This window comes from Pipistrellus kuhlii, unplaced genomic scaffold (assembly GCF_014108245.1).
Source record: "Pipistrellus kuhlii isolate mPipKuh1 unplaced genomic scaffold, mPipKuh1.p scaffold_m20_p_14, whole genome shotgun sequence".
Taxonomy (NCBI): domain Eukaryota; kingdom Metazoa; phylum Chordata; class Mammalia; order Chiroptera; family Vespertilionidae; genus Pipistrellus; species Pipistrellus kuhlii.
In genome coordinates, this window is record NW_023425449.1 from 29,570,412 (window position 1) to 29,858,769 (window position 288,358).

At 39.4% G+C, this 288,358-nt stretch overlaps 2 protein-coding genes and 3 long non-coding RNA genes across 11 annotated transcripts; 1 reads left to right on the forward strand and 4 right to left on the reverse strand.

Moving 5' to 3' along the window:
• Nucleotides 1-32,121: 32,121 nt before the first annotated feature.
• Nucleotides 32,122-39,503, reverse strand: LOC118718526. Its single transcript, XR_004987848.2, has 3 exons — nt 38,751-39,503; nt 36,141-36,216; nt 32,122-34,896 (listed from the first exon to the last, which is right to left on the reverse strand). It is a non-coding gene; the product is annotated as an uncharacterized LOC118718526 (long non-coding RNA).
• Nucleotides 39,504-45,805: 6,302 nt separating this feature from the next.
• Nucleotides 45,806-49,472, forward strand: BHLHE22 (basic helix-loop-helix family member e22). Its single transcript, XM_036437029.2, has one exon. The coding sequence runs from the start codon at nt 46,658-46,660 to the stop codon at nt 47,762-47,764; it is 1,107 nt and encodes a 368-aa protein (XP_036292922.1). The 5' UTR covers nt 45,806-46,657; the 3' UTR covers nt 47,765-49,472.
• A 7,633-nt stretch (nt 49,473-57,105) lies between these two features.
• Nucleotides 57,106-205,546, reverse strand: LOC118718312 (cytochrome P450 7B1). Of its 7 annotated transcripts, XR_006741576.1 has the most exons (8): nt 205,276-205,546; nt 86,086-86,222; nt 78,050-78,637; nt 77,348-77,554; nt 67,813-67,988; nt 60,696-60,725; nt 60,387-60,459; nt 57,106-58,472 (listed from the first exon to the last, which is right to left on the reverse strand). XR_006741576.1 is itself a non-coding variant. In XM_036437027.2 (7 exons), the coding sequence occupies exons 1-7, from the start codon at nt 205,389-205,391 to the stop codon at nt 60,439-60,441; spliced, it is 1,275 nt and encodes a 424-aa protein (XP_036292920.1). In that variant the 5' UTR covers nt 205,392-205,546; the 3' UTR covers nt 57,106-60,438. The 7 variants fall into 7 exon arrangements, 6 of the variants coding, with proteins under 6 accessions (XP_036292920.1, XP_036292908.1, XP_036292909.1 ...); XM_036437027.2 differs by having other exon boundaries at nt 57,106-60,459; XM_036437015.2 differs by lacking the exons at nt 57,106-58,472; nt 60,387-60,459; nt 60,696-60,725 and adding exons at nt 60,736-61,666; nt 61,698-62,005.
• Nucleotides 119,930-128,981, reverse strand: LOC123652308. The gene is made up of 3 exons (XR_006741577.1): nt 128,839-128,981; nt 128,550-128,555; nt 119,930-119,941 (listed from the first exon to the last, which is right to left on the reverse strand). It is a non-coding gene; the product is annotated as an uncharacterized LOC123652308 (long non-coding RNA).
• Nucleotides 205,547-242,508: 36,962 nt separating the features above from the next.
• LOC123652342 lies at nt 242,509-264,801 on the reverse strand. The gene is made up of 3 exons (XR_006741612.1): nt 264,665-264,801; nt 245,978-245,983; nt 242,509-242,518 (listed from the first exon to the last, which is right to left on the reverse strand). It is a non-coding gene; the product is annotated as an uncharacterized LOC123652342 (long non-coding RNA).
• Between the last annotated feature and the right edge of the window lie 23,557 nt (nt 264,802-288,358).

Here is a 288,358-nt window from a genome sequence, read left to right on the forward strand (position 1 = left end):
AAACATTTCTAAAAAATAAAGATGTTTTCTTACATAAATACAATATTGAAACTAATAAAGTGAACAATAATTTTTAATATCACCTAATAGCAAATCATATTCAAATTCTCCTGATTGTCCTTCATCTAACTCTCTCCAGTTTGTCTGTCTAAAGCAGTGTCAGAAAACAGCCCACCTATAGCATTTGTTTGTTATGTGTTCTAAACCGTGTTAAATGTATAACTAATTGTCCCTATTCTTTTTCATGCCCTTGCCTTGTTAAGGAGACAAAATCAGTTGCCCTGTAAAACATGTGGAATACCTGTAATTCTGAATACGTTGTGTCAGTGTCTTTTACCTTTTAGTATTCATAGTGACACATGCAACTAACATGTTCATCATGTTGGTTACTGATATAGCCATAAGCAGTGCAGTCAGGTGTTTCTGAGGGGTCTTCATACGCTTGCCCACAATGCTTCTGTGGAGGTAAAAGCAGCATTGTGTTTGGAAAGGTTGTAAATCACCTCACCCAGATCCAGCTATTCTGGAAGCCCACACATTAGGAACTGTTGGTGCAGCTTTAGGCAAGTCCCAAACTGATGGACGGTGGAAGGCAGGCCAAGAAATAGAGAGATAGAGATCCAAGTCAGACCAACATCTGCTTTATCCACACTGTGGTTCCATTCCCTACTTCTATCTTTTAGTGGCAATTGTGCAAGGGCAAGTCACAGTGGAGCTTCGGGACCAATCCTGTTTCACTCCAATGCAGTAATGAAATTTTCATCTTTAGTCATAGTTTTCCAAATACTGAAAGTCAGTGATTTTAGAGATATCAAAGTGATTTAAGCCGAAACCAGTTTGGCTCAGTGGTAGAGCATCGGTCTGCGGACTGAAAGGTCCCAGGTTCGATTCCGGTCAAGGGCATGTACATTGGTTGCGGGCACATCCCCGGTAGGGGGTGTGCAAGAGGCAGCTGGTCGATGTTTCTCTCTCATCGACATTTCTAGCTCTCTATCTCTCTCCCTTCCTTCTCTCTGTAAAATATCAATAAAATATATTTTTTTTAAAAAGTGATTTAAGAAGTGTCAGCTAATGAACAACATCCTATATAATAAAAGGCTAATATGCAAATCAACCAAATAGCTGAACAAGTCACTATGACATGCACTGACCACCAAAGGGCAGCCACTCAATGCAGGAGCTGCCCCCTGGTAGTCAGTGTGCTCCCACAGGGAGAGTGCTGCTCAGCCAGAAGCCAGGCTCACGAGTGGCGGGTGCAGCAGGGGTGGTGGTGGGAGTAGAAGGAAACCTAGGAAAGGAAATGATTGAAGAGAGCATGGATGGAAGACTCTCACACTCCCATGGGGAGCGAGCCTAAGCAATTAGTCGGACATCCCTTGAGGGCTCCCAGACTGTAAGAGGGCACAGATCGGGCTGAGGGACACCTCCTCCAGTGCATGGACAAACAAAAATACCAGAGTCATAGAAGCATCAAACAGACTGTCAAACCTCAGAGGGAAGGCAAGGGAGGCGGGAGGGTGGGAAGGGCATGGGAACCTGCAAGTGAGATCATCCAATAAACTCACGTGCATATATATATAACCCATTAACATATACAATAGGGTGGTGAAGGCCTGGGGTGGGGGACAGGTGTAGTGTAGGGTGGGAGAAATCAATGAGAGGAAAAGGGGACATATGTAATACTTTCAACAATAAAAAAAAATTTTTTAAATGGTCAGTACCAATCTCAGGCTTTTTTAGATACTCCCAGAATTAGGTTCCTCTGCTTTTGGTGGGATGTCACTAACCACTCTTACAATTTTGGGGTCAAAATTAGTTCAGCTCAGCCTCTCAAAATACAAAAGAAATGATTTCCACACCATCCAGACTCCATCTGACTCCACTCCTGTAGTTGTTCAGGATCTAACCACTTCCCCTTGGCATATGGTGCCCTAATAGTGAGAGAGGACCTGTCCTCAGTGAGTCATATAGGTTAAGCCCTCAAATTAATGCACTGAACTCCTCATTGGACTGCAGAAAAAGGAGCTCTAGCAAGGTTCCTGGTGCAGACAAAGGGAACTCCACGAAAAGTCGTGCAAGCCTTTGCAATTTCTTGTCATTCAGAGACTCTCCTCAATACTGGCCTGATCAATCCAGTGAACCTCAAACTATCCAATCCTCTCTGAACTCCTGCCTCTGGAATGGTGCTCCAGGACTACCGACCCACGAACTTCTCTCCAACATCACCCTTCTCCCAAGTCCAAGGAAAGCTCTTTAGTCTGGGAGGCAAGGGTAAAACCTTCCGCTCCTCGCTGCCTTCCTAAGACATTGTGTCTCTGACACATAATTCCCCTTTCTGTCATCTACACCCCAACACATGCCACTCTATTCTTTCCCAATAGGCTTTGAAGGTTCTTAAAGCCTCCAAAACAACCTAAAACTAGCTGGGACCGGTTTGGCTCAATGGATAGAGCGTCGGCTTGGGGACTGAAGGGACCCGGGTTCGATTCCAGTCAAGGGCATGTACCTTGGTTGCGGGCATATCCCCAGTGGGGGGTGTGCAGGAGGCGGCTGGTCGATGACTCTCTCTCATCGATGTTTCTAACTCTCTTATCTCTCTCTCTTTCTCTCTGTACAAAATCAATATATATACATTAAAAAAAAACTAATTCTCTTTTCCTAAAAAATAGAGGCCATTTAATCTTTGATTCTCTATCATGTAGCAAAGAAAGGATGAAGACATTTTTATATTAAAATAAGTCTGAATATTCATACCAGGCTATATGCTTATAGATATTCCCTTCATTTTTCTTCCTGAAAATATGGTTCCTTTTTCTTTCCATGGCAAATTAGGGATATAATCCCTGCATTGTGGTTTTCACACAGGCTATTGCTACCTTGGAAAACATAAAATCTGATGGGCTTACAATTAGTATAAATAGCTTATAATTAGTAACAGTTTTACCATGGCTCCTGCTTCTTCTTCTTTTAAAAAATATCACCTTTCCCCTGTCAATAAATAAATAATTAGAAACCAGTATATACCTAAATATACTAGTAGAGCTATCCTTTTTATGCCACTTATCATAAGTCACAAATGTGGTATGACTTTGTAGTTTTTAAATTCTTTGTAGTTTTTTTTTTCTACCTGTAGAATGAAATGACTGGCTCCACTGATCTAGAACTTACCCTTCCTGTTCTAAAGTATTCTGCATTTCACACACACACAAAAAAAAAAACAAACAAAAACAAAAACAAAAAAAAACTGGTGCTACAGTTCCTGGAGTGTTCCACTCATACCCATCCAAAAGAAAGCCTCTTGACCACACACACACATACCCACACACCATACACACACACATGCATGCACACACACACATACACACACACACAGCTCCTGACAAAAAGAAAAATATAATGTATACTTAATCTTATAATTGCCCTATTCTTTTTAAATCCTCTCCAAGGATATTTTTCCATTGATTTTTAGGGAGATAGGGAGAGAGAGGGAAAGGCAGAGAGAAATGACAATATGAGAGAAACACATTAATTGGTTGCCTCCTCCATACCCCCTAATCAGGACCTGGACCAAGGAGGAACCTGCAACTAAACCGAGGTAAGTGCCCTTGACCAGACTCAAACTCTGGACTCTTTAGTCCACAGGCCAATGCTCTAGCCACTGAGCCAAACTGGCTATGGCCCTATTGTCCTTTTTTTTTTTTTTTTTTAACAGTTTGATTTGTTTTTGTTTTGTTTTTTGAAAAACTGTCAACTTGTCAAAACCCAACGAATGATATCATAACCCTGTAAACTATTGATATTACTGGAAATAAACTAGACAAAGGTTAGACAAAAATTACTTCTGACAGAAGAAGCTTTGTTAAGGGTATGGTTGAGGGTCAGTCCCTCAGTGGTAATGGGCAATTACAGATGCCCTTCATTTTGACTAATTTCACAGTCTTATCACTACTGACACACTTTACTACTTGATTCTTACTTTTTTTCATAATCCTACTAATGTTAAATAAATGCTACTTTAAAGGCTCACACCTCTATGAACCCCAAAATGCTTTCATAATGGCCCTTTTTAACTGAGTGAGAGAATGTTTTCTCTAGACTACCTACATTTAATCATCTCCACAGAGTACAAGCTGTTTACTTCATTGTTGACTTTCTTGAAGCACAAAAAGACTTCATTATTTGAATTATTGTCTAAACATCAATCTCAGAAATAAACTCCACTGGGCATTATTTATGAATGTTGAGGTCTCAAATGATTCAAATTTAGCTTCACGCACATCCACAATAATTATTATTACCAAAGAGGACATATTTTAGAGAACAAGATGTGAATGTTCTGAAAAATTTATCAAATAAAATCTGGGCTGTTTTCTCCCATAAGTTCTCAATGAGTCACTACACACTCTTATCGACCTTATTAGGAAATTTCTATTTGAGGTGGGATTGATTGGGGAACAATTTATGGTGATATGCGGCATAATATTTGAAAAATGTAGAAAGAAAAAAAAAAAAAAACCTCTATTGCTTCATTGAAAAGGCCTCCTGAACTTCAGGCATGTGTTTCAAATCATAGGAGACTGATTAACCACCTCTGAACAAGATGTATACTTGAGCTCCCTTTTGTTTTTTTGTTTTTTTAATTGATTATGGTCTCACATAATTGTCCTTATTCCCCCATTCCCATCCCAAACCCCTCCCTAGATAATGCCCCCCCCACCCCCCCTCCTGTTGTCCATGGCCACTGGCTAGGCCCATATGTATGCACACAAGTCCTTTGGTTGATCTCTTCCCCTTACCCCCATCCTCCCTTACTTTCCCTCTGAGGTTTGAGAGTCTGATCGCTGGTTCTCTTTCTCTGGGTCTGTTTATGTTGTTCATCATTTCCTCTAGATGTGTAAAATCATGTGATCCAAGAAATACCCTTGTAAGAACCTAAACTGCAACAAGCATTTGCCTCTCTTGAGCTCCCTTTTGAATCTATAGAGAAGCTTTGCTGTATCTATTCAATGTACCATGCTTGTAAATTTTGGTAAGATAAGCATGTTGATGCAATGTTAGCTACCACATTGAGAACGGAGCACATTCAAGCAAGAGTGGATGCAAGTGATGAGTAGGTTGTTGAAAAAGTAGCATATATTGAAAAGTTCTTATATGCCAGTTATTATTCCAAGTGTCTTATATATAGTATTTTATTTTTTTCTTTTAACACCTCGTTAAGCAAGTACCATTACCAATGATACCTCCATATAACAGATGAGGTAACTGAGGCAGAGGGAGGCCAAAAAACCTCCCCGAGGCCATATTTATAAGATGAAGAACCAGGGTCCAAACTTACGTGTTCTGACTCTAGCCCGCGCTGACCCATATGTGGTACTGCAGTCACACATGAGCGAGATGGCAGTCACTAGGACCAGCGCGTGGCAATGGAGAGGGACAGAAGCTGATAAACTGCTGATACATTTATGTTTATATTCATCTACCAGAGAGGTCAGTTGGAAACAATATTAACATCCAACTTTAGGTGTTTGACAATACATTTTAGCATATTTATATAAAGCAACACCATGTAGCTACTCAAATCACTTTTCCCGATCATGTATAATAATAAGCATGAAAGGCACTATTTATTCTTGATTTAAAATATAATGTTAAATAAAAAACATAAGTATACAAAATACACATTTATATTCCAATTTCTTATAAGTGTGTGTGTGTGTGTGTGTGTGTGTGTGTGTGTACATGTGTTTATAAGTGTGAACAACAGTGTGAAAAGCCATTCAAAATGGGCTGGGAGTTGGGACTTTGCATGATTTGTATTTTGTTTCTACCCTGCATTTCTGCAAGAGCATGAGTTGTTTCTATAATGATAGCAAAACTATTTGCAGGGGGGATAAAAGGATGACCAAACCATAGTTCAATCATGAGGACTAGAAAGACCAGTGGGGATTCAAGACATGGCTGACAGGAGTGATGGCAAGAATGTGGAATGAACACTGAGTCATCCCTACAGCCATGGGTTCCCAAGTAAGTCCCCCCAGCTTGGGGAACACCAGCCCAGGCACCTGGAGAACTGGGCTTGCAGAGAGATGATCCTCAGCATCTGCACTCAGAGAACACTGGGAAACCACCCATCAACAGGATCAGAGAGGATAACAATAACACACCCAGAGCCCCACCTAGAATCTAGCAGTTTGTGCATTAAAAATGGGGACTGGAGGAGATAAGGAGAAGAGGTAGGGAGTGAGGGAAGAAAGAGGGGTTAAAGTAGAGCTGGTGGGCTTTTTCCATAATTTATTCATCCTCTGGGTAGGGAGCCCCTATGTAATAAGATCCTATGAATATTAGCTGCAGTTAAGATTAGCAAGATGAGCTAAGGCTAAATATAGACCCCCTCTGGAGTTCAAGGTCATCAAAGGTAAAGACCTATATATAGTTGGGAGAAACTACTGAGAGAAGGGTATGGCTAAAATTCATTTTGAAGAAGTAGGTAGAACAGAAAGCATTCTTGTTGTTGGGTAAAGATCAATTTAAATATCAAAGTTCAAAGTGGGGTCAGTCATTGGATTAAACACACACACACACACACACACACACACACACACACACACAAAAAAAAAAAAAAAAAAAAAAAAAAAAAAACTACCAAGGTAACAGTCTTTCAGTCCCAGAACCTCTGAGCTTTAGCCTTCATAGACATACTAGCACAGGACAATTACATAAGAAACGATCACTATGACTGGACACCCTGTCCTTCAAAGTCCTCCTTCCTCTTGCTTCCTCCCAAACTCTCTGCTCCTAGGCTCTACACAAACTTTCTGGACCTGACATCCCAATTCAGATTCTCTTCTTTTGTGGTAGAATTAGAACTCCAACAAGACACATATGCCACAGAGGGACCACATTCCTCAACTCAAGCCACACTGAGACCAGCCCATTCTGTCCAGGGAGCTGGGCTGATCAGATAAAACTTTTGTTCGTCATTTCAAAGATGTTCTGCTGTGAATATGTTCATTCCACCTGGTGCAGGTTGGAGCAAAGTTAACCTTTCCTGGACAAGTGCAATTCCTAGTCCATTTGCATGCTGTTAGTCTTCCGCTTTTCTGCAGAGCATTGCCGAGCACATTTCAATGATTTATTAGCCAGTTCTCCACTAAAAGCAGGAAACTTGTTATTTCCTCTATGTTTACAGATGATAAAAAACAGAGCTACAGAGTCGTTAAATGACTTCCGTAAGGTCATCCCACAAGTTTGAAGGACAGAGCTGGGGTTAGAACTTGTACTGTCTGACTCGCCCCCACCCTGAGAGGTCCATTGGGCCACACTGCCTCTCTGCAGGACAACATAACATGCCGTCAGGGGCAGATGTTGCCTGTCACCCTGACCATCCATCATGCCCATAAGAAGGTGCAATTACGAAGAGAGATTTTAAAAAACAGCCCTTATCCAGGTGGCTAAAATCACTTCACTGAAACAAAGGCTTAAAAATCAATGTCTGAATAGTGGTAACATTTTAATCCTCACCTAAGCTTCTTTCTGCTGGCCCACCCAGCACGATCTGCATCATCTTCCCCTGACATTAGTGACAGGGACTCAAAGGATGAAAAATAAGACCTTTTCAGTATTTGTCTAAGCAATTAGGGAAGGAAAACTTTGGGAGGAGGCAAAGTCATCTGTTGAATTATGAAAGCAAGGAGTAGGATTTAGGGATTGTCCATTGCCCCCAATTTATCAGAACCACTTCTCAGCCCTGCCTCCTCCTACCTGTCCTTTTTCTTTTGTGAAAGAGCCATTTATCATAGGTGATTAGGGAATGACTTTAAATGTCATGAAGAAAAATAGGCCATAGAATTGATCTAGAAGAGAACAGCTACTCCAACTTCTTCATTATACCAGTGAGAAAACTGATAGAAAAGTTATATAAATTCCTGAGAATTATAAGGCTAGTACTGATAGCATCAGATCTATGGATCCATCATAAAGATCTGTAGATCTATCTATCTCCCAGTCTGGGGTTTAATCTACTACAACCCAGGACTCAATGGATTAAAAAATATTCGACACAATGGATTAACAATATTCAATCATTTGTTCAACAAACTCTAAGGGCCTGCTATGTACCAGAAGTTTGACAAAACATGGCTTTTGCCTTCAAAACATCTATAGTCTAAAAAGGAATGATAGCAATATAGTACCCAGTTAACAACTATCATATAATTTTAAAATAGATAATAGAATGAAGGGATAACATCACCTTTGACTGGCTTAGGAGATATCTTCTATTTCTAATTATTTAATACTTAATGGAAATGTATTTTAAGAGACACAAAGAAAAGGAACTTGTCTTAGTTCATACAGAGTCTAGATTTCACTATACTCTCTCAATTTGTGCTCCACTCTTGAATGCTAAGACACTTAATGATTCTGACACTAATTATGAATAGGGCAAAAAATAAAATTTAGACTAGAATAGAATAGAGTAGAATAGAGTAGAATAGAATAGAATCTATATATATTTAAAAGCCTAAGCGACTGTTACAACCAGTTGACCGATGGCTGGTCGCTATGATGTGCACTGACCACCAGGGGGCATATGCTCAATGCAGGAGCTGCTGCCTGGTGTTCAGTGCACTCCCACAACTAACCTCCCATGGCTGGCCAACTTCCCATGGTCCCTCCCTCCCACCCCCAAGGAGGTTGGTTGGCCAGCCCAATCAGACTGGGCAAGACGGCCCCAATTGGCCCTGATTGCCAGCCAGGCCAAGAGATCCCACCCATGCACAAATTTGTACACCGAGCCACTATTATATTAAGGTATGAACAGCTACGTACCCACAGGGCTCCCTCATTACATTGCACAATATAATGCAATATAATACAATACAAATCAATATCCTAAGAACACTGAGAAGATACACAGAATTAAATTCCATGTTACCCTGTTGCTTAACCAGGTGCATGATAATGTTCTTTGATTCTTGTACTTGTTTCCATTCTGAACAATAGTTTTGGAAACTCCATGGAGAGTTTTGGTTCTACTTTGTGAATTTTGAGTATCTTTTCTAACTCTGCCTCACAGTTCACTAATTGTTGGTCTCTTATTTTAGGTGACACTAACCAGATAGATTGCTGAATTTAACTTCTGCTTAGTTCACTTGGTTTCTGTTTTTGTTTTGTTTTGCCTGCAAAATATTTAAAGAATTTGTAACACATGCCGAGACCAGTTTGGCTCAATGGATAGAGTGTCGGCTTGGGGACTAAAGGGTCCCGGGTTCGATTCCGGTCAAGGGCATGTACCTTGGTTGCGGGCATATCCCCAGTAGGGGGTGTGCAGGAGGCAGCTGATCGATGACTCTCTCTCATTGATGTTTCTAACTCTCTATCTCTCTCTCTACCTCTCTGTACAAAATCAATAAAATATATTTAAAAAAAAAGAATTTGTAACAAGTAATAATAAATGGATAAGTAAGTCACTTAGAAAGATTGCATTGATAAAAACATTTACGCAGATATAAGAAAAAATGAAATATAAACTTATATTATTTAATAAAATAAAATAAGTGTAGGTCCTTTTTTACATCTTTAAAGATGGAGAAACAGATATATGACATTTATAAAATATCAATATTATCAATCAGCCAAAGCACCTTAATTTAAACAGAATTTTAAGGTCATATAGCCCAATCCCATGCCAAATGCAAAATTATATTCTCTATAATCTCTCTGAAAATAAAATTTCAATAAATAGCAACTAACTCATTACCCCAAAGTCAATGATTGTCATTTTCAGGATGTTATAATTATTTTAAAACATTCCTTTAAAACAAGAATCTACTATATTTTTTTCATGTATAAGACACCGCCATGTGTAAAACGTCCCCCTTTTCCAAACCAAAATTAAAAAATGAATATTTTAAGCATAAAACAGAACACATTTTTATTTAGTAATTACCACTGGCAATGTTTACATACCAGCCCTATGATATTATGCAGCATATCACTTTATTCAGCCTCTGTTGCATCATTGCTCTCTTCTTCATCACTATTAGTTCCAGACATATCAATTTCTTCAACTTCTATTGTATCATTGCTGTCTTCTGAGTCACTGTCTATATATGTGAGATCATCCTCATAAATTGGTGGCATTTTCTGAGCTAACTTTGTTCTTGTTCTCATGGCCAACCCTTCTCTCCTCATGAAATTGAACCAACATTTTGCTTTTCCTATAAAATCAATGATGTTCATTTTGATTGCAAACATTCTTGCCTGACACTGAATTCACCACTCTGGCATTGTTGCATAATCCAAGTCTTAAGCCTAAGGTCCAAGTTTGCCCATGCTGCTGGTTTTCCTCTTAAGGCCTTCTTCTTTTTTGGCATCTTAAGGAGTTGTTCTTCCTGTTTTCTCCACTATCTGATCATACACTCAGGGGGAGGAGGTCCAAATTGTCTCTCTGCAGCTTTATTTCCATGTTCTTTTGCATAGCTGATTACATTTGGTTTGAATTTTGCAGAGAAAGACAATCTCTTACTGGTATTTATCTTTTTGTTTTTTTGATATCTGTATGGGCTCAAAATGCTCCAGTCCCTGTTGCATCTGTGCACTCTCCACCTCCACCTCCAATTACAGCATCAGCTGACATCAGTAACAATAAAGCTCGTGATTGGAAGAAGCCTGTTTGACAAGGTATGGACAACTATGCACTCCCTCTTAGGCTGACTTCCATGTATAAGACATCCCTCTATTTTCAGTCTAACAATTTTAGAAAAAAAAAATAGCATCTTATTCATGGAAAAATATGATACGTCCAACTAACTTCTAGCTAAGTTCTTTCCCCTAGAATAAACAAGAATGGTAACTCCTCAGATATCTAAGATATTGTTGTCATTTAATCTCCTCTCCTAGACAGTTTAGGATTACAATTGCTCTCCTAACTTTCTTCGGTTTGTCAACGGCTCCCTGTGTTCATCTAATTGAACATGGGACCTGGTGAGAAGGTGGTGAAGTTCCTAGTCAAAATCAGCAAACACCATGTCTATGACATTCCCCAGGATTATCCATCCAGTAGCTTTATTAGCAGACATAAATGGTAAAGGTTTGGTATTTCTTATTCTTAATATCTACTTTAGTGATAACTTCTACTGATCACTGTTTCTTTTGCAAAAAATGCAAAACTCACCTGTTTAGGAATTCAGTTGTATTATTTTGCTGGTGATAGAATGCAACTTCATTATAATACAGTAGAAATAATATGTTTTTCCACTTTATTTAAAATTAAGAAAATTGCACATTTTCTAGCAATTTTCCATGATTTGCTTTTAAAATTATGCATAATTTTATCAGGATCGCCTTTTCAAACCTTCATAAATTCTGTGTGCCCTCAGCTTTCTCATCAATAAATGAAGCTAAATGAGAATCACCACCCAGAGTCGGAGGAAAGATGAAAGGAAACTGTGTATATAGCTCCTAGTTCCATGTCAAGGACATGAAAGTGACTCAGCAAACCGTCCCTTCTCTGTGACCTAGACACCATTTCTGCAACTTCAGACAAAGTAGGAGGTGTCCTCAAACTCCCCTGCTAATAGGTACTCAAATCTGCCTGGAGACTGTGTTGTCATCTGCAGGAGGCCTGTATTAACTCGCAGCACTGGAGAGACCACAGCACTCATTAATAAAAGTGTCAGGTGCACGTTAAAATTCCTGGTGCAGCGAAAACAGCTAGTGACAGCATTTGTAGAAGAGGATGAATGATTGAAGGAATCCACTGGCTGAGGCACAGCCATATTAGCATGCTACTTCTCTAGAAAAGTCCATCAAGAAATGGCCTGGTCACGGCGGGTGGGGCTTCTTTCTTTCCTTCCACCTCATCACTCCCCTTACCAAGTAAACACAACCAAAGTGACTCAGGTGTTGCTTTTGTATTCTTCATGCTCAGACTTATGTTGCTGCCTGACCTGAAAGACAATTTGATCTAACTAAGTTATAGATCATTAAGCTGGAGAGGAAAAAAAAGTTTGCCTGTTACTGCTGTGTTACCATCTTGCCCCATCTTGTCTCATTAGCAGGAACTGATTGAGCATGAAGGTGTTCCCTGGCTGTCAGTAGATAAAGTAGGTGCTCTTGGCTTTCATCTGTTCTGAATTCTCCTTGTCTCATTATCTTCCCAAGGTCAGATTCTCTGACACAGCGGCTGCTTGCTTAGCACTCCATCCTGGCAATTACTGGCCAGGCAACCTTCACCAGAATAAGATTTCTAGTCTGAGGCATCAAGGCAGGCATGGATGCCAGAATCTCTGTGCCTGGTCCAAGCCCACCCTTATTCCCTCAACACCCCTTCTCCAGCACTATGGTATCGAAGATCCATGTGGTTGGTTCAGGGTTGCATCTTATCACCTCTAAGGTGCTATCCCATTGTGATGTTCTAATTAAGCTGCAGTCTCATTCCAATCAAAGAGTGATGGCCAGTCTTGTTTTATATTGGGACACGTTGTGACATTCCCACATTGGGCCCCATCCTTCAACTTCCTTGCTCTGCTTCAGGGAAAGACATAGAATCACAGAGCTATGAAAACTTGGTTCTTAAATGCATCATCTTTTCTCCATCGATAATTCCTGCTGGATTACCTGCTCTTTTGAGAGGTTGATAAGAGCCTGTGAGCAAGGAATGTTCCAGGCTCAAGCCCCAGGAGTTCCAGCCAAAGCAGTTTGTGAAGGTGAATTTGGTCACAGTGGCTTTGCCTAAATTATGTGTCTTCTTGCCTAAAGCTGGCAAAGTCCTTTTGGGTATCATTTTACTTTGTAAAGAATCCATGTAGGTAAAACAAGGAAAGAGATATCTAATCTGATGAATTTAAGGGGAGGTATGGTTAATCATTTTCTTTTGAAAATTTGGAGAAGAATCTTGTCCATTTGGATTGCATGAAGAGGCACACACCTGCTGGGCAGCATTTTGCTCAAAGAATCAGGTTTTCCTCAGATTAGATGCAAATCCACTGGAAGTATCTGCATCCTTTACCAGACTGAAAAGACCGTGTACAAATGCACATCCATCTTTGTGGAATGGGAGTGACCAAGTCATCTGGGAGGCTTCCAGAGAGCCAGGCAGCAGGGCAACCAGGTGCGAGCCTTTGCCGGCCGAGCAATCTGCCACTGGGAAAAATCCAGCCATCTGCCCTCTTTCTAACACAGACCCTTATTTCCCAGACTTAACATGTGCAAACAGAATGATCCTTGGCCCAAGAATGGATATCATTATACTTACTGCACTCTCCAAACTCACAAATCTCAGGCCACTCAGCTCAAAACGTAACTGTATCCTACAATGGCATCTATTTTATACTCAACACAAAAATATCCAAAACAAGAAAATTTGAAATATTTTCCTGCTTCTTACCCAGAAGTTATATTTCTCCACAAACTTTGGGCCAGAAAAACAACTCCCAAGAACTTTCACATGGTAAGCACAATGAGTGATCCCAACAGCTTGGTTATCTACACAGGAGTGGTGTGGGTCATAGCCTCTTGGATTTCTAAAATTCTGCAAAGTTATGAAGACTTCAGTTTTATTTCCTGGCCAGTGTCTTTTGGGTCTTCAACATTTAAGCCTGTAAAAATGCTCAAGGCTATTTGAGTCACTATTCAACAAGCCCAGCAATGTAACTTTAGGACTGAACTCTATAATAGCTACTCTCTTTCCTCAAATCAAAATTTTGTTTATTGAAATTATGCATTCTTTTCTGCATGGCTCCTATGGTCTTTGGCTTCTTAGGGAAATATATGGGAAATGTGTAAAGTATAAGACAAGCTTCCATGCCTCTAAATCTGGAAGGGACAGACTTCAGATATAGGTGGCATCATTCTTTGCACTAAGAAAGGAACATGTTCCTCTGCCCAATATAGAATCTAAATGGGTTGGTTCTAGAATGGTGGAGAATCTGGGATCCCCTCTTTTCTGGCATTATCCCCAAAGATGACTAGATTCCCAGGAGTCCAGTTTTGACCATCAAGATACATGGCAATAATTATAGCTAATATTTAATGAATATTTAATTCTACCCTACGCATTGTGCTAAGTACTTAAAAATACTTAAACCTCCACATAATCCAATGGGTAGGTGCTCCTATTATTTCCATTTTTCAGATTAAATAACTGAGGATTTGTAACTTGTAGCACATCACACAAATACCCTGGTTCCCCGAAAATAAGACAGTGTCTTATATTAATTTTTTCTCCCAAAGTTGCGCTAGGTCTTATTTTCAGGGGATGTCTTATCTTTCCTTGCGCTAGGTCTTATTTTCGGTGGATGTCTTACTCTTGGGGAAACACGGTAGTAGGTGTGAAAGCCCAGTTTTAAGATGGTGCCTGGTATAAGGAGCAGGTTTAGAAAGATGGAAGCCTGGAAGGTACCTACAGAATTCTATCAGGCCTCCAGCACTAAAAGTTGCTAAGATAAGAGTAGAAATCTTTTCAAAGCTCAGTATTGTAACACACTATTTCTTCACATTGTTTGTGCCTTGATTTCCTTTTTTTTTTTTTTTTTTCTTTGAAAATTGTATCTGTCTTAAATCAGTTAAAAGAAACTAAGGAAGGAATTTATAACAAACACTTTAGGGCTAAGGGGTTATAGAAATAAAGAGGTTTGTATAAATGTGACCAATACTGACAATTCCATGGAAGGAAAAACTGGGTAGACTGGACATCATTACGATTCATTTTATAGGTTTCATCTTCTTACATAGAGATTATTTTTCTAAAAAAAAAAAAAAAAAAATACTTTGTGTTTCAACAAAAAAAATCAAAGGTTGGGATATTATTTGCTTGTTTTAACCAAACTGGAAAAGAAAACACCGTGGAGACATACACACCACAGATTTCCTTCTGCCGTGGCTCCCACAGCTCCTCTTTGCCCTCTAAGGGGTGAGGCACCATCTCATGATCTTGGAAACGGGAGCCCAGAGATAATCTATTACCATAAAACATCACTCTGCAGTCTTATCATATCACTTGACAGTATCACTTTAGTTAATGTTGAGTTAGTGTTTCTATTATAAACCCAATTTATTGAAGGGGGTTGGGGGAGAAGATGAGAAGGAGAGATGGGCTCATATGTCAACCATGTATTGTAAAATGACATGAGGCTGAAAGCAGGTTGCCAACGAGGATGGGACTTTTAAACCACGACAGCTAAGAGAGAAAGAATTCATTTATGCTCCTTACTTCTGTAGAGTAGCACACACTCCATCCAAACAATTAGTACAGGACAGAGTTTGCCTATCCTGCCAGTGGGAGGCATGTGCACAGCCCTACATAGACTCATTAACTTCCAGATTTCCAAAAATATGTCACAGCTTTCCCAAGCTCCTAATGAGCATTCCTCAGTTTTCCATTTTAAGCTTTTTGGTTAGCCTATTTGCCCCAATTGTTATTTGCCATCTCAGGCAGGCACACTGTTAAACAATTGCCCACTGATCGTTTTTTTTGACAAATGCCCTTGGGGAAAAGGCTATCTGCATTGAGTGAGCTGCAATTAGAAGCTGTTCTTTTTCAAAGCTAGCACAGACCTGGGGAGGGAGAATGGAAACAGGGCAGCTTGAAATATCATAAAATTCACTGTTCTTATCGATTTCAGCCATTTTTCGTTAATAAAACTCCCCAGATTGCGCCAAGCTCTTTGTTATTAATAAGCAGATTTCTGAAAAAGTTGATTTTGACTATTTTTGCCAGTGTTGTCATTGCTTTGGTAGAGAAGAAAATTTTTGGATTACTGCCTCCTTTTCATTGAAGTCCCTTCATCATCCCCCAAGACAATGCACATTCATTTTATTCCTCTGTCTGAGCAAAATTTTTGTTCAGTTTTGAAACCCTGAGTTTTCTCTGGCATATCATTAGGTACATATTACTAATAATATTTCCTTTTATGCCTATGCATAAATGCAGTTTTTCACAAATAGTCACAAAAGGAAGGATTCACAAAATCACCTAATCATTATGCACACACACAAATGCAAACCTCCCCCCCATACAATTCCTTCTGTGCCCCAAGTGTTTACTAATTTCTTTTCAGTGCTTATCGGCTGGTTTTCCTGAGATATTCCAGAGAGAAACAAATAGGGGATAGAATTTTGTAGAAGCAGCAATTTCTGCAAGGCTAATGACTCTACTATCTCATGCCTCCACTCTTCAACCTTCATCAGAAACGATGACCTTCAATAGCTGATGAGAAACTGGAAATGCAGTAAGGCTCTCTTTACATCAATGCCCCACCTCCCTTTAGGGAGAAATAGCACACAAAAATCTAGGACTTGAAGATACCAAGAGTAGCTTTGGACATAGTTTATGCATTTTCAGGTCATCCAATTCTTGACCTGCCCAATGTTGATTTTTTCAAATTCCAGACTTCACTGAAAACCTAGGAAAACTTCCCTTGCACAAAGTAGAGATTGCACTGCTAACAGGCCAATTTTAGTTGTGTGAATTACTTACATGGAAAAGGGTTAAACTTTGAAATATGCAAGTGAAGAAAAAATAATATCCATTTACATCAAACCTACCTTTCAAGTATTATTCCTCTGGATACAGCATGATGTTATTCTACAAGGATTGGGAAGCTCTGATACAGTGATCTCTGTTTGTAAAATGGGGCACATTTGAAGCTTTCTTTTTGAGCAACAACTCTAGAAGGGCCTTGCATCAGAGCTTAAAAAACACACCAAAGAAGATCACTGGCACTGGAAGCAGCCTGCCAGAAGCTAAGTCGTATTCATTTTAAACACAATAATAACTTCGTGGACTAGACAGTAATGGTGCAACTGAAAACAACATATGGTATTCAACAAAATGAAAGGTAGGAAAGTCCAGCTCTAAAGATTATTTTTAAGAAGCATAAAAATTAAATTCAACATTCTCTTTCCTAATATTAAAAACAAAAACAACAACAACAACACATGCTTATCTGCCTTTTTTATTCTAAGGAATTCATGAGGGGGCCCTAGCTGGTTTGACTCAATGGATCGAGTGTTGGCCTTCAAATTGAAAGGTCCCAGGTTTGATTCCAGGGCCCATAAGGGTTGCAGGCTCGATCACCCAGTAGGAGGCATGCAGTAGGCATCTGATCAATGATTCTTTCTCATCAGTGATGTTTCTTTCTCTTCCTCTCCCTTCCTCTCTGAAACAATAAAAATATTTTTTTTAAAGAGTTTTTAAAAAAGAAATTCATAAGGGGAAAGTTTATCTATTGCCCATTCTCCCCTCTTTACTCCCCGAAATAGTGCTGAGAGCATACCTTAAACCACAAACAAAAAAGAAAAGTAGAATATTTAAGGGCTGTTAGGAGTTATAAGAATCCAACTCATTACATACAAATTTCCTCTCACCAACCCATATGTCATTTGAAGTTTTGTATCTCCAATATCTCTAGCCTGTCAGAGGATTCATCTTAAAATTTTGAGAAATCAGATTTTAATGTATTCCTCATTTGTGTCCTACCCAATCCCATACAGAATTGTGGAAGTCAGCACACAGTTTTCCTATAAGAGTAAATATCTCTCTCTTCTTCCTTCTGAAATTCTACATAGAGTTTTGCAGTAGAAACCATTTACATTTACGATGTAAAATGGATCTGTGAAATGTAGTCATGGAAACCATGACAGTAGGAAGAGAAAAAAGAGATTTGGGAATTTAGTGAGTGTTTTTGATTTTTCAAATACAATAGCTCCCTTAGAAAAATCAGTTGTGCCATATGGTGAACTGTGTGAGATAATTTTCTGAGCCTGCAAATAGGATTCTGCAAAATGTGATCAACTGCTAAGTCACTGCACTCCAAGTGAGCCCAAATTCCACTCCTGCTCACTAGTCCCAGGGATACTGGATGCCAACACTTCGCATACTGCAGGCAAACAGACAACACTTAGCATTTCATTTTAGGAAACCTCAAGTAAAGATGCGTGGGGCAGTTCACTAAAATCATTCAAAGTTAAAAGTTCACTAAAATCATTCAAACTTAAAAGTAGAGAAAAATGTTGGTTTCAGAAGGCCATAGAAATCTTTGAAAACTCATTGCTGTTCATTTTTCTGAATTCAAGTATTATGAAAAACAAATTTCTTTTAAAATTAAAATTCTCAGACCAGTGTTTCACTTCCTATATTTCCAATCTACGCATTGATCACACACATCTATATGTAAGAAGTATAAAAAAACAAAACACACAAAACAAATCTCAGCTCTTGCATAATATTTGGTTTTTAAATTGTGTGTATTTATTATTATAATCTCAATATTTGCCTTATATTCTCACTGAAGAGGTATCATATTGAAAGCCAATGGCTGTAAGAGAGAAGGGACTGTTTTAGGCTCTGTGGATACCAGAATATATCCAACACCTGCTCACCTGATATGTTTGCTTAATGTTACGCTTATTCTTATCTGAGGTTCTCAGATACCAATAGCTTCAGTATCTGAGGCATCATCTCAAAATGAATAATAGAGAATAATGAAGAAAGACACAAACTATTTGATAAATTTCATTGAACAGAGAAATAAAGAGGTTTGGGAATGCAAACCCAGAGAGCCCCTAAAGGTATGCCCCTGACTTATTCCTTGGAATAGCAGAATCCTTCAATCTGATATGCCACTTAAACATTTCCAGACTACAACCATTCCTGCACATTTACGAAGTGAAAGAATTAATAAAATGTAATTACTAGCCAAGATGAGAGCCTTCTTGACAATAGTCCAGTACTGGCTACCCAATGTCCACTTCTCCCAGAATGGCAGTGGACAATGCCACCCTTTTGTCAACTCAGGTCTCATCTTAACCAATCCTTAGAAGGCCTATCTATACATGGCCACTCCAGAAAGATTTTCCTGTCTTCCCACTCCCAATAGGAGATCTGCCTTAGCTATGAAATGGACAGAGATTATTTCCTTGCAATAGTTACCCAATAATAAAAATCACCATAACAAAACTAATATTGCCTACCACATATTTAGCATTATGTAAGTGATACCTATATATCACTTCACATGCAATATCCCATGTAATCCTTACCATTTTTCTTTTAAACATCAGGTCTTATTATTGCCCCCAAAACCTCCTGTAAAGTTTCCCAACTCGCTGTCAAGTATGTTAAGTAATCTGTCCAATAACACAGAGTCAGAAATGACAGAAGTACATCTATCTGAAAGCTACCAGTCCTTTAGAAAAATTTTATGCAAATAAAAGGAAGTTTGGGTGCCATTAGCAACTGGCAAAATAGTGATAATTAAAATGATAGCATAATTTGTGAAAATGGCCAGCCTGGGCAGAAAGAGAAGTTATCCTTGGTGGAGAAGGCACCTCATTAAAGGCAAGTGCAGGGACTAGATTGATAGAATTGCTCATTTGTTTAGACTACAACAAAGAACAACTAAGGATTTACCTTCTCTTCCTTTGTCACACTGTGCAGTGGTTTCACGTTGCCTGAGGCAGGTCCTTGGTTGTGGTTTGTGTTAATAACAAAGAGTCATTTCCATGGTTTCCTTATGAGTTCTAAAGACAATTATACATGTTTTTAAAGCTTGGCTGATTTTATTCATGGAATCCACCCAATAGTTAATACATTACAGGTGGCCTTCTTTTTCTTGTATCAACATCTCACAGTTATGAAGTGTTGCATTCTGGAGTAGAAAGGTCTTTTTTAAGATGATATACATCTATGGCAAGCCTGTTCAGAGTACCCAGCTGCAGGCTGCTGTTGCTAATGGGAACCAGGTATCCTCATGGTTCCTTGCTGGCCACAACCTTACAGAGGCCCCCAGGCCAGCACAGATACAGAATGGCAAATGGTCTCACCTCAGGTGTCATGGTCAGTGGATGGTAGAGACAAATGCACTGACGGAGAGAGACTTGTAAGTAAATTTCCAGTAAATGTGGTTTGTTCTTTTGTATTTTTAGGACAGAATGATTAATTCTTGTTAGGCACTACCTTCCCAAGAAAGGTATCCACAGAAGGTATAATACGTGAGCTGGATTTTTTAAGGAAAAGTGAGAATAATTCACCAGCTGGGAAGTTGGTTAAGGCCTAGGAGATGCAAACACACAGTATGGGAATGTTTTCAGCCTACACCTGATGAGTCAGGAAGTATACATGTATTTTTATGTGAGACTGTACTATTGACCAGTTTGTGTAGGGCTTTCTACAATGTTATATCAGGGTCATATTTCAAATTCTTGAAAATACCATATTTTCTTATATAGAAGAGTCCCAATTAATGTAAGCATTCATTTTTGTTTGACAGTTATGTATTTTTGCCAATTTTTCTGTATTATAAACAAGGTTCCAAAGAATATCATTGTGTATATATTTCCATCTGATTTTCTAATAAGTTATATAGTATCTACTCCCAGAAGTATAAATACTCAGCAAAGGGGAATGGAAATACAGGAACTTCTGGATGTATTCTGACAAATTGCTTTTTAGAAAGGTTGAATCATCTGACTTTCCAGCCAGTTATGTAACAGCACTGGTTTCACTAAACCATTTCCACTTTGAGGTATCAATTTTTTTAAATATATTTTTTTTATTTTAGAGAGGAAGGAAGAGGGAGAGAAAAATAGAAGCATCAATGATGAGAGCGAATCATTGATTGGCTGCCTCCTGCATGCCCCCTACTAAGGATCAAGTCCACAACCCAGGCATGTGCCCTTGCCGGAATCAAACCTGGGACCTTTCAGTCTGCAGGCTGACGCTCTAAACCAACTAGGGCTGAGGTATCAATTTTATCAAAACTTGCTCATGTAATTGAGGGTTTTTTTTGTTTTGTTTTGTTCTAAAGGTCATTGTTTGAATTTGTATGTCTTTGAGAGTTTTCTTCCCAATGTAAAACAGTTCTTATTTGTTCATTGTGTGTAGTCACACCCCTTCTCAATTTCTATATTGCTTCCATCTACAGAATCTAGGGAGCAGGAAGTAGTACTGCCCAACATTTTGACCTAGTCAAAAGGTATGGGGAAAAGATGAAGAGGGGAGGGAATTTAATCCCCCAAATTCTGCCTGGTGTTAGAATAACTAAAATTTGGTTAGTCTGTTGCTTGGCACATCCCTGGTATGGAAGCAAAAGAATGAGAAAAGGAAAACTGATGTTGCTCTGCATTATAATCTAACTTTCTGCATTGCCTGTAGGAAGTCTCTTATTTTCTGAAAAGTACTGTCTCCCAAAACTGAAGAATACATGTTTTTCAACTGTACTTAGAACGTTACAAAGCCAGACAATTACAGGCCAATATCCTTGATGAACATAGATGCAAACATTCCCAGCAAAATATTAGGGAACTGCACTCACAGTACATGAAAAGGAATCATACCATACCAGGTTGTTTCATACAGGTGAGCACATTGGGAAGAGGGCCAGTAGCAACGTGGAGATGCAAGTTCTAGTGCCCACTGGTCTTGCTGGTTGTGAAAAGTCAATGTCCTTCATGTCTCCAGCCATGTTCAGAATGAGTGTCCATGCTGAATTCCCCTGCTAAGCCTGGCCCCACAGTGCTGGGATGACACCATTGGGCATTCATGATTGATAGATGCTTTCTCAGCAGACTTTGCTCTTGTGCTCTCTATGTGCTAAGATGAACCAGTATTTTTTCATCTCAGTCCTGTTGTCATCATGTCCCTCAATTATCACTGATGCTTCACTTCTCTTATGCATGTGATGGGAGGTCTGAAAGCTGGAGACCACCCTTGTTCTGGCTCCATTCATGCTGTGATTTCTCACCTCCTGAAAACTATTCTATTTGGGTGTCTTTCCAGCAGCTGGCTTCCTCCTGCTCTTTTTATTTCTGTTGTTTGCTTTACAAATTAAGAGAGAAAAAGTATCTCCCTGTTTTTTATTTCTGTCATGGGGCTGGGGGCTGGGAGGAAGCTAGTTTTCAAAAATGCCTTTGTAGATGCCCAGAAATTAGGAACTCTAAAGGGAACTGTTGAATTTGCTTTTAAGATTAAGTACACCAGAGATTGTACCTGCTGGGTTTCTGGGCTGTAAATAAATACTTAATGAGTGGTTATTTCACCAGGATTTTGCATACAGGCTCATTTGCTTCTGTGGAATTCTAAGTGAGACTCGGTTTTGAAATGATGGGTGAAGAAAGACGACAAACCCTGTATACTAAGCAAATGGTGTAGCCTCCCAAGGCCATCCACCATCTGCCAGCCAAGTGTCTAAATTGCTACAGCTCAAATCCCACTCCAGTAAACAACATTAACCAAAAGGTTCACTTTGCCGAATCATTTTCAAGTCCTGAAAAGTGGCCCACACTGACATTCCATGTGGCATGGTGGGGAGAGGGGGGACATCATTTTTAGCGAACGGATGACCTGAGTTTCAGTAATTTGCAGAAAAGTGTGAGGACTACAAATAATAAAATCACAGTAGATTCTGCTTATTGAGAATTTGCTCCTTCCTGGCCCTGGGCTAAGCACTTTACCAATATCATCTTGTTGACTTCTCAACATGATTTTTGAAGTAAATATAACATAGCCTCATTTGGCAGAAGTGAGTGTTTGAGGACTTCAATGACTTAGCTAAACTTACACAGATGGGAAATGCTAGAACCAGGATTCAAATCCTGTCTTGCCTAAAACCCCAAACAATGTTCTGAACCAGTGATCTCTCCCAAGGCGAGACTGGACATCTGTCCTTCCGTAGCTGCACACATATCCCCTGGGGAGCTTGTAAACACCAGAAACTCTTGGCTTCCCCCTGAGTGATTCTGAGGGTGTCAGATGTGAGCCACAAATTCTGACAGGGACCACAATATAGTCTCTCCTCTGTAATGACCCCTGGATTAGTATGAAAAGATTACAGAAATATTCCTTAGATTGTAGCTGCAGAAGACAGACAGACCACTGAGATTGGAGTGAAAGACATAGGTTTCCATCGTTTGAGTAAGCTGCTTGATAATATTCCTCAGTCATCATACCTGTCTTCTAGTATCTTCTAGGATTGTAATGAAGATCAGAAAAGATCATGTGGCAGGGAGAACACTGAAAATGGTGGTATGCTTTATACACACTGTTTATACACTTATCACTATTGTATTCTATTTCCTGTTCCCTGGGGAGAGCAAACTGTAGTGCTCTATCCAGAAAAAAAATTGGAATCCATGTTTACTATTTTTTGTCCAAACTTCACCTTTACACCTAAACCCGCTGCCTTTGTTCCTAACAGCCAGCACCCGGGGCCCTTCTGAGACAACCGAGGCTGTTTTATCCTCAGAGGTCTACTTGTGCAGAGCGAGGGCCTGACTGGCTTAGGCAGGGACAGCTCTTGGGCATAATCTCCTTTGCAGGATCAAAACTGTAGGATTCAATCTGAGATGGCACCCTTGCATAGTTTCCCCCACTTTTCTAACCCACCTTCTCGCTTCCCTACCAGTATCGCCTAGGAGCTCTTCCTCAATAAAGCTACTTGCACAGGAATCTTCACTTACCACTCACGATGGGCTCCTGGAGAAGCTAATCTCCAGGGTTTTGCCCCCAAATCTGAGGGCAGTGCTCTTCTAAGTAGGACCCATCAATATCGATACTTTCATTGTTTCCCCCTGTTTTTCCTTCTCCCCAAGAGTCCCTTTCTAGTTTGAGGTTGTGATAAAGTTATGGACTCTCAACCTGCTCAAAATTATTTTTCCTGCCTTTTAATTGATGAAAAGAACCTAGGGCTAGGCCAATAGGGAAGCTGATAATTGACCATCTCTTCTGCTTAAAGTGGGAGGAAGGGGAAAATAGGAAAAATTGATGGGAGTGATAGTGATCAATGTTTCCAAATTATTATTATGCCTCGCTACTCAGTATCACAGCTGCTGTTTCGTTTTTATTCATTGTCAGTTTGCTTGTTACTCATTGGCTCTCACTGGCTGACATTTTGGAAATGAAGAATCCCAAAAGCTACTTCTGACCCCTTTCTCTTTTGTCTGCTCCTATTCTCTTTTCAGCAGCAAGTTAAAAGGCCCTAGCAATATGGGCTTCTGCCATCTGACTCTCTTATCCTGCACTGGACAGAATTGGCAGGGTGTAGGGAAGTCAAGACTGAAATTCCTAAATAAAATCTCTGAACACTTGGGAAGATTAAACTTTTGAGGAACCAAACATTGATATTTTTCACAACATGGCTATTTCAGTGTGGCTCATTTATTCGAGCAACAATAGGACATTCTTGTTAAAATAAATAAATAAAATCCTGAACTCTTAGAGTCAGTGTATAGTGAACATCTGTAGACCCCCAAATAGCTGAAAGAAACTATTTTAGGGGAAGTATTGACACATTGATCCTAAACTGAATGTTACCAGCTGCTTCAGATCATATATTTAGAAGTCTGTTTGTGTTGTTCTACAGTTCTGAGGAATAAAACCTGAATGGTTTCATCACCTTTCAAATATCAAAGTATCTTTATCTAGACAAATGTCCAAGGTTTCAAACCCAAGTTCCTACGGAGACAACACAGTAATGCACCACAAAGGAAGTCACATTATTTTTGCACATCAGAACTCTCAGAAATAATTTGGGGTTTAAAAAAAAAATGATTGCAGAACTCAGGTGTGCAGAGTTTATTTCTGACAATAAAACACTTTGGGGCTTGTAACATTGAATTTTAAGATCTTTATATCTTTATAAAAATTCCCCTGCATGTTAATATTATCCCTTTAAGGTGACTTTCACTTATTGTTATTTTTTATCCCTCCAAAGGAGGGATTGGGGAATAAGGGAGGTGGGTACCAGACAAATGATGTGCCTGATACCAGAAAATGGGGAAAGAGGGGTTAACTGTGTTCATTCAAAATGGGCAGAGTATTCTGGTCCATTCTCACTGGGGTACACAGCACATATTCCTAAGGTCAAGCAAGTACAGAACCTCAAGCATGAATAATTAATAAGGATGTACAAGATGTCAGAATTCACATTCCCTGGATTTGCTAAGATACAGATAAATTGAAATGTGACAAAAACAAATTGTGTTTAATAACCCTTAAAGACGTGATCCCTGAAGCATTCTGCATGGCTCTGGGTGCCCCTACTCCAACTTCTTCTATCTTAATTTATAGTTGACAAAGACTAGCAAGAAAAAAATTCTTGAACTTGAGTAATAAAATCAGTTACAAAACCACTGACTTTATCACATATTTATGAGCTTTTCTAGCACTTTTTTTTTTTGTAATAACGTTCTAATCTCTCTATTTAGGGAAGACACATAAAGTATCATTTCGTTTCAGCTGAGAAAGCATCTTCCAGAGTGAGCTCTGGCCCCGCGTCATGGAATGAATCATCCTTGTGCACCTTCTCTGATTAAGTGAAAGAAATGGGTGGACAGCCGAACCTCGCCTCACTGAGAGCAGGAAAAGAAAATACTCTCTGTGACCGCTAAAGCAGAACCGCCCAAGACTAGACACCGAGAACCTCGGGCAATATCATGAAGCCAGGGAGAAATTCTATGGCTGCAAGATTCTGTCTTCCTCCAACTTTTTATTTAACATTTTCCCTTGGGGGATCTTCGAACTTCTCATTAGTCATTGGCAAAAATGATGCGTTTAACTTTTTCAGATTGTTCAAATACTTTCTTTTATTTTTTTCAAGCACAGGTGAGAGTTACAATAGTTGGAAAACAACTGTGTCTCCCAACTCAAGGAGAGAAAACATCTACCTTCCTCCCCCAGAGAGGCAAGCATCACCAAAGCTCCAAGAAGCATCCGAGCTTAAGTCAGCCCCAGTGATTTTAAACTCCTTAAAGTTACTGAGTTAAGCTGTGTATGCAGTGTGTGCCTTTCCTGGTGCATTGTGTGTGTGTGTGTGTGTGTGTGTGTGTGTGTGTGTGTGTATGTGTGTGTGAAAATAGCACTAATGACACAATTCTTCTTCAGAGCCTTGATGCAAGATCCAAAAAATAAAGCAGTAATCCTTTTTAAACTCTCAAATAGTAATTTAAGTTGATGTTAAGAAAATTATGGGACTAAAAATGGGGGTAGGAAGGCGATGTGGTTTAGGGAAAGGGGAAAATACATGTTGCAAATTACAAGCCACTGAATACAAACGTTAAAAACAAGATTTTCTCGCAGTGCCCTGGACGGTGCCAGCTCTGTCTTCTGCTTCAACAGTGTTTGGACGGAACGGACCCAGGGCGGCCCCTTCTTCCAGCCTCTGACCCTCCTGCATCTCATCCAGCCTGCATCTGCGGCACCCACACCTACCTCTCTCTGGGCGTCCATTTCCACCTCCACGATGGGCTCTGGAGGGCAGGGCCGCTTCTTCCGCTTCTTCCTCGCGTTGGAAGCTCCAGGCTCTGAGCGTCTCCTAAAGCTGGGAAGCCAGCGGAATGGCCGCATTCTCTCCAGGACTCGCTGCGGCCTCCCCAAGGTGAGGGGGCAGAACTCAGGGCGCCCCGAAAGCGCCCCGGGCCTTGGAGAGGAACCCAAGCCAGGCCCTTTGGGAGCTGCAGGCCCTGGGTTCTACCTGCGCAAACCCTCATCCCGTGACTTCCGGGAGAACCACTTCCGGGGTGAGGAGGTGAAACTCATCAAGAAGATGGGCCACACCTGGCTCCCCTCTGCAGGCCCTGGGGCTGGGCTGGGCGAATAGCTCTTCCAAAGGCTCACCCTCCAGCACAACTAGGAGCCTGTGGAGCCCAGAGGCCTTGGAGGGGCCCCTCTGCACCCCCTGGTGTCTGGCTTTTGCCCCGAGCCTCTCCACAAAACTACTAGCCCTTCTTTTAACCATCCTGAAGGCCCCTCCTATGCATTGGACCAAATGGAACAATCAAGCTTTTTTGCAGGGGAAAAAAAAAGAATGAATAACTTTTTCTGATAAAGCTGGAACTTCCGATCAGGGAGGAAACAATGTATTATTCACTAAATGGTATTGGAACACATTACCAAATCATTTGTACGACAAATTAAGGTAGCTCATATTATTATACAGCATCAAAAGAAGTTCCACTTAGATGACAGATTTAAATATAAAAATTGAATCATAAAATATTAACCGAAAGTAGCAGTGATGATTTACATAATTGTGGTGTGGAGGCCTTTTTGAGAATTGTACCCAAAGCAAAAACCACTCAAAGAAAATACTGTTAAATTTGATCACATAAAATCTAGAACTTGTGTACATCAAAGATCTACTATGGGAAAAAAATGAGACAATACAAAAAAAATGTCAGTAAAAAATATTTGCAACAAAAGTATCTCACAAATAAATTTTAAAAATGAAAACAATAGTAGGAAAAATTAAAAATGAAATGAAAAAGCACTTTACAAAGGATGAAATCAACCAGTCTATAAGCATATGGAAAATTGTGCAAAGCACTAGTAATCAAAGAAATGCACATTAAAACAATAATGAGATATGTTTCATCCATCAAGTCATCAAAAGTGTTTTAAGGCTAAAATTCTAGGGATTGTCAAGTGTTCAGGAAAATGGTCATTCTGAGAAGCACAAATTAATATACTCTTCTGGAAGTCAGTTGAAAATACCTAAAATTGTTCTTGCCCCTTTTCTCAAGGATCTCACTCTGGAAGTCTTCCTTGTATAGTAAGCATAAGTAGCAATTTAATAATATATATCTGAGAATCATGGAGCAGATTGGCTCAGTCAAATCCATTTCTACTCCCTTATAAAATATTTCTGCCAGTAAATATAGATCTGCATAATCAATTCTGATGACTTCACAATATTGCATTGTGAGGTTGTAAGAAAACTTATGCAGCCATTTCCATGCTGATGGATATTGAGGACATTTCTTATTTAAACAAGATTTCTTAGTTAAAAAGTGCTTCAGAGAATGTCCTACTCAATACATCTTTGTACACATCTCAAATTGCTTAATATCAGTTCCCAGATGTAAGAATGATTGAGTCATATGTGCCCATTTAAAATATAAATACGTAGATTTAAAAACTTGTAGCAATCTATTCCTATCAGTAACACACTGTTGCCATTTTCACACCCTCTTGTATCAGAACATGTTAATGATCTCTTTAAACATTCTCTTATAGATTTTTTTAAATGTATGTCATTGCTTTATTCGTAATCCTTATTTTACATGCGTAACATGAATTTGCCTAATTTTCTATTCCCAGTTTTTTCTAATTTTTATTCTTTCTGTTTTTTTAAAAAAAGGTTATAATAAAATATTAACTTTGCATATTATAATGTGCTGCAAATAGTTCTACAGATATAGTTATTTTTTATCTTCTTTACATTAACATTTGAGTACAAAGTTTTTAAACCTTTACATGCCACACCTTTAAACATTTCCTTTATGATTTCTATACTTGGTGTCTGTTTCAGGAAGTCCTTCCCGCTCAGCTCAACCAGGTAGGTCTCACTGGCCTCCTGCAGGGCTCCCATAGCTGCACCCTGGAAGTTTGGTGAATCACAAGTTCAGTCAACTTCTGATAACGCCTGATTTCGCCAAGTGCCAAAGTATCAGGCCTGTAACAGTGCGGTCTGTTTGCTCATCCAGATGAGGGTGCACTCTTTCCAGTGGCTTTGGTAGCCAGTTGCTTCTCAGACCGGTAGATTTGGCAGCAGTCTGCTCTGAAGGAGCCATGATATAGCAACCTCTTTACTTACCCCCTCAACCCCTTCCCCTACTCCAACACACACACTTCTTTTCATAGTGTGAATGAGGTGAGTGATGTCAGACATAATACCTCAAACTACATAACTGGGATACTGTGAAAATTAAAGATTTAACCTTTGTAAGGTGAAATCCTTTGTAAGGTGTTTACCGTGATTTCTGATGCATTGTAAGACTTCAAGAAAGTATTGCTAGTTTTTTGTCATTATAAACTTCCACTGGTCTTAGACCAGATGCACCTGTGAAGCTAAGTCTGTCCTTTTGTCTTTCACTGAAATGGGCTAGTTCTCAAAAGAAAAGCATATAATTAATTTACCTCCCAGAAATGTGGTGACAATTTACTAATTCATACTATAAAGTGCTTTGGGAACATCAAGTGAGATGAAAATGCTAAGTATTGTGTGACAGCTTTCCTTTGAATAGCATCTTCTATACACAGTCATGTTACCTGACTTAATTAAATAATTCAAAGGTGAATAATAAAGAGCAAAGGAAGAGGTAAGTGAAGAGGTATAATCCAGGGAGCAGGGAATGTTTTCAGATGAGATTTAAAAATAGGGTGAGTCAATGAGGCAGAGAGACTTTGAAAAGCTGTTTTACTTGAGAGAAGATAGAGACAGGTCTCTTCTTAGACAATCTGCTCCATTTCCTGGGACTTCATTAGGACATTAAATGCATCAGCATATCAAGTAACAGTGAATGTTAATAGGGATCATTGCTGAGACCCGGAAGGGCACTTAGTTACCATTTGGGAGAGTATATGAAGTCATTACCCAGAACTGTCGAAGTCAGATACAAGTTGGAAATGTAATAAATTGGGTCTGGCTAACAGTGAAGATCTGTGAGTCTCTTCCAGACGTTAGCGTTGCTCCCGGGAAGCCCTTGCTCAACCAGGAGCCCCATTTCCAGGCCACCTGGCATCTAAGGGAAGCTGTGTGGCCATTCTGGCTGCTGGAGGGTTATCAGAAGTGATGTGTGTCCCTTCCAGACTGAGGTGGAGAATTGGTGGTTGTGCTCTTGCCATAATCGTTTCCCTTCTCCTGGCACCTTTGATATCCCCAAGTGGAAGTTAATAGCATCCAAACACAGAAGGAGCCTGCATCCCCGAGTCCCTCCTTGAAGGGAAGCATCCAGGAGAGTTTCCCACATCAAACACCCACCTGGGGCCAAGCCTGGGTGAGAAATAAAACTGTGTTTGTTAAACCACTGTACTTCAAAGTTGTTTGTTACCATTCCTAGACACTTTTTATCGTTCCTAATAATATATTCTTACTTTTAAAGTTTAATTTTTGACCAAAACACATACTCATTAGAATAAGCCGTTGTCACAGGCTATGCAAAGGATAGAGTGAAAGGGGCAGGGAAGAAACAAAAGCCCTTGCTGGAAGAATGCAGATGCGATGTGGGAAGTGAGAGAGATCACAGCAAATAGGTCAGTATGTCCGAAACGAAGAGCTGGGCAATGGTCCACTCTTAAATCCAGCACAGAGGTCAACTAGACAAGGAACATTCCTTCAAAGTGGTTGGATTTCAGAAGCCAAATGTCATAAAAGCCTTTCATGAAAGCAGTTTTCCTGGAGTGTTGGTTGAGTTAGTCAGACTAGGGTGGGTGGGGACGAGTAAAACCGAGAAGAGAAAATAAATTTAAAATGATGCTTCTTCCAGAAACTTGCCATCAAAGGGAAGGAAAAAGTACAAAGGTAGCTAGATGAAGCTGCAGGAATGAGGGAAAGGCTTGTTTTGTTGTAGGATCGGAGTGACTGGTGGATATTCGGGGAAATGCTGCAGCCGAAAGGGATGATGGGAGAGGCCGGGCAGCTCCTGAGAAAACGGGAGAGTGTGGTATAGCATCCACGTGGAGAGACCTGCTCTGGGTGGCAGGAAAATCACCTCTTTCTCTAACAAACCAGGGGCAAGCACAGGTGCAGACTGGAGGAGGGATGGCTGCCTGGGCTCACTGTGGGGATTGTAAAGAATGTAAGGGATATGGACAATTATGTTTCAGTCAATCATAAAAAAGAAATGGGAATTAGGTTAAGACAATGTACAATGAAATAGGAATGAAAGTATATAGGAAAAAGGAAAGAGGAAGACTGGCCCTTGCTGTTTTGGCTCAATGGGTAGAACATCAGCCTGTGGATCCAGGTTCAATTATCATCAAGGGCACACACCTTGGCTTCAGGCTCCTCCCCCTCCTAGGCCCCGGTTGGGGCTTGTGCAAGAGGCAACCAATCAGTGTGCTTCTCTCACATCGATGTTTTTCTTCTCTTTCCCTCATCCTTCTACTCTTCCTAAAAATCCATGGAAAAACATTAAAAAAAATTTAAAAAAGCAGAAGACTGCAAGGATACAGAGATAGAAATAGATTCACATAAAAAAAATACAGATGTGAAATATAGTAAAAACAATGCATAGAAGGAAAAGACAGTCTTTTTATAGATACTGCACTATAGTTGATAGTTACCCTGCAAATATTCTGAGTTAAATGAGGAAGAAGTAAACTAATTATTATCAAGAGTATACCAAGTAATGGACAGACTAATTTGACAAATATTTTCTCATTCATTCCACATCACAACAGCAGTGGTATTATTTTCATTTTTTTCTAATGAGTTAGATGGAATTCAGGTCACAGCTATTGAGTAACAGAGCTACCATTCAAACTCATGTCCTGAGACTTAAAAATTCACCATCCCTTTACACTTCCAACTGCTATTGCTTTAGGCAATGGAAGGGCATTCACTTTAGAGACAAATAAACCGGAATTGAAATATATTTTTACCACATCTCAGTTGCTTTATTTTCAACTTTTTGATAACAAGGTTTATGACTTTTTCGCCTTTGTATTACTTACGCCTAACATGGTACTTAAGTATATGAAAAGTGGTCAATAAGTGCCCTGGCCAGGTGGCTCAGTTGGTTGGAGCATTGTCCCAAAGACCAGAAAAGATGCAGGTTTAATTCCCAGTCAGGGCACATACTTAGGTTGTACTGTAGGTTTGATCCCTCATTATGACACATATGAGAGGCAACTGGTTAATGTTTCTCTCTCCTTTCTTCTCTCTAAAGTCAATAAAAATATATTCCCACGTGAGGATTTTTTTAAAAAAATGTGTCCAATAAGTGATTGTAGTACTACATTTCATTTCCTTATGTCTATTTTCATATTCACAGCAGGATAAAATAAAAATATTACTAAGGAAGACAAATGAAAGTGAAAAAATGTTTTTTAAAAAACTCGTAATGAGATAACCAAGAAACAACTAAGATGTAAAAGTAATCTATGGTGTAGATTGCATAAAATAGTATATGTAATTGCCAGGGTTATTTGAATGATTTGCACATGTTGATGACAGCGGACCTATGTCAATAGACAAGAATAGCACATTCCTGCTCTATGCTAGATCCTAATATTTTTAAGTGGGTATATTCAAAAAGTCTAAACAGAGTATTGTTGTCAATTAAGTATTATCAAATATTCCAAAAGTGCTTTCTGTGTTCCAAACCTACATTGAATTTTAAAATTACACTTCTATGTTCACACAACAAATAATTTTTATTTTTGCTTAAGTGGCTTTTAACCCTTTTTCAAATTCCATTTGAAGAAGCCCAAAGAGCCCTCCTTTTAAAGACCAGATTTTAATTTACACAATTTTAACAACATGGAGTTAAGAGTTTGGAAGCAAAATAATGCATATTCTAACAAAAGTTCACAGTTTTAGGTATCAAAGGAAATCATAATATGCATAACGCACAATAAGCAACATTTGCAAACTATATGTATGGAGCGTGGGTACATCTGGCATAATATTTCATTTGAATATTATATTTGTGTTATGCACTCAGCATGTCAAATAGCACCACTTATTCCAGTCCCCTAAATTAACAACATATTTAAATGCTTCACTTCAAGTCTATAACCAACCAAGCCCCAAACCAAAAATCATACGAAAAGGGAATGGTCTGAGCTAACATTAAAACATCAGATTTTATTTTTATTTTAAAAAATTAATTTTATAAGTGATACATGATTTTTCAGTGAAATGCAAGCCAAAACACAAGGAAATAATGATTTTAGACCCAACAGGCCAGAAGTTTTTCTTACTAACCATAAGTGAACATAAGCCTAGACATCTCCAAGCATAAAATCATATAATTAATAAATATGTAGAGAGAGGTATAAGTGACTATAAAATAGTGATTGTTTTTATTCATGTTTTAAAATTACTTAATGATATTTTCACTTAACAAAACGAAATGTAAAACATTCTAATTTTGGATAAAATTTTAAACCAAATTGATAAAAGTGTTAATATTTCTTCTAGATTTTTTTACACTCCGGTATTTTGGCTAGATATGGAGGTTTGAGTGCAGGTGAAATACCCTGGGATGGGGTTGGGGGGTTCTTGACACACACAATCCAGTAGTCACTCACTCATTCAGAGGTTCTAACAGACCCTTGGGAGGAGTAAATATGATAAGTAATGCTTCTCAAGCCCCTCAAGTTGATAGCACTCATTTTATAGGTAGTAAAATACTATATTCTTCTTAAGGTTCATCATAGAAATGCAGGAAAATGCTAGGGTTAGCCAGCCATGCCTTTGTTTTCTTATTTCCCAGGAACGTTATGCTTGAATGGGTTTCTGAAGAGGACCGTCTTTCTATTTGACCTGCTGTTCTGGAAGGTGAAGGGGCAAGTAATGGAGTAGCATGCCTTCCTGTATGTAGCTCACAGACCATGGCTGCAGCACTTTCTTTCTCTTTGAGACATAAAATAAACTGTGTAATTACTCGCATCCACACATTAAGGTCACAATGAAAATAAGATGAAATCTGAATATGAGGAACATAAAATATCAAATATGTGTTTACAAATGTATTAAAAAAACAAAGAATCAGTGAAGGAGAGGAAGCTATGAAGATGTTCACTAGCCACCCTAAAAAATATTCAATAATTACAAGGATGTGAAGTGTTGAAATTGTGTTATGCACTTGAGTAAATGGTAAATCCATAAAATCCATTTTTATATTATAAAATATTTTAGGAAGTATCTGTTTGTCTATCTAATGGCCCATTGGGTAGTAAGTACCTTTGTAATCGCCAAATAAATTTACAAGCCCAGAAGAATATCATTACTTTCCATCTCTTTTCTAAAATAAACTCTCTACATGCCATTATAAGGGCAAAGGAGTGTGTATAGACTTAAGAAGAATGGAAGGTTGTGAAGGGAGGGAGTGTCCTTCCTTGAAATAAATAAGAAGGTAAAATTTGCTACTTTCAGTCACTAGTAAAAATTTTCTTTTATATTTTATGATATCTGGAAGGATGGTTGCTGCTGCTGAAATTATATTAAATTAATTAGATAACTGCTCTATGTATTGGATACCTGAACCATGTCTACAAATTCATTTACGTACCACTAGGTGGCAGTAGTGCTATCTAGGGCAGCATGACTAACACCTCTTTATAGCTTCTGGAGCTTCCCAACTATTGCACGTCTCATCTAGAAGATTTTTGTTGTTGTGAAAATACAACTGAGTTAACAAATAAGAATTCATTAGATATCTGTTTCCAAAAGAAATATTAGAATCCAGATTTAAAGAAAGGTGGCCTCGAGCATTGTTGAATATTACTGTATGGTTCTGCATCCCATTGAGTTGTACTGCACAAACTGAATCAAGTTAGATAGATGCTGGGATGTTTAAACAAGTTTTGTCACTACTTACCTTAATTTAGGATACACAATTACTCTGACATGCTTCATAGAGGCACCAGCTTTCCTCATTCTGCTCCTTCAAGTGAGTTTTAAACTGGCTGCTTACTCTTATCAAGATGAGAATTACATTTTATCCTGCTAATGAGCTTTGAAGCATAGTTTCTCCTTGCAGGACTATTATTCCTCAAAAATAGACTAAAGAAATTATTGCTGGATCCCTCTGCTTTTTCTTTTACCGCTCACAAGCCCAGGCATGGTTCAAAACTGCCAACCCTGTAAAGAGTCACACTCAGTGAGAATCAGTACTTTCTTACTTATATCGTCATCTGTAAACCTCTCTCATATATTCCTCTTTTGAAGCTTCTTTTGACAGGGGAGGACTTTCCCCCGACACGTTCTCTTAAGGTATCTTATTAAGTTGGCAGTGTTCAGGATCTCCTCAGATCTCTCCCCAAAAAAGCTTTGCTGTTTTGTCTTTCATTGTCCTTCAATATGTTTTAGAGTTGACAGATGAAATTTATATTAAAGCTTCTATAGACAACAATCATGTCTTCCTTCATACCTTAATCAATATCAGGATCTAAAACAAAAACAAAAACAAAACAAGGAAACAGATTCCCTCTTAACTGTAGTCTGAGATCGTTTTCAACATGCCATTTTAGTGACATAATATATTTTTTAAATTTTTTAAAAGTCCACGCATTTAAAAGAAAACCAGCTGTAACATTTTCATTAGTAATTAGAAAATATGGGAACTTGATGGTACAAAAACAAACAAACAAACAAAAACAAAAAACAGTGAAGTGCTGCTCTGACCAAACTCATAGCAAATTACTTTCTTTTTTTAAATGGTAGCATGTATCAACACAAATGGCATTTCTGGGTCGTGGCACATCAAACTACCCACAAAAGAAGGATGACTTAATTGCTTTGACCATAAGTCAAGAAGAGCTCAGTTGACAAATATAAAAATATATTGGTGCTATTTGCATTTGCATGTGAATAACCAGTGATTTCATTTTAATGCCCAAGTCTGGGTAACAAAGAAACCCACAGGTAGTGAAACACAGCTGGCAAAGCAATGGATACAATCCCTGACCAGGGTGTCTAAGGGTGCAAAGGACGCATTGATCTTGTCAGCTACATCCGAGGGCAGAGGAAATACCATTGTCGGCTCAGCTCCTTCAAATTCAGATCACAATATTTGAGAGTTTATGTCTTTACAGGTTAAGCAGTTAAGCATTTACAGAGATTTGCTGCCTGTACCATCGCCGTTAAATGACTTCCTAAAAATCTTTTAATAATTAATTATTATTCTAAATATCTAATGTTACTGTTAATAGCTTAACTTGCTTCTCATAATATCACCTAGCAATGTATTTCCAATAAATAGTCAAAGCAGAGTGCGGCTTGCTATATTTTAGAGTTTACTATGTAGCAGCCCAAATAAAGTACAAATATATAGAAGAGAAAAAAAATATGACACAAAGAATAGGACATGTCTGTAGCCCTTGTATTAAATGCGATTCCAAAGCAAGTATTAATCAAATGTAGACTATAGACTCTCCATTCCTTCTAACTCATTATCTTGAAGATGATGTTATTTTCATATTCTCTAAACTTTGTCATCTAAACAGCAAACTTAATTCAGGAAAAAATAAAAACCTGTCATTGCTGATTACCATAGCCTGGATCACAGACATTTAAATCAAAAGTCACTTGAGTTGGAAAAGGTTTAAGTTTTTTCAATAAATTATTTTTTATAATGACTATAAAAGTTATATAGTACACAGAGGCTAGCCGGAGCTAGATACTTTACTGTACCTGAATGGCGGGGAATACTTTCTGAGACATAAAGCTGACAAGCAGACATCCAAGTGTGACCGGGAAATAGCAGCCCCTGAAAGATTAAAGTGTGAATTTAGTAACCTCAGAGGCAAATGCCATTGTCCTTTCACTCCCTGGCCAGGAGACAGAATGGGCAAATGACAACACAAACACATGTAAGGAGATCAGAAAGATGAAAATCATACTCCAAAATCACTTGTCAAAGCTGAAAGTGAGAATTTTTGCCCCACAAAAAATCTTTATTTCTTCTGCTATTTAAAAAGTAGTTCTATGAGCATAGTAAAACATCAGCATGAAATGGCCTGATTTACAAAGTTAAACTGAAAATTATTCATTATTGAAACTCAATAAAGTCACTAACATTGCAATATAATCATCAAGTATTTTAAATGACCTGAGTTTTCTTAAAAAATAGAATTATTAGTGAAAAAGCTCAAATATCTGTGATTAAGCAAAAATATATATTATTCATGAATATCATCATATTTTTAAATGCATTCTTGATCCAAACAACATGAAAGAATTTGGTTTGAGGTCATAAAATTTGAGGAGCAAATAATGGAGTGCAAAAGAGCCTGGAGGAAATATTAACACTTTTATTCATGCAATCTTTTATTCTTGACTGTTTTAATTGTAAAAAAAAAAAATGCTATACACATAATAAACAGTAAATATCTTTCTGTCACCCATAAATCTCTTCACTTTTTATAAAAATATTTAAAGTAACTTATGAGTAACCCTATTCTTGAACCTCCTATCCCAATTAAGTGTTCAGTAAACTTCTTTTAGACTTTTTCCTGCGTGGACTTATCCACATAACTTTCTGTTTAATAACAAATATGACTGTGGCATATTCTAAGTTGCTTTTGAACTTAATTATGTTTTAGAAGTGTCTATCCATATATATATATATATATATATATATATATATATATATAATTTAATTTTATAGCACCATTCTACTTTATGGAATGAAAACACAATAATTTATTTAATTGTTTACTGAACAACATTTAGATTGTTTTGTAGTTCTGCCATTTCATAAAATCCTTATAAATATATCTATTAATTATGTCATTATTTCCATAGGTAGATTCTTAGGTGTCAGAATCCAAGCCACCTTCCCAATAAGATTGTACCAATAACTCTGCATATTGTTAACTTTTTGAAATGTGGACTATTTTAAAAATTTGTTTTAATTTCTATTTTCTTTATAATTTGTCCAACACCATTTATGCCTTCTTCCACCTCCACTCTCTGAATATCTTTGTATGTCATATTTTTTACCATTTATAATTCTTTTGTTAATTGCCAGATTAAATTATTTTTCTATTGGATATCTTCTTGTTGTTTTGCAGAAGCTCTTTGCATAGTTGATGTATTTATTTTCTTCTCCTAATCTATAACTAGTCTTTTCACATTGTTTATGGTCTCTTCCTTTGCAGAACAGGAATTTTAATTTTTATGTAGTTAAATATGACAACCTTATCTTGTGTGAGTCCTTTGATTTTTGCCCTGTTTAGGAAAACCTGTCCACCTCAGTCTCTAACATACCTTCACTATAAACATAGTAATGCTATCATCGTATGACTTTAAATGTATTTCTAAATCTACATAGAATTTATTTAACTCTGATTCTAATTAAACAATAAAATATAAGTAGAAATACTCTTCAAATACTTACAGAATAATGAAACTTGTGCGCAATAAATAGCTGAGGTTTAAAAAGAACAAAAAAGTTTTGACAAATCTGATTATCTTTTCTGGTAAAAAGAAAATGCCATAATTAAATGAACTGGTCAGTGAAGACAAGATGTGTAATAAAGTTAGAACTTTGACATATGTTGGCTCTATAGACTTTCATTAAAAAAATTAATTTAAATTGGCTTTAAGGTGAAACTATCCATCAACTGAATTGACATAAATTGGACCATAAACAACAGAAATAGTAATAATGTTGACGTAACCAGCTATAGGAAGGAAGAAAACAATATCGCACAGAGATCACTGACAGGTCCAGATTCACAAAGCTTTTACATAAACAATCTAGAAGAAAAATAATATAATCATCAATTTAACAAATGTCACTGAGCTGAAAAGTGTTACTCCACATACTCAGAAGCATTATAATATAAGAATTTTCTGAAGGATGGAAACACAATGGGATATTCAAATCAGAATTGACATTGATCCAAATCACAGCCATTCTTCTATCCATATACAGTTAATTTAGTCAAATTCCACTTTGTAACTGGCTAGAGACAAATCCATTTAGTTTGAGATAGCAGGAGACTTTGCACTCCACAATTTGGCAATCCTGGCATTCAGGAGAAGGGAGAGGCAAAGAAGGGTATGGGTACTGGTGGCCTGGGAACATAAAAAGTTCCACAGTGACGGCCCCCACTCCCCGTGACATTCGAACATGGTCCAAGCAGCAAATTGCTGGCCCAATCTACCTGCACTTGAAAGTTATGACAGGAAAAGCAAATAAAGTACAAACCAACAATGCTCATTAAAAGTGACTATTCTGGTTTAGATGAAACAGTCACAGATGCATAAAAAAGTGTTAACATTAAATCCCCATACCATTTTAGTGTTGTTTGCAAAGTGCTCTCACACAGTCTCCTTTGATTAATACCCTGAGGCAGTAAGAGAAGCCATGATTAATAGATCCATTTTCCTCCTAGAGCTAAGTAGGATCAAGAAAATTGCCAAAGATTACACAGCTCCTCTGCTGAGAACCTGTGATTCCTACAACACCGGCTCATACCTTTAAAAGCAATTCGCAAAGGAGAGCAATCAGGTTTAGACATCTGTAAAAATAGTAATTCAAAACTTCATTTTAAAAGAAAAAGCAAATAAATACACTAAATGTATTCTTTATCCTCAAATCTGTGTACCTACGTTTCCTCAGCCTTCCTTCCATCCTTGTATAATATTTCCCTAGGACCCTGTTCTCAAAACAGTGGGAATATGGGAAGCAACTCCAGGGAATAAGAGTACAGAGTGGGGCAAAAATCAGTTTACACTCAAGAGTACATGGAACAGAGTTTATTCTCGTGGTATTCTTTATTAAGTATTGTATTATTTTCCACAAGAACAACTGTAAACTTACTCTTGCCTCATCTGTATTTAAGCAGGTGGATTACAAAACAATCTTCTGGGAAAATCTCAACTTCTTATTCAGGAGACAATAGGAGGGGTTCTTTTGTTTGTTTTTGTTTATTTGTTTTCAGAAACACCTAAAGCCTAAGGGGTTCCCAAATCATGTTTGGGATTATCTTTTAAAGTCCTCATGCCACTGTGGTGATAAGCATTTCCCACATGGGTATTACATTACAATAGACAGACAGCCTTGGGCCATGACAACTGTATGCAAATGATGGCCCTTTCGAGTAGTCTGAATAAAACACTTCATTAGAGGAATATTATTATTATGTTAAGGAACTCTTCTCATGATGCCTGTAGCTGTTGATTTCCTTTTTATAATACTTCCTTAACAACAAGTAAATATAGCACCAATGTGAACAACTCAGTCAGTATAGTTTTCAGCCAAATACAGTAATGAAATACAAGTTGAATGTTTCTCAAACATAAATTAAATATGACTATGTCCAACAATACTGCCTTGCTAGAATAGATCAAATGACCTCATCAAAATTGTTTGAGAAGGTGTCAAGCTTAACCATGTTAAATTTCAAAATTTAACTGTGAAAAACTCTCTAGCTAACCATCTGTTGATCTAATTCCTCCTAAATATAATCAAATTTCTTTCAAACAGAGACTCTTGCATTGACAGAATAAATGAGTCCAAATATTTGGTTTAATAGATCTTCACTTTAATCAAATAAAATTAATCTTTCAACTGAAGTGAAGTTTACATTTGTCTGTTTGATCTACAATGGTTTTGAAGGATTTCACAATATTTTGTACACTACAAAAACCATAGATACTTTTATTTCCATTTCAAACAGCTGGCCTGAGTATATAATCCTGGATGAAAAATGTCCTTAATTGGGATGTCATCTCTAAATTTTACTGGATTTCAGTCCTATTTATAAAAGGGAGCAAAGTTTGCAAAAATGCCCATATTACAGAAACATTTTAATTCCAAAAAGTGTTAGGTAGTCATGATTCTAATTTGTGCATTAAGTTTTTGGGAAATGATTTAGCTTCCGGTGGAATTTGAGGAAGACATGAGACTCAAAGACTATGAGATGAGAGATTGTTAATTACATGGAGGGCTGTTGATATAAATGGGGCAGACTATTTACTAATGTTGACTCGTAAAATTCTATGAGGAACTAGCAGAATTTATGTTTCAACACACCATCACTTCACATTAGTCTCCTTTCTACCATATGTGGTAAGCATCAGCCACAAAAAGTAAATAAAGAGAACTGCTTTTACTGAAAATACCCTTGAAAGAGAAATCTGTTGGTGATTAAAGTATCTGAATAGTGTAATTCACAGCACTTGGTTTTCACTAGCTAAATGAATTTCTGAGCACACCGAGGTATTTATAAAATTACGGTATCATTTGCATAAAATGACTGGTTCAAATTCTGTTTTAGAAATTGAACCTGTAGTTTAATTTCCTCTATCAAGTTGGGAATTTATGATAAATTAAGGAATCATGTTTATCATTAATCCCTAGGGTAATAACTATATTTGAATCTATAGAAACTATGTGTGTAAACAACTCCTATTTATAAATATTAGCTTCCATGATTGCGTCTGACAGCTTGTAATGAATTTTCAGCTCATGTTTTGTAATGGTAACTGATTTATCTCAAATAATTTTTGAGGAGTGAGATAGAGTATTTGTTTCCTATTCAGCATCTCAGTATTGTTGTCATCCGCCTCCACCTTCTCCTCATTGCCAGGAGGTGGTGCTGTGGGTTTTAAATCGCAGAGCTGAAAATCCCAGAGCTGATCAAAAGCCCTTTTCAGTTTGTTTCTCCCTTCATTCGTGGAAACCAGGCAAGCCCTAAAAATGTTCAACAATTTTTCCTCGGGAAAAAAAAATAGAATGTTTTCCAACATCCGATAAAGATAAGATTTGAAGGAGGAATCAGAAATAAGTGCATCAGTCCCTCGTGAGTGCAACTGAATGCAGAACATTCCAGTGAATTCTTCCAAACTCTTTTCTATAGCTTTCCTCCATCCCCACCCGCACATCCTGCATTGTCCTCCGGGGCCTCGGCAATGCAGGGCTGAGACAAGTTTTCCCACTTGCTTACAAGTCTTCATTACCTGAGAGGCCCCGCGGGCACCAGGGAAGCCCTTCGCCCGGGGGACGTGCCAGTGAGCTGGCGTGGGGCGCACCTTCGCGCTAAAAAGGCTGCTCCTTGGGGCGCTGAGAGTCTCTCTCCAATCTGTCCAACCTGAAGCTAACTTGTGGCCAAATATTCGTGAGGATCAGCCTCTTCTATTTAAAGTAGATAAAGAGAAAAGAAAACAATTTGGGGGGCGGGGGGAGGTACTTTTTATCAACAGGTTTTCACTTTTCCACAATCTAAGTCCTGGGAATTGCCAAGCACCTCAAAGCCACGGTAAAGCCGGGGCCTTCGGAGCCAGGGCAGCTCCGTCCCAGCTTCTGGGGCCCTGCACCCTCGCGGGTCCCCAAACACACGTGCACCCAGAGTGTCTCTCCGCAGGGAGCTCTGTAGGGCCTGGCGAAGTGGGGCGAGGGGGGGGGGGGGAAATACTGATGACAAAACGATCCCAAAAAGGCTCGGGCTGGAATGTCTCCGCCACCGAGATGACCCAGCCTTCCCCAACCCGGAGGGGAGGGGGCGCAGGACCATAAGCCTCAGCTGTGCGGGCTGCAAGCGGACTGGGCGCGAAGAGGGGGGGGGGAGGCATGTGCAAGTTCAAGGCCAGCAGGCCTCCTGAGGCTGAAGGGCGGTCTAGAGTGCCCTGGCCTGGAGGGTGGCGGGGCGCCCTGGGTCTAGGCGGCTGGGGGATGGGCAGTTCCGGAGGGAGACCCCCCGGGGCCTGGGGCCTCTGCGGTCCCCGCCGGACTCGGTCTTCCAGGCTGGGCTTCTCCGCTGGACATTGCCTCTAGGAAAGCAGTCCCACCGTTCTCAGAATTTGCTTTTCCAGAGCAGCTCCCAAGCGAAAGTTCATGTCATTTTGCTAAACTTTGCTTTTACTTTTTAGAATGTTCTCAAATGGATAGATTGAATCTCTCTCTCTCTCTCTCTCTCTCTCTCTCTCTCTCTCTCTCTCTCACACACACACACACACACACACACACACACACACACACACACACAGGGACCATCCTGCCTTTCAGAAAACACACAGACACCCAAATCCAAGTGTTCCCGGGTTCCCCCAGCTTTTTAATCCAGGTGAGCAGTAAACGGTTTATGGGGCTATAGAAACAACGAGGCGCCCAGGTTTCGCTCTTCCAAAGTAGATTAGTCCGCGTTCCGTTCTGATTTGATTTAGGCCCCTATTTCAAATTTCAAGCAAAAATGAATAAAGACGATCACTTAAAGACATTTAAGTAGGATCTAAAAAAACTAGTTTGGCCTGAAGCTCCACGCTCTGTAACTCCAGGGCGGTGCTGCTTGCTGAGCATCTTAGAATCCTCCCCAAGCCTTGGGTGTGTTCCCTCCCTTCCCGCTGGAGCCAATCCGGGTTCATCTTCCTACAACATGCTCTGGCCACTGTGAGTTTTGGTCTCCAACCATCGGCCCAGGATGCTCCCTGCGCCAGCGGATCTCGCTGTGCCAAGCAACCCAGACCAGCACCCAGAGCGCGGTGCGGAGTGTTGCTGGACTGTCCCCTCCACGCCTCCCCCCCCCCCAATCTCGCCAGTGGAGTGGACTGAGCTCCCAGCATCGTGCTGCGGGCACAGGAGATAGCCCCTGCCTTTCCTGAGCCCCTTTCCTGAGCCCCCAGTGACCTCTGACAAAGCACCACCAACAGAGGACTTCAGTTCCCGTGCTTCCTTCTCTATTTCAAATTTCTGGGGTCATCAGTGAGTCCGGGGTGCTCCCTGTGGGCTCATTGCCCACCCTTTCTCGCCCACTCCTTCCTGCCGGGGAACCAGAATGTGTTCATTTGGGCTTTTCCTCTGCTACTTCTCCAACTTGCTGGTTACATCAGGATGGGCCTAGGCCCTTTCCCCGCTTCCTGGCGGATCCAAGTTCAAGTGCAAAGAGACCCTGCGCTCCTGTGGGCAGAGGGCACTAAATCAGCCGCAGAAACGCCGTCCCTCCGCTGCCTCAAACCAGGTGTGGGGATCCCACTCAAGTGAGGGGGCAGAGAGAGCCAGCCTAGGCCAGGACTTAGGGCTGGCGACGATTGAACCAGGTAACGGGACTCCAGGCAGATGTGCTTTCATTGTCCCATAAGATAAATGCGGTGCTAAGTGCCTGACAACTCCCCAGAAGCAATCAGCAAACGTTTACAAGTGCGTAAACCTCCAAGACCATTCTCCGAGGGTCGTCACAAGGCCCACCTTCAGAGCTCCTATAAATTCTCGGGCAGTTTCCCCAAAGCGAAATGCTCACTTGTCTACTAAGCAGCCACCTCCTCCGGGAAGACCTGGGGGATTTTTCTAAGCCTAAGAAAAGGGGTTTTTGGCTCCTACCCAATGAAATAAAGTTGCGCAAAAGTTTGTCCCAGATTTTTGGATGGCCATGAGTGGGGGAGGGGGGCGGGGTGGAAGGATGGCGTGGAGGTGGGGGGGGGGGGAAGGGCTAGGACGCACTTGGTTATCGGACAGCAGCGAAGAATCAGGATCCTGGGAGGGTCCCAGGTCTAAGCCAGGTCTAAGGAGGCATCCTGGCTGCTTTCTGTGGCCACCCTGGCTGGGCTTCCCGGCCCTGCAGGACCCAGCTACGCCCAGGCTCCCACCTGGCTTGGGAGTGAGAGGTTCTTGGCCCCTCCAATGCCCACTGACTGGCTTGCAGGGGTCCAGGCGTCCCGCGGAGAGTGCCAGCCCCCTGGGAAGGCTGTCTCCATGAGGAACCAAACCAGGCGTCTGTCCGTCCGGGACACCTCTCCACTCCTCCTGGAGCCACGGCGCACTGGACTTCCCTGCATGTTTATAGAGAACCCCTTGTTTACAATCCCAGGAAAAGAAAGCTGCTAATTGAAAAACAAACAAACAAAAAACAACCACAAAACTGTAACAGGAGCGCGTCTTGAACTTCTAAAGGGAGAGGTAAACAGCTGCGAACGCCAGGGAAGGGAAGAAGGGAGGGGAGCGGAGTGGGAGGGGGGGAGTTGGGTCCCCAGCGTGATCCGTTAGCTGGCTCAAGCCTTCCAGAAGGGCCGGCCTCGGTCCCAGGCTGGAAAGCCTCCCGCAACCCGCGTGCTCTTTGACAATCTTTGGGTTCCAGTAAATTCTGGGGCGCAACGGGAGCCGAGGACTGGGAAAGAAAGTATTGGGGTCCCGGAGAGATGGAACCTCAGGCCATTAGTTTGGAAAGACGCCGCTGGGCCCCCATCCAGCCTCTCCAGGTGCCCGTGTGGGCGCCGCTGCGCCGGCCTCGCCCTTCCTTTATGAAACCAGGCGCCCAACTGTTCCAAATATCGCCATTCAGAAACAGGTTCTGCGGGCGAGCCTCATTTGTGAATCTATTACAGAGATTAATAGATTATTTCTCCCTTTTTTCAACTAATTCTCAATTGGGAAATTTAACCATATGGTAAGGAGAGAATTAGAATTTCATCACATTAGAGCAAAATGTAATGAAAAGAGTCCAACACCTGGGGCCAACTCGGAAAGCCACAATTAAAAGGTTTTTAATGAAACCGGAGAAACCAAAAAAAATCTCCTAGGCTTCGGCCGTTCTGCCACATAAGGAAGATTTATGGGAGATGCTGGGGAATATTGTTTTTACTGGTGTCATAAGGATGAACACCAGCCGCTAAGTGCCATGTGCTCCCAGACACGCAACTGGGGCGGCGGGAGGCGGGGGGCGGGGGGGAAAGAATGGCGTGTACCCCCTCCCCACCCCCAGAGATGCCCTGTTCTCAGACCTCCCTTTATCAACCCAGGCAGGTCCAGATGTCCCGACGGGGCTTCCTAGCCCTGGCGGTGACTTCTCTGGGCAAAAAAAATATTTTTTTAATGCAAATATGCACATAATGCCCCACTTGGGGTGGGAGAGGATTCGACTCCCTGTAAAGTTGGTTATTCCCAGATTTTAAATCTGGAGGAAACTTTGAGAAATTAGTTCCTTCCTGTTTAGGAAACCGTGTGCCTCCGTCACCATCATCACTGTAGCTGGGAAATGGGGCAAAGACACCCCCTCCACTTTTAATCGAATGGGCTGCCTAACCCATGTGCTCTTCATCTTTTTCTTTTTCTTCCCTGGTTGGAAAGGGGGTGGGGGGAGTGGTGGGGATGGGGGTGGAAATAAGTCCGTGTTGAAGGGGGGACGCGACTGCTTTGCTCTCTCACTAGTTGAGAATCTAGGGTGAACTTGGGGGCCAGTCCACCCGCCCCCAGCCCCCAAAACCCCATCTCCAAATGCAGCCCAGTGCCATCCTGTGCACATGGGTGGAGTATAATTCTCGCCCAGAAGGGTGATTTAGCACAAGATGAGGCAGCAGTGGCAGTGGCGAGGGAAGGGCAGCGGGGTGGGGGTGGGGCTGGGGGTGGGGGGTGGTGGCTTTCCACGGGACTCCCAGGCTACGCTGCCGATCTACAGTTTGCTGAAGGAGCAAAGAAACATCCTCCTCGGCTCTAAGTGGGGCTTTTAGTGTGCTCATTGATGAGTGAAAGTCGCCACACATGTCAAGCTCAAGGCAGTTGTTGGGTTACTAACGGGACCCGGCGCCTTGCAAACATATGCGCGAAGTTGTGTATGCAGATGGCAGGCGGAATAACGGAGCGGGCGCCTCGTATAAAGCCCTCGCCGCTTGTGCCGCCTGTCTCCAGAACCTGGGAGAGGAAACTATTCAGCCTCGCGGCCAGGGAGCGCGCCTGCGATTGTTTGTGACCGTTTTAATCCTATTAATTAAAACGTTAACCTGATTGGGTAGCGAGCGCCGTCCCAACAGGCGAGTCTTCCTCCTCATCATAACCTACTCAGAGAGATAATGATGTAAAAGACTCTCCCCCGTCTGTGGCGGCGGCTGGCTGGCTGGCTGGCTGGCGGATGGGTCCGGAAATCTCTTGAAGGTGAATCCAAGCAAGATAAACGGTGCGGAGCGGAGCGCGGGGCTGCGCTCAGAGCGGCGGCGGCGGCGGCGGCTCCGCTCCCCGCGCGCCCACCCTCCCACCATGCGGGGCCGCGGCCCATGGTGAGCCCCAGCAGCCCGCACCCTCGGCTGGAGACGACGAAGAAGAAGAGGAGGAGGAGGAGGAAGCGAGCGCGGGGGAAGACGAAGAAGAAAAAGAAGGGGAGAGGGGCTGCCAGCGGCACCGGGACCCACGAGAGCATCAGCCCCAGAGGAGCCCGGCTCGGGCGCATCCTCCGCGCCGCCTGACTCCCGAGCGGAGGCGGCGGCGGCGCCGGACCATGGACCGCGGGCTGCACCTCGGCGCGGCCGCCGCGGGCGAGGACGACCTCTTCCTGCACAAGAGCCTGTCCGCCTCCGGGGCCAAGCGCTTGGAGGCGCCTTTCCGCTCCGCGCCCCCGGGCATGGACCTGTCCCTGGCGCCGCCGCCGCAGCCTCGGGAGCGCCCGGCGCCCTCCTCCTCCTCGTCGCCCCCCCTGGGCTGCTTCGAGCCGGCTGATCCCGAGGGCGCGGGGCTGCTGTTGCCGCCGCCGGGGGGAGGCGGTGGTGGCGGCGGGGGGGTGGGCGTCCCCGGGCTGCTGGTGGGCTCCGCCGGGGTTGGGGGCGACCCGAGACTGAGCAGCCTGCCGGCGGGGGCCGCCCTGAGCCTCAAATACGGCGAGAGCGCGAGCCGGGGCTCGGTGGCCGCCGAGAGCAGTGGCGGCGAGCAGAGCCCCGACGACGACAGCGACGGCCGCTGCGAGCTGATGCTGCGGGCCGGGGGCGTGGACCCGCGGGCCTCCCCGGGCGCCGGGGGCGGCGGCGGCGGCAGCACCAAGGCGGCGGAGGGCTGCTCCAACGCCCACCTCCACGGCGGCGCCAGCGGTCCCCCGGGGGGTCCCGGTGGAGCCATCGGCGGGGGTAGCAGCAGCGCCGGCGGTGGCGGTGGCAGCAGCAGCAGCAGCAAGAAATCCAAAGAGCAAAAGGCGCTGCGGCTCAACATCAACGCCCGGGAGCGCCGGCGGATGCACGACCTGAACGACGCGCTGGACGAGCTGCGCGCGGTCATCCCCTACGCGCACAGCCCCTCGGTGCGCAAGCTCTCCAAGATCGCCACGCTGCTGCTCGCCAAGAACTACATCCTCATGCAGGCGCAGGCCCTGGAGGAGATGCGGCGCCTGGTCGCCTACCTCAACCAGGGCCAGGCCATCTCGGCCGCCTCGCTGCCCAGCTCGGCGGCGGCGGCGGCGGCGGCGGCGGCCCTGCACCCGGCGCTGGGCGCCTACGAGCAGGCGGCCGGCTACCCGTTCAGCGCCGGGCTGCCCCCGGCTGCCTCCTGCCCCGAGAAGTGCGCCCTGTTCAACAGCGTCTCCTCCAGCCTCTGCAAACAGTGCACGGAGAAGCCTTAAACATCCCCCCGCCCCCCCCCCCCCCCTGAGAAACATCAGACCGACCCAAAAGCTAGAGGAAAGGGAAGAGCTGCCCCCCACCCCCTGCGTGTTGGCCCTCCGGTAGTTGGGACACATTTGCAGAGCAAACAAAGCAGAGGCGAGAACTGGGAGAGGAGATGTGTCAGAGACAAGCAGGACTTGAGCCTTGACATCCCCAGATTCTGGGTCTTCGGAGTGGGAGGGCGGGAGGAAGGAGGAGGAGTTGAGCTAAAGTATGGATGTCTTTTTTTTTCTTTTCTTTTTAATCTCAAAAAAAGTGGCGACTTTGGTGGCAGCCCAGGACGCCAGGAAGCAGTGTTCCTTTAAGGTTAAAAAATAAGTTTGAAAAGTAGTCGCTTGGTGATAAAGTGTGGAGAGTTATTCATACTAATCATACTAATCATTGTGCATTTGGCTAGTGCTGACTGGGAGAGGAGTCTGGGGTTGGGCGGCTTGTAAGACGGACTATTCATTCAGACAAGTCAGAAAGGGCACTTGGAAATACATTTTGACTCTGAGCCAGGAGAAAAACAATGAAAGGTAGATTTATTTAAGTGTAAAGAAGAAAGCGAGAGACACGTTGCTATGAAAGACTTGTATTTTTTATTGTCTCTGAACTATGGAAACGCTGGAAAGTTTTTGGCAAGAATGATATTAAAAAAAAGCTGTGGCTGAAAGAATTGCATTTAAAAATATTTATGTGCACCTTGTTCCTTTCTACTCTGCAATGATGTATTAACCACTCATGGTATTTATTTGTTATTCTTCAGTGACCCACATCAACAGTATTTATCATGTGTTAAGGTCCTGGGTCTTACTTATGTGCAGATTTTTTTAATGCCTCTAAAATTGTTTTATAGATTAACTTATACTGTGTGCCAAGTGTTTAAAAGGTTTATTTGCCAACAAGTATGAAGAGACCTATTGATGTATCTGAGCTGCTTAGGTTTATCAAAGGTCACCTGGATTTTTTCAGTTGCATCATCCCTGTATTTAAATTGAGCTTTAATAAATTGCTTCAGTCCAAAAATTACAGGAAAGGTGTATTCTTAATTGATGAATGAATTGATCTCTTTTTTTGAAAGGGGACTCCTTTGCATTCTTAAAGGGAAAAACATCACAGCAGTAGAACCTGAGTAAGACCATGCTAAGCAAATTTTTTTTTCCAGACTGTGCTGTGCATTTTTAAAAGCTCTTAATTTAATTGCTTTTAATATATATGTACATATATAAGTTATTTTACTTGTGGAGAATTATTTAAGTTAAAAGACTGGTTTGATTTGCCTATGGTGTGAAATCCTTTGTTATTTTTCTAAAAAAAACATAAAATAAAATTTAAAAACAAAGCTAAGGAAGAGCAAGAAGCTATTTACCCAAAGTGAGCTTTCAGTTTTAGTTTGCATGGCTGCTTGCCTGCCTTTCTATCCTACAAAAATCAAGAAATCCTTTTTTTTTTTTTTTTTTAAAGAAAAAGAAATGGAGTCCTGTTATTTTCCACTTCTTGCAGATAATACAGGTTTGTCAGGTTGGATGGCGAGCTGGGAGCTGTGATGGATCTACTGGTGGGTTTTGGATGTATAAAGAATGATATATATTCAATAGGTCAATCAGACTGTGACAGCTATGTACAACCATTTGTATGTGTATCTATGTCAGAAAGAATCTTTATTAAAATATTTTGATCAAACATTTTATTATGCTGTGCTTTGTGGGAGGAGCAGACACCTCTCCTCGGTGTTACTTTTGGCTTGAAAGGTAACAAAAAAGAAAGGAGTTTCAGAGAAGTAGAGTTTTATCAGGGATATACAAATAGGAGTGACTCCAGTTCTCTTGTGTATTTGGTCAAAGGATGATGGCTGGGCCTGGTGGTCATTGGGGAAGAGAGCAGTGGGGTCAGTGGTAAGACCCAGGGACGGTGCAGGGTGTGCCTGCTTGGCAAACTTTGAAGGCCATGCTTTCCTTGGAATTCTTTTCCTACTTGGTGGTCTTGCTATCCATGTTAGAATCCAATCAAAGATGGTGAAGTTTCTTAAAGAGTTTTGATCAAAATGTCCCTTTCCATCTTGCCCAAAAGCCAAGGGAAAAAAAAAGATGGATTTGGATTCATGGAGGATGACTTTCATGGTGGCTGTCCACATTTTTTTCTGACAGAAGAATCAACCAGGTTGAGTTGTAAGTGTAAACAGTGCCCATAGAGATTTTCAAAGCTTAACAGTGTTGCTTATTAGTGAGATATTTAGGGACTCTGTTTGGACAAATTGGGCATTGATTCTATTAAAGACTGTCTGTATAGACTTGGATTTGGGCCTGAGTAACATCCTCAAATAGAGAAGGTTTGATGTCTGTTGTGGTGGAGGCTGTAGGGACGGTGGTGGCAAAGTCACAGTGCTTCTGTTGTGGGCAGTTTGCTAAATGCACATTTGTCTGTATAGCTTGGGCTCAGAGTGATGTTCCTAAATGCCATCAAACTTAGTGGGGGGTGAGGGAGGGTGTTTTCTGCTCCACTTGCCATCAAAAAGGATTAATCAGAACCTGCAACTTTTCAGAAAACATAACGGCAAAGGGCCTTGAAGCCGAAGCCCTCCCAGTCTGGGAGTGGGGGTAGAGGGAGGGAAGAGACCAGGGCAGCCCCCAGGCTGGAGGAGACCCATCTCTTAGCATTTACCAGACAAAGCCTGGGTGCATCTAATTATGATTATTAAAACAATTTCCATGACGATGTCTAATATTATGTTAATTTGAAAACAACTGTGTATGAAAACTGTCGACTATAATACCTAAATTCATTTAATGAAACACATCGTTAAGGCAATTAAACCTCCTGGATGTGATTAAGAAACATAATTACGACACTGTTCTGCGCCATAATTGGGTGTCTTTAATCAAGGGGTAAAGTGATCAGCAACACAGCCATTAGTTTGTATTGTTCTGGCCCTGCTGTCCATCATTCTGATTAGGAATTAAACACAGCCACCATCAGTCGATTTTTTTTTCCTTTTTGCATATTAACATTGGAGGGGACACATTTGCTGCAAGATTTACTGCTTAGCGTTTCTCGTTATTAAATAGGCCTCTTTGAAATACTTCCTCTGCAACCTCTGTCCTGTTCAACTATTATTACAAATTGTACAAATAATAGTTCTTGAACTTCAGAAGTTCACCCTTTAATAACTCAGTCTCCACGTTGAGTCCTTAAATAGACCTGAAATGGATAGGGATGGAGAAAAAATGAGGATGTTGGAAATAAGTCAAAACGTCAGAGGAATGTGTGCAGTTATTAAAAGGAGCAGCTTAATAACATTTCTTTTTATTTTGATCATTTTAAACCAATCACTTCTCTCTTTCCAAATCCAGAAGTTGGACCAGCATGTTGTCCTAGGAGTAAACGTGAGGTATCTGAAAGGAACTGGGAAGGGGCTTTGGGTGATCGACTTACATAGGTGGCTTTGTCTGCCCTAATCCCAACCTTCCCAAAGTTGCTTTAGCAGCAGCTTTTAGAGATCACTGAGGGTTGGAGAGAGAATTCTTCCCACACCGGTTGGGCAAAACCCGGTGGCTTTTCTTCTGAGGGTTGAATCCTGAATTGGGCCCAGTCTGGAAAGTTAGACCACATAGTGCTGGGCCCCAGAGGTCCTTCCAGTTTGGAGTATCCAGGTGGGAACTTGGTGACTGAGCATGGAGAGGGGAGATAAGGGGGGAGAAAGCAGGGAGGAAGTGCCTTTGGAACAGGGCAGACAGGCTGGCCTGGCCCCTAAGCCTGGTTTACCCCAGGGCCAGGTACCCTGGCCGCCCTGAGCCCCTCCAACACCTGGGAGCCTTGGGGTGCTTCTCCAGGCCTGTAGTCAGGTGGATCCTGCTGCTGCTCTGGTGCCTTAGGAATTGAGAGTGGAGCAGATGAGGCCCAAACGAGGACCCAGAATCCCACTTGGCCTTTATTCCACCTTTTTCCTTTTCCAATTACTCTCTAATTTCAATTTCCTTCTCTAATTTCTCTTAGGTTTCACCTTTTAGGTTTCTCCTCCAGTTTGACACTGGGCACAGACAGAAGCTCGGGGGCTTTTGTCGGATTCCTACAGGACCAGCAAAGGATCATCTCTGAAGAACTCCCCCAGTGGCGTGTGTGTGTGTGTGTGTGTGTGTGTGTGTGTGTGTGTGTGTGTGTTTCCTGATGTGCACTGCACCGCGCAGCTGGGCATCCCCTCCAAGACCTTGTAGGGAGCTAAATTCTTCTCCCTTCTACCGGACTCATCACCCATCTTCACTGCTAACAGCTCCCTAGGGTCGAGGGAGGACTGGTCTCCCAGCCTCCCCTCTCCAGGCCCTCTTGGTCTCAGACAGACGCCTGAACCGAACCTTTCTGCGCTTCCCGGACCTTGAGATTGCTCCAGCATGAGTGGCACGGGCTTCTCCAATGTAATGACTTATGAAAGATATAATCATGTGTTAAATTGAATCCTCCGTTTAACTGTTAATGGTGTGCTCTGGGCACATTTGCGTATGAGATGCTATGGTAACTAATTACCACTAGGAAAGGAAAGGATAATACACTTTCCCCAGACTTTGAAAAATAATGATGAGAGTTCTCTTCCCCGGATCGCAGCGCACTATGGCGGCCACAGCACGAGAGCGGAGACCCCTGAAAGTGTGCGCTCACGAAAGGCGGGAGGTGATGAATCCTGGTCAGGCGAGGATCCTCAGTAAAACTTTTTAATGAAATGTGGGCTGGGGGGTGGAGGCTTGCCAGCTACCCCACGGCACCTCTAAACAACATGAAATGGCAAAAGATGAGCATCAGAAACATAATAAGTCTTCTTTAAATTAAAATGTGGGTCAGACTAAATTATCTACATGCCGAGCGACTTTACATCAATGAACGTTTTGGGTTGTGCGAGCAAAATAAATGAGCCGTTTCCTGCGCGCTCCGCGTTGGCATGGATAACCTGGAGGCCCCTGGATTGCCAAGCCGCTGAGCTGCAGGTTGATTTAAATGTGGCCTTTGTGTATCAGACTTTGGGCACCATAGGTGGTAGGGGAACAGAAGGGGAAACGAGGAGACAGTAACTTAGTTTAAGAGTAAAAGCAACTCTCTGGAGGGAAGAGTCTTTCTCTCCCGCTGGATCTCTGGCTCTTCTGAGCGGTGGGTGACTTGTTTCCCAGAACCAGGGTTCTGTGCGGAGGACCAGGTGTCTGCATCGCCCCGGGGGCCGGGGTTGGCGCCCGGGGACCTGGGAGGGCAGGGAGCGGGGTGCTATTCCTGCAGCTCTGCCCGCCCAAGTTTGCAGACAAACGGAGCGGCGTCCACCTTCAGCGCGCCCACAGCGCCGCTCAGTTCGCGCTGAGCCTCGGGATCCGCTCCCGCCGAGCGCCCCTTCTCCCCGAGCTTCCCCTGGCCTGGCCTTCCAAGCAAAGCCATCCGACCTCCAAGTTCCTAGGGACAAAAAGCGAATTGAAGGGACTTTGCGTCAAACTCTTTGGAGACGTGGCACTAGGATCGGGTTGTGTCCTGCACCCCCCCGCGGCCTCGTGGGCTCACGTGCAAATGCCAGGCTTGCCAAGATCACCCCGCAGCCTCGAGCCACAACCAGGAATTCTGCAAAAGCGCCCCCGTTTTATCCCCCAGGAACCTCTTTGCTGGCTTTCTGATTAGGGTTGAATTCCACCACTTCTTCTAGATGACTGGATTTAACACAATAGGGCAGCTTCTGGACTATTGCAAAGTTAGTACCCCTGCGTGTGACTTTTCCCCCCTTCCCTTCCTCCGTGTTCTCTAATTTGGGCAATGCACAAATTCAGATTAGAAAGCTCCGGGAGAGAAATGACTGTGCTGGGGAGGTTAGACTGCAAAGGAAAGGAGGATTTTGAAGGTAACTTCACCGAGCCTCTCTCTCTTCCCCCTCCCCCCCCCCCCCCCCCCCCCCTAAGATGGACAAACCTATCTTACAAGTCCCCCAAGTCTTAGGGATGCTTTGCTGAGGGAGTTGGCTTTAATTATGTGCACGGTGCTATCATTCACCTTCCCAGTTTGGGAAAGAGTTAATTCTCTCCCAAAGACCATAGTTGCCCTTGTCTTCTCAACCTGACTCAGAGATGCAATAAAATATGAAGCAAATTTATGATCTGTTTCAAGCATTTTATTGCTGTATTTTTAAATTCATATATGCACATATAAGAACTATGATCTGTGAATAATTTGAAATGCTATAGCCGAATGATACATTTCAGATAAAACATAACCATATCTTTATATAATTGTCTCAGATTAAAATAAAAAAGAAAAATAGATTCCTAATGTGGACCAAACTGAAAAACTAATGACTGCCATAAACTGCTAACCAACCATAAATTAACATCTTCATCAAATGCTAAAATGGTATCAGTGGTTATATAAAGCAATTATTATTTCTCCTTATAAGTTTTAGAATAAAGTTCAGGGATATTTAAAGGATCTATTATTTACAAGTGCTTGGCAATCTTAAAAGATTTCACATTTTATTAGGAGGATGGTTGCAACTCAAATCTGCTAGGTTAATAGAGATGTTTAGAGATGAGAATTTACATTTAAACATTAAAGTACTTCATGGCCTAACCTCATTTTATGTATTTATCTGCTCTGGCAATTGCTGGAGAACCTGGTATAAGGATTTCTTTGTTAATATATCCTTTATCTTCTCTTTGAAAAGAGAAGACAAATAATCACTTATTATGGGAGAGCCTCAGATTATGTACTGTCTCTTTAAGTAAGTACAGCTACATCGGCCAGGTACAGTCTCTGCAGAGGTACGGTCAAAATTCGGGTGCCAGGCTGAACCTGTGGCCTCCATCAGAGACTTCCATGAAAAGAAAATGAATTTCCTAACCAGGCCTTCACAGAAATATGAAGAGCCACGAAGAAGAAAAGGAAGCAGGGTCAGGAATTAACCCCCACCCTCCCCATTTTTATTTTATTTTTTATTTTTATTTTTGAGAAGCATCAGACATATGTTATCTTTGAAGTGCAGATTTCTTGGGAGAGTGAAATTAGGTAAAATCTGGAATTACTCAACAAAGTAAGCTTTTCTTTAACATTTAGGAAAAATTTTAATGAAAACAAAACACTTCATTGACCTATGGAGGATCTGAGTGGCATACAAACTCAAATTATCTCTGTCATTCCAATGATCTGCACAGTATGTTTTCCTAGAGGGTAGTGGTTGCAGATGACCAACCACCAAAGGTCAAAGGTGAACTGAGATCTTCACTGGCAAAGTCCTAGGACCACTTCTTTAGTTTACTTTTTGCAAGAATTGTTTAGTATGAGGACTTTCTTCTTTAAAAATAAGTATTATTTTTCAGCTTTTCTGTAACCTAGAATTGTTAGGACATTTAAAAAAAATGAATACCTAATTTCAAAGCATAAAGGAAACATTACTTTTTGTAAACTTTTAGATTCATAGAAAATTCAAAAGTAATTTCAAACACTTAAAAAATTTCATTTAAAATATAAAGCAAAACACTTACAAAACTTTAAGTATATTGGCCAGTTTTTAGAAGTTATGGAATAAAAGTGCATTTCATTTTAACATTAAACATACAAAGCATTTATGTGGGTTTTCATGTAAAAATTACATATATTTCATAATAACAATAGCTATTTCTTAGAAACAAAATATGAAATAAATGTTCTTTTGCAAACAAAAAAATATCCCCAATTAATACATACTTTATATTTTTAAGTATTTAAATTTGACTCAGTGATGAATAGATATTAGTACCTTTATTTGTTACTCACATCTCCCTCTAGTTTCTCCTATAAGCACAAAAGGTTGTAAGAGAAATAAAATGCTATCCAAACATTTTCTTTCTATGTAGTCTGCAATCTATCATGCTTTTTATAGAATGAATATAGTTAGAGACTGAGAACATAAACTATGCCTCAAATAATTAACAGTAAACTGTATCAAACTTAAAATTACCCAGCATAACCATGGTGTATTTTCTCTATCCAGCTGTACCTTAAGTAGAATATACACATTACTACTTACATGATCATGATTAAATCCATAGAGAATTCTGCAAAATTTTTGTTTCCCCAATAAATGCTTTTTAGAGTAAAACTGAAAACAAAGGTAATTATTTCATAGACTCTTAATTTAAGGACATAATTTACCATGATCATTAAATAATATTGCACTGACTAATTCAAATGCACACAAACACTTTCTGCATCTGAGGCAAATTTCCTTAAAACAATGACTCACATGAGTGTTTATTGAAAAGCCAAATATCTCAGTGAAATTCTGTATGGCCAGTAACTGAAGGAGCCACATTTCATTTCCATCAACAGCATTCAGTATGATATGCTTTTATACAGTTTGAATTCTAGCTTTATGAATAAATAGAATACTGCCTAAATATTACTGTTTTATTCATTGTATGTGGTAAAGTGATCTGCAAAAGACAAAGGCCATGTCTAATGGAAAGATCTCTCCCTTTTCTTGTTCTTACACATCTCTCCACAGAATAATAATTATTAAGAACTGTAGCCTAGCAAGGTCAGCCAGGTTAAAAGAAACTTATTAAAAAGTTTACTACGGCCTGGCTGGGTAGCTCAGTTGGTTAGAGCATCATTCCCATATACCAATGCTATGGGTTCATCTCTGGTCAGGGTGGTCAGGGCACATGCAAAGCAACCAATGAATGCAAAAATAAGTGGAAGAACAAATTGATGTCTGTCTCTCTCTCTCTCTCTCTCTCTCTCCTTCTTGTTCTTGTTCTTCTTCTTCTTTCTCTAAAATCAATCAACAAAATATTTTAAAATTTTAAAAAAGCTTAGTTACTGATATTTCTTGTATCTATGTTTATTTCCACATAAATTACTAAGCTAAAATATATTGACAAATACTCTGAATATAACAATTAATATTATTTTTTAAAGAAATATATATTTTGTTGATTTTTTTACAGAGAGGAAGAGAGAGAGATAGAGAGTTAGAAACATCAGTGAGAGAGAATCATCAATCAGCTGCCTCTTGCACCACCCCTACCTACTGGGGATGTTGCCCACAACCAAGGTACTGCCCTTGACCGGAATCGAACACGGAACCTTTCAGTCTGTAGGTCGATGATCTATCCACTGAGCCAAACCGGTCTCGGCAACAATTAATATTCTTTTAAGGAGAGTATCAGGAAATAAAAACATATGCATATACTATATGTGTATGTAGATGGGGATGAGGATATAGGGCTATTCAGACAGCAAAATCATTTCCCAAATAATTTGTCACTTGTAATCAGGTCTAACATGTTCCTATTAGGGAAATAAGAGGACATGGTCATTCATCTGTGCTTTAAAATTTGATTTATTGAATTTCTGTTGTAAAGCATTTTTTCTTACCTACAATCTTGAGATAATATACTTTCTCATAAATCCACATATGTACCATTTTAAAATCAAAAGATAGTATTAAACAACTGATTCAGGACAACAGTTTTTAAAAAAATATACAGCATTCCTCTGCCTAAAAATATACTTTAAAGCATGAGTATTGCCAAATTATCTCCTATTTAAAACTATGTAGTATAGCTTTTCATGAATTAAATTTATCTTACTCAAGAAGGCATTATAAATAAACATTAAAGCTAAAAAGTTTAAACATCAATGATCATTGATTTACATGAGCACTATGAAGTAGAATAAGTAATAATTGCTTTAGAGAAATACTAGAGAGTTTTATGTGATCACTCATTATAATTTAAAATAATGCTACAGGGAATGAAATCTTGGCTTGCTTACTTTTTCTTAATTGAGAATGAGAATATGAAAACCTAATAATGCAGTTCAAGTAAATAATAGTTTGCAACAATGGTGAATTTAGTAGGTTACAACAGTGTATGTTTTACTGGCATGTAATTTTTATTTTATCATTGTTGACATTATTTTACACTGAGATCAAAGCCTAGATAATTGTTAGCTTTAATCTTGGAAATGGGTTTTAATATTCCTGTTACATTAGGAGATGCTTATAGGAAAAGGTGCCCAAATTATTTTTTATGAGAAAATAAGCAGAAGTAATCATGTCAATTTTGAGTTAGGAAGATCTGTTGCCTTTGACTTGTGACCCAAAACTTAATGATGAAATGGAGAAGATATAATGAAGTCAGTCAGAAAAACTAAAAGAAGGCAGATAAAAGTTCCCATGTGGGTTGCTTATGGCATGCCTTATTTAGTGATAAATAGCTTTTGTCTAAATACTTTCAGAGCACTTAGTTTTTGATGATACATCATGATTGGTGGTCATTGATATAAATCAACATCATTATTTTTATTTGTTTCCTTTCATTTGAAACTTAGGGGAGATTTACAAATGAAAATATGGGTTTTTCTAACATGTAAAATATAGTTTGAAAAATTCTGAAGCCTCATTGACTATGTTTGGCTTTGGTTATTTTTGCCATACAATCATAAAAACTGATATGTATGTTTTAATGTGTGTGATTATCTACAGAGTAATTTCTCATTACAAAACATTATTGTGGAATTAATGATGGAAGATTGGTTAGAACTAGTGATAAATCAGAATTTTCGAATATTTTTAAAAAGATGAATTTATTACTTACTACATTTACAATAAATTAGTTGTGAGCACATTGCTTTCCCTACTATATTGTATATTCCTGAGGAAAGGTAACCTAGTGCATCACATCATATCTAGAATAGAGGAAATGCTCGATGAATGTTTGATCAAATAAATGAGTAATGCGTTAACTAATGACAAAAATTACTTCCTTTTACAATAAAAGTAGTTTTCAAAAGGCACAACATTGTTAAAGCATCTCCTTTTCAAGTTTACATTTGTATATTGCATTTCACTTTTCAAAATGTTTACACACCTTCCTACTGTGTTTCATCCTCACAACGAACCCTGATGTCGAAAGGCCTTATTATTTTTATTTTGAAAATAAGAAAATGAAACATTGAGAAGCAAACTGACTTGTTGATCATAACAAACCAGTTATGTCACAGCTTGAATCCTTGTCTTTTAACTTATTTCACCATGGCATTTTTTTTTCTATTCATAAATACTTTTTAATTACTAGATTTAAGCCTGTCATAGGACTCTCTTGTTTTGGTTCTCCTGTCCATTGATTTTGCATAATATTTTCTCAGCCATTTAATGTATTCTTTTTTTCATTTAATTTATTCTTATTTTCTATTCTAAATTTCTGCACATATTTCTCATTATAAATTTAGCAGAAATAAAAATGGAATAATTTTCTCCATTTTCTCTGCTGTAACATCACAGGAGTGTACTATTAAGATGATTTTAAGAATCTGAAGGTTTCCACTTCAGGTAAGATGGTGGACTAGATATCCTAGTACAACATGAATGGGCCATGTTTTGTGGCAGGCAGGAGATAAAGCCCCAGGCCTGAGTTGTGTGTATGTGTTTACACACTATGGAGGTTGAGGACAGGATGGAAGGTGGCTGGGCATAGAAATGGCAAGAAAAGTGAGGGTAGTTTAAGATTGGGCTTTGGCTTCTACTTCAAAGTAACAGCTTCCTGGGAAAATAGATAATTAAAAAATGATGGATACACATTTTGGACCATTGAATTAAGAAGGATCTGGTTTATAGAAAATACATTTGTGTAAATCAAAAACATTCAGCCAAGATAATAATAGATGTGCTATGAAAAGATAAACATAAAAACACATTAGAATATTTGCCTATGATGGGAAGGGTATGATGGTGAGGGTTAGGGATAAAACAGGATAAATAAATAAAGCCAGAGGGGGCTTGCTTGGGCCAATTATTATTGTGCACCATGAACTAATGGGTATAAGGACTATGATTATTCAATCCTATAAGCCTGAGGTTAAAGTAAAAAGAAGGAAGAAACAAACTCAATGGATATGTTAAAGAGCAGATTCAATACACTGTACAGAGGGAGGGGAGGAAGGGAAGAAACCTAGAAGATCTAAAGAAATTACCTAGGATGTAAATTAGAATTATAAAATAAGCGGAGAAAAGGTCAAACAACATTTAGTATAGAGTGAGAGAATCTAATAGAGAGCTAGAAAGAGGTAATATTCAAAGAGATAGTGGCTGAGCATATCTCATACTTGATGAAAGACACACATTCTCAGTCTCAAGAGTCACAAGCATGATAAATAGAAACTAAAAGCACTGAAGACAAAGAGAACATGTTAAAGCTGTCAGAGAGAAAGAGCAGACTTCTACTGAATAATTAGACTGACTAAAGGCTAACCGCTTGACAACGATGGAAGCCTTAGGAACATGTAATATCTTCCAAATATCGCGAGGAAATGATTCTCACCTGGATGTGTGCACCATAATAAAATCATGTTTCTAGAATGAGGGCAAAATGAAAACATCTTGAACCAAGCAAAAGTGTTGTTTAGACCACAGGACCTTCCCTAAGGAACATTTAGAGCATGTTTTTCAGGAAGGAAAAAAAATAAATGCTGGAAAATCTATTTGCTTATTAACTAAACACTTTAAAATGTTATTTAAAAATCAATTTCTGCTTTAAACAGTAGTGCATTTCTGAATATTAAAAGTTATCATTAATGTGGCATGAATTACCTGTGTTTTACTACCTGTTTTGCCTCTTTAGATAGAGCATCATCACTTATGTCAGATGCTAGACAATCAATTGCTTGGTAATCTGATCCTTGAAATCTTTTTAAAAAAAATGTATTTTATTGATTTTACACAGAGATGAATTGAGAGGGATAGAGAGTTAGAAACATCGATGAGAGAGATACATCGACCAGCTGCCTCTTGCACACCCCCCACTGGGGATGTGCCCGCAACCAAGGTACATGCCCTTGACCGGAATCAAACCCAGGACCTTTCAGTCCGCAGGCCGACGGTCTATCCACTGAGACAAACCGGTTTCGGCTGATACTTGAAATCTTTGAATCATGGACACAATGCTGCATTTGACATATCAAATTATATTTTATTACCTAGTGTTGTAATTCAAAATAAAACAAACAAACTCCAAGTCCAAAGGTGAGGTGTCAAGAACAAATATTCCTATCTAGTTTTTGTTTATATAAATAGAAGCATTTAGGAAAGACTAAATTGCAATACTGGCATAATCTTATGGTTTATACTAAAGCCAAATGCTACAATCAATCCTGTAATGATTTCAACATTTGTTTCTGCAATAAACCAATACTAATGTCTAGAGCAATTGCTGGATATATAATAGGTTTTGTGTGCTCTTATACATGAAATCTTATCAGATCCAACTTGAACATGAGTGGTCTTATATCAGAATAAATTTTGTCCTATTGAGCTATAGTATACAAGTAATAAAGAGCATTTATGGGTGATTAAATATTAAAGTAGAAGTATTTAATCTACTGCACAACTCATGTAATGAAAACATACCCTGATGATATAGATATTATTGATATTATACCTGAAGGGAATATTTTCATTCAGTCTATCTCCTGGAAATTTAATTTCCTTCTCTGTGAATTTGGGAGTTGTTAGACTGTGTTCATTTCCAGCACAAATTTCCAGTAGTACATAGTGTATTTACATATTAGAGAAGAATTTAGGTGACTTTTAAAAATCCCACACCTATTGCCATCTATTTACTATCACAGGTGAAAAATCACAGTATGTAGAAACTTAAAAACACTAAAGTTAAAAACACTAAACTTAAAAAAAAAGATGTTAATTTTGATGTCCATTTTCACAACATTCACTTGTTTTGTTTTATGAACAAGTACAAGCTGAACTGATCTCAGATAAAATAAAAGTTAGCACTTTTTAAAACAAAAGAAGCAAAGCAATTACATTTACCGAAATTAAAAACCAATTGATGAGCTGACGATGTTTAGGTTGGTTTTGATAGATCTCTCTCTCTCTTTCTTTTTTTTTTTTTTTTTTTTTTTTTTGCCTTTTAGCTTCTTTGAGATTTGACTTTGTACCTAAATAAAACATCAGAATCTGGGTACTGAATACCAATCAAGAAGCGGCCGTAGTCCAGTTGTACAGGTTTATCATCCATTATTTCTAAATCAAAGTAAGTTAAGAGTACAACTAACAATTGCTTTATTTCATTGATTGCCAAAAACCGGCCTGGGCATTTGCTGGCTCCCATTCCAAATGGTAGTACGTAATGCTTCAGCCTTTTGCCTCCTTTGAAAAAGTTGGTTTTCTTCTTGCCATTTTCTACAAAACGGTCAAATTGATACTCCTGTGAAGAAGAGATGGAGAGTGTTACAAGAAAAATTTTTTTACACAAAATAGTTTGAGTTCATGTCCACAGAGTGCTGACTCCTTCTTGTCTTAAAAGGCTCCTTTGAAGAAAATAAAACTTAGAGCAAATCATGTATGCACTTTCAGAAAAATTCAAATTCTACTAAGAAGTTATTTTTCCCACATAGAGTAAAATCCAAATACCTATATGACTTTCCTTCCCAGCACATATTTCTCTCCTATGCTGAATTTCCTAATTAAAGAGGCACTATGTCTATTTTTTGTTGCGTAAGGTGGGTCCTGACTCACGAGTACTTGATAAACCAATGTTGGTAGAAAGTCAGGCTCTGGCACGGGCACCATACTAATTAAGGATCTAGAATATGCTGTTTTCTTACTCCTTTCCAATCAGCTATTAGTGACTGGGATGAAAACTATGAACTTAGGATTCAATGCTTATGTTTTTTATGCAAAAGATATAAAATAATGAGATTCATATAAAGCACTAGAGAGGAGCTAAGCCACAAAATCAGTCTTGCCTGTTTTTTGATGTTGTACTGAATTTCTCCTATGACAGTTCTATTAGAATGAACTCTCTTTGGGGTAACTCTAGGATGGCAGGTGTTTCTGATATGTTTTTATAAATAAGCTCTATTACTTGTTACAGAAAATGATGGGAATGGTTCATCACCGGTGTTTGGCCCGCCATCTTCATTTACTCTCACTTGAGTTTGCAAGAGGAGACTGAGTGACCTTATTTCGGCCCATGGCGAATTAAACCATTGATTAAATTAACACGTGGCATGCATGAAAATGACCACATTTCTCCTGTGCTTGGTGCTCATTAGCATTAGGCCTGCTCAGCACACAACTTTTATATAAACTACATGAAATCAAAGGCAAAGAGCAGGTCAGATGAAAAGCATTTCAGGTTTAAACCTGGGTAGATGCTGAATTCATCACGAACCACCTAACTGTCTCACTTCATGCCAGCATTAATGTCAGTGAAATCATTTCCTTTAAAAGTATGGAGTTCACCCTCATTTATTTGGATACATATTTTGATAAATAGTCAAGCTAAGAAAACACATGTTGGGTAACTTCTATTTCCCTGTCACTTTCAAGTTGATGGAATCAAAATGGCAAAATTAATCTGCAGTAGAACACAAGTGTATTTTCCCACAGAGCAATTTCTGGGATGTATTCGAATAGAATCTAATCAGTTTGAAATAAAAAATCTCACTTCATCCCTAGAAATAAGGACACTCTTTGTTGACATCTATTTTGTTCCCAGAGATAGAATTACTATATGGCACTCTTTCCTGGTGAGCTTTTTCCATTACTGTGTTCTGGGCCTGCTTGCCCAAGTTCAGTACTGCTGCTTCCTGACCAATCTGAGGAGACCAGCACACTCACTGAGATCTCCTCGCTTTGGCCAAATAGTTTACATTAATTGTGCCATGAAATAATTTGTTAGAAATAGTCTCACGGGAGTCCCAATGTTTAATCCAGAAAGTACAAAAGGAAAACTTAGCTTAGGTTATGGCTTCACAATATCCTGGTTTCATAAATAAGCCAGAAACTGTCATGGCTTTCCTGTTCTCTGTGAAATGCAATATGCAGTCCTCTGAGAGGCCATGGCGATCGACATATAACAGTCCCCTACCCCTGTAACCTTAGCTAGTGTTTACATTCAGTTCCCTCAAATTTCTAGTCAATCAGTAATGTCATCCTCTAATTTTCCATCATATTCAATTTCCTCATACTAAACATCATAGACATTCCTATTTAGTTGGGATATATTTTGAAACAAGACGGGAAAAGACCAACTTCTTTTGCTGAGACTATCATCAAGATCAAAGGGCACATAGGCATAAATATATTTTTGAGTGGAAATTTATCTTCAGTTTGTTTTCCTTCCATTGCCAGGGCATGGAAAATCAGAGCAAAATGAAATATTAGGAAGAGCTTGTGGCCTGGCTGGCATGGCTCAGTAGTCGAGTGTCGACCTATGAACCGGGAAGGTGTGGTTTGATTCTTGGTCAAGGCACATGCCCGGGACTTGGGCTTGATCCCCACAGATCAATGATTCTCTCTCATCATTGATGTTTCTACCTTTCTCTCCCTCCCTCTTGGAAATCAATAAAAATATTTTAAAAGACTTTAAAAAAAAGGAAGGGCTTTTGTTTAATGTTGACTTAAACTCTTATAACCATAATAACTCAGTGCTTCCTAATTAAAGGGGGCCAATTAAATGCAATATTATTAAGTGGATAAGAATAAAAAAATTTTAAGAGAAAAGGTAAGACACTAAAATGTCCTATTGCTCCTCTAATGATTGCTTTGGATGACTCCTCAACATCTTCCTTCTGCATAAGATCTGTTGTGTGTGTGTGTGTGTGTGTGTGTGTGTGTGTGTGTGTGTGTTTTCATTTGTTTCTAGGTTCCAATGATGGTAATCACATCATTCTGACCTCTGACTGATTTAGAAGAGGGTATATGAACCAATCTCATCAGGGCTACAGGAGAAAAGTTTGTGGGGACTTCTCCAGATGTCTTCTTGTGAAAAAAGAAATACAAACAAAGAAAGAAACCAACAAAAATAGTTCATCACCTTTTCTCCTCTGGACCTAGTTATATATGAATATGATGATTGCAACTGCTGTGGCTTTCTTGCCACCAGGCAGAAGACAGAGTAACCCACAGAAAATGGCAGAACCAAGAAATCCCAGGAGATTGTAGTATTCACACTGTCTTATTTATCTCTGTATTTTTTTAAAAATTATTTTTATTCATTTTGTACATAGAGGAAGGGAGAGAGATAGAGAGTTAGAAACATCGATGAGAGAGAGTCATCGATCAGCTGCCTCTTGCACACCCCCGACTGGGGATGTGCCCGCAACCAAGGTACATGCCTTTGACAGGAATCGAACCCGGGACCTTTCAGTCCCCAAGCCGGCGCTCTATCCATTGAGCCAAACCGGTTTCGGCTATCTCTGTATTTTTTAAGCACCCAACTAGGTGCTATGCACATAGTAGAGGTTCCATATTTGTTTCTTGACATTCAAAAAACTGGAAGATATGTGATTCAGAAAAGCCATGGCCTGTTTATGTAATGTAATATTCTAGGGTCTCTTAAGCTTGAACATCCTGAACAACCTTGTTGGGTTGGGAGAACCTATGTTCTGCTAAGACTATTCCGTGTCTATGTGCTCCAAGAATAACTATACTTATATCTGAAGTTAGTCTTCCTCATGTTTTTTCACTCAATGGCGATTGTCTGTTTTCTATATCTAAAGCCTGGTCCTCTAATTCAGGATATGTAGTAGACAAAAGACAGGATATGGGGAATGTGGGCCTCTGGTGAGCTCCTGGGCCAGGGCTCTTAGGGACAAATGGTCAAGGACAGATTTGCCTTCTGGACAGTGAGTGCATCGTTGTTTTTGGATGGGCATGTGTTATAGAAACACCTGTCTTATTGCGACCTTAAGTTGTTAAGAACAAAATGAATCAACTTATATGCTCACTAGTGGTAAATTCTCAGTAAATGTTTATAGAATGATTACACAGGACCTTGCCAAGTCATAAAAATGGCTCTGAACTATAATTATTAGCATTCCACAACTAATTTCAAGAAAACAATACCATGTCAGAGAATTAGCTGGTTAATTTTAATATCATCCAGGTACAACTGACTGTTGTTAAGTGTAGTAAATAATAGAGTGCTCATCTACTTTAGTACGAGCTACCCCAGTGATGCTAAACCAGTAGTCACAATATTGCAATTTCACTCTTCCACAGGTTTAGTATGAGGCCAGTCCTTCCAGTTACTATTAAGATTGGCCAATATATTATGTAAAGTTTGGGAATGTGCTTGCAGCATATAAAAATACCAGAGAAGAAATATAAATCAGCACACTTTCAGTAGTTAACTTTGATTTAAAAATCCCTAGAATTCTAACTCATGGCCTTTTCTACCACTAGGGCAGGGTTAGGAGTGGAGGATCGGAAGAACTCAAAGAACAGTACCATAAAAAAACCAGTGGTGAGTTGGCAAATATTTCTTGAGTATTTACTGGTAACTTTTTTTTTAATTTTTAAAAAATTATTTTAGAGAGGAAGAGAGAGGGAGAGAGAGAGACAGAAACATCAATTATGAGAAAGAATCATTAATAGGTGCCTTCTGCAGAGCTCTCACTGGGGATCAAGCCAGCAACCCGTGCATGTATCCTGAACAGGAATGGAACCTGTGATCTCCTGGTTCATAAGTTGATGCTTAACTCCTGAGCCACACCAGCCTGGCTGGGCTTTCCTGGTAACTTTAATGTTGATTTTACTATTATGACATGGATGGTAAACTTAATAACTATTGGATTAATCATATAATAAAAATGATGTTAAATATATTAAAAATTACAGACTTAGCGGGTTTGGCTCAGTGGATAGAGCACTGGCCTGAGGACTAAAGAGTCCCGGGTTTGATTCTCGTCAAGGGCACATGCCTGGGTTGTAGGCTCAATCCCCAGTAGGAATCACTTTCATCATTGATATTTCTATTACTCTCTCCCTCTCCTTTCCTCTCTGAAATCAATAAAAATACATATTAAAAATTATAGCTGGAAATAAAGCTATTTAAAATTTTAAAATACTTTCCAAATATTAATTATTTATTTGCCCTGTTTATTGACTACCTATTCATGGGTGAAAATTTTGATATTAACAAATGTGGAAATAAAGCTTGTTGTCTGGGAAATGTTCATTCACTCACTAACACCTTACTTCTGACTTACATCATCATTCATTTAATGTCCCTTCTGAAACACACAGAAACCATATGTACATGCTCCCTCGCCTAAAATTTTTGCCTACAACCAATGTAAATTATCTCATTGTATTTGAAGTTGTCCTCTTCTTATTAGTTCCCCAAATTCAACAATATTTTAATCCGGCGTGGCTGTGTGACATCTCACTTAGAAACTGGGTTTAACAGTGGTTCACCTTTTGACCTGCTCCAAAGGAGAACAGAGGTTTCCCTTTAAAAAATGGCCTCTCATATACAAAAACCACTGCCACACCAGCATTGCTTCCTGATTCGAACAGGCAGACTATGAGTGCATTCAATTTGCATGCAGGTGGTGAACCTCTGAAGTGGTATTAAGGGATGAGCCAGTGTGGATTAATTTCCAGTCTTTGATATTCATTAACTCCAGCTTTGGGGGGAAAAAATATGAGATGACACAATTGCCCTTAGAGCTTCATCCGTGAGCAGCAGCTTTACAATCTCAAGTTCCTAAAGCCATCCTTATTGCTCAAGAAGGGGCACATATCTTTAGTAAGAGGTGAAAACGTATACGGACTTAACTACGACTATGATGGTATTTAACTTGGGGATATCAACCCCATTCTGGAAACACTTAGCAAAATCTAAGTGTCATCATTATTTATTCTCTCAGCCGCCTGTCAATAGCTTGCCCTTTCAACAATTCTCTGCCACGGAAACCTAATTATGCCCTAAAGGTAATGATGGCCAAGGTACAGTGTCCATTTCATTTGATGAAACTAGCTCTGAGTCTCATCACTGTATTCCGATTTATAGGCCATAAAAACTTTGAAAGAGAGATCCTTAGCAAACACTTCAGTAAATAGGAACATTTTCCTAGCGGAGGAAAAACAGAAATCATCAAACTCTCGCAAATGCCACCTGGAACATGGGAGTGAAAGGCAGGGACAGAAAGAGCTCAGGAGAAAGAGGAATGTGCTTGCAGCATATAAGAAGTAGCAATGGCCAGCTCGGTGGCTATTTACCTCAGGAGCTTCAAAGATTTCAGGGTCGTGATGCATGAGTGGAGGGAATATGGCGACCAGGTCTCCCTTTCGTATGAGGTAGTCCCCGGTCTCTGAAGGCAGAGTCAAATCCTCTTGAACAAAACGAATGATGGACGAAAAGGAGCAGAGACGCAAAGCCTCGAGGATGGCACTTTCTGAAGGAAAACAAGCAAGCAACAGCTTTTTAAGATAAATTTTTAAATAGTTATTTATTTGTTTGTTTATTTATTTATTTCCATCACCATTCATTTTCCCCTACATCCTCTTCCACTTCTATCCACACTTTCTCCCTCCCCAATCAGCATACTATTGTGCATATCCATAAGTAGTCCGTCCTTCCTCTCTCTCTCTCTCTCTCTCTCTCTCTCTCTCTCTCTCTCTCTCACACACACACACACACACACACACACACACATACACACACACATTTTTTTTTTTTTGCAAGCAACAGCTTCTTAAAACAAGACTGCTCCTGTGGATTGCCTACAATTTACCAGTGAAGTTCACCATCAATAGCTCTGACTGAAAAGGAAACCCTTTCCTAATCAGATCACAGAGCATGGTGGCCTGGCATGACCAGAGTGAGAAGGGGGTAAGTGAGACAGCTGTGGTCTGTCCTCAACATGGCCTGGGAACATTTCACAGACGGGAGCAACAGTGCTGCGCTTGGGCAGAATGTCAGTCGTTAGGATTTCTGTAGGAAGGAATAGTTTGCAAGAGAGCAATGCTGTGTTGTGGGCATACCCATTGTAAATGAAAAGCACTAACAACTGCTGGTGGGTTATTTCACCAACCTTCCAGAAAGCTCTGCCTTTCAAGCCAGACTGAGGCATTTAATAACCACTTAGGCAGTTAATAGTAAAGTGATTGTAGTGGTGTTTCCTGAGACAGCTTAACACTTAATTTCTTTTATGCTATCTGCAAATACAGTGTGAGTCAGCATTTGCTGGAAACATTTCAAAGGGGAGATACTTTTACAGGATTCAGAAGAAACCCCAATTTCCCTCCCTTCCAGGGCAAATAGCAACCATCATCATAACCTGGAAGATTCCAGAAGCTGAATGTCCTTGCTTTCCCAGTGGCCTTCACCTTTTGCTCCTAGCACGACAGATTTTATGGCTAATTTCCGGCAATTTATCCTGGCAGTTTGAGGAGGAATTCCTTTGGGAATAATATGCATAATTTGCATAAATCATTCTGATAGCATGCATATCAGCATGTAGCTCCCGTCTGGGTCTGCATCTCTGCCTTCATAATCAAAACTGACTATGTTTGCACCAGCGTGAATGGGTCCTAGAATATAAAGCTTGCTTCCTTCTAATCAGAAATGTGAAAAAGAGCTCCACATTGAGTATTTTCCCCCTTCACATGGTAACAAATGGTTGTGTTTATGGCTTGTGATGTAGAAACACACACACACACACACACACACACACACACACACACACACACATATATATACACACACAAAGCCCAGTCTCCTGGTGTTCAGCGAAGATCTGAAACATGGGTACCTATTATTAGATTATAGAAGCAGACTGGTCAGTGAGGGCTTGAAATTGGTCTGTTGGCGATGAGGCCAGAAAAGAACTTTGGTTTTGGAACGTGAGCTCTCCTGCAGATAGCCACAAGGCACCTGATAAAGGATGGATTTTAGCTGGCAGGTCACCAGCGACCAGCATTTCTATGGTGAAATCCGAGGGCCAGCTTCCCCTGGATGGCTGCTGGCTCTGTTGGGTCAACAATAGCGCAGCATCGTTTTAGCTTGTGGTGTGAAATGGTAGCTGACATATGTAGCAGCCTGTTCCCCCACGAAGTCCAATAGGGGTGTGGGAAGAAGAAATACAAAAGCAAAATAATGACGCCACGGCTGCTGTGACAGGACAGGCATTTAACAGTCCAAATAACACGGTCCTATCTGATTGGCCGAGGTGCTCAGAGGGGTGGAGGGGTGGGGGGAGGGCAAGCATGGCAGCTTGTGCCCACTGCAGTATCGCAAATGACAATTGGGCAAGCATATCTTATGCAGAAGTTAATCACAATAATGGAGCACAAAGTGTGGCTTAGCGGTCAGATCATAAATGACAAATCTGTTTTACCTTCCAGTACCAGTTATGTGTGCACGACGAGGCTGGCTCTCGCTCTGAGCGATCATGCCGATAATCATTAGAGGGCAGGAGTAATGAGATGCGTTATTTTTAACAATGGAGAGCCGGGCCTTCTGTGCCTCTGGGTTGCCACCGACAGGCGCAAAAGCCAGCAGCTTTCCCCCCCCCCGAGCCCCAGTAAGAACGCAGGCAGAGCTATAGGTTGAGAAGAATGACAACTGCACCATAAAAAAAAAAAATAAAAAAAAGAAAGAAAAAAAAGAAAGAAAGAATTGCAGCCTCTACTTGTAGTTGTCATAGTTGAGCAGACACCAGCCAGTGCCACTGACAGACCAGCTGGGCCCTGGGAGGGCATCCATGCTGCACCAGGAGGTACAGTAAATTATCCTGAGCGGTAGAGCAACATCTGTTTCTGTGCTAGCGCCGAACAAACAAGGCAATTTAAAACATACCAAGGGATAACCAGGCAACAATTGAACATGACCCTCATCCCTCCCCCCCCTCCTTCTCACGCACGAGGTGCTAAACTTTGTTGTGCAGCAAACGCGCCACCAAAGAGAGGCCAGGGTGGTATCGGAGAAGGTGTTGTCAGAGGCATCTTACAGAGCTCCAAAACGGAAAGGAAAAAGCGTATAGTATTGTTATTCTTAGCATCTTCCTTCCCCCTACTATCTTTATTTCCTTTATGACAAAGCTAGCACTCAGTTCCCTAATTCGTTCTAGAATTAAAAAAAAAACAACACATACAACTTTCCATATACTTATAAATATTCAGTCTTTAAACCTAATTTGCTATACTTAGTTCACATGCCTTCAAGCATTTGTCTTCCAATTTCCACTGAATAAATGCGTACTAATGAGAACGAGAGCAAGCTGCCGAGGCAAAGCTGGGTGACTTGGGTCTGGCCTGCCACCAGCTTGTGATCGGCGGGCAAATTGAGTTAAAATGAAAAGTCTTGTCAGCGGAAATTCAACATGGTAGCCAAACAGCAAGCTGTCAATCATTTCCGGGCAAAACACGGGGCTGCAGGTAATCAAAGGTCATGGTGATCATCAGTGCACTTGGCTTTCATGGGCCCGTTAATCTTAATTAAACATGATCCCTATCTGCAAGTGTTTTATAAAACTTACTGGGCGTAATGGATTGTTCATGTACACTAGCGTTTAGCAGGTAACAGGACCCTCCGCTTATGAAATGCATGGTAGAAAAAATGGCTGTCAGGAATGTAAACATTTGGGGGCTAATTTACACCAGGCACTGTAAGATGCCAACAATGGCAATGGTGATTCAGATAAAGGCTACCCTCGTTTTATGTGCTGAGCTTTACTGACCAGCACACACAAGGAAATGTGTTTACCAAAATCCCCATAAGCAGCTTGCAAGTCAGAGCCTGCACGGCCCTCTTCACCTGGCTGGGGAAGGTTTGTTTATCTTTAGGATATATAAAAATATTCAGATTCAGTATCTGCTGTAGGCACAAAGCTGGGGACTGTGCTGCGCTAAGATGCTTTGCGTACAGTGTCAGTGGGAGGAAAACCACGGGTAAACGAAAGAAATGGTGGTAGGAAAAAAGGCACACGCACTTTCTCTTTTGCCCTCAGATCTCAATGCTCACTGCAATCATTGACAGATGATTCTCATTTGCAGCTTTAAAGGGAGGAAGCAGCGTTGGACCATCAATAATGCATGGTACGACGCAAACACAAATAAGCACATCCAAGTTTCTGCCTCACACGTAAGCCACGTCTGTGTGTGGAATGAATGCAGGGTGAGATGGCCAGGCTGTTAATTTGGGTCACCTTCCTGATTGGTGCAGACTGTGATACCATCTGATTAGCTGCGGTGATCAGTGGATAGCAGCGAGTGAAATGAACAGCCAGGCCCTGCCACAGGCTACTTGGGTGATCTTAGGGAGAAGGTAGGTGAGAAGGGAGGGGGGTGTGGAGGAAGTGTGCTCTAGAAGGTGTGAGGAGATGGAGGGGAGGGTCCAAATATGTGAGTGATTGTATTCAGCTATCTTCCAGACAGAGGAGAAGATAGATCTGAAATGGTAATAATCAGGTCATTCAAAGTGAAAGAACTAATTTTGGGCCCAACAACTGCATATTTTAAGTACAGTTAAACATAAATCAGAATTGGTAGAAATGAATGCCTACTTTCACTATGCGTGGCAGACATATCCTTTGGTTTACTGCTAAAATATGGACATGTAAAGTCAACCTTCATATATTCAGTGAACATTTACTACCCAGGGCCTACTCAGCAAGGCACTGGGCTGTTGCTGCTGGTGTGCAGTGGTAGCTGACATATGTAGAAAAGAGAGAACACAGCATGTGGATTTGGCCTTCAAAGCTCCTGCAGTTTAGGTAGTTCACTACTGGAAAGTACTATAAACAGAAATGCTTCCAATGATCCTAGTGAAGATATTGCACAATTTCTGATTGGCTATCTCCAATGATGGCATTCAAAAAGTCCATTTTATTACAATAGTTTTTTTGTCTTTTGTTTTTTTTTTGTTTTTACTGGGCTAAAATAATCTTTCATTTCTTCCCTTTAGAAAACCCAAAGGCCAAAAAATATATATTAAAGGCTAATATGCTAAGTGTCTGACTGTAGGACGGGTAGCTGCCTGATCCCCAAAGGCCAGGCCAAGGGACTCCACCTGTGCACGAATCCATGTACTGGGCCTCTAGTACAAAATAAAAGTCCTAATTCCTCTTCCACATAATAGTCCTTTAAAATTATTTAAGGAGCACTATCATGTCATTTTTAAGTTGTAAGTCAGAGAAGATAATGGCTTTCAGATTTGTGACATTCTGGATGAATCCAATTAATAAATGTGCCACTAAAATGTGGTGGAAGTGGGTGTACTACTTCCGTTGGAAACGCAGAGAGGAACTGCTTTCTCTGCCCTAGATACCGTATTTGCATTCATGCTTTGTCGGAAGCAAATGAACGACATATTTTTGAGATATCACCACTGACTTGTTTTAAGCTTCCTGATATCCCAGAGGTTATCAGTGCTGGCTGTCCATTAGAATTCACCTGAGATGGTTAAATTATAATAATAATAATAATACTCATCCTAGAACAATGCAGTCAGAACCACTGCCTTCACAAACATTTTACATTTGTGCTTTTAAACCTTGGTTGCACATTAGAATCATGAGCTTGCACCCAGGCCCCTGACATCAGAACTCTGTGGGTGGGACTGGGTTTGAGTAGTTTTGAAGCTTCCCAGATGATCCCAATGAGGAATCCAGGCTGAGAACCAGGGCTTTAAACCCTTTTCTGCTCAGCCACACATTTCCTCATCCCATCCTTACGCAGTTGATTTTCAGACCTAAATACAATAATCTGCATTCTCATTAAATTTCCGTTTCAATCCTTTCAACTCCTGCTTCCAGCATTCATTAGATTATCTAACCCTCTTAGCTTTGTGCTGAGCTGGAAATGTGATAAACATCCAAATCAGTATATTTTACTTTTTAACCAATGTTGCCTTATTTTATGTATAAAATTTTCTGTGCTGCGCCAGCATGGCCAAGGGTGACCCTGAGTGGGGGCAGTGAAGGATTGAGAAAAGACAGACAAGAGAATGAAAGCGGGTCGTAGTGGGACACTGTCCTCTCTGATGGAGAGCTAGGGACAGTGCCATGGACTACAAGCCGTGTATTTATTTTATAGCCAGATGCCACGAGGCAAAGTAAGGGCGTGGTCAAGATGTTTACAACATTCTTGTGGGTTTTGATCCTACACAAATACATGCACCTGAACTCTATCAAGCCCACATCACTCAGGCACATGGGGCCACGTGTTCAGACCATAGGCTCATGCTTACAACTCCAGCTGTTGGCTATAATTGTGCTGGGAGGGCTTTGCCCTCCAAGCTGGGATTGCCATGGCAATGACTGGACTGTGCCTTCTCATTAGTCCGACGCTTGAACCTGTCCTAACACTGTGGCCCCTCTCCACAAATTTACTACCTTATGTACCCTTTTATGGAAGATGTCTCTCCCCCCAGTTCCAGTTAGAAGTTTCTGAGATGAAGCAGAATTGATACTGCTTGTGCATCCCCACTGGAAGAGAGGATTTTGTAAACTTCCTTACTATTGTCTAAATCATGTACAATTTTAATTTCTTAATTACAATTATTTTATAACATTAAATAACTTTTTTCCAATATAGTACCCCAAATTGTGCCAAATATACCACACTCACATGTTAATAAGGAGAGGAACTATGTGTCAGGGATATTTGGAAATTATTATTTTTGTAACTTTTCTGTAAATCTAAAACTATTCTAAAATGCAAAGTTTATTATTATTAAAAAAAAAAACCCTCCATAAAATTCTGATGTGAACCTCTAGCCCCAGCTTCACACTCAAACCTAATTATATTTGAGAAACAGTGATACATATCAGACAAACACTAGGTCTCTGGTACATCTCTAAAGCATTTTTCCAGAAAGTGATAGTTTATAGGTTAGGTTAGCACTGAAGTTAGGCCTGGCATCAATTTCTGGCTCCTCCACTATCTAGTTTAGAGAAGGGGCCAAAATCTAAAATCCAGCCTAAATCGCGGGCCGAATGGTTTACTGAACAGTCATAAACTGTCATTGTGATGGAAACGCAGCGGAGTGCAGTGATGACAGCGCGGTGCGGGCCACATTGCAAGGCCTGGCAGGACGGATTTGGCCCGAGGGCCTTGTGTTTGACACATGTGATCTAGTTGTATGATTTGGGGTGGTTAACTAATCTTTCTGAACTTTGTTACTCAAGCATTAAAGATAACTCTTGAAAATTAAATAAGGTAATTATATAAAACAGTTAATATAGTGCCTGCTACATAGTAAAATAATGATTAATACCATCATTCCTAATGTCTCATCCTGAAATGAAAATCAAGTTAACTCTATCATCACCTAGCCCACATTTTCAGATCTTGTCCATGTGAACAGCATGGCTAGCTTTCTTGAATCACGATACAAAGACTTCTCTTCCCTCTCAGTTCGGACAATGAAAAGGACTCCAGTGATTTCTGTGTCAGACAGGTCTGAGGGAAAAAAGACTGGGTGTGGACAGAGAACCCAAGTTATAGTCCTGCCTCTCTCCTTTACCACCATGACTTGAGAATTTTATCATCTGTATAAATAATGGCAAAATAATAGCTGCTCCAGTCCCCCAAGTATCTTGGTGAAGATCACAAGAGACAACATAAGCCCATTAAGTTGCTTTGAAATATTGAAATCATCAATAGATTTAATATGGACTATGTCTAATAATCACTAGTATTTGTTAGTAACCTTTATTTTTTCCAACTAATCGTTTCTTTCTGTCCCCTCCCAACTACTCACAAAAAAATGGGCTTAGAAATGTCTTAATAGAATTTTACTGAGGATCACAGCAAGCTTATAATGCTAGAGTTAATATAATACACAATTTTCTCTTTTAAAAGAGATTTAAAATTTTGCTGAGCCCTAGTTTTACAGCACTTCCTTTTATTCCAAATAATAACTCTGGAACCTGCCATTTCTTTTGGTCAAATAAATTTATACTTTCCTTTTTTGATATATACTTTTAAAATGATCCTTTCTTTCAATAATGAGAAGCTGAATAAAAAGAGTTGATGAATTTCAACTAATTTTTTATGAGTAATAACTGTCTATGAATACAAATACCTATTTCTTAAAATTTATTTGTTTTACTTTTCATATACATAATCTGATTCATAAAATGCAACTGGGATATGTGGGAAATGCAACCTTGATCTTCACAGAACCACCAATCTTCTATTCATAATATACTGTGTATCCAAGTGAAGGCAACTGTCCAGAACTATACACAAATTTTGTGCATTTCTTCCCCATTAATTCTCAAAAGAAAAATAAAATAATTTTTGAATTTTAATATTGTGGGATTATTTTCTTTCATGAAGAAAATTCAAAATAACTTTGATAATATATGCTCCAAACAGCAAACTGTAAGGTGACATATTTTTCCTAATTGACAGAACAAGTGAACCAACTGTCAAGGCCAGCTTCTGGCTATTGCCTCTGATGGGCTTTATCCTAACCAGTGGAAACCAACTGGCAGTCAAGACCTGTAGGGCTTTTACATGCACAAGATCCCACCACAAAACCTGGAACATATTTAAAAGATAAAATATTAAGACCAACATGGGTTAAAATACTTTGCCTATATTGTCAAATGAATGAAACAATAGCGAAATATAAAGACTTACTCCTCCATTTGTCCAGAGGGTCTATTATATAGTAAATGATACCATAGGATGAAATATCACTACAGAAGGGACAGAGGATAACTCATCAATATGGAATTTACCTTTGGGAATTAAATTTCATCACATATGCCCTAACTAGTTTGGCTCAGTGGATAGAGCGTTGGCCTGCCGACTCAAGGGTCCCAGGTTCAATTCTGGCCAAGGGCATGTACCTTGGTTGCAGGCACATCCCCAGTAGGGGGTGTGCAGGAGGTAATTGATCTTTCTCTCTCATCGATGTTTCTAACTCTCTATACCTCTCCCTTCCTCTCTGTAAAAAATCAATAAAATATATATTTTAAAAAATAAAGTTCATCACATAATCACAGTGGTTTTATCAAAACTAGCAAAGTAGAATCAATCCTGTCATCAAAATCACGTCACCGGTACATAGGTATATGTAGAAACAGAAAAACACCTTAGTCACTCCTGACCTCAAATGTATTTAACACAGAGACCATGCATATCTTATGAGTTAGTGAATGTTTTATAAAATATTGACATTTAACATGAAGTCATTTGTAGTTTTTTCTTTTCCTTTGCTCTCTCCCTACCTTTTTTTATTTTCTTTTTCACCCCCAAGTGTGTTTAAATCATGAACTTTCTGTGGAAATCACCTGAACTACATTTTTGAGAATCATGTACTCCAGGCTATATAAAATATCCTAATTGCTGTATGAAAATATAGACATCATTTTGGGGTAGAATAAATATGTTTTGTACATAAGTTGCATTCCTGAAATACCTTCTTTTTTTTTTTTCAAGCTCCAAATACCTTTCTTGACAAGATAGAGCAGCAGTGTTTGGAAAGCATTAGCATGTCAACAGATGCTCAGAATCAAATGACTTAATAGGCAGAAACTATTTTTCCCCCCCAAATAATTGCAAAGCTTTGGTCTAGCTTTTTGCATACCTTGCATAGTTAATTACCTAGGCCTTAATGTTTACATGCAATGAGAGTATCTACAACTATAAGCTACATAATTTATAATTGATGTAAATGGGTGTTATTATGTCAATTAGACAGCTGTGTCCTCCACCTCTTGGTAAACAGCTCTGAGTGATAAACTGAGTTAGCAGAGAAGTAATATTTTTTTCTTCATAGCAGATAAAAATAAATTACCTAGGTAGACCAGGCTGTCCAATTGTTCTCTGGTGATGTGGATGGAAAATCCAGACCCTTGCTTTTGACCTGTTGACTGCAGCAAATGGTCAATTTCGTCGCGCAGCACCGCCATGGCTTCTGGGTGCCGTAGAAGGTAATAGATGGTCCAGAACATAGTTGGAATAGTGTTTGCCACAGAGGCCCAGAGAAAGCCTAAATGATGTGCTGGGAGAAAATAAGTGAAAAGGAAGATTAATAGCGTTTATTACACTGATTAGATTTGCAGTGTGCTAATTAAAAGATGTTAGGACACAGACCCAGCCAAGGATCAGTGCATGCTAATGAGGACCAATAGGCTTCTGAAGTCTAATTTTCTGCTTAATGAGAATAGTTTAAAATGTAATGTGTGTGGAGGGTGGGGTTGGGGGGATGGGGGAATGAGATAAGAGGAGTAAATGCAGCTTAGCTATACCTTTCTCATTATCACCATTAAATATCTTGTTTTACCACCTCAGCAAAAAAAAAAAAAAAAAAAAAAAAAAAAAAAAAAAAAAAAAAAAAATCAATTATCACAGAGGGTTGTTTCAGAGTAAAACATTTTATCATTAGCCAGTTAGAGAGAGCATAAAATTTTTCAAGGTCGCCATTTTGTCTTTTTATTTCAAAGGTCTATTGTAAATTATTCTATTTTAGACAAGTAATCATTCAGAAGTTTCTTACCTCCTATTTCAAAGTCTTTGAATGTATAGTATTTCTCCAGGATATCTTGCCTCATTTGAACAACTTCTGACCATCCTTGTATATTAGCCAAGTTTTCTGATGTCAAGTGTCTTATAAGTTTCTTTTGAATAGACTTGACATTTCCTAGAAGCTCAATGGGTATATCTGATAGTAAATATATGAACTTAGCATCAAATTTAAAAAAATCATTTTTAAGTTCAGTAATAAATTCCTTCCTATCACCAGCAGCAGATTTTCCATATATGGTTGCAAATGTGGTCTCAAATATTACTGAGCTGCAGAATGTCAACAGGTATGCCATTTCCCAATTTGTGGTTTTAAATAGTTTCGGTTCAAAAACTTGGTGTAGGTTCTGTGTCACGTTTTCCATAAGTAGGTCCAAAGATTTCCCTTGTAAAAGTTTATAGCAGTCATGAAGCTCGTCGTTCAGGTCATCATCGGTCATCAACTTTTGGATGGAAAATACTTTCTTTAATATATTTTTACTAAACATTCGAAAGCTTAATTTCTGATTCTTCATCACTAACTGGTACTGGTAAGGGTCCAGAATAAATGTTATGTACTTTCCTAAAAGAAATGAGAATATGAGCTCATTTATTAGCAAAGTAAACAGTCCCCCACTCCAAAATTTGACAATATTTTAATGAAAATTAGATGTTAGTAACTAATATCTAGGAACGTGCAAAGTTTAATAAAAATCCATTTCATTCAAAGGTCCATACCTGTTTCCTTTTAAAATGGAAAATAATGGGAAAAACTCTAGAAGCTTGAAGTTAAATATTCTGAAATCTTAACGAATTAATAAAACATAGTATAAGCCCTGGCCAGGTAGCTCAATTGGTTAGATCATTGCCCCCATACTATCAAGGTTACAGGTTTTATCCTTTGTTAGGGCACATAAAAGATTCAACCAAGAAATGCACAGATGGGTGGAACAACAAATCAATATTTCTCTTTCTCCCCCCTCCCCCTTTCCTCTCTGTAAAAATCAATTAAACATATTTAAGGTAGTGTACTCATCACATTTTTATTTTAACTAAGTACCCAAATATTTAAATTATCCTTTAAATATACTCAAAATCCCTTGACTTAAACATTTCTCATATTTTGTCTCCAATAACATAAACAAATAACAAAAGTATCCAATTGGTAAGATGACATTCCACTATTGATTTTTTTAAATTTATACAGAAGAGCTTTTTCATAGTTGGTATCATCTTAGCTTTGGCTGGATACAATAATTATTTTTTAAATATATTTTATTGATTTTTTTACAGAGAGCAAGGGAGAGGGATAGAGAGTTAAAAACAATGATGAGAGAGAAACATCCAATCAGCTGCCTCCTGCACACCCTCTACTAGGGATGTGCCCAAAACCAAGGTACATGCCCTTGACCGGAATCAAACCCAGGACCCTTGAGTCTGCAGGCCGACATTCTATCCACTGAGCCAAACCAGTGAGGGCTGGATACAATAATTTTCACTCAAATAAATGAAGATGTGGTATGAAGTAGGTACTCATAGATGAATTCCTAATTCAACACTAACAACAAAATCACAACAGGCCAGTATGTTCATTTGTATAGATGAGAAAATAGTGGCTCACAAAGATTTAGTAACAATGTCAAGGTCACATACTGAAACAGAATGTCAAATTAGAATTAATTAATTCATTAACTCATTTATTCATATTTATTCAATAAATCCAGACATTTGGTTAGATCTTGTTCCTCTTGAGGTATAAAGTTGAAAAGAAATCATTGTATTAGTGTATGGATAGTGATATAGCAGATGTGTGAGGCAAAAAGTGGAATCTGCTTCAGTCTGCTTTCAGAAGTTATTAGAAATGGTTGAGGTGGTGACATGTGGTCTTTTCATACATTAGTGTTGTCCAACCTTACTAATTAAAATATTTAAGGTTCTGGTCAAATATACAATTCCTTCCTGATTCTGATTCATGAAGCTTGGAGTACCTAATACTGGTTTAACACATGAAGTTTAGATGCTCCTATTTATTGTCTGCTAGAAAAACAATAAATACTTAGACCTTGCAGAATGGATGATCATCTACACTTTCCTCTTAAACTTAACATTCCTGTGTGTGTGCAGGTATGGTTGTGTAGCTTTCTGAGATAAGTGACTTCTCATTTACTACTTATGGTAACTCCAACAGCATCACAGAACTTAAATTTAATTTGGTAAAGTTTAAGATAAAGTTTTGAATAATTTTCATCCTAATCCTGGTAAAGGCTTGGGAGCAGAGAGGGGAGAAGAGGGCAATGGGGGGAAAAAAAAAGGGACATATGTAATACTTTCAGCAATAATGACATATTAAAAAATAATCATTTATCTCAATGTTAAGTATATTATCTGGAATGCATTTTTAAAAAGATAAATGTTGTATAATTTTATAGCATCATTCAAGTTTTTTATATACATGGAGATACATGTGCTATTATTTTTTTCTAAAAATGAATCATATCACTTAAATTTATTCACTTTATTTCCTCCTGATTTACATCATAAGGAGGGGCCAATATAAGAATGAGAGTAAGCTAGAAATGACTACTCATTCTTGTCAGATCCCAAAGCTACATCTACAAAATCCACTCAATTGTTTTTCTTGCTGAGGACAGGAAAAAGGACTCAACTGGATTTGGGCATATTTTATTATACCTGCCTTCTACCATAGCAGCTTAATTAAGTAAACTTGCCAGCATCTGCCTGATGAATAATTGAAGAAAAAAATCAATTCTCTTATTTTACAGAAGACATAATTTCAGGCAAAGCTGTGTATTTTCACAGGTGGAGATTCATACTTTTCTCCTTTTACTAAATGAAATAATTTTACTAAATATCTTTAGGGTTATTTTAAATTTGTCACTAAAGTTCAGAGAATGTATGAAAGATTCAGTTTGTGATACACATAATTATCAGAGTATATTTTGAAATTTTTTTCTATAAATTTTCCACAATCATCAAAATCTAAGTGGAAAGACAAAACTCTATTCATCTATGAGAGCATGAGCTACTGGCTGCTGGCCTCCTGAAGTACAGGCCGAATGCCCAGTAGAGTTTTTGTCTATAATTTATCACAAACACATATTTACCCCCTCTCTTTTTCTTTCTCTATCTCTCTTTGGGGGTGAGGAGATGGGGATAAACTGTAACATTAATTTTAAATAAAATGAATAATGGCTAAACATGTAAAAAGCATTCTGGTTAACATTCAATTATTATTTTTTAAATTAAGGAGTTGTTAAATATAGCCTCTCTGATGTAAAAATCATTACTGATCAGTTTAAAGCAATTTATAGATAAAATTCTCACTGTTTTCAAGACTCTTTACATTCTAGAATCTGTATTTTCTCTCATTCTTATTTTAATTTTCTTCCATATCAAGGCATTGTGTTTTATCTATCTCTCTGAGTAAGATGTGGATTTCTTTAAAAGTGGATGTTTTGATTTTCTGGATTTTACTCTTCAACTGGGTTTAGAATTACTAGTAACCCTTGAGATGTTAGCTGGCTTTCCAACTTTTAATCTTCAGTATAAACAATTTAAGCTAAGTTTTCCAAAATTAATATTAATTTAAACCATCTGTCCACCATCTGCTAATGTGAGATGCAAAACCAGAGTTTCTTTGTAATCTTTAATCAGGCAGTTAGGAAAACACATATACATTCATAAAATAAATTTAAATTTCTTAACAAAGGGAACTTGAAAAGTTATTTTGAAGGCCATGGATTCTTGGAGCAAAATTAACTTTCCCTCCAGTGTAATTTTATGTAAATGAATACCAAGTGTCAACAAGCAAGTTGCCTAGTTCACAAAGATCACAAGGCAGAAACAATATCTTTTGCCATGTTTTCCAAAAAGAGAAGAACGGTGTGTAAATATCAATGTCAAAATGAGGCTCACTTTTACAATATATATCATATACATATAATACGCATATACTAATACACATGAGATATATTTGAAATAAGGTAAAAAATTTTTTTGAATGTTTTCTTTATGACAATTTCATCATCTTCCCTTTTTAGGAGCTGACTGCGCCTCACTTCCTTCAAATTTAGTTATTTCAGGAAGATGAAACTACATGATGCAAAGCATGTCAGCAAATGCCGAAAAACAAATAAGGTCACTCACACTGATATCTTATACACACAGGAAGTTTGACATCTGGATCATCATAAACTGAATTTTGATGTTTTATTTCAGATATTTGGTGCTTTACAGAGACACATCCATGGGAATTCAGGACAATTACTGAAGTATTTGAAATAGAAATGCTCAGTCAACAAAGCTGACCTTAAAATCTGAATTTTTAAAAGTTTTCCATAATTACAAGCTTTTAATTTCTGTGTTTAGCTTGTCCTTCAATAGATTTTCTAAAAAATCTTAAGTTGAAAATACTAGTTGGAGGAGTGGGATAGAAACCAAATTTTTATTGTATGAGGCTGACCGCATTACATACTCCCCCCCCCCCACCCCCCCTTATTAGAGAGATTCCCCTGGCTGTTGACAATGACGTACAGGGCTGTTTCAGTGGGGTGACATCTAGGGAAAATGATTCTGCTGCACCACCACACAAAACCAATTAGAGAACTATTTTCTGCGACAGGCCACAAATTTACGTGGTTTCTCATGAAAAGATGTACCTTTTAATTTCTTTATTAAGATGACATTCATGTCCCTTGAGACTTTTTGGGATGACAATCATTTGCTCATCATACAAGAACATTACTCACTGAACTCACATTATGGGACAACTGTGGAAGACTGATCCTCCTTTCACATTTTCCAAATGAGCTATTCGGCAAAATGATTATTAAAATCATATACATGAATAGGATATGTTGGCAGGAATTTATTCAAACCCTAGTAGGAAGGCAAAGAGAAATAGCAGTACATATTCAACTATGGCTGTCTACTGTTGAGTTAAAAAACATAACCATGGTCAAATGACTTAGATGGTAGAAATTCAGCAAGTTTCTCAGGATCTAAAACTAAGATACCAAGTGTCAGCAGAAATCGGTTCCTTTGTGAAAAGTGAATACAATTATTCAAACCTGCCACAAATTTCTGCTTAATTATCTGAGGTTATTTCTGTATAACTCACTTAAAAAAGAAAAGTAAAAATTTCAATGATGTGTTGTATCTACTCATTAGAACACAAAATTGAATTTTTTTTTAAAGTGAAGAATATAGTTTTGTATTATGAAGCCAAAAGCTCACTTAGAGTAAAAGAACCAGCTATGGCCTTTAATTGTATTCTGGTAAGTATTTCATCAGCTCTGAGGTATTGGGAAATTCCTCATCAATTGTTTATTGTGAATCAATCCATGGTGAGCTCTGGATTAAAAGTTGGCAATGAAGAAGCTAGAGAATAATGAAAGCAAACAGACAACTGAATTGGCGATACATTCACATTTATTAAAAGTTATGAGAGAAGTGATAGGGGAGTAACTGGAGACTGGGGAAGAAGCATCAACAAAACATGGAAAGGGGCAATGGCCAGTAAAGGCTTTGGGGAGGAAATGATATAAGGGCATGGTGTCGGAAGAGGAAATCTCAAAACCACTTGGGGCTTTGGTGGTACATTAAGCACAAGGCAAGGAGTAGCAAGAGATGAGGCTGGAGAGGGAGGTGGATCCCAGACTTTGGGAACCTTTGTAAGGATTATGTTTATATTGTATAACTCCTCTTTTTCTAAGATGCATGATTTTTTTTTTCATTTCAATTTTTCTGAAATCAGAGTGCATACAATTACTTTTGGAAGAGACTCGCCAGCTGCCAGGTAAAGGAGGCAGTTGTGTTGAAATGGATACTGCCTGCTGGCTCCTGTGAGAACTCAACCATGCTGACAATTTCATCCAGTTGGGCCATTTTTCCTCCCAGTTGCATTGAAATGGTAGCAATGAAGTAAAGTTGCTCTATGTACAAAAGATTGCTTCTGATACTCAGCTAAGTAATTACAGTAAGAAAAAATGACCTAAATAGAGCATACAGTATAGGTAAAATCTGGATGCTAAAAAGAAAAAAAAAGAAAAGTAAATAGAGAACATAGGAGAAACTTAATGAAGTATGGTTATAAGCTAAGGATGAGGACCCAAGAGAGAAAAAAATGAAGTCATGTGTATGAGAGTAATAAATAATGACATGCCAGCCCAGAGAGAGCAGGAAGTGAGAGTCATGAAGACAAGGGCCTGAATTGTCTTGAACATTCTTTGAAACTGGAGAGAAGGTGTTAAGAACAACTGAGAGACATGGTACATTTTGTAGGCATGTGGAGATCCCGAGTGAGGTCAGACCTGATGTGTTTAGGAAGGAGAGCGAACTGTGTACCAGAGCCAAATGAGAGATGGAGCACACCTGCCTTCTCACTAGCACACCCAACCAGCAGTCAGAGGGCAAAGGGGTGTGGAGAATTTAGGCTGTAGAGCTCAGCCTTCCGAAGCATAGATAGGACAGACAGAAGTCCGCAAACGGAATAGCTAGCCCAGGTGATAAGCTGATGTGGAAGACTGTGCAAAGATGGCCACAATAAATTCCTGCTAACTCTCTACATGTCCTCTTTTGCAACGTGACAGCAGAGGGAGCGGTGGAGTTTCATTCCCTACCTATGAGTCTGGGTTGATCTGTGACTTGAGCTGACTGATGGAATGTGGTGGAAGTGAGGTTAGACAACATCACGAGGCCTTGCAACATTTCCTCGTACCCTCTGGAAACACTAGCTGACTTGTAGTAAGGATGTCCACTTGAGGATGTAACAGCATGTGGACAAAGAGGTCCAGGCAGGCACATAAATAAAGCCAGCATGGACCATCTAGCCCCGATCAAGCAGCCACAACTCAAGTCACACTAGTGACTCCAGCAAGGCTGCTATATGGCATTAAATCTGTGAGGGGGGTTGTTATGCAGCAATAGATATCCATGCATCTGAACTGCAGGAGGATTCACTAATATTCTAGCTTCTCTTCTTAGCCCTATGAGATTGGGGTAAATAGTATTCTTGCTGTGCTTTTTGGTCTATTGTTTTGTAAGTACTTTATTAAAGTAGAAGGATAATGAACCTTTTCAAGTTAAAAATACATTCTAGATCAGTGGTTGCTAGGGGGACAGGGAGGGGAAGAGGAATGAATAAATGGAATATGCGGGAATTTTAGGGCAGTGAAAATTATTCTGTGTGATACCGTAATGGTGGATACATGACATTATGCATTTGTCAAAGTTCAAAGGACTTGTACATCACAAAGAGTGAACCCTAATGTAAACCAGGGATGTTAATAATGTATCAACACTGACTCATCTGTAAGAAATGCTGATATAAAATGTTAATAATATTGGGATGGGGGGATGGGGGCGGCCTAGAAAGGGTCAATGGGGGAAAGGGGGACATATATAATACTTGCAACAATAAAGATTTTTTTAAATTAAAAAGTTTAATATCTTAAAAAATAAAGTGGAATTATATTGTAAAAAGTATTTTAATAATAGGGGAAACTATGATGAAGGTAAAAAGGAATATGAGAATTGTACTATCTGATCAATTTTCTGTAAACCTAAAACTGGTAACAAAATAAAGTCTATTAATATATTGTAGCTTTTTAAAAACATGTATTTTTATTGTTGATAGTATTACAGATATTTCCAAACCTCCCCTATTATCCTCCACTTCCAGCCCTTACCCACCCACTCAGTTCTTCACTATCCTATTGCTTGTGTCAATAGGCTATGCATATACATTGTAGCTTTTTAAAAACCATTTTTAAGACCAAGCCAAACCAAACTATAATGACAGGTGATGGCAGGCGAGTGGGGTTCCCTAGGTACCCTCAAGAGCGTTCTATAATTTTTTTTTTTTAATGTGAGAATCACTATACTCAAGAACATAGTTTCCTTTTGTATTAGCTCTACAAATTAAACAATACTGTACATAATTTGCTTAGAGAAAAATATAAGGACATTAAAGAATAGGGGAGAATTTATGATATATGAAGTGCTGTTTACCTCCAAGGAGAAGAGTGAACGTGTCACCATGTTGATTTTGAAGAGTTCTCATGAAACCGATGGGATCTTTTTGTAATTTCAGAGCCAGTCCAAAGTAAGGAAGCCAGCCTTTTAGCAATGGAGGCTCACCAGGTCTCCTGTAAGAAAAAAAGGAAGTTATATTAAATCATTCTTATTTTAATACATGTGTGTTATCAATGCAGTCTAGAAGTGGATTGAATGAACTGCACAGATTGTTTTCATTTTTTTTTAAATTTAGTGATACCCATATAATCATAGACATATACTTATTGAGCCTCTAGTATATGTGGCTCTGGGGCAGACTGTTCAATTCAGTTTTAATAAGCAACTTTTTCAAGAAATTGTGTGTGTAAGGCCCAAATGGCTGGCTGAAACAGGTACATATAGTACACACATCTTGTTCCGAGAGCTCTTGCTGAGTCTGGGTGATAGATGCCAGGTATTTTAGTAATCAAAGTAAAGCTCTTTGTTATCAGATCTCGATTACACTGGAATTAGGTAATTACAAAAGGTGCAATTAATAATCTTGAAAAATGTTTTATGCTGTGAAGAACAATAAAAACCTGAATATCATTCCCACAAAGTATATTCTGTTACATTCTTGTATGAACATTTTTATTTAAACTACAGTGAATGGAAATATTTACATTTTTAAGAGGACTTTTTAAAACATAAAGTATGTTCAATGAAACATTGAAATACTTGACTTACAATTCTACCAAAACTGGAATTCAAAATTTCTTCCTAGTCATTTAGTTGGGGAACTCAATCTGATTTAAAGTAAAAATAAAAATATTCAAAGCCATTTTATCCTGAAAGAGATTAAAACAGATATTCAAGAAAACACGGGTGATTCTTTGCTCCATCTGTGAAGTGACATACTACATGAAGTGCAAACCATTTTGATTAATCACAAGATATTACTAGCTCAGATCTAATCAAAGATCAAGATTATGATCACATGCAACATAGACTTTTATGTTGCTAGATTAACCCTATCAGAACCTCTTATCTTCTCACAATCCAAGATGGTAGAATTAAAAAAAAACAAAAAAACAAAACACAAACATCAGGGGAAACTATACTAAAAAATAATAAAATACAATAAAAAAAAATACAGAGTGTGATAGAAATCAAGGAACTAGGTTTTCTGTTTTTTAGAAGACAATTTTTCTCTACAAAAATGTACAAAATGTATGCTGCTATTTAAGTACATATACCTAGAAATAGAAAGACAGGAAACATTGCATAGAAATGAATCTTCTTCTTCACCCCTTTCCTCATTGTTTTCTGGAATGCAACCCCTAGCAATGGAGACTTGGTTTTTTTTTTGAGACATATAAAAGTGTACCAAGAAAATATAATAGCAGCTACTTTTATATCCTAAGATTTAACAAGAAGAACTTGCACATAGATTGTAGAGCAGGATCCCCAAGCTGGCAACTGCCGCGGTGTACAGGCTGTCAACAATGACCCTTTCAAAATTAGCAGGTGAACTGGTTCACAAAATTTCCTTTCACGATATTAACTCTCTCCCTTGGCCTACTTTTACTCTGTCTTGTTTACTATTGTGGGAATGTTGCATCGGAACAAAGATTTTTGAAGGCGTTTTGTCATATTCTAATGCAATGCAACTAATTTCATCCTCTATGTTCTTTTGTTCAGTCAAACATTCTGCATGGGGTTTCCACTGGGGGAAAGGATGGAGCTCAGTGATCCAGGGGGTTAGTAACTTAATGTCCAAGGTCAGGGAAACACATGAGGAGGCCATTTTATTGTGATCAAGATGAGAGGCTCATCATTCTTTACAGCTGTGTTTATTTTGGCAGCAATAGCTTAAAACTATTAAACACTATGTCACAACTTTGCATATTTCCCAGAAAAAAATATAGTGCCTGCTCAACTTATGACCCAGTGAAGACAGATAACAGAAATCTGTCTTCATCAGTATATTCATAAAAAGAATTATTTAGGGGAGAAGCTATCACCGTAATGATCCAGAAAGTCCTACTTGCACCTGGCACGCTACAAATACTGCGATTTATCTCTCCCATGCTCTGAGACTTTGACAATGAAATACCCACTGCCCACTGCTGAGCTGAGGGGAGAGGATTCCTAATGCTTTTTGGGAAATATCAAGCTCTGAAGCTTGAAATGGGTAGACCCGGAAGCAATGATGGGTAACAAAAACAACAAACAAACAAACAAACAACATGGCCCATATCCCCTCTTAATCCCACCCAAACAATATATACTCTCTCATATATCCTCTTTACTCTTTAAGAAACTATGAGGACACAACTCAGAAAGTGTACAAATGAGAGCTTACAAAGCTTCTCAATGATAAAACCCAAGTTCTGTGCCGAAACCATTGCATCACTGCTCACAATTTCTTCCATACAAGTTGTGGGACCAATCTTGAAGTTTAATTGAAGTGTCAATATGGCCCAGATTTATATAGAAGCAAATAGTGCAGAATAATCCAAGAATATAAAATGTGTACATAAATTATAATAGAACAAACATCTATGACTCTTTTTTTTATTATTAAAAAGAAGCATCTAAAACTGAAAAGAGTGAATCAAAAAATAGTTGGTTTCTAATAACATTTGAAGTTGGTTATCTGTCTTTAAGCTACCTGTATGGTTAAATACATATCTAAAAATTTTGGCTAATGACCTATCATACATTGTTCCCATTGACATTTAGAGCCCAGCACTTTCCACAGCAATCTATATTCTGTATTTGTAAACATAATTCCTTCTTTTCCATTTTTTTTCTGTGAGCATTCTAGACTAGAAGTCCAGGTTATTGTAACAACCTCCTAAGTAAGTGGTGAGCAACCTTTACCCATGTACAGCAGTTCAGAAAAAAAAAAAAAAATAGAAGTATGTGCTGATGAAAAGTTTCTCAAAGATGTAATCTATTTGTATCAGGACACCTTATGTCTGTGATAGTGGTTAGTAAGTTTTAAAATAATATTCCTGATTAGTGAAGACTTTTGTGTGCATGCAGTCAAGATTTCAGAAACTACACAGCTGGTGTGAATGGTAGTATTTGGTTATAATAGTGACCTTTTGAATAAACTGTTGTTGAGCAAGGGACTTTTGATGTTGGTCTTCTTCCCTTTTCCTTGAATTACTTTGGAAGCCACTTATTTGGAAAATGGAATTCGCCTCACAGTGCCTCTTAGAACTGTGTTCTTGAAATGTTCTCTATTTCTCCACTCTTCCTTGGCTCCAATGTGAGCATGAGGATAGCTAAAAGGTTCCCACAACTCTTGACAACTGCGAACTAACACGCTCTTTAGGACACTGGGAAGAGGGGACATCTTTGCCAGGCTATGAGTGAAAGATCCTGGAAGAGGAAGAGTGGGTGGAGGGTCTGGTACATTACGCTGCCAGCACCCTCAGTGAGATCCTATTTGGGACCAAGGAAGCAGAGAACCACATGCATTACTTTGCTGGGAAACCAGAAGGGAGGTACAGCCAACTGGGGGCACTGCAGTCATGGCTGCAAAGGTGGAGGATCACGTGGAAAGCCAGGGGGTACTCTGGGACAACAAAGACACCTAACCCGAACATCTGCACAACAGGATTCGCCAGATCAACAGAAAGGAAGGGGAAGGGAGAATCCTAAATCTCATTTAATATTTATGAAAAAAGAGACTAGGTTTTAAACTAGAAGTGATTGAGCGAACTTTTCACTGAAAATATTCAGTGGCTGAAACCGGTTTGGCGCAGTGGATAGAGCTTCAACCTGCAGACTGAAGGGTCCTGGGTTCGATTCCGGTCAAGGGCATGTACCTTGGTTGCGGGCACATCCCCAGTAGGCAGCTGATCGCGGTTTCTCTCTCATTGATGTTTCTAACTTTCTATCCCTCTTCCTTCTTCTCTGTAAAAATAAAATCAATTAAAAAAATATATATAAAGAAAATATTCAGTGTATTCTGCCATGAGCAGATATAGGGGCTCATGAGAAATTTGAAGTTAGTTATAGAGAAAGAAAGTCCCATTTCTGCACACCGGACTCTTACTGGGAAATTTTAAGTCCAATTCCCTAGATATGTAGACCTTCAGTTTCATCTGAAAATGGGAATCATTCTCTATACTGCAAGAGGCTTACCGTTTGGCATAGATTATTTGAAAGTAGCTGGTACACGGAACAGGATTAGTTTCCCCGGTTATTCATACATTGTAGGCAATTGCACCTCAGTGGTTTTGCCCGCCCATTCTCTGCCTGAATCGGTTTCATTGGCCAACCCTCCCTGCACTTTTCTACCTTTGATAGAGTTGCTCAGATGAGAGAGAAGCACCTCTCCATCCTTTGAATTATTGGCTGCGTGAAGGTAAGTGCCCAGATACATATGAATGCAATAACTTTACTGAAGATACTGGTAAAAATAAAGGCTTACAGGGAGCCACTTCGAATCCAAGGACCCTGGTGGACTGAGCTGATGGTTTCCATGGGCTCCATCAGTGAGGAGGGGTGGGGAGAAGCGATGACATGAGTCAAGATTATCTTCCCAGGGTCCTTACCTCAGACCGAGACAGCAGGGGGTGCTGTGTGACACAGAGTCCGTCAATATTTACTTTCCAGAGCAACTTGGTCACAGTATTCTTTTAAATGAATAAGTGGTTAAATAACCACAGACTCATACCATATTTCCATGTTCCTTAAAAATAATGTGAATATAAATGCAAAGAGAAATGCCTCGTATGTTTTACTATAGAATGGATGTTACTTCTGGGTGGCGAGATGCTGGTATCTTCTAATTTGCCCAGCATGAACATAGCGCCTTTGCAGAATGCTTTGCGTTTATTTTGTAGAAGGCACTTCAATGTGGGCTGTTTGGTGGTTTCTCGTGATTAGATTGCGGTTGTAACGTTTTGGGAAACAATCCCACAGAAGTGACACGCCCTTCTTCTCAGCGCATCGTTGTTTTTGAAATTTCAAGAAAACGCTATTTTCGTGCTAAAATGAAAGCCACGTACAGAAGGCGCTGCCTTCTAAAAAGTAGAGGATGGCAAAAAATACACTCTACACGTGAATCAAAGGCTGGTTCTAAAAATGAGCGCAACAGTCTCCACGGCGGAGCGTGGAGAAACCACCTGGGATGTACCATACGGCCGAGCAGACCCACCCACCCACACCGTGAGAACCAAGAGCAGACGCCGGGGATCTGACTGTATAGCTGCACAAGGATGGACACAGGGTGTCACCAGGATGCCCCATCACTCCCATCGGGGTCTAGGGGACATGCTACTGAGGCAGGCAGAGTTGGTTTCTGTGACATCCATGGGAGGGAGGGGAGGGGCGCTCTTTACACGGGTGCAGCTGCCAGGCTGTGACATGGACGTCGACTTGAAGGAAGAAGCCTTGGAGCACAGGGTTCACGGTCTCCACTCCCTCACAAAACCCCGGGGCATCTCATGTGTACAGTTAGGGAACAGGTTAATTGTCTCTCCCCCCACCTTGTATATGATAAATCTATATTCTTTAGGGCTCTCAATTCACATGTTGAACATAAATGACCTGCTTAATATTTGTTTACTGCAAGAATCAGACTTACTGTAATCTCTTTTCAGGATGAATGGTAATCCAACCCTGTCTAGAAAAATTATGTAATTCATTATCATCAGTAATCGCTCTTGTACCCTGCACTTAACTTTCATTATTCCCCCCAGCCCTGTAACCTTGCAAATCCACCGGTGCTGTGTGATTGGTATGTGGTGTTCATAGCCTCTGCCTGACAAGAAAACAAACAAACAAATAAATAAAAATCCCTGGATGAAAATGCCACTTTTCAGTCTCTCCATGTTTTCACTCTGTTCTTTGGCAACTTTTGTACCACTCTAGAAAGATCTGTTAACCCTGCGGGTCATAAAAAAGGTCTTTAGTCTTGAAATGTTTTGGTTTTATCAGGATGGCAACTGGCTTAAAACTTGATTTAATTTCCCATGAGCCAAGATATGCACTGCTCAAGCACTTTTGATCAAAGCATTAAACGTAATGGCAATGTAAAAGCAAATAATACTGAATGGTCACAAATTTTCTATTATTGGCATGGAATTAGAGCAAACCCCATATAAACATGACTAAATATATCCTCACACCCTATTGCAGTTCACTCTTCAGCCGTCAGTTCATCTCTGCAATTGTGTGATCCGAACAAAGCTTTGTCTATAGGATGTGCCTTGCAAACCCAATTCCATTAGCCGATTTATACTAATGCCTTGATCAAGTGAGTGATTTGTAAATGCTTCTGTGGATGAGAAGCCAAACCACATCCACGTTACTCAGAGAAGTCTATGATTGAGCGTTCTTTCTTTTATTTTTTATGCTTGTTTGCTGTTGTTTTTTTACTGAGAGACACCTACATTGGCACCATGGAAATAATGTCAAAGCATATTTTTAAAAAGCTATCATTTAACATTCAATTGAGTCTCCAACAGACTTCACAAACAATGACTACACTGCTGGAGCACATTTCTTTATGAACTTGGCCTTGGGTTAATAGTGCATAGTTCAAATCCTTATCCATTCTCACAAGCTTTATGGCAAAGCCTTCTGATTAGTTTTGCCACAAGGTGTGACTGAAATTCCAGGCTGTGCCAACTCCCACTGGCTTGGCAATTTTGGCCAATGATTTTAACCTATGTGTGCACTGGGTTCCTCATCTGTAAAACAGCTATACTAGTGCCCTTTCCTCTTGTGAGAATTAATCAGATGCCTGCAAAGAACTGAAGGCAATGACTTGCACACAGTAAGCACTCAGAATGTTAGCTCCTATTCTGCTTAGTAGTACTATTATCCTCTCCATATCGTTATATATGGTCACGTAAAATACACATTCCATAACGGTTCTCTTCTGACCTCTTTTTCCTGTAACTTTTCATTAGAGCACCAATTTTTAAGATATGTTTTCTTTTGATTTCATATTTCCCTTATTTCCCTATTTTAGACTTTAGGGCTACCTACCAGCTGTGATCTGCTGGTCAAGAAAATGGGGCACCAGTATTACCTTGTTACTTTGAAAGAAACTACAATTTTTCAGGCTTTGTATTCCCTGAACACACTACAAAACTGACTCAGAGAGCACTGGGTCTTAGGAGAAGGCCAGTCAAGAGTGTTTAAACGGCCTAGACAATTCTAAAAGAGAGAAATTAACTCATAATTGAAAGTTATTTCAACTCCTTAATTAAAATAGAAAACCATGCAACTGAATTTTTAATTTCTGAAATGATCAGTTGCTAATTTATTTTACCGTCAGGATTTGATGGGACTCCATGGAAGAGATATCAATTCCATTAACTCATCATTTCTTACATTGGATTAAATCATTTGATTTTGAATGTTTAATCAAAGATCAGTACTCACAGAATTGTGGAAACCAAATTATAGCAGAGAACTAGCCTGGAAAGCCTTGGAAATGACAATGTGGAGATCAATGCCAACAATATATAAATGCATAGTCAACTTACCAAATGCCATTTCATCAACCTGAGCCAATAAAAAAGACAGTTCCAAATTTTAAAGGACAGCACTAAAATAAGCAAACACAGCTTATCAGACCCATAGGAAAAGAATTAAAGGGTACTTGGTTTGGTGAGGTGGGAAGCCAAGTAGCCTGAAGACTGTATGTCACATTTGTTTCATAATATCATTCGTAATCATATTTTAATTGGGTTAAACTATTTTTTAAAATATATTTTATTGATTCTCTACAGAGAGGAAGGAAGAGGGATAGAGAGCTAGAAACATCAATGAGAGAGAAACATCGACCAGCTGCCTCCTGCACATCCCCTACGGGGGATGTGCCCGCAACCAATAATATATATGCCCTTGACCGGAATCGAACCGGGGACCTTTCAGTCTGCAGACCGACACTCTATCCACTGAGCCAAACTGGTTTCGGCTTAATTGGGTTAAACTATTAACATAGCATAAGTAATAGTATCTCTACACTGGTAACACAGTACATGGCACTGAGAAAGGCAATGTTTTCATCTTACTATGAATTAGAAGGCTTTTCAGAAGGGAAAGAATACCATTCTTTCCCAAATATTGGATTCTAACTTTAGCTGGTGATTTTAAGTCACTGCCTAAAAGGAGTGGTTTCAGGAAGCCCATCATCACTAATATTAAAGCATGGGACATAGAAGAAAAAGCACATGCTTATATACAGAAATCACTACGATTTGTGAGGTCTAGAATTCTATACTAGATCACCTTTTGCATATTTTATTTTTTAAATATATTTTTATTGATTTCAGAGAGAAAGGAGAAGGGGCGAGAACTATTGATAGAAACATCGATCAGAGAGAATCATTAATTGGCTGTCTCCTGTACAACCCCTATTTGGCATCAAGCTTGCAACCTGGGCATTATGCCCTGACTGGGAATCAAACCATGACCTCCAGGTTCATTGGTCAATTCTCAACCACTGAGCCATGCTGGCCAGGCACCTTTTACATACTTTAAATATAATTCTTATGGTGTGTTTGCTTATGCTACTCCATCGTACGAGCATCCCCCCACTTGATTTGTGAAATCAGTTTTTAGTGTTTACAGCATAATCATTACTTAAGTCGTGCTCAGTGGCTTTGCTTTTGTGTTTGCCTTGTTTTTTGTGTATCCATCACTAATTCTTATAAAGCTCTTTCAGTACTAAAAATCTCTCTAAATGCAGTCAGACATATGGTCCTGTACTTTTCATATAGCTCATTTTCTATTTCCCATCCATTTTTCCTTTGTTCCACTTAATAAGAGACTTTCTCAATTTTATCCCTTTCACATATTACTTTATTTCTGCTCTTAGATTTCTAATTCCCAAGAGTTCTTTTGTGCTGATTGTAATTTACACAAATAGCAGTCCATTTTTGTTTATGAAGGTGATTTCTTCTCTATGAGGGTTAAGCGTAATTTCTTTGGTTGTTTTTCCTGCCTCTGAATTACCTGTTTCCCCCCAGTCTCTTATTCCCCCTTGCTTCTTTTTATGGTTTCTCTCTCTCTCATAATGGAAGCTTTCTTTCCGCAATGTCGCATGATCCTTAGCTTCCTTTCCCACTTGAAAATGTGCATGTGTCCTTGGGGCTGGTGGACTTCACACATCGTGATGGGAAGTCACTTTAAGGATGTAACAGAACTTAAGCATTAGGTTTAAACTTAGGTGTTATTGGCAATTTTCACACCATTACTGTATATCAAAGAAATACATTTTTATTTTTATGTTTTCAAAACAAAAATCTCATCTTCAATGATTTGCTAGAACAATCCATATGACTTCTGCAGGGTCCTAAACTTGAAAGAGTTTTGGGAGATTCATTATGTGTCTCCTAAATAAGAAAACAGAATCAGAGAAGTAAAATAACCTGCCCAAAGTCACATGGCCACATAGGAGCAAAACAAGATCAGGAACCAGGTCGGTCTGCCAACCCAATGGCTTGATTTCTCTGCAACACACTATCCAACGAAAGCCAGGCATGTGTCAGGGTTAAAGGAGTCCTGACTTCCTGAAATCAAATTTTCTCTTCCCTGATAGCTTTTGCACTTGCAATGAGCCCAGAGGTGATAATCCTATAAAGTAAATAAACATAAGATGTTATCTCCCACGGGGCAACTTCTGTCTGTGGCTAAATGAGCCAAGATGAAGAAACACTTCAAATAAAAGACTCAGCTGGAATAACACAGCAAAGAGGCTGCTTAGCTTGAAAGGGAGTCTGGCACATAGCCACTGCGATTCATAAACTATAATGTAATAAACTTGTATGAACAAAAATCTAATTTCCATATTCAACACTGGTTACCTGAATGAGCCATATGAGAGCTAATTTTTGGAAACAACATTAAATCTCTGGAAACAAAATGAGCCACTTGATACCAGTCAGAGTGTGGTAGCTAAAGGGTTTCAAATTCTACAACCCATGAATCCCTTTCCCCATCTCCAGATTCTAAGAGATACCTCTAGAAACTTCTGGAATGGAATCTTAGTCTAGTGCAATGTTTGCTTTTTTAACCACCCCTGGTTGATGGAAGCATAATATAGGGTCCCAAGTTTGGCATCTGAAGCAAAAGAAAAGATGAGGACATCTGAGACTCAGAACATTTTAGTCTTCAACATCACCAACTCAGACAGATGCCTTATTGGTTGCAAGGTGACAGTAAAGTGTAATAAAAAATTTATCGCACCAAAGTTCTTTAGAGGCTAGAACCAGGAGGCTCAGACAAACTTATCTTACCAAAACCTCAGTAAAGCCCTGAAAACAAGGAATATGAGGACACATTTTTAAGGAAATAACAAGAGCTGTAGTAAATTATAGTAATGTTCAAAAAGTCGCCCTGGACAGTTTGGCTCAATTGATAGAGTGTCGGCCTGAGAACTGAAGGATCCCAGGTTCAATTCCGGTCAAAGGCACATTCCTGCAGTTGTGGGCTCCGTCCCCAGTAGGGGGTGTGCAGGAGGCAGCCTCCAATCAATGACTCTCTCTCATCATTGATGTTTCTATCTCTCTCCCCTCTACCTCCCCCTCTGAAATCAATTAAAAAATATTTTTTTAAATCCACCGTTCCCCTCTAGGAGCATTATTCATGGACAGTGACTGAAGCCAGGCTGAGGCATGTGACCTCCTTTAGCCAATGAGCCATGAGCAGCGGTGGCACAAGCCACTTCCTAGCAGAAGCTTTATGAGCTATCATGTGGCTCCACTGTTCTTTCCTATTTCCACACATTGAGAAGTTTCACACATTGAAAATTCTCTGTGAATCCGGAAATGAATGAAGCTGCGGCCCATTTTTCCATTCTGCAGCCGGCAGATGGAGATATTTTCCCCCAGGCCACTTGGCTGCCCTGCTCGACCCATAAGGTCCAGATTTAAGCTATCGCCACAAAATAAAGCAGTGTGGCTGAAAGGTCATCTGGGGGAAGCAGGTGAACACATTTAGACTCTGAATTTGAAAGGAATGTTGCAATGCTTCCTGAGAACCCAGGATGGTAATCTCGGTGGTTTAAGAGCACAGGAACTGGAGTCTTATCTGGGGTTGATTCCTGGTTTCTACCTACTCCCTGTATTCTCTTCAAGCATCTTAGATCTCTGTGTCCTGGCTCCATTTTCTGCAAAGCATGCCTAGTAATTCTTCCTACCTCAAGGGATGGTTGTGAGGATCCAATGATGTATATAGCATATTTAGGAACATTCAAGTTCAAGAGAAAGGCTCTATTAAATGACAGTTGTTATTGTGCATCACATAAAATCTAACCTAAAAGTTAATAGATGAGGACAATTGAGATATAGATGTGCTGATAACTTGCAAGCATCCTAAAACGATAAAGATCCAAAATATAAGTCTGGGCTTCTTGACTCCCAGTCAAGATTTTCCCAAATTATTGATATTTCTCAACTTTAGTTCTCCAAAGACAGATTGGCACATTGGCACATTTTTAAGACATATCTATGAAACACTGTTCAGACTACTTTCTTAGTTTCTTTCTTTAAATTGACTCATTTACTTTAGATAAATAAATCACCATTATTCAGGAAAAGAAAACACAAAACATTGTTATTAAATTCTAGCTAGACATTCTAGTGTGCTAAGAGCTCCAAGCCCAAGACCTGTTCTTGGTTTAAATGGAAGATTATTAGGGAGTGGAGACTCAGTCCTTGACTTAAAAAGCTTTAAAGCAAACTGCAAAGGGTTAACTTCTTCACAAGATGATTCAACAGTCATGAAAGCCACACTCACAATGGCTTCCTGACCAGGGTAAGCCCATCTGCTCACCATGGCACTTTGGGAAAAGCTGTCTACATACACTGGTCTGCCTCTGAAGGAAGGCCCCGAGGAGCCAAAGTCAGAGAAGCAGAGGGAAGGGAAGGCTGGGCTTGCCAAGACACCAGTAAAGTTTCTCACTTCCTACCACATCACAATGCACTAGGTAGAAAGGAATGTTCTACTGTAGATGAGGTCACAAGATCAAAGACAAAACCATTTTAACAAACAAGAACTAACTGAAGACACCATCAGGGGGAAGCCCGATGGTACAAGCCTTTCATGTAGTATTTGAAATTTTTGTCTCTGAAATCTCTGTATTTACGTTCAGAAGTATTCCTGCTCAGTGCTGTCAGCTTTCTAATAAGGGGATCTCAAACTGCACTGTGATTGGGGAAGTAATTCAATTGTAAGCCACCATCCACTCATTAAACTTTAATAAAAAAAAACAAAAAACCCTCAAATCTGAAGGCAAAGCACAGACGGCAACAACGCAGACCAGTGGCACAGAAGTTGTCTGCTTCAGTCACAGCCCTGGGCCCAGAGCAGGGCTCCCTGCGTCGGTGCCCCTTGCTGCTACTGATTTTGATTACACAGGTTTGGCATTTTATAAAAATGCCATTTTATAAAAAACAGCGTGAGGAACAAAGACAAAGACCAATCCAGGTGAGAGCCCTTTGATCAAGCTTCAATAACAGAAGGAAGCAGAAAAAGTAAGTATCTGAATAATTTCAGGCAAAACAGTCAGGGTATTTTCCCATCACCTTATTAGCTTTGTCTTTTTTTGTAAGTGAGGCCTAGAACTAATATTGGTTTTCTAGAAAGAGGGCTACAGGTTTCAGCAATTTCCAGTATAAACTGGTGTGGCTAACTAGTATCCATTTTTCCATGGTGTGTGTGTGTGGGGGGTGGGGGGGTGAGGGGGGTGTATAAAGCCTGAGGCTCTCTCCCTAATCTCTAGGAGGAGACAGGCTTTCTCTCCGGTATTCTCCTGCCTTTTGTTCATATCTCTATTAAACCTGCCTTTTGTTCGAATCTCTATTAAACCTGACCTGCAGCATAAAAATCTGTGCAATGTGGCAAATGTTTACACTACTCCATGACTGTCTTGTTGGAAATGACCATATCTTTTTCTTCCTTAAATATCCCGTAATCACCAAATTCTTTTCATTAGCAGAGCTCAAAAATGTTAACCAAAGAGATACTCACCTAGCTAGATTAGGTAAGTATTGTAGAGACACTGTAAAATGGAAGTAATAAAAAAGTCACCTATAATTCAACCACCCTAAAGTAATATTATTAACATCTTAATGTAAGTACTAAGGACTATTTTTTTGTTTTATTTTGTTTATGTTTTTACTAATATATATATATATATATATATATATATATATATATATATATATATATATATATATATAAGCAGTCCTTGCTTTGCACAATGTTGTAGGACCATAAAACTGTGCAAGATGAAACTGTGAAAAAATGAGTTTAATCAATAAGGAAAAATATGATTATTATGTAATCTTTAAAAGTTTTGGTCAAAACATTAAAATCTCTCTTGATGTTGCTTATACATGTATAGGGGGATAAAAACATAAACTGATATTTATTTAGTATATTGTAATTTACACCATTAGAAACACCGAGAAAACATTTTTGAAATATAAAAACTTATCAACCATAGTGTGAACAGTAGTTGCCTTTATCCTTCCGTCACGTAACTTACTACATGGAGCGAACAGCTCTCCTATGCCTTGGTGAACGGGGACATTCATTTTTTAAGTTTAGATCAGCTTCCAACATTTTATCCTTTGCGCTTTCTATGCTGTAAAATATCTTTGAGCTCCTTTAATGTTATTTGCATGGTCCCATCTCCTGGGAGGTCATTCTTTTAGTCACAACCACTGTCCTTATTTATGTTTAGTTCCCTTCTCTTAACCCCTCTGATGGACATTTCCAGTCTCTAGTATGGTGGCCAGCTCATCATTCCCAGGGTCAGCTATTCCTTCTATAACTACTTGCATTAGATCCAAATCTCACTTCCAGCTTCATCACTTTTTGTTTTCTTGGTCAATTCCCTCTCTCAAGTATCCAACTTTTCATATGGGTTTATCACTAGGAGACAAGGATGCTACACAATGACACCCTTGCGTGTCCTGAGTAACAGGTGTGTACTGACCCATCACAGACACAGACACGTTTTGAAAGAAATATGGCTGGCCAGTGAACACGATGTGCATCTGTTATTTGCATGGCAGTTTCTGGATTGAAGAGCTAATAGTGAAACTTGTACTTTATTTTTCACAGTAACATACTGTATCAACTAAAATTTGAACTGTGTTGTTTGGGAACTGCTGTTATTTAACTAAATTGTGGGAACTGAACATTTGTGCATGTTGAAACTATGCAAAGTGCCTGAAATGAAAAACTATTATATATATATATATATATATATATATATATATATATATATGTATATATATATATATATGCTCACATCTATGCATAGATGTGTTTTAATAGTGTGCTATTATGTATCTTTCATAATTTTCTTTACTTATGTTATAGTATTTGATAAGTATCTTTGTATACCTGAAAATATACACTGAGTGGCCAGATTATTATGATCTCTGAACACATAATAATCTGGCTACTCAGTGTATATCCAATATTATAAAAGCTAATAAGCAAATTGTCCCCTCAACCAGGAGTTTGACCAGCAGGCAGGCAGGCCAACGGCCCATGTCCCCTTCCCCTGGCCAGGCTGGCTGGACCCCACCCATGCACGAATTCATGCACTGGGCCTCTAACACACACACACACACACACACACTGAATGGCCAGAATATTATGCATTCAGAGATCATAATAATCTGGCCACTCAGTGTATACCTATAGCATCTTCTAAAATGCACTGCATGTATTCCACTGAATGAATATAAATAGGGTGATTGTACTGATTCAAATGACACAATCTCTAAACAGGGGTGGGCTAAAGTAGGTTTATAGTACTCACAACTGTAACCTACTTTTTCCACCCCTGTATTGTTTTTAGAAGTGAGTCTACCACATAGCAAGCATTGAATAATAATTATTGTTATTTGTGAGCACAATTTAATTAGTTTCCTATTGAAGAGAGCTTAGATAGGAAAAAGTTCCTAATTTTAGCACAACATTATGATGAATATTCTGGTACATAGATTGCTGTATGCATGAAATGGTTGTTTTAGAAGTTTAGCACAGTCTCAGCTATTCATACACAACTATTCATACAAGGTTCTTAGATCATGACTCTTCCCAAGAGAATATAGAAGCAGCAGAGAGAAAAGGTGGAAGATGGAACTCTGAATTTCTGAGTCGAGACACTTGTGGGTGGGACAGCCTGGTAGAGTTATTAGACAGGGAACAATAAATATACACCTTCGTTTGTAACAGATGTAGATGTTTGGTGGGAAGCAATGCATACATAGGTGGGAAGTAAAGTCCTGGAGTGTGAGATCCACCAGGGAGAGTCAAAGGGAAGACACTAAAGGTTAGACCCTAGTCAAAACTCAGTATCTAAAAATGATAAGCACTGAAGATAATAATAACAATAAAAACTTCATTGAGCCCTTACTATGAGCCAGATAGACTGTCAAGCACTTTATATCTCTCTTAATGCCCAAATAACTATCTATCTAAGGAAAGTATTATTATTATTATTATTATTATTATTATTGCCTTTTTGTAGATTAGAAAGTTAAAGCTTACAAAAGTTAATTAACTAGCCTGTGGCCATTACCAAATTAAAACATGATGCAGGCAGGATTTCCACACATAACATTGTTTCCAGGATCTTAGCCTATTGTGTTCATCATTATTGTTGTGTAATAAATTACCCCAAACTGACTTACAACAATAAACATTGATTATCTCATAATATCTGTGTGTCAAGAAGTTGGGCAAGGGACAGGGTGCCTCTGACTCAAGCATTGGCTAGGGTGTGGTCTCATTTGAAGGTTCCATGGGGCAGGGCTGTCATAGGCCTCAGTCGCTAGCCACATGGGCCTCTCCACAGGGCAGCTGGCTTCATCAGAGTCAGTGATCCAAGATGAAAGCCATACTCTTTTTTTTCATAACTGAATCTTGAAAGATACATCTCATTATTTCTGCTTATTCTATTTGTTAGAAGCATTTCACAAAGTTCAGCCCACATTTAAGAAGAAGGAAAAATACAAGGGTATAACTATAAGGAGTGAAGGATCATCTTAGAGGATGCCTATCACACCATTCCTCACGTATCAGACTAGGCTAACTACAAGGTCTCAGGAACCAAGGGGCTGGTACTTACACATTACTGAGCAATACTCTACAATCAAGGCTTATAATTTTACTTCTTTGTTTTGCTATGAGGAGAGAATTTAACCTGCAAAATGTAATGAGAAACTCGGAAATGCATATTTTGTAAAATGCATATTTTACAAAAATCATTGAAATTTTTTAAAAAATTGAGGAGAAACTCAACAGAGGTCTGCAAATAATGAAAGATGATATATGATGACTTGTAGTTCTTCCATGTAAATGAGAGTAAAATACAGCAGCCTTAAACAGCACATGTAGGATTTCTCATAAGCATAAAAGATAAAGCCTTGGTGGGAATTACTGTTAAGTACAAGAATAGGAGGACACCGAAAATTGCACACATTCTTATAATTCTGAATGGGGGAGGGAGGGTGGGGAGCTTCCTGAACATGAGGGTTGTGATAGGTTTTTTCCTGGATTCTGTGAACATTTGGGTGGAGGCAGCCAAATCTGTGTCTGGCCACTTTAAGTGTTCTTGAAAGTTAGTTTCTGCCAGCAAAAGAACTCCAATAGAAGTCACTGCCATTTGTTTGCAAGGGAGCCAGCTTTAGTTATGTGTCCTCTTCTTTTGGAGAACCAGAGATGATTTCCACTGTGTTTCTATGAGAGTGGAGCTGGAGCCGTTTATCCTCGCTCTATCCAGATGGTTCACATTGCCTCGGCTAATGTTTGTTAAACTGTTTAATGATGTTAATAATCCCCTTAATATATTTAAATTTGTGTGCAGGCTAAAGAGGGGGTGGGGGAGATGTGGTGCAGACTGGAAGACCCAGCTCCTGCTGGACTTCTGTGGATTTGTTAAATCCAGCTGTGGTCTCCAGTACTTGTTCCAATTTTGACGAACTCCAAGTAACCTCTTCCTTTAAGCTGTGGCACTCCATTGTGATGGTTTGCTCACAGGGACAATCAGGGAATGTGGACCTGACTCTTTTGGAAATGTATGCCTTTGTTACAAAGTACATATTTTACAAAAATTATTTCACCACAGTGTTCATTCTGTAGAGGACAAAACATGCAATAATGGAAAGAATGTCAACAGCAAGAGATTCTTCTACAGTCAAGAATCCCAGGCCTGCCAATTTTCATTCATAAATAGCTCCAGCTCATCCTACAAGACCTGGTTTTCCCTTGCTTCCCAATCAGACTCTAATGAAGGTTTCCCAGATGGCTTCTCTCTTTAATGTCAACCTCACTCCTACAAAGAGAATAAAAATACCTAACATATATTGATAGGTTACTATTGGCATAGGCACAGTGCCAAATGCTGATACAATCTCATTTAATCTTCATAATAAAATGAGAAGGTTAAGTTCTATTACCGGCTCCATTTTACAGGTGAGTAAAGTAAGATTTGGCACACCTGTCCAAATAAAATCAATTCTATTCTTCCCATCCAACCAGAACGTGAATGCTAATCATTTCACTTCACTGATTAAATACAGACTGGCTCCTTGGAACAATCAAAATGAAGCACTAGTTCCTCTGCATGGCATTGAAATTATATGGTCACAGTCAAATACTAAGTACTTTCTAGGTGTCCAGAATTTGACCCACATGATTACAAATCCTTACCCCAACGCTATGAGATAAGTGTGCTTCTCATTGTGGTAGATGAAGAAATGAAATCTGGAAGGTGATTGCCAGGGTCACACTGCTATTGTTAATCAGTAGCAATGGGGTTCAAACCAGGTCTGTTTGACCCCAATCCTGGACTCTCCCCTTACATTCCGCTTGTCTCATCACCTTAGTCTCTACCAACCGCTAAGACTTCCTCTTTTGCTCCCCTCCGGCCCCCTTCATCCACTCCTACACTCAGGTAATTCTGAAATACAGTCTCCCCATAACCCAGATTATTTTCTGCCCTTAGTCACATGGAAAGCTTCTAGTACATTTATGACTCAGTTTAATCAGTTCTCTTCTCATGAACCTTTTTTTGATCTTCCTCCCTCCAAATCACTCACCGTTAAAAGATGATATCTACTTTATTTTCAACGACACTTTGTAAATGATTGTGAGGAGGCTGCTGACTTATTTTATTACAAATGTTTATTTATAATAGACAGTGATGAGCAACCATATTTTGATTCATTTTGGTCAACTAATTATTTCTGAATGCCTACTGATGTGTCTTATATTTATCTCTGTTTTCCCAGCTCTTAGCACCATGCTTGACATGTAAAAATACTTTTTTTTTTAAAATGGCTGTATAAATGAATGACTAAACGGAAGCTTCACAGAGGAACGTGCAGGACTGAATCAATAGCAGTCCTTTCTGGTTCAGACTATGAAGCTCCTGAAGTATGGCTCCCCATGATTCACTTGCCTTCTCTTTTCGGGAACAGGGCCTCCTTGCTTTAAACTATTTTAAAAGAGGCATTAAATAGTCAAAGAACCCTTCTAATTCCTGAAAGTTGCAAAGGCAAAGGCAACTTTGCTCGATAGTTCCAACAGTGCCCTTCAAGTCCTGTGCGCTCCTCTCGCCTACCCTGTATCTACACTATCAACCAGTATGTAAACTACAGCATGCAGGCATGTCTAGTAGACTGGACTGGGGAAGGGACCGGGATGGCTGCTCTCACCATCATTTCTCTGCTAAATTTCACTGACTGAATCACCACAAAGACATGAGGTTGAGTTCAACTTCACCCCTAGATCCTGGGGACCAAGACTATCATTCCTGTCCACTCTAATCTGACAGGGCCATGCTTCAGTCTGGCTTGTCCCCTGACACCTGCCCTTTCCCCCTCAGCTGCCCAATACTCCTTGGTTCTCAGCAATGCTGTCCCTGTCACTGCTCTTCCTGGTCAGACCCACTCTTCCCCACAGAGTGGAAATACAGATTGCCACTGGGAAGTGTCAGGATTCTCTCAGGCCTGGGAAGGGAAAGATACTTGTACTGTTTCTTGTGGCTGTGTCTCGATTCTCACAAACGCATCCATGACTGAGGTCAGCTGTGAGATGTGAGTGTGTGTGTGTGTGTGTGTGTGTGTGTGTGTTGTGTGGTTCTGAGATAGTATTTGAGATCTGACCTATTTGAAATTTGAATAATCAGCCAACAAGATTCACTGTCTTTTAGGTCATACCATGTATATTTACACACACACACACACACACACACACACACACACACACTACTATTGCTTCTGGCTCAATAATAATAATAATACCTATTATTTATGGAATCCATTTATGTTAGACACTGTGCTAAATGCTTTGAATGGACTATCTCCTTTAATCTTTACAGTCACCTTCTGAAGCAGATTTTATCATGACCCTCTTCCATACAGAGAGAAACCAAGATTTGGGAGAGGTAAGAAGTGTGCCTCCCATTGCACAGCAGGGAAGCAGGATTTGAGCAGGGCTGGGCCTCCCCACACTTGAGTGAGAAGATGGGCTCTGGTTGTTGGCTGGAGGCTACACAAAAGCCACGCCCAGAATTGTTACTCCATTAAGCCGATGCCCTTGCACCTATGTTTCATTGACTTTTTTTTTAATTTAATATATTTTATTGATTTTTCACAGATAGGAAGAGAGAGGAATAGAGAGCTAGAAACATCGACAAGAGAGAAACATCGACCAGCTGCCTCCTGCAAGCCCCCTACCGGGGACATGCCCGCAACCAATGTACATGCCCTTGACCGGAATCGAACCTGGGACCTTAAAGTCCACAGGCCAACACTCTATCCACTGAGCCAAACCGGTTTCAGCCATTGACTTTCACTTGTGCATATAACTAAGGGATGCATATGCAGCAAACATTAGAGAAACCTGTGATGAAGACAAGGCAGGGAGCTGAGCCATAATCATCATGAGAGAGTCCCCTCTGTTGCATCTGTCCTTTATCTGTCTGTCCTGAAAGCACTGAAGCATGAGAAACATAGAGACAGAATGTAGAGTGGAAATACTGACAGAACAATGGCCTAATTAGTTTGTCCAAAGGAACCCCAGCCAAGAGCAATTTGGCTTGGTTATGCATGGAATTAAAATTTGTCCCTGCCAATCACATTGGCATCATTATAAAATAGGAACCCAGGCCATGGCTGGCCAGTGAATTGGACCCTGGCAATTTATATAAGATTAACTGAAAGACTACTGTATTATAGGTATGGGGTCAGGCTCTATGTACAATATCTAGATGAAAAGCTATGATTTTTGCTCTCCCCTCAGAGTTCATTACCAACAAGAAGGGCCATAAAATCAGGTGGTTAAGGGAGCTAGAGATGAGGTTATTGGAGTAGCATGTACTTTTGAGCTTTGGAGATTAAGGTCATGCTCTTAGGAGGTGATCTGGGAAGGCTTCAAGGAAAAGGAGACATTTTACATCAAAAGGCAGAAAGGTGGGGAAAAGGCAGTCTAAAAAAAGAGAATGTCAATATTTAACAAGCTATACCAACTAGAGTAGGCAAACTGAGTTTGAGCATATTGTATTAACGTATACAAACTGCTTCACTTTTAAAACAGCTTAAAAAATTAATACAATCTCTTCAAAAATTTTAAATGACTGCCTAGTCCTAAAATATTGGTTCTCACTGACACACAGACGTGAACTCAGTTCACGAATTTTATAAACTTGTGAGTCCCACTCACATGCCAGGCAGTGTCCTTGTCATCATGGATAGTAGAGATGAGGAATCCCCTTACAGATTGCAGCCTACTGAGGGAAAAGAAATTAAATGGCTCAGATAAATTAGAAATACATAATTATGACTTGAGGGGAAAGAAAGGAGCAGGGTCCCGTGAAAGGGAGTATTGGGAACAGACACAATTAAATTGGTGGCAGGGAGGGTTATGGAGGAAGACTCCGAGTAAGGGACATTTGGGGCCAGATCTGCAGGGTGAGCAGGGTCAGGCTGAGGAAGAGTGTCCAGGCGAGGTGAACCAGAGTGCTGGGTGCATGGGGTGGAAAACAGATGGGAGGGGTGGCAGGACGAAGCCCTCTGAGGGGGAGGATGGACTGGATGAGAGGAACTTGGAGAGATGGAGAAGGTCTAAGTCTCATGGGAACTTGCAGGCTCTTTTCTGCCAGCAACTATAGCTCTGTTCTCGAGAATAAGTAGTATTGGGGGTAGGACTAAGGGAACGCAAGGCAATGAAAGACGGGGGGCAAAGAACTCAGATGTTGGAGGCAGCCAGACATGGCATAAAACTCAGGTTCACCTAGGAGATGCTCCAACCCAGATTCCCTAAAACCCACTTTAGTCATCTGTAAAATGAACCTAGCCTCTACTTCTGTAGTGGGTGTTAGGATTACAAGAGATAATGTATTTGAAGAACAGTGCCTAGAATATACTATAATACTCAATTTAAAAATAAATTGTGATTATTACCAAGCAACATCTTGGTTATCAAAATCCTTTCCACATCTTCTTTTTTTAGAGATGAAACCAAAAGTAACATGTATTAGGATAAAAGCAAAACAAGTCAGTATATAACTAAGAGAGAAACATAATTAAAGGGTCTCATTTTAGGGCATCAGTTTTTGATTAAAAATAAATAAGCTTGTATAAATATAATCATACCTCCATCCAAACACACATGCACACACATACCAATTTTCTCTTTTGAAAGACTGTTTTAGGTTTGCATCATTAAATTTAACTGGGCTCAGGCTAAACAAATATATTTTACACTGTTGGGAAAACCTACTTTCTCATGTTATCACAAATGCATTTTAGAAAGGACCTAACCCAAAAGGTTTGTCTTAGAGCACATGTGTCAAACACAAGGCCCTCGGGCCAAATCCGTCCCGCCAGGCCTTGCAATGTGGCCCGCACCGCGCTGTCATCACTGCACTCCGCTGCGTTTCCATCACAATGACAGTTTATGACTGTTCAGTAAACCATTCGGCCCGCGATTTAGGCTGGATTTTAGATTTTGGCCCTTTCTCTGATTGAGTTCGACACCCCTATCTTAGAGGAAAGAGGGAACTCTGAAATGACCTCCTAGAAGAGTGTGTTTGCATTCTGAGAATGGATTTGATGATGATGTTAACTCATACCTGACAATTGAAGGAGAATGAGGAGATCTAATCAGAACACTGAATTAAAGAGAAAAATATTCAAGTATCTAATTATTTGTTGGGATTTCCCCCCTTCAACAGTATTGCTGGTGATTGTTATTTACCATCCTGGTGAGCTGGTTTGCTTTAGCGATTATCTGCCTTAAAAAACTACGCACACTGCCAGACAGCAAACACTGTTGGCTATTTATTATAAAATAAAAGTTGTGTTGCATGCCTGGCGTTGCTCAGTTGTTGAGCACTGACCTATGAATCGGAGGTCACAATTCGATTCCTAGTCAGGGCACATGCCTGGGTTGTGGGCTCCATCCCCAGTGTGGGGCATGCAGGAGGCAGCTGATCAATGATTCTCTCTCACCATTGATGTTTCTTTCTCTGTCTCCCTCTCCCTTCCTCTCTGAAATCAATAAAAATAGTGTATATTAAAAAATAAAATAAAAATTGTGTTAAGGTGGTATTACTATTTAATTTATAAAATTCAGGTGGAAAGGTATCTATCCCAGAATGTAAGTTTGTTCTACTTCTAATGTCCTTTCTAACTCTATGAATGGGCACTTCCACTCTGATTCCTTTATGACCACCCAGTTTCTCACTCAAACAACTTCAGTTATCAGATATTATAGAAAGAAACTAGGATCCTCATGTGAGTAGGGCCTATCCACCAAATTAATGTTTCTAGTTGAGTTTCAAAATATTTTTCTTAATTAAGAATATAGCTATTTTTTCCCTCAAAGGGAAAAAAACACTTTGAATGACAGGGAAACGGAAGGGGGAAAAACCCAAACCCTATTACCATGCACTAATTATGCTAATAAAATTATAGACTTGAAAGAAACAAATTAAATAGGCTTTTGAAGTGAGGGTGTTTTAATAACTAAGTAATTTGAAATTGGGCTGAATTACATATCCATAGGGGCCACCATATTAACTTCCTAGCAGTAAAAAGGTGTGTGTTTCATCTGAGCATGTTGACCCAGGAGAACTAGGCCAAGAGCTAGTGAAGCCTAATTCTCTTCTATTTTGCACACAAGCACAGAAGACCCTAAACCAGTGGTTGGCAAACTCATTAGTCAACAGAGCAGCAAACCACTCCCCTAAAACATTCTTCTAATGTTCCCAGGAAACAACTTAAATGTTTTAGGACTTGGTGACAATAGTGACCTTTAAAATATCTTGAGCTCTTGCTCAGCTGGTGTGGCTCAGTTGTTGAGTGAGTGTCGCTCTATGAACCAAGAGGTCACGGTTCAATTTCCACTCAGGGCATATGCCGGGGGGTTTCCAGCTTGATCCCCAGTAGGGGGCATGCAGGAGGCAGCCAGCCAATGGTTTTCTCTCATTACTGATGTCTCTAGTTGTCCCTTCCTCTCTCTGAAATCAATAAAAATATATTTAAAAAAATAAAAATCTTGAGTTCTTAAAGAAGAAAGACAATTCTCTACTGATCTTTTTTGTATTAAGCACACCATAATGATTCATTTGTCTACTTACCCAGTTACAAGGGATGAGATTCACTGCTAATTGGGTATCAGGTGGGTGCCCTGCCATTAGGGAATGATATTAGGTCATATGTTTCTTATCTATATTTACAAAATATCTGTGATGGTTCTTTGGAGTAGGAGGGGGGAGAAATGCATATCTAGACTTTTTTTTTTTTAACATTCTAAAGAAGTAACTTATTAGGATTTTCATTAGCACTATAAATACTAGACACAGCATTACATAGTGGGCATTTTATATTATTTTTGTAAAGGCATTTAATTGTGCTAAATAAGGAAAGAACATAATGATGTCATCCTCTTGAAATATTCATATCAAATCATATCAAGTTCTCTTTGCAACTCTGAGCTCAAACTCGGCAGAAAATGCTCAATTTCCCAATGATTCTTATAATATAGAAATAGTTTCAAAGGGTAATTACTTTTTTCCCCAAGTAAGTCAGCCTTCCTGTCACCAGCAGCGTTTGAGATGTTTGGAGCTTTACCTTTGACGACTACATGACATGCCCAGTTCTATGGGTTTGCAGATTCATCACTCTCCAAATTTATAGGGATGGATGCAGCGTCATTTGATAAATTGTTTTGTTTTGCCTTTCATCACTCACACGTTATTGAAAGGACGCTCCCTGTATATCTTAGGCATCATCCATCAAAAATAAGGCTTTGGGGAGAACAAATAAAATGCAGTAAAAACTTGTTGAACTGATGTCTATATAATATGAATGTGTCATCTCTGAATATGAAGGACCACTATATGAGGCTCATATTTTATTATTATTTTTTTTTAGCAAGTTTACATATCTTTTTCAGTGGCTTCAACTGCACTTTGGTTCAAATGTTTGCAATGCTTCCCAAGCGTTTTTGGGAGAAAGAGTGCTATAAATTAAAGTGATTATTAATCTTACTAAATCTATCCCCTTTTTACTGTCATTTGCTTAGGAGATCGTGCTTCCTTATGATGGATTGGTTTGGCAACTTACTTGACATCCTAGTACATGAAATAAGAAGTTGGAGCTTGATACTCTGTTTTGCTTTGCTTCCTTTTTAAAGGAAAAAGAAGTCTCCATTAAATTGACAAAAAACAAAAAACAAAAACAAACAAACAAACAAAAACAACAAAAAAACAGCCCTGACTGGTTTGGCTCAGTGGATAGAGCATCGGCCTGCAGATTGAAGGGTCCCAGGTTCGATTCCAGTCAAGGGCATGCATGTACCTTGGTTGTGGGGGCACATCTCCAGTAAGGGGTGTTCTCATCTATGTCTCTAACTCTCTATCCCTCTCCCTTTCTCTCTGTAAAAAAATCAATAAAATGTATTTTTTTTAAAAACAGTTTAAAAGAGAATACTATGGCTTGATAATTGCTAGACCTGGCAATTAAAATCAAGGTGGAAATGATAATTATTGCATTTATTCATTAAAATTCTATGAGAATGACAAGTTTCCTCTAATTAATAAAATGTTCTCTCTCCAAGGCCACTAATGACTATGAATGCATGAAAACATGTTTGAATCCCAGAAGCAAATTGCTTTACAGATTATAGGGCCTAAATTTCTCATCAGAGACATAAGACATAACAGTCAATAGTTCTGTTAAGCAGATTCCATGGTTAAAATGTTCACTACTTTTTAGACCTTAAGTGATATTTAGCAGAACCGATAATGAAAATTTATCTTGCCAATGTTTAGTGCTCAAATCAGAGAAAATAAACAAAATCTATACAAGAAGACTTCAAATATGAAACATTTTGATATGAAACATTTCAAAGACTGATCATTTTCAGAGATGTTGATAGCAATGGGTAAATGGGAATTCTCATATACAATTAGGTCTTAGAAAGATAAGTCTGTCTTACTGATCCAAAGATTTCTCAGGCATGTGGTTGAGTGAAAGAAGTTATAGAAAAATAATGCTACACTTCTCATGCTACAAGTTATGCAAATGTTTCCTCCCCTCATGTACATATAAAATTAATGCAAAAACAGACATCTAAGAGGCTTCAAACCAAACTCCCTACCAAACATGAAACAGAGATTGGGTAAGGAAAATAGGATATAAGAAGAAGGGGCTTTTCACATTTTTACTCTAGATGCTCCTTTTTAAGTTAAATATTTTTTAGCAACATATGCCCTCACATTTTTTAGGTAGTCACTATTTTAAAGAAATCACAGCTTTATAAAAACTTACGAATTACCTTGTGCACAATTGTTCATAGAATTTCAGAGCAGGCAAACGCATCCTTCCATTTCACTGAGTTTATGGTTTGTAAACTATATTCTGAAGCCTTAAGAACTTTCTAGAGTCCCTTTGGGGGAAGGAATGAAGACTGCTGCTGGTGGGCTTCAGACACTATCACACATATAGTCAGACATACCACCCTGCCATCTCTGGTCTCTAACTTTGCCTTTCTCTGTTTCACAAATTAGAATTAAATGTAAGATTTTGTGTGAGCAGTGTTTCAGGACTTAGAAATATTTCAGGGCTATTCCACCTCCATTTTGAATTTGTTCCCACAATGACAAAGTGATTTGCCCAAGGCTACACCCTAGTGGCAGAGCCCAGACAGTAGGTCTCTCTCCCTCCCTGGTGCCCTGTACCGCATGGCCTCTTCATAACCTGGGGTACCCCACTTCATACGCATGTCACATGACCCCCTTCCTTGGAAACCAGAAGTAGCCAGCAATAGATGCAAAGTGATGAGCACACCTCAGTCTACACTAGTTTCCAGTTCATTTCTACTTCAATGTATATCCATCCTTCAATACTATATACAGGTGAAATCACTTGAAGTCTCCTGGTTTCCTTGAAAAAGGATGATTTTTGTAGAAAATAACCCGAAGAAGTATGCAAAATAAGAAAAAGGTCAGTTTCCACTATTTTCCTCAAGATAAAAAGATTGCCAACCTAATTAATAAAGCACAGTTATTAGAGTCAGTGAATATATAACACTAAAGTCACTAAAGCTATTTTGAGTACAAAATAGCTTAACTGAGTCACCTCCCCATCCAATTAAGAGCTGACCCACAGGATAATAGCTCAAAGGGGGCAGGAGGGCCAGTCATTCTGCAGGAGCCAAGCTGCAGAGGGCAGAGGGAAAGCATCTCACGGGCTGTTAGGTACTGTCACACAATGAAAAATGGTGGTGAAGCAGGGGGACAAGGGGTGGGAGGAGGCAGAAGAGGGTAACAGGGGAATAAATGGTGATGGAAGGAGATATGCCTTGAGGTGGTGAACACACAATACAATATGGAGGTGATATATTATAGAACTGTACCCCTGAAACCTATATAATTTTATTAACCAATGTCACCCCAACAAATTCCATTAATAAAAGAATATGGAAGTTAAAGATACAATAGAAACTCTGAGCCAACAGTCAGGGAATTGTCTGAATTATGCTCTTTCCATTATTCTAGCATTATTGTATGTATGTATGTATGTATGCTCATATTGCCCATAATTTTTAATAGTATTTTAAGAAGAAACTGTAAGTTATCTCTAAGCCTCCTGGCGATCTTCCTTCATTGTGTCTCTTTACTTCTTTGTGTTTATATCTTGAAAAAAAAAAGTCTCTTGGATTTTTAAACAGAATGTGCCTCTTCATTCATAAAATAAAAACATATTTGAAAAGTCAAAAAAAGAATGGCAATAAAATGACAACCTGACACAGACAACCAGACTCCCACTAACAACAATCTTTCCTTCTCAGAATTCCTCGTCTGTTGTTTTTTAAATTATGTTAGTATCACTTATTTTAGCTTTGAATTATACATTGCTCAATGCTGTGTGGGTTAATTATTAATTTGTGTGAGATACATCTTTCCATCCAGATAATAAGCATAGGAGGGAAAGGTTGTATCTGTTAGGCCTACACAATGAATTAATTAGTTGGCACCCAATAGATTATTGACATAGATACTGACTACCCACCATGTGCCGAGCGCTGTTCTAACGGCTAGAGATACAGAGGTGTGTCAACTTGACTAGGCCATAATACCAAGTCACTTGATCAAACAACAGTAATCTAGGTGTTGCTGTGAAGATATTTTGTGAATGAGATGAACATCTACAATCACTTGACTTTAAGTAAAAGAAATTACCATCAATAATGAGGTTGGCCTTGTCTAATCAGTTAAGGCCTTGAAAGCAAAACTGAATTTTCCTTGAGAAAGTAGAAATTCTGCCTCAAGATTATAGTATCAATTCTTGTCTAAAATTCATTAGCCTGCCTTCCTGCCCTATGGATTATACTAGTAGACTTGATAGCTCCTACAATCCTGTAAGCCAATTAAAAAAAAAATATATATATATATATATATATATATATATGTATGTATGTATATCTTACACATAACATATCATATATACATATCTTATATATGTGTTCTGTTTCTTTAGAGAACCTGGGTTAATACAAGCATTGAACAAGATTCAAGATTCTGTTATAATGAAGCTGAAGTTCTTCTAGGGAAAACTAATCACTAATCAAAAGAAATATAGCGAATGTCAGGCTGTGTAGAAAGTAAAGCAAGACAAATATGATTGCGAGTAGCTAGAGAGCTATATTTAAGCTGGGTGGTCTGGGAAGGCTTCTCTGAAGTGGTGGCATTTAAGCTGAAGCAGGAGTTGATAGTCTCTTTACTTTTATGTTTATTCCATAGAGCCTGTTTAAAGTGATTGACATAGTATGCACTCAATTATTTTGAATAAATAATGAGCAGATTAATAGCATGATTTTATAGAAGATTGGCCATTCTAATTTTAGGCAACTAAGAAACAAGCCGACTTTAAGACCTTAATGAGAAGAAAGTCTTTTCTCCAAGCTGCAATTACATCAACTCGGAGCTGGAAGCTCCTGTTTCTGACTTGATTAATGAACGGAGGTGACTGATTAGGTTGTTCTGGGCATGCAATTCCTTTTACCTGCACTAATTTGAAAACAATATAGATATAACACAGTTGGTAGATAAGGTACAAAGCACAACAAATACCACTTTCTGACCCTAAACTACCTCTTCTTGCCTCCTTCTCCTCCTCCTTTCCTTCAAAGCACATAAACACTCGCCCACCATGTGCCCCCTACACACACACACACACACACACACACACACACACACACGCCATTGAATAGTGAAAGTAAACACAATTGGCCAGATTTTATGGGTTATTTATCAGGGAGAAAAGATCCTGTATTTCTCTCCTCTCCTCTCCTCTCCTCTCCTCTCCTCTCCTCTCCTCTCCTCTCCTCTCCTCTCCTCTCCTCTCCTCTCCTCTCCTCTCCTTTCTTTCCTTCCTTTCTTATCAATTATATTTGGCCACTTTTGTTTACTCTTTATTATTCAATGGTGTGTGTGTGTGTGTGTGTAGGGGGGCAAATGGAGGGGGGGGGGAAAGTTGAAATTCTTTCAAACCTTAACCCAAGAGATAACCTTAGCTTCCAAGAGCTGTACCTCAAACCAGTAAGGAGAAACCTGACAACCATTTCAGATAGTGCAGTGAGACCCAGATCTGCCTCTGAAGGAACGCAGACTTGAAGTTTATATTTATTAGCACAGATAAGCTGACTTCTTATTGAAAGAATATAAGATACATGTTGTAGCTAAAGACTAAATGTATGCAAAAGCTAGGATCATCATCAACTAGTTTGTTTTTACTAGGGTTTCTTGGATTACTGGATTTCAAGTGATATGTAAGAACAGGTGCTTAACATTGCTTAAAAATAGTCATTCTGGCCAGTTGGGTTTCATGAGGGTCAAAGATGAACAGAGTAGTCACGTTCAAGACTAAAGGAGAGAATGAAAAAAGCAAAAGAGGTCCAATGGCAAAATTACAACATCCATTTCAGAAGCTGTGCACAAGAAAGACAGACTCGGTGTCTCTAGTGACATCCCATGAGGTGTTGTCCCTACCCTCCACCAACTCAAATGTAGGAGCCTAGACAAACTACATCTTGTGTGAAGCCATCCAGAACAGGATACCTGGAATGGTGGAGAAAAATATGCTGGCTTCTTTAAAAGTTCAAAAAGTTCCCAGTAAAGGAATTGTCTTAAATTAAAGTGGTGGTGACTCCTATTGGGAGGCATTAACTGAGTGTGTGAGGACTGTGCTGTTGGTCCCTTGGCAGTTGTCACTCTAAGACCTCTTTCCTCCCTGTCTTGAGTTGTGACTTGAAGTGTGAGTAGAAGCCAGTGCTTCTGAACAGAGAAGGTACTTCTGGAGCATTTTCAAGCAGGTTCTCATAGGCAGGAGAGGTTGACCAGAGTAGGGAGTGTGTGAGGAGATAAGAGGCAGTGCCAAATACTTCTTTAACACATAGGCTCTGAGAAACAGACAGAATATTTTGCCCAACAGGCTTGAGCAGGATTTTCACAATAGCAGGGCCTGGTTTTGGGATAGGTTCATAGGTGACAGACCTGAACAGTTTCTTGTCAGCAAAGAAATAAGAAAAGAGAAAGGCCATGATCAGTTCTACAGAAACAACACTTGTGCAGAGTCAAGGATCATAGATTTTTAGATTAAAATTGTCCACAGAAATTAGTTTCTCGCCTTTGTTAGATCAATGATAAACTTGAAGCTCAGCGAGCAACACATTTCGTCTGAAGAAATTCCTCCTTTCTTCTGCCAGGAGCAGGTACTTATTTCTGTTCTCTAGGTGGAAGCAACCCATATCTATGAATAGGTTCTTGACAGGACACCATTTTTGCAGAACTTGCCCTAAGGCCTAGCTTTCAATAATATTATAGCAAAAGACCATTTACAAGTAAAATTCTTAGTTTGTTTTGTTTTGATATGTTTTGCATTTTATGTGTCAGCTTGTAGTAGTCCCTCTTAGCCACAATGATTCAAGATAAGCACATTAATAATAATAATATTAATAATAACGCCAATGGTATGGATTTACATACAATAGTTAAAGATACCAGGTGTTTCTCTGTGAACCCAATACTTCTGATGGTCCACTATGGTCATAGTATTCTATGCAGCACAGCACAGGATAGCCCTTTCCTGCCCTAAACACACACACACACACACACACACACACACACACACACACAGCTTAAGCTACCTACCTTGACCTCCCATTTGCTCTAGTCTCTTGGGAGTGTCTCCATCTTTCGTGGGCCCTGATGTCCCAAACAAGTTTCATGGGACTGTGCTCTATTCTGGTATTTCCTCTCTTGTTTTTAGATAAATCAGCTTGGAAAACACTGTTCTGCATAATGTTTATTCAATTTTTCTAATCCCAACTCTTGACCAAATTCCTCCTGGCCTTCAACTCTGTACAGGAAGTGAAATGCCCTTGCTGTGTATCCTTGTCTGAATTTGCTTTCAGACGGCCGTCTGCCTCTTCCATCCTCTCTGGGTTCCTTCCCATTGATAACTTCCCACTGAATAATGAGATAATATGTGACTGAGCAGTGCTCTATGGCCAGAATGTAGCGCACATCCTGTGCTCCCTTGCTCCAGTCTTGGTCCCCATCTGCCTACTATTAGCACTAGAGTCACTTCCTAGGAGTGAGTGTTAACAACACCTGTTTGAATTTCTGCAATTCTTGCCATTGTAAGTCAGGTGTGGAAGCCAAAGCAGAAAGCATAACTCAAACAAGCCAGTGTTTTGAACAGAATTATGACCTGCAGGTAATTCACAATTCTACTAATGGTTTGTTCTTTCCTGCTCTGGCTGAGATATTAGCCACCGATGTGTCTTTAACCATAATAAATGGGCAGATGAGGTGACAGTGGAAACAGGTCCTTGATTAAAAATCAATGCCCTGCAAACCTGCAAATTAGATAATCAGAGTAGACGGGGCAGTCTCTCACAAACACACCAAGGCCATGGACCACACAGAAAACAAACAGCACAGGTCTAAAGAATTTAAGATGAGTAATGTTTGGGGAAAGTACACAAATATGCTTTAAAAAGATAATGGTAGCTGATATCCACCTAAAGTCTTAAAAACAGCAAAAAATATCTGATCCCAAGAACACCAGGCAGCTTACGTGAGCTCCATTTAGTCCTCCCCTCCTCTGCCCCTCCGGAACTAAGAAAAGTTTCACTATCTTGTTGCCAGAGCCAAGAAGTGAATGATCGACACTAATGGGATTTTTAATCTTCAACCTAATTAATTTGTTAAGATTGAGGCTTACTAGGGAGAATCAGCACAAAGGAATTAATTAAAAGCAAAGGAATTTTTGCTGGATTGAACAGTCGACTGCTGACTAGAGCTTGGATACGCACAGAGACAGATATTTTACATTCATTTTCACTTTTCTCTTGTGTGCTTTGCTATTTCCATTTGCAAAAGAGCCCTCAGTTGCCAAAGCTGAGATTGCCCACCTCTGCCATCAGCATGGGCAACCCTGTACGGCTATTCAGGAGATTTCCTTGTCTGTCACACTATACACCCTTGACCTTGTTGGACCTGGCTTCTCTGGCATATGGCAAGTGTTTGATACATGTTCGCTGAAAGAATGAATGTGTGAATGAGTAAATAATTATAACTTTAAAATTTGATGGCAATAAGTGATGGCATTCATGTTCCAGCTTACTTTCCTCACCTGTGGTTATTGCTTGAAGAGGCAAAGATAAAATAAAATGGGCATTTTCATCTTTACAGAAACTAAGCAAACTGATGTTTACAACCTTATGTGGCAGACCTAACTCTGAGCAGACTCCCTATCAATTCCAGGTGCATCTGAGATTCTAATGATGAAAGATGAAACAAATACCTTATTTTGAATCAGAGAGAATTGAAATATTCTTTATGAGTCAGCTTTGTACAACTTAATATATAACTATACACAACTATTCAACTATATATTCAGCTGTCTACAAGTATTCAACTACATGTATATCTATATACAACTAGGCAATTATACAATATGTTCAGGAAAGCAATATTTGTAAATTTTATCACAAGTTTCCCTGATTTAATTTCATTACACAATGATCATAACTTAAAGGTTTTTTTATGGTTGGTTTGTTTTTTATAGCTGGAGGTCTTAACCATGAATAACTAATAAATAATATTCTGCACAATAACAGTTTCAATCGACTGAGTTTCATAGGATGCTTATCTGTATTCTTTTTGATTCCTTTAAACTTGGCTGCTTAGGCTACTTTATCTTCAAACTTTAGGACAAATCATATCACTAAGTAAATATATAAGAGCAGTCGTTCCCAAAAGTCACTATAGGGTTTGTTCCTGCACTGACTTTCATTCTTTAACCAACTTTTTAGAAAGTATCTATAGCACATTGCCAACAATAGTGCCAGACACTGGACATATGTGTAATGAACAAAACACACATATGTCCAGTGTCTTTCCTCTGAGAGGTCTGCAGCCGATAGGGGAAGTAATAAAACCATATTATTGTACAGCATAGCAGTTGCTATGAGGAGGAGTCTATTGGCAGTGGGAGAGAAGACAGCAGGGACCCTCTTGGGGTAAGGAGGAGGGTGGAGGAGGCATCACAGGACAATGGCACCTTGGAGAGTAAGCAGAATTTCAGCAGATGGGGTAGGAGACTGAAGAGAAGGAATCAGCACAAACCGAGCATGGGGTAGGACTGGTTGTGGGTGGATAGAGAACACAGGGTGGGGAAGACAGTCTGATGTCTGAAAACCAGCTAAAAAGATCTAGACCAGACTGGAAGGGGAAAGGCAGTAAGTCATTGAAGGTTTCTGATTAAGGACAAGATTTTAAATCCCTATGGCCCCACTGAGAAAAACAGGCAAGAGAGAGGAAAGGTTGGAAAATCCTGGGAGAACCCCTAGAGCCCCCTGCTGGGTGGCTTCAGTGAGTCAGTACAGGGGAGCTGGGCATGCAAGCAGCTGCTCTCATTGTCCTTTGCCTCAGCTGGCAGGTCCCAGGGCTCTCAGCTGATTAAGGCAACGCAGCATCTCCCCTCTACCCGTAGACCTACTGAGAGAAATCTACACAAACATACCTTGACTTAACAATGGCAACTCCTTAATTGCAGACCACCAAAGCCAAGGAAATAGACTGTGTCATGATGACGCTGGGCCAGGGTCAGAATGTGGACGAAGGCAAAGGGGTGGAGAGCTGACATAAGATAGGAAGACCAGTGTCAATGAAGGCAAGGATGGGCAGGTAAGCATGGCAGGTTTAGGCCAACAAGTTACAAAGCCTAGGATGTCAATTAAGTCATGGAGTTGAACCAGGATAGAGAAATAACTGAGACCTATACTCTGGGAGCATGTAGGTCAGAGGGACTGAGATCAGGGTCCAGATGGGGTCTGGGTAAGGACCACAGAACACTCGTAAGGTCTGTCTGAGAAAACCCTGCTTTTATATTCACATGTGGAGGCAGATGGGCAAGTGCAGTGGCAGCACAAGGGCAGGATGGTGAGAGGAAAGGGAAGGGGCTGATCCTGGGCACAGGCACTAAGGTTGCACTCTCTGCAGAGAATTGAAAGATAATGACAAACCTACTGGAAGTTGGTCTGCTCTTTCTTAGTACCATGAGCCGACAATTCTAAACAATGCTCATGATCAAATACTCATCCTCAACAAATTTTTGTTGATCTAACGAGGATTAGCTAATTTTTGTTACATTTCCTTCATGAACATGGTATTCTGCAAGAAAATAAAATTAGGAGAACCACCAGTTAACCAGCTCTCCCTTCTGACACACCCAGACTCAGTTACACCCAGCTCTTTCAAGAGTAAGTTCTAAAATGTTCGAAGGGAGTACATTAACTTTGAATGTAACTCCTAACCAAGGCATTCTACATAGTCCTTTGCTTAAATAATAAATTCTAAATAAATATGATAGCCCAGTGCTTGTATGGTGAAGAAAGAGAGTCTGTGTCACAATTCATTCGATGTAACACCTTGGGGTTTTTTATTTGTGCTTTGCAGGTTAAACAATGAATCAATGCAAACTGCAAGGTATAGTATTTTCATTTGATAAGTACAAATTTCAGTTCAGACATGAAGTATTTTCTGATTTTGAAAAGGATCTATTAAGTTGAAATTTATTGTAAACAATGAAAATGTTAAGAAAATACTTATTAGATTGTTACATAATTTATCATTAAATGACATTGTCATAGAGATAAAGGAGTATTTAAAATTCCCTCTGGGGCCCTACTGATTTGGCTCAGTGGATAGAGTGTCAACCTTTGGACTGAAGGGTCCAGGTTGGATTCCAGTCAAGGGCACATGCCAGGGTTGTGGGCTCAATCCCCACTAGAAGGCGGCCAATCAATGATTCTCTTTCATCATTGTGTTTTTATCTTTCCTCTCTGAAATCCATAAAAATATTTTTTTAAATCCCCTCTGGATGTTAAATACACTAGTTATGATACTGTTTGAATAAAGGTGGTTGACATGGAGAGTCTGACAGAAAGAAGTAAGAACATGGCAGCTCCTGAGAGAAACCCAAAATATTACATATCTGTGTTCAAATAGAGGGCAGACACATTTTTCCTGCTGAAACCCCCCCCCCAAAAAAAAACCCCCCACAAAAATAAACTTAAAAATGACTTTTTTAACACAGCTCCAAGGCCAAGCCTTAGACGTCTGTGACATTTTGTGCTCTTCTACATGGTGCTGATACATCAGAGGGAGACCTCTCATATGACCAGAATCTCTCCGCACATAAAAGCTACACGGGTAGCTCCCTGAGGGCAGGACTGTACGTTTCATTTCTGACCCTGACGATATTGCCACAGTAAGGTATTGACAGAATGAATAAGCAAATGAATAGACCTCAAGGAAAATGAAGGGCTTCTAGCATAAGAATTCCTCTCTTTCTTAAAATGTATCCAATGAGCTTACTTTGGCTTTAGTTTTATATGCATTCTTTCCTCAGCCCTTCATTAATATTTATCTGTACCTATTCCGTGGCGACACTATTTTAAGCATCGGGAATATAATAGCTGAACAAGCAGTGCTCAGGCCATAGGTGAAGTGCTTCCTGATCACTGAGTTACACGACCTAATATCTTGTGTGGGACGCACCCACGTGTAGCTGCCTACACTGGCTAAGCAACCCTGCTTAGCAACTCAGAAAACAGGCAGTAAGTGGAACTCTCCTCTGAATCACACTGAGTGACTTGGGTTTTACACAGTGTGAAGCCACCCAATGCAAAACCTTCAGAGAACCTCTTCCGAGATTTATGATAGGTCTGAAATTGAGTCCTTCTAATTATAAGGGACAGTCACATTGGGCTTGGACTCAGAGCTTGAACTCTCTCATTAAATTTACCACCTGGCAGGTAGTAGACCCTCAATAAATATTTATTAAATGAATTAATCACATAATATCCATAATGGCTCATTTGCAATATATTAATAATATATAAAATTCTCCGAATATAGTTTCTATTGCAACTTGATTTCTCTTACACTCTTCACTTAGTCTTCAATGGTCGTTCACGCCCGTTTTCTTTGACTAGTTCACTGCATTAAAATACTGCTTTCTCCACACGGGCTTGCAAGTTAAATATGCTAGCAGAAATTCCTATTAATTCCATTCCAAGTATTTGCCCAGAACTGATCCACCATAGCCGTCTGCTAATGATGCATCTGTCATTTTATTGACACCCTAAACAGCTTTATTCTCTTTTCTAATTAAGAGACAAAACTGGTATTGTCAGCTGATGAACCGACATTTGGGGGCTTTTGTTCTAATGTAAAAGGCGGCACATTAGGATGCTAGAACAAAAACTCAGGAATGTTAACGGAAAGCCCACCAGACAAAATATATTTACATGTAAGACTTGAATGAAGCTTGTGATGAGCCTAAGACACATACAATATTTTGAGTTACAGGGCGAAAATATACACCCATGGCAAAATACATTTAAAAAGAGGGTGCTTCTTTCCTCCCTCACTGGCCACTGAAATTCAGAACAAAGCAGTCCCATGGGCTCACCGGACAATCCTAAATCCTAAGGAAAAAATTAAACATTTTTAAAGCTGACCAAAATGATATGCTGGAATACGTTGTCATAGACACAAACAGTAACATTGAAATAATAGCTAAATTAGAACTAAAAGTTCTAAGAGAAAAATGATAGAAATGAGGTAAACAGCACATTTTAAGGGCTTTTTTTTTAAAACAAAAAAACCAAGAAACAATGATTTCCTGATGATTATATTAGCAAATTGCCAGAAAAATGACAATTCCGTACAAGTACAGGCCTCACAGCTCACCAGAATGTTCTCAAGCAACTGAGGAGGACAAGCTGTAAAGGCTCTATCACCATCACATTAAAAATCTAATCCAAAATCATAGCATGTCAGAAAATTAAGGGTTCATCAAAATATTCCCTGAAGGTTATGGGCTGAAAGAAATGCATAAGAAGGAAACACACTTCTTGATTTCTTTACACAGGAATGTACTGTAGAATCCACGTTTTAAACTTAACTATAAAATACGGTCTGTCAGATGAGCTCATTGTTAAAGGCAGCTAGCATACATTTTGGCACACAGTTAAGTGTTTGATAATGTTAGCTGTTCTTATTATCATTATTATTGGGATGAAGGAATCAGCTCATTGCCTTTCATGGCTCCTTCCCCCAAGGTTTAAAGGAACCCTAGAAGGATTTCTTGTGGCTAAGCCATATACTTCCAGCTGATTCTGTCCCTACCTTCCTTCCTGGATATTTTTTTGCTCTGATTTGGCACTCTAGTTCCAACCTCTAATCTACCTAAATTCTCCCACTTGGCCTAAAAGCTTAGGACTGAAGGTTTGAACTGTATGTCTTGCTTTTATTTTTCATTTCATTCAAACTCTCTCTTTCAGGTCACTATCAATCTCAGAAATTATGGGCAAAAATCTGCCACATAGATCTCAAAGGCTATGCTCAAATTCCAGCTGAAAAGTCAGAACAGAAGAAGGTACCTTATCCCGATTCAAAAACAAACTCCTTCTGTGACAACAAAGCCAACTTCTTAGTTACAAATAAGATGCTGGCTCATTTGCTGGGATGCAGTAGACACCCATGGCATCCCATAACCACCATCCTCATGGGAGCTGCCATGTGCAGTATGATCCAGGTTTCGGTTGACTGGTCCAGGGTGGGTATCTCACCCATGCTGAGCCAAGCTGAGCCTTTTGGACAAGCTAAGATATGGAGCGCATGTGGTGATATTCAGAGGAAAGCAAAACTGTCAGCAGTCAGTATGTGGTCGCACAGCTGCTGCTGGGGATGACTGTTCTCTCCATAGAGAAATAAAGAGGAAAGTGAAGAGGTACAGAATATATGGTGATAACCATGTCTGTATGCAAACAACTGATGTGTCAGGAGGGATCCTATCCATATGTTATGAGACCTGGATAGGCCTTTCATATCCCAAGAAATCAGAACTATTATATTATCAGAACTTGGGGAAGCTGCTTTGGTTAAAGAGTAAAGTGATATATACCCAAAGCCATTATTTATACACATGTGTGTTATGTCTATTTATCATCTAGATGTCTGTCTGTCTTCTATCTATCTATCTATCTATCTATCTATCTATCTATCTATCAGAGTCAGAATGAGAGAGAGAAGCAGAGATTGTGATGTCAGTTTCTGAAAAGGAAGAGAACATAATGGCAATTGGACAAGGAACACTTTGTAAAGTATATGATTGTTAACCACTATGCTGTGCACCAAAAACTTATACAAAAAAATTATTGAATGTAAACTATAACTGAAAAATAAAATTTAAAAAAGAATGCATGTGGTTGCATTTCTATGATAGTCCTTATAAGTATTGAGTTTTTAGGGGCAGGAAAGTTTAGAGTTGAAGGTTTATAGACCTGTGAAACATTCACAACCTTTTTTTGTTGAACTTCAACTTCATTAAGATAGTAAAACTAGAATGACTACTTTTCTTCATGCATGCATTCATTCATTCAACAGCCAGTGTGAAGGTTAAAGGGCTGGCCAAACACAGTCTCTGCTTTGGATAGAGATTCCTGATTTATGGAAGTCGACAGACAGAGATTTCTTCTAGCATTGCTACTTCCCTGACCAGTGACGAGGGTTCACTAACAGGAGACAACGAGGAAGCCCTTTGTAAAAGGAAGAGATTGTGAGGCTATAAATACATGCCCAACTGAAGCAAACATTTGTTAGTCTTGACCGCCTTACATGGTTCCCAAAGCCCCCAAATTAAGCAGGCGTCATTCCCTGGGATGTGTGCTATGTAGATAGGTAGAAACAACCGTACAAATATTTTCTTGCTTTTGAAAATATTTGTGTTGCTCTAACTTAAATGATTCTTAAAACAACAACAACAACAACAATAACATTTGAGGCAAAAAGGCTCAACTCTGTGAATGCTAGCAGAGAGTTCTTTTTAATAGAAATTGTTGTTTTTCAACTTTTTTCTTGCTTTCTGATTTCTACATATATTTAACTTTTATTTTATTTTCAAAGCAACAGAACTTTCCCCCCAAGTATAGATTTTATTCCCCATTAAAAAACAAAGAAAAAAACAAGAACTCCTTCCCCTTTAAACATTTCTTTATTCAGACTTTCATTTTCCTCTCCAAAGTTGCACATGCCTATTTCAGTCTGTCTAACCAGTTGAGTCTTCCTTTTAAATGAATTCTTATGTTCCTTTGGGCTAATCCCACTGATAATATTGTCTTCTTATCAGAGAAAAAAAAAAAATCACAGTCTCTGCCTGACCCAGGTCTGTGAATGGAGGAGGAAATTACCAAATCTTCTACTTCATTTAAATTTAAAACATGAAATCAATCCTGTGCCCTGCAGCACTGGGGCACTGTTTTATGGAAAACATAGAAGTTTCTATGATTGATAAGAATTCACAATAAACCAATGCACGGGCCTGTTAAGAATTAAAAACACAGAAAATAAAGGTGTTGACAGTTGTCAGTGACACAAATTTCCACTGCTTCAGCCAGAAATATGGTTCTAATAAAGCACATTGTGTGGCAATAAAAAGATACAGATGATCCTGACTATTACATGCTTTCACTTTTCCGGAGCTTTTAAGATTGAAATTAAAATTTGAAGCAATATTTACTAATGCTATGTTACATTTGTGAGTAAGATTTTCTCAAGCATCCTCCACTCCCATTTTCTACCACGTGCTCATGCCATTTTAAACTCTGTACAGTGAAGTCAATGCCACACAGGTTCACTCTATCTGTTCCTGCCTCCAAGCCCACACTTCCTCCTTTGTGACCCAGATGTCATCCAACATCCACCCACACACAAAATCTCCCCCTTTTTAGTAGAAATTATTTCATTGTTTGGAGAATTGTTTGAATTAAACTGCCTTCATTTCTTGTCTCCTGATTAATTCAGAAATGCATAATAAATACCAAACAAAATTATTCCTAGACGTTTCTCTAAAGAAGATACGCAAATGATCAATTAGCACAGGCAGAGATGTTCAGTATCATTGGTCACTAGAGAAATGCAAATCAAAAGCATGATGAGCTATCGCTTTATGGAAAGCTTTCTGGCTGATCCTCAAAAAGTTAAACATAACATTATCATATGACCCGTTGATTCCACTCCTAGGTATACCCAAGAGAAATAAAAACATACCTCCATCCAAAAAATATAGACATAAATGTTCATATCAGCATTATTCACTTTAGTCAAAAAGTGAAAGTAGTCCAAATGTTAAATTGATGAATGGATAGACCGATGTGGTATATCCACACAATGGCATATTAGTCACCCAGAAACAGGAATGAAGCACAGATACATGCTACCACATGGGTGAACCTTAAGAACATCATGCTAAGTAAAAGAAGCTGGACACAAAAGGTCATATATTGTATGATTCAATTCATACAAAATATCTAGAATAGGCAGGGTCATAAGTTCATAGAAATAGAAAGTAGATTAGTGATTACCTAGGAATGAGGGGAGGGAGAATTGGGGATGACTGATAACGGAGTATCTTTTGGGGGACAAATGAAAATGTTCCAGAATTAGATAGTGCTGTTGGTTGTACACCCTTCTGAATATACTAAAATCTGAGAAATTGTACACCTTTAAAAGGTGAATTTTATGTTATGTGAATTACATCACAGTTTAATAAATAAATAAATTCACCCCACCCCATGCTATAGCATCTTCCGATAAAAGTATGTGGCATATAACAGATGCTCCAGAAATGTAAATTTTTCTTTAAAAATGTACTCCTTGGATAATTCAAAGTTTCTTCAAGTATTTTTTCAAGTGTGTGTTACTCTGCATAGCTGGGAAAACAGCTCCACCTGCTTTCGGCATTGTGAAAGGAGTAATAAACAACGAAAACCTCACTCGTTCATGGAAGGTCTTTTAAAATAATTTCACTAGATTTACCTAAGGTTGTCCGCAAGATTTTCCAGCGTGAGGTATCTACTAACTGAAGCTGGTAGCGCCGGGAAGGGAGACAGGGCACGCTGGTTCAATGGACATAACCCTTCACCCTTCCCGGCCATCTCATCTATATCACAACAGGGACAAGTACATTTAGTCCCAGATAACTGTACTCAGCTATCGTCCCTTCTGCTGTCTGCACTTGTAGTCAGAATAAAACTCATTCCCTGACTCAGGGAGAGCCATGGGGATAATATAGGTGTCTGCACACAACATCCCACATTCAGGCTGGATCACTGTGCCTGGGACAGGTGTGCAGCCACTCCTGCAAGAACCCTGTGCCCTTCTATAGCTACCACAGTCCCAGCAAAGCTTGAGAGACGTGGGTGCCTACAGTGACGACAAGAAGCATGTGAAAAGCATTTAAAACGAGCTGCCTGTGAAGTGCTTCCATTTTCCAGGCCCCTTTTCATTCTTTCTTCCCTCCCTTCCTTTCCTTCTGAAAATTCACTTATTTATTCTGATATGAATACTTATTTTATAGACTATATGCCAGACCTAATGCTATTGTATGTCAAGGATACACTGAATTAAATTCCACACCTACAAGAAATTTATACTTTGTTTAAAATGCACCACTCCCAGTAAGCTTTCCTCAGCCCAACTTTTGCTGAAGTGCAGGTTTCTGGAGTTCTGGTTTTCTAGGCACTGGGTGCTAAAAAGCTGTTCATTTAAAAATAAATTCTGAGATATTGGTGATTTAGTTAAAAGACCTTTCATTTCTCTCCTAGTGTTACATTGGTTTTATAAAAATAGCTATGTACAATTTTTTACCTTTAAAATATTCTTATTTGTTTCCAAATATGTTGCATCTTTTTTAGATAAATTCTCTAAAATACATATGAACGTCAAGCTTTAAAATGTAACTTGCCCTGGTTGAGTGGCTCAGTTGGTTGGAGCATAGTCCCATACACCAAAAAGTTGTGGGTTTGATTCTCTCTCACACTGATGTTTCTCTCGCTCCCTCAAATATATATATATATATATATATATATATATATATATATATATATATATCCATCAATCCTTGGGATTATCTATCTATCTGCATATCTATATATGTATGTATATATATGTATAAATACATGTAATATATATATATATATATGGAGAGAGAGAGAGTCCTACTAAAGCACAATATTTAAGAAATAATGAAGTAAATACTTATATACACTCAAAATACTCATAACTGAATTCTATCCTATTTTTAGGATTTCTTTAAAGAGGAGGGTAAATTAATACTTGAATGCCCTGACAATGCACCCACACACATAGCTCTGCTTTATTGATAAGGAACCATGAGGATCTAGCTTATACACTAACACAAACAGACAGAGATATTATTATCCCCCAAACCATGAAAAGCATAATACATTCTTTCCTCTCTACTATTATTTCCTATCAGTCCATGTTGAAATATTCATTGTCTCTACTGATTATTCCCAACCCCTAACTGAGTAATGACTAGCAGAATTATTTGATTCGGAGTTTCAACAGGCATCTCCACTCTTGGAAAATGCCTCAGGTTAACTGCAGTTATGTTCTTACTATCTTAAAATATATATTTCCTTCCTTAATAAGGAGAAATAGATCTTGGTGCAAAACTCTTTTTTCTAATTCTAAAAAAGAGTCCCAACACTAAATGTCCTTTAAAATAAAACCAACTATTCAACACCATCATATTTCCCATGTTTAGGATAAAATGTACTATTCAAAAAGTAATGAACACTAATCACCAATCAGAAAACACCAATGAGAAGGAAAATATGCACGCCTATGTTCATAGTGGCATTGTTTACAATAGCCAAGATCTGGAAACAGCCAGAGTGCCCATCAATACATGAGTGGGTAAAAAAAGCTGTGGTACATTTACCCAATGGAATACCATACAGCTATAAAAAAGAAGGAACTGTTACCCTTTTGACAGCATGGATGGATCTAGAGATTATTATGTTAATGAAAATAAAAGTCAGAGAAAGACAAATACCATATGATCTCACTTATATGTGGGATATTATGAACAAAATAAGCTAATGAACAAAATAGAACCAGAGACATGGATTTATAGAACAGACTGACAGTTATCAGAGAGGAGGTGGGCAGAACAGATAGAATGAAACCAGGTGAAGAAAATAGCCAAAGAGCATATATGCATAGCCCATGGACACAGACAAGTGGTGAGGGCCAGAGGGATGGGAGGTTGGGATCCGGATGAAGGTGGGCAAAGGGGGCAGGGGAACGGAGACATCTGTAATAGTGTCAACAATTTTTAAAAAGTAGTGAACAAATCCAGACGTTATGCATTTGAGGAGTTATAGAGCTAAGCTTATTTGTAGCCTACTTTCAAGTCAAGAAACCATAAGGCTCTTTTTCTGCTTAGAAAATTATGGTTAAAGACAGGGCACATAACACGCACAATCACCAATAAAAACCCTATGTTCTATTCTTTCCCATAGTTAAAGAAATAACATGAACTTTCAATAACACATATGTTGAAGAACTGTGGTTAAAGAGCTATTTGAGACTTGTTCTACTGAAAATGAACATATTAAAAAATCAGACACTGAAGAGATTGTTTTTCAAGGAAGGCTGTGCTTCTCCATTAGCTGGAACCACTTATCCTATTCGCTCCACTGTGGGATGTGGATACCAATATCCCCAGGCAGTCACTTTCTGCCAGGACATTCTTGGGGTTTAAGCATGCACATAAGCAATTAGTTTTATGCCTTCCAGTAAGAAATGGAACTAAATACTCACACTATGAAGGGATTACACATGTGTCACTGTGCACAAAATTCACCACTCCACCCCCGACCCTCCTCCTGGCTTATTGAACAACTCAATGCTTTGGGATGGAGCAGATAGCTCCAGAAGTAAATGCTGTTGAGGGGTAGGGATGGAGGCATTTCAGCAATGAGAGTGAGAAAAGTCATATAAACAGTTAAGTATTATTTAAAATTCCACATCAATATCCATAGCTTCTAAATTGACATAAACATTTGTCAATGTCGTATTCTTTACCAAAAAGTGTAAGTGTCCCAATTTATCAACACTCATTCAAACCCTCATGGAGTTTGGGGAAGTAAAATTGGCTTAGTGCCTATAGCAGAAAGTGATGGATAAGCTTTTCCAAAAGCTCTGAATAAAAAAAACAGAGGAAGCCAAATGGATATCCACGTGTCCTATTTTGACCACTGTCAAAGGATACAGATTGCCCGAAAAGAAGGGTCCCACTGCCACATGCACCCAACATATGTATAAACAGGCACCAATATAAACATATGGTTGTGATGGCAACTGAGTGGAGAATGCTGGTCATTGCAGTTGGGATGTGGATGGCCTCCTATGTCCTTTTCAAGTCTACATGCAATAGGCATGTTTCTGCTCACTGGGGATTCCCAAGGGCCTGAGACATAGTAGGTGCAGAAAGGAAAACATTAAACAAAACAGTAATGGTACAAAATTGCCTTCCACTTCAATGCACCCTCAGAAACGAACATGTCTTCCTCTAGCTCCAGCAGACCTAGATCATCAAAGCCTTAAGACTGGAGAGGCCCTTATTGCTTCCAAGTCTATGCTCCCTCACCTACAGAGGAGGCAAGTGGCTATAGCATTAAGGGGCAGGGCCAAAGCAAGCCTCATGCCTCATAATGTTTAGGTCATGTGCCCTCTCCACCAACTCCTCAATACTGACCACACTTATCACAGAATTGCTGTACTTTCTGACATATCTAGAGTGTGTTTACATGGGAACATACAGAGTACAGATATCTAGGGTCTATCTCAAATAATGGAATCACTCAGCATTGATTTAGTATCATCTGTGGGCAAACCATTATTAGCAAAGAAACTCACAGATGAAGTAAAGAGTAAGGATAATGGAAAAGAATACACAATTCACTGACAATAGGTGCCTGCCTAAAATAGCCCTAAGACTCTCAACCTTCTATTGCTTCTGATTCCATTCTCATGAAGCAGCCTCTAGAAGACCAGTGTGAGCTCCAGTTACCTGGGTGTCTGCAAGGGGAGGTCGTGGTTAGGATATGTAAGTATTTCTTTTCTTTTCTTTTCTTTTTTTTAATATATTTTATTGATTTTGTGCAGAGAGGAAGGGAGAGAGAGGAGAAAGATAGTTAGAAACATCAATGAGAGAGAGTCATTGATCGGCTGAGAGAGTTAGAAACATCAATGAGAGAGAGTCATCAATCGGGTGCCTCTTGCACACCTCCTACTGGCGATATGCCCGCAACCAAGGTACATGCCCTTGACCGGAATCGAACCCGGGACCTTTCAGTTCCCAAGCCTACACTCTATCCATTGAGCCAAACCAGTTTTGGAAGGATATGCAAGTATTTCTGCCTCTCAAAGAGTCCACCCCAATTATCCTATAATAGAGGCCCCAGTGCACGAAATTTGTGCAGGAGGGGTGGGGGGCCCTAAGCCCAGCCTTCACCCTATCCAATCTGGGATCCCTCTCACAAGCTGGGACCACTGGCTCCTAACTGCTCACCTACCTACCTGCTTGACCATCCCAAACTTCCCCCCCTGCTGGCCTGTTCACCCCCAATTGCCCACCCTGCTGGCCTAGTCGATCCCAACTGCCCACTGGCTTGATCACTCCTTACTGCCCCCACCTGCCAGCCTAGTTGTCCACAACTGAGCACCCTCCACTGGCCTGGTCACCCCTTACTGCCCCCCCCCCCCAGCCTGGCCATTTACAACTGCCTCCCCTTTTCCCCCCCGCCAGCCTGGTCTCCCCTCACTGCCCCTCCTGCGGGCCTGGTTGCTCAGTTGTTTGGTCGCCCCTCACTAATGCCCCTGTGGGCCTAGTCGCCCCACACAGCCTCTTCGGTTGTCTGTTCCATTGCGATGGTCACTTAGGCTTTTATATATATAGATAATAAAAGCCCAGAGGCCGAATGGCTGAACAACCAGAACGACCTCTCACTCAGTTGCTATGATGCACACTGACCACCGGGGGGCAGACGATCCATGCAGGAGCTGCCCCCTGGTAGTCAGTGCGCTCCCACAGTGGGAGCACCACTTGGCTGACCCTGATGAGCAGTATTCCCACAGTGGGCCTATCCCTGCAGGTCATGCCCCTCACCAGTGCATGAATCCCATGCACCGGGCCTCTGGTAAATTAGTAAGTGGGCATTCTCATTTAACCAAGTCTCTCGTGAGGCTGTAAGTGAGCATCAGCCCACAGGAGGATAATCTGTATTCACAGATAAAGTCGGATGTTTGTACTGAAGAATGGAGTTGATCAGAACCAGAACCGGGCCCTGGAACAGAGGGATAGAGCCAGGGCCACACTCTGGCTTGCCAGACATTTCCCTCAACATCGCTAGCTCAGCCTTCTCAAAGAGCGACAGAAATGGGCCAGAGACATTTCAAAGAATGTCTCAGTGGAGTGAAAGGAGAGAGCAGAAGCTGGGTCACAGCTATTTTTGCCTGATGTAAGGGCAAAAATAAAGTCAAGCTGGTTTTCTGCAACTTCACTATCACACCTTCAAAGACAGCAGAAGAAGGGATAAAGTGTCCTGAAGCTATTCCCACACCCTGTATTTTTCACAAAAGCAAGAGACCCAGATTTTTTTTTTTTTTCATTGTTTCTGTGTACTGGGCACCATGTACTGGACCAGTGGTTTCATGATGTGTGCTCAATAAATATCTGGTTGGTTGGTTGTGTGATTGAATGAGTGAATGAGATTCAATAATTCTTTTAACCTGTTCCACAATTCTTCTAACCTGTTCTCAAGCACAAGTGACTCTTCCAGGGACTAATACAGACTTTTATAGTTTACTGGGGTGACAGATACTTTTCCATTTCCACAATTTCATATTTAGATTCAAATTGTTTAGTCCTGTCTCTCCAGGGATCGAAAAGGCTGATCAGGACAGCCTTAAGGCCTCCTCTTCTCTGCTCCAAGGATAATGACCTTGTGCAGTCATGCACTCACTGTTCTCCAAAGGAGGCCACATTATGACCGCTTATGGAGCATAACCAGGAGGATCAAGTATTGTCATGCAGAAATCCGAGGTCAGAGGCCTGGCTGTGGCTATAGGGAGACAGCTGTCAAGGGCTTGGGCATGTATGTGCACGTGTGTGTGTGTGTGTGGGGGGGGCGTGCGAGGGTAGGGAGAAGGGATGAGGACACTGAGCATTCCGAGGCAGGACTCCCTTTAATCCAGACCTGCAAGCTCTGCGCCAAAGCAATAATTAGCATCAATGAGCAAGTGAGGCTAAATCTTAGAGACATTATTTAAAAGATTCCTCTTTTTTAAAAAAAGAATAAAAACTATTATACACTTAAAGTTATGGGTAGACTGGGGCTGGAGTGAGAAAAGACCATAACATATACATGGGGTGGGTTAACAATGAATTTAGAATGTATATTTCAAGAGAGTTCAGGAAGATAAATGTTTGATTAAGAAAAATAAAGAATAATGCCACACACACACACGTATATACATTTACATAGTTACACATGCAAGTGTCTGTAATAGGGGTGGGGAAACTTTTTTTCTGCCAAGGTTTTAAAAAAAATATTTATAATATCATTCTCCAGCCATACAAAATTATTAACTTAAAAATTAGCCTGCTTTCAACAATAAAGATTTAAAAAAAAATTAGCCTGCTATATTTGGTCAAAACATTTAATGAACTCACTCCTAAAGCCTTGGCAGGGCCAGACCAAATGATTTTGCCGGGTCTATATGGCCCACAGGCCAGCCATTTGCTCCCCAGCCCTGTTTATAACATGCCGGATGGTTTTCAAAGCCCACTGGCTAACCGACCTTGTGCTCCCTGAGAAAGAGAAAAGGGATAGTCTTCCCATTTCAAGAAGAGAAAACTGAGGTCTACAGTGATTTGCTGAAGGCCAGATGGCTAGTTACATATGACAAGATGATGACTAGGTCTCTTGATTCATAGACCAGTATGTTTGTTTAGTTCATCTATCCTCAATGCGTGTTGAGGCTTGGGAGACAAAATTACTGTCAGCTCCATTACAAAAGGGCAACTAGAAAGAAAGAAAAAGAAAAAAAAAATAAGGCAATGTGTTCAGCCGATTACTTTACTGAGCTCTTCAGGTTCTTTGACTATTGAATATTTCATGAGCATGGACCCCCACTTTAATTGCTTCATTCCTGCCCCAAACTCCTAAGACAAAAATAATTTAATTTTGAACCTTTTGTAGTGTGATGTGATTAGAAAATATCGTCTTCAACACACTTTAATTATATGCTCGGGGTCAAACATTTGGAACCTTGTTTTCATTAAACTGGCACTATCATCAACGCTGCTTTTTATTTTTTAATTCAGCTCTTTTTCTATTTATCCCTAGCCTAGACTCAGCTCAGAAGCAGAACCTTCCAACTCCTCCCTTGGTTCAGATACAGGAGAATAAGTTCTTATACAGTTGCTGTCCCGCATGTATTTATCTGAAAAGCAATGCCACCTGTTCTCTGGTTGGATCGTATGGAACTTTGATGAAAACTGAGAATGCCACGAGGCCACAGCAACACCAATGCAGCCTGCAGACTGGGTCCATGCCAGACCACAAAGAAGCCCGGAAAATGAAGGAAGTGTTCAGAAACTCTTCCAGCAATTTCAGAGAGAAGTATTATGTCTGCTGAATATAATATTAAAAAACAAGTATTATGTCTGCTGAATATAATAGTAAAAATGCTTTTTATTTCACTTTTCTCATCATTTATTTTTATTGTGTTTTGCACAAGTATTGATCCACAACAAATTGGAAAAGGAATAGAAGGATGGCCCTTTGCCCCAGATAGTCTGAGATGCACTATGCTAGGCCTTCTGAGTCAAGTGTTATTTGGGAGGGATATAAAGATTTTCTAGAATAGCAAAGATAATCTCAATGAGAGAACAAAAGGTAAATATAAATACACATCGATGCAGCCATTAAAGACAGGGAAAGCAGTATGGAGTTTCCTCAACAAAAAAAAATTAAAAATGGATCTGTCTTATTGCCCAGTGATTTGACCACTTCTGGGATTTACGTGAAGAAACCAGAAACACTAATTTGAAAGAGTACATGTACCCCATGGCAGCATTATTTACAATAGGCAAGATAAGAAAGCAACCCAAGTGCCCATCAATAGACAAGAGGATAAAAGAGCTGTGGTACATATAACCAATGGAAAATTACTTGGCCATAAAAACGATGAAATCTTAGCATTTGTTACAGCATGGATGAACCAAGAGGGTATTATGCTAAGTGAAATAAGTTAGTAAGAGAAAGACAAATACAATATGGTTTCACTTATATGTGGAGTCTAAAGAACACAATAAATGAACAAGCCGAGTTGAAACAGACTCATAGACGCAGAGAGAGAAGTGATGGCTGCTGAGGGGAGGGGTGTTGGGGGGCTGGGTGAAAGAAGTGAAGGGACTGAGGAGCACAAGTTGATAGTTACTGAACAGCCACGTGGAAGTAAGAAAAGCACAGGAAATATAGTCAATAATATTGCAATAACTATGTATACGGTGGCAATTGTATGCGGGAAATATCAAGGGAACACTATGTAACATATATGGTAGTCTAACCACTAAACTATATACTTGAAACCAATACAAAATAAAATTGATTCTAAAAATTAATGAAAAATACATAAATACATGGTGGGGGCAAAAGTAGGTTTAAAGCTCTGAGTATGTGAAACTATTTATTCTTGTGTTATTATTTATTAATTACTAGAGGCCCAGTGTGAGATTGAAATCGCGAGAGGAGGCGTCCTGCCTCCCACCGTGCGAGGAGGCACCCCGCGGGGCGCTGGGCCGAGAGGTGCTTCATGCACCTCCTGGTGACCGGTTGCGCTGGGCCACCCGCAGGAGTCAGGCCAGGCTGGCGCCATGGGCGGCCGGGACCCGCACCTGACTTCTGTCCCAGGCCCTCCCTGCCTCCCCTGCCTGTGCCCACTCCGGCTCGGGCAGGCCCCCTGTCTCTGTCTCCATCTCTGCTCCAGGCCTCACTTGCACGTGCACAACTTCCTCCTGTCCAGTTGTGACCCATTATGGCATCTTGGCCTAATTTGCATATGAACTCTCTCTCTCTCTCTCTCTCTCTCTCTCTCTCTATCTATATATATATATATATATATATATATGAACGCATAATCATCTGGACATAGATACACACACATATATTAGAGGCCTGGTGCATGAATTTGTGCATGGTTGGGGTCCAGTCAGCCTGGCCAGAGTAGGAAATATGGGCAGTTGGCTGGCCTGCCTGCTGGTGGAACTCCTGGTCGAGGGGACAATTTGCATATTAGCCTTTTATTATATAGGATATTCACTGAGTGGCCAGATTATTATGCGTTCAGAGATCATCCTAATCTGGCCACTCAGTGTATAGATTGTGTTATTTTCCATATGAACAACTATAAACCTCCTTTTGCCCCTCCCTGTACATATCTGTAGTGACCACATACATTTCTATTATCCATTGTGTTGTGGTCCTCCGGCTAACTTTTGCACACCTGGGCAATGAGAAGCAAGCAACGCAGAAGTAAAATATCAATCATGTGTAAGGTAAGATATTCAAGCCAAACCCAAGATGCCCTGTTGTCCACAGGACATTTTAAACTTGAACTCTGTCCATAACGATGCCGAGTAGAACCAGCCACGCGGAGAAAGGGATGGCTGTGCTGCCCTCCCTGTGCTCTTTGGGAGGTGGGGTGGGATGAGCAGGTGGTTTCAGTTCATCTCCTCATTTGTAAACTGGCTCTGCGAACATAGACACGCAAAGCCACTTGTTCGGCCGTCTCCGAAGGTCTCAGAAGAGGGGCCAAAGACTGACCGGACATGAGACACAATTACCCTCTCACCCTGGAAGGAGGTCCCTGCAGGTTAGGGGTGATGTGTATCAGCAGGTCAGGATGAAAACAGCCAGCGCAGCTGTTGCCTATGTGGGCAGGACCAGAGGGAGCAAGATTAGATTTTCATTTTCGGATCACTGCTTTCACCAGTGCTGAAATTCACTTAAGAAAATCAGTGATCAGGTTTTCAGTAGTATATTTTCTTGAATCCCTCCTGTTCTTTTAGAGTGTTAAGTCTGTCATTTTGGAGGAAGCATTTTAAGTCATCATCTTTTGAAAGTTGTACTTTAAAAATAAAAAAGAACAAAATAAAATACGATGGATAATTCCTTTTTGTTTGGGGCAGGTGAATAATAGAGCTAATAAAATTGAGTTTGATTGCTATGATAGTTTGGAGGCATGTAATTTTATGGGCAGACAATGGATGTGTTATCAACACGCCAACAGTCTATTTCCTGTTCTCCTAGGTTTCTCAGGCATTTGTGACAATGCAGACTCCCTCTAGTGGCCAAAATAATATATGTAAATCCACAGGTTTGTTAACAAAAAAAGGTTATGTGTGTGATCCATCTATTTTTAAAAGAAAATGTTTTTGTATATGGTTTCCTTTTGGGAGTACTTCAAATAAGGTAACTATATATACACCAAAAATATGCAAATTCCTTCAGTGTATATAGCAAATGTCATATTTAGTAATAATTCTTGTAATTGATTAGACACTACTACAGCATCATGAATGTGTAACAGCAAACGTTCAGAACAAAGAACAGTTACCAAATTTTTTAAAATAGAACCACGATTATTCTTTACCAACACTAGCGCTTAACATTTGGGTGACAGCATTTCCACAGAGAGGTATCACCAGCCACAAAAGAGAATCCTTATGATCTGAAGCTTACAACAAAGGCTTTATGGACCATAACAGGTAAGTATCCTTTAAAGTGAAATGATCAATTCCTAAAATATGAGAACTCGAAGTTCTGGTTGAAAGAGATAATATATGTGTAAAATCTATAAACTGTCAAATAAAGCAAAACATCTGATAAGATGACGATGATGATGATGATGATGATGATGATGATGATTTTGCCATCTAATCCTGAGACCCTGTTTTACAGATAAAATATAAAAACCCGGGAACCGGGAACTCTAATGACTCACACCTGGTCACTGAACCGGTTAGCAGAGGAGGGACCTGGGATCAGCTACCCTGACTCGGGCCTTTTGACCTCCACGTGACGGGGAGAAATAGTCCTCCCTAAGTTTGCACCTTAGTACTGAATTGTGATGGTGAAGTATTTAGACTAACCCCCCCACGAAAAAGTCTCATTCCTTTAGAGATCTCAATTTTTTTTTTTACATTTTATTGATTATTAAAACACTTTCAGAGGCATTCATAAACTGGCAGAACATGCTCCTAAAGGAGCCCTTTTATGGAATGAAGATGAGACATTAATGATAACAATAATACATGCAGATTCCGGCCCTGATGCTCTCTCCTCATTAGTACAAACTTACATGACTTCTAAAACTCTAGGATTTTATGAAAAACAAACTATGTCAACCCAGTAAAACTGCTTTGAAATTGGGGTAAATGCTTTAAAAACAAATTCTTGTTTTACTTAGACAAAGTAAAACCCCAGATTTTATGCATTGCTTCGGTTTCCTGATAGGTGAAGGGAAATAGCCATTTTTTTTTTTTTGAGAATGAATGAAAATAGAAGAAAATCACAAATTCTCCCCACCAGTGCATACTGAGTGGCAATGATGCATGATGGGTAGTGCATTGTAGCCTCCTTCTGAGAGTGTGGCATTTGATCTGGACTGGAATTAAAATCTTATTATAATCATTGCTGTGATCTATCATAATTATATTCACATACAGATATGGTAATGGGTTGCCAGTTCTCAGAAAGGGCCAAACACGCATATATCATTGAGATTCTCCACGTCATGAACATTTCTAAGCCCCAACCCCCTCCTTATCAACCCAGGGGCGTCTCTGTCTTGTGCACTTCTGCCCAGCACTTAGGACAACGCCAGGTGCAGAGTATGCATTGAATACATGTTTGCTGAATGCGGACTAAAAACTGGAGACAGCAGAGAAGGGACTGAGCTAACAGTGACGGGGATGCTTCCATGAGTGCTTTGTGCAGGAGACAGACCTGCAGTGTATATACACAGCGTGCTACCTCGCCGCCTACTGCTGGGGGCAGACACTCTGCTGGGCTCCCGTTTTCAGGTGGGAGAACATGGACTCCATCCCCCAACACTTACCCAGAGGTTAGGCACCATCCCCAAACTGTCCCCTGTATTCCCAGTTGGTGGATGAGAAAAACGCATGAGATCTGAACCTCTGATAGAAATGTCAGAAAAGCGGACAGTAGGAACCAACAGCGGTTCTTCCGAGTCCATACAAAACAAACATGCACAAAACCACCTTTATTTTTCACTATTCGCTCTTTGCACTATTCACCCTTTATTCTTTAAAGACTGACCGAGAGAGACAGGGACAGGGCTCCCTTAGAGGAGCTGTCTTTCTACATTAGACTTATTGCTGGTGACAATATTTTTGGAAATCAAGAGTAGAACCACTTTACTCCATGCTCCTATGTCAGACAACATGCCCAGCTTAATGCAAAATCTAAAGCAGCAGAAAATATACAAAATCCCACCCCGTTTTCCAATGTCCATGCTTTTGAATGTATGGGGTTTTTTTTTTTTTTTTGCTTTGTTTTTTTTTTAATCCCAACACATGATGGGAGATAGAAGCTTCTTTTTACTGTCAGAGAGATCAAAGAGAGGTTGGGAAAGAATCTATAAGCAGATGCTGCCCAGTGACAATCCCGAAAGAAGCCAACAGTGGGGCCAGATGTTGGGGTGACCTTTGGTCTGCGGAGCACACTGGCGTGGTGTTGATTTAGATGGCTGTTGGCAGAAGCTGTAGATCCAGCAGCAGGGGGAAAGCTCTAAACTACGGGATCCCTTCCCACTCTTCCCCGTTGCTGCAGAACCTGAGACCACTGGTCAGCGGCGCTGACGGCTGTCAGAGAAGCTGAGGTCACCACACACGCCTGCCAGGAGGTATCACATCAAAACGGAGCCAGCTGCGTGAGCGAGAACATCTCTGGGCTGTGCCATGTTGCATCCCCACTAAACTTTCAACAGCTGTTTCTTGAGTGAATACAGACACAAAATAATTATATAAAAAGAACAGCCTATTCAGTAAGTGGGATGATGTTTACATTCCTTACACAGTCATCCATAGAGGACGTCACTGAGAAAGACTCTGACATGTCTGAAAAGTTAACGCCCTGTCAACAGGTCTAATCCATGCCCAGTGAAAGTTCCACACTGAACCCCGAATCCACAACACTGAAGGAAGAGGAAGTATTTTTTTTTTAATCAAGCAGAATGACTCCAATCGGTACTGCAGACACCAAAAGAATTCGTAATGCCGTGTCACGGTTTGAAAGACCCCTATCACATCATGCAACAGTGCCATCATTCATTCACTCAATAGGAATTTTAAAACTTCTTTTCTAGTGACCCAAATGTTCTTATTATTGTAAACACTCGTACATACAGCAGGAGATCTCGGATCTTCCATTCCGACAGAATTTTAAGTCTTTGCCGCCATACAGTGCTGACAAACAGAGGAGCATAAACACCGGCTTGCTTTATCATATTAGATACGATTGAAGACCCCACGGTTCTTCTGACGCTTTTAGACATGTTGTCACTTCACCTGGAGAAATATCCACGGCTGATTCTGCATTGCTGCTGATGTCCAGCACTTGTCAAAACCCCTCTCTGTCAAGGCCGTCACCAAGAGTTGCAAAATGACAGATCAGGCTGTCTGAGTCGATGGAGCCCCAGGAAAAATGGAACAGATAGAAAATTCATGACTCTAAACTACATCAAAGTGACTCCTGTCATCATCATGTCAAAAGAACTGTTCATTTTAAGAGTTTTTTTTTTAATTATATAAATACCTTTTTGAATATGAGCTACGTGTAATAAAACATTTTTTTGGTGTACAGTATGATCATCCAAAGGTTCCAAATGTATACTTTAGATCATGTAGGAATAAGGAAAATTCTAATAGTAGACACTGTAATTCCAGCTAAAACCAATGACATTCAAGAGAGATGTATGGAGATACTATCAGCTTAAAATAGGACAAACCATCTGGCTACAGAGGAACAAAAGTATATTTTTTTGCCAATTTTCTGGACCCACCAAATTTCTACAACTAGAATGCATTTTATTCTTCTACAATCAGTTTTGATCCTTTTTAAAAATGTATTTATTTATTTTGCTTAGTGTGACAATTATAAAACACTTAATTCAGTATTATTTTCCTAAACAAGTTTCCTAAGATAGCTGGTGTTACTTTAATAAAACAAAAATCATTGGAAAAGCCTCATAAGACATACTTCCCTCAAATTATTGCTTTCAGAGAAAAGTAAAAAAAATAAAGTACTGTATACGCAGAACCACTCCATAATTGCATTCAGAGGGCCATTCACCGGGTGAAATATGAGTTGCATAAATCTGGAAATGACCCCTCTCCCATTTTAATTCCCAGCACCTTTTAGGGAGGATGGCTGCACCTGGTGCTAGAACCCAGGCAACTTGATTCCCTCATATGTCACTGAAATAAACAGGATAAGTGACCTTGTGATGTAAAGGTCATAGACTGGGCAATGTGTATATATACAGAGCAGACAAGAAGGAAAATACATACAATCCTCCACACATACTCATTGCACACATGTTCAAGGACACATGTGCATACACATGTGGACACACACTCACAGGCACACATGAACAGGCTCACATACACCTGAACCAGGAAATCAAATGTATAATTCCACTCTCACTGTAACCACCCAGGATTCTGTTGATCTCTTACACTACTTCATTTAGCTATGATCTAGCAATTTTTGCATCGGTCCCTTCTAAAAGCTGCCCTGACAGAGACCACCTACAATCTCCATAACAGCAGCTACTGAACTTAGTGGAGTTGCAGGGGGAAAGAAAAAAAAAAAAATCCATTCTCTGTGACCAGAAAGGCTTGCTTACCTCCAGAGTGACAAAAGATCTCAAACACAATGACCACTTCCAGTTTTGAGAGTAGAAGCCTGCTCCAAACCAGGGCCATGGCATTGTGCCTACATGTGCCTGGGAAGTGCCATCCGTTAATGCAGAATTAGAACAAGACCTCCATTTCTCATTATAGGAAGAACTCCATCTATCTTGCGGCCCACTTACAAAGAGATGTTTATTACCTGTAAGTGTACAGAGGTGTGGGCTCCGCCGCAGCCGTGATTGGTAATAAGCTTCTTCTTCTCATTTACATTGATAGCAAGCATTAGTGAAGATATATGCATTTCATTTCATGGTTCAGAAAGAACAAAGTATATGTATATGTGCTAGCAGTGGGTGGCTAATGAAATGGTCTGACAAACATAAGCTAATACATAATCATACCAGAATGGGAACTGGCACACCTGTTCCTGCTTCACAGACTGGCAATTCTTAAGGAAAAGTCACCGTTCTCAGGCACGGAAGCCACTGCTATTTAGACATCAGCATCCAAAGAAATGTCCACCACCTTTTTGTTGTGGTTGCAACCACGAAAGGGTGGCTATTTTAATGATAGCGACTCTCTTTTGCTCGCGTCCTAAGAGTAATGAAAACATCACACATGCATGAAGCTCCGGTAATTATTTTAAACTGCCTTCTGTTGTCCCCCTGAGGAACACGGTGGTATTTGTTTGATGCAGTTTAATTAGTGTCAGGGTAATTAATGCTATGCTGTCTACATGAGATCAAAACCCTTTTTTTGTAGCACTCTGGTAACTAAGAACTAAGGAAAGGAAGCGTTCGGAAAACGTCGAGGCCTGGTGTTAACTGGGTGCATGAGTGAGTCGAATCGCTCATCACCTCTCCCTCCACGCCTCGCCCGAATGGCAATCCCAGTCCCTCCCAGGACGAGATCAAACCTGTAATGCGTTGGAACCGCGCTGTCAGGCATACGACCCGGTGGCTGCTGTGAAATGAAATTCTTTCTTTATGGATATAATCAAATTAACAAACATTCATGGTCACCAGGCACCTCTTGCCAGAGTTTAATCCCTTAATAATGAAAATAGTAAACTTTTGCACTGATGGGGAACTACAATCCCTTGCAAACAGGATGTGATTTCACCACGTGCTGATATGCTTTTCCCAAATAAAGAAATCATGGGTTTAATGAATGAATGTGATTCTGCTTCAATGCTTTAATAAAATGTGTGTTTCATTGTAAGTATAGATATTCTCTCTATTTGATAAGAATGTTAATGCAGGAAAAAGAGAGAAAGGCAGGGAAGAGAAGTTAAGTACACAAAAATCCAACACACACACACATAACACACACTAACATAAATCCTTTTTAACTGTTTCTTTGGTAATAAGCAGCGGAAGTATAAATCTCCCATCACACAAACTCAAGCGGATCACAGGCTTAAGGAAATAGCTCCAGTTATCTTGACTGGAAAAATGATGACATCTTAGAGGTTATTCCGGTTTCTAATCAAGCACTGCGGCTAACAAACAAAAATAAAAGGATCCACCATTTTCTTTATTTTATACAACAGATGAAGTGACGGGCCTCACAGGATAGACACAACAGCACTGAGTTCATTTTTTTATCTCCAACATGTCCCCTGCAATGTTCATTTTGGAACAAGATCGGTGCTTTCACACAAATGATAACCAGCATTAGACGGATGACACTTTTTTTTTATGGGAAGGGAGGGGTGCTTTATGGTACATATCTGAAAAAGAAATAAACATGACTGGTTTAAAGTCAACCCAAATGGATTTAGCTCATTATGTAAGTATGGAAATAGCAAGCATGAAAATAACCTCTGCACCGCACAAGAAACAAACAAAGAAAAATACTTCTAGGGAGTCCACATAAGCCTATAGTACTCATGAGATTGTGTCCGTGCCCATCAGCGGCTGAAATTTAGGTTAACGTTATTAAATGAAATTTCCTTAGCCTGGGCTGGCGGGGTGGCAGCAGCTAAAAGGGACTGTGCTGAATACATCTTCTTGAGGTCATTCATTACTGCATACCTAGCAGGATCAGCTGACTAGCAAAATATGTTCTTTTACATCCTTAGTTCTGCTTCCTGCGACTTCGTTGTTTATCAATTAACGTGATAAATACAAGAGACTCCGATCACGCAAGAAACGCATTATGCAGTCAAGTAACCTCTGGCAGCCCTGCAATAAGAACGGCGCGCAAAGTTCAACAACTGTGAAGGAACTATTAGAGAGGACACACAAACAAGTGACCTTGACTGACAAACGCACTTCATTCCGGCAATAAACAGCGGTGCTGCTGATAACTGTTCATTGGCGCAGAGAGTAATTACCTATCTGTCAGCATTGCTGGTGTGTGCGAAATAGTATAAATGAAACATACATAATGTACGGCAATAATATCGGGCATGCAGAACCTAATGTATTATCATCCTTCTCAGGACCCAGGTTTATGTGGCTGCCACCTCTGAGTAAATGCCTTCCAGCCATGATAATTTCATTCTAATCTCTGTTCCATATTATAATTTTCATAGCTAAAAGATACTGAGGAGCAATACGTTTCAATCAAGGGCTAAATAGAACACAACCTGTAACTGGGTATTTTATACACCTATATATATATTTTTTCTTTCAAAGAATTTAGTCAATTTATGAAGGGACCGGAATAAGCTGTAGATTTATGGGTGACAAACCCTGTCTGCACCAATGTCACCGTGTTGGAGACGGGCTGTGAGGGGCTGAGGAAAGGGTTGGGAGCTTTGTCTCCCACTGCTTTCAACAAGACAAAAGTCTGTCTTTTTAAATGTGTCTACTCTGTTCCAAAATATAAGGTAAGAATGCATTTTTTGACAAAGTAAAAAATAATCCCTATTTGATAGGAGAAAAGCAACCATATAGTTCCTAAGACAAATTACCTTGATTTGCATGAATTGCTTAATTAGGTAGCAGAAGCACAGAATAATCTCCCGTATCATGATGCTCCACTGTTCTTATAAAACTCTTCGACTCTTGCATGCTTATTTTTTTTCCTTTAATGCAACTGCAATTTGGTGACACCTCTAAATTGTATTTAAGGCCACACAAAAGAAAATCTACATAGCAGCTAGGCCATCAGGACAAAGCCCAGTCTCAAGGATAAAGCATAAGAAACCCCCATGGTTTAGAGGGAGAACAAGAGAAAGCAGCATGTCCGAAACCACATAATAAAAATGGCTGCTTGGCCCTAGCCAATTTGGCTCAGTGTATAGAGCCTGTGGACTCAAGGGTCCCAGGTTCAATTCCGGTCCAAGGTATATGTGAGCTCAGTTTCCAGTAGGGGGTGTGCAAGAGGCACCCAATGTTTCCCTCTCATCATTGATGTTTCTCTCTCTCTCTCTTCTTCTTCTCCCTTCCTCTCTGAAATCAATAAAAACATATTTTTTAAAAAATTAACAGCTGCTTGTCTATGAGCTCTATCACTCAGAAAGGAAGAGAATATATAAATATTGAGAAAGCACAAGGCCATGTACAATTGTTTTAATGTTGTCCTCTTGTGTTTATAGCAAAAATGCGTATTTGGGAAACGTAGACTGAACCAACCATGAATGCAATAATCCACCTTGCTAAAGAAGCATTTTCAATGGATGGTCCGATACCCCAATGTCAAATTACAGGAGCGACATTATCTATGGAAGGACCTCATCTTCTTTCTCTAACTTTCTGTTTGCTAGCTTCTCCGAGTGGTTTTCTAACATCACTATTGTAAGTAACCAATGAAGTCCTAGTAGGAGATGAGGCAAGCCAGAAAAATAGCTTAAGTTTTTCTTGTGTTACCCTTTGGTTTTCTGAATTTTTCTTCCTATACTCCTGGTCAGGGGGGAAAGCAATTAAAAAAAGCTAACCCATGCTAAGTTGTTAGGGATACAACATATTAATTCTCAGAGAAGCACTGATATTTTAAAGAAAAGGCAAGGCTGAAGTAATCCTAAACATGAAGACTTTTTAAAATTAATATTTCAGCTCCTCAGATCATGACATTAAGTAACTTGTCTATTCTAATCATGCATCATGCCACTGGGTTTTATGGCTAGTTTCAATACAGAAAAGTTTTTTACCCAATTTTGAGTCATTTTATCAGACCTGGTATTTCAGGATACCTTATCAAAAGGAATATCTGTTGGTTGAATAATGTCTGTCTTTTCCACGGATAGATCTTAATAATTACAGCAAGTTCCCCATTGGATACATATTAGACTCCTTACCAGAGTAACTTAAGTCGTGTGTGTGTGTTTCACATGTAGGTTTAAGAATATAGTATATATCAGAACATAGAACATTTTTAGGGAAAGGTATTATTCCATTTCATTAATTCTAAGAATAGTGCATTTTCCAAATCTTACATCTCTTTGGAATAGTTTCTCACAGTCGCTGCCATCCAGGTGATAGCTGTTGGTAAGATCAAGAGAATGCCAGCATTAAAACATCTTAAACTTGACTCTTGACTCTTGCATTCAACGAGAAGCAACATTTCATGCTATTCTGGCTTTGAGGCACATCCATTCAGATTTATCTTGAAATGGTCTTAATTACAATCACACCTTAACACACAATCCAGTCAAATAATATATTTATGTGGATATAGATTACATGTGTGTGACACAAAAACATCTAGTTAATTTATTAAATCAAAAACAGTTAATTTAATGGGAATATCAACTACACTTAGCTGGTCCTACTGACTATGGAAGGACCACATGGACCTTGCATTGGATGTATTCAGACATGTATCTCTGTGGTCTGCTCAGCAATTTAGCACAATCACATTTACTGGTGACTCTCAACCTAGGAATGGGGCAGAGATCCCAGGGAGCCTTTCACTCATCTCCAGCTCCAGCAAAGGGACAAGTGACCACCTCAGGTCCTAGGGACCTGTCCTAGGGACCAAATGTATCTGATGGGTTGTGTCTTGTCACTCTGGTGTGTTAGGGTGGCAAAAATACTGAGAACCAGTGGAGAGTGTAGTGTACATAAATCAAAACAATTTGAGTGTGTGTGTTGAGGAGAGGGGGAGAATCACCTTTCTATAATTTTCTCAAATAGTCCCAAGGACATTTATCGACTAACATGATTAAAATTCAAGTTGTTTATTGTCTCCTTATGCACTAGAAAATTGCTAATGCATTTCACAGGCATTATTCTCAATACCTAACACTTAACTGTTTTTCAATGAATACGTGTTGAATAAATGAATGAATCAATGAGTGAATGAATGGTATTCTCCAAAATAGTTGCTATTTTATAAAAATATATGTCCTAATTTGATGCTGCAAAGCACACACACACACACACATGCACACACACACACACACACACACAATTAAAATGTTAATCACAAAGTACTCTATCTTGTTCTCTGGTGTTATACAATTTTTGGGGTAATAGAATTATTTAGGATTGATGGTTTTTCACAGTTAAAGCACACTTTTAAATCAGAAATTAACTTTTAATATATGGCTTGGTGATGATGATAATACTGAGATATGTAAAGTGTAGTTGCCTTCTTATAGGCAATATACTTGATTAATTTTGAACAATTTAACAGTGAAAGATTAATTAAGAATTTCATCCAGTACAGGCCATCTTTCTTCCCCAATTACATTCCTTTAGAGCCACTATAACTGTTTTAATAATTGTACTGCAAATGCTAGAAAGTATCAAGTTAATACAGTGATTCAGCAAGAACAATAAATTTCAAGAATAGGTTACTTTGCTATTTGGAGCATTTAACACCATGGGGTGTGTATATGTATGTGTGTCTTCTGAACTCCAATAGGTTACTGTAACTCAGAAAGTCTAAAGTCAGCCTTAAATTTAGTTATATAAAACTACTTTTATGTTAAATATCTACTTGAAGATACTTTTCTAGAAAAATAAAACAGAACTAAGAAGTCCTCTCTTTAAATTCTAATAGATTACATGTGTATAACATTTCTCTCTGAAAATATATTTAGTAGAATTGTCTTTGAAAAATGCATATACCCTATTTAGCTGTAAACCTAACCCTAACTCAAGGAAATTTTTAGAGTACTAAGGTAAGGCTGAAGTTAGAGTAAAATTGGTAAAATTGACTATGAGACTGAACAAAACGTGCTAATAATGAGTATAAGGGGCAAATATCTTAATTTAGGAACTCTTTTATATTCAAGCTAGGAAGATAGTTATTCTCCAATCATTATTCCCACATACTAACTGAAAAATTGTTAGGTATGTAATTTATCATTTTCCTAACTTTAGTTATTAAGATCCTAATTCTAATGGAATGAAAATAGCTGTCAAAAGTTTAACAATTATGAAAGCTTCCTTCACAAGTTGCAGCAAGAAATCTTGGTTGCCTCAGGACAATAGAAATTAGTTCTTGTTATAAATAACAGCTCTAGTACTCTTGTCAATAGGATCAAATTCGGTCCATTTAACCCCCTATTAAAATATTAAAAATAACCCCATAAACAAATGTTGCTTGCCAGAGAGGCTGTCCAGCATCACTGTCATGAACAGGCTTAGAAGGAAGACCTGGCTTGCACCGGTTTCAGCTATTCACATTGCACATGTGCCTTATATCTTTAAATCACAATAATATTAATGTTCCATTGGCATCTAGTTAAGCCCTCTAGAAATGAGAGCGAAGATTAAAATGAGGAAAAAAATGTTTTCTTAAAAGGTTATTTAGATTATTATCAAAGACAGGATTGAGCAATCCATCTACTTAATTCCATCTAGTTGCTTACAATATCAAAATGTATTAGAAAGCCTGACTGATTCAGTTTTAAACAATAACATATTAGTATGCATTTAGAACCTACATGTGGATAACTTAAAATGCACATGCCATCCAACATATTTGTATACCAAACAAGCCTTCAAGAGAGAAAATAGAAGTCGGAGAGCCCTACTAAGAGGATACTTTCAGCCTTAATGGAGTGCACTTCCATTTAGTTTTGAGGATTCCCAAGACCAACAAAATGAATATTCAATCCAACATTATTTCCCGAATTCCAGAGCCTAGTATCTATTTCAATATGTTTGTCTGCATGAAAGCCACATTCTCCCAATGACTCACTCGTCAGCCAGCTTTCTGATGCCATCACAGGTAGAAGTTCTTTTCTACACAAAACTGTAAACTGAGTTGCGTTTATTTGGTACTAAAGAGTAACCTCTTCCTCTCTTTTGAGTGAACAGAGATCTCACAAACTCAATCAGACCGTAGCTGTTTAAAACTCAATAAACTCTACTGCAAAGGTAACTTGCAATCAGAAGTTTTTCTCTGGGAATGAAATTCAATTATTATTTTAAATGAAAAGTCCCCCAGTCACTAAGATGGCGAGGCTCTATTGGATAAGTCAGTTATTTCCAAGTTGTACTAGTAAAAAAAACAAAAACATTTCACAATAACATTAACATGTGTTAACTCAATTTATATTCTTGGATTCTAACTTGTTTTCCTAAAGACTTATTGTAAAATCCAGAGTCCAGAGTAAAATTGTAGTCTGACCAATCATAAACTCTGGATTTCTGAAGAAGGGTTGTTGGTCAATGTACATAGGAAATGAGATGAGGCCATTTTTATAACTCACTACAAAAGTATATCTAAAAAGAGAGAGAGATACATGAGTGTGTTTGGTGGGCAGTGAGGGGAGGGATCACTTTGTGAAATACAGATAACATATGTTTTCATTTATATCAATTTCTTATATGTTTATATAAATGTATATACTATATTCGTATAAAAGATGTAAGAGATCTGCTATGACTTCTTGAACAGCAGAGCCACCGTGCACCAGTGCTCTATCTTTAAATACTTCATAGATGAGTGCAAGTGATTTCACAGCTGCACAGTCAATTTACTGGTGTCTGTTCAGGCCAATGGCCCTACTGCTCTGGGACCAGTCAATGCAGGGTGGCCAGTCACCATAGCTCTCTAGGAAGGGGCACATGGTGGCACTAAAAGAGGGTGAGGGGTGACCTTGTCAACTGTCACTGTTGGAAAGGAACCTTACCTTAGAGAACGAGCCCAAGGTCTGCAAAAAAGGATCCCATATACACCTCTACTGACTGTTCTAACCTTGTTTTCAACTCAACATTGAGTCAGTTCTTTGTGGGACATTTGCCATTCAATAAGGCAAAGATACCAAGAAGGAACTATTGTGAGGGTTACTTTAAATTTCAAATATTCTTATAATATGCCTTCCTTCCAGAAAATAACGTAGAATTTGATTTGAATCCTCCAAACAAGGCTTGCTCAGAAAGCCATCTATTCAGTCATCGAATCAACAATGCTAATTGCAATTTACAATGTGCAATGTAGCATGCGCTAATAGTCTTATTATAGTCCTTTCAATAATGCAGGTTTAAAATTATTTCTGTCTTGGTGACTCTCTCATTTTCATGAATACTTAAAAATAATTTTATGGCCATCCTCACTTTTCTCTTCTGTACTATTATGATCCTACACCTCATAGGATTCTTCTGAGGATGAAAAGAGATTAAGCAAAGGACTTCACAGGGTAAGGGCAGATGTTGCAATTCCAGCAGCAGTAGCATTTATAGTAGTTGCTCCTAGTCTGACTTCCCTTTTGCAATTAACAATCTTCTTGAAATTCATATCCTAGAACTCTAAAAATAAAAAAAATAAAATAAAAAAAGGAAATCCAACTTATACCTACAAAAATAGCACTCTCACAGACAAAAATACAAATACATCAGCAATCCTTTTAAACCCTTCCATGGAACTAGCTTTTTTCAGAAGCACTTATAACCTGAAGCTCAGGATAGGAAACAAGCTGGCAATTTTTCTGCCATTAATTCAATGAAAGGATCGTCATCCACTTTAAGAGCAGGAAGATAAATACAGAGGCATAATTTTGTAATATGGTATATATTACCACCGCTTGATTGTGCCTTTTGAATTTGCATTTTGAAAGGGCTTTGTTTTGTTCATTGTGGTAGCTCCAGCTGTGAACCGGCACATTACAGATAATCAAGATGTATTTGTTGAATAAATCCCTGAATGTTTATAAAAACAGATATCTTTCCTCCTCATGACATATATTGACCATAATAAAAAATTTTAAAACACTGTGAAGTCAAGAGAGAAAAGAAAATTCAGTGTAAAGAGAGGACACTTTGCTTCACCATCCCTTATATATGTGAAAGTATGCACCATCAGATTCTACAGTCCTTTGCATATAATGCTATCAGTGCATATCACTGACTGAAAATATTTTATGTCTATATTGATCTTGTAACTATTAGCTCCTTGAGGATTTTTACTCATCTTCATTATATCAGAGACATTCAATAAAATATTAGTTGGATGGATAGAGTTGATTAGTGAATTAATTAATAAGTAGTACCAGCAAATAAAAATTGTCAGTGAATTGTGTGAGACTTGTCTAATGATATGTTTGAGGACCCAACCTTATGAAGTTTAAAATCTAGTTTCAAATTAATCACACTGATACCAAGAAGCTTAACTGGATGCCAGAATAAAGTACAACACTATTAATAAAAATATATATAAAATTCAGTACCCCAAAATAAAATCATAAATGTCTAGCATGCAATAAAAGCTATCAAGCATACAAAGAAGCAGGACAAGATATGAAAAAAATCAATTAAAAAGGCCCCCCAAAATGAAGAAGGCATTAGCAGACAAGAGTGTTAAAATGGTAAATATAAACATGCTTCATTTTTTCAAGAAAACATGAATTTAAAAAAATGGGAGATATACAAAACAGAAATTTTAGAGATGGAAAATAAAATATCAAATAAAACTAGACTGGATGAGACCAACAGCAGATTGGAGTAGATACTGTACAAGAAAAGATTAGTCACCTTGGAGAAAGAGCAATAGAAAATATCCAAAAGGAACTAGAAACAGATAAAAGATTTAAGAAGAAACTAAAGAGTTGGAATGACCTGTGGGACAATATAATGCAGTAATTAGAATTCCAGAAGGAGAGAAGAGAGAAGGGAAGGCAAAAATATTTTCAAGGAATAATGGCCCAAATTTTTCCAAATCTTATCAAAATTATAAAGTCACAGATCCTTTTATATTATGCTATCACTATCATTATTATGATTTATAGAAATTTCTTATTAGCTATATAAAAATTCAACAACAAAATTCAATAATAATTGCAAGCACTTGTATAAGCAGATAAGGACACTGATTCCCAGAAATATTAAGGCAGTGTGCTCAACGTATCTGAACTCTTACATGAATCCAGGTCTCAAATCCAGGAGATCAGACAAGCCCCTAACCACTGTACCATCCGGCCTGCGTGCCATCTGTGCCAAGGACAGACATTAACATACTAAAACTTAAGTTAGAGGTGCACATTTTTATGCTAAACATTATTTTTAAAATAATTCTGTTCAATTGTGGTTCTTCACATAATATCAATTTACTCCTTATCATCCAGGATGCAGAATTATGTCAATTAAGTATGTGCAAATTCATAAACAAAGCAGCCAAAAGACCAAGAACATATTAGCATTTTAATCAGTGTGACCTGTCCTAACTGGTTTAGCTCAGTGGATAGAGCATCGGCCTGCAGACGACTCAAGGGTCCCAGGTTCAATTCCGGTCAAGGGCATGTACCCTGGTTGTGGGCACATCCCCAGTAGAGGGTGTGCAGGAGGCAGCTGACCGATGCTTCTCTCTCATGGATGTTTCTAACTTTCTCTCCCTCTCCTTTCCTCTCTTTAAAAAAATCAATAAAATGTATTTTATAAAAATAAATCAGTGTGACCTGCCATTTAGCCACTGACTAAATCAACAGTAAACAACTGTGTGTATCTGGAAGAATGAGCACCTGGGATTTTTCTGAAGCCACATTTCAAAAGAAAACCAAGCACATGCAAATACCAGAGTTGTCTATAATTATACTCCTTGTAGCCAGAATCAGAGGGTTCTCACTGACACATGTAACCTCTGCTTGTCCTTTGTCACATATGTGCTTCTCCTGCAAACTGTCAGTGACTTGTCAGAACCAATCAGGAAGTCTAAGGCCATTCCTCAATGATGGACAGATCTAGACATGACAGCGTCCCATTTCTGGTTCTGTGTCACATACCGTATGAAAACTGATGTCCCCGTCACTCTGCTCTCAGGATAAATAGCTGCCTATAACAATAATGAGATTTTTAAAGGTTACAAAAATCACAGGATAAACTCAACGTTTAGTCATATTTAACACAAATATGTTATCTAATGGCGCAGAGAAAGGTTGTCTTATAGAAAGATGTAGAATCCTTTCTTCCTGTGTATGAATAAAGCTGTCCATGCTCCTTGTTTGGGAATTCAAGCCATTAAAAAAAATAATAAAATCTAGGGTTGCTCAGTGGTTGAGCATTAACCTGTGAACAAAGAGGTCCTGGTTTGATTCTGGGTCAGGGCACAATGCCTGGGTTTTGGGCTTGATCTCCAATAGGGGGCGTGAAGGAGGTAGCCAATTGATATTTCTATCTCTCTATCCCTCTCCCTTCCTTTCTCTCTAAAACCAATAAAAACATATTTTTTAAAAAATCAAATTTAGGAAAGAGGGAATAGGAGACTTCAGTAAAAGACCTGAGACCCTGATGGCTCTCAAGGCCTCGAATGGAGGAATTACAGGCTAGAATTCTGAAAGCATCTCTGTTTCTTTCCAATGTGTCTACCTTGAGATTTGGCAGAAATTAGAATTTATATTATTCTTTCAAGAAAAAAAAAAAACCCAATGGGCATATAATAATTAAATTGTTTGCTATTTCTTAAAACGTCCGACACCACTGAAATATACTGAGACTATAAAATAACTGTAAATTATTGAATTAGGAAGAGATGTGAACATGGTTATAAACTATAGACTATATTCTTCAAAGGGGAAAAGGGACATAAAAGGATACCCATTGGATAATTTACATAAATTATCAAACAACATTTATGCTGCCCTTTCCTCATTAGGCTTCCTAACCCACCTTCTTTCATTTCCTCATTCTCTCATTATTATCCTTGTTAGTCACTCTACTACAAAATACATAGATTTTACTACAAAATAGAGGAGAATATCTCCTTCTGCCACAATTCTAGGATCCTGCTTCTATTTTTCCAGAATGCAGCCATTAGTTCATCTCTAGGTCTGAAGTTAGCTGACGGTGGTTGTTTGGCGTGTGTGTGTGTGTGTGTGTGTGTGTGTGTGTACGCACGTGTGTAGCTTCTGGGGTAGAGTGAGGCATGCGAGGTTCCTTGTAGAATGGCAGATTCAGGATGTGGTATAAAGACGGACATCTGTATCCCTGACTCAGAAATATCAGAGATAGATTTTCCTCAGGGTAACTGCAAAGGTGAATATGAGATAGACTTCCCTCAAGGGTCTAACGTGCATTCCAGTGTCAAGACAGTGATGGTGGGGTTACTCCTTCAAGGCCATCAAGGTCCCATCTATTGTGATGCAATAATAGTGATTTAAATACTCATGAGGTGCAGTGGTTTCTAAAGTACTAAGTCAGTGCTGTGTCATTTTGAGGCAAATTTTTAAAGAATTTAAACTTGTGGCAAATGGGGGTTACGGTAGGTTTTAAGACACCTGTGAATATACAACTGGCCATATCCATCACTCAAAAATTGAATTAAATGGGATTTAGAAGAATACAAGTTTGTAGAGAGCACATGAAGGATACTGGGATGGGCAACCAACATATCTGACACTTTGAGATGGTTCTGTGACTACCTTTGTCCAAATAATATCTTGCTCTCCTCACATATTCAAATATCATCTACTTAATATGCCTTATATTGTTCATTCTAAAACTGATATTAAGATGCCACAAAAGAAAGCCCAAACGATCTCACTTTAAATCACAATTGTGATGAATCTATATACAGCAGATACACACATTGTTGATTGTCAAGATATGAACTTTGTTGATTTCTAAAAAGAAGTCTAGAATTTTAGAAGCCAAACGGAGCTGATTAGCCAGGACAGATTGTTGCTTGTCGAAGGGACTCAGTTCATGTGACAGAGCTACAAGCTGCCTTTGGGTTCACAAATCCTTCAAAACCAAAGATCCATGCTAATGGAACCCTTTTCAGCATGAAGCACCCAACAATCAGAGTTAAAGTTTTATTTATTGGCTTTGACCATCTACTTCTGTTATCAACCATAAGGGCCCATACACTTCATCAACCCCCAACAATAGCCGCAAGCTTGGACAATCTGTCTTGCATCTTTATTGGGGAAGACTTCAATGGCACAGCCTGGATTAAAGAGCAGCCCACGCATAAAGTGGAAACTCATTAAAATAAACTTTCTCAAAGGGGGAAACTTCAGTTCCAATTGAACTGGACTGTTTTTATTTCCAAGATGAAAGACCCATTACCCAGTCATACATTCATGTGCTCTTGGCCTAAGAGCTTTTTATTTGATGACTTTAACTTTGAGTCCCTTCCCATGTCTTTTTTGGAGGAAACATAATAGGAATTCATCCCTTATTGAGCCTGATTGGAACATAGTATCTGTGAATCTCTTAATAATACTTCAGACCTTTATGGTTTAATTTGCAATGGTGTCCTTTTTGTCTGCCTTACTGGCCTTTAATCCAAGGCACAATATATCCACTTTACATGGATTTGCAGAAAAGCATTGAATACCTAAGGATTTTTTAATGTGCTCATTAGAAATAGTGATTTTTTAAAACACACAGGTATGGTCATTTAGGCAACAGAATGCAAAGAAGAATGAATAAAAGGGTAATGTCAAAGATGGTTGATGCCAATTGTTTACATGAAAACTGCCTTACAGCTTTGAGCCTGAAAACTTCACCTTGAACTTATTATGAGCTCTTTTCAGTGAAAACAACACCACAAAATGAAAAAGTCAAGAGACTGAGAAAAATCTCTGTCATGTTAAAATGTAAGCCATCCTATAAAAGAGTAATATAACTGGTAGTAGCTGAAGCAAATAATAATATTCTCAAAGCTTTAATTTTATATGAAGGACCATTAAGTGAAATGAACCACAATCATGGTTACTTACATACACAGAATATTCAGAGAAAATGTTAATGTTTGAAACAATGCAAAAACATCCACACAGTGGTTGTACACACATGCTATCAAAAGGAAATTAAGCTCTTTAAAACCTGTTTCATGTCATTAAATAATTTTAATTCAGACTTCTTTGTCTGAGGCCAAAATGAATGTCATGTGCATATTTTAAAAGACATACTAGTTAAAAATATAGATCTCTTATGATAAAAATATCCCTTTAAATTATGTAATTATAAAGCTATATGTGGATATGATCTAAATTTTAGCATAATTAAGAACTAGCATAACAGTCTCTGTGTAATGGAAGTGTTATATAATTTTTCAGCAAAAATTTTTGCAGAGTTTGTTAAAAGCCTCTCCATTATATTCTTAATTTAATCTATGTGTAAGCTACTCTAAAATAGATTTTTATTTATGCAAAAATGTATTAAAATTTATCTAAATAAAATCAGTTTCTTTAAAAAAAAATCTATTATTTAAAATAAAACAGCCTGCTGAAACTGGTTTGGCTCAGTGGTAGAACGTCAGTCTTCGAACTGAAAGGTCCCGGGTTCGATTCCAGTCAAGGACATGTATGTTGGTTGCGGGCACATCCCCGGTGGGGGGTGTGCAGGAGGCGGCTGGTTGATGTTTCTCTCTCATCGACGTTTCTGGTTCTCTATCTCTCTCCCTTCCTCTCTGTAAAAAATCAATAAAATATATTTTTTTAAAAACCACAAAAACAAAATAAAATAAAACAGCCTAACATAGTACAAAATCACATGTAATCACAAATGACAAACTATAGGAAAATATTTGATGCTTACTTATATTAAAAACTAGGCAACAGGCCCCAAATGGAGTCACTGTGCTAAGCCCCATATCACTAAACCAAGACCTAATACCTACTTTAGTTACAGTTTCAGCCAGGATAATCTGACATTACCTGATTAGCACTAGTGAGGTAATGGGCCTGAGAGACTCCTGCTGTCTCCAGAAAAAAGGTTACCTTGCAATCATCAGCTGTTTCCTAATATAACCTCCTTCTCACTGTAGAAGTCTTTCATTTTGTACAACACTTTGGAGGTCCCTTCTATATGCTTGCTGGATTCATAAATCCCTGAATAAAGCTACTAAGATCTCAAAATTTACTCAGTTTAATTTTGTTTCTTAATGCTTAGTTCTTTATCTATAAAGTCAATCTCAACTTTCCTGCATACTTTTGTTTTGTGGTTGTTTTTGTTTTTAATAGGAAATGTATTAAAACTTCAACATTAAAAAATATTTTTATTTATTTCAGAGAGGAAGGGAGAGGGCAAGAGAGAGAAGACACATCATTGATTGGCTGCCTTCTGCACACCCCCCACTGGCAATCAAGCCCACAACGTGGGCATGTGCCTTTGACAGAGACCCTTCAGCCTGCAGGCAGACGCTCTATCCACTGAGCCAAACCGGCTAGGGTCAGAACTTGAACATTTTAATTAACAAACAACAAAACAAAACCCACTGCCAGTAAAATGACAAACAACCCTGTCATTCACCAAGTTACACAACTAGCTCAAGTACAAGATAAACATTTGTGCTGGCTGTTAAAAACTTACTCTAAGTGAATCCTGTGCTTTGCTCAGCCAAAATCAAAGTGTTTCTTCACTTCTTTTTTTTTAATACCTTAATTTCTATATTTTATTTTAAATATTTTTTGGTTTTACAACGTCTACCCTATTACAATATGATACTTGAGCTTTATTATTTTTTGGACTTTTCTATATAGTTGAAATATTTCATCATAAAATATGCTCTGCTCTCCCTCCCATCATCTTCTGCCTCTCATACTTAATAAATGTTCTTTGTTTGTTGTTGCTCCAGTCTCTGCTCCTCTTTTCCTTGCACACTGAGGTCATCAGCTTCTCTCTCTCCATCATGACTTGGCTCACTTTTCTCTGGCCTTCCAGCACAGTCTGTCCTTGAGCTCTGGACCACTCCAACGGGGGAATAAACTTTGTTTCTGATCTTGCCACACATATCCTTCCACATATGGAGCCACTAAAATTTTTATTATAGATAGAATTTTCTGTTTTCGGAAGCAGAAATACTGTTAACAACTTAAGTTAAAAATCTAAATTAGAAGTATATTATTTTCCTTGAAGTGCATAATCTTAAATCCTCCTAAACACACATGTGTAGAATTTTGGGCCAGCTGACTTTCCTTCCACACCCTAAGTTTTCATTTGGGAATTTTTCCATGATTTAAGTATTAGCCTATGGCAACCTAAAGAGATGTTTGCATCAACTCAAAGAAGAAAGTTAAAAGATTTTTTTGCTTTTACAAATAATGTGTGTCAATGAATCTGATAGGTTAAATACAATGTTTTTTTCATGTAAAGAGTTGTTTAAACTTTGATGTGCATTTATTAGATAAAAATTTATGCAGCTTTGCCCAATAAAATTCTTTCACTGCAAAATAATAATAATAATAATAATAATAATAATAATAATATCATCATCATCATCAACAAGGTCTCAGGGAAAATTCATATAGTTCTGCCTCATTTTAAGCAAAATTAGCATGCAAATGAGGGGTGAAGGATCACTAAAAGACTCATGTTTGTAATGCATAGCCATAGAAATATGGATTATTTCACCAAGAAACTTTGTTCATAAAAAATTTGATTACTGTTAATTAGACACTGTGCTCACCTAAAAAGATACCTTATGAAACTTGCATTTAATATAAACCATTTTTATTTTTTATGTAACATAATGGGGCATTCCATTCATTCTTCCTTATTATCAGAAGGTTGAGTATAAAAGTTTAGAAACTATGATTAATTTCTTGTTTAATGAAACTGGCCAAAGCTCCCCACAGCTTTAAGAAGACCACTCTGGAGATTCTGTTTTCTGAATGTGAAGATTTTTCATCGTCAGCAGCATGGCTAGTGTGTGAATACAATAAGAAACTGCACTTGGGAGCAATGGCCTCTCTAGGCCACCAATGAACATGGATGACAGGAGCAGCCAAAACCTGTCTAGGATGTGCTTGCCTGACTTTATATGACCACTCAGAGAAGTTGCCAAAACACACCCAGTGTTGAAAGTACGGCTGCAAACATTAACCACAAAAATCACTTTCATTGAAACAAATTTTGCTTTCATTTAAATAAATCATATAAATGCAATATAAGTTTCAATAAAGTATTAGATGAGAAATAGCTTTTAAAATTTGCACACTTTAATGCACATAAAATTTGCACATTTAGTTGTCTACTAAAGAAAATCTAATATGATTAAAGTGCTTTGCTTTTGCATTGAAATTGTTATGTGTCAAAAAAATGAGATGGGATAGTAGCTTTTCGCCTCCTTTTACATGTGCTAACAGTTTCTGGGAATGTTTGAGATTTTCATTTTATGATGTCACCTTCTGGTGCTCTCCTAGGAAAACTGGGAAACTATAGAGCAGCAAATTTAAGAATAGCAAACAGATGACTGAAAGGATGTACGGAGTATTTGGGGGGAGGGGAAAGGTGAAAATGTTCCCCCTTTTTTTTCTTTTTGCCTTAATCCTCTCATTTGGTTTAGAAACATAAGGCCCTGTTCACTTCATTTAAGCCTCACAATGACTGGAAGCCCGGTCAATCTGTCTTGTGTCTTCTTAGGGTAAAACTGCAATTGAGCGGAAGCAACAGATGAACAAAGCCCACATTCAAATCTGTAGCTCATTAAAATAATGTTAAAATAGAGTAAAATCTCAATTGTAAGTGAATTGTAGCTGGCTCCCCCCGCTCCCTGCTAAATACAATTTGATTAATAAAATCATTAGCTCTGAATCAGTGGTCTTTAAAGTAAATTTTAAAAAAATGTCTCATTATTTTTTAAAATTGGAACATTTTGAAAAACATTTTGGAAATAGGTATTCAGCAAAGCACCAAATGAGATAATATCGTAGCAGTCATCCCACCAAGACATGAGTCCCAGAGATTCTACACAGTATATAGAGGAACCATCCATGCAGCAGTTCTGGCTCTGAGGTCCTCTGACTCTATACCGTTACATCAGAGGGAGAGCTTATATACATAAAGGTCATGTGGATTTGCCATGTCACAATGTGTATCCAAATGCCCACTAAGTAAAATGTATAGTAACCCAGAATTCAGTAGGGGCATTTACAAGTACACATATTATCTCTGGCAATTTGTTTTCAATTTGATCCTGTGGATTCCTATCTGTACCTAATCTCAAGTTTGTGAAAGTCAAATTTTAGTTGGGAACACATTATATCCATTCTTAAGTATGTCTGATGGGTTTTTAATAAAAAGGAGCATCACTGCTGAGGCAATCTGAAAATATCTATTAAAATAGAAAGGCACATGCTCTTCAATCTCAAATCCTCACCTTGAGGAAATCTATCCCATAGAAATAAAAGCACCAATATTAAATCAGATGTAATAAAAATATTTAGTATAAAATTTTCTCTTGTGGCAAAACAAACATAAACCAAAACTATGGATCATCCATACCATGGAATATTACATATTAAGCATGTAATCCTCTATGATAAAAGCCTAATATGCTAAGTGTCTAGTCTTCCAGTCAGCCATTCAACTAATCAAATTGTAATATTCTAATAATATGCTAAGGCTGATCAACCGCTTGCTATGATGTGCACTGACCACCAGGGAGCAGACGCTCTGACCAGTAGGTTAGCTTGCTGCTTGGGTCCAGCCAATTGGGACTGAGTGAGAAAGGCAGGGCATGCCCTAGAGTCCCTTCCCAGCTGGCCAACTTCCTGTGTCCTTCCCCAGCCCTGATCGTATAATACACTGTAGGGTCCCTTGGCCTCGCCTGCACCCTCTTGCAATCTGGGCTAAGGGACACACCCCTGCCCCCTGAATGCAAGAATTTTGTGCACTGGGCCTCTAGTATTTATATAACCAGATTAAAACAATAAAGCTACTTTCATAAATAAAGAAGAGATAACTGAGAAACAAGTCTAGGTAGAAACTTTTCAGGTCATGGATTGCTTTGCAGGTCAATTCATTTTTCCATATGCTTCCTTTTTAATTTTGGGGAAATCACTGAATTTCTCTAAGCTCCCATTTCCACACCTGTATAAAGTGAACTAATAACAAAGTGGGCATTAAATGAAATCATGTATTAAAAGCAAGTAGAAGGGGAAATGATCACAGGAAGCCCTCAATGCATTGTGATTTGGAAATCCTTCACCACACTCACTCTAGGGTTTAGGGAGCTGGCTTCCTTGCTGACAGGGGTATTTGAGTTCGGCTGAAGTAGCCACTAGAAGGTTCTCAGATATACACAAAACTGAGTTCTGGGCCTCCCACCAGACCAGAGAAAGGAAAACAGGGGGACAGTAAGTAGAACAGGGATGAAGTGTAACTATTCCTTAGTTATCTATTTGGTGAAGAGAATAGGCACTATGATGATAGACCCTTCTATATAATAAAAGGCTAATATGCAAATAAACTGAATGGAGGAACAACTGAACAACCAAACAACCGGTTGCTATGACATGCGCTGATCACCAGGGGATGCATGCGGAACATGGCAGGCATTGGCCACGCCAGGGATGGTGAAGCAGGTGAGCCGGGGCGCCAGACCAAGGTGGGGTGCTGGTCATTGTTATTGGGGCAAGCCTCTGGTGACTGGTGAAAATTCATTGTTTCCGCGCACTGCAGTCCTGTCTGGCGTTCCCACCTACTGCCAGTGCTGGAGCCACCACTCACACCCACTGCCGGTGCCCAGCCCTGGCCCCAATCACCCCTAAGAGATTCTCCACCTCCCCCTGCTCCTGAAGGGTAATCAGAGCAGCAGCAGCCGCTCGCACCTGCTGAGCAGACTGGCCCCACTCACACCTGCTGCTGACACCGGCCCCAATAGCTCTGCACTGTCAGTGGGAATGAGCAGGACTGGTGCTGTCAGCACATGGGAGCAGAGTCAGCGGGAGCAGGCTGACAGCAGACAGGGGGCTGGGTAGGGGCACGGAGGATGAGCTGAGACCGCCCCTATGCCCACCCCAGTTTTGTGGCCCACAGTTCCTTTCAAGATGTGTGAATTCATGCACTGGGCTCCTAGTTAGTTCATACTAGTGAGAGAGAAGAAAGTTTCTAAATGTTCAAACTCTGGGGCCTGATGATCCACCTGGTGTCTCTTCTTCAGTGAGTCCCGGCCTGGCTCATGGGCCCACGAAAGGCCACTCTTACTTCAGCAGCAGGCACTCACCAGGTCGACCCATGGCCGCCAGGGCTGTCCTGGTGGGCGTGGGGTCAGAGATTTCAGAGTAATCACAAAGGAAGCAGACGGTGTGCCTCATGGATATCTGGTTCCCTTGTGAGGATGTGACTGACGTTTTTTAATTAAACTGGCCCACTGGGGTTTAATTAAGGTGGTGCCTTCTTGAAATGAAACCAAAATAATATATAATATATCCCTTTCGTGATAGATACAAGTATGTAGAATAAAAACCTTCTGTTAGCCCTATGACCTTTAAAAGAAGAACAACAAAAATAAAAACAATCAACAAAAATACTCTCCATTGTTTCTCATATTCTCTAACCTTTTCAGTTTTTAACTAGCAAGATTGTTGGAGATTTAAAGTGAACCACAGGCCATCCCCATACTGCATATATCTGAGAAACCAGAGACTGAATAGGTACCTCGGAGATCAGAAAGGCTTCCGTTTGAATGCAGTCTCATAGAACTCAGCTTAGAAAATGTGTATTGACTAATCATCCTAAAATAACACAGTTTCGTAAAATACTTTGAATCCTTCTGAGAAACTCACAGTGTAAAAAAAGGAAATAACCAAAACAACTTCCTTTTTTGGAAAGAGCACTGAACTTTAATCTGAGAAACTATACAGATTTGAAATATCCTTATTGAATTTTTATATACATTTTTCATATTACTCTTTAAAAAAATATTTTTATTGATTTCAGAGAAGATGGGAAATGGAGAGAGAGATAAAAAACATCATGATGAGAGAGAATCATTGATCAGCTGCCCTCTACTGGGGATCTAGCCCCCAACCCCAACATGTGCCCTTGACCAGAATCAAACCTAGTACCCTTCAGTCTGCAGGTCGACGCTCTGTCCATTGTGTCAAATCAGCTAGAGTTCATATTACTCTTAAGTAATTTAAGATACATGCACTGAAAATAATGTTGAAACCTGTCACCCCCAAATCCTTTTTACCATTCCTGGACGCACACCATGCCCTGAAATTGTAATCTCGTATCCTCAATGGCAAGGCCCGCAGCTCTTCAGAGGATGACCCTCAGTCTACTGGGGCTGCTTTGCTGCAGGTACAGAAAGTGGGAAAGGCCTGAGGGTCTATGACCTTCCCACACACCCTGTGGCTGTCAACCACTCATGCAATGAGGGAGTATAAACCTTCAACGTATATAAATAATGCCGAAGTTCTCTGCAGGATTAGGTTGAAGCCCATCCTCTGGGATAGTGGTCGGCAAACTCATTAGTCAACAGAGCCAAATATCAACAGTACGACGATTGAAATTTCTTTTGAGAGCCAAATTTTTTAAACTTAAATTTCTTCTAATGCCACTTCTTCAAAATAGACTCTCCCAGGCTGTCGTATTTTGTGGAAGAGGGGGCCAAAGAGCCACATGTGGCTTGTGAGCCGCAGTTTGCTGACCACGGCTCTGGGAGCTTCTGCCTGAAACTGCTGCCCACTTCTTCACCTTCCTCCCTTTTCTGTCTTGCTTTCCTGATTCCCCTAAAGTTTCCCATGGGAGCTCCTGCACAGGGTTTTACTTCCAAGGACCCTGATCTAAGAAAATATGATATTATAAATTTGCTTATAACTTATTTTACTTAATTTGAGCCTAAATTGTCATACCTCTGATTTAAACAGCATTTCTCTTTTCTGAATACATTTCCTAATGACATAATTCTGAGCATTCACTGTCTCCTTGCTATTGTTCTGCACAAATTATTTTCTGTTCACTTGAGATCTTCTAATGTATATGTAACCAATGAACCAATTTCATAGTAATTTTCATGATTCAGGTTTTCACACTATATATACACTGACCATACTAGCAAATGACACAGAGGACCTCAATTCTTGAAAAGAATTATTATCAGGAAGATTCCGACATCAAAGTGACCACCTCTGTACCATTACTTCATTCTTCTAAACTGACAAAGACTATAGGGAACAGCTGGCCAAGCGGCAGTCTTTTGGCAAAGATTATACTAAGATACTTGCTAACAGAGTCCAGGAAAATCAGCCCAGAAAGACTAAGGAGAACAATCTGAAATCTTTTTGACTGGAAGGCTTAGACCTATACTCAAGGTCCACAGCCAAGGTAATATACTTTGCCAACTCTAAGGCAGAGTTCCAAAGATATCTTCCATTTCCGAACATACAATAGTAAATTTAGCAAAAAGGTAATGCCTTAATCACACCTGCATTCCAACCTTTGAAGAAGCATGTTCATTGGAAGTATATCTGAATATTTAACCAAAGACTGGAGCAAGAACATTTAAATTATCCTCTTTCATTATCATCATTATCTCTTCATCCTTTCCTTTGCTACCACAATGGAGAAGTTATGCTTGCCACTCATCTGGACAATAGGGTCATAAGTCTTGGGTTTAGCATGCAGTACCTGCTGTGGTACATATTCTTCTGTTAATGAGCATGCATAACTCTTTATCCTCAAGGAACTGTCTCTGCACATAAAAGGATACATAACTTTTATAACGCCAGAAAGAAGTAAATGCAGCTCATTGAGTTTTCTATGGGAGGATTTGGAAAGGATAATTATCACGATTTGCCAGTATCTTCAGGAAGTGTGCTGGTGCCTTCTCTAAACGAGGGACGTGTTTAAGTTTTTATACTGTACAATCAAATTATCACGTATGTTCTGACTAAATCTATATATACAAAAGCCTAAGCGACAGGCCGACTGGCGGACCATTCCACCATCTGACCTGTAGCTATTACACGCACTGACCACCAGGAGGTAGACACTCAACACAGGAGTTGCTGAGCTGCGGTGACTTGGCAGCTGTGATTCTTGGGTGACAGTCCCAGAACCAGAGGGGAGGGAACCTGATTCTGGGGAGCGTCACCTGAGAACTGCCCTTTTGCAATCCGGGACACCTCAGCGGATGTCGGAGAGCTGGTTTTGGCCATATCCCCACAGGCCAGGCCAAGGGACCCCACGGGTGCACAAATCCATGCACCAGGCCTGTAGTATAATATAAAAGCAACGTTTATTCCCTTGTTACTTTCAGTGGCCAGAAGACAAGTCTCAGGTCACTGGAGCCTCCTGATCCCATGCAGACAGCAGGAAGTGCTTGGGTCTTACAAAGATCCTTAGCCACACTGTACTGGCCCCTTGCCTCGGCTGGAAAAAAAGTTTAAGATGTAATTTACATCAACAACATTAATGAAAAACTTAATAAAAGACTTTTCTTCTGTATGTATTCAAAATCATATTTGTTAAGAAGAAGAAGAAAAGCATTATGTTCTTCAATAGATATGATGTGCTCTGCAAAGAAGCTGACACGTGTCAAATATTCAGCAAATGTTAGATGCTATTATTATAATTATTACTATAATTAAGGAAGTCTCCAGGGAATTATCACATGTCTCTAAAAAAATCCAGAAAACAATTGAAGTTCAATTTCAAAGTGTTTAGGGAATGTTTGCTATTTTCTAAGAGATGAAATGTCACAAAAGGAATTCTAGCTCAATAACAATCTGAGACAAGGAAAGAAAGCTTCACAACTAAATCAAAGACAAGGAGAAAGATAATAGTAATTTAAAGATATATGCTCAAGTTATTTGGTATATCAAAGCAAAGCAAAAATCTTAACCTAAGACTTCTTGTGCTAAGTACTTCATTAATTGACCAGAATACTTATACACCCCCTTCCCCTGCCCACTCACACACACATAGAGGCAGTCCTCACTAGTCACAGTGGTGCAGAACCACGAAAGTAATTATAAAAGCTGACACTGTGCAAAATGAACTTAATAATCTATAGGAAAAACAATCTGATCAGACATATCAAGCATAAAAACCAGATTCCAATATGATACTAACTATCCTATCTAATAGAAGAGTAATATGCAGATTGACCATCACTCCAACACACAAGATCAAGATAGCTGCCCTCATGTGGTCAAAGATCCTGCCCCCATGTGGGCACAAGGTGGCCACCACAAGATGGCCAAGAGGAGAGGGCAGTTGGGGAGGGGGGACCAGGCCTGCAAGGGAGGGCAGTTGGGGGTGACCAGGCCAGCAGAGGATGGAAGTTGGGGGCAAACAGGCTGTCAGGGGGGTAGTTAGACATCAATCAGGCTGGCAGGGGAGTGGTTAGGGGGTGATCAGGCTGGCAGGCAAAAGTGGTTAGGGGCAATCAGGAAGGCAGGCACTTTGGAGCCAGCAGGCAGTTTGGAGCCAGCAGTCCTAGATTGTGAGAGGGATGCCCACTTAGGGCAGTCAGACATTTCTTGAGGGGTCCCAGATTGGAGAGGGTGCAGGCTGGGCTGAGGGACCCTCCTCCCTCGTGCATGAATTTCATGCACCGGGCTTCTAGTGGAATTATAAGATAGGGAATTTATAACAACTGTGATGACTCTATTAATGGTTCTGATGGAAAAAGTACACAACATGGAAGAACAGATCCATAAAGTAGACAGACAGATGAAAACTCTAAGAATCAAAAGTAAATAGTAGAAATTAAAAAAAAAACACACCAAAAAACCCACAGTGTAACAGAAACAAATAATGCTTTTGATGGGCTCTTCTATAGACTAAACAGAGCAAAGGAAAGAGTCAGTAAGCTTAAACAAAGTTCAGTGGAACTTACCAAACTGAAATAAAGCAAAAGAAAAGAATAAAAAAACAAGGCCAAGTATTTACTTATACTGGGGGAAAAATGTGGAAATTGCTTTTGGAATAAAACCTGTATATTGGTCCCCTCCCCACCTCTTTTTATTGTAATTGGTCTCATTCTCCTAAAAGCAAAAGGAAAATCAACTAAGTGTTAGAATAATGAAGTATTGCTCTTAATTGTATACATAAAACATTTAAGAATTTGAACCAATGGAGCTTATTTTCAGGTATTTTATAGCCTTTCCATCCAGATATACAATTCAAGTAAAAATCAAATTTAATTAAAAAATAGATGTTAGGCCGAAACCAGTTTGGCTCAGTGGTAGAGCGTAGGTCTGCGGACTGAAAGGTCCCGGGTTCGATTCCGGTCAAGGGCATGTACCTGGGTTGCGGGCACATCCCCAGTAGGGGGTGTGCGAGAGGCAGCTGGTCGATGATTCTCTCTCATCGATGTTTCTAACTCTCTATTCCTCTCTCTTCCTCTCTGTAAAAAAAAAAAAAAAAAAAATCAATAAAATATATTAAAAAAAAATAGATGTTAGTATTTTTCTTTCACACAATATAGGCCTGCCAACCCAGTGATGAATTGAATTTGCCATGATTGACTGTTTCATAGGCTCTATCCCATGTCAATCTCACAGTGACACTAAAACAACTGAATACATTCATGAGAAATAGAATAGGTTACTAATTAAAGTGCTGCCCAGAAAGAATTATTTAAGCAATGAAATTTGTGGATAGCTTAGATATTTTCTTTTCTTTTCATACTAGAGGCTCAGTGCATGAAATTCGTGCATGGGTAGGGTCCCTAGCAGCTGCCTGCTGGCTGCCAGCCAGGGCCTCCCTTCCCCCAGCTGCCTGCAGTTGGCCAGCCACGCCCCCTGGACGAACTCCTGGTTAAGGGGGCAATTTGCATATTAGGCTTTTATTATACAGGATTCAAGTCTTATCATGGTCCCTATATTTGAACAATGAAGGTTGATTGGTGTATTGGGTATTTAGCCTTCTTTTAACCATAACCCACAAACTTATGAATTCTCTTAACTTTATCCTGTTATTTCTGGTTTTAACTGCAATATAATGCAAAATTGCATCCACAACCACATAGCTGTTTGAGAGAATTGTCACTGCTCTATAGGGAACAACAGAGAAATTTTGAAAGTTGATAAACTATAGATGTGTATCTCCTTTAACAAGTAACCAGATTTAACCACATTTTTATTAGGGCTCTATAGTACAATGACAATAAGTTTAGGTGTAGTAATGTCATGACTAAAACAAAGTGTATGCATGTGTTATAACTGCTTGATCATACAAATAGTTATTAAATATAAACACATATGCTTTTGTCGATTTGTTGGAGAGATTCGTTAATTGCTTAATGAAAGATGTCTTTCAGATACTAATTCCTTCATTTAGCTCAACAGATTAAATTTTATATGAGAAGATATTAGCATGCATGCAATGAAGTGACAAGGACAACCAAAAAGCTTAAATGTTAATGGGTAAAAGATAGCATTTAGGTTATATTAAAAACTAAACAGTATAATTTTCATTTTGTGTGCTTCCATTTGCTCTCTTTCATAGACAAAATGTCTGCTTTAATATTCATGCAAGTATTGCAATATCAAGACTGTTTCTACATTTTCTGAGTTGTAAATACATTATGAAACTTTAAACACTGTATGAAAAATTCCACATAAGGCAAGATTGTGCATCTTCTAATTTGCAGAACTAGTCAGGACTTGACACTTTCAACCAAAGCAAATAACTTTTGCACTCTACAGTTTTAAGTTATTATCTAATTTTATGGAGATTCTGGATTTCTAGTTGGCAGAGGCTTTAGTATAAAAAGAGCTTCCCCACCATAGAGTTAATGTTGACAATTGTTTTTTTTGCAAGAGAAAATTACCACTAATGCCAACAGACTTGTCTCCATTCCCTCCAGTCCCCTTAAACTGCAGCTCAATCTGGTATAATCTTTTTTTCCTCCCCCAGTAGGGTGCAGAGAGCCCTCTAGCTTCCAAGCCTGTTTCCTACTGAGGTACATATTGGCCAGCATACAGCTGCTCAGAACAACTATTTGCATCTACAATGGGGTCATCCCACCACGTTCTTTTCAGATCAATATGATTGGTACAAACAATAGTTTGATTTTGATTACTCTATAGTACGCTTGGGTAGAGCCTCTGAATGCGAGTGAATTGCTTAGAAACAATGGGCTGGTTCATCATCCAAAGCGTCCCCTTTTCAAACAGCTGCCTCCGCCACACTCACCCTGACAACGTCCAGAAAAACAGATGGTTTCAGCATTCATGGCCAGTTCGGTGAAAGCCCCTGAGTCAACCATTCAACGCATATTTTTAATCTACTTGATAGTAAGGAGTGTTTCTCTTCACTGAACTTTTCAAATATATTTAAATTCTCTTCTAAATCTAAGTTGGCTTAAAGGGGGAAAAAGGAGGTATTTTGAAAGTGAGAATAAAATCCTCCCCCCCCCCCCTTTTTTTTTTTAAGTCAGTCTAGCTAAGGTCTTTTGTGAAAACTTCAGTGTACACCCTCATGTATGTTATGTGTTGTAATCCTGCAACACAAAAGATCCCCCCATGTTGATTTCCCTAGCTTCTGTTGTCTATTGAAAGGCAGGCCTTTAAGGTTACTTTAGAAGCATGCGTATTCTTCCCTGGTTTTGTTTTACCACAGAAAAAAAATCAGTTCTGAGAATTATATGGGGAATCACACAAGAGACACTGTGCTTCTTGTGTGTTGTCATCACTCATGTATAGAATATATTAAAATATATTTTGTATTCAGTTGGTTGTAATGACTCTGAAGGGTCAAATACTGATCCTAAATGCATTTTTATTTTGGTGCTTTAAAAGAAACAATAACTATATTTTATGTGCGAGCTAATATTTTACTTTTTAGCTATACTATTTTACTTTTTATTATACTATTTTTACAGTAAGCATCAAGAGAAAAAAATGTGTACCCATGAACCTGGAGAAATATTTCAATTTCAAAAACAAATTATTAGAAACAGAAGAGTAAACAACTTAAAATTTTTTTTTCATTATTTAAGAAATAAAATATTGGAAAAGATACCCAACCCAATACCACATATGTTCTCAATTCCAGTAGTTTATAGCATTATTCTCTAACAACACAAAAGAGATTAAAAGGACATTTTGCATACTCTTGTTACCAATTGCCTTTTGAAGAATGTTTTTATACCCCATTCTGAATTTACAAATCTATAATCTTGTATATATTCTCATTTTAGGAAAGACATTTTCCTTAAAATTTGAGTACAAAAATGATTCCATTGTTATCACTGACTTTATTAGAAATTAGCAGAAAGTATTCATTTATTAAACTAATTTTACTGATCTGTAAATATGACAATAATAATGTTATCTTTATCCCTGAGTTATTAACTGGATGAAATCAGTGCTTATAAAAGCACCTAACACAGTACCCGGCTTATGATTCTTATCATTGTCACCATTATCATCATTGTCATTACCAGAGAAATAAAAGAAAATATACAGCAGGATAAAAAAAACAAAAAAAAACACCAAAAACCAAGTAAATCACCCAATGGGCAACGCTAAACACTTAAAAGGGAGAAAATTTGGCCCGTGACCCTCTGCACTTGGCTCCTCACCACTTCAGGACCTGTGCTTGCCCCTTCTCACCAAACTCCTCTTCTGGGGACTCGGAGATGCTTCTCAGGCCTTAAAAGTACAGACAATGGTGAGGTGGTTCTCACCTCCACCTTCTTGACTCCTTGATGTTGCCTAGTAAACATCTGCACCCCCTGAGCCCACAAGTTATCCACCCACTCGGTAGCCTTTGCCCAGGACCAAAGGTCTGCTGAGGAGCTAGGACACAGGTGAGCCCTGAGATGGGAGGTGGAGCTTTTCCACTCCGTGTGCATATGTCCTCACATGCCTCTCACCTATAAGTACAAACCAATAGAAACTTCCCTCTCCTCTGAGTCACGTTTCAGTTATTGCCCAATACTATATATCTGTTTCCCTTTCCTTCTAAGAATGGTCTATGCTTGCTGCCCTCCTTCCTCACCTCCATTCCCACCCTGGGCTTCTGCACCAAATGCCCCGCTAAAACTATAATAATGATCCAGTTGATTGGCAAGGATCCCCTAATTGCCCAATCCAGTGAACACTTCTCAGTCCTGAGGATATTCTACTTTGCTGCAGAATCAGGACACAAGAGGGATTAAGAGGAGATTTGACACACTCTTATAAACTGCCTTTTGTGGAATGTACTTAACCCTAATCTGCTGACCACCATTCATTGAACCCATTCATTCACTTGCCCCTGTGCTGGGTTCTGGGGATACAAAGAAGCATTTATTGAATTGTCTGTTTTTGGACAACCCTCCCACATTCTCTCCTATCTTTGCTCCCATCTTTTCAATCACTCTAGCAGATTTACCTTCCTAACCACGTAGTAAACTGTCAGTGTCCCTCAGAGTTCAATCCTCTATGTCTGTTCTTGGTCTACTAACCTTCATTATCTATCAGTTCATTCAACAAAACCCTCACTAAGCACTTCCTTTATCTAAATTTTATCCATGCCTATGACGTCAGTTAAATACAAACTCCAAAATGACATCCTACATTCATTTTAAAAATACCATTAAGCACTTAGTCTGTGTAAGGCATAGGGCTAGGTTCATTCATTGACTGCTGACTAAACTAGTCTTAAGAGAAGGTTAACCTAATTTGCACTGAGGGTTTAGTCTTAAAAATATATGGCCCTAGCCAGTTTGGCTCCCTGGATAGAGCGTCCACCTTTGGACTGAAGGGTCCCAGGTTTGATTCTGGTCAAGGGCACACGCCCAGGTTGCAATCTCGATCCCCAGTATGGGGTGTGCAGGATGCAGCTAATTAATGATTCTCTCTCATTACTGATGTTTCTCTCTCCCTCTCCCTTCCTCTCTGAAATCAATTAAAAAATATTTTTTAAAAAGTATAACAAGGAGAGAGACATCATCCAATTTCTGTTTTAGAAAGATCACTTTGACTATAATGAATTTAAAGAGGGCTGGGAGATGAGTGAGGAGGTGCTATAGTAATCCAGGTAAACAATGAGGGAAAATTGTATTAAGGTAGAGGCAGTGGGAACAACAACAAAAAGAAATAAGATAGACTTCAGAGAAATTTAAACATCTCTGATGAGACTTGTACACCTAAACAGATGCCTCAGGCCTCTTGCCTCTCCGTTTCTGACATAGTAGGATATCATCCTTAGGCCAACGCAGGTCTTATTTAATATCATATCCCATTGACTTCTCACTGGAGAAACTAGTCCCTCTCCAGTTCCATCCCTGTTGGGTCTCTGTAACCTTGACCCCTTAGAACATTCATAAAATAGAGATGAGGAAAAGGAGAAAATAAATGTGACCTGTCATCTTATCTCTCAAAAGTAACCACTGTTGATATTTTAATATATCTTCACATGGACATATATAGAGTTTTACTTGAAAATGACATCACACACCACCAAAAACAGCTCTTTTACCTAATAATATGGTATAAACACTTTTTCATGTCAATAAATACCCCTATATAACATATTTTAATGAATGAATATCACTCCCTTTTAAGGATATACGATAATCTATGTTACCCACTCTTTGCTACTGGTTGTTACCTATTTAGAGCATTTATTTTTTCATGGATTATAGTAAATGTCATATATAGTATGGACATGTAGCGATAAATAGTCATATATTAATAAATCTTCAAGCATCTCTATTACTATTTCCTGAGAATAAATTACCAGAATTGAAATTGCTTAATCAACTGACATGCACATTTTGAGGGCTTTTAATGCAAAAGGGGAAATTGCTCTCCAGAAAAACTGAAGCAGTATATGAGAGTGCTCATTGCCACCCAAATCCTTTTCTGAATACCCTTTCCTTTTTGCTCACAAACTAAGCCATCCTAACTACTTACCACTAACTACTTAGGGCCAGATTTTAAGTGATACCTGCCTTCCCAGCCTGTGAACCTGGGCAAGTCTCTTAACCTCGCTGATCTCTTAACCTCTCTGATACTATGTGAAAGAACATGACACCAGATGGGCACAGTAAATTCACAATACAAGGTTTTCTTCCTTCCACGTGTGACATACCAGCGAATGTGTAAATTGTTTTCGCCACTCTGTTTTGCTATTTATCTTTTCAGGTATATGTCCATTCTAAAAAACACACGCACACACAAAAACAACATCATCATGAGTTGCTTTCCAGGGATGTATTGTTATGAAAAGCCAGGCCGCCTATAGGATTAGAAAGCAATATCACTCACTGCCAGCAGATGCCACTACCTGATCCATGATGTATAAGCAGAAAAAAAAAGTCTTAAATCTAAGATTCCAGGACCTGTAAGCAAACCAGTGCACTAGCTAGATCATAGACATTGCCCAACTGAGGTTACAGCAAAACTATGGGAACAAAGTTTACTTATAAGCAGAGATGTATACTTGCCATATATTTTCATAATTAAATACAATGTCCAATTTTCTATTAAATCTTGTGTGTGCATATGTGTGCGTGTGTGTGTGTGTGTGTGTGTGTGTGTGTGTGTGGTTTTATATTATGAGCTGTTCTCCAATGTATCTCTGCTACCCACCGAGTTCTAATGACTTTAAAATATGCCAGTAATAAGGGAAGACATATGGGATATTATGTAGAGCTAAGGTAGGTGGTAAGAGATACAGAATGGGACTCAAGGAGAGAATATTTTCCCTATGTTCTCTGTGTGAAATTATACACTATAGTATTTGAAAGAAAACTTGAAACACCTTATGTCTTTTTCTATATGTATACATATATTATATATATGCTTGTACCTTGTCCATATATATATATAGGATGGGGCAAAAGCAGGTTTGCAGTTGTTTGTATGGAAAACAATATAATCTATACTAATAAAAGGGTAATATGCTAATTAGACCAGGAGACCTTCTGGATGTCCTTCCAGATAAGGCCATGGTGGCGGGGCAAAGCAGAGACAGTTAGGGGCAATCAGGCTAGGAGAGGAGGGTAGTTAGGGATGATCAGGCCAGCAGTGGGGAGCAGTTGGGAGCAATCAGGCCAGCAGGAAGAGTGGTTAGGGGCAATCAGGCAGGCAGGCAGGTGAGAGATTAGTAGCTGGCGGTCCTGTATTGCAAGAGGGATGTCCCACAGGGATCAGGCCTAAACCACCAGTCGTACATCCCCTGAGGAGTCTCAGATTGGAGACGGGCTGAGGAGCAGCACCCATGCATGAATTTTGTGCACCAGGCCACTAGTAATTAATAAATAGTAATACAAGAATGAATTATATTTCATGTACTCACAACTATAAACTTACTTTTGTCCCACCCTATATATACATAAGTATAATTTTTCTTGCAATATATGAAGAAAGTAAAATCTGAGAAACTTGTACACTTGAATGGTACCCATCAATGTCTTCTTACAAATACTTTGATTTAGGTTTTCTAGTCAGGAATTATAAAAGCTTTTGTAAATTCACTTTGCATAAACTCCTTCTATTACACATAAAGGGATGAGATGAAATTTGAGAGGACCTACAGATAGCACACACGATTAACAACCTGGATTAACAATCTGGAAAAGTTAACAGCGTGTACAAAAAGCAGAGGTCAAATAGAAATTACTAAGGTCTCCCAGTGTTTGAAATGTTATTTTTCACGGGAGATTCAAAGAGAAGACTTCTGTTTAGAATGTACCAGAATTCAATGGTTCCCTTTAAACAGTTAACACTCTTTTAAAATTAAGATGATGAACTCAGATTTGAATAGACTGACAGGAGTTTCTCATAAAAAAAAGATTACACTAATTTTGAAAAACAAAAACAATGCCAAATGCCCACTCTCGAGGGCTGTTTTTTATTTTAACTTGCTGAGCCTACAAAATAATTGTTTTGTTGAACTCTGAAGCACTATGCTAATATATTAGCATTGCATCAGCTCCCATTGCTCAGCAAACAATCCTTGCTCTTCATATTAAGTATGCATGCATATAATTTCTTTGAGCCCAAACACGTATCTTTGTTACACCAAAGCAACTCATTCTCAGCAAAGAATGAATCAGACCTTTCATACCAACACCCCGAGGGAATGAATATGGGGCAGGTCAACTGAGGAGGCCCAGTAACAGCCAAACAGAGAGGATTTCTGCTCTCCTGAAGCTTATAGTATAAGAATTGTAAACAGAAAAGAATAAGTACACAAGTGCATGAGCTAGAAAGTTTCAGACTGTGAAGAGTCTAGAGAGCAAGTGAAAAGGGTTTAGTTGACAGAGCGAGAAGATAGCTTTAGGGTGGTGAGGAAAGTCTTTTCTGAGGAGTTGACATTTGAGCCGTGCTTGGATGACAAGCTTGAGCACATCATGGATATGTGCACCCAGTCAAAAGTGCAAGGGGGCAAAGGTGAGCCAGCTTGGCATAGCTGAGGAACAAAGAGGCCAGTGTGGCTGGTGCCCATGCACTGGGCAGCAGAGGATGGGAGGAGGCCTCTGTAAGGGCTCAGTCACTCCAACGAGGAAGTACTCTCCCTTCTGAGAAAAGTAGAAAGCCAGGAAGTGACACGCATGATCAGATTACGTTATAGAAAGCCTGTCCCAAAAAATGTAGGTTCTCATGCAAATCAGCTGAATATTTTTAGTATTAGGATATTTGTGCAAATTTGATGCAGTACATTGACCAATTTCATTTTTAAGATCTGCACAAGGTCTCAGTGTTTAGGAGTATCCTCCCACTGGGGTTGTGACTGATTGCCCTGATAGTAATTTGAAGAGCTTCAAAAGATAATCTGATATATTTAATTTAAACCAATGTCTCAATGATTGACATAATCTAACAGTCAGGGGACACGGCAGACAGGGATGGGAAGGACCAGAAGTTAGCCCAGCAAAGGTGAGAGGGGGCAGGCAGTATTTGTAGCCAAGCAGGCAAGCAGGAGTGAGCCCTGGAATCAGGGACAAGCATTTAGCAAGGCAAAAAGGCACAGTAAGTAATAAGTGTGCGTCTGTTAGGGCTGGCGGGAGTGAGGTGAAGACATAAGTGTCTCTTATGCATCAGTCACCTGACCTTTGTTCGGTTAATACAAAGGAGTGTAATGATTAGCCTGGAGAAGGAATGAGAACTTTGAAGGAATATGTAAAAAAAAAAAAAAGGAGGCAGAGATCTGAGAACAGACCTTGGGCGAGGCCTATGTTGATATAGAAATCTTCTGGATAAAATTGGAGTCACTGAAGACTTGTGAGAGCAACACATGAAACCCAGAGAAAAAGTTTTAAGGAGACTGAGACGTGGAAAAACCCTTTGGCTTTCATGATTTCAAGTTCCACTGGCAACTTTATTATAGTGAGGAGGCCAGAGAGGCGATAACTCACCAAGTCCCAGTGAGTTCAAGGCAGAGCTGTGGTTTGGGTTCAGGGTGACGTTGTCCTCATAGCTGGCTGTGTGCGGGTGTGTGTGCATGTGTGTGCTGTGTCTGTGTGCATGTGCCATGTCTGTGTGTGCAAGTGCCTGTGTATGTTTAATACAGGAGAGAGGTTTTTTTTTCTGGAGTAGGGATAAACTGGCTAGTCCTTAAAGATGTTATGTAGGTGCTTCACATGACTGGAGACAGAACATCCTATTTCTTTCATCTCATTTGAACATCACTTCACTTTTCCTCAGTTTCCCTTTTATCCTCTCCCAGAGCCCTATTCATCTTCCCACTGTCTGGCTTCTTTCCCTCTTAATGAAGGGCTGGCAAATATTTTTTGTAAAGAGATGGAGAGTAAAAATTTTAAGCTTTGTGGGCCAAGAGGCAAAATCAATTACACATGCATTTATATAATAAGAATTGGAGTCACTGAAGGGACACACTTTTCACATGTTTCTCATTGATGAAATTTAAAATACAATAATAATAATAATAATAATAATAATAAAGCACAATTTTTGAAATAATCTAAGCCTAATAAGGAAAGAAATAGAATTCTTTTTTGGGGGGTTAGCATTTCACGCAATTAAATTTCAAAGTTAGTGTTCTCAATCGTCACATCAGTTACAAATATTCACCCCAACTTCAAACCACTACCAGCTTGCACACCACAGGAAGGCTCAGGGATTGGGCTGGACTTGGCCCACAGGCTGTAGCTTCAGACTCTGCTCTAAACTCTCACGTCATCCTCCACCCTGTGTGCTTTGAACCTGGTGGGTTTGCAGCCGCAACCGGAGAAAGACATGCTTCCCAGCAGTGACTGTGGTCACTTCATCCCCAATTCATCACTCGTTTCCCTCCTTTCCCCCTTCTTTTCTTTCCCTCTGAGGCAAAGAGGCAATTTGGGTTTTACATTCAATGGGATGATTTTAGAACCTTGGAAGAGCCCTAACTTTTAAAATCGAAACTGGTAGATGAAATTCCTTTAATTTCACAATTAGCTTAAATCTCAATTTGTGAATATACTTGGGGGAGAGAACACCCTGAATTGAGATCCTCCCACCAATGGGACTTTACACTCAATGCCCTCACCAATTTTTACGCACAGAGTTTGTTTTGGAAGCAGAATTTACAGGTGCTGGGGTAGGATGGCACAGAGTTTGTTTTGGAAGCAGAGTTTACAGGTGCTGGGGTGGGATGAAGGACTATCAAGGTGGAAGAAAGGCATGCAGAAGGGGGTGTGCAAACTGTCATCTGGAAAACAGGTCAGGGTTCACTGTGCACTGACAGCTAGAGAGAAAAAATGTTGAGACCAGGCCCCCACCCGCTGGCTTCTGGAATCCTGCTCAGTGTAGCCTTGGCCTCATAAAAGTGAGCTTGGAAGGCACCTTCGAGATCATAAAACCCACAGCCTTGTTTCACAAATGAGAACACTAGCATTCAGAGAGGCTGACGCTAATTTTCTTTGCAATGTGATTTGTTGTTTTATTTTATGTTTCTGAGTACTAGAGAAGATGTGGCCTTCTAGCCCTTTTAGGGGGAAAAGATAGAGTTTCTAGGGACTTTTAACAACCTCAGTTGGTGCTTACCAAGCTGAAAGGTTCACGGGCTCAGGGATGCACCGGGGATTTCCAGCCCTTTTTGTGAGAACGGCCAGTCTCCAGTTGACTCAAGTGGAGGATGCTGGTGGGCCTGAGGCCCACATGCAAGCCATTTTGTAGAATCCCAGGGTGAGAGCTGAAACCCTGGTCAAACCAGAGCCAACCCTCCCTGCTTTTTCCCATTAGACAACCGCGGAGTGAAATGATGATGGGCTTAGGAAGCAGCTGGAGGTGTGCGTGAATCACAACTCAACTGCTTGGCAGGACTTGTCTTAGGCAATTCAGTTTGGCTCCTGGAGTGATTTGCTCTGTGCAAGGCAAGGGGATAAAACCTCCTTCCGAATAGTGCGGTTCAAGACTGAGTGAGATCCGGGGTTCATGGTGTCTAGCAAATAATAGATGCTCAACTTGCCCGGCTGGCATGGCTCAGTGGCTGAGCATCAACTTAAGAACCAGGAGATCACAGTTAGATTCTAGGTCAGGGCACATGCATGGGTTTCAGGCTCGATCCCCAGTGTGGGGGCATGCAGGAGGCAGCAGACCCAATTCTCTCTCATCATTTGATGTTTCTATTTCTCTTTCCCTTCTTCTCTGAAATCAATAAAAATATATTTTGAAAAAGAAACTCCACTAAGATCACTAGTGCTTTACATGCCTGCTCTCTTATAAACAGGCAGATATTTATAATCCCAGCTTACCATTAGAAAAATAATGGAGAGAAGGAAGGTTCGGGAAGTACCAAGAATAGATGTCATTAGCAACTTCTTAGAATAAGCATAAGCCTTCACAAGGATCTTGGCGTCTCCCCAGGTCATGATGACCTGGAATAGCAGGTTTGTGGAGGTGACAGGTATTAAAAAGTGTTTACTTCGAAGAAGACGAGAAATAAATAGCTGGGTGTTGCCTCTCTCCCCTCATTCCTGTGACAAAAGTCACTACAAAATGTGATATTCTTTTCAGGGAGTCCAGACACGGCCTCAGACTCCTCCACACCGCTGCAGCCAGCCTCCACCAGCTCACTGAAGCTGATGCTTGAGATAAAATTCATTCGCTACCCTGGGTCCAACAGACCACCACTTACTAGTCTGCAGCCTTGAAACAATTTCACTAATTTTTATGAACCTCATTTATCTCATCTATAAAATGGCATCATCGTTCCTTTTTGCATTGTTATTGAAAATATTTAATAGCATTGAAATATTGTATGTATTTAATATTTAATAACACAGTATACTAAAGTTGAAATTCAGTACACAAAGTTGATATTCAATACGTGTAATTCTGTTCTTTTATTTTGAAGTGCAGTGAGCAGGCGTAGTTACACAGTTACTCACTGTGTAAACTTGGCAAGTAAACCCCTATCTTCATTTTGGTACCTCTGTGAAAAGGATATAATAATCACACCTCATTATGGCGAGAATCAAATAAAAAAATGAATAGACCACATTACTGTTTGCAGCAGTTATGTTAAGGTTATTAAATACTAACATTACATTAGTAATAATTACCTACATTATTTAAAAAAAATCCTAAGATCTAGAGTGTATTAAGCATGTCTTCTTACTCTATAGTCTATATTTCTGATACTTTGACATCTTGAGGCCTTGTGGGCACTGGAGGGATCCCGCCTTCCCAGGGTTAGCCAATTCCTAGAGCTAATAAATGACTCACCTAAAAGCACACCTTTCATAAGCAAACCAACGGACTCACGAGACTCCATCTCAACCACCTCCTTTCTCTTGGGGTATCACCGTCTGGGGAACTAGCCCCTGCCCTAATTACCACAGGGCCAGGCACCAGACAACCAGAGCCTGCTAAAGTCATTCAAACTAGCCAATCCTCAGCCTGCTTACCCTGCCTGGGCTTTCCTTCTGGGAGAAACCATAATAAGGGCCCTTCCCCTAGTTTTTTCCTTGCTCTGTCTGCCTCCTGACCAGCCTGATGCTACTCTGTGTGTCCTGCTGTGGTATGGTATTATTCACCATAACCTGAAAAATGATAAAGCCTACATTTTAAAACAATGAGGCTAAGAGATCCATGACACCGGCCCAATTAAAGGCAGAGCCCTGCACTTCCTATCACACTCTGCTGCCTCCCATCTAGGCTATCAGACCGTCCTGATCACCATCCACAGGAAGACAAGCCCAAGGCAGGGTCTGCTGCCAAACAAATGCTAACCAACGAGTTGGCCAAGCACCCCAGGGTTCCTGCTGCACTGTGGGAAGGTGAAGGAGGACGAGGATAAATTACTGTTAGGGTGGCCTTCTCAGCCTAGTCCGCTCCAAATCCAAGATGGAAGGAGAAACTGGCTGGGGCCTTGGCTACAGAAATCTCGAACTGTTTTATCTCACCAGAATCACAGTTTTGTTCTCAAACATCACACACCAGTTACATCAGAGTAGAAACATTACTGCCAATGATACACAGGATATAATGAGAGGTCATCAGTCTGCTAATTTCTGAGTTCCTACATCCTCCTTCTAAACCAAAATCAAGGCCCTGGACAATCCAGTCATTACTTCTCTTATTTTAAATGGATGAGTTTGATGCTGTTTATCATTACTTATATCTCTAAATATCTATACTTCATATATATATATATATATTTTTTTACAAAAATACATTCCACTGAGTTTCCTCTATCAACTGCCAAAGAAATGTACCAGAAAAATCAAAGGAACAAAGAGTAAGCATATGCCAAATTATAAAAAGCAGCCAACAAAGAAGCTGACAGGTAAGTGATTTATAAGAAAAAAAAATATGGAAAATCGTCGAACTGTGAGTATGGGATGTTAAACCTTTGTAAAAATAAAAATTCAGAACTAGTATAAGTCTTTAAGGTCATGAAATATAAAAATCTTTAATTTATGACACTGAAGCTCCAAATGGTTAAATAATTTGCATTAAGATGAAGCAGCTAGTGAGAAAGTTATTGATTCTTGAAAGTCTAGAGACTTGAACCCACTCTATCACAGCTACATAACATGAGCAACATGGATTATTTTGGGAAAATATAGAAAATTTCCAACAAGGGTTTATAATTTTATTTCAGTTGTTTCAGTCCAAGATGGGAACCAACATTTCAGAGACCATCTTATATAATACTTTTAAAATTTGAAAATGTAAAAATGAAATTTCTGAAACCTTAACTCATAATGAAAACTGTCTTACAATGAACATTCGTTGCCTCAAAGGGATTGACAATATTAAAAATGATGCACAAATTTGTCAGAAAAGACTTGAAATGATCAAACTAGAAAAGAATATAATCAGCTTTTCGAACTGGTAGACACATTCTTTAGGTAGAAAGGATACCTGCCCTCTACTGACCACCTAAAATCCTACTAGTGGCATGTGGTTTACAAAAGAATGTACATAAACCAGAATATATTTAGGAGCTGGTCTATTTCTAGTCACACAAGTTTTGTTTCCTAAATAAGACTTCGGATTACCATTTTGGTTTGTTCCCAAAAATGTCAGCACTCCATATGGTTGAAGATGCAGTCCCTCCCGTCTTCTTAACAAGACCTCATGTGAACTGTGTACAGTACTGTCTTCTAGCCATTCGCTCCTATGCATGTTCCATGGTGAGGAGGAATGGAGGGCCATGGAGGGAGGCAGGAACTGGGAAAGACAGCATTTTCCAACGTTGAGATTCTGAATTGCTTTCCAAATTTTCAAATGTGAAAATTTCTTTAAGTTTACAAAAACTGTTATAAATGATAGCACTGAACATACACATTCAGCTTATGGAGAGTCACCAATATGGTAGTTCTCCTAACTACAGCTTAAAAATCTACTGTAATAGATTTTAATGCATAAGTAAGAATGTAAATTAGTAATTTTATCTCATCTAAAAGAATTATTCGTAAAGTTACGTAAGTCTGAACAGGGTCCCTGGGGATGTATTAAAAAAATTTTTTTGAGAATAAACCTACCTGTTCATGAGCCATCATGTTGATTTTCTTTTCTGACTCCTCTTCAGATACAGAATTAATGGTCAATTTCTACTTATATACCCCAAATAACGACCCCTTCCTCAAATATTTAGAATGTCTGTAATATTGATAACAAGTTGCACACCAGGAAAATGTGACAATGAATTGTGAATACTTGTGTGGAATTCATTGAGAAGGTAATGCAAATAGGTAAAAAAAATAGGTTACTTCACTTATTCATTTGAAACCTTGGTTAATGATAAAATGATTGTTTGCTATAGCACAAATTTACACAGTATTATAATAAAAGCACATATTTTAGTAGTTCATATCCTTTTTGAGAGAAAACTATTATTGATGGTCATTATTCACATAAAAGTTCAAATTCTTCCAATGAGCTTTCATATAACTACTGTATGTATTAATCTTATAAACCAAAATTAACCAAAAGCTCCATATTATTCTTTTCTCCAAAACATCTTCCATCTGTATTTTGTTATTCCTTGTTGTAATCACTAGAGGACAATAAATGCTTTTAAAGATATTTCTTATATTAATAAATAGATAGTTATATATTAAATAGCTATTCATAAAAAATACACAAAAATCTAAAATACAGGAGGTGAACTAAGAGGCATTATTTATATTTCAAGGAGCAATTATTTTGTAATTTTCTGATGCATTTCTAGTATTTCATTTGTTTTTAAAAACTACTTTACTCATATTTCTCTGTGTCAATTTTCCAAGTGAGACTATTTTATAAAGTCACATTTAACTTAGTGACTGACCTACAATCAACTTGAATTGTTTATATATAACGAGAAGGTGACAACTGTAGAGACAATTGACTGAGGGTCTTATGTATACCTAACACTGTACTACGCACTCAACATCACTATCTCATTTACTCCTCCAGTCAAAACTATGTGGTATATCTTATTACTCCCAGTTTGCTCAGGAGAAAACTGAGGCCCAGAGAAGGTAAGTAATTTATCTAAGATTTTATAGTTGGTAGGTGGCTATGTTTGGATACAAAGATGTGTTTGACATAGACCTAACCATATGCTTAACTTGATCATTCAAAAAACCAAACCAAATTAAAGCAAATCTCCCAATAAAAGAATCATCTATCTTTGAGTGGTTCTAATTCCTGATAAATTTTCCAAAACAGAATGCAAACGATGAGATTAGTGGTACAGGATTATTAGCTACACATCCATTTGTTTTGTTTTTATAGATCACCCATTGTATTAATACATCTCTGCAAAAATATTGGTGTATTAAAATTTAAAATATTGTTTTTAATATTCATGACCATTATATGCTATTAAAAACATTCTTATGAGCTAAATTGTCATTGTTATCACAATCATTAGCAGCACACAATTAAACAAAATAAGTTAGATAATTATATATTTTATGAATTATTATTAAACCTAAAAACATAAAATTTATTGGCATCTAATCCCTAATGAAATGCATGGGAGGAGGTGGAACAGTGCCTTGATTTAAGAAGTCTTGACAAATACATAAAAATTTTGAATCTTCACTTTGTTCCCCCATCAAAGAGATTTTTATGTCTTAAGATAATGGTAAGATTCAACAAGAATTGGAAAATTATAAAAAGAGGAGGCAGGAACGGCTCCTTGGCAGCCAAGCATGATGCCAAGGAATCTATCAAGTTAGGTTGAAAGTTTATAAAGTGTATGAAAGTTAAGAACCCAGAAACTACCTTCACACTATCCCCTGCATGTCCTCCAAGGAACATTCCCCACTTTGTTTTACTTTTTCTAGAGATTTCTGCCCCCTCCTAAGTCTCCATTCCCCATTACATTTTAATTGTTCAACCTTTTACACAAACATTAAGTATTAATACTAGAATATGACCATACATTATACCCCACAGTCCTGCCAACTGCTGCTATGTAGTTCAATGTCTATAATTTCTATATTTCCAGTCCTTTCTTCTGCTCCTGCAAGGCAAATTGATCCTCTCCCTTCATCCATCAAATATAATCCTCGCTTCTCTCACTCCATGTCTTAGCCCAGTCCTCCACCTTCATTGCATCAATCCAGCCAAGCACACAAGAGAAAGTCTCTTCTCCCTTAGATATTGAGAGCCAGCTCAAACTGCAAACGTTGGATCAATTATCACTTCTTGCCTGAGGTCTTCCCAGAACAACAAAGAAACTCGCTCTATCCTCCTTTCTGAAATCCAGCAAGAACCGGTGTTCTTACCATTCTTCTTGCCTCATCTTTATCATTTAGTATCCTCAATGACATTGTTTTGTGAACAGGCATCTTCACTTCCCACAATGCATTCCTAACCGCCATCTTGGAAAGCAGACTGTCATCAATCCCATTCATGTTTTCTATCTGGCACCAAGCAATATTCCAATGAGCCATAGGTGAGATCAATAGTGTGTTATAAAACAGAAAACAACGCAACTTTATATCAAAAATAATTGTGGAAAAAATAAAACTATTGCTTAAGTCATAGAGTTTCGAGGCTGGAAACAGAATTCCGTTCACTACACAGGCTATGTGTGGAGAAGGCAGAATGTCATGCTAATAAAGTTATGGTAGTGTGAGAGGGACAAGATAGTTGACATCCTCCTCATTTTACAGATGGTGACCCCAAAGGCACAGAGAGGGTGAGAAACTTGCCCTGATCTTCAGAGCTGGTGTAGGGTGGGGATGGAACTTGAGCACAACTCTGTTGATACCCAGACCAAAGCCCTTTCTAGTATATTCTGTTACCCTCCTAGAAATGCCTATTACAAAGGACATACTTTACACACCAGTTATTTAAGGAGCCTTCATTTGCAATAAAGTGTTAGATTATCATAAATAATAAAACTACTGAACCATAAATCTAAAATCAATATACTCTTCACAATACACATTATACAATAAAAAACACAAATAAAAACCCACAGCAAGTTCCTGGAAAGGGGCACACCAGTCACCCACAATCCATTGCTGGCCTCTGACTCTATACACAGCTGGTCTCTAGAGCTGTCAAAACTATCCACAGTAAATGTGAACACCTTTCCTTCCCCCATAAATCTCCCAGTGACAAGCAGAGATAATCCAAAAATTAACTGATCATTGAATTCCAAGATTAATCTACAGCATCTAAATAATTTGGTGCTGTCACTAAAGACCGTAGTTGAGAGCATATAGAATTATCATTCTCAATCATCTGATTATCCTGGGGTGAAAAATTATCCCTCAGCCCGGCCTGCCCCCTCTCACAGTCCAGGAGCATTCAGGGACGGAGGCGGCCTGGTGATCAGGGGAAGGCAACACCCCATTTCACCTCTGCTGCTGCCACTGCCAGCAGAGCAAGCCTCAGCCGGCCTTGGTTACCTGAGCCTCGGGCAGCCCTGGGCAGCTGGGCAGCTGCCATCTGAGGCTTGCCTGCACCTCCGGCTGGCCCTGGGTGGCTGGGGGGCTGAGGGACTCCGAAGGCAGGCATGCTGAGCATCTGAGGGCGAGCCCAGCCTTGCTGCATGCCTGCTGCCCAGGCAGAGCTACGAGGACTGGGAGCTATCATCTTGTGGCTGTGGGTGCCACCATCTTTGAGGCAGTCAATTAGCAGGTTCCCTCCTTATTGGCTATGGGCGCTGACATCTTTGAGGGTAGGGCAGCTCTTTGAGGGTGGGACAGCAATTAGTATATTCTGTCCTTAATCACATGTCCCCCTATTTTTTATTCCCTCCCCAACAAAAATTTTGTAAATATTTATCTGCAGTCACTGTCTCTAATTTCACACCTCCCATTTCCTATTAAGCCTCCTCTATACAGTTTTTCAGCTCTACCACTCCACAGAAACTTCTATTGTTGAGATCAGCAATGACCTCAACCTTGCAAAAGTCAACAGATTTCTTGGTCCTCATCTTACCTGACTGACCAGCAGCATTTGACACAGTTCATTGGCCTCTCTTCCTTGACATGCTTTCTTCACTTGGACACCCACTCTCAAGGTCTTCCTCTACCTCACAGATAGCCCCTTATCTGTCCTCTTTTGCTTAAGCTCTGAATGCTGGTGTGCCCAAGCCTCAGTTCTTAGCCCTCTGTTTTTTTCATATCTACACTACCCCTTCAATCTCAGCTACTCTATTGCCTTAATTTTCTGTCTATATGTCAAGGACCCAAAAGCCCCTCTCCTCAACTTGATATTTAAATATGTCACTTTCCACGGGACGTGTAATTAGAAATCTGAAATGTAACACAACTAAAACTGAGCCATTGATCTTCCCTTCCAAACACACTCATTCACAATTGTTTGCATCAGCTCTTAGCAGTTCCTTCCCTTTTTCAGAAAATCCTGTCCGTTCTACCTTCAAAATATATTCAGATTTTAAGTACTCACCACCACCTGTCTACCTGAGCCAGTATCATTTCTTAACCTCCTACAGGTGTCTGGTTTCCAACCTGCTCAGTACCTTGCAGCCAGAGTAATCATTTAAAAATGTGAATCAGATGACCTGACCCCACTGTGCCCGATTGTCCAATGTATACTGTTTCCCTAAAAATAAAAGCCAAAGCCATACAATGGTCTTCAAAGCCTCTCACAATTGGGCCATTTGTCATTCCTCTGACTGACTTTCAACAACGTTCCACATCACTCACTCCACTCCCACAACACTAGCCTGCATACCATTCCCTGGAGACATTAGGCATGCTTCCACTTCCCTGTCCTCGCACTGGTTGTTCCTTCTCACTTTCTTCAATTCTGTCAAATGTTACCTCCTCCATGAGGATTAACCCATGTAAAGTTACACCAGTTCCACTTCCAGATCCCTCTTATTCTGCTCTATTTTTCTGCAGCACTCATTCCTAACATGATATAGAATTTACCTATTCATTGTGTTATTTAACCTCCTTATGTGCAGATTATTTTTGTATGGTTTGTTCGCTGGTATTTCCCAAGCATCTAAAACAATGTCTGGCATACATTTGACACTCAGAAATGTTGAAATAAGCCAGTCAGAGAAAGACAAGTACCATATGATTTCACTTACATGTGGAATCCAATGAACAAAATAAACTAACAAACAAAATAGAAACAGACTCATAAATACAAAGAAGATATTTATAGCTGTCAGAGAGGGGGTGGGGAGAGTTATGCGGCTGGGTGAAAAAGGCAAAGGGATTAAGAGAAATAAAATAAAGCCTCATAGACAGACAACAGTATGATGATTACCAGAGGGACAGGGAGTTGGGGGGAAGTAGAAGAGGTTATTGGGGGGATAAATGGTGATAAAAGGAGATTTAACTTGGAATGGTGAACACACAATACAATACACATTTGAGGTATTGTAGAATTGTCTCCATGAAAGCTATATAATTTTATCAACTAACTAGTGTCCTGATCCACGAAATTCATGCACATTAAAAAGCAATTAATTAGAGGAAATATTTTAATATTGCTATTTGCCCTTTCTCTATAATAGAAGTGTCAGAGATGAAAGAAATTTAGTAAAGTGTATGAAAATCTCCCTCCAGTCAGAGTCTGGGGCACACTGTGGAACCCTTAGTCGACCCACTCATGTGTGCCTCGAAATGGTGTGAGACCCAGACCGGGCTGCCCCCACCGCCTTCAAGCCCCACAGGGTGGTGGTGCAGCTTCAGGTTCTGCATCAAGCCCTGCCGGGCAAGGGGTGCAGCCTCAGGTCCTCAAGCCCAGTGCCAGGTGGAGGGCATGGCCTCAGGTCCCCCAGTGCAGCCTCAGGTCCCCTAGGCCGGCACTAGGCAGAGGGCATAGTCTCAGATCCCCCAGTGCAGCCTCAGCTCCCCCTGGACCCAGTGTGAGGGTGCGAGGGTGTAAGGACTATTTGCAAATAACTATTATATAGGATATCTCTTTTATACACACACACACACACACACACACACACACACACACACACACACACATATATATATATATATATATATATATATATATATATATGCCTAATATGCAAATTGTACCCAGAGGCGTTCAACTGGGAGACCAATCACTTGCTATGACATGGGCTGACCACCAGGGATGGCACAGAATGAAGGAAGGCCCTGACCAGCAGCAAGGCTCTTATTGGCCCAGATTGCCGGCTAGGCCTAAGGACCTACCCATGCACAAATTTTGTGCACTGAGCCTCTACTAAAGTATAAAGTCATATTTGTTGATTAAATAAATTAGGGTGACTTTTAGCTATCTTCTCTCTTTTTGGTTTTGTTTTTTCTTTTGCTAGACAACTAAACTTTCTCTCAAGATGTTGATCTGCTTTTCTCAAGATGAGGCAAATGGCTGCTAGCCATTTCCAGGTTCATAACTTTACAACTCTAGGACCATAAATGAATGGGGTCTCCCATGTCAACTGTAGGGTTTTTTTTTTTTTTTTGGTTTTTTTTTTAAGAATTCAAGTGAAAGAATCATAGTTGCCATACCTACCCTTAAGCCAAATATGATGGCCCTTAGGACACATCTTGTGAAAGGATGGTAGATAACATTTACATGTAACATGGAGTGTCGGGGAATATGTGACATCTGGGAGAATTGTCTTGAGCTGGCGCCTACCTCAATTTATTTCTACTAACCTACCCATCATTCTGTCCCTACTCCTGATAAAAATCATCTATATGACAAAAGTCTAAGTGAATCTTATAGTGTAATGACTGGAACAACTGCTCACTATGATGTGTACTAACCACCAGGGGCAGATGCTCAATGCAGGAGTTGCCCCCTGGTGGTCAGGGTGCTCCTACAGGGGGAGCAGCTGCATAGCTGAAGCCAGGCTCACAGCTGGTGAGGGCAGTGATGGTGGTGGGAGCCTCTCCCACCTCCACAGCAGCGCTAAGGAGCAGTGAGCTGAGCAGTAGGGAGCACGAAGTCAGGCAGTAAGTAGCAAGGGATACCAGATTGCAAGAGGGGATCGGGCCTAAGCCAGCAGGTGGACATCCCCCAAGGTGTCTGGGACTGTGAGAGGATGCAGGCCAGGCTGAGGGATACCCTCCACCCTGTGCACAAATTTCATGCACCAGACCTCTAGTTAAGTTATAATTGAATAAAAAAATAGTGTTAACATATATAATTGCCAAAGACAATAGCACAACAGGGTGTCCCATAGACACTGCCCATTCATTATGTCCAACAAAGTGGTCTCATCCTCTGGCCCCAAACCTAATCTTTCTAAACAGTTTCTATCTTGTTGAATGGCCCAGTTATAGTCACTCAGACTAAAAGCCCTCAAATCATCTTTATACCTTACCCCTTTTCTCCATCCATATGCAACCCAACACCAAGTCCAGTAGTATTTCTCAATTCTAGCACTCCTATCAACAATTGTTTGGGGGGTTGCTGTTTTCTGTTTGTTTGGTTAGTTGGTTAAGGGGCTTATCTCTATCCTGACTACCTATCACACTATGTAATGAAATTGCTGGATTCATCATGTATCTCTATAAATTCTGGGTTGAGGATAGAGACAAACTTTCATCTCTGTACATCCAGCAGCCAAAAAGCCTGAATATAGTAGACAACCAAAACACACACTTGTTGAACTGGACTGAAAAGAACACGTGAAAGGGAAGACTAATGGATCTGAGAGACAGGGGTTTCTTTTGGCTTGGTGATTGCTGGGTAATTCATGTAAATAGTAACAGTTGACTTGAGTGGCCTCAATTTTTTCTCCCAGTGCAGGTCACAGACTTAAGGGATCGTTCAACTTGACCTATTGATATCAGAACTGTGGAAAACACTAAGTGTGTAAACACTGACATATATGAGCATTAAGCAATCTTCAATTAATATAGCAAGAAAGTGTGAACATTTGAAGATGGGGACGTATTTACATGTCTTCCTAATGCAGCTATGTTCCCCTTGCAGGTAGGAATTGTAGCTTATTTCAGGGTTTTCAATATTGCAGGAATTTGGTAACTATTTAATAAATAGTGCGTACCAACTTTTCTTAAAGGGGATAAGCAATAAAGCATTTTCAAAACTCATCCATCTGCCTCCAAAACTACTTCTATCCTCAGAGGTAAAATAAATTGTGGGAGATCTTACCTCAACTAAGTGGCAGAGCTAGTACTCAAACTCCTCCTCTCTCTGGTTCTAGAGCCCTAGTTCTTCACCATTCTGCTATATTGCCACCTGAAGTATTCTGAACAAAGGTAAACATGGATGGTCTCCCTCTGAGATACTGCTTTTTATACCAAGAGCTGCACCTGATTTGTGTTTTTGAAATGGTCTTGTTGCCTCTGATCTGAGTTCTGGAGGCATGCTTAGATTTTTCAAATGTCCTTACCACTCAAACAACTCTTTTCTCTAATTCCCAGAAACAGTGTTATTCTCAGTATTCAGGAATGAGCTATTTCTCATTGCCCCAGACTCTCTATGGGATTCAAGATCTTGTGATCCTATTATGTTGGACCCTGAAACTACTCATGTAGCTGAAAAGTGGTCCAAACAGGAATTTCCAACAACGGGCTCAGCTCTCTGAATCATGTGGAGCCGTGACTCATATTCTTTATAGTCAACTGTGTGTCAGGTTTCCCAGCATTTTATGAACCAGTAATGACCACAAAGAAAATTGTCCACAGGCTTTATTTTCCACAATGTGATGAGCACTGATTTTATTTAAGGACAACTCCTTTTAAAATTATTAATGTTTCACTGATTGACTACCTATAATGTCTCAGACATTTTTTTTCTAGGTGCTGAGGATATAGAGATTAATAAAAAGCAGACTCTGATTCTCATACTGGCTCCTGACATAATGGCCTGGAGCGATGTCTATTGGCTGATAAAATACGTGGTGATGGGAATTCTGAGGTGCTAGAGCAGAAGATGGTGAAAGAGCTAGAAAAACTCCAGTCAGGCCCTGACTGGTTTGGCTCAGTGGAAAGAGCATTGGCCTGCCCACTGAAGGGTCCCAGGTTCGATTCCTGTCAAGGGCATGTACCTTGGTTGCGGGCACATCCCCAGTAGGGGGTGTGCAGGAGGCAGCTAATCAATGTTTCTCTCTCATCAATGTTTCTAACTCTCTATCCTTTTCCCTTCTTCTCTGTAAAAAATCAATAAAATATATTTTTTAAAAACAACTTTGTTGTTAAAAACAAACAAACAAACAAAAAACTCCAGTCAGGTAGAGTTTTTACACTGGGTCTAAAAAGGTTGAAAGAAAGATATTTCAATTGAATAATCATAATAATAAAAGACTTGTCCCTGTTTGAAGACACATACCTTCTGGATAGTTGAAATATAAATCTTTTGGTGGTGTTAATTTGAGAATGGCAATGTCCTTGTAGAATAATATCCTTTCCAAAGAGATTATCTAATCTGACTTTCTTATTTATGAGAAAACTGAGTCTCAGAGAGAGTTAGTGAGAAATGATATCGTGTCATTTCTCTGTGGGAATCAGTTCCATCATTGCCTTCTTCACAAATATCACGACCCTGGCTGTTTTCCCTTAATAAGAATAAGTCCTCTAAGTTATTCCCTTGACCTGGTTGTAACTGTGGCATTCCAATGGAAACTTGGAAGCAGCAGTTGGAAAAAGAGAGCACTCACTGCTACGGACTCCTCCTTTCCTGATCTTAAGGCTTCAGAGACCCTGGGAAAGCATGCTCTCAAAATGATAGCCCTTTTCCAAAGTCAGCCTGTGACAGACAGGAACCATGTCCTTGATTGTTGCTTCCTTCTTTTTCCTTTTATAAATAATCATGGGTTCTATGGAAGGGGGTGAATTTGAAAATACAACTATGTATAATCATAAATAGTTACAAAACTGTCACTGCTCAAAATGATTTACAAATGAAGAATGATCCATTTTAGGTTTATCCTGAATTTGTGACACAGATCATGAGATGTCCTACAAATCTGAGTCAACTTAAAATACTAAAAGGCCCTTTTACCTTATCATATAAGCAGTGCTTGAGACTCTTAATTTATGTGTTCCTTTTAATAACAGAGTAACAATTTTTAAAGTCCCAAAACAGACACAAGTCCAGCCTTTGGTTCTGTTTGGCCAGAACTTCTTTTCAAACATGGCTCTTTTAAGAGGACAAATGCAGAGTTCCAAAGAGAGTTTGGGTTACCTTAGTCTCACTATAGGAGATTAAGGAAACTGATATGAATTAATCACTTTGGCTCCTATAAAGGAAAGACTAGCCCTTTAAAAATATTACAGTTGCCGATAAAGTGGAATGCAATTTGCATGTATCTTCCAATGTAGTGTAATTAAGAAAATTTTTACCTACTTACTCAGTTTTATTAACTTAATATTTGAGATGGAAATAATTGCTGCATGGTAGATCTCCAGTGAACAAAGGGCAGGGGAAAGCACACAAACAAATAAAATATGTAGATGCTTCTGGACTAAGACGTTTGCTTGAACAGTTTTGAGATCTATGTTAGTCTCAATGTAGAAAATCAGTTGCAAAAATAGCAGTATTCAAGCAGAAATCATCAAAAGAGGAAGGACATTGCTAAAATGCAGTCTAGTCTAGCAAGACTATCCTATTTTAGATCTATCCTATAAAAAACAAGCTCAGGTAGGGTCATTTTGTTAAACAAAAAAAAATTAGGGTTAAATACAACAGAAGAAGAATCATTAGAGAAGAGATGAAAAACTAAGCATATTTGTCAAATTACTTGAGTACTCTTTACAGAACTATTTCCCAGAAATTTCATGACAATAGCACTTACTCTGTTTTATGTATTAACTAGAAGCCTGGTACACAAATACGTGCATGGGTGGGGTCCAGCCGGCCTGCCCCGATTGGGGCTGATTGGGCTGGGCCAGCCAGGGGGAGAGAATGCAGAAGGTTGCCCAGCCAGCCCCACTCCCAACTGGAATTTTGAGAGCCAATCAGGGGTGGAGTTGGCTGGGGGGAGGGGCTGAGGGTGGTTGGTGGGCTGGCCCTGCCCCCTGGTCAATCTCCCAGTCAAATTCCCAGTTCAAGGGACAATTTGCATATTAGGCTTTTATTATATAGGAGGATTTCTCTCTCTAGTAAAAAATACTCAGTCCTACCCTAGCTGGTTTGGCTCAATGAATAGAGCATTGGCCTGTGGACTGAAAAATCCCAGGTTTGATTTTGGTCAAGGGCACATACCCAGGTTGCATGCTCAATCCCCAGTAGGGGATGTGCAGGAGGCAGCTGACCTATGATTCTCTCCCATCACCATTGATCTTTCTCTCTCTCTCTCTCTCTCTCTCTCTCTCTCTCTCTCTCTCTCTCTTTCTCTCTCTCTTTCTCTCTCTCTCTCGCCCTCCCTTCCTCTCAGAAATCAATAGAAATTTTTTTAAAAAAATATTCAGTCCTTAGAAAATTAACTACTGAACCTCGCCCCACCCCTCAAAATTGGTAGACTTAGTTAGTTTAAAACAATATTCAATGTGACACACATGACCCCAGGTCTACTTGAGACCTACAATGAGTAAAATCTGAGTAGCACAGATAAGGCATATTGTAGACCACCTGAAGACTCTTTATTCTTAAGGAAGAAACAGCCCTGAATCACATTGTCATTGTGACTTTATCCCATGGTCCCTAGAAACACTGTGGAATTTGATTTCTATTTCTTTTTTTTTGGTTGATAGCCCATCCACAGAATAATTAGAAAATTTATTATAAAAATTATTCTGTAGTGGCCATGTTATCTGCAACCAAGAAACTCCACCCACCTGCAGGAGAGTAGGCTTCATCTCTAAGGCCTCCCTGTATGGTAAGTCTGTGGAGTAAATAAGATGGGAGAGTTTTATGTATAAATATGGAGATTTTCCATGTAGAAAGAAAACACTGACTTGGATCAATTCCTTTACTTTAGAAAAAGAAAATGTTCGAAGATGGTGCTTTTGGATTCCTTTTCTTAAAAAAGTAAAAGCCACTTTGATTTCAAAATATGTCCTGTTTTTACAATTGGGGTATTCTGCCATGGACTACTGTCCATAAATGCATCACAGTCACAAGTGCTGTGGCCAAAAGTCTTTACCCTTCTGTAGTTGACTGGTGATTTCATATGTTCTAGGAGTATTTTTATCTTTTGGCATGATGTTCTATACCATATGGTAAAACACACTGACAAGCAAAAAGGGTAGAACTAGTTTGAAATCTATACACATATATACACACATATATTTACACATTTATATATTCACACACACATACACTGCATGTAGAGTGAAAGAACTTGCATGTATGCCTGAGAAGAAATGAGAGCCAAGCTACACATTCTACACACAGTACTGAGAGTCTCTGCCCATGTGAAAAAGGTCATTCAAAATCCAAAGCGAGATTAAGCGCTCACTGCAGGTCTGAATGCATTCGAGAGACCACTGTGCTTTGCCACATCAAGTGATCTTTGAACCGTCTGTAGCACTTTCTCACACAATATTTAATGCTGGTTTTCTATGTGCAACAGGAACTGCAGTGATGGCGTGACAGCTTGTATAATACATTTAGGAAGAAATGTTCAAAGGAGAAACACACTAAACTGTCTTTAATGGATTCCTAGAGGGTGACAATATTCTTCCCCTCTGATTCCAGGCTGCTTCAACATGGTTTTCCTTTGGAAAACAGTGATTTTAAATTAAATTGTACACATTTCCAGAAAGATTACGATGTCACTCTCGGCCTGCTCACTAGTCTTTGTATCAAGAGGCAGAGTCCCCTGAGGAGTGGGAGGAACATAGAAGAAAAGCTCCCTAACAATGGTTTATTAAATTTGATACTAAAAGTACAGGTAACAAAAGCAAAAATAGACTAGTGAGGTTACATCAAACTGAAAAACTTCTGCACAACAAAGAAAACTATCAACACAATGAAAAGGCAATCTATGAAATGGGAGAAAATATCTACAAACTGTATAGCTGACAAAGCATCAATACCCAAAATCTATAGGGAACTCCTACAACTCATCAGTAAAAAAAACAAATAACCCAATTTAAAAAATGGGCAAAAAAAGTGAATACACAATTTTCCAAAAAAGGCATAAAACAGCCAACAGGTATACGAAAAACTGTGCAATGTCACAGGTCATCAGGGAAATGCAAATCAAAACCACAAGATATCATGTCTCATCTGTCAGGATGGTTATTACAAAAAAATTAAATAAGTGTTGGTGAGGATGTGGAGAAAATGGAATGCTTGCACACTATTGGTGGGAATGTAAGTTGGTACAATCACTATGGAAAACATTATGGAAGTTCCTCAAAAAATTAAAAATAGAACTACCATATGATCCAGCAACTCCACTTCTGGGTATAAAAACAAAAAAAAAAAAAAAAAAAAAAATTGAAATCAGGATCCCAAAGAGTTATCTGCACTCTCCTGTTCGTGAAAGCATTATTCACAATAGCTAAGACATGTGGAAGCAACTTAAATGTCCATCAATGTAGAAATGAATTTTAAAAAGTGTTATGTATATTCAATGGAATATTATTCAACTTTAAAAAAGAATTCTCACTATTTGTGACAATATGGATGAACCTGGAAAATAAAATGATGAGTAAACTATGCCAGATACAGAAGGTCAAATAGTACATGATACCACTTACATGAAAAATCTAACTAAAATAATCAAACTCAGAAAAAAATATAAAATAGTGGTTAACAGGGGCTAGGGGGAAGATGAAACAGAGATATTCATCAAGGGCTACAAAGTTTCAATTATAGAAGATAAATAAATCCTAGATACCTGCTGTATAGCATAGTACCTATAGTAATACTGTAAAAAATTTGCTAAGAGGGTTGATATTATGTTAGGTATTCATCATCATCATTATCATGAATAAAGAAGATGGGAGGAAACTTTTGTAGGTGATAGATGTAGTTGGGGTATAGATTTTGGTGATAATGTCACTGATGTATACTTATCTCCAGACTCATCAAATTGTATATATTAAATATATATGTCAAAAAAAGGAGGCTATTTTCCATTGCATCTGAATAAAATGGGTCTACAATAACCTCAAATCCTCTGCAGAGCCATTAAGTGAGTGAATGCAGAAGCCAGTAAATGGGATCGAGAAAAAGAGGTATTTTCTCACATAGTCCATTAAATATGATTTTCATACAACCTAGTGTCAGAGGAAGGAAGATGGCAGGCTATTCGGCCTGCTTTTTTCAGACAATGTATCCTTTTGAAGTCCAAATGCATATAGTTATACAGTCATAACTTGGTTCAATTTCTATTTGAAATGCTTAAAAGTTGTATTAGATCTTAAGACTTTTATTTTAGTAATGAGTAAGTGTAAATGTCAGAACATTATTATGAGAAAACTAAAAAAGGATAATAAAAAAAGAAAAAAAAAGTATTAAATGTTAGGACTTGACGTTAAATACTACATTTGAACTATAAAGGCATTATATTCTAGTTTTATGATTTTTGAGAACATTAGTTAAATAAGACTTACTTTTTACCTCTATAAAATTAGGAAAGTTGTTATGAAGGAGGATTCAATAAATTCCATATAATCCTATATAATAAAGAGGTAATATGCAAATTGCCCATTACTCTAACACACAGGATGGCCACCCCATGTAGTCAAAGATGGCCACCCCTATGTGAACACAAGATGGCTGCCCCAAGATGGTCAGCAGGGGAGGGCAGTTGTGGGCAATCAGGCCAGCAGGGGAGGGCAGTTAGGGGCGATCAGGTCTGCAAGGGAGGGTAGTTGGGGGCGACCAGGCTGGCAAGAGAGGGCAGTTAGGAGCAATCGGGCCGGCAGGGGAATAGTTAGGCATTGATCAGGCTGGCAGGGGAGTGATTAGGGGATGATCAGGCTGGCGGGCAGAAGCAGTTAGGGGCAATCAGTCAGGCAGGCAGACAGGCAGGCGAGCAGTTGGGAGCCTGCAGTCCTGGATTGTGAGCAGTATGTCTGACTGCCCATTAAGTGGACATCCTTCGAGAGGTCCCAGATTGGATATGGTGCAGGCTGGGCTGAGGAACACCCTCATCCCCATGCACAAATTTCATGCACCGGGCCTCTAGTAATAATATAAAGCACTTGCCTCTATGTCTAGTAGGCTTATTGGAAATGCTCAGAAATATTGGCTGTCATTATAACAAGTCAAAAACAATTCTATCCTAGTATTGACTCAATACACAAAAATATATAAAAGACTCCAGAATGTTGAAGTAGCTAAACCTAAAGTGGTCACTTTCCATCTTCCAAAGATGTTAATCCCTCCACACCCTGCCCCAAAGGGACAGCACCGCTGAAGTGCTATGGCAGGACACTAATTTCTCACTGGATATGACTGAACAATAAGCCATTGTCTTCCTGGGATAAAGTGGACTGGGTGTTCATAGTTCTAAAATAAAGCAATGCTTTCACGAGGGGAACTCTGATTGGGGAACTCTGATTTTCAAACAGAAAACGTGATCTCTTTAATATTTATGAGAAATCATCCTACCGTTTTTTGTTGAAAGTGTGTAAAAATCGAAATGTGTTTGACCTATGTGATTAATGCACACCAGGCTGAGACCTTGCACAAAGGAGCTCCGACCTGTTCAATAAAGTGTCCACCTGCCCCAGGGAGGGGAATCCTGAGCACAGAGACACAAACCCAGCATCTCAACCTGAAAGTTAACAGCACATATTTTTAAACTCTGAATTTTCAGAAGCAGGAATTTTAGGAATTGACAGCACTCCCAACTGCTATGTTTTTCAGCGAGGTGTACACTAAAGAATCATTGTTGCACCAATATGTTCTCCACTTTAAATATTCATGATAGGAAACCACTTGCTTATAAAACTTTTATTTTTCATTAAAACAGCAGAAAACTTGATTTGGGTAATATTTGATTTATCCTTTTTATTTGAAGTTTGAATAGTTTGATATCAATATCTACAACTCTACAATATCACATTGGAAGTAGATAACAATTACTGCACCAAGCAGTTAACTCATTCATTCATCCTTCTCTCTTATAGCAAATATTCACTGGGACCTACTCAGTGTCTAGTATTATGCTAGGAGGTGCTAAAACTAAAAGAAAGCTCTAAAATTCTATCTTCATTACTCCCAACTATTTAGGATAAAGTTATGAAGAGAAATGACAAAGGATTTAAATCCTGTTATGGTTGCACCTTTATTAAAATTTCTATTAATTTTTGTATTACCCAATTATAGACTTAATTAATGCTTTCTACTTTCCTAGGGGGAAAAGATCCTATCCCAAATACCCCTGTGTTGAAAAAAAAAATGCCAAAGCCATAAAAATGAACACTGTAGCTATAAAAATGCATGATATAATAGATGTCACCTTCTGTCATTCGTCAAGGTACTTTCTATAATTTTGTCCTTTGCCATTCACAGAACAGTAACCTGAAGTCGTTTCAGTGGGATTTTACTTTGGATAAAGTACAAAAATATTCTCCTACAAGAAGCTGTTAATCTTTCCTCTCTAGCTGACGGTTCTTTCTGCTCTACTATTTTGGGGGAAATCAATGAAGTACGGCATCCCATTTCCCTAGATCTCTTCAAATCCTAGAGTCTGGAAAACATTAGAGGGACCGTTTTGTAAAGTATATGATTGTCTAACCACTAGGCTGAACACCTGAAACCAATGCAAAATAATATTGAAAATACACTGAATTGAAAAATAAAAATAAAATAATAGTAATTTTAAAAAAATCATCAGAGTCATCCTCAGCTCTCACTCCAGGCCATGGGCAGCAGGAATGAGGAATGCACCAAGACTGGAAAATAAAGAGTTTCTTGACCAAATCACATCTGGATAACAAGGCCTACCGCCTATGCCTTCTTTTCATCAACAAATCATGGAGTTATTAGGTACATCACAACCATTCAAAGCTTACTCATGAATTGAGGGATAAGAAAGAGAGGCACTGATGCACAGCCCATGAAAATCTGTGAAGCTTGGGACCAAAAAAAAACAACACAAAACTCTCCAATGATTATATATGGACATAAGGACGAAGGCACTGAGTATTTAGAAATATTTACTCTCCATCCTGCTTGTCAGGGGCAATCAAGTCATCTAAGTCCCAGTCTTTCCCGTTCTTTGCCTCTTCTTACAAGAGGCAGCATAGTTTAATACAGAGAGCATGGGGGATGTAGCCACTGTGTCAGCCTCTGTAACAAACTACCACAAAGGTGTGGCTTAACCACTACAAATTTATTATCTTATGGTTCTGCAGGCCGGAAGCCCAAAATGAGTCTCCGCTGGCTAAATTCAAGGTGTTCACAGGGCCAGGTTCCTTTCTGGAGGCTCTAGAAGGGAATCTCTTTTCTTGTCTTTCCAGCTCCCAGAGGCTGCCCATTTTGGGGGCTTCTGGACTCTTTAATCTATCCCAGGAGCCTGCAATGGTTAATGGATCCTCTCTCCTGTCCTCTCCCAGTTTTAATGTGTGACTACACTGGGCCCACAAGAATAGTTCATGATGATCTCACATTTTAAGGTTAGCTGATTAGCAACCTCCCTGCCCTCTGCAGCTATAATCCTCTTTGCCACGTAACCCAACCTAGTCATAGCTTCTTGGTACTGAGTCACAGGTTTGGGCATTAAGGTGTGAACAGCTGCAGGATGAAGGGAGCTTTATTCCACCGTGGCTATCATGGACCTGCAATAGAAACTATTCTGCTCCCAAGAACTCTGCAACCTGGGGCAAATTAGGCAATCTCCGATTGTGTTAGTCTCGTCTGAAAAAATAGTTTCATTATAACTATTGTATCTCAACAACCACAATAAAGATGAAATGAGATGATATAGGCGAAACATCTCAGCACCTGAGCCTGGTATAAAGGAGGGCCCAGACGTTGTAGATTGTGATAAGGAAAATGTTCTGAGATGTCCTTCATTAAATTACAGCAGCCCAGAGGAGGGAAGGAAGGGGACGGAGTTCACCGGTTAACACCTACAGGGCAAAACCAACAAAAGACTGCTCACACTCCTGAGCATGTGATGAAACTTTCAATTAATGTCCTGGTGGCTACCACAGATTGTCTACAAGAGAAAGGCCAGCTGGCACCCACCCCAGGTGCCTCCGCTTCTTGCTTTCCTATGAGCTGTCTAGACTGTTGCCCACAACCAATCCAAAGGAGCAAACACATCTCCCTTCTGGACTGTGCCCCTATCCTAGAACTGCCCTCACTCCACCTTATTCTGCCCACCTTGTCTGTAGCCAATGCAAATTCTTTCAAAACAGCTGCCATCGTTCTTCCCCAAACTTGACCTGTGATAGAGCACCATCAACTCCATGCTGTCCTCTCTACCTGCCCATGCTGCTGCTGGTTTAGACTTCACACCCCTGAACCTGCTCCTTGATGGTCCAAGAAACACTGCCTTTTATTTATTCTCTCAGTATCCCCAGGCTCTATCACCTCCGTCCATCAGGGACCCCAGAGCTGAGCATCATACATAAAATATCAGAGGAACAACTCTTCATATGCATAAAGAAGGCTGTCATATAAATGTTTGTGTTTTACAAATTAAAATCTTACATAGTAATTCCTTTGGTGATCCGTATTTCAAGGCTGCATCTTGCAGCATTTGTTTCTATAGCCACCGGTCTCCTGGCGCTTAGAGTCTGAACCACGTAATTAACCGTGAATAGTACTGTACAGATTATATTCTAGCCCCTGTTTCTCCACGTCTGTAATAAACCCTGTTCGTGTTTTTCTTTTTTGTTTTTGTTTTTGTTTTTGTTTAAAAAAAAAAAGGCATTCAGCTGCGGACATTAAGTATTTCTGTCTTATAATTTTGATCTTCTCTGATCTTCCTCTCAGAAGTCAACATCATTGTGGGGGAGCTGGAATTTGGCTCTGAGTCCGTTTTGGCTTCTGGCCATGCTTGTTGTCTTACACTACATTGACTCCTACATGAAGGTTTTATTGTTGGGAAACGCTGAGCCACCCATGGCCTTACATACACAAATGGCCCTGTATTACTAAGGTGAACACTCCAAGACTTCATTCTGATGGAGGTAAGAGACTTAGGCTCATCCAGGACAGATTCTGAGTTGATTTCTCTTATGCAAGTATTTGATCATTGTTAAGGGAAAACCAGGATTTATCAGCTGGATATGATTACAGTTTTGACCAATCCTCAATGCTGATGATATTAGCAGTTCTCATGAAGCATTAAATGGTCATTTTAATTGACCCACAAAATAAACAGCCAAAGTGTTTGTTTTTCAGAGCTCACATGTTCCCAGAACAATAAATACAACAGGAATGTTCTGGGTGTTCAAGCACTTTTTTTTTTTCTTTCAAGTTACAAAATAACACATTGAAGCCAGTCTGAAATCTGTCTCAAATGGTAACAAGACCAACCCAAACTCTGCCACTGAATAAGGAGAAGTATGCAGTCACTGTTTAGTCCTTCCATCAAGAGCCACAGATGGGCCTCGATTAACGAATCTTCCTATCACCACCTATCGTCCACCTGTTCCGTTCAGCAAACCCTTTGGTAGAAAATGACTTGGCTTTCAGCTGTCCACACCCTTTTCCTAATGGTGGTATGAGAAAAGAGGACAAAAGGAAAAAGATCCACTCATGATGGCATCCTAGCTCTTCTCAAATGAGAAGAGCTAGGATGCCATCATGAGTGGATCTACAATAGACTCTAGATTCTAGAGTCTAGGCAGTAGTAACAATGTGAGTCTAGGCAGTAGTAACAATGTGAGGGACCTCGAGCACCAGGGGTCATGTCTGAAAGTACTTAAGTAATTACAAAGAGAAAATAATCGATTTATGTGATACGGTGATGCCAACAAATCAACGTTTCAAAACAACTGGTTATCAACATAACCTTGGCATCTTACAATTAAAAAAAATCACTGAGTTTTTATTTTGATTAAAATTTATCTTTAACAGCATTGAAATCTTATGTCTTACCTAGTACAGCATTTTGGGGTGTGGAGTTAGATAGGTTGAAGGAACAAGATGAAAGAGGAAAGGAAACCAGCAACTAGAAGAAGAAGGGTCTCTGGGAAGTGCCAAAGAAACCTGATCATGCAACTGTCTTTCTGTCTTAATTGTTGAAAGATTACTGATGTGCTCTTCTTTTCCCCTATTGACCCCCTTCACCCTGCACCCACCATTCCCAGGCCCAACTGTCTCCTAAGTGACTTCACACTTTACAAAATGTCTCCCCATTTCTCACGTACTTTGCTTCTCACGTCTGCTTTGTGAGTTAGCTGTTATTGTCATCTTCCTTAACTAGATAGTCAAACTGGTCATTGGTCACAGAGTTCCTGGATCCTTTGAATCTCCTGCTAAGGAAGGGGTTCCTCTCTGAAATAGCCTGGAAAAAGACATCCTCTTCAGGGCTCAATCTTTAATGTCTTTTTCTTGTTAAAGACTGTTCATCTAGCCAAAACCGTTTGGTTCAGTGGATAGAGCATCGGCCTGCGGACTGAAAGGTCCCAGGTTCGATTCCGGTCAAGGGCATGTACCTTGGTTGCGGGAGCATCCCCAGTAGGGGGTGTGCAGGAGGCAGCTGATCGATGTTTCTCTCTCATCGATGTTTCTAGCTCTCTATCCCTCTCCCTTCCTCTCTGTAAAAAAAATCAATAAAATATATTTAAAAAATAAAAAAGACTGTTCATCTAGCACAAGTTCAGTTGTGTTCTCAAAATCTAATGTTTTCTCTTACAGCCTCCAGAAGGGTCTGGGGCCTGCTAACACCCTGACATTAGCCGGGTAGGACTCTGACCTCTAGGACTGTGGGAGAGTCTGTGTTGTTTTACACCACTAAAGGTGTGGCTATTTGTTAGAGCAGCAATAGGAAACTCATACACATTTTCGTACCTGGAAGTGCTGAATACCTTAGAGTGTAGAAGTGGCTTGGGAATTTGGCAATGAGCAGATGCTGGGAGAATTCTAAGGAGGACAACAGAAAAATCCTAGATTGCCTTGAACAGATGGTAAGTACAAATATGAATGTTAACAACTCCCCCAGTGAGGACTCAGAAGCGACGAGTACGGTAAAGAACAGATATATCATCTTAAAGGATACCTACATTGTCACAAATAGACTGTAAGTAGAAATATTAACCTCAAAGGCACTTCTGATAAGGGCCCAGATGCAATGAGGAGCATGTTATTGGAAACTGGAAAAAATAAGTCCCTTCATACGACTGCAGAAAGCTTAGCTCCGTTGTGCCCCGAAATAGTGTGGAAAGCAACAGTTTGTAAACAGTGTGAACTGGGTTATTCAGTTTCATTGTTTGAGACCCTTGTGACTTTTGTAGCTGTTGGGATAGGGTGAATATATTTTGCATGTATGATGGACATAACAAATCTTTGGAGGTTGGTAGACATACTGCAGCAGAAAGAATATCCCATAAAGATGTCTATGTCTTAATCCCCAAACCTGTGAATATGTTACCTTAGTAGCAAAAAGAACTTTGCAGATATGACTAAATTAAGGACCCAGAAATGGAAAGATTATCCTAGATTATATGGATTGGTTCAATGTAATCACACGGGTCCTTATAAGAAAGAGGCAGAAGTGTCAGCATACAAAAAAGAGATTTAAATTCTGGTGGCCTCTAGAAACTGGAGAAGGCAAGCCCCACCAAAAGGAATGCAGCCCTATCAAGATAACCAGAAAGATATCTGGATACTAAAGCAAAATCCAGCACTCCTCAGGAGAGGATAATGAAGTCCAGAATCTAGAAAGAGAGATAATGCTTATAACCAATAGAATGGCCACATTAAATATAAGGGAGGATGTGCAACACCTGGAACTCACATACAGCACTGATGGAACTGTAAGGAATAGTACAATTGCTTTGGAAAAGTGACAATTTTCCAAAGTGACTATGGGCATAAAAATCTTTACCCTATTTCCCCAAAACAACTGAGAAGTAACCTAGATCACACACATATATATACATATACTAGAGGCCCGGTGCATGAATTCATGCACTCAGGGGAGGTCCCTCAGCCTGGCCTGTGCCCTCTCACAGTCTTAGAGACCTTGGGGGATGTCCGACTGACAACTTGGGCCTGCTCCCCGCTAGCTGTCAGTTGGACATCCTTAGCGCTGCTCGCCAGCAGTGAGCCCAGCTTCTGGCTGAGCAGCACGCTCCCTGTGGGAGCACGCTTACCACCAGGGTCAGCTCCTGTGTTGAGTGTCTGCCCCCCTGAGGGTCAGTGCACATAATAGCAACCATTCGTTCTGCTGTTCAGACTATATTAGTCTTTTATTATATAGGATATATAGTTGGAGACATACAGATACATATAGGTGTGTATACTTACATACATATGCACATAATGTATGTGAATGTGGGTGTGTATGATACCAAATCACAGAGTAGTTACTACAATACTATCCTGTAAAACACATGTGTCAAACACAAGGCCCGCGGGCCAAATCCGTCCCGCCAGGCCTTGCAGTGGCCTCCGCTGCATTTCCATCACAATGACAGTTTATGACTGTTCAGTAAACCATTCGGCCCACGATTTAGGCTGGATTTTAGATTTTGGCCCCTTCTCTGATTGAGTTCGACACCCCTACTGTAAAACATGCCTGCTTCTTTTCCAAAGGCTATGAAGAACCTGTGTGGAAAAGGAACATAACCTGGTAAAAAGGCGAAAGTAGAATGATTTCAAAATGAATACTTCTATTTCAAACTTCTGATCTACTTCCACACTTCCTATCACATAAAAGAAGCGACCCACTCTGGGGGTTGTTTTGTCCTAATTAAAAAAAAAAAAAAAAAAAAGTAGAGCAAATGCATAATAAAACTCACCCTGTAAACTCATTTAGTACTCACAAAAGTCCCAGAGGGACTATTATCTTTTTTTCCCCTCCAGACGAGGTTACAGTGAAGTAAATGGAGGCACAGAGAGGCACCCGGAGTCTCTACTCTGCATACCATGCACTTTCCTAAAGCATGCCTCTTTCCACAGAATGAAATGCAAGCAGGCTTCCCTCCCTAAATGACCTTCGAATTCTAGGCCCTAAAGCATCCACAGGCTGCAACAGGGCGCGGGAATGCCTTCGGGATCCACGGGTGACGCACAATGTGCAAGGGGGCTCCTTGCAACCTGCAAATTCTGTTCGGGCCGGGCGCTTTCCCACGTATGCGTACGTGCAGGGAAGAGACATAAGAAGCCTTTGCCATTCCCCAGGATCCCCAAAGACGCCGGAGACCCCTCCCCCCCATAAACGTTGGCGATCCATTGACCGTGGAAGGGACCGTCCTGGCCACCGGAGCGGCGCGCGGTCGGTCCCCGGGGCCCAGGGCGCATGCGTGGCCGCGGGGCCGCGCGGGGAGGTGGGTCGCGGGCGCCTACCTGGTGCGCCGGCCGCGCAGCCACAGGAGCAGCAGCAGCAGCAGGGCTGCGGCCAGGGCCAGGCCCGCGGGGCTGAGCAGCGGCTGCAGCCAGGGCTCCAGCGGGAGGCGGCCCATGCCCGCCGTCACGTCCTCCGCCGTCCGGTCCGGCTGGCGCGGCGGCCGCGGTGGGTGAGCTGCTGACTCTCTCCCGGCGGCAGCGGCTCCGCAGCCCGCGTGGTTTCTGGGCTGCGCCCCCCTCGGTCCGATCCGGCCCGGCCCGCGCAGGCTGCCTGCCCTCGGAGCTGCCCGGAATGTCCCGGCGGGGCCCCGGAGCCTGGGTCCTAAAGTTCCCGGCTCCCCTCCCCCCGCACACCCCCACCCACGCGCACCGCCCTGTGCCAGACGGGCTCCTGGAAAACGGGGCGGGAAGAGGAGCCAAGGGGAGGAAGGGGTTGGGATTTCCCGTGAGCCTGCCTCGTAAGGCCCGGAGGGGGGATGGGGCCGGGGGAGGAAAAGGGGGTTAGGGGGGAACGTGAGTTCCCAGTCCCATAGCCCGCGCCTCTCGGGAGGGACCTACTTGCTCCTGAAGAGGGTGGGACTGCGCCCGCCGCGCTCTCGGCCCCAGTTGGGGTATCACTTAGGGCCCCCGAGACCTGCAGAGCGCGCTGCCCAAGCGCTCCTCACCCTGCACAGCCTATCTACTTAGAGAGCCTACTGTGTGCTCAGGGCCCTGGCATACAGACACCAGGAACACACACACACACACACACACACACGTAGAAGTCCTGATGATGCACACAGTCCAGGAAGGGAGAAGACAGAAGCAAACCAGCTTCGGGCACCAGAGACCTGCAAAAGCGCTCCCCGCGCCTGCCTCCTCGCCCGCCTCCTCGCCCTGCACATCCTGACTGTTTCCCGTGAGAGCCTACTGTGTGCTCAGGGCCCTGGCGGGCATACAGAGAGCAGGAATACACACAGAAGACCCGAGGATGCACGCAGTCCAGGAAGGGAGAAGACAGAAGCAAACCAGCTTCCTGCAGAACTGCACTAAGGGCCAACATAGGAGCGGTGCGAACCCCACAGGTTGTTCTCAGAAAGAATAAGGGGAAACACTTTTAAAACAAGGGAGAAACTTTTCCTGCTGTTTCACACACGTGATGTCATTTTTATTGTCGTGTTAGAGAACATATAAAGAGGCTTAGGTTAAGTGATTTACCCTGGTTAGTTGCTAAATAAAAAATAATAATAATTCTAACCAAGGCTATTCCAGACAACCGTGTGTGTGTGTGTGTGTGTGTGTGTGTGTGTGTGTGTTTTCCTTTTTTCCCAACATTTTTATTTCAAGGGTTCTCTCAACTATTATCACTTCAGAAATGGCCTCCATACCTTTAACCTTTCCAGGCATCCTCTCCCTTGCCACCGCCCTAGGACACAGACCTAGACTGCTTTGACCCTTTGACGGTTCAAAATGCTTCATGGCTGCCTTTGTGATAAAGTCATAAATCTTCACTCTGCAATGAGAAGCCCTCCACAGTTTCTCTTTATGGTACCACTCCCGTGGCTAGTACAGTTCTGTATATACTAAAGCCTGAGCCAATATGTCCTTCACAGTCTGCCCTTTCATGACTTACTACATTCATCCTGCCTGAAAACGTTTCCTCTCTTCTCCGAATACTAAAATTCTAGCTCCCTCTCAAGGCCCAGCTAAAATCCCCTTTTCTTCTAGAAGTGCCCCCTACCTCTTCTTTGGTAATTCATCTCTTTCTCCTCCATACTTTTAACACTGTCTCTGCTTTTCACAAATTGTCCCATGGCCGAAACAGGTTTGACTCAGTGGATAGAGTGCCGGCCTGTGGACTGAAGGGTCCCAGGTTTGATTCCAGTCAAGGGCATGTACCTTGGTTGCGGGCACATCCCCAGTGGGGGTGTGCAGGAAGCAGCTGATGGATGTTTCTCTCTCATCGATGTTTCTAACTCTCTATCCCTCTTCCTCTCTGTAAAAAAATCAATAAAAAATATATATATTTTTTAAATTGTCCCACTGTATCTGAGTTTACTTCAGTCTGTCTTTCCTGTTGTAGCAGATGGAAACCATCTCTTAGACAAACATGTCTGTATCCACTCTGTATCCCCAACCCACTCATCCCATATCCTCCAAGAACATAGCTGGAAGGACTTTGCCTCTGTCTGGCTCCTCGTCTGCACTCCAGAACTGAATTACTGTTGTGCTGCTGTCCTTGGCCTGAGAGCTGGGAAGGGCTGAGCCAGCATTGGAACCCTAATGTTTATAAGTATCTTCATCTCTGGCTTATTCCACGGTCCTTCTAAAGCCTCGCCTTCCTCCTGTTGTAGATTCAGTTTTCCAGGAAATATGATAAAGTACAGTGAGCCAATAGCTACTTTGTCTCCTCCAAAAGAAAGCAAATTGGTTTCCATCACTGCTTGGCCAGCAGAGCTCATTTACAGGATGTTGTGCATGCTGTGCATTTCTTTTTCTTTTATTTTAAAAAATATATATTTTATTGATTTTTTACAGAGAGGAAGGGACAGAGATAGTTAGAAACATTGATGAGAGAGAACCATCAACCAGCTGCCTCCTGCACACCTTCCACTGGGGATGTGTCCACAATCAAGGTACGTGCCCTTGACTGGAATCGAACCTGGGACCTTTCAGTCTGCAGGCCTGTGCTCTATCCACGGAGCCAAACCAGTTTCAGCCATTTCTGTAACTACGGCAGCAAGCCCTTCTTGATGATTTTCACAAGAAGCCTCCACTTTCATAATTTTATTTAACATTTGGTCACCTGGAAGACTTTTCTGTTTGAAAGTATAGAGGTAAAAATATCAAGCATTGATCAATTTTTGGAACATTTACTAAGTACTAACCATTTTGGTTTTTGTTTTGTTTTTTATTAAGCAATAACAGCAAACCCCTGTAGTTAAACACACTGTCCCCTGGAAGTGGAACGGAGAAGATTTGGTGAACAACTGGTATCGTTCGTATTCCTATGGCATCTGCATTGTACCTTACTTAGAAGATTATGGTACAGGCTTAATACTTTCTGAATATGATTTTTCTTGTACTTTTCATTTCTGTTCAAAGGAGCTTTCATTCTGTAAACTGACCTGGTTTAAATAAAATCTGAAGACATATCTTACTCCCCTTTTGCATCGTTATATTCAATCCAGTTCAATTTACCTCATACACATGCCTTGATCCACATCACTTCTCTGATGGAGATGACTCACTGACCCTCCATATCTACTTTCTCCTGCCTCCTCAGGAATAGCTCTCCATTTTTAGCTAAGAATGCAGCTGTCCCTTATAAACAACTGCTTTCCCAGCCTTCCTTCTAGTTAGATGTGGCCATGTGACTAAGTTCTAGCCAGTAGGCCAAGGGTAACTTACTACTCTAGGAAAGTACCCTGAACAGGAATGGACAGGCCCTTTGCCGCCTTTCCTTTTTCCTGCTGGTTAGATTGTGAACTATATGCCTGAAACTCAAGTGGCCCTATTAGAACATATAAGTATGTCCCAAATACTGCCTTTATTATTACTTTTGCTTGCCTGGAAGTCAAAATTAACTGGGGATTCTTTCATTTTATTTGCTAAATCTGTCAACTCTAGCTTAATTCCAACATAAAGGTTCATAAGGCAAAGAGACAATGCAACTATAAAATTCTACCTGCCCAACCATCCACTTCAGAAACCAGCCACAAATTGTTCCTTCAACATCTCACTCCAGTGTTACTGTCTTGTGTACCTAACTAGACCAGGGCCTACAGTCAGGCCTAAGAAAGTCATGGGTTAGGCCTTAGACTCTCAGGTATCCAAATGTGGACATGGATCAGTACAGATAGCAACTGGCCTTTCTTCAGACAATACTGATTTTGAGACATATGGAGTTAGAGAAATATAAGAAAAAACCAGAATTGAAAGCTGAGGGAATAAAGGTAGAAGATGATACACCGGAATCTCTACAGTGTGAGCTGTGAAATCCAGATGATGGGTCAAACCTCACCAGCTCAGGTGACTCTCATCTACTAACTGGTTGGAGCTGTCAGCCTCTGTCTCTATTCTCTGCCTGATCAATGATTAGAGCTTGAATTCTGGCCCTGCAATGATTTCTAGTATTTGCTATTTTGTTGCTTTCTTCTTAGAGTCTTCCTCAGCATCAACAATGTCTTTGACAAAAATTAGGGTGAGAAAAGAGGACAGGTCTTTAAAAGAAAAGTGTCCTGTCAACAGCTCTCTCAAGAAATACTTTCTTCTCGGCACTCCTATGGCTATACTATGGCTATACTTGGCACTCCTGTGGCTGTCCCGATTGTACTCTTAATTCTCTGTTTATTTCTTCATCCCTTTGGCCAGTTCTTCCTCTATTTTATCAGTAAGTGTCAAAGGGTTTGATCCTAGGTGTTTGATCCCAGGCATATTTTAATTGTTGACATTTTATTTAAAAACTGAATGTCCTGCCGGGACCGGTTTGGCTCAATGGATAGAGCATCAGCTTGGGGACTGAAGGGTCCCGGGTTCGATTCCGGTCAAGGGCATATCCCCATTAGGGGGTGTGCAAGAGGCAGCTGATCGATGACTCTCTCTCATCGATGTTTCTAACTCTCTGTCTCTCTCCCTTTCTCTCTGTATAAAAATCAATAAAATATATTTAAAAAACAAAACAAACAAACAAAAAAAACTGAATGTCCTTTTCAACTTATCTATGCAATACAATATAAATACTATAGTGGCTTAATGCCCACAATCATCAATTTTTCAAAAACCCATAAATAAGCTCTTCTTTAAATTTTACATTTTATATTTTCTCCTTCAACTCATATTTCCATTCCATTTCTCTCTCAGACTTTTATTCTAACAATATATTTTTATGCTTGAAGATATTTTATTGATAACATTTTATCTTTCTGCTCTAAAGATATGTATATAAATTGAAATTTATTTTTATATTCTTTATGACCAGATGACATAAGTGTTATGTTTTCCTTCATCCGGATTAAGTTATCATTGCCATTATTATTGGCACATTATTGATCAAAGAAACATAAATATATTACAGAAGTTGATAAAAAGTCACATTTAATGAGAAATGCACATTTAAATATGTATATGAATGGCTATGCATATGTAACTCTCTTCTCTGACAATGAGAAACTTGGATCCCGTCAAGCTCAATATATTTCCTTATTTGACCCATCCCATCCATATGCGGACCTTCCCTTCACCACCACCAGCATTTCCTCTTTCCCACAGCCTCCTCTCTGACACCTGACACATGGCCTTCATGCAGATGCCTCCTTCACCAGGGCTCGGCTTGCATTTCTACTTCCCCTCTTTGTGTTATTTTGCTATGCCTCAGCTACTGACTTTTGGACTAAAGTATTCTGAAAGGAAATGAGATAAGGAGGGGAAAGAAAGCATGTGTTTTTACTATCTTAATTTTTTTAATTCTGAGATGGATAGATAGATAGATAGATGATAGATAGGAAGGACACAGTCTATGAGTTTCTCACCTAGATGAAATAACCCACAATGCCTTCTACTATTTGCTCTGACAATTTCTTTGACATAAATTAGGGAGGGAAAATAAGAGATGTCTTTAAAAGAAAATTGTTACTATTTTAATCTAACTCTACAAATATATCTGATTTCAAAATATTCCAACACAGACAAAATAACCCCAATTTCTAATGAACTACTATAACCTGAAAAACGATGAGAAAGTGAAAGACAAAAGCCTTATCAAAAGTTTATGGTAACTTGGTTAAAGAAGCTTTCAGATACTTTTTGATAAAAGTTGGGATGGATGAAACACAATCCCTTCTTTTGTAATATGAGGGAACTTTTCACTGTGAGAAGGAAAAATGGGAAAGATACATTAATTCCTTGACCACAGGCAGATCAGTTTTAGCAAAAAGTAAAAGTTGAGGCTATGAAAAATGGATTTAAAAAAAAAATGTTTTCACTGCCTACAAAGTTTTTGGAAAACCTTTATGGATCCTTAGAGGCACTTGCTAATTAATGGCCTATGTGCTTGTCTTAGCAATATGGTACTAATAACACAATGCCATAGACTGAGCGGCTTATAAATAATAGAAATTCATATTTCACAGTTCTCAAGGCTAAAAATTTGAGATCAGGGTACCAGCCCTCTTTTGAGTTACAGACTGCCGAACTCTTGTTATATCCTCACACAGTGGGAAGAGTATCTCTAGCATGTTCTTAGAAGAGCACTAATCTCATGACCGAATTAGCTCCCAGAGACCCCACCTTCAAATACCATCATATTGGAGATTTCAACACATGAATTGGGGCAGGAGGATCCAAAGATTATTTATTATGGTGTTCATGAAAAATGAAATTGCCAATAAATTTTAGTAAATTGAAGGCAGTGAAAAAATATAATTCAAACAGATAGGCCAATAATGTGCATAAGTAAGAATAAAAAATGTTAAAATGTCATTAATTAGTGAGAATGAGTAGGCATTGGGCATAAATTACACTTGACTTCTATAAAATAGAACATATAATGGAAACTGTAAAAATTTCTGTAAAATTGTTTGCCTCTTAAAACACAACTTTTCATATCAATATTCAACTCATCTATGTCATATTATTTTAGGTGTTTAGTGAAAATTACCTCAACTATTTAGACTTAAGATGAAAATTACTCTATACATCTTAAAGGCAGGAAGTATTTTTAGGAGTTGGGATATACTTATTTATTCAGGTTTCATCATTTGGCAAATAGTTAATGCCTATAAAAACTTGGTGTAGAGACAAACATGGGGATGTAAGAATGAGTGAAGTTAAATGGAGATACTGTCTAGAATCCTTTTACTGAAAGCAAAAGGAACCATAACCTAAGCAAGAAAATGGAATCCACTTTCAGAATTATAGATGAGCTTGCCAAAGTGAAAGACAGAATCTAGGGTATCTATGCCTTTCAGCTTCAGAAACCTGAGAACCAGTTTTTGAAATGAAATGACTTTAATAGATCATCCAGCCACAAGTGCCTTCTTCACCTATGGATATTTGTTCTAACTTAAATCCCTGAGGGTATGAATATGGTTGAGTCCTTTTTCCATCTCCAGGAATAGTTGTGTGACTGTCATTGGTAGTTCCACCATAATCACAAAGAATGAAGTTCCTTAAAGGTTAAAAAGGAGGGCATGTAGGGTTTCTACTGGAAGGAAGAAAAAAAGTATATTTGGAGTAGAAGTGTCCACTGTAGTTTTCAACCAAGAACCAACATCTGTATCTGGTTCATATTCTTATATAAAAGCCAGTTTATTAGTTTAAATTTTAAAATTGCTTCAATTCTTCCCCTTTCCCCTTCCCTTCTCCCTCTTCTGGTCTTTTCTCCTGCTGTTTCTCTTTCTTTCTTTTATATCCATCCATATTGTTCAGCCTTTCTTAAGAGGACCCTTAATCATCCTTGTGTAATTTTTTTTAAAGTCAATGTTGCAATGTTTTTATAATTTTAATTAAAATAGTACAATGTTTTTAATTAAAATAAACCTATAATAACTTATAGCTTTAAAATGTTTTCATACATACAAACATTTGCTTTACAATGCACACATGAATACTGTTCTCTATGTGAAGCACATTAGATAGGGAAGCAGCTTACTCATCAACCAGTGGCTGTAATTTGTAGCATCCACACTTGTGGCCTCGTAACATCTAAGTTGAAGGAAATGCTCCGTAGGAACTGTGAAGGTTTAGAAAAGGAAGGATGGCCCAAGGAAACAGTTGGATCCAGCATACAAAACAGTTTTCCTTTTAAGGAACCCTCTGCATTAAATATAATACTTTTTATCTTGATGCCATTTTCAAAATTCTGTAGGTTTTTTTTGTTGTCCTATTAATTACCATTTTAGTAAATCAGTAGGCTCATTAATGAAACCTTTGCACTGATCCTTTATTTTCAGTATTTATCCATAACACATTTCAAACATAACGGATGCTACATTTTTTTGGTTTGAGGTTCATATTTAAAATCGTAGTTTGTTTTCTCTGTCCGTGAGATCTTAATATGCACAGCATGTCTCTACTGAGTAGCGGCCAAATTTCCCTCAGGCTGGACTTTTAACTACCGGTGGCAGCCCGTCTGGACCTGCAGTCACAGGGGCATTTGGGCATGCTTCAGCTTCAGCTGCTCTAGAAGACGCCTGTCCTTGGTGGTCCGCTGTCCCTCACATTGTGCCTCAGTCTCAGGTCTCCTTGACAGAACAGGCCTCTCCTGAGCGTCCACAAGTAGCCGTCCTCTCCACATGGCCTTTGGGCTCGCTTTGAATTCTCATTTTTGTTTTCAGGCTTTTGATGATGTGGAACTAAGATTTGCTAATTTTTGAGCTTGCCTTTTATCTGGTACAATTTCTCATGCCTGTGGCCAAAAGAATATTTAAATTAATCATGTTAGAAAATGCATGAACATTTGGAGTCCCCTTTATTTAAAACAAACCTTTTTTCCCCCAAAGTACAAACAATATAATTGAAATCTTTAAAATGCTCCCTTAAACCCTACATGTAATTTGTATGACCATATGTAGTATATAATTTATATTTTAAATCAGACCACTCCAAACATACTCTCAAAATTTCATTAAAAAAAAAATCTATCTTCTTTTTTTTTATAGGATATGGCTTAAAAGAGTTAAAAAGACAGAACCTTGATTTATAGAAACTAACATCTTACTGATGACACACAACAGACAGTTTCCAAGTTCTTGCTGAAACCCCTGAGTTCTTTATGCACTGAAACAGATAGGGTATTGCAGGGTATTTTTTGGCAAAGCCAACCTCTCTCCCCAACTCTCTCTTACCCAATATTCCCAGAGGATCCAAGGGTAGCTGAAAGGCTTAGAGCATAACTATTGTTAATATGGTTATGGTGACAAAGAAATACTTGGAAGTTATTCTGCTTCAAGGGCAATGCTTGATTACTATGAAAAGTGAGGTGTACCAAGAAAATTGCTTGAATTTCCTGGCTTGCCTAAATTTATTTGTTGAGATCTTATAAAAACAGTAATTCTTAAAGAATGTTTTGCTCATTTTCCTCATTTTGGTGAAATCCTGCACTGATGTCAAATTTTTAAAAAACTCAATTCTGCCCAGCATCCTGGTTTTAGCTCAATGAGATAATATTGTAGTAAGGTAATAAATTTGCATTGTTTTAAGTCACCGAACTTGTGTCAGTTTGTTAAAGTGACAATAGAAAACTGATAAAGGTTTATGTCATTTTCACGGTCACTTTTCTTCTCCCATTTTGGTCCCAGGTTCTGTTTACCAAAGATTCACATTCCTTAGACCCAGATTCTTCTCTGAATGCTCCCCACACCACCTTATGGGATCCTCCATGGTCTTATGCACAAGTAAGTACCTTTTCCTCTTCTCCCTCCTATACATAATCGGTCCTCATCTTCCCCTGAGATGATGCTTTATAACCCTTCTTACCAAAGCAGCTCTATCAACACAGAAGAACGTTTACTTTGCATGTGATCTGCCTGCGATCTGCTGCTGGCCTTGAACCTGCCAGTTGAAACAATGATAGCTTTTTCAATTTTTAACCTCAAAACCAAGAAAAAGTTTAATGCCATTAACATAAAAACAATGTTTTAAATACCTTAGCTCAAGTGATTTTCTGCCTCCACCTGCCTTTATGAGGAAAATGGATACCCCTTGGAGGTGTGTCTTGTTCATTGTGGGTCTCCCTTTCCCCCGGCACAACATCTAAATTTCTTTGGAGATACTCATACTTAAAAAGCCAGGCTTTTACTACCACCTGGATCTCCTTGGGGGCATTACTTTTATTAATCAGAAAACTGCAGGAGAGTCACTGTTCTGTCATTGCCTCCATGCATGAATCTAGGCAAGTCCTGAAACGGTCACTAGGTCTAGACAGGATGGGAAGGCATTTGATCCAAAAGAAGGGATGTTGGGAGATTAGGACCCTTGTGTAGAAGGGCAGGCTTGCCCTGGCCCATGTGGTCTAGTGGTTAGAATGTTGGCCCACACACAAAAGCGTAATGGGTTCGATTCCTGGTCAAGGAAATCCAACCATTTGAAAGTAGATCAATACAAAACAAACAAACAAACAAAAAAAACTCATCTCCATTTGGTACTCAAACATTTGGAAGCAAATACACCTATCTTATTGAAAAGTGGTAAGGCAATGAGGTGCAAACAGTAAATGGTTTAATTTTTCTCCAATCACTGTGTTCATCAGTGCTGTTGTGAAACTCTTTCAGGTCTTTTAATGACATCTGCCACAAACTTTATAGACATGTCACTTTAAGGCCTAAAAATCCCAAACCAGTGTAATCCAATTTAAACCTCTGGTCTTACATGCAATTTTATGCACCTCCCCCCTTCCCTTTTCTCCAGAGTCCAGCAGGCTTCCACAGAGGGAAGTGATTGGGGTGGGGCAAGGCCTGCCCCTGGAATACCTCTTCTTTACTCCTCCTGCACCCCACTTCCACCTACAGCTCTTTACTTCTCCCTAGTGTTGATTCAAGAAAAGGGTGGGACTGGTAGAAAACACACATGTATCCTGTGACTCTGGTATTGCACTCTTCATTCAACCAGAGATGGCACAGATAGGCAGCACTATCCTTTGTGTGGAAAACATCTCATCCTCCTGTGAGGCTCTTGTGTGTCTCTTTCCGAGGGCTGTGGGGAGGGGAGGGCTGGACAAGGTCTCCTTGCTGCCCAGCTCCTGGGAGGAAGATGTTTTCTGGGAGGAACTCTGTCCCCTCAGCCCCCTTCCCCACCAGTTCAACAATAGATTTTCCTTTTGTAGGTCTTCTCCCTCTTAGACCAGATAGAAGACTTATAAGACGGACCTAGTATGGCATCTGAGCTGTGCCAATTTGACAAACAAGAAAGTCAGACACCCTTGTTGACACAAGGTGTGTTAGTGCAAGCTGATTCATTTTGCCCATTTTCCAGATCTCTCTCTTTCTATGTCCCTACTCTTATAAGGAAGCACAATGGCTGATCAGTTGGGGAATGAACTCTGCAAGTTTCCCAAATCTCTGCAAGTTTCCCAAATCTCCATGATTGATTTTCTTGGCACCCTATTTAGGGCAGAGGGTACACTCTCCTCCTCGCTCCCACAATAAAAGGGATGGAAACAAAAGCAGCTGAACTGCTGGACACTTCCTTCCTGTCCTACTTGCCCTTCAGCTTACAAGGATGGGGGAGAGAGGGTTCTGGGGTGATAGGTGAAACAAGGCCAGGTTGGTCACCCCAAGCAAGGTTGGGAAGAGGGCACCCTGGTCCCCAATTCTTTGGTACTGGATTGTTGGCATCTTTGTCCTCAGCTTTTGTTCCCAATGTTTAATATCAGGGTCATCGAAAACGTTTCTTCAAATGTCCTGATACAGGAATACAGGAAGATGTACATGCACGGATACAATAATTGTCACAGGTTGGGCTCTCTAGAAGCAGATGCTGAGATGCAGTTTGGGGTGCAAGATGTTTTTTAGATATCAACACCTACCAAGGAAGGGGGAGGAAGCAGATTGGGCAGAAGAAGAAATCCAACTGCTGTATTACACCGATAAAGTCATGATCAACCTATTTGGAACTCTGAATTACAAATCAACATTCAGAATGTCCCTAGTTGAGTCAAATTATCCAGGCTTTTATATGACTATCTCACATAGTCACTGTGTGTGGACAACTAGGGCACATGTGTCAAACACAAGGCCCGCGGGCCAAATCCGTCCCGCCAGGCCTTGCAATCTGGCCCGCACCGCGCTGTCATCACTGCACTCCGCTGCGTTTCCATCACAATGACAGTTTATGACTGTTCAGTAAACCATTCGGCCCGCGATTTAGGCTGGATTTTAGATTTTGGCCCCTTCTCTGATTGAGTTCGACACCCCTAAACTAGGGGAAGAGGGGAACTCTTGGGAGAGGCCCCCTCTGCAGTTGAGAAGCTGAGACCTGCACAGCACTCCCTACAGTTTGTGTCTGCCACAAAAAGCAGCTAAGACTCTCCTTCTCTTACATGCAATTTTATGCACCTCCCCCCAGATTTTGCTGCTATGTGTATAAAGGACCATAATGCAAAAATATTTACTACGAAAAAATTACTAGAGTAACTGTGATGCCTTCTCTAACTATTTGTGGAAAAGTAAATTTATAAGTTAAGCATGGTAAGAAGTTAAGAAGCAAAGAACATGGTCAGTATGACTGGGGAGAAGGTTGCCCCCAAACCTAAAATGGCTAAGTAAAATAGTCACAGTAATAACATATTCCTTGTAAAATGCACAGTTACTCAAATATAAATAAACATCCCATCACACACTCTTATGACTTCTGGAAACAATCAGTCTTCCAGAGCGTGACCAGCAATCATGAAAGTGATGAAACTCATCACACAAGTCTTCCAGTGGTGGTCATGGGGGAATCATAAAATGAGCATCTTTTTAAGTAGGCCGTCTCATCCTAATCAATTGGAATGTAGATCCCTGCCAAGTGAGGCTGAGGAGGAAGGTAAAAGGCTGTTTGTTTATAGCATGCTGTTGATCATGAAGAAGGATTTATGTGGCTTGTGCAAGAACAGAAACTGACTTTAATGGATTTCTTCCTTGGGTTTTCCCCAATTTCCCAAAACTGGATGATCAGTAAGGGAAGACTTTTTAGAACAAAAATATTTCAGTCCTTTTCAATGTGATTTTTGAATCACAATCATTCTATGTAGATTTGACTAAGTGTCCTGCTGTGACATGCCGTTATATACTGTATATTTGAACTGCTCATAGACTCACTTGGTGTTTAAACACATTTTGTACATGCACGGATAAAATTAAATATATATGAGGACTCACTGATGATTCTTATTTTTATATTTGTCTTCTGAGCATCTTCAAGTAACTTTTTTCACCACAAAGCTGAAAAGTGGTCAGTTCTTGTAAATAATATTACTTTCACATTTCAGGGAATGTGAAAGGGGAAGGTGGTGTGTGATGATGCATATGCATACGTCATATACCACAGGGCATGAAGGATGCATTATATTTTGACAGCTTAATTAAAATAGACAAGAAAAAGAAAAATGGCCAGTTTACTGAGCTCATAGGAGAGGTAATATCACATAACTTCTTAGCAAAACAAGTGAACAGAAATATAACCTTCCAAGGCCTCATTAAAAAATGAGTTGCATCTGACAGATGTGTAGTTGTGCTCATTTTTAATCTCAGCCATATGGAGGCAGAAATCCTACTGAAACAGTGCCTGTGCAAGCAGTTAGGCCTAAGGAAATGCATCAGAAATAATGGGTCCCCTTCCAAGTTAAGAAGTAAAATAGACAACTGCACTGTTCCTGTAAGTCTGAGTGACATGCCCAGTAAAGAATGGGCAATAGAGGATACCTGTGTAGATCTCAGCAGATCATTAATTAGGACTCCTTGTGCTTTTCTACTTACTTTCAATGAAAGTTGTGTTACTGCACCTTGATGTTGCAATAAATTACTAAAACATTCATTTTAAAAAGAACATAACCCCAATCAAAATTATGAATAATGAAGCTTCTGATTGGGTACATTATGTCAAGAGAAACACCCCCCATCCCACCGTCACACACACACACACACACACACACACACACACACACACACATACACACACACACACACACACAAAACCTCTCACCAAACAAGTATCAGAGCATACTGAGCAGCAGAAGAATCCTAAGAGCTTCCAAATATTATGCAGGTCTGCTTCTCATGTCCCATCCAAACCCATAGGGGTCAAGATTTATAAGAGCACCATTATTTCCAATAGCTTTTATACTTTTACTACCTTATAAGTAACTAGTTTGATCACATGGTTTGAACATTAAACTGCTATAAAACAGCTGTTTTTTTCTCCCCAAACTTTTGGAGTATAAATAAAATAGATTAGGCAGACTAATAGGTTACCTCTAATAAAGGAGTAGCAAAATTATTTTCTTTCAATCTTATCTTTTGGTAAAAAAAAAAAATTAATCAACAAATAAAGCTAAATTTCTAGACACTTTCTATATCTAAAAGGATAGTTTTCCATAAAATTGTCCTCTATAATAAAAATGATACCTACATGTTGAAACTCCTAGAACCTTAGGTTGAGGTAAGGTAAATATGACATAGGGGTGGCTGCTGATAGGACACCTCACAAGGTGGCACGTTGTTAATGGGGTCAGCGGGCCTGGTTTTGTAAATGGAGAAAGTTGATTTTATGCATATCAAGCTAGATCACCCTGTCTAGAGTAGATTCACACTGAAATCTGTGACAGAGATGGATATGTGAATCAAAATGCCACCGTGTTCATTTTTCTTCTCAAGTAAGAAGTGCTTTAACTCTATATTGAGGATATCAATAGTGAATCAGATGTGTGATGTGATAAGGAGAGAGAAAAAGGCAATAGGAGATGGGTGTTTTGAAGAGAGATAGCTCTTAGGCCAGAAAAAAATATCTCACAGACTTTTCCTGTATCAAAGCAAAGTCCAACTTTCTAATCAGTGGAACACTCCTTCTAAAAACAGGGTTTTCCCCCCTTACTCAGGCTATGTGAAGATTGCTAAATGTATGCTCCTTATTCTCATACTCTATTCTTATTTAGAGACCATTGTGGCAGACTGCATTTGCAAAGATAGCTGCGACCATCTCTGGATATTGTGTGCTGTCTCTGCCAGTTCTCCACTAAGAGGTGGAGCCTATGTGTATTCCTTTCCAATCTGGATGCGCTCTGTGACTACTCCAGTCAATGGGATATCACAGGAGTGACCTTGAGCTATTTCTGGATGTAGCCCTTCATTGGCCTTGCTGTTGCTTCTTCCTGACTCTTGAAACACTGGCCTTCAGGATGTTCCTCTCAGAACCTAGCTTCCATAGTTAGGTGCTCCAGAGGCACTCTCAGCTGACCGCCCAGCCAAGAGCCAGCATCATCGGCTGGTGCTGCAAGTGAGCCATCTTGAATGTCCAGCCCATGTTAGATAACTGTAGCTCCATCTGTTAGCTGACCACAAGCACATGACAGACCTTAATCAAGGGCTGACCAGCTGAGGACGGTCAAAACACAGAACTATGGGAAAGAATAATAAACTGTTGCTTTAAGCCACTAAGTTTTGTGATGATAAATTATGCAGCAATAGATTGTAGAAACAATCATCTACTATTCCCCGGTCTATCTTTTTCTTCAACTAGATTAGGATATTAAATGATCTTTTTATTCTTTTGTATTCAGTTATTCACAAATTACTTTCACAAGCCCTCTTCATTCACTCATACAATAAATATGCATTGCTAGTATATATCAGGTCCTGTGATAGATTCTGGAGATATACCCAAAGTAAAAAAAAAAATTCCTTTCCTTCATAGAGCTTAAATCTTATCTAAATAGGGAGAAAGACAGTAATCATAATAGTGAGTTCTAAGGACTAAGAGTTAAAGTAAAAATAAGGAAGGAGAACATCAGATGTTAAAGAATAAGTAGAGTTATGGAAATTTTACATAGGATGGGCAGTAAAGGCTTTCCGTAGGAAATGAGTTAATAATACCTGCAGGAGGCACAGGAGCTGACCTAGTGAACAACTGAAGGACAGTGGAATGTGCCTGGTGGGAAAGAGCACAGTGCCAATAGGTCAAAGGTGAAAGGTGAAAGTAATAAGAGATAAAGTCAAGATGGATAATGTTGGGCCTTTGTCTCACTGTAAAAACTTTGCATTTCATTCTGAATAAGATATGAATCCCTGAAAAGTTTTACACAAAGGAGTGACAGAATGAGACATTTAACAGAATTATTCTGAGTATTGTGTTAAAAACAGACAGCAAAGGAGCGCAAGCAGGGAGACCAATGAGGAAACGATTGCAATCCAGGTCAGAAATGATGGTGTCTTGAATTAGGGTGGCCATTTGATGAGATTGGAATCTAGGATTTTATTTTATCCTCCTTATAAGGTAATATATTAAACTGTAACTTTCATAGATTCTGGCAAAAGGCAGGAGACTCTTGGGTCAGGAACAAAGGATTTTATTACTCATGGCATAGCAAGCGGCACAAGCTCCGTGTTTGTGTTAGCTCCCCTGTCCTGCCAAGTCCCTTGGAGGCAATATGGATGGGCCCAGATGAGTGCTACATAATTGGTGGGCATGTGCTGCAGCTGAGGAACACTGAGCTCGGGAAATCCATCTCTTTTATAGCAGTAGGCAGTAAGCAAAGCTGCTCCTTGTCCTGGAGGGTGACATTGCCCCATCCCTTCAGGGTGCTTACTACAAGCACAATCCTGAGAGCTGCCCTGAGTGAGCACTGGTCAGGGCCTTACCTTCTTGACATACTTGGTTAGAATGGATGGTGATCTCAGGTGTGTTGCCTGGCAGGTGAGAAGTAGTCAAATTCTGGACGTATTTTTAAGACAAAGTCAATAAGATTTTCTGGGAATTGATTTGTGAGATTCCCCTGCCTCCCCTCCCCTCCCCTCCCTGTCAATGATCAACCTTTTATGAACTTAACTTGTTTCAGAAAAATTTGATCTGTAGGTATTGGGGAGTACTTTATATTTGCCTCCAGTACACCAAATTTACCTCACCCTACCCATAACTAAACTTCAAAATAACATATCCAGGGTTAAGATCCTCAGATTAAAAAACAAATTAAAATCTGAATATTTGACTTTATCCCAAAGTTGTCAACTAATAAGAAAATGCACTTGGTAATATGGTTTTTAAGAAGTGAATTATTTATAATTTAATTTTTCTATCTAAAGAAAACATTATTTTCTCATTACAAATTCTATTACTTATATATCATCAGCTTCCAGAAGATATCCACTTTTAAACTGTGCTTTGCATTTGGGCAAATTTCCAGTTATACTCTTCTTTAACTTTACCAGAGATTGGAATATTTATGTTTACAGGATAATACTTGCATTATCAGGAAACATTTTTATCGAAAATGCAAATGAATAAGCTTATTACATAATGCATAAATGAATAAGCTTATTACATAATTTCGCTTGTTTTTAATAACAAGGGAAATTAAAATAATATTCAAGCAATATTTCAGCAAACCAAGGTTTGTTTGAAATTCTTAGATTAGTTTCTCAATCTGTGCAAGTTTTTTAATTCTCCAGATTACAATTATACATAATCAATAAAGAAGAATAAACACTCACACAGCTACAGGATGGTCAGTAGAAAGCCTAATTCAATGCTCCCCTGAAACAGGTGGTACAGTTGTTCTCAATACTGACTACTCACAAAGAATGCCAAGGTGGCATAGTGGAGGTAAGGTCAATTTGCATATTACTCTTTTATTAGATAGGGTATAAGTAAATGATAAGGTATGGGTGACTAGCTAGTAATCTTTGCCAGAGGCTTTTTTCCCAGAGGCTCTTTGTGATCCACTGGCATCTGCTAGAACCATGACGTTGTTTCTAAACAACAGTTAGGCTGGTTGGTGGCAAGGGAAAAGGGGCATTGAGGATGTCAGAGCTCAACTGGCTGTAGTGATGGTATATTAGCATGTATTTTGAGTGCAGACTAGAAACCAAACCCCTTGGGTTCAAATCTCAGTTCTGCCTCTTTATATTTGTATGATCTTGGGCAACTTGCTTAACCTGTTTGCATCTATTCTTTATCTGCAAAATGAGGATAATGATAATTCCCACCTCACAAGGGTAGTATAAAGATTAATATAACATGCCGAAACCGGTTTGGCTCAGTGGATAGAGTGTCAGTCTGCTGACTGAAAGGTCCCGGGTTTTATTCCGGTCAAGGGCATGTACCTTGGTTGCGGGCATATCCCCAGAAGGGGGTGTGCAAGAGGCAGCTGATCGATGTCTCTCTCATCGATGTTTCTAACTCTCTATTCCTCTCCCTTCCTCTCTGTAAAAAATCAATAAAATATATATTTTTAAAAAAAGATTAATATAACACATGTAATATACTTAGCATATCTAATGTCATTAGTTAGCTATTATCATTAAGACATTTCACTGACCAGGGTTAATACAACTGAAATTTCAGTTTATGTGGGCAGAGTCTGATATATCCCATCCCATCACCTCTGCAACTAATAATACCAATTAACAAAAGTGACACATTTTATTATCCAAGCAATGAAATGCAATCCTATTTGTCATAGGAAATTCTCTCTTACCAATATATTCCATGGAAATTCACCTACTTTAACTGAGAGTGAAAATCCTGAAGAAGACAAATACACATGTCTTTCATAGGCACAATGGTAGCATGTACTTTTTTTGTTTTCTAGCCATAAGTAAAACATATAGTGAAACAGTCACATTTTTCTGTGCATTAAACATCTGGTATCATCAGAAGAATCAAGAAAAAAAAGATGATTGTACTGTCAGAGTTAATAATTCAAGAACATTAATCCATATCTATGGTATATCATGCATAATTGGCCCATACGAATTTTTCTCTCTTGTGCCACTAAGTGAATTTCACAATTAGTATTTTTTTTTTTTTAAATCTAGCCAGGTTCATGGTTCTCACTTATCTCTGATGCTGTTTTGTAGAAACCGCTTTTGAGCACTAAAAAGTTTGGCAGCACCATCAGTGAACCAGTATTAAGCATCAGAATGACCCATGACCTCAAAACAATATCCTCACAGGTGGGAGAGTTCCAATGACATTGGGACATGAACTGAAAGAAGGGCTACATGGCAGTTTCAGCATTTGAGGGAAGGGGTGTGATGATGTCAACCATAATGACAGGAGGAGGGGCAATCTCTAACCAGCTGTCGTGGTGGAAGGCAAACACAGTCCTCTGAACCCCACTGCATGCGGGAATAAGAAATAACAATGTTTGAAACTGAATAGCTTTCAGACCTACAGCTACCTTTTAGTTGAAAGCCCGTTGTAACTTTTCAGCTTCTGCTTGTCGCATTTCATATTGCACCAAGTAATTTTCTTTATTTTGCAGGATAGCATTAACTTCTGAACTGTCACATTTTACTATGCATTAAGCATCTGGTATCAATAGACCCAACAACCCAGAAAGCAGGATTATGCTGTCAGACTTAATAATTCAGAAATATTAACCAGCTCTCATAATTATCAGTAGTTCTTCGTATGTAATTGGCCCTCGATGTATATTTTGTACTTCTATATAACTCTCTGCATACCGGTATAAGATAATAGCGCCTAATCTTTCGTGTAACTAACAGAGTTCATTTGGTTAAATGAAATCGATTCAACAATGATAGTAATTCCTTGCCACAAAAATAACAATTAGTTAACCACACACACATGCTCAAACACATGTGTACACACCCTACCTGACAGCTATTTTAAAGCAGCACAACATCCTTATTGCATACAGTAAGAGGTGAGAAATGCTATTTAGCCTTAAGCAAACATGAGGAAGGAGGAAAGTAAGCCATGTCCCCACTTGCCTGTGAAGCTAATGTCTAGGGCTTGGTTCACTGCAAGCTTCAGTTTGAGACCATTTGCTTCTCTCTTTAATTAAAACATATTTGTCATCTGCAGTGAGTCCTTACCTGTAATCCCGCAGGACTGTCTGAGATCTGCCTTTTACTCAGTCTTAAAAAGCTTTAATGGGATTTTGACATGGCATGACCAGGGGAGGACGGGTGAGTGGAATCCTGGGCTAATGCAGTAGTAACTCTGGTTAGGAGTCTTTGTTCTTATAGCATCCTTATTTGAGCATTTCAAATGGAAAGACAGTCTAGAATGTTGGTCCTAGATATGCTTCTCCTTAAATATGTCACTAATGATATTAGCATTCTACCTGCTTCTGCAGTTTCCTGGTGTCAGCTGCCATTTCTTGTGATTGTCATTGTATCTGAGAGGAGTGACTGTTTTTGTCTCTGGCAATTTTCTGCTATTTAAGTGAAGAGGATTTTAAAACAATACACAGAAACAGGCTAAAGACAAATGCTACATAGGCATAAATATGCTCGTAGTGAGGAAGGGAGATTTCACACATAACAACGTGAATGAACTCCAATGTGCCTTCTTCTGTTTGAGATGCCCCTGAGACATTGAAAGAAGGTTGGTTGCTTTCTGTTTGTTACCCATGTTTCAGATGAGTAGAGCTTGCTAATGTTTGAATATGTATAGGGGAGATGGAATCTTTCTATCAAGAAAGACTTCATGTGTTGAAGAAAGGATCCAATGAGTGCATTATATGGGAGGGACCGTTTCAGTGATACCTCTGAAAGACTCCTAGGTCCATCTGTCATTCCCAAAGGCACACTTAGAGGGAACTGTTATGACAAATGTTATTTTTTCCCTGATTTCTTAATAGTTGGTTGCATAAACCAGCCCTTTTAATCTCTATAACAAAGTTCCGAGTGAAAAGAAAAAAAGGGAAGTTCTTAGTAAGCAGGATGTATGGCTTCAGAGGTAAAAATGAGGAAGTAGAAGATATTTACGAACATGGTTATTTATTTTGGCAAATCTACCTCCTAAAAAGAGGTGGAATAATGCTTCCAGGAATGAGTTATGTGACTTTTCTGAGACTCAATTTCCTCATTTTAAAATTGGAATAATGGCACTCAACTACCAGACACTTTCTGAGGATTAAGTTTATTATAAAGCACTGAGCATGATACATAATAAATGCTTTATAAATGTTGTTTATGGATGGCCATTTTTCTAGAATCCATTAAACATCAGTGCCAAAATAAGATAACTTTTAACATTAACATATTGTGACTAAATTAAGTTATTAAATATCACTGTCTAATATGAAATACTATCAATATTGAATTCAAAATATTAATTTCCCTATTTAAAAAGGGCTAAGTTTTCTGTTTTATGGAAACCCATTTGATTACAACTTAGAGTAAATGTAATATTTCCCAAAAATGTAGTTAATCAGGAAACACTTTAATACTTGATTTAAAAGGAAAAGAACTTCAGAAATGTATGTTGTAGAATAAAATCTTAAGATTTTAGATGTAACTCCTGGTGTATAAGTTGCTACAGAATTCCTAAAATGAGAAAATAAGTCTGAATAATTTATTTTGTGTGTGTGTGTGTGTGTGTGTGTGTGTGTGTTCTTTAGCTTAAAAGAAGTTTTTGAGTTCTTCCTATATGCTAAGCACTGTGCTAGGGACAGAGAATACAAATACAAAACCAAGACATAGCCCCTCACCTCCAGTTGACAGACACAATAGCACCTACTCATAAAAAGAATCTAAATGCAATACCAGAAGAGGCACTAGTTTTACTGGAAATCCCCAGGGAATACATACATGCTCCAAAGATTGGTTCTGGAGGTCACCTGCTGGCCTTCTCTTCCTCCCCTTAAGTCACTTTATCCTGTGCGAGGAACCAGATTACAGTTAATTCACCTCAGCCTAGATAAGAACCAAGCTTACTTAACTAGATGTACCGAAGACTGGGAAACACCAAACGGGTATTACAGTGAAAAAAAAACACACACAAAAAAACACAACACCATGCAAACCACACCTTATAGATAGGACTCTGGGAAATTAAAGGCTTGGCTTTGCTACTAGGGTAGCCTACTGGTAGCTTTTCTCCTTCATGTTGGGTGCCACCCTGCCTCTAAGCTCTGGGGTCACTGCGGAGAGGAGGCCCCTTGAGCCCAGCTTTCCTGTCCGAGGCCCGTTCTCTAAAGACAGGGAGAATAGAATGTTTTCTTACTTTATATTTGCATAATCAAAAAGCCAATTAACTTTTTTAGGACAAAATTACACTCTGTTCTCAAAGGGATTTTATGCCATGCTTTAATTAATGTGTCTCTGCGCAGGTCTATATAATTTATGGGAGGAAGTGGCTGGGAGCGTGGGCTTAAACCTTGGCTATGCCTCTTCTTACCTAAATGGCTGTGGACAGATGGCATAATTTCTCTGAGCTTTCCTTTTTGCTTCTATAACATGGGATTAGTAACATCTATCTTTGGCTGTAAGGATTAAATAAAATAATGGACATAGAATGTCATAGTGTTGGTTCAATGACTAGCAAGCATGATAGCAGTGCTCTTTAAACTGAACATACACTCATAAGAAGTACATTTTAGTTTGAACATGAATCAAGCTTGAACATGAACTCTGATTCTAGAGGTAGGAAAAGGGTATAATTTATGAGTTTCTTCAGCAAATTTGTACCTTATTGGGTATCATTTCTCTAAATACAAATACATGTTAAATGGAGAAAAATTAGAAAACATCAAAAACACAAACAAAGACTTCCTAATGAATATCACTTATACGTTTGACCCACGGAGATAATCACTGAGAACATTTTGGTGATGCTTTTTTCTCTTTCTCTTTGTCTCTGCGTATCTCTGTGGCTGTCTCTGATAATCACCCAGGCTGCCAGCAGAAAACAGATGGCACACTCACATTGAGACACTGTGAGGAGAGTTTCATAAAGGGACCGTTTACAAAGATGTGGGCTGCTTGTAGGGAAACTGGAAGAGACAGTGGGAACAGCAGGGAGCCTGGTTTTATCTAGAAGCCTAATGAGGTAATGGGAGGAAGAGGTCCTGGGACCTGGAGGTAGAGAGACTCCAGGTGTGAAATCAGCTGCCTGGCCTTTTGGCAGAGAGAGATAACAGGCCCAGACTGGCTTTGCAGAGAAGGAGCTGGGGGAATGAACTCTTGTACCTCTCTGGCCTCCTCCCTACTGTCAATCACCAGTCAGTGCTCCTTCTGCACCAACTCAGCTAGACACCTGGTCTCCTTGCCTATTACACCTGGGATTCCTTGAGGGACTCAGAACCAAAGGGTGACTTTAAAATTTATTGCAAGAATAGGGTGGCAAGTATGAGAGGTATTGGGTCAGGGCTTATTGTCAGAGAGTGGGAAGGAGTGAATTACTGATAATGCCAACAAACCCAGGACAATAGCATAAACTGGGACTGTCCCAGACAAATAAAGCTCTATCACCACACTATGGAGTTAAGTTGAGAGTAAATCTGGAGGCAGACTCTCTCCTCTCTTCTCTCTCTCTCTCTCTCTCTCTCTCTCTCTCTCTCTCTCTCTCTCTCTCTCTCTCCCTCCCTCTCTCTCTCCCTCCCTCCCTCCCCTCTATTATAAATTATTTTCTATAGAATTCATGTTTTCTAAAACATAATTTTATTGCATAATTCTCTATATTATGGCTGTATCAAAATAGGATGTTTAAGCAGTTTCTGATTATTCCATTAAAATGCTGCGATGAACATCAATGCACATAAATCATTTAATAACTATTACTTGAGCAACTAACCTATGCTATCCACTAAAGATACAAAGATGAGTACATATAGTTCTTGCAACTTAGTCTAGTGATGGAGATAACATCCAACGGCTGCATCACCAGAGAGAGCATGGAACCTGATACACTAACCAAAGCTGCCATCCTTTCTCTGTAAGAGAGAGGGGGTAAGAACAGGGTCATGATGCCAAAGCCACAGCCATGGTCTTTGCCTCTACTAGCATTTGTTGCCCTCCCTGAGTTTCCATGTGACTCTGGATTCTATTCCGTGGCAGTCACTCTTCCTGCTCATCGCTCCTTCCTTCCATTCAGCAGTTACCAGACTACAGTGGGGAGTGAGGGTGTCTTCCTTTTATCCAGTTCCCTTCCCTCAGCAGTGAACTGAGTGACAGGCTGGGCTACCCTGGTCCCTACTGGCCCATGCTATGGGCAGAGATAGGTCTTTCCAGCATATTGTTTGGAATTAGAGAATCGGGGCAAAACCATGTTTGAGAAAGCATTGTTGGTTGAAAGGAGCCTCGGGGTGAATTACAGAGCGGTAGACCAGGGTTTAGAAAGCCAAGTAAAAATTAGAAAAAGAGCATGTAATAAAAGGTGAGTTGCATGATTGTCTTGGCAAGTATGAGAGGTACTGAGTCAGGGCTTATTGTCAGGCTGTTTGTGTATGGCGTGGGCTGAGTTCAACTTGAAGAGCCCTATCTAGCTCTCTGTATCCCAGTATGACCTCTCCCATGAGCCACCCATGAAAATTGTGTCAGGCCAAAACCGGTTTGGCTCAGTTGGTAGAGTATCGGTCTGCGGACTGAAAGGTCCCAGGTTCGATTCCGGTCAAGGGCATGTACATTGGTTGTGGGCACATCTCCGGTAGGGGGTGTGCAAGAGGCAGCTGGTTGATGATTTTCTTTCATCAATGTTTCTAGCTCTCTATATCTCTCCCTTCCTCTCTGTAAAAAATCAATAAAATATATATTAAAAAAAGAAAAAAGAAAAGAAAATTGTGTCAAAATCAACAGACTGGCTTTTATTTCTTATCTCCCTTTCTGACCTCATTGCATCATTTCTCACCTTTGTTCACTCACTGAGTCCCTCTGATTATCCTCTATCCAGCTGCCTTTTCCCACCTCATAGTCTGGGTATCTGCTCCGCCTTCTGCCTGAAGTATGCCTTCTCCAGATCTTTGCATAGTTGGCTCCTTCCAACTCCAATCTCATTCCTTAGAGAGGTCTTTCCCTAAATTCTGTTACAAAGAAAATCACAAGCCCCAAATGGCATCACTTATGCTAAAGCCTGTGACAACAAACCTAGATTTAATACTTGACCTAATTGCTATCTCAACCTTTCTTAGAAATATAATCTTAATCCACCAATCTGGAATGTTCTGGTCAGTACTAATGAGGTAATCTGTCATGTGGGCCCTCTCCATCCCCTTTCCCCATAGAAAGAAGGGAGGGTCCATCTGTCCGATAAAAACCCTCACAGTTATTCCTCCCCCCCCCCCCCAAAGAAAATATCCTGGCCTAAAAATAACCTTTCCTGTTCTTTTGTTAATGCCCCCCCCCCTTCTATAAAATCCTTCCTTTTTTAAATTAATTAATTAATTAATTAATTTATTTATTTATTATCCCTGGGAGCACCCTTCTAGTTGCTAGATGGGATGCTGCCCAATTCATGAATCATTTAATAGAGTCAATTAGATCTTTAATTTTTCTTGGCTGAATTCTGTTCTTTAACAATCCCAAAGTCAGTTTAGCCTCCCCTCGACACTATCCCAGGTCTTTATGTCATTTCCCAGTGGCACCTGTCATCTACTGAAATTACCTTGCTTCTCCAGTGACCTGTTTACCAAGCATCTACCCTGATGTGTGTCTCAGCCCCACAGGCACATCTGTCTTGCTCTAGGCTCTCCCTCACACATGGCAGGACATTTGGGGGCGGAGATCATGTTCAGTGTCTACCTCTGGATAGATAGAAGAGATGGGGCAAATAGGCTCCATCACCACACTGTGGAGTAAGGTTGAGAGTAAATCTGGAGGAAAAATAAATCACTTTCTCTCTCATTCCTCTATTATGAATTGTTTTCTATAGAATTCATGTTTTTCAAACATAATTGTTATTGCATATTTCTCTATATTATGGTTGCATCAAGCCTAGTTGGTTTGTCACTGAGGCCCTGCTCTGAAAGCTAGGTACATTGTTTCCACTCTCAGCAATATGTAGGTCTTCTAGTGAAGCATTTCTTCAACTAGATAAGCATGGGTTTTAATGATGTAAGCACAACAACAAAAAAAATTCCTTTGAAGGCTTTAATCCATGCCCATGGAAAATCTAGTAAGTAGAAAACTGCCTTCTTTTCTTCGGGATATTGATTTATTATTTTTCTGAAGATAAAATAATGACACTACTACTAATTCAGGCACCAGAATGACAACTCCAGACACATCATTTGCTTTGGAATTGCTCCTTCAGTTAATTTAATATGAGGTTTAATTTCAAAAGTCAACTTTCTAACTTATGAGAACATTCTTAATTTTAAACATTTAGATGTTTTTGTTTGTTTGTTTGTTTGTTTTCTCGTCATTCCTATCCCATAGCAAGTGGATGAAGACAAGAAGCCAAAAGAAAGATGATTTTAAAGTATCCTGGGCTGGTTTCACACATCTGGTTAAGTTTTCTTGGTACAAAAATGCATAATGTGAAATGTTCATTTGAAAGCAGAAGTCACTCGGAGCCAACGTCATAATCTTAGTCACTTGCCCTTTTATTTAATAATTCTATACAGATGTTCATACTTACAGATAGACAAATATTGGGCAACATTTATCTGTGGATGAAAAGGGGGAAGACATACTAAACTAGACAAACTCAGAGACTGACAGTAACCACATAGGTTGATCTTGAACATAAACATTCCTAACTAAAAGTAAGTTTTGACAGGTAGGCCAGTAGCTTCCGTGACAAAACCAATCTTCACCTTCCAGTGAGCCAGTCAATTGTCTTTTTGTATCTAAGATAACAAACCTTGGGAGTGTCAGAGTAATCTTTTCCAGACCCCTCAGGCACAATCTCCACACAAAAGCAAGAAACCACAGAACCTTTGGTTGTTATTTTGTTCATTGTTGTTGTTCCCTTCCCACAATCTCTATGTGCCATAAATGCTAATTACTAACTATCCTATACCCACCAATGTAAAAGAAGCATGTGTCTCTCCATTTTCCTTTTTATCCAATCCCAGAGCTTTCCTCCCCATTTTGCTTTTTCCCACCCTCTTCTCCTATCACTAATGGATTCCATGTAACCCTCCTTAGGCCTCTGGCTTTGATTATAATGTATAAAATCAGCTACAAAACTGCCATTCTTTAGAACATTTTCTCAATCTGCTGAGGTTTTGCTTCCCAGCAATTGTCATCAGTGTTTGGCTCAAACAAACTCATAAAAATTCTCTACATGTTTGGACGTTTGTTACATTGACATATCTAATTAGCAAATATAAAAATTAGAGAATTTTAATAAAAATAACTCTTAGAGCAAATTAACAGCAACATGAAATGAAATGGACTTTCTCCCCTTGTCACCTTGTCTTATTTCAGCTAGACGTTGGATGTCTAGAGACCAATGATGATGTGCTTTCCTTAATTCTTGGTAGCTAATTGAATCTCAAAAAAATGTAATACCATATATAAATATGGGATGGATACTTTTCAGAGGGCTCACTTATAGGTAAGGACATCCGTTTTGGAAGGAAAGGCGAATCTGATGCTTTGGTGAAAGGAGCTGGAATGTTCTAGTCATGCCTGCTCCATCTCACCATGGTCTCCATATCATTCTCTAATGCCTCTGCACATCTGGAAGGTGGTGAGAGAAGAGTGATGGAATATCTTGGGCTCTTTTTTATCTTTCCCCTTTATATACCTTTTTCTTTTTTAAAAAACCTTGCAGATGTAACTGTAAAATCTTTATTATAATGAGAGAACCGAGAGCTTGGGAGAACCCACCTGGAAAAATCCTCTTATTTTTAATATCTTTCCTGCTTTCTTTATAGAAAGCTCATCAGGCTTATAGGTTAGGGAGAACTTAAATGAAAGTAATAGAGAACTAAAAATGGGAGAGATAGAGCAGCAACAAATTACAATAAAAATACCAATTGAGAAGGAAAATGGGAGTAAAAAAATCTAGTAGTAGTGTGCATTTCTCTGTTGGGAAATATTAGTTGATATGGAAGAACCTGTGATCCACCTTTAAAAATAACTCCATGGTGACATTTGCTTTAGGTGCTTGGAACTTTTTGCCTTAGGAATCACAGGTTTTTAATAACAATGGATGAATGAGAAGACCTATGGGGACTTTACTGGTATTCATAATCTATAGAATAGGAAAAGCTGGGATTTCCTGGCACATTTTTTTTTTTCTTAGCTGTAGAACAGCAGAAGTTCTTTTCTCATGCATTTGAACTGTAGGAAATCTGAATTACTATCTCCTAGCTAATTTTAGGTAAATACTTAAGAATTTAAAAAAGATACAACTTAAACCTTGGTCTGCTAGATTTATGCCTTCTGAAAAGGCTTTAATTCATTCATTCATTTCTTCCCTAATATAATTGTAGAAAACACTGATTTTGGCACCAATATGCCTGGGTATGAAACTGCTTTATCACTTCTGAGTTTATGCCGTAAAGATGTTACACCACTTTTCTGAACCACATCTCATCTGTAAAAGAGAAATAATAAAGTCTACCTCAAAGGTTGCTGTGAATTTAATTAGCTATATGTGGCTTAGAAAAAATGGCTGCAATTAGTAAGCACTTAATACATGCTAGATGATAAAATCAGTTTTATTATTACTAGTTGCTATTCATTAAAAAAAATAGTCTTACCCTCAGCCAGAAGGTGAAAAAAAAGCATGAATATGATATCCCTCATCTGTCCCCTACCCTCAGGGAGTTCAGTATGGAGCAGAGGTTCTTTTATAGGATTCCATAGATGGGAGCTAGGGAGTCCATAAATTCTATATAGAAATTTGGAAGAGAAAAAATATTCTCTAAATCTGTGCAAAAATTTGGATTAGATTTTTTTCCTAAGGAAAGGATTTCCAGTTTTACCTGATTATCATGGGGCCAGTGATAGAAAACAAAGGAAGGACCATTGGTCTATATAAAGATGACTTTGTTACAGATTAGAGGGGCTTGGACCAAAATGGACACTGCAGCTGATGGGTGTTGAGGTGGTATAGAAATTTGAGGTTTCTTTAGAGCCCAAGTACTATTTTATCACACAATTCTTTTATTTCTTTCCATTTCTTCAGCAAATCCTCAGAATATATATATATATATATATATATATATATATATATATATATATATATATATATATTATTAATTTTTTACAGAGAGGAAGAGAGAGGGATAAAGAGCTAGAAACATTGATGCGAGAGAATCATCTATCAGCTGCCTCTTACACATCCCAGACTGGGGATGTGCCTGTAACCAAGGTACATGCCCTTGACGGGAATCGAACCTGGAACCTTTCAGTCTGCAGGCTGATGCTCTATCCACTGAGCCAAACTGATTTTGGCCCCAGCATATTTTTAAAAGGTGTACACACATACACATACCCCTATCTATGCCAATGAAAAAAAGGAATTGATACTAAAAAATTTCAGCACAAGTACTTTCACTTTCATAAGATAGGGTTTTTCTGGATCTTCTATAGAACGTCACCCAATGCCTCCCCTGCCCTGTGCGTGATCTGCTGGTGTGTTGTTGCAATCCCCCCCCACTAGTGGTGAGTTCCCATTAGTCAAGAATGGACTAGCAAAGTCCTTTGATCCCATTATTTGGCACAGTAAGTGGTAAATAAAAGTTTCGGTTCTTAAATGAACTTTAAAAATTCCCCAGGGGTTTTAAAAACAAAATTTACTATTAAAATACAATACAAAAGGTAGAGGTAACTAAACACCTTCCTATACCCCTCATGTGGGGACTGGGATGACTGGAGGACTTCTGTGACGTGCTCAGGTATGGAAGAAAACCAGCTTCTCCCCACTGGGTGTGGGTGTTAGGTATCATCTATCAGTGCTTTGGCTGAGAGACATTTGCTTTGCAGCTGAGCACACACTAGAAAGCACAGGCAGTTCTTTGGTTTAAAACAACTGGGAGCAAATGTTCTCTTCGGTCCAGCCTAATGTAAAGGCCACAGTATGGCATTTGGAAATTCCCTCAAGGTGGAGACCTGGTGTCTTCATTCTCACTTCTTTGACTCAGTCTACTGCTATTTCTTGCCTGGGTGAGGCCTGGGGCTCCAAATTGGTTACCCTCTCCAACCCCAGTCACCTGCTATCTCTACATTCTCCCCACACCAAACTACCTTTAGTTCCCTTGATCTCATTGTCCTTGAGCCTATGTGCATGCTGTTCCCACTTTCTGAAAACCTTTTCATCCCACTCCTTCTTCTCTATCTACAGCCCATCCCTGTCAATGTTCTTTCACTTGACTATGAAGTCATCATTGAGTTCTGACTTCTCCAGGAAGCCATCCCTGAAACATTCCCTCATGCCACATGTAAGCATGGTGCCCCTCATGGGTATTGCCATGGAACCATGAGCTATCCTCAACACAGCCCTTTTATCCACATTTTCTAAATATTTGCTCACCAAATGACAGATTAGCGAGACAATGAATTGTGGGTCTTTCTGATCAATATAGCCCAAATCTAAGTATGTTCCCAATAATTAGCCCAAGAATGAATAAATGAATGAGGAAACAGGTGACTATGTCATCAAGGTTAAAGAATGTGTTTTCTATAATTATTTTTTAGTAGCATTTGTGCTCATGGATCAAGCTCCTAAGGACATGTCTTTTTACACATAATTTTCAAATGGGGACTGAGAAAAAAAAACTTTGAACTTGACATAAATGCTGTCAAAAGAGTTTATAACCCATTTTTTACAGTTAACAATAAAAGAAAGATGAGCTCAAAGTATTCTTTAAATAGGGTAATACTATATTACAGTTATACTAGTTGTCCTAGAATAATTCTTAGTTATATCCCCTTTTCTTTTAAAAAGTTTTTAATTTATTTTTACAATAAATTATATAATCATTCTATTTCAAAATATTTGAGAATAAAAAGAGGAAGAAGAATTATAGACACATTCAGAAGTTTTCCTTTATTTTTGAAAATATAATATGCAAAGAAAGCCAATGGCACATCCTAATCCTAGTTTGTCAATGATAAAACTTAAATTTGCTCAGAGTTTTGCACAATCATCATTTATGATAAAAGGGAAGGAAGTGATTTTGTTAGAGCTTCTTAAGAAGTTACTCTCAGCCTATAGAAGTAACTCAAAGATAAATATTTGTGGGTAAGTAAGATTATTTTCAATTAATAGCTTAAGACTAATGTTTCCCAGAGTTCTTTTCAAAAACCTAGAAAGTGAGTTTTATTATTTTAGGTTGTCTTTTGTTTTTCATCTTCTCTTGGTTACAGCTAATTGCTAATTAAAAAAGTAAATTGATACACACAAATGACTATATTGTAAATACTAAGTGGTTTCTTTGAGAGTATCTTGGCTGGTTCACAATATTAAAACACAATTCTGAGGACCACCATCCCTCCCTGAAACTGACCTCAGTAAACAGTAGAAATGCAGGAGGATTAATTTAACTTAAGAACTAATAACATCAACTTTTTGGAAACATTAAAAGATTTAATTTTTATAAGGCCTATTAACCTTTTGCCATGTGTTCATTTCTTGTATCTTTAATTGAAATGTATTACATTTGATGAGCTCATCTGTCTCTATAACACGGCTAAAAAAATGCTATAAATTGGGAGTTTGTTTTCATAGAAGAAGTTAATTATGCAATAGACACCTCAAGTTGAGTAAAATTACCCAAGTGGAATAAAAGATTATGTTTTATCTTGCTTTAGTTACACCCTAGTCATGAAATTACCATTCAGATCTTTTGACATATGAGGCCATGAATGCATGTGGGCCCTCCTGTTGTAATTGGGTCTTGAACACTATTGGCCCATTCGAAGGTGGGATCAACCCTCAGGCTGACTGTGAGGCCCAACTCCAACCATGGCTTGCAAGGTCCTATACAGGTTCTAAAAAAACAAAACTTAAGGAGGAGAAGGAGAAGGAGGAGGAAGAGAGGGAGGAGGAGGAGAAGGAGAAAGAGGAGAAAGAGGAGGAGGAGGAAGAGGAAGAGGAAAAGGAGGAGGAGGATCAAAAGTAAAAAAATAAATAAGAAAATAAAAATTGGGGGAAAATACATAAAGAATAGAATAATAAAAGGAAAAGGAAAATAAGTAGAAAGGAAAAAATTAAATTGAAAAGAAAAAAGAAAGAAAAGAATTAAAAAAAAAAGTGGAGCTGGCCTCAGCAGACATATTGCCTGTTGTGACTGTCCTTTAGATATGCTGCTTGTGAAGCTTGTTGGATCCTGCTCTGATGTTTTCTGAACCTGACCACTTGGTGTGTTGGTCGTGGGCTTCTTGGGAGTGACTGTGGTATAAGCCAAAGCCAGATGCTATCTATGCCTGGCCCTCAACAACTAGTTTGTAACTACAACAATCTACAGTTTGTGGCTACCTCTGCTGAGCTTGGCTTCACATGGGAAAGACCAAGCTATACTCTAAGGCTCGCTTTTAACAGCACCGGGCCCAAGGGTGGGTCAACAAATGTCCCAAGGCATCCTAGGGATCCACCTCTGCCCATCTCTACCTGCTGGCTGCCTGCTAGGCTTAGTTACTAAAAAGGCTCAGTCACTGAAAGAGCCTCTGACAGAATTGGGAGGATGGAGCTAATGAGGGGGAGGTGTAGTTCAAGCTTCTGGGAAGATGGTGGGTGTGATCCATTGCCCCAGGTTGGGTCTGTCCAAAATCAGGAGATCTTTCAGATCTCCCCATGAGGAGAAAGTGACAGTCAGGTTTATGTCAAAGTGGGGAAAATGGCCCAGACTCAAAGCCGGTCACTGACATCCCCTGAGTCTGCCCAGACTTCTACTCCTTAATCTATGCTGTTGACTCCTCTGCAGGGCTTAAGATCCACAGGGTGGGGTGATCAGGATTCCAGAAAGTGGAATAAATGCTTTTTCCCGGGCTGATCCCACTCAGACAGGATTGCACCACCCAAGAAATATGGCTGCAATGTTATTGGAAAATGTCTCAGCATCAGGATCCTGGCAAATATTCCTCCACATTTCTCCCCAAAGCCATAAACCCTGACTTAGTTTTTAAAATGGGCAATTCTCTAAAGAAGAAGGTAACCAAAGTTAAGGATTGGAATAGCCTGCTCATGCTAATAACCTATTTATTTCTTCCTTTTAATTGGGTGATTAATCCAGAGGTGGATTTATAATCTTATGTACAAGTTCACAGATGAAAAATCTGAATAACCTAATAATTAGTTGTGGTAATTATTCATCAGGTTTCTAACTTGGTTGTTCTAGAGTCTCTATAGAAATTCAGTCCCCAGATGGACATATTTCTTACTGTCTTTGAAAATGAAACTAGGAGACTTAAGATGTTCTCCAACTGAGGTCCAGATAAGTCGTTTTTGATGCTTGGCTTCATAATTAGAGTTTTGGCTCAGAAAAATCTCTTAGCATTTGTCATACCATCAAAGAAACCTTAAAAAATGAATGCTTCTGACCATAGAGAAAATACACAGATTTCTCTGAGTAATCATTATTATAGAATCACAGTACTTAAAATGGGCCTTTGGGAGAAATAGGACCAATGTCTTCATTTTTTTTTAACTAAGAAAAATAGATTTTCAACGTTCGTTTGTATTATTTTTAAAATATTCATTACATGAAAAAATTCTAAGACAACATATTAGGTTATCATAGTCACTAACATGCTCTGTTTGCAAAATCATCTGATGGCACTACTTTCAACATCAGGGTCTATCACTAAATACATTTCAACTGTTTTGCAAACAAACTTTCTTCCAATTAATAATTAAACAGAGGAACAGCTTGTGGTATATGCTTGAAACTAATTTTACTATATGTTGTTGGAAATGACGAGCCCACATGAAGATGTGACTGAAGCTGGGTAACATTTAAATATTCCGCTTTTCCTCTGTTACCTTGACTGGAGTAAAGTTAGTTCCCAAGGTAAAAACTAAGTGGTCTGCCGGCATATGGTATAGCCTCCATTTGAGCGCTAAAAGCTGGATACTGTTTTTGTGAAACAGATGTTGTTGAGTGCAGCAATGCACAACTGACTCTAGCTAACAGCTGGGAATCCTTCGTGACCCATATAGAGAGAAATAAACATGGTCCTATGCTTGGCAAAAGTGGAAGAAAGCAAATTTCCATTTGTTAAGAGCTTATCAAAATGAAGAATAAATGTTTCTAGCCATAAACTGATTTTATTCACTAGAGTAATCTTTCCAGCAGCTTATGTGATGGCCTCATAATATCACAGGCACCCTTTGCCTGATGAAGGCTGCAGTTGCACTGACATACAGTACAGATGGAAAATAAACATCTGCCTCAATCAAGAGAGAAGACCAAGGACAAGGTTGACAGATATTATCTGGCATTGACTATCTTTGCAGGGAAGCATATAAATGCTACAGGATCAAAACTACTGGCATCGTCTGGTGGTGTCCTTATGTGGTTACTGACCATGAAGAGAGATGATTAGTATGCGCTCTCCAAGGAGTGGTGGTGCAGATGCTCAGGGTGATATGCTTCCAACTCGGTAGGATCTGCCTTGCCATAGCCACACCATGTGAGTCGCAGAGCGATTCCATTTTATTTTTTTTTCATGGTTCGGCTGCATTTATTATCTGCAAAGTTTCCCTTCCTGTTGTTGAGTGCCACACACCAGGGGAGGAGGGAAAAAAAGAAGAGCTGATTTGGAAAAGATAAAAGAATCTTTTTTTTATAGGCCTAGCTAAAATGTCAACACAGCCGCATCATCCAAATTCAAATCAAGTGCTTTTCTTCAGATAAGGACTAAACCCCCCAACATTTTGATTGTGTAACACTATATTTTATTACATGGTCCAACTTCACCTTTGCCAGAATCCAAGTGGGATAACATATGTTCTGTGAGAAAGACACACACACACACACACACACACACACGGAATACGCACATATCCTCCAGTCCTAGCACTGAGTTCCTTTTGTCCTCATTTCGACCAAATGATTCATGTGGCACACATAATATGACAGATGTAGTTTTAAAAATTCAGCTTTACTGCGAGTGTCTTTTTGACTGAAACTTCTTTCAATTTCTGGTATCTCTTGTGAGCATATGGAGTTTAGATGGCAGTGAATTCCCTTTCACTAACTCAAATCCTTTTCTGCACCTGGGCACAATTTTGGATAAGGAGGTGAAGAAAAGAAAAAAAAGTGACAGGCTTAAAATATAGCATTATATGATGAGTAAGGCATACTTTTACCTTTTTGTGAAAAGACACCTTTAGTATTATGGTTTTATTATAGTTTTGTTTTTTAAAGTGACATTGTGGAGAATTCTGGGTATGGGTTTTTGGTTATTTCTTTTCTTGAATAATAAAGGAAAAGAAACTTGCTTAGACTCTGATAATCTAGTTAAAGCAATTATGATCTTAATTATTTTTTACTTCAGATTCTAGAATGAGTTGAAATTTCGGACTTCATTACTAATAACAGCAAATATTTAATGTTTACTATGTATCAGCGAAGTGCTATCCTTAGCTCTTTATTATGTAGTAACACATTTAATCCTTACAAAAATCCTGAGTTAGACATTTGCGGTTATTTCTATTTTATAGAAGAGTAAATTGAGGCACAGAGTGGTTAAGTAATTTCTCTAAGGTCACAGAGCTCATAGTAGTGGAATCAGCATTTGAACAGAAAACTCTGGCTCAAGAATTCATACTCTTGACAATATTGAAACTGTTAGTCTAATAAGTTAAAGCTGTAAAGTACAGATATTTGACAGTAGCAAATATCCAGGAGTGTTGACTTCATTAATGTAAATTATTTCATTCTGTTCTTTCTTTCTTAACCTGCAAACGGGATCATGTTATTCTGCAACTTAAAAGCAAAGTATTCTATAGTGTGTATATATATTATACAGTATATATAGTATAGATATACCACACATAATATATCTGTACACATAATACATATATATATACATATATCATAATTTATTTAACCATTCTAATTTTTATTCATTAATTTGATTATTTTTCCTAATCCAAACAATAAGGTAATAGACATGTTTATAGTTCTATCTCCATGTGTTACTAATGAATGTCTGTATCAAAGATTTTCAGAAGTGTGGGTGTCTTTTTGACTGAAACTTCTTTCATTTTCTGGTATCTCTTGTGAATATATGGAGTTTAGATGGCAGTGAATTCCTTTTTACTAACTCAAATCCTTATCTCAAGGTGTGTGTGTATTTTTTTATTAGGTGAATTAAAAAAAAAAATCTAGGTTCCAAAAATATTGGCCTATAGGTTTACACTTATTTATAATGATTTCTATAGTTACTGTTTTTTCCCCCACTTCTATTAAGTTATAATTTATATACACTAAAATTCACTTGTTGAAATGTACTAAGATATACTATTCACTTGCTAAAAGTTCAATGAGCTTTGATGCATGCACATAGTTGTACAGTCACCACCACTGTCAAGATATAGAAAATTTCAAGGCCAAAACAACATGATTTATACGAATTTACTTGTAATCACTTCTTATTGAACTGACATACTGGGTTGAGCCTATAAACCACTCTCTGGCATATTCTCTCTAGCCTCATCTAGCTTCTTTCAAACTAAGCCTCAGAAGAGCAGTGTGGATATATTACTTTACTTCCCACTTTCCTTTTTTTTTTTTAAAAAAAAATATATAATTTATTGATTTTTTACAGAGAGGAAGGGAGAGGGAGAGAGAGTTAGAAACGTCGATGAGAGAGAAACATCGACCAGCTGCCTCTTGCACACCCCCTACTGGGGATGTGCCCGCAACCAATGTACATGCCCTTGACTGGAATCGAACCTGGGACCTTTCAGTCCGCAGACCGACGCTCTATCCACTGAGCCAAACTGGTTGGCCCCACTTTCCTTTGACTGCTATCATTTATTGGAATATGTTGTGGGATTTATTTATTTATTTATTTATTTATTTATTTATTTATTGCCTCCACCCCTTTACTGAAACTGCCCTAACCTAGAAAGGACCTTCCAACTGGTAAATCTAATAAACACAGAGCCCTCTCCAGCAGATCTTCGAGCCAGCCAGGTGTTGGTGATAAGGGAGCACTCTCTAGAGTCCTGGTAGAGCCTCCATCTTAGGCAGGTATATGCCTTGGCAAGGGGGTGGGAGTGGGGTTAAGGGGAGGTACTTGGATCTTAAGGCGAGGGAGGGCCTTCTCAGGATCCTGCCTCTCTTCCAGTGAAGGTTCTTTAATGATTTGGGTTCAGGACATTTCCCTGCTTTATTTTATGTTCCCTTTTTCTAGCTTTCATGGGTATTCACATATGTCCTGAAGTGACATGTGGTTTCCCTCGCTGACTTGAAGCCTTTTTTTTTTCTTTTCTTTTTTTTTTTTTTTCTATAGAAGAGAAAGAATGGAAGGATCGGGGCAACTTTGAGACTTTTCCACAACAGCTTCTGTTTCCTTCCTCTTAGACCTGCACACAAGAGGCTTTTTCAGGTTTCTTGCTTTGTTGCCAATCTTTCTAGCACTTGGTTAGCTCCATGGGGAAGAGCCTACCGATGAGCTGATCTTGTCCCTGGGTCCGTGGCTCCCATGGGACCCACACTCCCTTGCTAGCGTTACTGAACTGAAGAAAGTTCTCCCGTGTGATGTGCAGCAGAGACAAAGACTGCATCCTGAGTTTTGCAGTGAAAAACATTAGAGCAGTTTATTGGCAGGGCACCATGTCAGGAGAGGGGGAAACTACTGCTTAAAACCCAAACTCCCCAGTGGTTTTTAATCAAGGAGACTGAGGGCTAGGAGTTAGGGTCTGAGGGTGAAGCTGATTGGTTAGCTCTTGTACAAGCTTCAGTGGTTTTCTCTAGTCTGATTAATTCAGTTCTGACATCATTTTGTCTGGTTCCTTCATTACTGTGGTGGTCTAATCATGCCGAGGAACCAAGATTCTGCAAATTATTTCGTGATTGTGTACCATTGATGTTCTCTTTAAAACAAATCTTGTGGCTTTTGTTATTGTTTAAGCCAGTGGTTGGCAAACTCATTAGTCAATAGAGCCAAATATCAATAGTACAACAATTGAAATTTCTTTTGAAAGACAAATTTTTAAACTTAAACCTCTTCTAACGCCACTTCTTCAAAATAGACTTGCCCAGGCTGTGGTACTTTGTGAAAGAGCCACACTCAAGGGGCCAAAGAGCCGCATGTGGCTCATGAGACACAGTTTGCCAACCATAGATAAGCTATCATTGGTTTATACTAAACTAGCTGCATTTTTCTGACATCTCAAGCGATGTGTACTTTTAAATATTTCTCTGGATCTTGACTTAGAGGCAGGCCTTTGGGATATGACTAATATGCTTTTTAAATCTTTGATTATAAGTTACATGATAATAAAAGCAATTGAAACATCTAGTTAAAGCCTATACCTATATCTCTAGATTCTATGGTCTAAAATCTAAACATGTTTACTGTTAACTGTTGGTTCTGGGGCACAATTAAGTTGGTTGGAATGAGTTTGTTTTTTTTCAGGCTTGATTTTATTATTTATTTATTTATTTATTTGTATTTTTTTAATTACTTTATTGATTAAAGTATTACATATTTGTCATCATCCCTCCATTCCCATACCAAACCCCTCCCCAAGCATGCTCCACCCCCCTGTTGTCCATGACCACTGGTTTGGCTCATACGCATGTACACAAATCTTCAGGAATGTTTTAAAAGCTTTTATGGGACATATTAAGAGCCCTACAACTGAAGTAATATCCTTCTAAACACTATTCAATATTGATTCTTATATTTGGAAGCCTTTGCACTCTGGCTGATTGGGACACATATTTTTCCCAATCCCTTGTTAACATTAGACCTTTCTGTACTTATTCTCTTTCTTCTGAATACTTCCTTTTTTGTCCTCTGCTACTTTTCTCCCATGTATGTGAAAATCAAGAGAAACCCTCTGCAGAATTTTAGAACTATCTCGATGCAGTTCCTTTCTCTGAAGTCCACTCCTCCCTACATATTCGAGCCATCTTGGCCTTCCTGAAACTTCCAGCTCTCACTCTTCTACTCAGCCAGATCTCTGGGCTTTGATTGGATCTCTTTTTGCTCTGGAAAGTTTCTGTGGGTGATTATTTTGGACAACTGTAGGTCTCACTTCACTTATTATTTTTCTTCAGGGGTCACTGTTTTGAGCTGTTATAAATTGTCTGAAATTGTTGTCTTATGTATTTTTCTACTTGTGTAGCTGTTTAAGATGTAAGGGCAAATCCAGTCCCTGTTAGTACATCATGAAAGCACTCGCCATAGTGAGAGTCTCTCAGAGTCTCCTCCATGTTATACTGCAACTATTGTAGAACCTTGGTTTAATTCAAACATCTGCCTTCTCTACTTCTATTTCTGACAAGCTTGTGGTCTGCTAGAGCAGTGGTCGGCAAACTGCGGCTCGAGAGCCGCTGTGGTTTGTCGCTCTGTTGACTAATGAGTTTGCTGACCACTGCGTAAGGCATTACCCTTAACTCAGAAGTTTTGACTTCAGATTAAAGACATTAGTACATTTAGTACATTATTAATAAAAGGACAACATGGTCTCTGTCAGCTACCTTCAGGAGGCTATTGATTAACACTCCCTATTCGTTAATGCAGACCTCAGCCAAGTGTTCTCCTTTACTCAGAATCCTCTAGTGAGTTCCTCTTCTCTTCTCTTCTGCAGAATGAAAGCCAAAAACCTAAAAATGGCTTAGCCCACCAGTCTCTCATTTCCGATTACTTCGCCCTCCTTAATTTCATCTTAGCTTCACTAGCCTCTTTAGATTTCTTGCATAAGAAACACATTTAGGGTATTTGGCTCTGTGGTTCTCTCAAGCTGGAATCCTTTTCCCCAGATAGTTTCCTCACTTATTTTAGATACCTCCTCAAAATTTATCTTGGTAGGCCTTCAATGACAACTTTGTATAAAAACAGCAATACTCCTAACCAGCCCCTATACTCCTGGTAATTTACTGGTATTTTACTTTATAATTCATAATATCACCAATATAGGAATAATGTTTGTTTCTCCCTACCAGACTGCAAGCTCTGTGAAGGCAAGGATATTTGTATTTTTGGTTCACTGCTGTAGCAAAGACCCCTTGAACAGTAACTGCCATGGAGATAGTATTCAAAAAAAATATTTCTTGAATAACGGCTTTGTCTTCCTCTTCCAACTACATTCCATTGTTTCCCAAAAACAAACACATGTGTGGTGAGTCCTCATGTTGTTTCTCTGGTCAGCTACAAGCTCTGCTGGAACGATCTTCACAAGGGATTCATGTTTTCAGCCCTGTTTGTGAGCCTATATTCACTATTGGTTGCCTCCCACAAGCCCATCCCTGGGGGTTGAACCCCTATGAACCTCCTAGTTCATAGGTTAATGCTCAATCACTGAGCCACCTTGGCCGAGTCATTTATATTTCTTGTTCTATGAATTTCCTCTTTATGACTTTTTTTCCTCCCAGTTTTATGATAAGATGATTTACTTTTTAGTACATGATTAAATTGTGCAACATTTCATGTACAGATGGTCCCCAACCTACCATGTTTCCACTTATGATTTTTTTTTCTTTACTATGGTATAAAAGCAATACTCATAAACCTTCAAATTTTGAATTTTGATCTTTTCCCAGGCTTGCAAAATGCAGTACAATATTCTTGTAATGCTGGGCAGTGCCAGAGAGCTGCTCTTCCTAAGCATCCATGCAATCACGAGGGTAAACAACCAATACTCTACAGTGCACTGTGTTTTCAGCATTTTTGGATATTGTGTTTTTGCATTCCATCATGTCTACAAAATGCTCATCTCTGTCTCCTGCTTTGGTGAGAAGAGGAAGACAATTACTCATGAAACTCAATATAACTGCCCAAATGTGTGCTAATGTAAGTGTTCTGAGCATGTTTAGGCTAGGCTAAGCTATGATGTGTGCTAGACTAAGCTATGATGTTTGGTAGGTTAGGTGTATTAAATGCATTTTGACTTAGGATATTTTCAATATACAATGGGTTTATCTAGACTAACCTCATAAGTTAAATAGCATTTGTGAATAGAATTAAACCTGCTATTCAAATCATTTGTACATTTACTTATTTGTTGATTTTTTGACCTACTGAGTTCTGGAAAAGTGGTTTTTTTTTAAATACATATTTTTTATTGTTGATAGTATTACAGATATCTTCCATTTCCCTCCCCTACTTCTCCCTCCTTTCTGCTCCTACTCACTGGAAAAGTGTTTTAATGTGTTCCACTACCAACAGGGCTTTGTTTAATTGTGTTTATATTTTAACACCTTTTGCTGTATGCATTAAAATGCAATGTCATTGGATATACAAAGGTTAATGACTTTTGTATGTTTTTTTTTTAATGAATTTTAACCCATTGGATGAGTAATTTATACTTAGTGTTAAACATTTTTGTTCCAAAATGTGATATATCCTGTAGTTTGTCATCAGATGTCAAAGTTTGTTAAAGTTTTGGCTTAAATAAGTATTTTTCTTTATTTTTGCTTTTTTTCTATAATTTTCTTTGTTATCATGGAGGGGAGTTCTGTAAAATGTTTTTTCTTCTTTCTTGGGTTTCTGTTTTCCATTTTCAACATCCTACTAACTAGTTCTTTCTAATTATTCTACTAAAGTTAATTTTAACCAGATAATTATAGTAAATAAATCAAAGCAAATCAACAAATAACTCCTCTCTTCAATGTCTTACTTACATTTGAACTTTTAGTCCTCACTTTATACTTTTTGGTGTTTTATAAGTTACAAAAAAGATAGTCTTTTATAACCACCAGTTTTTCACACTCACCTTTTTTTCTGTACTTCTAAAATCTAAGCTCCTTTCTCACCTCATTTGATCAGGCAAATGTCACCAATTGTACCCAAATTATCATACCCAGGTCTTATGTTATGTGGTCTCTTCTACATGTAAAATTATTTTACTCTTTTATGGAAATACTTTATCCTTTGATTTTTACAACATATTCACTTCCTTTGTCATTTTGTCTCCTCTGTATGCCCATTATCCACACAAATTTATCTGTATAGCTTCAACTTCTACCCATGTGTGGCTCATCCTGCAATCCGTATATTTAAGGCAAGTTTCTCTCCTGAATTCCAGAACATAGAATGATCAATAGTCTATGTGGACAGACCAAAAGAATCTAAGAAAATCATGCCAAACTAACTCAATTGTCTTCCCTCTGCTTTATTTGCTTTAGATTTCTAAATAATGCCTGAAAGCCTTTGCTTTATCTGTTGAATTTTAGATTGCTTTTCTTCCCCTAGATCAGTGGTCAGCAAACTCACTAGTCAACAGAGCCAAACATCAACAGTACAACAATTGAAATTTCTTTTGAGAGCCAAATTTTTAAAATTTAAACTATATAGGTAGGTACATCGTAATTAACTTAATTAGGATACTCCTAAGCTGGCCTTTACTAAAAACTCAGGGGCCAAAGAGCCACATGTGGCTTGTGAGCCACAGTTTTCCTGACCATTGCCCTAGAAATCAATAATATGCAAATGACAAGCAGTTGTGAAGATCCTTAAGAAGGTCATACCTCTAGGTTAGGATTCATTTCTGGATGTCTTACCCAAATGATGAATGTGGAAACAAGATAAAATGTGGAGAACTAATATTTTGGATAATAAGTCTTGCAGGCAGAGACAAAGTATTATTTGCCTTTTGAAACTAGCACAGAACTTAGAAGAGCATATTAAGTAACAAATATTATTAAGTAACAAGTATATGATTATTAAATTAATTTGAACTTACTTTTGATTGAGCTTTACTTGTAGCTTCAGACTTGGTTTTAGAGTAGAAGAAAGAAACCACCATTTGTCATGGACAATCATAATGTTAAACCACAGAAAAAAATTTTCTATAAAATTTTTATGCCAAATCCATTGACTGTAGGCCAAAATGTTGAAATCTAAAAAAAGTCAAAATTTCCATTAATTTATGTAATTTTACTTGTCAAAGAATCAAATTTATTGGCACATTGAACTTGTAGATATGTTAAGTTTTTTATTTGGCATGCAAAAATATGTCATGTTTTTGACCCTACTGTTTCTGCTTCCTCTTTAAACACTGTGGATTCTTTTATTGAATGCCCTAAAAGGTTCTGCCAGTTTTAAACCCAGGAGGCTGGTACCCCATCTGTTTAACTGGAAACCATCTAATCCAAACAGACACTTCTCTTCTTAGGAGGTATTTCCAATGCTCTGTGAAACCAAAACTTTCCATTCTGTGATGCATATATATCTCTCGATCTGACAATGTGTTGAACACATTGAGGTAAATGCTCAGATGTCCTTGCCACCATGGAGTTTGGCTAAATTCTGGCCAAGCCCCAACAATAGAATTAGAGAAATGAGCAAGTCACCCACAAACAAAGAGGCTATCTGGGATTCTAATTTGATCCAAATCCACAATATCACTCAGATCTTGCTGTAAAACTAATGGAAATCTTATAAGTTTAAATCAGATACAACTTAGCCTATAATATGAGAATAACCTAGACTTGTCCCAGAACTGTAGGATTTTAAATGTGCTACTCAAGAATGAACCTGCAGAAGGATAAGAGAGCTGGGTTGATTTTTCAGAATTAGTTACACTGAATATATTCTTCCTTCCTAGGAACTTCTACTTTAAGATTAAGGATATTTAGTTATTTACTAATATTTACACAGACAACAAAATATTATCTCCTCTTAACAGAGACGAGGACTATTGCATCTATAGTAGATTACCTCTGGTGTCTGATATTGCTTCATTATTTTTAGACTAAATATTACATGCCAAAATACACTGTGGCTACTTGCTGGTTCCTTTGGAAATCTGCTACTACTAAATACAGTTCCTTGATCTGTGATTTGTTACTGGAGGGAGTTGAGAATATGTTTAGTCATTATTAGTTTCATAAAAATATGACTTTTTATTTTTGCTGTCGAAACATACTTCCTTCCTGTTCATTTTTATTGCTCAGGAGCATTACATTAATCTTCCTCTTTGCTAGAGAATAGCTTGTTTATGTAAATAAATAAGAGCCAAAACAATTTTTAACCCTTTCTTCCCTTATTTATATTAATACATTTTGTCTCCTCTCTATTCTTCTATATTCCTCATCCTATGCAATTCTATCATTTTTGGTGTCTTAATGCTTGTTTCAGCCAATACTTAATTGAGTGCTTTTCTTAAGTATTGTCACCTTAAAAGTTATTTTTTAAATGCCTTGATTTTTACTTTTGTTCTCCAGATCTCCTTTTCTGTGGCATGTTTATTATTTCTCTACAGTCTTCACTTTTTACACCACTGAATGGTATACATTATATTCTATAGAGACTAAGTAGGTCAGTTTTTACTTCTAAAAATACGTATTTTATTTTAGAATTTGAATTGACATTGGTTAATAAAATTACGTTTCAAGTGTCCAATTCTATGTAATACATCCTCTGTGTGTTGTATTGTGTGCTCATAACCCCAAAGTCAAGTCCCTGTTAGTCACCATTTATTCTCCCTTTACCTCATCTACCTTCCACCACCCCTCTGGTCATCACCATACTGTTGTCTCTATGAGTTTGGTGGGGTTTTTTTTGGATATGCCAATTATGAAGCTAATTAGATTCTGCTCTGGTGTTTTCTGAAGTTGGCCATAGGGTATGTTGCCTCTGAGGCCTCTTGGGAGGGACTCTGGTGCCAGCCATTGCCTATGACTGGCCTGGGCAACCTGTTTGGAGCTACAAAGTAATCCACACGTTGTGGCTGTCCCTGCTGCGCCTGGCTGTGCACAGGGAGGACCAAGGTGTGCATCAAGGCCAGCTTTTACCAACATAGGTCTCAGGGGAAGATCAGCAAAAGCCTTAAGGCACCCAAGGCCTGCCTCCACCTGCCGGCTGCCTGTTAGTTGCAATCAATGAAAGAGCCTCCGGCAGTACTCAAGTTGCAGAAAGTAGGATTTTAGCGAGTCACCAGGCAAGGGTGAGTGGTGTTCAACAGGTTGATAGAGGTTTAAACTCAGTGCCAGGGTTGGGTCTGAGATTACTCAGCAAATGACCCAGGATATATTGCTTGGCTGACCTCTAGGTGCTCACAGACCTTTGGGGGGGGGGGGGGGGCTCAGGGAGTCATCGGTGTGGATGTCAGCTGAGTTCAGCAGTTCCAAATAGACTGAGATTTGGCCACATGAAGGGAGGGCTCTGCATTACTTGGGCAGGCAAGTAAACAATGGCCCCTGTCCTAGGGCCACACAACTCTGTCTGTCCCAGATTCTGCTAGAAGCTGGAGCTCAGCAAGAGCAGCCTAAGAGTTGGAAGGGTAGTGGATTTCTAGTGTAGAAAGGTTCAGGTCAGGCTTGGAAGAAGTAAAAATGAATGGTCCAGGCCCAGAGCCATACAACTAAATTCAGTTTCTTAATTTATGATTTGTTTCTAGAGGGAGATGAGAATAAGTATTTAGTTATTACTAGTATGTGCAGGGGCTACTAGAAGTTGGGAGTGTGGGGCCACTGGGACCTCAAAGGGTGGGGCTAGTGGGTCTCTCATGAGGGTGAGGCACCAGTCAGGTTAATGGGAAAGTGGGGAAATAGCCCTCACCCCAAAGCCGTACCACTCAGTCACTGACATCTCCTGAATCTGCCCAGATCTCTACACTCCAGACCTGGCAGCTGACTCCCCCTCATGGCTTGATCCCTGTAGGGTGGGGTGATAGGGAACCCAAAAGGAGGAGGGGGCTACTGCATTCCCCCAGGCTTATGCCATAAAGAGGGGAGTGTTCCACCCAAGAAAGATGGTTTCTGCATTGTGGGAGGGCTATCAGGACTAAGAATAAAGGTCCTGGTAGCTGTCCCTTCTAGCTTTCTCCCCAGAACTACAAACCCTAATCTCTTCTCACATGACTCTAGTCTTTTCTGACCTCTCTCTGCCAGAGCACAGAGTGAATGCAAACAAGATTTTGTGTGCTAGCCCTTTAAGAAGGTTCCAGTGTCTCTATCAGACTATCACCTCTCCTTGGCAGAGATTGGAATCCCTGAGGATTTTTACAGCCAAATATTATGCGGGCACCTCTTCCCAGCTCTGGTGCTCTGGTTTTGGGAACCCCTCATGGGTTTGATATTCCACATCCTTAGGTGGAACTTTCATAGCTGAGATCTTCCATTGGAGTAGGACTAGTCCTTACCATGTATCTGTCCTATCAGTCTTAATGTGGCTTCTTCTATAAATCCTTGGTTATAAGATTTCTGATCAATTGGTCTTCAGTTGGTTATTCAGGTTGATTGTTCTATATTTTAGCTGCAATTTGGTCCTGGGAGGAGATAAATGTAACATCCACCTACTCTGCCACCATATTGGTCCCCCTCTGGTAAACAAAACAAAACAAAAAAGCATTTATTTTAATAAATTAGACTCCAGATGTGTGGCTTTCCAGCTCTTACATTTCTTTGATCCCAATGTGATCTGAATGTCACATTACTTTAGATGTCTTCCCTTACCATCTGGAATTTGCAAATTTGTAAAAGAGATCAGGAGGATGTATGAAGACCAAGGTGAAGAGAAGTACCACATTCACTAAGACATAAGCACTTGAGTATTTCTGAATAGAGATGTAACATGTAAAGTAAAATGGAGCAATTTATGTAGACCTTCCCTCCCAAACTCCACTGCTAGAAGGTTGCTACCTTATCGTATAGGTTTTCTAACATTTGGCTGTGTGCCTAAAAATCCAAGCTGCTCTAGTTTTTGTCTTTTTTGTTTTATCCAACTCTCATGGCACCATCAATTTTTTAAATATAGCTTTTAACCAACTATGTCAGCTTTATTCAGTGATGAAGTTCAATTTTTTTAGGTGACAACCTATATAATAAAGAAATTGGAAATAATTAAACATGCATATTCTCTCTCTCTCTCTCTCTCTCTCTCTCTCTCTCTCACACACACACACACACACACACACACACACACAGCTACAAAAATCAAGGATTCACCTTTTTCAAGAATGGAGAACCTACATTTGCCCAACATTTTTATGTATTAAGCACAAAATGATAAATATAACAAATGGTAGAGGCATTGTTTATGTGTCTGAATCCAATTTTTTTTTAATTAAAAAATTCAGGATGGCTTATAATCTTTCATCTTATTCATTTATATAGAAAAACTATAAATAAAATGAACAGCATAAAAACAAGAATCTTGTCAGGCAAGATACCCCACATTTTTTTAGTTTAATAAAACTACTAAATATAATTGAATACTGAAATTGAGTAAATGAATATAACATAGTTCTTGAAGCACAGAAAGCAGTCAATAAATATCTATTTTTTTCTATTATTGTGCTTAATATGAAACCTAAATGTTTTTAAATCCAAAAAGTTTAGATTCTTCATTTGGTTATTCATTACTTAAAAGACTAATCTTTTTCCCCCCCTCTTTTTGCTAAGGTGTTTAAAAATCCTAGTTATAGGAAAAGAAATTAAGACTTACTAAATTTAATGCCTACTTATTCTACTCAAATAGAATTATGTGGGTGTACAAGTTTTGAAAGTTTTAAAACTGCATAATATGACTAGAAGCAGCTGACATATTGAATAACTCTGTATTTCAGAGTTTTGGATGACATTGTAACTCACAAGAAAAGATGCAGAGGTGAATAATCTAATTTTGTGAATCCCTAAATCCCACATCTTAAATTACCCCTTCTGCACTTAAAACATTTTCATTATATTAAAAATGGCCTTATATGACCCCTTCAATTTTCTGGACCCTTTTACATGCTTTCATAGAACCCAGTATCATTTTCAGAGCACTTGTCACATTTCTCAATTAAGTATTGATATAATTATTAGATTACTATCTGATTTCCCCATCTGACTACAAACACATGGCAAAGACCAAATCTGTTATGTAACTGTTGATCTCCAAGTTTAATACAATACGTGACATCTAATAGGTTTCCTACCAATACTTACTGAATGACTGAACTTTATAGGACATTTCTTATACCAGGCCCTATACCTCAATGGCTAATGGCTGATTATAAAAACTAATAATTGCTAGGGTAATTAATAACCAAGTTAAGATTTTCTTTTTTCAAATTTCACTCACTTCAATCATTAATCATTTAATAGTTCATTCAACAATTTTTTTTTTTTTTGAATGGTCGTGATGCAGCAGATACTATTTTAGGAGCTGTTAATAGTCAACAAACAAAAAATCAGATGTCTGTTTTTGAAGGATTTACATTCTGTGGACAGTAAGTTTTGTAGGTTGATGCCTTTAAACACTCAGATGTAGCAAGATCTTATCATAAGATCTAAACATCTTTTAGTCACTTCCGTTTTAATGGGGTTCGTTGCCCAAAATAACTATTTACATCTTCCTAACTGTCCACATCCAACACCAACACCTGCTTCTGAGATCTCCTCTTCACCCCTTCCAGTTAGACCAGGCCCAAGGAAGAAGCCCCCAACACTTTATGAGCCATCTGAGGACTCCTGGTTTGGCAAACAACTCTACGGTACAAAGATTTTTTCTGCAGATTTGTTTAGTACTCTTTACAACTTGATTTCTGTTTTGTTTACTCTGTGGTACCTTCATTCCGTACCTCAGGCTACTGGCAGGAATAAGCATCACTTAAAAAGTAATTTAGGAAGCAAGTATACTTCCCCTAGAGTGGAAATAAAAGGAAAAGTTGTGGTAAATAGCTAATGTAAGCAAAAGGTGCCTTGGGGGAACCCTAAGAGTCACTTCTTTCAAACCAGCAATAACTTCTGGTGCTATTGGTCCTGAGGCAGCAGCCGTCAACATTGTTTAAAAAAGCTCCCTGATGGTGTTCTCATTAATTAACTGCACTGTTTGTTGATTCTAGATTGATTCCGTTTGTTCTCTCGAGAGTGTTTTTGGAAACTCGGTAATGCCTTGATGCAGAATTTCATCTTCAGGCCCTAAATTCCCAGGATGGTGGTTTACTGGGACATATAGAAGATGAAGTAAAAAAAGAGAATTTGTTAGATAAAAATGATAATCAAAATATTTTAAATTCAGATGTAATTTTTTTGAAGATTTTCCCCACAGAGAGAAAAAAAAAATTACCTGAAGCAAAGTTTGACTGACAGGCGGGTTTAACAAACACAAGACAAATTGCATGCAAAGCAGATAGGGAAGTAGTTTTTGCTAATTACTTGAGAAAGCATTTTAATTAAGCTGTTTGCCAATTAATGCCTCATTTTTAACATTCCATAAATATTTAAACATGTTTCATAAACTTCTTCTTTTATGGGAACATTTGCAAATGTTATTATGAAGTATCTTTGGGAATCTCATAAGAAAAAACTCTACAATTTAGAGGATTCTACTAGCCAATTTCATAAGTAAATAAGTAAATTGTTGTCTTTATCTTAGTTGGTATTATACTTTAAAATGCTCTGTCTGCATAAACTTTTCTTCTATGTTCTACAACAAAGAGTGAATAAATACAAGCTACATATTATTTTGATCTTCCCTAAAAATTGAAAATAACACAAGGCATAGAAGATAGTATGTTTAATTTAAATCTTTTAGACAAAAACAAGAAAATAATTTTGGATGATTTAAAGAAATTTAAAAATATCACTTGTTAATGTTTTTATCATCATAAACTTACAAATCTTACAAAATGCTACCTACCAACCAAAATTAAAAAAAAAAAAACTAATACGCACAAGGCAAAATAGGAAGGTTTATGTAGTAGTAATATAAGCTATTATAAACATAACCAAATATACCTCAGAAGTTTGGCTTCTTTCTTTCCCTGCTTAATTTTCCATTGGGACCATCATGCTTATGCATGTTGCCTACTTTGCATGGTTTTCCTGAAGCTAAGGGATGAGAAGAGAGCACGTTTAGAATTTAGCCAGAGGACTAAGGACACTCAGTCCTTCTTCATAAGCACATGGCACCTTTTCATCTAACTGAAACATTGGTCATGTAATAAATCACCGAAAGGAAAGGTCTGACCTACCTGAAAGGCTGGCTGCCAACACATTTGCAGGCCGGCCTGCATGGCAATGCATTAGGCAGAAGCCCGGGAGAGCTCCCACCACACTGGAAATCAGGGGTGAGAGAAAGGGGCTTCCATGGGGTTTTCTCATTGTGAAGCATGTGACCTTCAGAGGCAGTGGGAGTAAGCAGGACTGGTTAAGGCAGATGAGTGAGGGAGTTATGGGGCACCTACTGGGAAACTTGCATTTGTGTGAGCTCCCAAGTGGCCCATGGCCAGGGCCTCCAGCCCACCTGCAACCCCCCCACACCTTCCCCATAGAGCAATGTCCCAGCAAATTTTTGGTCTGTCTCAAATTGGGGAGTTGAACAATAACAAAAAGACCATGTATTGTAGTATAGAAACTCGACTATGAAATTATAGTAACTTAACTTGGTTCAGTTAGTTATGTGACCATGCAAGTCTTTCTGTTGCTGTCCAGATGAAATCTAAAAGTGAAGATACATGTGACTGCAGTCTCATGGAGAAGGTTACCATGCACAGGTCAAGCTTATCATTTGTTGCCCCTTGAGATGTGAGTGGGAATCACATAATGGGGGCCCCGAAAGGGTTGTGCGCTTTCTCAGAATTTCTAGTTACTTTCTTGGTGGTGAAGGAGTAGGAGTGTTATGTGGATAATAACACTCTGCATTCATCTTAAATAAATTAAATGATGTTTTCTTCTACTTTCAGTTTGCTTAATGTCTAGATTCTAAAGATTTCTGTCATCCTGGACATACAGTTTAACTAGAATTTAATAAGAAATCAAATTTCAAATTGTCTTGAATTTGGAGAGAAATAAGAAAGAAAGAAGAAAAGCTCACATAAAGAGCATTTTTACATTCAAATAGCACATGGGGGTTTGGCTCAGTAGATAGGGCATCGGCCTGCAGTCTGAAGAGTTCTGGGTTCAATTCTGGTCTAGCGCACATGCCCAAGTTGTGGGCTCGGTCCCCAGGAGGGGGCATGCAGGAGGCAGACAACCAATGATTCTCAACATATCTCTCTCTCTCTCTCTCTCTCTCTCTCTCTCTCTCTCTCTCTCTCTCTCTCTCTCTCTCTCCCCTTTCCTCCCTGAAATAAAAAATATATTAAAAAAAATAAAAAGAAGGAAAACACATGGGAAGAAATGCTAAAAATGATACGGGTGATATTGCTGCTTCTAGCTCTGAGGGAGTTACTGGAACTGGACTTGCCTTCCTTCTGTCAAGTATTAAAAACTGGAAATATATGGGACTGTTTTCAGACATTGCACAACAGCCGTGCAGAACTGGGATCCCTGGGAATGGCCGCCCTGGCTCTCTTCCTGGAGGCACTTTCCTGACCAGCTTGTAGGGCAGGGGTGCCAGAGAGCACACTGGCTGAGGCAGAGAGCAGAGGCTGGAGTGGGGGAGGGTTTGGCCGCTGGAATGTGTGCAGCAGAGAACCAGAAGGGACAAGGCCACAGAGAAAGAACTCCGGAGATCCACGGGGTCCTGCATTTGGCTGTCGAACACTAATCTGGGCAAACCTCTGCTGGATGGGCGAATTTGGACAGGGGCTGCAGAGGAACGATCTCCAGATCTCCCAGAGGGCTCCGAGAAGCTGGAGGACAGAACAGCCTGGTGGAGCATCAGGCCTTGCAGAGAGACATTTAGATGCAGAATAATCTAAAACGCAGGAAAGCAGTGGGCTTCTAAAGTAACCAGACACAGTGAGAGAGTTTCATCTTCCTTTGTGACCAATTAGTAGAATCTGAATACTTTGAAATTTCCATTAGGATTGTTTCCTTCTAACTCTGAATTATTTAGGCTTGCTTTAGTTTCCAAATGCATGGATTTGGAAGGAAGAACATATTTCCATTGTTGACTAGAGTGGAATGAAGGAGATAAGACAAGGACTGCTGGCTTACTGTTTTTTCAACTTTCCATGATCCTCTGGTAAAAAATGTATTTGGTTGGAGGGTGGGTGAGTTGTGTGTGTGGGTTACTGGAGAAGAAAGGGAGAATCTGTAATACTTTCACCAAGAAAGATAAATTAAAAAAAAAAAAAGATTTGTATGACGCAGTCATCTTTATCATATATTTGAGGGGATCTCCCATGCAATGTATTATAATGACTGTCATTCCCTGTGATCTGGGGTCTACACCCATAGGATGAAATTTGACAAATAGCTGGAAGATGCTCATTTAGAAACACCTCTGCACCTGAGATTTCAAATTTTTAGATATTTCTCCCCAAATTCCCCTCTCGCTTTCTTTAATGTGCAAATACACCTAATTAGGATCCATGATTCAGCCGTCCCATTACTCTTGGGCAGTAAAAGAGAAAAAAAACAAACACAGGTTAAACATATACTATTATACTATAACACCAGCATGGTACTATTATATGTCATCCTTTTTAATCACTAATAATTATGCCATTAATCACAAATGCCCCCCTTTAAAAAAATGGCATTAAGCTTTAGAGAAGCAAAAGTAACCCAGCCAAGGTCATCTAGATAATAAATAAATAAATAAATAAATAAATAAAAGAATTTCAGATTTGAATCCAGGCCTCACCACTGTACTATTGGAATTGTAATGTTGTGACTGTTTACTTTCCATCTACTGAAAAGCTTAACCTAATGCAGTGGGCCATTAACAATATTTGTCCTTAAGATTTTTACTGATCTGAACTGAAGGTTTATTTAAGAGCATGTGTGCTTTTGGGAGGACAGGCCTAACCGGAAGAGCAGATAGGAGGTATAACAAAGGGCAACAGAGGTTTGTTCTCTGTTACACCCACCTTTAGATTCTAAAGAAGCAGAGATTCAAGCTGTGGGAGGCTGGCATGGAGAGGACTATAGCTGGAATGCAAGGTCATCATGTGGGACCAGGCACTCTCTCTCTGCCTTTGTGATATGCTCATAAGGATTCAAACATGCGAGTTGTTGTTTTTTAAAAAGTGATGCGTTTTAAACTCCTGTCCCAGCATAGAATTCTGCACAAAACAGTACAGAGTTGAGCAAGTCACCAATGTTTCTGAGGCTCAGTTTCCTCACAGGCCATGGGAAAGTGCTAGCCCTTCCTTACAGCACCTACCTCTCAAGTTTGTGAGGGAGAAAAAGACAATGAACACAGAGAGCATGCCGGTAAAGTAGGTGTGGGAGGCAGAATAATGGCTCCTCTAAGGTGTCCCCATCCTAATCCACAGAACCTGTGACTGTGTTACCCTACTCAGCCAAGGGAACTCTGCAGAAGGGATTAAGCTAAGGATTCTTGGATGGGGAGGTTGTCCAGGTGAGCTCAATGTAATCACAGGTGTCCTACGGGAAAGAGGGAGGCAAGGGCCAGCGTGAGAGAGCAGTGTTGGATTGCTGGCTCTGAAGATGGAAGAAGGGGCCACAAGCCAAAGAATGCAGGTGTCCTCTAGAAACTGGAAGAGGCAGGGAGTGAATTCTGCCCTAGAGCCTCCAGAAGGAATGCAATTCTGGTGGCACCTCCACTTAGGGCCTGTAAGACTCATTTCATGCTCTGACCTATAGAACTGTATGGTCACAAGTTCATAGGGTTGTAAGCCACTCCATTTGTGATCCATTTTTACAGCAGGAGCAGGAATAGGAATGCGGACGAGGCTGAGTTAACAGAAAGGCGAAAGTTAAGTCGTTCAGAGAAAGTTTGATGTTTGCTGCTTGTGTTTCGGGAGGGGCTCCAGAATACGTTAATTTGCATGGCTGCCTTAGAGCCCTGCCTGCCAGCAGCCAGGCAGCTGCCGGTGATTTCCTTCCGCTATTTATTGGCTGGAAGCTACCGAAAAGACTCAATTCAGGCAGTTTCACTGAAAGTGAGTCGCCCACAGCACCGCCTCTGCTTTGACACACACAGGCCCGTTAGAACTCGCCTCCCATAAATTTCCTGTGCTGAGCCAGCAGTGGCCGCCAAATGCCCAACAGCCAATCACAACAAATGATTCCGTGAATTTACGGCCTTTGGAATACACGTGTAAGTGTATAGTCATAGGAACGTGTTTGGAGTTGTTATTAGCAGGAATATGCTTCCGGAGTAAGCTCAGTGACATCTTTCAGCCTACATTAGAAATCAGTAATAATATCTGCCTTCTTTAAATGAATAATAAAAAAAGTTTAAAAACAAAACAAAACACAACTTGATTTTGCAGGTAGTTTTAGATGTTCAGAGCAGTCTGGCTAGCATGAAGAGGTTGAAAACATCGATTTCTAAGCTTACTAAGGACTTCAGATCACTTTTGGATCTGAAGCAGAAGTAGAAATGCTGGCCACACACCGCCTGTGACTCTAGTGGTGAAAAGGGGTGAAACGGAAGAATTAGAGACCAGATGGTTCAAGCATTGTCAATGATACACGCATGATCCTGAGAGCAAGTGCGCTGGGTATCTGAGGCATCATTTCCTCACTGCTTTCTTTCCACGGATTTGTGAAAAGTCACTGTCGTGAATCATTTCCTCACTGCTTTCTTTCCTCATCAGCTACCCTCCCAGGAACTTCCCAAATCAAATGCTAGTGACAGGGAAGAGACAGGGAGCATCTTCTCAACATTTAGTGAGGAAAAGGAAACTCTGCCATCTTTTCAAAAGAAATGTGGAATGACTCGTGGGCTTGGTAATGACTCAAAAGGCGCTGGATTTCTATAGAAATCAGCTTTGGCAGTTAACCATTGGCCCCACATTGTCAAACAGCTTACCAGATTGAACGTGATGAACTCCTTAGCCAAGGGAGAAAAAACCCAATCAGTTATTTAGCTCTCTTTACACATGACTGACTGTTCCTTCTCGAGCTGCAGATAGCATGGTGCAGGGCGACAGTTTTAGGGAAAGAGCTGCTAAGTAGTTAATCTACTCTTACTCCTAAGAAATGCTCCACTGATTTCTGAAAATGCCACCAAAACTTGGTACAGAAGTTTGCCTGGAGGATCCTGGAATTCTAAAACCTGGAATTAGGCAAAGCAATAGGTACTTTACTAATGAGACATCGTCATATTTCATCTCAGAGAAATTTTTCAAGGGAGGGGGAATTCAATGTAGTGAATCCACTGAGAAGAATACATACAGAAATGATCTCCTGGCACATCTTTTTTTTTTTTTTTTTTTCTGGGCCGTTATACGCTGTGTTACCATTGCCCGTATCGAGTCACTTCTGAAAGAATTTCTTGCATTATGGCATTTTTTGTCGTCCCCGTAATGTCAACAAACAAGGCAGATTAATGCTTCCAGTCCTGAGCTGTCTTGCTCTCTGCTTATTAGAATTGTAGTCAGATCTTCATTAAAATGAATGACATCCGATTCCATAAGGCAGTCACAACAGAGGCACCTTCTTGCTCTGGTGTCACCCTGCAGATGACAACGTAAGCCATTATGAATGACACTCCGCAATTCCTTGCTTCCTGTCTCAAATTGTAGTTAATCTTTCATCCAAACTGTACACATGTGCAGCTTTAAGTGGCCTATCACAGCGAGTACCCGGTAATGCTGCAAGCACATGGAGACTGACAGAAGGTAAATTGCTTGTCAGGAGGTCTGTATTTCAATTCACAGCATATTCCAGACACGTCGTGGTGAAAGCACGCCACAACAGCTGCTTTCATTGCTAACTATTTTTGATGTAAATGTCAATAAAGCTCCAGGCCCTTTCATATTTTTGGCCGGGAGTGTCCATCTTTCCCTATGCAGGCTGGCAGGTGGAGCTCCATTTATCTGCTCTTAGGAACATGTCCTATAATAATGATGGCCTCTGGAGGCCGTTTAGAGTGATTGAGAGCAGTGATTGGGACAATAGGCTGCTGAATTTCATTGCCGGAGTGGGTTGACAGGTGACTGCTTTTATGCCCTCTCATCTGGTGGGGAAGGAAATAAAACACACACGCTCATCCAGTCCACAGGCAATCACCTCCAAGTTGAAGATCTACACCTATAGTTTATTCCAATAATTGCGGGGGGAAAAACCAAAAATTAAGAGCCACGATTATTAAGCAATTTCAAATTCCCCAGCAGGTCCAGGGCTTTTAAGGAGACAGCAGTGGCATTTATTTTCTGTAAGATTCTATGGATAGGAGAATTAAACAAACAGTTCTGAATGGGATATGTATGCCTTTGAAGATCTTCCTCCTTGCAAATGTCCCTTTTGGGAGACCAGCTGTTCATGCTGTATAACTAACTCCCTCTTTTAACTAATGCTCGGAGGAAGACGACTGAAGCTTGACCTTTAGCAGCTGATAGCCAGTGGTTATATTAAAAAGCAATTCAAGGACGCTGCTTTCGAACACATTTGCATTCAAATATGTCAGTATGTTACAGCAGTGAGTCTAGAGCATAACAACATAGAGTCAAACCTCATTCTCTTTTATTCGCTATGTTTATTGAGCATCTGCTATAGGCAAGATATTATATTTTATACTAGGGATAGGCATATAAAGTAAAATTAGACAAACACTCATAGGAAAGTAGCAAGAATAATCCAAAGTGAGAGAAACTTTAGTGTAACTTTATTTCTAGTTTTATAGCCTTTGTGTTTTGTGTGTTACTTATAGTGTGCATAATATATTACTGAAATATCACAGATAAAATTTATAATAAATATTGGGAACATGCTCTCTTTTTTCCTACTGATATGAGAATGTAACTTAAAAATTTGAATGTAATTATGCTCAAGAAAGGAGCATATTTCCAAGGCTGGAGCTAGAATAATCTGTTCTCAATCCAGTTTCTACCACTTACTACCCTACCACCAAAGGAGGGTTAAATAACTTTGACTTAACTTTTATTAGCTTCAATTTCTTCATATGACATGTGGTGTGCATCAGATATTTTTTTATTTTAATTTTTATATTTTTAATTGATTTCAGAGAGGAAGGATGAGGAAGAGAGAGACAGAAACATCAATGATGAGAGAAAATCATTGGCTGCTTCCTTTACGCCCCACACTGGGGACTGAGCCAGCAACCTGGGCATGTGACCTGACCAGGAATCAAACCATGACCTCCTGGTACCTAGGTCGACGCACAAACACTGAGCCATGCCGCTGGGCTACATCAGACATTTTATTTGTATTACTTGATCCTATCCTTTCAAAAGCTCTTGGAGTTGGGTGTGTTTATTATCCCATCTTACTGAGGGGAACATAACCTGCTGCCAGGACTGGAACCTGTGAAGACCGCTTATCTACATTTTAAATTTCTACTCTAAATGATCTTTAGTATGGTAAAGATAATACCTCACAGCACTTCCGTATTCCTGACATTTAGTAATGTTAGGATTGAATCCCTCACCTATGAGAAGGGTCAAAAAAGCTTCTGAACATCAGGAAGGGTGGCAACTAATTCTTACCTCTGACATCTGGGTGCGTTTCACAGTAGGGCTTGAAGATGATGTGTATGAGTTAGGTGAAGATGATGTGTACGAGAGTGGCGGAGCATGGGGACAGAGGGGAAAGCATGCATGGGCTGCTCAGGGTCAGGGGGTCATCTGTGTCCCTGCTCAGGGGCATGTTGCTTCCTGGTGGGAGTCCACATTGAGATCTGAAGAGAGATCAACACAGGCTTCCATCTCTCCGCAGTTTACCAGCCAGGAGATTTATTCACTGCTCATTGTCCTTGGGGAGGAAATTATCTCAGAGCATGTGATGCGAATTAATTGGAAAAAAATATTGGGAAGCAATCGAGGAACTCAACAGTGCCATACAAATGGAAGGTGGTCTATTTGTGCACTTAATCTCTCTGATCAGTGGTAAACTCCTGAAGGTCACAGTCAGGTCAGTCTTAGTGTTACATCCGCATGGTGGCCTGTGCCGAGTCCGGTATCTAGTTGGTACTAAGTAAGTATGTGCTGAGTGAACCAATGTCATATTAGATAATGCTATGCAGCCTTCTTTCCACATATGGAAAAAGGCATGTACAGTTTGTATAAGGACATAATGTGAGCTGCAACAAATCGCATGCATTGTGATTAAATATGAGGTGAGGATTCTAATAGATTTTTCCTTATGCTACTATTCCCCCAAAGCATGTCTTCCCCCTATAGTATCATGGGAGTTTTGTGATCCTGTTCCCAAACAGCATCGGAGGGATGCAAAGCATCATGTGAAAATGCCACCCCACATACACACACCAGCACCACCAACCCCCCTTTTCCCCCCCTCCCCCCACCCCCGACCTCAGGGAGCCAACTGTGAGAAGCAATCCCAAAGACCTCATCTGGCTCCTGGCAGACTCCCAGCAGCTGCACAAGCAGCTGTGCAGTTGAGGCACCTTCAGAGGTCTGGGTATCTGGGTGCATTTGGTTTTTTATTTGATAAAAACTGTGGTAATGGCTAGATGAGTTTGGGAGAGAGGGAAGGCTGGGAGGAGGTAGGTAAAAGGGGGAATGGGGGGACAACTTTAATAGTATCAACAATCAATCAATCGTCAGTAAATAAATAATTACCAGACTGGTTTAAAATAACAACAAAATCTAGCTATATACCACTTAGGAGAGAAACAATTTTCAAAAAGGAAAAAGACTATCTGAACACTAATTAACAGAGAAAGACTTATCAGGTAAATACTAGCAAAAAGAGTAAGGCAGTGTATTGCCTCCTAACAACTAGGTTGTGTATTTTTCATGGCCTTATTTTTACATTTTTATTACTTATGTGTGTGTGCATCCAAAATCATGTAGAGTACTACATGTGTGTTTAAAATTTGCATATATGGTAGTACATTATATCATTCTAATTCTTAACTGTTTTTGTCTTCACACTCCATTAAGTTTTTTTTAGATACAACTATGTTAACACAGGTAGCTCCGGCTGTATATATTTTAACTGCTGTATAGTCTTCTATTTTATAAATACATTATTTAAATTTTTCTTATTCCTCTGCTGATGGGCATTTATATTGTATTCATCTATATGTTTCTGGACTCTTTTGTTTATTGATCATTTTATCTATTCATGTACCAATATCAAACTACTTTACTTTCTGTAGCTTTATAGTATACTTTAATATATTTCACGTCTGAGGGGTGGGTAAGAGGAGGTAGAAGATGACATGGGGGAGGAAGGGGATGGAGGAAGCGGATGGAGATCTTGTCCCAATTCTTTTTATAAAGATACTAGTCCCATTGGATTAAGATCTAACCTAGTGAAATCTCAATCATCTACAAAGACTATTTCCAAAGAAATCACATTCATAAACACTAAAAGTTAGGACTTCAACATCCTTTAGGGGAAAAAATTTCAATTCATAACATCAGTAGATGGTAGTCACAACATCTCAGAATTTTTTGAAAGAGTGTTATTTCCCTACTAAGGTATATAAATTTACAGTACTTTCTGTTTCCTAGTTATGCTGTAGGCATTAGTTGTGGTTGGTCTTATTTGATTTATGAAGGATGTGTAGAGAAATCCAAATGTGAGTACCCACAGTTATCTTACGGGAATGGGGAATCTATATTGTAATATATAACAAGATGAATATAAAGATTCTAAACTTCTTCTAAACTTATCTGAATCAGGTAACATTGATTCATTGTATTCAATAAATTAAAAATTTGTTTTCATTTGAATTGTAGGAGCTATGATAAATTATAAAGCGTTTATTCAGTAGTCAGATTCAAGTCAACACAGATGACTCCAGTAGCCCAATTAAACACATTCCTAGCTTATTGTATAATTGGTTTCTGGCTTTTTCTACATTCAGAAACCCGTGTATTATTATGAATTATTCAGTTTTCCTATCCATTCAGATATAACAGTATAGTCACCAGAGTAAGCCATGAGAGATGATTTCACAATGACTGGGGATTTAATAACTTAAAAATACAAATAGCATCACTTCTCATAGTGCTCTTGGCGGTCCCGGTTCTATCTCTTGCTTCAACCGTGTTTGGAAGGAAAAGACCCAGGGACACCCCTTCTTCCAGCCTCTGACCACCCTCCAGCAACTTATCCAGTCACCACCTTTGGAAACACCTCTGAGACCAGCCAACACACCTTTTTTTTTACCCTACCTTAACGCCTTATTGCCGAACAACCATGAGCTCCCAAATTTGTCAGCCTTATTCCACCGAGGTGGAGGCTACCATCAGCCGCCTGGCCTGCCTGCATCTGCAGGCCTCTCACACCTACCTCTCTCTCTGGGCTTCCATTTCGACGCCGGAGATGTGGCTCTGGAGGGCGTGAGCAAGTTGGTCAAGAAGAAGCAAAAGGGTGCTGAGCGTCTCTTAAAGATGCAAAACCAGTGCGGTGGCTGCTGGACTCAGGACATGCTGAAGCCTCCCCGAGATGAATGGCAAAACTCAGGATTCCATGGAAGAGGCCACAGCCTTGAAGAGGAACCTGAACCAGGCCCTTTGGGAGCTGCAGGCCATGGGTTCTGCCCACTCACACCCTCCTCTCTCTGACTTCCTGGAGAACCACTTCCGGGGTGAGGAGGTGAAACTCATCCAGAAGATGGGCTACACCTGACTCATCTCTGCCTGCTGGCCGGCCCCCAGGCTGGGCTGGGGAATATCGCTTCCAAAGGCTCACCCTCAAGCACGACGAGGAGCCTTGGGGCCCTGAGGCCTTTGAGGGGCTCCTCTGCACCCCCTGGTGTCTGGCTTTTGCCTGGGCCTCTCCCTGAAACCACTAGCCATTCTTGAACCACCTTGAAGCCCCCTCCCATGCATTGGACCAAATGGAAACAATAAAGCTTTTTTTTTTTTTTTTTTAATCAAAAAGTAAAATAAAATAAAAAATAAAATAACATCACTTCTAGGTTACCCCTCAGCTTACTCTGAACTGGATGATGGACTAAGTTGCTGGGCCATCGGTGGAGATAGTATCCGTTTTCCTCGTGGCTCTTTTTGGTGCCTGGATCAGATTTTCTCTTGGACCAACAGACTCTAACACCTCTTCTGGAATCGATTCCAACCGATGATGAGCTACATCTGGCCTGTGAAATGAAAATAGCAAAACCTTTGATTGAGTCCAAGTTAAGTGGATCTACATCATCTGCTCAATCAACTTTTGCCAAGATGAATGATGCTGTGTCAGTGTTCCATAATTTCAGAGGTGGATTTCCCCTTTCTAAAAACAAAGTGTTTTCCTTTACATAGGCAATGAATGGGGGTGGGGTGGGGATTACTGCTGTGTGAAATGCATTTTGGCTCCTCTATATATTTGAAAACAAAATCCCTAAAAGAATCCTATTTGAGCCTTTTTTTCTTTCTCTTGGATCCCTGCCATGTGGATCCTTAGCAAGTTGCACAAGGGGGGGCACTGTCTCGTGAACGTTCTGGAGACGTGATTCATTTCCTTGCTTCCTGCTACAACAGAGTCTACACATGAGCAAGAATGTGATGCAAAGGGGAGGGCCAATAACTTTTAGAGGCCATGAGTGTTTTCCAGTGGTTTCAGCTCCTCGCTCAGATTCAACAATATTTACTCCAGGAGAAACGCAGAGAAGGACAATAAATAGGAGAGAAAGGTAAAGCTTTGAAGTTCATTTTACAGATTTTTCCAGTTTCTCACATAGAAGAGTAATAAACATAGAAAGGGAGATAGGCTGAAATAGACATTTTCAAAATTGAGAAAGCAAGCCAGCAATGGGACTGGGGGCTATGGTGGAAGCTGCAGTTCACATCCAATGCCTCCATCCCATTCCAAGCCTCGCTGATCTCCATGGGAAGAGGAGGTTGGGAATTTTGATGTTAGGGTTGCTGAAGCATCAGAGTAAAGAATGTTTGGGATATTTTAATAGAATATATTATAGTGTCAGGATTACTGGCACAGCCCCTATACCCTTAGATCTTGATAACTATGATTCAAATGATGTTACATTTGCATTAATTTCCAAGTTCTACCTGCCCATCTGATTAACATCAGGCTTCCATCTCTGTAGAGTTTTTCTAGATTATTTATGGGATACTGGTCATATCTACACCATTTCTATTGCCAAGACATGGTCTAGGTTTTTACTTTATGGTTTTACGTTCTTGTAGAGTTCATTAGAAGCTTCTAATGCCATTTTTCTTCTGTCTTTCTCCGCAGTTAACTTAACCATTAGCTAGAATATGTGGGATTCTTCAGTTGTCTTGTAAAGACTGAGCTGTCACAGTACCATTTAATTCTAAATAGTTCCTTCTGTCACTTGCATTTAACTGCTTTCACTTGTGTCTTTTCTCAAACCTTCTCTATACTGTACTGAATTATCTAACAACAAATAAGTAAAAGTAGACCTGTGAAGTCAATGGGCTGAGCTGAAAAGGAAAGGAGCTAACGAGCTGCAGGCTGAGATGAATTAGGGCTTGGAAAATTTAAAAATTGATTTAAAAAAAAGTAGAGATTGTAAGTATGTAAACTACAACACACTGCTACATTCATATACAAATTGTATAAATTTATTTTTAAGTGATGATTTAATTGAAGAAATATAAAAATCACTGGGCCAATAAAGAGCAGAATGGTCAATGTAAAAACTAGACCCAGTAATATGGAGGATAAACTGGAAAAGCTTTCTCAGAACTCAAGAGAAAATGCACCCCCCCCAAAAAAAACCCACAAAAAACACAAAAAAACAAATGAGATCATTTTTTCAGATATAACCTGGAGATTCAATATGCAAATATTGCTTTTGAAGAAGAAGATAAATTAAGTATCAGTGATTATGGAATAATACTGGAAGTTTCCTGAGCTACAGAAGACAAGAGTAGGACATTGAAAGTCCCAGCATTTTCACTAAAATTTTTGGATTGCAAGGACATGAAAATATTCTCTAAGCACTCATGCAGTAAGAACAGCTTATCTATAAAACAGCTAAATCAGGCTAGCCTCAAACCTTGCTCAGCTGTACTATATGGATGGGGAAAATTCAATAGATATTTACAGAATGCTGGTAGGGAAAAGTTAAGTCTATAAATGAAATGAACATGTATAGCAGCAAAGACTTTATCAGTTTTACATGAATTCAGAAAATAAATATCCATGCAGTCTTAAAAATATTATGTGAAAGTACCCTTCAACATACTCAACTATGAATAAAAGTTAAATAATAAAAATGATGGAGCTGTGGAAAACAAAAATGCCTTGGAATTTGTACCAGGCACAAATGGCTGTTAGATCAGCTATAGTTTTGGCGAGTCTATATCATCCATCAGCACAGAGAACTGGGAGCTGACTCTGCCTATTATTATCTACTGCATACAAATTCCCTTTAGTTTTAATCTGCTGTGCCATGACATGACTGGATACCCTCTTTTTGGAAACAACATTCAAATATACTACAATTTCTCATTGCATCTGGTTTAATTGATAGGGGGAAGTTCCTATGCAAATGAATATGTTGATACTCAAAATCTCTATGCCAAAATTATGTGTGAACCAATGAGGAGACTGCTGACCCTCTGCCAACTGGTGATACCCATTGATCTACACCTGACATTCCTTATTTTGTGCATGTAGCAGGCTGTGATGGTAGAAAGGAAGAGAAAAGGGGGAAAGATGAACATCAGGGAAGGACAAAAAAGGAATTTTACTCGTTTTCCCAGAACTTCTTATTTCCCCCGCCCTTAAAGAATACCTCACTACTTCAAATACAGAAATGCCAGCTCTAATATTCATACATATGTATATTTAGCTTAAAATATCAATTGAGGACCAGCCACCCTTCGAACATTCGTATGTATACTGTTCTTTTTTATAGTCCTTGTCAATAAATTGTAGAGAAATTTTGCTATTTATGCTTTTCAAAAAAGGAAACCCCATTTTTACAGCAGCCTTGTATGCAAGCCTTACCACAACTGAGGATTTATGCAATCTGCATCGGAGTTTGACTAACAAATACACATCATGACAGCAATTTCCAACTGGTGTGTCCCAATAATCTTTGAAACATGCAATATTTGACTATTTAGTCAGGGGCTTTGACTTCTTTTCCCTTAGATTGTCAAATTTTAAAAAATGACAAGAGCCAACACAACAGCCATCTGGTATGAATAAATAAAAATTATTCCTATTTTTTGGTCAGATAAGCAAAGTATGTAATATATTTTTAGTGTGCTGCAGAATTTTAGTAATTAGTTTATATGTGCCATGGGATGAAAATGGTTGAAAATTGCTGCATTATAATACTATAATTTATTTTTATTTTTTAAAATATATTTTTATTGATTTCAGAGAAGAAGGGAGAGGGAGAGAGAGAGAAACATCAATAATGAGAGAGAATCATTGACTGGCTGCCTCCTGCACGCCCCCTCATAGGGGATTGAGCCTGCAACCTAGGTACATGCCCCTGACTGGAATCGAACCCACATCCTTCAATCTGTAAGCCAGTGCTCTATCTACTGAGCCAAACTGGCTAGAGCATAATATTATAATTTAAACAGGTGTGGGATAGGAGTATTGAGTGTTCAAGAAAGATTCATCAGTGCAGCAAAAGCACAATTAAGGGTTAGAAATAATGCTAACAAGTACATATTGCTGTTTTAATTTGGAAATTTCTCTTTGGTATTTATGTGTAAAATAAAGAGTAAAAATTCTTCATTTCTTTAATGATTGCTGCTATGCTTTTCAATTTGCTAATATGATTCTAGATTGAGTATTTATCTACCTGATACCAAATATATAGATGAAAACCAAAACATTCAGTTAATCATTCAGCTATTTGTTAATATGCATTTTGGCATCACTTAGAAAAGAGTAATTAAAAATCATTCAGTGGATTTTTCCATTTTTGTTTATATTTTATATATAAACATATATATATATGACAATATTTAGGGACAGTCATAGTTACAAGAAAAGTTTGGTCTGATTAGCAATGGCCTTTTCTTTTGTTGGGTACTTTGTGCTTTGTTAACAAAAATTTTTTTGTACTTATTTATTCTTGATTGTTAATTTACAAGCTTAATTTTTCTTTGATTGCTGAGCTCTGTCTGACCTGAATTTATTTCCATCAGTGTTTTCATTCATCTTACTATCATTTTAACCTCCTTAGATAGAGAACACAAATATATATATTCTATATATTTTATGACTTTAACTGTTTGACTCATTCTTACATAAAATTATAAATATAATTTAAATTTCTAAAATAAATATGAAATCAGACAGCTATTCCAAAATTTTAAATTTTAAAGAAGATCAAAAGACACTAGACAAAGGGATGAACCAGAGATCTGGGATGAGTGAGTTACTCTAATTGGGTACCAAGTTCCTAAGAGTGGAAGAGCAAAGACTGAATTGAGGGTGCGGAGTTGGATGATACTATCAAAAAAAATCATACAAGTCCATTTTGATACTCAAACTTTTTTTTTTTTTCTGTAACACAACCAAAGGCTTCCCCACACTCTCACCAGTAACTGTGTTTTGTTTAATACACAAAAATGTGTGTCTCCCCAGCCCACCTCCAACCTTACCACAGGAAAGATTCATGGCTATGAGAAAAAAGTTATCTGGACACTCACCTCTCTATGGAACTCAATGTGCAGATGTTAGTACTGTCCAAATAGCTTTCAATGCTTTCTGATGATTTTAATTCAAAACAGGGATAAAGCTTAAAGAAGCTAACACCCATCGTGTTTCAAACATTTCCTCCGAGCCAAACCAACAGAGCATTTTCTCTGCACTGTATCATGTAATTTCCACAATGTGCTTAGAGCAATCAGCCCCATTTTATAGGTGCGGAAGCAGGTTTTGAAGAGATCAAGTAACATGCCCAGTGCCACAAGCTCAGATCAGGTAAATGGCAGAGCTGGTGCCTAAACCCTGGGTGGCAGATTATGCACCAGAGTCTGTGGTGGATGTGAACCTCCTGGGCTCCTACTGCAGTGATTCTGACTCTGGACGTTAAGGTGGGGCCCTGGAGTCTGCATTCTACAAATCTCTGGTGAGTCTTGAGTGTGGTAGAATAGGCCCAATCCTCGAGCATAGTGACTTCCAAGCCCTTGCTCTTTCCTACTCTGGAAAGATCACTTTTCTTTGAGGGCCCCACAGATGTTTCAGTGTGTTTCCTAAGGCAGGTATGAACTATCTTCCTCAGAGACTTGTCAAGCCTCTTACTGACCTCACTTAAAACACACACACACACACACACACACACACACACACACACACACACACAAAAAGACAAAAAAACAACAACACACACATTCTGATATAATAATAGTAGCTTCTGCTTATATAGAGCCCTCTTAAGTGCAAAAACATTCTGTTTTATGTCTGATATTGTCTCAAACAGCTTATCAATTATATGCCATTACTATCTCTACTCAGATTAGCAAACTAAGGAAAAACTAGATTTGAACAATAGTGTGACTTCAGAGGCCAGGCTTTTATATCAATGCATGCCTAATACTGTTTCTGGAAGTCGTTTGGCTGAAAAACAAGCTGGCTGTCAGGACTTCATGGAACTGATAAGGTTGCCTTTGAGTATGCTTGGTAGGTACTGTGATAACTACTACTAGACATTGAACAGTTAGTTGTTCCGAGGGTGCTTCAAGGCTGAGTTCAAGAGGAAAGGCAGGGAAAGAGTGCAGCAGCCTGCAGAACACTGAATGTCAAAACTTTTCCCCAAATGACTTGTTAGATTTGTGAGTAGTCAGGGGTCAGGTCTCAGTCATGATGCTTATTCTTTTGCAGGGTAGAATAAAACAGTTAAGACTTTTACTAAGTTTAAATAAAAAACAAGAAAGGAAATTTTTCCTCAAGCAAAATTTTTTCTTTAATAAAATAAATCTTTTATAAGCATATTTTTTATTGATTTTTGAGAGAGGAAGGGAGATGGATAGAGAAACTATGTCATCTACATCGATGATAGAGAAACATGGATCAGCTGCCTTCTGCATGTCCCCTCCTGGGAATCAGCCCACAATCCAGGCCCTGACTGAATATCGAACCAGAGACCACTGAGCCACACTGGCAGGGCAAAATAGTAAATCTTATTAGGATTTTAATTTTCATCAAAAAATAAATAATAAAATATAGTACAGCATTAAATGGGTTGCTAATCTACGTACATCTTATGCCAACTTTGCTAAAACTTTGCTCTGAGTTTTCTTTCTTCTATTAGTTATATTTCTTTATCCTGACAACACTTCACCACTGGATCTGTTAAAGAATGTCTAGTTCATCTTTGCATTCTCAAACACAAGAAGGTATTTATATAAAACAGGCACTCAGTAAGTGTTTATCAAATTGTATTAAGTGCCTGCAATACAATTTATCCCATGATAAAAAAAGAAAAAGAAATGCAGAACACTAAAATATATTTCCTTTGTTCTAAAGTTGCTTGCAATCCACCTTGGTCCCAAACATTTTCATCAGGCAATTATGCGGAATGCTAGATCCTCAATTTTCAAATGAAGATTGACTATGAGAGTAAAGTATTGGAAAAAAAAGAACTAAACTATTGAATCAAAAATGGAATTTGGCAACCCTCTAGTTTAAGGAGTATTTTTTGGTGACCAAACCTTGTTTTAAACAAAATTTTAAACAGAAATCCAAAATATTACTAAATGAAATCTGGCTGAAGGAGTGCATGGAAGAAACTCTTTCCCTGTGTCTTTGAGGAGCTTTTCAAAGTGAATTTCACTTCTCAAGCCAAATTTCCTCATTGTACAGTTGAAAAGACAGAGGCCTATGTGAGATGAAGAAATTGTCTTCCCAAAGTTACGTTGCTAATTAGGTACAGAGTTGAAAGTACAATACACATAGTATTATCTCCAGACTATTTTTTTACTAGAACTCAGACTGGTTAAGAGAAACAATAAGCCCAAAATAGGCTTTGGGCAAACCCAGTAATACAGGTATGGGCAAATCACCTGGGTCAAGAATGGGAATGTGAGGTCAACATCTGGGAGTAGCATGGCCCATTGGCATGAAGAGGCCAAACTGAGGAAGGGGCGCTTCCCAGGACAAGGGGCTCAGGTGTGATCTGAGAAGAAAGTTGACCAGGCTTGAAAACTTCTTTTGCAGCTTGAGAACATGTGTAAGAGACTCATGGATGGTAATCAGCGAAAATTGATTTTTATGAATGCAATTCACGGGCAGCCTGAGGTCACAGAATCACATGAAGTCTGACATCCAATACTGTTCAGATTGTGTGTTTTGGGGGTACAAGTCGTAAAGCGTATGAGTTTCTAAATTGTAAGGCAGCCCTAGACAGGTGTCCTCCTATTGATCTGCATCTGGGGATTTGATTTTGCAGGTCTGCTAAGGAACGGTAGCCTCTGCTGTCTTCTTCCTGACCTCTTTTAACCTGCATGTGGCTCTTAGCCTTTAACTTGATATGCTTCTTCTAACTTGCCTTTAATTTCTGCCTTTTTCCTGTATCTTCCTAATTCTCATGTCAAAAGAGGATTACTGTTTAACTTTGCAAAAGGCTCCAAATTTATCAGTGTCTCACTGGACATTTTTTCAGAATAAAGTTGATCTCACACACACAAAAAGATGGGCAAGTTAGGAATCCTGGCTTTTACTTTGATAATGAAAGATTGAACACTTTGAGATTTTCCAGTTCCCATCTATTATGAACCTGTGGTAGAGATCAGCTGGAGAAGCAGCTCTTTATAAACAATAATTTGTTGAATAATATTCAAAAGTCCAACACTACTCTGGAATCACTAATGGTTCTTCTGTCCATAGCTGATTGAGTTGTCCTTTCAAATCAGGATTAAGGTGACTGGCGTGGCAACTTCAGAGAAAGAACATCTGCTTGCAATCTACCTGGCTGGCAGATGTATTCTAGAAATTAATTTCTGCTGCTGCCAATCTCTTGACCTTAAAAACACAAACACTGGTCCTAGAAGAAGGGTTTTGTCATTCAAGTTCATGGCTATTCTTTTCCCCAAATGGGCCACTGATTAAGGAATCTCATTTATATTATATACATTGAAATCTTTAAAAACACAGTCAGAGCATCCAGAGGGACAGAGACCCCTCTTAATGAAATTCTAGAGGTGTCCAGTCTTTTTAATATATGCAAAATACATTTCCCATCTCTGTCCAGCAATGGTTCTCTTTTTCATTCTTCATTGATGGCTAATGTGACAAAGTCTCATTCTCTCATAACAAATACTACCACCCCCTTCCTGCATATATACAAGCATTTCAATGCCTTCCCCTATGCAAGTCAGTAACTGATTTTTTTTTTTTAAGTATTCAAACTAGGAGAATATGGCATAAAGTACACCTACCCAAATTAGCCACTGCACATGCAAACAACGGTTCTAAATATTACATTGATCATTTTTTTGTAATTTTCTGTTCGTACGGATGCTTTGCATATGTTAATTAAATATACACTTTCCGCTGCCTGGGGATCCAGAGCCCCGCACAGCAGACCAGCGTTCTCTGGTCCCAGGAGGCTGCAGCACTTAGAGGGGGACTGACACACGGTCTACCTGCTTCAGCTTGTCTTAGCAACAATGATCGCCATATGCGAAGCTGCAGGAAAACAGATGCTGTTTTTCCATTTGTGAAATCAAGTTGTTGGAAAGTACTCAGGTTTCCAATGCAGGAAAGCTCATCTAATCAACCCACGGAGACAGTGTGAGCTTTCTCAGAAATATTTGACAACATTCTCTAGTATCGGAGACCAGAAACATATATGAAATCATAGTTCCAAAATGATAATCCCTTTTCTCTACACTTGGTTGATGATATCCATTTTAATAGCTGGAAGTGGAGTCCTCAACTTCCTTAAACAAAGGAAGTGTATAACCCAGTTTTCAGCTGCAGAAAGAGCTTGAAGTCACCATCTCTAGGGTAGATTTGCTGTAGCATCTTTTCATATCAGCCATAAGTACTACAGATGACTAGGAAGATTCCTAGTTCCCTTTTTATCAATTCAAAAGTACAATTTCCACAAAGCCCAGTAAGTGTTCTGTGATTCACTCCCACACCGTCACTTAGAAACCTCATCAACTGTAAATATTAACTTATCTGAAATTATTTTAGTTTTCTAACTTCTAGGAATAAAATTAGACAAAGCCAAAAACAAGCAATGTAAAGCTTATATGGAAGGAACCTGGCTTCTAATCCTATTTCCATCATTACTACCTGATTTTATTACAGCCTAACTTTTAACTTTTCTATCTATGAACTGTAAGTAATAATGCATCAAAAATTTGTCATAATAGGAAATGCAATAAGCTTTAAGAATTTTGTCCTGACACAGAAGATGCAACTTCCTGGAACACATCCCCCTGAGATGATCAAGATGCCTATGCAAAATGGCTTCGTAACAATAATCATTTTATAGATGCACACATTGCTATTTGTTTGTGGAACAAAGGCTTTGTGCCCATTTAGAGTAATTTAGGAGTTAGCATTTGAGCTGTGCTTTGAAATATGGAGATTCAATTGGATGGGGTGTTTCCACAGGGAAGAAATAGCAAAAGTAAGACAAGGTTGATGGGAAGTGGGCACAGGGCATTTCCAGTGGTCAGAGGTTTTAAGTTAATTTGGTCAGAGAAAGTTGAGGTTTGGTGAAGAAAACAAGAGGGAAAAGATAGGTACGTAAAGGCCAGATTGTGAAGGGTTCTGAATGATGTTCTAAGGCAGTGGTCGGCAAACTGCGGCTCTCGAGCCACAGGTTGCGGCTCTGTTGACTAATGAGTTTGCCGACCACTGGTCTAAGGAGTTCGGCTGTGACTCTGAGCAGTGGGAAAGTTAGATGACTTGAAAGAGCTGAGAATGAAAGTCAGAGCTGCACCTTATGCAGATCAACTTGGGACTTCAGTGTGTCCCATAGTTGAGCTTACTATGAACTAGCACTCTTCTTGCATATTAAAAGAATAATAGACTATGGTAAAGAATATTACAATCCAAGAGGAAAGAACGGAAATAGGAAACAGTTATAAATAAGTGCTGGGATAAAATTAAGCACTAAATTGTGTGGTAACAATAATTGTCATTGAACTTTATAGTCTACAAATCACTCTCACAGTATTAATCTCAGCCCCTCAATAAATATTTTCAGAACTGATGAACAATCAACTCTTTGAGGTAAATAGGAAAGGTAAGGAATCTGAGAATTGAAGTTACATGGGCAGTAAGTGTTGATTTTGGACTCAAAAACAGATCTCTTCATGGTTCTTCATCGTCTGGTTTTTGTAGATTGCTGTGCAGGAGTTAGACGAAAACAACATGTCATTGAGTTCCTCTGTCTTTGAGTTCACTAAGTACTACTGAAGGGAGGAAGAGAAAAGACAGATTATGCTAGACTATTCGCCCATGAGTAATAGTTAAATATTTCTGTGAACAAAGCATTCCTTAAATGGATATTTAATGACCAGTTAGTGTGATGACTAACGGATATGACAAAAGTCTTTTTCATCAAAGATTTGGGGCACATAAATGAAACCATTTCTCAGACCTTTTGGCAACCCAGGAAACCACCTAAGAGCCTTTGGAAAAACAAATGCCTTTCTGCTTAAATCAGCCCAAACTGATGTGGGCTACTAAGAATCCTAATACAGTAATTTTTAGTAAATAGGTGCAAAGTTTCTGTACATAGTCAACTATGTGGACCCATATCAGAGTCCTGGCTCATTACTTATCATGTATCCTTGAACATGTCTCTTAACCTGGATGAACATGTTTTATATCCATAAAGTTGCAGAAACAATTTCTATTCCATCACCCTTTACCAAACAAATAAATACATGTAAAATTGCTATCATATGTTAAGTGGCTTATGTTATAGAAGTGAAAGTATTGTTTACCCAAAGTGTCATGATTATTTTTATTTCATATTAGTGGTCCGGTGCACAAAATTCATGCACGGGGTTGGGGAAGTTTCCTCAGCCCAGTCTACACCTTCTCCATTCAGGGACCTCTTGGGTGATGTCTGACTACCGGATTAGGGATCAGGTCTAAACTGGCAGCTGGACATCCCTCTCGCAATCTGGGGCCGCTGGCTCCTAACAGCTCACCTGCCTGCCTGTCCAATCGCCCCTAACTGCCTCTGCCTGCCTGCCTGATCACTCCTAACTGCCCTTCCCTGCTGGCCTGATCTTGCCCCCCAATTGCTTTAAAATCCCTCTCAGCCCCCACCTTAAGTTCTGCCTTTGCAGTTCACCCAGATTAGGTTCTGACTGACCAGTTTCTATGCCAGTCAGCATCAAAAGCTCCGCCTCCCAGACAGCCATTTGCTCCTGGTAGTTCACCCAGATTTGGTTCTGATTGGTCAATTTCTATGCCAATTAGTGTCTCTGGCCTATCTCTGGGCCTGATTAGAGAGGTGGGGCTTATCAGCAGCCCTTGTGGACAAATGACACTTACTCTGTTGTAGACAAATGACACTTGCACTGACTTTTGGCCACCCTGAGAAACGTGGAATCTAGGCATCCAACTTGATTGGCAATAGTTCAAAATTATGTAAACACCCAGGCTGTGAGTTGACAGTAGGAAGTTTTATTGAGAAGAATAAAAAGACCACAAACATTCTGCATCTGAAACTGATAAATGGTAATTGCCTCAAGTCTCACAAGGACCCAAAATGTTGCTTCTACAGGCTAGATGTCTGAAAGGTGTTTTTATGAGCTTTGCCTTAAAGGCCCTTAAATTTTTCACTGCTGCTCATTCCAATACATATTACAAGGCCATCAAGCATGAAGAAGGCCCTGGTGAAATAAAGAAGACAGTCTTGTCCTCCTGGGATTTACAATGTGGAAGATTGTCCTTTGTCCGTATGAAATTTCCTCTCAGTTGGCTTGGCCTCTTACATCTACCTGAGCATCATCAGGTTCATTTCCTGACATTGGCTGCTTCTATTTGTTGAGTGGAGTTTTACATCTATTATAGCTTTGATCGTGTGCATACACAGGAACCCCTGTGGGAAATTTCCAAAGTTTTCCTTGTACTTCATGATTTTAACAGTTAAAGGCTGAGGCTGTCTGTAACCTTCACGCCACAGTGGTATTGCAGGAAGTCCTGTGCGACTATTATCCCTGTAGTGCGACCCACCACACTATTGTCTCTCTTGGGAAGGCTTGCTTGTTTGCTGCATTTCTGAAACCTGTGGGCTTTCTTTTTGATTTATTTTGTAGTAGAGCAACTTTGAGTAAATATATTCTTTGTTTGTCCAAGAAGCTTGAGAGTCAATCCATTAGCAAATCCAGGCTGCTCTACTTCCAAAATATATCTTGAATCTGACCACTTTCATCTCCTCCATCCCTATTATCACAGTTCTGAGCCACCTTCTTGCCTAGAAAGCAGCAGTTGCCTCCCGTCTTTCCTGTTCTCCCATCGCCTTATTACAGTCTGTGTTCCAGAAGGCAGCCAGTGATGTGGGTAAAATGCAAACCAGGTCTTATCACTTCCCTGCATGGATCTTTCAATGATATCCCATTGCAGTCAGATTGAAGCCCTCATGTGCCTGCTAAGAGGGTTGGAGGTAGGAAACGAGGTGACAAAGTCAACCAGGGATGGTCAGCATCCCACTCAAGCCTCACTCTCTCTACTGGCCTGACTATAACGTCAATAAGCAAAGTCTGCTTCCATTTAGAAACTCTGAGCTTACTGCTCCCTCTACCTGGAACTCTGTTCACCCCCTTAATTCTCAGGCTTTGCTTTCTCACTTCATCCCAGCCTGCCCAACTGTCACTTCCTCAGAGATCCTTGCCTGTCCCCTAGCTAAATATCACCTGTGTCCTGCCACCATGCTTTATCCTCTTTTTTTAATTTCTTTATTGATCAAGGTGTTACATATATGTCTTTATTCCCCCATTATCCTCCCATCCCCTCCCTCATGCCCTCACCCCCCTGTTGTCTGTTTTATCCTCTTATTCTTGGTGTTGCTTCATTTGATTTAAAATGGCCTAATATAATGGGATTCATTTATCAATTCCTTCACTAGAATGTAAGCTCCATGAAGGCAGGGACAAACAAAGGGTCCCATAAGGAGTTATGGAATGAATGAGACATCATATTTCATTTTTACCAAAAATTATGAGATATTCTTCATCTTGGTTAGAAGAGGAACATGAGGCTCATAAAGGTTAAATTATTTGCAGTGTGGAACAGATCCAAAGTATATATAAATTCATTGCCTCCCCATGTCAAAGGACTTGTTCATTCCTCCAGTTTTTCCCCCCCATGTGCATCCTTTGAGAAAGCTCTCTGGATAAATAGCTTGGACGTTTGTTCAACAAATATTTATTAAAGAATAGATTTTAAATGTATTTCAGGGGGGAAAAGTCTTGATCAAACTTAATGCTATCATTTAAAATCTAAAGCAAAGAAATAGGTTTCACAAATCATCAGCATCTTTTGCAAGATTTCTTCGGGATCCTGGGAACCAGGGTCACTGCAGCAGCAGCCAGACTCTCTCCTTAGCAGCATATCCCTCCGTCTGCACTGCTCCGACCACCCACGGCCCCAAGCTCCTGTCCCAAACCACAGCCTCATAATTGGAAGTGGATATTTTAAGATAAAAGCTGTACCTGGCAAATAAAGAAACATATCTGTTCTAAGTTTAGTTAAATAAGTCTGGGCAGCCTTTTTTGCAATATGGAGATTAACTGTCAACTTTATGTTAATATGATCTCAGAGAATAAAGCTGCTATAAAAAGTTTCTCCCCTCACCCTTTGCCGAAGCGCCTCATGTTGTTGTATTGACATTTCTTTAAATTAGTAGTGTCTTATTAAAACATCACCGGGTCCGTTTAACTGCAAGAACAAGGCAGTTTAAAATATCTAACAAATTCCAAATGTTAGTCTGAAGAGATCGTACGAATAAACTGAAACCATATCTAGTATAGGGAGAAAATACTATCACGATGATTGGATTTTCAGCATCTCGGTGGAATCCTTCAATGCCAGGCTCTCCTTCATCTGATTAACAGAGGATTATAAAGATCTTCTGAGCACTCTCAGTGTAGTACAAAGAGCCTTTCATTTCTCTGAGTTTCCCCGTGTGTGTGTGTGTGTGTGTGTGTGTGTGTGTGTGTGAAAAAGATGTACCACCCCATTTTTTTCTATTTTGTGATTTAAGAAGAAAAAAAAAATACTAACAGTTTGAATCATGAGCCCTGTTGTGGGGACTGAGTTAATTAAAAACCTGATGTATACATACAGCTGATCCTACTCCCCCTAATGAAGAACATTAATTCTAGGACATGTGTGGCTGTAGTCACATTGCTACAAATTACTGGACTCTTTCCTTTATCTGTTTCCAAGAAAGTCTCCCCCTGTTAGTTAGGAAAAAAGAAAAATATGATGCCTTAGTTCTGAGCAGCATAAATTACATGCATCAATCAGAGAGAGCTAAATTAAAATACACATTTGGCAAACAAATATGAATATGTTGATCTCATCTGTGAATCACAATGATTTAGTGCCAGGACTGACCCCCCGCTGTTCAACGGGAAGGTCACCATGAGCAGCTTCTTTCTCATTGAGAAATGCTTTCGTGTCTTTTAAGGATGCAATTTTATACATGCCCTAATGTTCCGTATCACCAGTGGTTCCTGTGTGCAGAGACTGATTTATTTTATAAAGAAAATACAGGCTCATTTTTATTTATGTAATTCAAAACAGATAGCTAAATTAAAATGTGGGGTGGGGGAAACACAGTGGTTTATGGCTCCTGGGCTGAGGAGCCTCCAATGTGTTTATGATATTTTCTAATCTAGCAGGATACTATTTGTGAAATGGAATGCTACACCTTTCCGATATTGAGTGATCATAAATCAGTCTGTTCTTATCACCTACTGCATGCATCCTTGGGGCAGGGATAACTGCGGGAGAGATGCCCATTACATGGCATACCTTAAGTAGAGGTGATGTTGGGTCCTTCAGGTTGCCATTTTTTTTTTTTTTTTAAATATCTGTAGGTGTAGCAGGCAGATTGAGTAACACAGGGATCTTCCCGGACAGAAGTGTGTTTTATGTTGTGACATTTACTGTGAATATTCATGTTGTATTTCCTTGCTAAGGTGTCATGTTCATAACTACAAACCAGTGCGATGATCCTGTCTGTACTAAAGGAGGGGGAATGCAATGCATGCCTTGGATAGTTTAGAACTTAGTACTGAGAACACTTGCAGCTAAACACAAGAAGTTCAACTACAAAACTAAGATAGAACTGCATGACACACATGCCTTCGTCTGCCGGTCACCTGAGGCATTTGTTAAAGCATAGATTCCCAGGCCTCACTCCCCCAGTTTCTAAGTCAGTAGGTCTGGAATGTGATGTGGGATCTTCCTTTCTCATGGGTTCTCCAGGCGGTTCTTGTTAAATATGACTCATAACAAACTTTGAGAAAGACTGCTGGAAAGATAATGGGTGGAAAGAAGACTACGTGATTCATAATTCCTTGTTTTTAGCAGTCTGACAAAAGATTTTATCAAAAGATTAAATCCAGAGTTGAGATGAGCAATTTGTGCAAAAAAAAAAAAAAATTGTCGCTTGAGACAGCAGGGTTCTAGAAGGTTGTATTATGACAGTTATTTAAAATTGAAGTATTTGGGAGGAGATGGAAAATAAGGCAGATCAAATAGGGAGCTGCCTGGAATCAGGCACCTCTTAGCTACAACAGCCAAACCTCACAGATCTTTTCCAATAAATTCCAATTTTAAATATTCAGTTCCATTATCCCCATACCCTGTGTACCAATTTTTGACTCCGGCAATGTGATTGCTATGTTTCTTGGGCAAATTCTCAGATTATGTTTCACATTCTAGGGTACTAATAAGTATGGAAGCTTCCAGAAGGAAGAAATCCACTGAGGTAAGGTGAAAGAAGTATCTTTATGTCTGAGGTAAGGTAAAAGAAGTATCTTCATGTCTTACCTATTTTGGAAGGGGGGGGGGGCATAGTTTTGTCTACTTCTTCTATGATGCAATTGAGAAACACTGAAGAATTAAGAAAAGTAAAATGATGTGACTAAAATGATGTTTGAGGAATATTGTGTCTTGGGGAGGAAAAAGAAAGAGCAAACCTAAGTCAATTTTGCACAGATCCATGTTGATTGTTAAGATAGTCAAGACGAATGGGTTGGTTGTGCCGCAGTCTGTTCATTTGGCTCAGATAGGCACTGCCAAGAGTAACTTGGGTACAATTTTGCTCTGTGCTAATTAGAGTTGGTCAAATGATCCTCTGATGAATTTCCTCCCCTGGATAGAATTTGCGAGGATATACAAAAACAAAGTAATTACTGGAGGGTGCCAATTACCCATAGGGGCGCCATCTACACTGAAACCAGGGATGTAGAACCCCATCTCAAATTTTTAGAAATTTTGCTCCCCAACTAACACGACCCCATTAAAAGTCCTCTTTCAGTGGGCACACAACCAATAGTGCATATGCTGATGGCATTTGCACATACAAATCTGATAGTTAGGCACACCATTACCCAATTTACACATGCAAATGCAGTAATTGTGTGCACTGGGTACTCAGGGGAACCTGGCACACACCCAACAGGGAGGCCTTTTCAAAGCATGACCAACTCACCAAATTCCTCCCCCAGCAGCTCTTACCCCTTTATACAGAGTCTGTGGGATTCTGAGAGAAAGGATACGTGCTTTGTGGATTTACCTGAATATGAATGAAACTTTGCAAGTCTCTGCTTGATTTGGACATGTCCTAAGTTCTCTTTTCGTTTCTTCAATTAATTATAGACATCACCATTCTATTTTTCTGCTTTAAAAATCAACTCTGATTAGAAAGTACAAATTCTCTCATTACCACTTATTCTCATCTATAACTAGAGAGATGGATTATGAATTGTTGCAATAGATGATTTGCACTTTTAAAAGAATGGAAATTACTGTTTACAGCTATGTGTACATGTGTTTACTCCAAAATGCATTCGATTATTCTAATTGACTGAGCTGCTGTAGAAGCAGCCATTAACTATCTCCTGTTTCTTTGTTTATGTATTTTAAAAAGCCTGGGGCCTCTTGACTACTCAGGTGGTACACTGAAGGCAAAGTAATTTAAGAAGTATAAATAAGATTAAGTATATTTGTTTTGCCAGTGTTTCTTATAGAGGGGAAGTGTAAGAGTCAGAGATATATCATGGCAAGATTTTTTTAAAGTAGCAAAGAAATCATGAGAGGAAATTTCACCAAAAGTGGAGAAATAAGGGATATTATGAGAGAGAGAAAAATGGAATTGGAAATTATAATTCACATTAATTCAATCAATAAAATTATAACTCTTATTTATTAAGAAAATACTGTGTGCTTACTACATTCCATATATATACTGATTTAGGTGTCCTTTTATCTCCTTATTCTCATTGCTGAACATTCCATTTCGTCTCTGTTGGCCCCTTAACTGGTGGGTTTGTCCAGAACCCCAGATTTGTCCTCAACTTTCTTCTTACTTTACCATCTCTTCATGAGAAGCTTCATCTTCATTTCTGACCTCCATGTCTCTTTCTCCAGACTAGACTTCTCATCTAAATTCCAAATCTAGATTTCTAGAAGCCTTTTTAAAAATATATAAACAAAGAAACAGGAGATAGTTAATGGCTGCTTCTACAGCAGCTCAGTCAATTAGAATAATCGAATGCATCTTGGAGTAAACACATGTGCACATAGCTGTAAACAGTAATTTCCATTCTTTTAAAAGTGCAAATCATCTACTGCAACAATTCATAATCCATCTCTCTAGTTATAGATGAGAATAAATCATAATGAAAGAATCTGTACTTTCTAATCAGCCCATCAAAGTGTTCCAGTGTATAGCAATCTTAACAGTCCATAGTGGGATATGTATTTTCTCCACACTTCATGCTATAGGTATCTTTGGATTTTCTCTGTATCTTCAAGTCACACATCCTATTGATCACTGAGTTCAGTAATATTTTCAATTCAAAAATGTTTCATTTTGAGTTTGGTCTCTTCCCACTGCCTGCCTGGATTCAGGACACTTGCAATGCTTTTATAGCTTTCATCCGTCTCTCTTCTAGGTTACTCTATTCCCTCACTCTCTCACCAGGAGTGTCTTCCTGAAGTGCACTCTTTTATATACTGCTTGCTTAGTGCCTTTAATTGCTTCCACAAACATACACAAAAATACATGCTATAAAGTTCAAATTCCATTGTTTCCTGTACCAGATCTGGTTGCATTGCACCTGACTATTATTGTCATGGGAAAACCCATCAACTTTCACACTGCAATGTCATTGCTCATGCCACCCCCTCCTATTGATATGTTCCTCCCTCTTTATTAGCACTAGCTTTCCTTTTGTTGCTTTTTTCTCTTCATCTTTCAAAGTCTACCTTAAATGACTTTTCTTTTATGAAACTATTCTGGTACCTACTCCAGCAACAGAACAAATGATATTGTCATCTTGTTAATGATACTGCTTTTTACCATATTTCTCCATTTCAAGTCAGCATCAAATCCATTTTATATAATAAACTAGAGGCCTGGTGCACAAAAGTGTGCACTGGGGGGAGAGGGAGAGATATCTTCCATCCTGGCCTATGCCCTTTCACAGTGAAGGAGCCCCACAATTGGTCACCCCAAAGAGGTAGGCCCTGCCCTAGTGGCATGTGCCCAGGGCCGCGGGAACCCCATCTTCGCTGTGCATGCAGCCATCTTGTGATGGCGTGAAGGCATCACAGTGTGAGGACCACCTAGGCTTTTATTAGTAAGATGCTGACAAATTGTTTCCTATGTCCACCTTGGATTGTACACTTCTTAAATCAGGAACTGAATTTTATTGATTGGCTGTCAGTGTCCTCCAACCAAAGACTACCTAGAACATACCTACAATTGAAGTTGGGTTTATTGATATTTCAAAAAGAAAGGATACTCACTTGCCATGGGGCATGTTGGAGAGTTAGAACTAATTAATATGAAGTATTTGGCTTTGTATTATGTGCTTTTGGTGAGTATTTAAGGAACTAAGGCTTTGTTTTGGATTTGATGCTGACTTGAAATGGAGGTAATTCTGATTGGCAATCTTTAAAAAAATCTCAACTAGAAGGAGAAAAATATAGATAAAAGTTAAAGTTGTAATTGTTAAAGAATCAGTAGTCACATGTATTAGACATGATATGGGGATTCTTCATTTTCGTGGCTTAAAATGTTCATGTTTGTTTGTATTCAGACATCAATATGCTGTGCTTTTGTTTTGATCCTTCATGGTCCTAGAAGTGGCCTCTTCTGATACTGGTGTTTGGTAAATTGTTTGTGTTTAACTGGGGAACAAAAATGCCTAGCTGGGAGTGCCAGGCCAGCTCCTAGCAACACCGGAGCCTGATTGTGCTGGGCCAGTTTTTAGCTGGCAGGTCCTGCTTTTTCCTTTTAGGCCTCCTTTTTAACCCAGGGAAGACAAAGATAGGCCATGGGATATCAATCCATGATATTCAGATTTTCTCCCTTAATAAGATTTGCTGATTAAGATCAGGAGGTGTCCAGAAAAGGTAGTCAATCACATACAAGGGTTAAATCCATTTTTTCTTTCTTTCCTTTTTTTTTGTAGGATTAGTTACCTTATGTAACCATGGCTGTGCGTTAGCATTTCAGACTGAATAAAATACACCAGCCAACTATAACACAATTACCACAGGGGAAAAAACAACAACAAACATTATTAGTCCTTGTAACAAGCCTTGAATCCAGGAGTTTGGATTCTAAAACCTAGGCAATGAAAGCGTGTGCCAGAATCCAATTGTGCCTGTTGTTTTTCTTAGTCATGGTTGTCTTACTTGCCTTGTAACACACATAGGTCAGGCAAAGAAGTATGTGCTCTAGGATGCCTTATCCTTAGCTAGCTAAAAGAAAACCAATGGCTATTGAGCTGTTTATGACAATGCTGGCTAATACATTTAAAATTGTTTGTTCGGTTTCTAGGGCAGAATTTATGTCATTTTTGATGTTTGCTAAGATCAGAGACACACTTTAGACCATCTTTTACAATTATATTATCCATTCTGTGGGGAAATTGTAGTTCACAGTCAGTGTGAAGCAAACATATAATTCCAATGTTCACATAAGGAATAGTGTCCTATTGGGCAAGAACTATACTGAACGTAAAAATAGCATTTAGGATAACAGACATGAACCATTTTCTTTTTTCAATGGTGTATAACTTCTTGAGTGGCGTTAAACAATTCCTTCAAAACAGGATTGAGTGTCTCTGAAGAGAACAAGTTAACTATTATACTGGCAATATCTCCAACATTAATTTTTATTTCTGATGAACTAGATTTTGTTGATATGGTTATAATGCCTTTGACAGGTTCCTTTAGTTGACATGAGGTCAAGGTTCACTTTTTGTAAGATTAAAGTTGGGCTTAAATGATGTGAGGTATACTTACATATCAAGAGTGAACTGAAAAAGGACTCTATCATCTGAACTGTTTAATAATTATTAATTAATTAATTTTCTTGGCAATAGGTCAAATCAAAACAGTAGCTATTAATTTAGAAAACATGCCAGTGAGTTTTTGTTTAAAGTGGCAAAAGTCCACAGGAAGTTAATTAAACAGGACAAAGACTTAAAAAAATTTTTTTCAAGATATTTTTGAGAGTTTTTTATTTAGTTAATGAAGAATGCAAAGTCTAATAATAGGCAACACTAATGGTAAAGCAAAAAGTACAAAAAAAAGTTGCTGCAAAATCAGGAAATTACTTTTATTGTATTGTCTCCATGGAAGCTGTCTACTTTTGTGATCACTAGCTCACTCCAAGGTTTTGGATAGTAGTTGTCTACTTATATAGGTGTCCCATAGATAATTCCTAAGAATCTTCTATTTAAGGTCCCATTATGGAATGTAAGTAAAATGGAATTGATGTGCCCTATTTTTCGGACCATAAGACGCACCGGACCATAAGACGCACCAGTTTTTAGAGAAGGGAAATGAAGAAAAAAAGATTCTGAAACAAATAGTGTCCTAAAATATTTTATGTGCATTAAAACCCAACATCACAGTCATAAACACATGTAATCAACCCTGTAAAGTAAACAGCAGCATTTAGAACCATTTTAGAGCCGGGAAAGCACACAGAGACCACACAGAGCCGGGCAAGTAAAAAAACTTTTTTTTAAAAGTATATGTGTAGGCTATATTTGGACCATAAGACGCAGGGACTTTTTCCCCCCACTTCTGGGGGAAAAAAAGTGCGTCTTATGGTCCGAAAAATACGGTATGTCTTTAAGTTGGTAAGCATTGCCCAAGTGAACAACACCTTAGAGTTTTACTTTTGTGTTCATTATTAACAGTCCCTGCCAATTTCTTCTTTATCATGGCTCAAGGGCAGTTTTTCAAAAGATCAAGTTTAGACTTCAGAGTATGCAGAGACTATTTAAGTGGATGCTTTAGAAATGCACCTCTACCTACTGATGACAAAGCCTTGGTTATAAATCTATAACATTATGCAAGTCAGCATAATTTTGCTCCTCTTGAACAAGGCACAGGCCTTTTTCTGTGTTTAATAAAATGCCTAGTACATAGTGAGTGCTCACTAAATAGCTGTGAGTTTGATCTGATTAGTCGGACAAATACTAAACTGACCACTAAAGTTATGTTCATTGTCTTGTTACTGTTTAAATGTACATGCCAGGAATTACTCACATTTCACAAGAAAACCTTTAGGACTTTCATCTCTGTTTTCACTGAGAAATGCTAACTGAAAAATAATTCAATGAATAAAATATTGTAAGCCACACAAGGTCTGTGAAAACATAGAGAATGAACATATTTTGTTCACTGAGCTCTAACCTAGAGGGGCAGCAACTCACACCTTCTTATCAATAGTAATAAATTGGCAGCCTCAACCTACTGTAATTCTCTTGGGTGGGTGCTGTCACACATTAAGTACTTGGATACAAGTTTCTTCCCTGGAGAATTAAACTGCTATATCAAACTCAGAGTATATAGTCTCTCTTCAGAGGTTTTAACTGGTTCCTTTTCATTTTGACAAATACATCAGGGAAAATGGAGGCTAATAAGAAAGAAGAAAATAAAGTGTATTTTTTTAAATACCTACAGTAGGACTCATGCTGGTGGGCTGAAATAGTGAGAATTACAGTTATTTTTCTATCTTGAGACTGATGCATGAAGTGCCATTGGGGCATCCATAGGCAGAGAGAGACAGTGAATGAGGCTACTAGAATGAACGGGCTTGGTAGATGACTAACAGGTTCTATTAAGTGGCCAAAGAAAAGGTCTTAGGGATAAGGCAAGCTTAATAGGAATTCAGGCAACAAGTAGCATTATAATTTGTAGAAGTGGCAGCAAAGTCCAACAACAAGGAAGTGACCACAAATAAGAATCAGGAGGAGGCAGTCACCATCTAGGCTCACCCAGTCTGGCCATTGGGTGCCTTATGGGTGGGGAGAGCTGGGACTGAAAAGGCAGTGAGACCACAGGTCATCACTGGGATGGCTTCATTTGGTGGCCACTCTCTGACCCAGTGGGGAGAACTGAAGTTATTGCACTACGGTTCTCTGCACATCAAGATTGACAATGGAACCAGGCAGAACTTCACGTTCGAATCGTGAGGCAGAGGCTTAGGAAATGAGGTAAGGACTGACATAATGTAGGTGGTGCAGCTAAAAGTCTCTATTAAGAAAGACCAATCTTCTCTGTGTGCACTGCCCACCCCCCATGCACACAGCAATACCAGTCTGCTTATGGGAACAAAATGAGAAAACAGAATGATGTCATTATTGTTTACTATCTTCAGAGTTCAGAAAAATATTTTTATAATACACATCTCCTTTGAAACATGTA

Excerpts from the sequence above, each read along its gene's own strand:
- BHLHE22 (XM_036437029.2), top strand. The coding sequence starts at position 46,658 with ATGGACCGCGGGCTGCACCTCGGCGCGGCCGCCGCGGGCGAGGACGAC.
- LOC118718312 (XM_036437015.2), bottom strand. The coding sequence starts at position 205,391 with ATGGGCCGCCTCCCGCTGGAGCCCTGGCTGCAGCCGCTGCTCAGCCCC. Across the intron at positions 67,989-77,347 it reads GGACAGCCTGGTCTACCTAG|AAAGTGCCATCCTCGAGGCT; the intron begins GTAATTTATTTT and ends GTTTTCCTTCAG. Across the intron at positions 62,006-67,812 it reads AAATCTTTGAAGCTCCTGAG|GAGTATCAATTTGACCGTTT; the intron begins GTAAATAGCCAC and ends TCTTCTTCACAG.